The following is a 288,358-nucleotide window of genomic DNA, read 5'->3' on the forward strand; positions in this document are numbered from 1 at the left end:
ATTATTTAACAGAAGGAATTAAGGTTATGTAGTTCTAGGGGTAGCAATTTCAAACAAAAATCATTATCTGCAACGCCAATCTATATTAAATTTTACGTTGTTCAATGAATCAAACAACTGTCAATATTCAAGTTTAAAACTTAATTTTTAAATATTAATATTCTGTTTTAAATACTTTACAAAAAATCAACCCCCCCAAATATTTTGCTGTTCCGTGACTGATATACATAGATACATACTTATTTCTAAGTCATACTTATTATTATTGATCTTGGGGCAATGTACTCATCTCATCATCACCATTATATCTGTACATTATTTTATAACTACAATAACAACAACAATACGTGTAAGAACAACATCATCAATAAGTACAACAATAACATCAATACATTGAATTCGTGCATCAATCAATTGCGGCCCAAAAAACAGCTGGAGTGTGATACTTTTGACCCCAAACGTTCGATGTTCGATGAGCGCTGGATAAACACGTTAAATAATAATAATAGCTGCGATGAAATGATTAAAGTCAGTTAAATCCAAAAAAAAAGAAACACAAAATATTAACAAAACGATACAAAAAACAAAATATTTTTTAAATCGAACGAAATGAAGGGAAATTACGAAAATCATAGTGCAGCGAAAGAACTATCGTAAGAACATTTGAACATTGACCAATCCCAAAGAACATAGTCGAAGAAAAACTAGAAAACATCATATCGTCATTGCGCCCACAAACGTTTCATGTACTATATATTTGACATTACATTTTTATTTGACCACTCATTGATCTTCTTTTTAAATACCAAACTATTCTCAAATCAGTCAGTTCAAGTCGACTCACCCTGAAATAATAGTGGTGGCTTCCGCGTAGTAATCCCTGGAAACGGCGCCCACCACCCGTTTGCTATCGGCTAAGGTGAGGGACAACCTCTAGTCTTCCTAAGGTTGTGCGTTGGTTTAGTAGGCCACCACGGAAAAATCAATTGCAATGAAAAGAAGAAAAATAAGTACAGAAAATGAGACCCCCTTTGATGACGAACACAACAAACAAATAAGGGACCACAATTTAAGGATATGTACCTGGAATGTTCGAACCATTTACAGGCACGGTGCGCCATCCAACTGGCAAATGTCCTCGACAATTATAATGCTGACATCACTGCTATCCAGCAAATGCGATGGTTAGGACAAGGTTGCTCCAAAAAGGCAACCTGTGATATATTCTGCCATGTAGAAAAAAACGAGTTCGGTTGCGGCTTTGTAATCAACAAATGACTACGCAACCATGACGGTGGTTTTACACCCGTAGATGCTTGCTGCAATCCACAATAACGATACATTTTTTAACATAAGCCTGATTTATGTACACGCGCCGACCGAAGAGAAAGACGAAGGGGTTAAAGAGATTTTTTATAATTGTCCTGAGGATCACTACGATCACTGCCCGAAGTTCGACATTAAAATTGTCCTTGGCGATTTCAATGAAATTGGGAAGGAGAACATCTTTGGTCCTACAGTCGGTAAACTGAGTCTCCATGATGACGTTATTTTGTATTTTAGGTGACGATATGTACGAATACTTATTGTAGCATCGACGATATGTTTGAAATTTTCAAATTGAAAGTACTAGTATTTATTTGTAAGTGCGAATACAAAATAATAAAAATGTAAAAAACGTTGCACACAGATAGTCGTACGTTTAAGTTGAAACAGAAAATATACAGAGCTAACATTTAAAAACTTTGTAACATTTTCGGATGCTGCACCACTAATGAGTTGGAGGTCGTAACGCAATTTCCAATGATGGTTCGCTTTTGATTCGAATTAGAATCTTTCTATTATTTCTTTATGCAACAACTAATAAAATATTGTTTACTTTTCGTTAACTAATGAATACATTGTTTACATTTACTTATTGAGATTTTGTAATTACTCGTATTAATCAATTATTGCTGCTAAAAATTTGTTGAAATAAGAAAATGAAATGAGAAAATTGTTTGTCCGAAATGATTTTACATTTTATATAGCTTTAAAAATGCTTTTTTGCATTATAAGTTCTAAAATTATAAAATTTTGATAAAGTTTAGAAAAAATTATCGATTTTTTTATACCAAAACACAATTTACACCTATTTTTGGCCACAACTTTAATATTTGTTAGATTTTAAAAATGTATTCATTAACCAAATTTTCATAAATTTCACTAATTCATCATAATGAGTTTGTCATTCCATTTGTATTTTCTACAACTCCATAAAGTATATCTATTCTGATCGTTTTAGATGGCGGAGTCGATATAACCATGTACAGCTGTCTGTTTAAAAACGATAAAATCGGCTCACAAATGGTTGAGAGAGATATAAGCAAATAACAGCGACTACCTCGATTGATCACACATTTTCACAAACAAATTTTTTTTTCACCAAAAATAGTTTTTTATTTGTATTTATGTTAAAGTATACTTTGGTAAAGCGTATATAAGATTAGGCACAACCGAATATAGTGCCCTTACATGTTTTTTGATAGTCTATTGCTAATGTAAAATTAAAAACTAATTAAATTTAATATTTCATACATTAAAATTAATATTTAACAATGTTAAATTAACATATTGAAATTTAATGTAGCACACCAAATTTCACTTGATGGCGCTATATTTAAGAGATTTTGATACATTCACTTTTTTTTAAAAAATCACTGTTGACAAAATCAATGTTGTCTACCGATTCAGATATTTCGGTAACGGCAGTTGCAGTTATTTCGGCAACGATTTCAAAAATATAACATACATATGTAACTAGATTCTCCTAACCATGTTTAATAATACTGTCCAACAGCGTATAAAATGGTAGACCATTTTTGTAGAATAAACTTATAGTCCAGCTGGTCTGAATTTTTTTTACAGTGTAGAAGATCTTAACCCTAGCTCCACTGTTTAGGAGTCAATTTTACACTTTTTCGAGAAAATCAAAAAAAGTCCTTTTAAAATGACATTTAATTCTGGACTATAAGTTAATTCTACAAAAATGATCTACTCAACATGCCCTTTCAGAATTATAGGGTCGCTATTCTGTTCCAAGCAAAAAGTCTCAATTTGTTGGACAGTGTAATTATTTTTTAAAAAATTTACAAGTCTACAATTTCCTTATAGTTTTTTTACTGGCAAAAATTTACCACTGATTTTACTAAAAATTTTATAATTACCTACACTGCGTAACACGATTTTGGTACCCTCTTAACTGTTTGCTGGAATGAATAGGTAATGAGTCATATGAAATGTTCCAAACATATGTAATATCCATCACGTTTAGTTTTCGAGGTACATGTCAATTATTATTTTAACTACCCTCACTTTAGTATCAAAACGGGGTCTCTTCGACTACTTGATTGTTCGCACGTAGTGAACTACCACGTAAACCAAACAAATCCTCACTTTAGGTTTAACAGCTGGAAAGTATGCGCTGATCTCAAAGTTATAGCTATTTTTCTCGGATTACAGGGTGGATTTACTAAATACTGTTGTTTTATTTGTATGTGGGACAGCAGAGCCACATAAAAGCACTATACTACAAAAATATTGCCAAAAAGGTCAGATTTTGTTGGTGGAAAATCTAATGTTGAACATATACCATTGATAGATTCTAAAAATTTCATTTTAACAACACTCCACACAAAACTTGGTTCGATAAAAAATTTTGTCAAGGCTATGAATGAATATTTAAAGACAGTATTTTCAAAGTTAAGTGATGGCAAACTCAAATATGGAAATTTTGTAGGAGCACATTGATGAAAGACCCAAATTTTGAAAAAATGCTTACTTAAAAGGGATTTTATGGAACCACAGATCCGAAAATGCAGAACAGCTAGTTAACGACATGTTAAAAGCCTACGAAAAATTGCGTTGCAGAATATCATTGAAAATTTCCTTTCTTCATTCTAATTTGTGTTTCTTTCTATCTAATATTGTTGTGATCAGTGAAGAGCAGGGTGGGAGGTTCCACTATGATGTAAATCAGCTTGAAAAACGATTTTAAGGCCATTGGGACACAACTATGCTAGGTGATTGCTGTTGGCGTTTAAAATGAGAAGATTATTCAAAGCACAAAAGAAAAAGTTAAAGTTTCACGATATTTTGTGTTAAAATTTTATAAGATTTTTTTTTAAATAAACTTGATTAATGTAAAAAATTCTAGTTGATTTTATTGGATTTCTTTAAAATATGTTTTTGCCTTTTACTTTTTATCATAATTTGACACATTCTTACGGAAGAAAAATGAGACGTGATGAAAAGAAAATGTGTATGCTTGTTTAATAAACGATAGGTATAAATAAGAAAACATGACATTTCAAAGCGGGTACTCAATTTGTTTTTCAATTGTAATGCAGTGTTATCCTTACGTACAAAAATATTTTGCAAAATGTCATACAATAATTGACTATGACCACAAAGAATTTATAAATAGAAGATGAGGAGAATTGGATTCCGTTATAAGAGAAATGAAGATCACATAACAAAGCGTTGCATTTTTTTTTGCTCGCAACTGTATATGTATGTCCATGTCAAAACTTCGCATATAACCATTTTTTTTCTTAATTTTTCTCATTACATTTTATATTATTTATAAACAGTGTAAACTAAAAACGTCGCGAAACCCACTGTTCTGATCCCACTGATTTGATGTATTGAAATTCTCAATCTTTCTATTTTGATTAACAGGAAAATTTAAAAAGTAAAGACAAATTACCGTTGAGCTAAGCGAACCCAACTTAAGATTCATATCTTGTTATGGGTTCATAAATATAGATATTCCGGATATTGTCATTGGAACAAAGTTAAAGTACTTTAAGTTCCCATTTTCGAATTCTCACTCATTCAAAATTACATGTCTACTACAATTTCATGTTTATTGGTTCATAGTAATGGAAAAAATCTAAAAGTACCATTAGTACCACTAAATCCATCCTTTTTTAACGCATTCTACGTTCATTATTATAAAGTATTCAAAAAGTACAATTAAAAGGAAGTAAAATTACTATTAATTACGCCTCTGTGGTTTCTCATTCATTCAGGGAGAGGTTCATTATTATGGAAAATTCTAATAAGTAGTACTAATAGAAAAAGTATCATTAAGACCCCCTTCATGAATTGTAACATGATCCTGCCCATATTTTTATTTTATGAGCTTATGATGATTCCCGGTATAACGAATCTCGCTTTAACGAAAATCCGATTTAACGCATGGTCAAATTCGTAACATTGACCACCTTATATAACGAACGTTTCAAAAATTTTATGCTCGATATAACGAATGATGAGAAAAAACAAACAAAATCAAACAAACGACCAAATTTTTAACATTGACAACCTTATATAGCGAATATTTCGAAAATTGTACGCTTGTTTTCACAATATCGAATGAAAGATTTCGTTCGCATTCTAAGCGAAAGAAAACTGATTAATTCACATAAACATGAAATTAAGGATTCCAAAATTGCTTTCTTCCGCTTAGAATGATAACGAAATCTTTCATTCGATATTGTGAAACAGGCTATAATTCACGTGAATTAAATATGGGAAACCGTAGAAGAATTTCATTGAACGAAAAACTATGAATTTAGATGAATGAATGACATATGGAATAACAAACATTTTATGGTGACTACGTTTTTCCTCTAAATTATCTTTACTCAAATTAAGTGGATTCTGGAATCTTCGAAATCTGTTTTTTTAAATGTTTGTCCCTGATATGAATAATTTTCGGAATCGAAATCCCTTACAATGAAAGCTTTATTAATCGTGGATAATGCACCAAGCCATCCTCCAGAAGAACAATTAGTAAAAACTACTAAAGATATACAAATTTGGGCGATATTCATGCCTCTTAATGTCGCACCGCTAATCCAACCTAGGGATCCAAACGACATACGTTGAGTTGAATTCCAAAATAGAAAAAGTTGTCCAAAATTAAAAAAAAAACATCTCGATATAACGAATTTTTCAATTTAATGACAACATATCGTTCGTTATACCGGGATTTGCCTGTATATGTATTTGAGTTGAATTTACTGACCAACTTTTCCTTAATTTTTTACTAACTTTTATTTAAATTGACAAAACCATGATACTATAATTGTAGAAGGTAGAATCACTAGGGAGAGTTTTCAATATTTAACCATATAACGTCAAACTTTGATTTTGATTTTTTTCATATTTTTTATATTTTTTTATTGTTGTGTCATGGACAAAACTAAATTTTTGATTAAAAATTCTTTGTTGAATTGAAAAAAATTTGTTTATTTGAAAATAATGTTGATTTAAAGAAACTTGGTGTAGATGTGAATAAAGTATTTTGTTTGACTCTAGTGATGAAAATGTAAGTTAGTAATACATACAGTGATGTGAAAAATAATAAGCACACTAGTATGACATACGGATTTAGATCTGGAGACCACCGAAGTGGCATATTTTCTTCGGCATATGGTAGCATACAATTCTGGAGGATTTCGACATAATCCGTTGCATTCATAATGCCCTGTATACGATATAGTGGCCCAACACAATAGTAGGAAAATCATCCCCATACAACGATATTACCACCGCCGTGCTTCACTGTCATAAGAGTGTACTTGGGGTTGTATGCTGTATTAATTGGTCTTATTGCAGTATGAAGACCTCGATCAGAATTAAATAAATTAATTTTACCAAAGAATATTTCGCCATTTCTCAGAGTGAATTCAGCAAATTTTATCCTTTGTTGCACGTTCTTTTTAGGTACTTTTCTAGCACTGCGAGCTTTCAGGTTCCCTTTAATAAGTGTTTTCCGAATTGTTGATGAGGCGATGTTAATGTTCAAATCATTTTTTATTTGTTTAGACGAAATAAATGGATTATTTTTAACACATCGATCACGCTTTTCTTTAGTAGGAATCCATTTGACTCCATTTTCTACCATTGTTTTTGAAATTCCAAGCAACATTGAAATTTTTCTATAAGAATTTTCCGCTTCACTCAACTTTTTGATATTTTTCCGTACTGCTGGGTCACATGCTAAGATTTTCCCATTTTTCTCTAGTTGGCTTAAACAAAATAAATTATTTTTATACTGGAATGTAACTTAGAACACTCTTCTTACCTTTTATACTTTTCAATAACTTTTACCATATGTTTATTTTCAAATTGATGCGCTGTTCTTATTATTTCCCACAGCTAAAAACCACTTCTCAACTATTAATAATTTGATATTATCAAATGCATGTAAATTTTAACCCTCGGAGGTATAGGGATTTTTGGCTCTAAACGGTATAACCAGGTCTGTGCGACCTATATGGGATTTGTATAGAAATACAAGTCAGGTCTCCAGGCCAGTGTTGGAAATTTGTTTGTTTGGCATTCAAGGCACGAATACCAGACATGAGAATGCTGTAAGCAAACCGGCTTTTTCCACATGCATTATTAATGTATGAATCCCCTACATTATACATAGAAAAGAGCTACCATATGTATAGTTTACTTTTTTAATTTTTATTAACGTTCAAATTATTCATAGGTCTGCACAGACCTGGTTATGACGTTTAAACCAAAATATTTGAAAATCTGGATTAAGCCGAACCAGGATCCACAATCGGTTCGATTTTTTGCTCATTGTGTCCGGAAAATGTTGCTCCAGGAAGTCATGAAAGGATTTGTCTCTAACACGAAAAACAATAAAGTTATAAAGTTTTATATGCAAAAGGTCTGCACAGACCTGGTTATACCTCCAAGGGTTAAACAAAATTTTAACACAATATTTTAGCTAAAATTAAGCACCCTTACTTATCAGCAATTCTTTCATTTTACTTACATTCTCACCAAATAATAATGTACCATATTAGTGTCCTTATTATTTTTCACATCACTGTATGTTATTTTTAAGCAGGATATCAAAATTGAGTGTAAAAGGCAACCAAAATCAAGTTAATTGTTATTAGATTAGAATCATATTTTTACACAATACTGTTTGGGTATAAGTTCGTAGCACATCAATCCACGTAAATGTTTAATGCCAACATGTCTTTAAAATGCTGCGTATATAATCGGCCAGGCCAGTGTTGGAAGGTTAATGTGCTTTTTGGAACTTGCTGTGCGGAATGTAGACAAAATGAAAACAAAAAAATTAAGAACTAAATGGAAAATAATACAAAAATAATAAAAAATATATGTATGTATATATCTGTGTGTTTATTTGTATGTGTGAAAACCATCAAATCTATTCCGATCTAATTCATAAATATTTACGAGCATGTAGCCAAATCTATAGACTGAATAACTCCACCATCATGGAAATCCATCAGTGATCCATTTAAATTTCGTTGCAATTAGTATAAACTGAAAAATAGTACATATTATGTACAATGTTCATACCATACCCAGCAGTTCTAGGAGACAGTCCCGAACTAGTGATTTTACCCATCATTTAGGGTGGTAACTAGTTACTTGATCAGCTACGTGGCTAGTTATTTTAACACGTGCATGTCATAAGCAGGGGGTCAATTGACCCTTTTTGATTACAATGAGACTGTCTGATAGCTGGTCGAAAGTAGTCAACGCATTGGATTCACATACTGGTTACATAGCTTCAGTTACCTCACTAGTCACCTAATCAGTTATTTCAACATGCACGGTAGCTAATTGACCTCAAATAGTAAGCTAAAAAGATATATCATAGATTGCTTGTAAACAAACCTTCCTCCTCAATTGTCTTAACGCTAGATTACTTGGGATGTATAAAGTAACCAATTGTCTTCTCTCTGCACTACATGTCAAATGACCAAAATATATAAATTCATCCAAGTGATAAGACATTTGTAACAATTGCTGTCTTTAAGGGATACATTGACTACTTGCTTAACTGTTTGGTACCTATTTATTTTTGTATACCTATACTTGCATACATAAATGTATTTTCTCTTTAAAAAAAAGTGCAATTTTGATCGTTTTTATGATATTTTTTATTTTGTGTACTTATATACATATATGTACTTTTTTATTTGGGTTTGTATAAGCGATTCCTCAAAATTGCCTTGATAAGGTATTAGGGATGCCAAACGGGACTGGATTTTACAAATCCCGGGATTCGGGATTTTAGAAATGAAAATCCCGGGATCCCGGGATTTTTCGGGACCCCGGGATTTTTCGGGACCCCGGGATTTTTCGGGATCCCGGGATTTTTCGGGACTTCGGGATTTTAATTAAATGTCAAAAAACATCAAGTTGAACAATAAAAACTATTTATTTCGTTAATACACTAAGTATAAATATATATAACAAAGCAAAAACTAATGCATTGAATTAAAATATATATAAAGTATTGCGGAAACCGGGCTACATTTGTCCCTAGTCTCCATACATGGTCCCCTTCAGAAAATGAATTTGACATTCATTATAATAATTAATATAGTGATAAAATTGAATAAACAAGTTATATGAAAAAATTAATCTTTCTACCAACTCTTGTGAGACCCGTCAATCAATAATAATATAACCTCTATATCAGAAAATATTTTATTGTCAATAAATAATTTGTATATAATGATGATATTAACATAAATTTCATTCATTCATAAATACTGATTCAAGTCCCCATAGAAGACCAAAACTATATATTGTTTTTTATTAGTAGTATAAGTATGCTGAAATTTAGCTTTCTATAGAACAAATGCGAAGTATGTATATTGAAATCGAATTTAAATATAAAAAGTATTTAAAAAGTATTAATACATATGTACATTTAGATTAAAATCCTAATAAATTGTAATTATAAATAACTTATTTTTGTTCATTATTATTATGAAAGGATAATAATGAAATCTTTTATTAAAATAATGATTAATATTGTTAATATAATGTCTTATAATCATTATATTTATGATATATTTCATTTCATTAATGAAGGAGCACATTCTATTTACGAAACAATGTAGGAAAATCAATGACAAAATTCATTTTTGAAATGTAAAAACATCGTTCCATTAATGTAGGATATAATTATATTAGTGAAGCAATGTCATTAAACCAATGTCAACATTCATTGCAAATATGATAAAGTTTCTTAACATCAATGAAACATGTCGTTATACTATTAATGCAAAATCGTTAAATTAATGATTTTTTTCATATTAGTATTGAAAGAGATTCATTAATTTAATGAAACCCTTTCATTATATTGACGAAATTGTATCATTGGTTTAATGATATTTGACACTGTAAACACGTATGGTGACGTTATTTATATATTCTATATTAATGACATTATTTCATTATATTTACGAAAATTTTGAGATTAATGAAACATTTTTCGTTAATGCAATGACACCGGTAATCGGACTGATTTCAAGAACAAAATCATTAATATAACGTAGAAAAACGTTGTATTTACGAAGGTTTTTCTTTCGGTGTAGGTTTCATCCTAAAATATTAAAAAATTTCGTAATTTTCGGGATTTGCTAATCCCGAAAAATCCCGGGATTGTTTTTCACAAATCCCGGGATTTCGGGATTGGCATCCCTATAAGGTATGCATGTATATATGCATACTAGGGTGGCCCTTATATTGTTTTTGTTTTTGATTTTCGGTGCTCCCAATGGCTAAAATTTGATCAAAATCGGATAACGTTTAGAAATTGCATATTCTATTTAAAGTTTCAAGTTTTGGGTCCAAGTACACAGAAGGAAAAAACAGGTATAGAAATGCAGAAATTGATACCAACCGTTGTGAAAAGAGTGCTACAATCGTTTGATCTCATTTTGACAACGGATGTCCTTAACATTTTAGTTCTGAAGATATAAAGAAAGTTAAGACGTTTCTTCACATAAATTATCTTAGTCTGATTACATAAGTATATGTACGAATTGGGTTTTGTAATTTCTGTATGTACTTAAAAAAAGTTTTTTTGTTGAAAAAAAAAAGTTTTTTTTAGAAATAAAAAGTTTTCTTCAAAAAATATATGGCAACACTGCATACAAGTAATATGTGAATTCAACACACTTGAGAGAGATTTATCTTCAAAAGTTTTTATTGAAAATTGCAATTCTAACACACACTTTTACAATCACATACAATTTTTTAATTTTTTTACACACATTTAAACCATTAAATTAGCCGAAACATGCATATTTTGCACAAACGAAAAATATATTTTTTTATTTTTTTGTTTACATTAAATTTTTGGGTGTTGAAATTAAAACTAAAACAAACACATAAAATTTCGTATTGGAAATTAATAAAAAATTCAAATAAACTTAATTTTTGCAGAAATTATGGAATAAAAAACAGAAAAATCTATTTAAAAAACCTTTCCAGGTCAAATATAATTCAAATAATTTGAGAATTGTTTGAATTTTTAAATTTAATTGTAATAAAATTTTGTTATAATTTTTAAGGTGGCTTTTTTACAACTCTGTGTGTTTGAGGAGTGTGGTGAAAGTGATTTGAAAACCAATACATATGGGGGATTTCACGTCAAATGAACCAACTTTTAAAATCGATGTCTTCCGATCGGGATGAAATTTACACCAAGGTTAGACCTATTGGATAGTAATAGACACAATTTTTCAACAAGATCGGTCTAGAACTCTCTGAGTTAGAGGGGGTCAAAATTTGACATTTTGGCCAAACATGTGATTTTTCTCATCCATGTAACTTATTACCTATTGTTCTTAGCAAAATGTGTTCCAAATAGTTTAGATAGCTATTTCTTCAATCTTTCGAAAAAAAAAAATTTTAATAATTTTTTTCCGAAATCAAAAACTTTTTTAACCTTTTTTCAAAATGGGCCCTTTTTTTCTTAAAATAAAGCTTAGATATTTTCCTTGAAGACCTATTTGGTCGCTTAGTGGGATGCGAGTTTGATATATATCAAAAAAAATGTTTTGTAACTCAAAACATGTAATTTTTGACTTTTTTTGCAAAATCAAAAACTTTGTTGACGTTTTTTTTTCAAAATGGACCCTTTTTTAATTTTTTTTTCGCTCAAATGAAAGCTTGGATATTTTCCTTTCAGACCAATTTGGTGGCTTAGTGGGATACGAGTGGGATATCTTTCAAAATAAATGTTTTGTAACTCAAAACATGCAATTTTTCACTTTTTTTTTTTTTTTTCAAAATCGAACTTTTTTTCCAAAATGGGCCCTTTTTTTAATTTTTTTTTGCTCAAAAGAAATAATAAATAATTTATGAGTCACATGCTTGTATAAACCATATATATGGTTACAGTAAACAAATATATGTTTGTGGCAACCATATTTATGATGAATAATTTTATCATAATATGTTGTTTTCAGATTATGATAAGCGTTAAGCCGAGAGCAACATAATATGATAAGTCCTTCATCATATGAATGGTTGTCACAAACATATATTTGTTTACTGTAACCATATATATGGTTGATACAATCATGTGAATCGTAAATTAACCATATTATGGTTACCACAATCATGTAAATGGTTACTGTGACTATAATATAGTTAAAAAACTTGTAACAATATTGAAATGGTTACAGTAACCATGCCCAACTATATTTTTTCTCTGCGTGTAGCGATCATGTAACAGCACTGATTTAGTCCAATACAGCCAACAAGTCATTAAAACGAAAAATTATATAAAATTCAGCTTTTATCAAACAATTCAAGGCAAATGTTAAAATAGGGAAATGCTCGTACAACTTCTTTGTTTCCTACTACATATTATAATAGTTGTATAAGTGGAACTGGTATAGCCTTAAAATTGAGAGGGAAACTAAACAGGAGCCAACATATAAAGAAATAGAAGCTATAGAAGCCAAATATGAGAGAAATCGTCAATACATACTGCATCTATTAAACGAATGTAGGTAATGCTACGAATATATCATTTAAAATGTACAAATATTTTAAAGTCTCACCCGAAAATTCCTAAAAAAAAGTTGGAAAAGTTCCATTATGTTTGATATTTCGGCATGTAAGTGCAAAGATTTTCTTAAATGTAATTGCATTAAAAATAATAAAATACCTGCAAGATAACGAATTTTTTATAACAGACCAGAGAACGGTTAGACAAATGGCTATAAGTACCGTAAATACAATAAATAAAAACAGATAAAATATAACTTTTCAACAAAGAGTTTCACATATATCCGCTTTATACTTCGATGGAAGAAAATACCGAACTTCAATCATATCGGAAAAAGATGGAAGGAAGTACAGGCAATGTATAGTAGAGGAGCATATGTCTTTGATAAAAGAACCTGACTCGAAGTTTTTAGGATATGTTACACCTTCTTCTGGCACTGCAGAGTACATAGAATAAGAAATATTCATCTTGTACAAAATATTTGAAACCGTTTCAAGTGGCAAAGCTTCAAACGACTTGGCAAATAAATCACATTTTTGTAATACTTTTATTCTCTTAATATTTAATATGTTATATGTAATTACAATTGATTTATATTCTTACAAATAAATACATATCAATTCTATTGTCTTATTGAAATACAATTTTGAAAGATTAAACATGAAACCGGAGGCAGAAAATTATTTCTAATTGGAGCCACACTTAGTGACATAAAAATATTTATAATTTGGCACCTCTTTTTCACCGTGCGCATAAAAAACTTAAACAAAATTCTCTTCTATACAGGTAGGGGCCAGATAACAAAGTCAAATAACTGGACCATAAGAAAAATTTACCTGGATTTTTAAAAAATAACTGGACAATTTAAAAATGCACTTATAGTTTAAAAAAGTTAAATTTAAGTTAAGTTTTTTTTTACAAAAATAAATAAAAAAATAACAAAAAATAAAGAAACGTTAAATTCAGTCCTACATACATATCGTCAGCTAAAATGCAAAATAACGTATCATCAAAAAATTCGAAGTTGATTTTATTATTGATTACGATTTACTACATCATATTACATATGTGTAAACAATTTTAAACTTTTACTTTCAAAAATAACCAAATTATAACCAAAATTCAAACAACGTATCATCAAGTGCATGATTTTCATAAACAAAATAACCATAGAGAATTATACATAGAGACGAAACACTCCGATTTGTCAAACAAAAATACAACAAATCATATGTTTGATACAACAACAAAATACATTGAATAGCATGTATTTTGTTGTTGCAAGAGATAGGTTTTTTGACAACAGACTTAGGTTTCTGACAATTATGTCTCGTCTCTATGTTACCCTATGAAAATAACGTTAACGCTTTGAGTAATTAATTAATAAATAGTATATTACCCTATTTTAGGTAGTTTCCTTATATATATTTATACCCTACACCACCATAGTGGGGAGGGTATTATGCGTTTGTGCAGATGGTAATACTAGTCTAACACCCACATTAAAATATACCGATCGACTTAGAATCACTTTCTGAGTCGATTAAACGATTTCCGTCCGTCCGTCCGTCTGGTTGGCTGGCTGGCTGTCCTTGTGCGCAGAGTACAGGTTGCAATTTTGATAAAATTTGGTACATATTACTTTTTCGGCACAAGGACTAAGCCTATTGAAACTGGCTGAAATCGGTACATTATTTCACCTAGCCCCCATACAAATGTCCTCTCGAAATTGGACTTTATCGGTCATAAATTTTAATTTAAATATGTATCTACACAAATTTCGCTCCAAATAAGTTTTATATATACAAAATTCATGTCACCAAATTTTGTTACGATCGGTCCATAATTAGTCATAGGTCCCATATAGACCCGCTTCCGAAAATCACTTTAACATGCATAAATGTCTTAAAAATGTTGGTATATACACAAAATTCAACATAAATAACTTTCATATAGACATAAATCACACGACCTATTTTCATGGTGATCGGTCCATAATTGGTCATAGCTGCCATATAAGGCCCACTTAAGAAAATCGCTCACGAATATAAATTATTGATATTTTAGAAGAAAAATATTTTTACTCATTTACTGGTGTATGGTCGGGCTTGACCGACATAAACAACACTCGTATGTGTGATTATTTTGAGTAATATTTTTGTTTGAGTTTTTTCCTAGTTTCCGCTCTATGTTTCTCTATGGTATTGCATGTATTTTGTTATTGTATCACCCGTATGTGTCAGTGATGGGATTTGAATATTTATATTTAGTGCCAAATTGATGTACAAATTGTGCCAAAAATACTTTTAGTAGAAAGTATAAACTGCTAATATAAAAAAAATTGTTTATTAAAACATAAACAAATGGATCATTCAAGCGCTAAGGAAGATTTAGGAGATTTAAAACATATTATTTAAATAGATTTTTTGTTTTAATTTGCTTTATGGATTTGTTTCCAATTTTTATTTTTATTTCACTTTTAAATACTTTGAATATAAAATTTTTTTTATGTTTTCGAAATAAAAAGTAAAGAGATTATTTTCAAACGCGCATTTTTTATTGATATCAATTTGAGACATTGCGACTAGTCTCGATTGAAAATAATTGCGACTAACAAAGGGTTAAAATGAATTAGAAAATAAGAGCAGCAAACTTTAAGAAAAAATATTAATTCAAAGAGCCTATAACCTTTTTTTGGGTATATTTTGTGACAAGCAATGATTTTTACATATAATCGAAGATGTCTAACTTAATCTAATACATTTTACATAGATTTTTCGCCAAATATTATACTATAATCGAACTTTAGCATGTTTAATCAATCATTTTATTAACACAGTTCTATTTAAATTCTATTTGTATTGGAAAAAGTGCTGAACATACATACATGGTATACGGCAGAGCTTCGTTATTTTTAAAATATTGCTCAACAAAGAGAACTTGATAATTTTGAATATCCATTTCCGAAATTAATGCTCAAAACTATTTTTTTAGATTTATTTTGAAAAGTATAAAAAGTGCCAAAATAGTATCGATTGTGCCATAGTGCCACTCAAAACGTAATGTGCCAAAAATGGCACAATTGTGCCACAAATCCCATCACTGGTATGTGTGAAAAGTGAGTAATTTTTTACTCTCTCCTTCCGCTCTATGTATATTTCTCTCTGATATATACTATGAATTGTAATCAATGAAATCAAATCATAATAGGTATTTATGTTGAAACTTTTTTCTGTGTAATATCATTTTTTAAAAATTGATTTGCTTCTAATTGTAAAGGTTTTGTTGCGAGAGATGAAATCTTTTTTAAAATAGTTACAACTTTGCTTCCATATTTTAACCGATTTTTAAGGCAATTGAAAAGATTACTCACTGTACAGTTCTATAATAGTAAAGGAATCACTTTCTAGGGCTAAATTCATGCATTACGTTATACATAAAATACAAATATGCCTCTGACAAACCTTCATCCATATATTCTTCATCATCAATATAACAAATTCCCATGTGACTTTTCAACATGCGTTTTGAAGAGGTATTTTTACCTCTTTACTGCTGACCAAGGATATATTAATCGGTCGGTTGCTCGCTAGGTACTAATCACTGTAAGGAAAAAATACAAATTTTGTCTGTACAAAATATTAATTAATAAACAAGTAAGAAAGTATGGTCGGTCAAGCCCGACCATATAATATCTTACACTAAGCAAAAAGAAAAAAATTTTCTTTTAAAATTTCAATAATTTATATTTTTGAGTGATTTTCGGAAGTGGAGTTATATGGGGGCTATGACCAATTATGGACCGATCACCATGAAATTAGGTCGTGTGATTTATGTCTATATTAAAGTTAACTATGTTGAATTTTGTGTGTTTACCAACATTTTTAAGCGATTTATGCACGTTAAAGTGATTTTCGGAAGCGGGTCTATATGGGAACTATGACTAATTATGGACCGATCGTAACAAAATTTGGTGACATGAATTTTGTGTATATAAAACTTATTTGGAGCGGAATTTGTGGAGATACATATATAAATTAAACATTTATGACCGATAAAGTCCAATTTCGAGAGGACATTTGTATGGGGGCTAGGTGAAATAGTGGACCGATTTCAGCCAGTTTCAATAGGCTTGGTCCTTCAGCCGAAAAAATAATATGTACCAAATTTGATCGAAATATCTTCAAAATTGCGACCTGTACTCTGCGCACAAGGTTTACATGGACGGACAGCCAGCCAGCCAGCCAGCCAGCCAGCCAGCCAGCCGACCAGACGGACGGACGGACATCGCTTAATCGACTCAGTGATTCTAAGTCGATCGGTATACTTTAAGGTGGGTGTTAGACTAATATTTTTGGGCGTTACAAACATCTGCACAAACGCATAATACCCTCCCCACTATGGTGGTGTAGGGTATAAAAAAATATTTTGCAAAATGAAAGAAATTATTTATTAACTGATATTTTTGGGCGTTACAAACATCTGCACAAACGCATAATACCCTCCCCACTATGGTGGTGTAGGGTATAAAAAAATATTTTGCAAAATGAAAGAAATTATTTATTAACTGGCCAAATAGTGTTTTAGCTGGAGACTGGACAAGACACAAAAACTGGACAATCCAGACCATTCCAGGCCGTCTGGCAACCCTATATACAGGTGACCCACCCTAATGTACAGTGGTGGCCAGCTATTTAAGACAAATACTGAATTTTAAATGCGATAGAGCCAAAAGAAAAGGACCTACGGGTATGAAATTTATTATTAATATTTCTAGTTTCTCAAAAATGTTTGTAAACATTGGTACAACATATATGGACAAAGATATGTGGAAATACGTTGACCCACCTCAGCGAACATCCGCTGTTAATAACATGATATGACCGAAACTAATGGAACTAAAAATACGAAATTTGGTCCGAATATTTTATAATAATAAAAATATACTGATATAAATGTTAGAAAATAGGTTTATTTAAAAAAAAAAATTTTTGGTCAAGTTGTACAAAAATCTTATGTGTTCGTGGTGAATATGTATGAATTGACACAGTTGAATAAAACACACTTGTGTGTTAAAACAGTCCTCATGCATACATATTTGTGGCAATATTTGAAAAAATAATTGACAATCACATGGAATTCAGCAAACAATTTTTGTCTTAATTACCTGGCCACCACTGTATATATCCTTTCTATTGCACTCAAATTCTGTGTAATTTTTAAGTAAAAAATGTTTAATATGTAAATTTAAGTTATGTACATTTGTATGTTAAATTATTTTTTTAAAGATTGAACCACCTTAAAGTACACCGATCGACTTAGAATAACAGAGTCAATTAAACGATGTCCGTCTGTCTGGTAGTCCGCCATGTAAACCTTGTGCGTAAAATATATGTCGAAAATCACTTCGCTCATTTACTCAGTGTAGGGTATTATATGGTCGGACTTGACCAACCAAAAATAAATGCTAAAACCGGTTGTTCAAACCGGGGTTTAATAAAAAATACCGAAAACCAGTTTTAAAAATTATGCCTTTCGGAGCATTGAAAAAGTGCAAAATAAAGGTCACCCTAATTTAGTAATACTGATCTTATAGTCTCTGTACGGATATAAAATACTGACAGATACAGACAGACATATGTATATAGCTATACTATACTCTAAAATACATATTTATGGCGTTAATACAAAAAAATTATTTAAGAAAAAAACTACTTGTACGTTGTAAAATTGTTGTTATTTTCTTTGTTTTGTTTTAGTTGTTATACCTATGCAGTTTTCGATTTTTTACTTCTCTTTGGTAATGTAAAGGTGTGTCGCCTTACAAACTACCTCAGCACAGCTCAGCTCAGTGCTAGTCTGCCACCAGTCAAATCTAGTCGACTAGTAAACCTAATGCCACAAAAAAAATTAAATAAAAAATCACAAAACAGAAAACAACAAAAAAATATTACAGCAAGCCTCGGCAATAAGAACAGCAACAGACAAACAATCAAACAAACGTACATACTGTAGTATGAACAGTAAAAAATGGCATACAAAATATTAAACATAAAATAAAGGAAAAGAGCCAAAGAAACAAACGTATATTTACTCGTAGTTAGTTGTGGTCGTTTCTAGTTAAAGCTTTTTTGATTTGATTTTTTTATATTGGTCTTGTTGCTGTTTCTGTTCCTGTTATTGTCGTGGTAACATTGCTAACAATGTTCCTGTTATGCCCCTCCTGACCACGTCTAAATTGCCTACCTCCTCACTCACTCTCTCTCGTTAACCAGCTCAATTGTATGTATCTACAATGGATCCCAAAACTAAAATTTTAACAAAAATTTAAAATTACGGTGACTATTATTTAAAACTTCGCATCACCACACAAGCGAAAGGTCAATTGAAATTGCTAAACAAGAAGTGGTCACCTATAAATGGGCCGACTCTTGTTATCATTCAAGGCGGAACTTGTTTTACCAATAAAATAAAATCCGACTAACCTATAGTCGAAGAAAAAAACATTGAAGGTTTCTCAATATGTAAATTTTCTGGACTTAAAAAAAAAAAATCATGAATAAAATCGCCAGTTTTTCGAGTGTTAGCCAAATGTGGTTAAAGTCGTAAGATCCAAGGTAAACAAATGGTTAACTGGATAACCCTCAGCATGAAAAGTAGAGCGCGTTGTATCCATCCCTAAGGTCAGAGTTGTTCATAGTCTAGACTCTAGATCCTTGGTATGCAAATTGTGTGCATGCAAGGGTAAAAAAATAAAATATACGCAACAATATCAAGCAACTGAATGGAATATTTATATTTTTACGCTATAATATGCTCTATTATTTACATTCGGGTTGTGTACGTATAAATTGACGAAAATCTTCGTAACCTGAACAATATGAACGCCTACCAATGACCTAGATCATAGTCTAAGACTAAAGCTATGTATTGTACAATATTGCAGAAAATTTCTAACAATCGTGTGAACTTATAGTTTTTGTCTTGCAACGTTGTCAGAAAAAGCATTGTCAGTATAATGTAAAACAATAATATTGTCAGATATGTATATGACAATCGTGTGAATTATTTTACATTGCCAGACACTTTTTATTGTCAGATGTGCAAAGATTATTTTTGTTTTATATAACTTTATATTTATTTATTGAATCTTGAATAGGCCTTACAATAAGTTGTTAAATCTTATAACTAAAATTAAAACTAAGTGCTCTCCTACGAGAGCATATTAATGATAAATGGGCCTTATCTTAGCGGGGTGGTAGATCTCCTCTACGAAGCCTTGATTTGGTCTGTGTGAGAAGCCGAGCAAGCGGATTCGGTTGGTATTATAGTATATATTTATCATGTACTTTCTTAAACTCACTAGTGAAGTATTTCATTTCTTATGTACCATGGTGCACCCGTCATGGTCCTAAGAATTTTCGATTGCGACCTCTGTATAAGTTCAATACTGGAATTATTGGCAGTTCCCCACAATTGGATTCGATATGTCCAAATTGGTTTTAAAACACTTTTATACAGGATGACTTTCTAATCAAGGCTCAATTTTGATTGGTCATTGATTAACCAATGAAGGCTAGATGCTCTTAAATTCATGTGAGTTCTCTTGCAAAGATTATGTATCTGACAATGATAACATGAGTCAATTGACTTGACTAGTAAAAACTCATGGCCCAAACAAAAAATCATTCCGCTTAAAGGTGGAATCCGTGTGGTCACGCGAAAATATTATCAAACTTATCGAGGAAGTTGAGGCACTGCAAAAAAAATCCTTTTATGGCAAGAGGTCCCAGATGTCATCCCTGTAAGTTTGAATAATAAGCAAATCGCGCACATCTTTCAATTGCAATTTTGAAAAATTCAGAAGAAAAAAGTCAGACCAAGGCAGTAATTAACAATTTCAAATTGTTTGTGTCAAATGATTTGACAGTTCTGGCAATGTCTAACAACTGATTTTTGCCATACAACAATCTGACAACCGTGTGAACTGACAATTTTTGTTTACAGCTAAATTTATTGCCAGACTATTGTCTGGCAATTATTACAATCGTCTGAACTGACAATTTACATTTTGGTAACAATTTTTCATTGTAACTACATTGCCAGATCTGACAACCGTTTATACATAGCTTAAAGCTATGATGTTTGGTCCAGCAAATCGTTTCTTTTCTAATTTATATACCTTTCGGTTCCAAATTTTATTACGATATCTTAATCCGTTCGAATTTTACACTAATTACAATATTAAGTTATTCTTCCATTCATATGCACAAGGCATATGAAAAAGCTTATTTGCATAGAATTTCAACTTGCGCATTCCCACTGTGCATGCTCCTGTGGGTATATGGTTGGTAATGCAGTAAAGAGTTATAAACTAAAACGATAAAAAAAACGAACCCAAATGTAAAGTAAAATTGCTGGATTATAGCAATTTGTGTATTTTCTTGTACTCGTACTTCGACTAAAAACAATTTGCCTTAAACTTTAATTCAGGCTCATGTTTTTAGGATCTGAATCTTGGGCTCCATCATACCACAAATACTAGCTAAAAGTTAAATAGAAAGAAATAGAATCAACTCGTCGTCGTTTAAAAACATTGTGTGACTGGCAACACTATTCAAGTGTTCTTGACGTTTTTGTCTCATGCCCATTAATTTGCCAAAATCACGGAGACACTTTAGCAGTAGAGACAAAATACACATTGATATACAAAAAAGCTAAAACACAACAACTACAACTACAAAGACATCAACCAGTTAAAACTATTTTACAGATCAGTAAAGGAAACAAAAACAAATCAAACGTTTTAAACCAACTTTACATACATTTGCATACAGATTAGATCCAATGATAATGATAAATGACTACAGTATCGGTTGTGCATACAGCATGCAGCATTTGGCACAACCCTACAACATTTCATCTACAACTGTCCTTATAAACACTTCCACACAAACGAAAAAAAAACATCTGCATATAACTACATACATATGTATATGTTTGTAAGTATATGTACATATGTATGTATGTTTGGCTGTGTTATATTCCCGTAACCATTGACCCATGTACAACAATACGAATGAGTACTTTGCATCTTTGCCATACAACACATCCACTTTTTTCCACATATGTATGTAAATGCATACCTACATACATATGTATGTAGATAAGTACATATGTATGTACTTTTATGGGTGTTGAATTATTTATGTCATTTAATACGACTCTAGTATTTTCCATATTTTATTGTTGAAACGATTGTGTCAATTGTTTTCAATTTGAATCCTTATCGTTCAAATAAAAAAAATACATATAAACAAGTAAGAGAGCTATATTCGGCTGTGCCGAATCTTATATACCCTTCACCAAATTATACTTCAAAATACAAATTTTAAATATTTTTAGGTAAACAAAATTGTTTTTCCAAAGTTGTTTTTTAATTTTTTGGAAAATTTTTTTTTTCGAATTGTTTTATTAAAATTTTATTTCAAATTTTTTTTTAATATTCAACAAAAAAAAACTTTTGGTGAAAAAAAAATTCGGGTTACAAAATATTTGTTCCGATTTTGACCCATTGTAGGTCCAACTTTTACTATGGTCTTATATAGGTCGTTGCAAAGGTCCTTGAAGTATCTATGAATAGATATCCATATTGTCTATATTAATGAGGTTGTCCTGGTTTTTTCCTTATATCTCAGCCATTTGGATCGATTTTCTTGATTTTAAATAGCAACCGAGCTGGATGAATTCCGGAGATATTGATGTATAAATCGTGTATGTAAGCTATTTGGGGGCTTCGAAAAGTTGATTTCAACAGCAGACAGACAGACATGGCTTAATCGACTCCGCTATTATATTGTGGAAATTACGGAATGACAAACTTATATATACCCTTCTCACGATGGTGAAGCGTATAAAAGCAAGTAAAAAAGTATTGTCGGTCAATAGACCATATGATAAATTAGCAAAAACCTTTTGTGATTGATTTTCGGAAGTGGGCCTCATATGGGAGCTAGGATCAATTATGTACCGATCTTCATCAACTCAGGTCGAGTAATCTATTTCAATGTGAAATTTATTTCTGTTAAATTTTATTTGCATATGGTAGAATATAAATCATGCATTTGTGGTCGATAAAGTACTGTTTCGGGAGGATATTTATATTGGGGTCGCATCAAAATTGCGACCTACACTTTGCGTACAAGTTTACACGGACAGCCAGCCAGACGGACACACTATGGAGGTGTAGGGTATAATAAATACTTCAATACTTAGCAACAACTTATAGTATGTATCTACAATGAATTTATTCATTAAATCTTCCATTATGGGCATGACCCAAAAATACATATTTAAACAATAGAAATAAAAAAAAGTTTATGTTCGTTTCTCTCCTTTGCTCCTGCTAGCGTTATGTATTTATGTAGTTCACTTTCTCTTTGGTTGCGATTTGCATTCGTTTTATGTTCGATGTCAAATATCAATAAAACATTTAATTAATGTGAGAAGTGATTTGCTTGTGGATTTAGAAAATATATCTCAATGCACTTTAAAGGCAAAGAAATTCAATGCAAACACGTACAACAAGAAACAGACACCTTCTCGCAATCACACTCCACACCTCAATTGTATTGAAAATTGCAATAATCCAATTGAAACTGTTGTGTAACTCTAACTGAAAACGTTTGAATAACTTTTTCATAAAATAATGTTGTAAAAAGAGTGTTTACGAAAAAACATTTACAATTACAGTTATCCGTAATGTAATTAATTAAAGTTAATATTGCTAAACAATAACGAATTGTAAGTCGTCTTATTTATAACCAGGACTTAGAATTAGAAGCTGTTTAAGACATTAAGCACTTCCAGTTAGTTGACATTGAGTTAAATATATTGTCCCCCACGATTTTCGACGATTAAGGAAAAGTGGTGATGGTTTGTGGTGTATAATATGCTAACCAAAATTACAAAATAAATTTTGATAGAGGAGACAAAAAAAAACACACGTGTATCAGCGTTTTGAATGTTTACATCTGAATTTCATTTGAGGGTGTGTTAAAGTTTCCCAACTCAGGCATATTCTTATTGTTAATCGGCATAAGAAACCATGTGATCCTTACATTTTAAGTATGAAATGTGTTCAGCAAATTTATGTAAAATGTTACGGAGAACATTTTAGTAGAATATGTTAACCCTTTAAATCCTCAAGGCATGGGTCTTTTTTGTCCTTCTTTCAAAAAAGAGCAAAACACATCATTAAAACAGGGATTTAAGGGGTTAAGATGTTCCTCAAAAATATTATCCGTGAAATTTTACTATAAGTCCCTAAATACACCAAAACGGAAAATTCAACCAGAAAGTCAGAAATAAGTCACAACAAAAGAGAGCTTAGGGTTAATTTCGCATTTATTAAGAATTTTATTTTAAAGTATCCCAAAAACTTTAAACTATTTTGCAATAACTGGTGAAACAGAAAAATAGATAATTTCAAAAAGATACCTCTTGTGATGAAATTCTGACAAAAATAAGGAATCTAGACGTAAAAGTCATTATTAATTTTACCCATTAATTACCCCTTTAATGCATATTGTTGCCAATTTTAGACGAATATAAGCCTGATACTAATTCAGATTCTAATTCAGAAAAATCAAATGGGGTACGAAAAGTTTCAGCTAACTAAATTCTAAATCAAATGAAATATAATAAATAAAAATCAACTAAATATTTGATACTTTATAGAAAAATAAAAGTAAAAATCATGCATATAAGGGTTAAGTTTATTAATATAAAACGACTTTATTCGACGTTATTAATTGTATATATAGCAAAATTTGTCACAAATAGTTTAGATAGCTATTTCTTCAAAAACATTTGACTTTTTTTGCAAAATCAAAAACATTTTTTAACATTTTTTCAATTTGCAAAAAAAAAGTCAAAAATTTTTTATTTTAATTTTTTTTTCGAAATATTAAAGAAATACAAATTTTTTTAAAAATTTGTTCACTTAACATGAAATCCCCTATATAGGTACAGTAGACCGTACCTCAAAAGAAATAATCCCCGTACACGTCCTAATATAAAGTATTTCTGCAAGGCAGTTAAGAATTTTTTTTTATTTTTTTTTTGTCGAACGTAGCCGTGCCGTTTTAAATTATTCGTTATATCTTTGTCATGTTCAATGACCTGTTGGATAACTACTAGAACGGGATACTTAACGTCAATGGCCCTTAGAGCCTTTTAAAGATTTTCCAATTGATATGATCTATTCACATTGCTATCATACATCAAGATCGGTTCACCATGTGAAAAAGCGAAAAATTACACAAATAGGTTCGCTTGTTGTTTAAATGGCACAAAAACAGTTGAAGAGTTTTGCTCGAAACTTTGCACACTGGACAAGAACCTTAATATCTATCTCCGTTCCGTTTAACTATACAATGCTTAGTTTCTGAGATATTTATAGTGAAATGTAAAAAAAATAAGAATTTTGCATTTTTTCAATTTATGTCCGAACAAATTCGAATTCAGTTGAACAATCCAAGTCAAATATTTCACACATCGGATAAATGTGAGCCGCCCTAATGTCCGTTTGAGGTTGCTGAATGTATCCCCCAATGAATAGAAGTAAAAGAAGTGGGAAAAAACTTTTTTTTTTATATATATTGCTATCTATAGTACTCTATAATTTTAATTTTGAATATTACTTGATATTTTTAACTGAATTTTTTTAAAATTTTATATTATTTTTCATATAAAATTAAAGAAATTTGTATTAAAAGAAAAATATGTATATAAATTTCATGTTATAGGATTGGAGGACGTGGTGGCTGAGGGAGATGCTTCGTAGGTCCGCTTTGTCTGTTATGACTGCCAAATTTAAGTTGGGATGACCAAAAATTCTGATATTTCAATCGTAATCGTTCTTTCTCAATTGACCTTTTTTTTAGCTAGAACCGAACAAATCTGTGAATATAATCGAATCATTCAATTGGCTACAAATTTGGTCTAGACTTGCCACCTTTTGAAATTTCCAAAACGGGACACCACTAAAAGATCAGAGAAAAATTTAAACAAATTCTTGACATTTTGGCCAAACAGTTGTTTTTTCTCATCCATGTAACTTAAGGTATTTATAGACGGCAATACTGAGTGTTAAAACTTTTAAATTTAAAATATTATAGAATTTGGTCTTATATAACATATTTATTCATGACTGGTATTTTAAATGCAGATGATTCATTACTTTATACACACGGTATCTCCCCGAAAGATACCTTAAACTCAATTTCATTATATTTAAATGTGTGTTATAATCAATGTGTCTAAAAGTGAGGCTATTTGTTTAAGGAATGCGTCCGGTAAAAATATTGTTGTTCCTGAAAGCAAGAAACTTAAGTTGTTTTTAGATGGTAATGAAATCCCAATTGTAGATAATCTTAAATATTTGGGTGTACACTTTAATAAACTTTTTAAATTTAATCGTCATGCTAGAATTTTTCTCAATACAGGTATCAAAATTTCACTTGGAAGATTGTTCAATAGTAAATATTTACCACATAAAACAAAATTATTAATTTACAAAGTAAGTATTAGACCAGTGCTTCTTTATGCCTTTTCAATTTGGTTTATTATATCACCAACGGTGATGAAAGAATTTGAAATTTTGGAGCGAAAAATTCTAAGGCTTTGTGAATATTCAAATCAGTATATTTACGAGTTAGCAAATATTAAACCTTTGGCTGCATACGCTTTTGGTTTAATGAAAAGTTTCATTGACTCTTTACACTACTTTGATAACGAATTAATTCTAGATGTTTTGAACGATCAAAGTGGTTTAAATTGGTTGAATACCAATTACTACTCACCATTAGGTTATGTGGAACATGATGTTGCATACGTTAATTGAACATTGCCAAAATTCTATGTTTCCAAAATTCAAGGTGCCCATAGAGCTTGATCTTTTTATTATAATAATATTTTTTTTTTTTACTTTACTTAAGTTTAGTTTTAAGTAATATCATTAATTAAATTTTCAATTTATGTTGTGCCGGGAGCAAGTACAACACTCTATTATAATTTTTTTTTTTCTTAACCGGACAAGTTTGTTGCTGTGAAACAATATATTGTATTAAACCAACACATTATAATTTTAAGTTTTCTTATAATCAGATCCATTATACCTATAATATGTATGAATATATAAAAGTCTCAAATAAACTTAACTTATAGCAGGGCAAACTTAGAAAGGTGACTGTGATAAAACAGCTGATTATTTTTTTTATTCAGTTTGAATTGTCAATTCACTTGTGGTTGTTGTGGCGAAAAATACAACAAACCCAAAAGCGAAAATAACAACAGGCAACTTCACCAACTTTTTAACAAAAACAAAGTACCTGTTGTTTTTGTATTGATGTAGTGATGCAGTCACCTTTCTAAGTGTGTCCTGACTTATAGAATTTGTTCGGTATGTCAAAAAATTCGAAAGAAAAATACATAAGAATATCAAACGATAATACATAAAAATATTTTAATTGTGTAAAATAAAACAATAATTATAATACCAAAATGGATATAACCGTGCAATCACTTGGTGCTGTAGTGGCTATCACAATGATAGCAAAATATAGAAAAAATAAATCCAAAATAAAAAAAAAAAAAAATGGAAATTATGGGCTCGACAATGGCTCGACTCTGGCAAAGACCTTTCACATATTGCGGTTAAAGAGTTGAAATTAGAATACCCTAAAAGTTTTTTTTAAAATTTTTGCAGATTGACAAAAATAAATTTCGAAGTTTTATTAAACCTTGAGGAACCTTTAATTTGCAAACAGAACACAAACATGAGAGAAGCTATATCTGCAACTACACGGTATGCTTTCAAACACGTTATATAAATATATCAAATATTTAACAATTTCATATTTTTACCTTAGGCTTCTGATAACCCTCCGTTTTTTAGCAACAGTATACAGATTTATCATATGGATTTTGAGTTTCTGTACCTTCAATATCTGAATTGGTCCCAGAAACTTTGTATGCTATATACAACGTATTAGCTAAAGATTATTTAAAAGTAAGATTTTAATAATCATTCTATTCCCTACACCACATATCGACGACGAATTGCTTTGTGGGTCAAACTGTGGTGCTTGATTCACAAAGCTATAACATGTTTCGTCACTTAAGAAAAAGTTAATATATAAAGTCTAATGATTGATTAACTGGTGTAGATTTCATATGGTCAGACCTGCTAGACTCTACTATTTTATACATGTATTAACTCATTGTACATATTTGATATATATTTATAATTAAGGGGTGTACTACACAGAGCGAATGGAAAAGCGTTGCAGATGTATTTTACCGTAACTGGAATTTTCCTATGTGCCTTCGTGCTATTGGTAATATCAAATAACATTTTTAAAATGCAATAAAAAGTTAAGTTGTTTATATATTTTTAGATGGAAAGCACATAGCATTTAGAGCAAAAGCGAAGGATGGTTTCTATTATTATAATTATAAAGGTTTCAATAGTATCATATTGATTCAATAGTAGTTGATGCCAACTACAAATTTATTATGGTGAATGTAGTTACAATTGGTAGAGCCAATGATGCTGCCGCTTTTAATTCATCTGATATCGGCAAAGCCATTCAAAATAACCTATTAAATTTTCCGCAAAACAAGAAACTTCCATATGCTTTTACATATAATATGTTAGAGGTACCTTATGTTTTTGTTTCCGACGATGCTTTCCGATTGTCTCCGATAATTATAAAACCATACAGCCAAAGACAATCTAAAGAAAATAAAGTATTTAACTACCGCTTATCATGTGCACGTCGCGTAGTTGAAAATGCTTTTTTTTAATAGATTTAATTTTTTTTTTAAAGAAATGAATCTTTCTGTTGAGAAAGTTGAAATCATAACATTGGCTTGTTGTGCTCTTCATAATTTTCTGCTTAGAGATGGTGAAGAACAGCCTAACATTGAAACAATGGATCTTTCAGGATTAAATAAAGCCCCTGGGAACAATTATGCTGAAGAAGCATCGGAAATTAGAGACAAGTTCTCAAATTTTTTTAATAATGTGGATATTCTACCATGGCAAGAAGAGTCGATAAATAAATTTAACTTTTAAATTTAAAACACGGAATTTTAACAATATTTCTTTATATAAAATATTAACTAATTAAAAATAAATAACTTAATAGTCATTAAAATAAATTTTGTTTTTTATGCGATATAAATTACAGCAAACTACTGATTCTGTTTTACCTACGATTTGGAACTAAAAAAAATAAAGTTGTAACATTCATACATATATAATTTATTAAAAGATTTAATATTTGTATATACAGTTATAAAATTAAATGTTTTCAATCAACATCATTACTTTAGAAGTAACCTCATCCTTAAGATCTTTATCGGTTATTTCCTGTATATTTACTTTAAAAAAATTTACTAAACTCTCGTCATACTTTGGTTGGTTACACGATTCCTTCAGTACAGAAATAATATTACTTGCATCTTTAAGCAGGCTGTCACAATGAACATCAGAGTCGTCTACTCTTTTACGTTTAACTTTCGTGGACTGTTCTCTGCTTTCATTTAAGTTCTATAAAAATAAATAGATATGTATATACATATTTTTAAAAAGATAATATATATAAAATTATGTATTACCTTATATGATAATGATGAAGAATCTTCGCATGTAGACATTGAGTCGGTAAGGATTTCCTATACATATATTTCAGAACATACACCTTTAACGTACGTGTATGTGTTGTAATATTTTCCTTTGTTAAATTCGATATGGTCTTACGAACTGACACGAAATCTCGCAGAAAATGCAGATGGTCAAAGCAGTACGCTGTGGGCACATATAAGTCATCTGCCCCGGATCCACTTTTTGAACTTTCCGCTATCTTCAGAATCTCCCTTCCATACTGCGATCGTAGATAACTTATTTTTGTCTAATTTAAAAGAAAATATAGAAATGTATATATAAACAAATACAAACATATATTTTTATATTACTTTTTCTGACCTTTATTTCACTTGGAGTCATATTTGGTACAATTTCGTTCATCTTCTTTGATATGTCCTCCAAAGCGTCAACTCTAGCGTGTTTGTTGTGGTATAGAGGATTTTTTGAATTATAAAGAAGCTCTTTTTCTTTCCAAAATCGTATCAATGTCAATACGACATCTTTGGACCATTCGATCTAAAAATTAGAAATCGCTTTTTAAAAGTTAAATAAGTATAAAAAGTAATCCATCTTACCTTTACTAAATCCATGAGATTTTATATCAAAGAATAATAACAAGAAGTGAAACTCAAAATATTTATTTTATATTTGACCTGGAAAGGTTTTATAAATAGATTTTTCATCTATTTATTCAATAATATCTGCAAAAATTAAACATATTTGAATTTTGTATTAATTTTCAATACGAAATTTTACAAATGTGTTTTTTCAGTTTAAATTTCAACACCCAAAAATTGAATGTCAAAAAAAAAATAAAAAAATTATTTTTCGTTTGTGCAAAACAAAGTATAACAAGTAGTCCCATGATAAAAATATAGAAGGTAGTTTCAATCAAAATTTTTTTTTTCAAATAAGGTTTTTTGAAGTTTCCTTATTTTGTGAGCATTATAAAAAGCGTTGCCATATTCCTAAAAATGATTTTTATTTTAGAGAAATTTTTTACAAAAAATGTGTAATTTATAATTTAGTATTTAAATAAAAATGTATTAAGTATGTTGTGTTGGAAGTTAATGTATTAACTGAAATATTGCTTTTAAGGAAATGATCGGAGCACACCATTGGCTCTTTTGGCAAATCTTCTTCGCAAGTTTTACATACATCCAGCCACTGTTGTCGTTTGTTAGGTAATGTAGGGACAGCTCATGTTTGTTAAATCTTAAAATAATGTTCACAAATTAGCTTTGAAATATTTGAAAATGAAAATCTTACCTTTGATCCCAGTTTGATAACAAATATTTTTTATATTTTTTTTAATATTTTTCAAATTAATGAAAATTATGTATTAATTTTTTCACAAACTTCAAAGAATATATGGGAAAATTTTTAATTAATATGGTATTACTATTTTAACGAAAACGTCAAAATCCTTAAGCATGTCAGACGTAGAATTTTAAAAAATAAAGAGAGAATGAAACTACCAAAGTATAACAAGTAGTCCAACTCTTTGACAGCAGTACCTAACTCTAAGCATGTGTTAGTGAAAAAGTACCTAAGTCTAAATATGTGTTAGTAACACAAATGTACATTGTTGGTGCCTTTTTAATTTTCACCAGACAAACAGAGTTCTATAAAAATGTTTAAATTTTAATTTATTTAAATTTTCTTCTATTTCCAATACCAAAAATTGAAACTCTGTTCTATAAATTAAATTCACCACAAATAAAATTATGTGTCAAAAATTAATAAAAAAATAAGTTTTTCAATTGAGCAAAATTAACTGGTTTCGGGAATAAAAGTGTCCAGCAAAGTGTTCAAAAAATTCGTAAAATATTGTGTAGAAGTGTAATAACGTGGTTCGGTCTTTATTTAGTCGGAAAATAGCAGTTAAAATTTCAAGTATTTTGATGTGTTTAATTCTCTCACAAGGGTGTTGAATTCACACGGTACCCGTATATGTGGGAGAGTAATTTTAAAAAATTGAGAGTTGGACTACTTGGTATACTTTGGAAACTACCTTCTATTTTTATACTATGAGTAGTCCAACTCTTTGACAGCAGTACCTAACTCTATACATGTGTTAGTGAAAAAGTACCTAAGTCTAAATATGTGTTAGTAACAAAAATTTAGATGTGTTGGTTCCCTTTTTAATTTTCACCAGACACACAGAGTTCTATAAAAATGTTTAAATTTTAATTTATCTAAATTTTGTTCTATTTTCAATACCAAAAATTGAAACTCTGTTCTATATTTTAAACCTACCACAAACAAAATAAAACGTCAAAATTAATAAAAAAAAATATTTTTTAGTTTGTGCGAAATGGACGTGATTCGGAAAAGAAAAAGTGCTAAATATGTTGAAAAAAATTATAAAATAGTGTGTGTTAGTGAATTTACGTGTATCAAACTATATTTATTCGACAATTTATAGTTAAAATCTCGAGACTTTTGATGTGTATAATTCTCTCACAAGGGTGTTGAATTTACACAGTACCCGTATATGTGGGAGAGTAATTTTAAAAAATAGAGAGTTGGACTACTTGGTATACTTTGGTGCAAAATATGCATGTTTCGTTTAATTTAAGCGTTTAAATGTGTGGAAAAAAATTAAAAAAATGTATGTGTTTGTGAAAGAGTGTATTAAAATTGCAATTTTATTGCAATTTTCAAGAAAAAGTTTTGAAGTAAAATCTCTCTCTCAAGTGTGTTGAATTCACATGCTATCTGTATGTGAGAAGAGAGAGAGGTTGTTGTTGTAGAAAAATTGAGAGGCTTCCCTTCTTGTTATTCTTTGTTTTATATTTTATAGTTTTGTTAAATTTATATTTTATTTTTCTTATATTTTTTTTCTTGAAAGCTACATAAATTTTGTCAACAATTTTTTTTTCTGTTTGTATGTACATATGTATTAAAATACAACATTGATACATAAGAAAATAAAAAGTTTTTGAATTATTTTAAATTTGTTTGAATACCGACCGTAAATCAAAAAAATCATTTGTATTGTTTGAAAATCTAATACAATTTATGTTTAGACGATGAATTTGTATTATTATACTCATATTTTTGACAAGTATTAATACTCAGTATTGCCGTCTATAAATACCTTTATTATAATTGTTCTTAGCAAAATCTGTCCAAATGGTTAATAAATATCTAAAAGAAATTGCTGATATGAGTATCAAAAAAACATATTCAATTAAAAAATTATTGAACATTAAAATCATATTTCAAACAAATTCTTTCAATTGCTTAATAACTGTTACCATTTTTTTCTGTGATATATAAACAAATTACACATTGAAATTACAGAATTATTTTTTCGTTTTATACTAGTGTTGTACGTTTTGTTAAGCACAAATTGTTTAGAACCCATTTACTTAGTAAAAAAATTAAGAAAATGTTGCTTTTGATTTATTTCTAGAAGATTTCAACCCAAATATTATAAAAAATACAAAAAAAACCCCTTCTGCGGCTCCTCATTTATAATAAATTAACTTGAGCCAAATTAAAAATTTACTTTCAAATTTTATTAATAGCTTCGCCTGGTATAATTTACTAATGTTAGTTCGAATCGAATAAAAAAAATCAGCCAAATCGCTCCAGCCGTTCTCACGTGATGACATTACATACATGGACCATTTCATTTTTATATACATCGTCACCTAAAACATCACTTTTCATAAGTTTATAGGAGAAGCAAAAAACGATATAAAATAAAAACTACTTGAGATATTGAAACAAAATTTTCAAATCTGAATTACAGTGACTCTAGAAATATATTTTATGAAAAAAAATAATTTTTTTCAAAGCACTTTAAGTTATGTGGCTTACGTTTTTTTGAATTGTTATTTTCTGAAACAAAAAAACGTATCATCAATATAAATTTTTATGAAAAAATAAAAACTTAAATAACATTTTTTTTTTATTTTAAATAAAAGCAGTTTATATATACATTTTTAATAGTATTATGTTTTTTAATTTTAATTACTAACAACTACTTTTTTAAACTAAAAAAGGTTCTTCATTAAATTTTCATTAAGACTGCAAAAAATATTCAATTGAATAAATAAGGTAAAAACGATTTATTAATTAATTACTCAAAGCGTATAGGTTATTTTGTTTAAGAAAATCATATACTTGATGATACTTTAGTTTCAATTTTGGTTATAACTTGGTTATTTTTGATAGTAAAAGTTTAAAATTTTGCACACATATGTAATATGATGTAATTAATCGTAATCAATAATAAAATCAATTTCGAATTTTTTGATGATACGTTGTTTTGCATTTTAGGTGACGATATATAGATAGATTTGAGTCAGAATGAAATTGCTGCTTGATTTGTGCCTAATTGAAGATATTTTAAAAATGGAGAACGCTGCACCTACTATACTTTCTTACTTTTAAACTAATTTCAAACTTGGAATGTTTGAATAAATGTCTCGATAATATAGGTAGTGAAAATAATGATTGTCTGAAATACATTATTTAATTTGAAATTAAAATTATATCTTCTACATTAAAAATACACACATACTTAGTAAAAATTAAAAAATGCTGGGTTAGCCGACCGTAATGTATCCTTAACGGAGCGGAACAGCCCATTGTTTTTGTTGTGTGTAAAGTAAAGTACTAAGGTAACTATAACGTCTGAAACTGTTAAAAATAAAAACAATTTCTTTACGTTTGTACATGACATCTGCTAATAGTGTTGATTTTTAAAGGAAATTAAATTGAAAAATACAAAACTTTTTTCTTAAGAAAGCGTAAAATATTGGTTTTAAATTTTATTATTATATAAAAAAAAAACATTCGAGCGCTAAAAAATTATTTATTTGGCTTTTTATGTCAATGTTATATGTTCTATAATCGCAATAAAGTCTTACGTTAAGTCAACATAACGGCTACATTCTATCAACGGTTGGCTAACGCAGCGTTAAATCATATGTTCAATTCCATAAATAGTTTAAATAGTTTTTCTCTTTTATTTGTATTGGTCAAACTAATTAATCCTATTTTACATTTTTAACAAGATTCCATTGCCGTATTTGTCGTAATCACACAAAATCGTACAACAATAAAAGGAAATTAATGCAAAAAAAGGGTTGAAATTATTATTATTATGGCCCTCACTCACTCACTACATAATATTTTAACATTTCAGTGGAATGAAGGTAAGTTTTTGCCGGAATTTTTTATTAAAACTAAACGTTTTGCAAAATATTTACGAGTAATTGCAATAAACTGAATCAGGCTAAAATATTTTAATGGCAACATTTTTTAACCTTTTCAATCAACTTCATCAATAAAAATTTGTACGTGTGTAGTCACTCACTCAATCTTTCGTATCCATTTATCAATCCATCCATCCATCTAGTTGATTGTATTTATTTACTTTACAGAGTATCGACAAAATGTAACAACATTAATATCGCGTGCAATTTTTATTCTGTTTTTTGTTTTTATATTTTTAATACAATTTTGTTTTTTTAACTATTTGACCAGTATTTGCATTTGCTTGTAATTTTTGTTGTTGTTAGGTAAATGTATGAATTTATGTATTAACTAGGAATACAATACATTCATTCATTCATATTAAATACATGTGCATGTTTGTATATTAGAGTGGTACTTAATAAGTGCAGCTTATATTGTACTTTATCGATTTTCGGTGCTCCGAATATCCGTCATCTAAAAACTACATATGTATATACTGTAAATTTGATCAAATTCGGAAAAAGTTTAGAGGTTACACATTTTATTAGAAACTAACTGTTCCGGCAAACGTTGTTCTGCCATAGCTCACACAAAGTTTGAAGACTCCCACTATAATGGTACTCCACATATGCAATAATAAATTTTTACTTTGTATGGGAGGTGACATGCCCATTGTTCCTATATAGATCAATTGTGAATCTAAACCATCCAGGGACCTAATCAAACACACACAACAAATTTCATCGAAATCGGCCCAGCCGTTAAAGAGGAGTTTAGTTACTAACACACGTACAGAAGAATTATATGTATAAATATTTGTAGTTTTTAAAAATTTCAAAATTAAACGTTGAAAATAAGTACTATATACAATTAAAAAATTTCATTTATCTATAGATTTATTCATGCATTTTTCAGATTCCAAATTTTACATTTACATGCGGAGAGCAATCGGATTTGTCATTTCCGATTTTAACGAAATTTACCACAGTTATTATTTATTGCAAGTGTTTATAAAATCATAGGCTTTTTGACTGAAGACCATTTCCGGTCCATAACTATGACATCTTAAAAATATAAAATTTCACAGAAGTATATCGTACTTTCATTTCACATTTCACATCGTGTTTATAAACATTTCCATCAGTAGAAGCTTCTACTTATCAACAATGTTGATACCATGCGGTTGTTGGCATTGTTTGAAAGTATGGCAACACTGAATGTTTAGGCTTCGAACATTAACTTCGAAAGCTCTAGAATTCGAATAAAGTAGTTTTCCGTTAAGATCATTGTAGAAGGTTCACGAAAGATGGCCTGTGTATAAATAGAGGTAGAGGTTGCAGTCGCCAAGGAGTTTAATTTGAAGCATCGTTAAGTAAAGACATCAGCTGCATTATCAGTGTATACATACTTATAAAGTGTATGTATTTCTGTGAATTTATAAACGTGTATAAAAACACTGAGTGGATATTTAAAACTGTATTTGTATAAATTTAAACAAATAAAGAGTTGGTACAATTTTTAAAGTACTTTTATTTGAAAAAATATGTGGTAAATTTCGTTAATATCGGAAATAAAAAATCGGAAAAATTATGTTTTTTTAGGTCCCTTCGGGATGGATTCTTAAAATTCAATTTTGAAAATTCAATTTAATTTAATTGCTAAGTGACGATTAAACATGTAAATTTTAGCAGTTGTGCCATTTTGATGGGTAGCGATTTGAAAGTGGTGGATGAATTCAAGGAAAATAAGTTTTTTTATCACAAATTTGTTAATTTATATCTTTAAAACACATTTCGTAGCCTTTTTTCTAATAATTACCATCAGATAGATGGTTGCTAATTTAAGATTTTAAAATTTTAAGTTTCTAGGAAATTATTAATCCATTTATATATATCTGGGGTCAACAATTGTTCAAGATAGACTATACAAATTATTATAAATCTTATATATAAATAGGCCACACGTTTATTTGTGGTACAATTTTAAGTATGTTATTGTCCACCAATATTGATGAAACATATATGGTTTAGAAGGTTTTTTCTCTAGACGTGCACAATATAAAAAAATTCTTTCCATAAAAGTGATAAAAAGTGTTTTAAAAGTGGTCGAATTTCGGCCGCCAGGCGATCGTAGTATAAAATAAATATGTAACATTTGTTTGTTAACAATTATTATTCTATTAAACCGTTTCTGTATGACGAAGAACAATTTTATACTTTGGGGGCAACGAAAATCAAAAGAGTCCAATATAATGACCACACTGCAGTAGCTTTTGACAACTAAGGTACAAATACTTACAACATTCAAAATTTTAATTTTTAAGCATAACGCATGTTAAAAACTAAAAAAAATATTTAGAATTTCTTTTAATATAAAAATGTTTGCAAATAAATGTTTGCCATTTGAAAATTATCGAAATTTTCAGAGTTTTGGTATCAATTTATACCGGTTAGCAAAAGAACTTTGTAAGGACCACCCTAATAATACATGCATATGTGCATACCTAACAAAAATATGTTTTTCTTTTTAAATATTTCTTCTTTTAACTGCAAAATAAACAGAAATTATTACAGACAAGTCTTCATTTACAATGTTCGGTCAACATGTTTCATTGTTTATCCTTTATTTATACATACATAGATACATACATATGTATGTACATTAGGGTGGCCCCGTTTGTATGGAGAAAAAATAAGGTATCGATGTTCCCGCCTAAAATGAAAATTTGATTCATTCTAAGACTACGTTTTGAAATTTTTTCGTCCTGGGGTCAATATTTGGCGAGCTGGATCAAAGGATAAAAAGGTCCTTTTTTGAGGTTTTTTACATTTTTTCCATATTTCTTCCAAAGGAAGTATATATAAATTTGGTATCATATGAAAGGTCTTTGAGAGACGCATTCAATTGGTTAAAAGAAATTTAAAAAAAAAAATTTTTAATTAAAAAATTTTAAAAATTTTCGACAAAATTTTAGTTTTTTTTAATTTTTTCATAGAATTTATTCAAATACATAGATGAAATTTCTTGATCATAAACATCATGTAATTTCACCGAAATGGTTTTTCTCGTTTTTTAAAATTCAATCCAGTTCAATGTTTATTCAAATTTGTTTAAACCTAATTTCATCCCTATCTGACAATCTCTGTACTCAATTCATAGTATATGTATGGGCATCCAAATAACTCAAATTTTATAAGCTTTCCATCGATGTATAAATTCTTATACTTTTCTTTTGTTACACTGCGAATATTTAAATTTAAGCTAAAACATTTACTATACATAGCGCTATAATGATTATTTTAATGTTATTACTTTGGAATGTTGTTGTTAATTTTAAGTAACATGTGAAAAACTGCTTAACAGATAGGGATGAAATTGGGTTTAAACAAATTTGAATAAACATTGAACTGGACTGAATTTTAAAAAACGAGAAAAACCATTTCGGTGAAATTACATGATGTTTATGATCAAGAAATTTCATCTATGTATTTGAATAAATTCTATGAAAAAATTAAAAAATACTAAAGTTTTGTCGAAAATTTTTAAAATTTTTTAATTAAAATTTTTTTTTTTTTAATTTCTTTTAACCAATTGAATGCGTCTCTCAAAGACCTTTCATATGATACCAAATTTACATATACTTCCTTTGGAAGAAATATGGAAAAAATGTAAAAAACTTCAAAAAAGGACCTTTTTATCCTTCGATCCAGCTCGCCAAATATTGACTCCAGGACGAAAAAAATTCAAAACGTAGTCTTAGAATGAATCAAATTTTCATTTTAGGTGGGAACATCCGCAACTTAAATTTTGGGGCCACCCTAATGTACATATCTATATATGTACCTATGTTTATGTACACACCGATTTATTTATGTAAATATATACACATGCATGTATACATAAGTATACGAGTATAATGTAAGTTACGTTCTTAAAAAAAACATAATCATGCGCTATCCGTACTACTATTTTGTTTAATAAAAACTAAAAGCAATATTTATGTCCTTGCTATCCATATACCGACATTCACAAAAATATACATACATATTAGTCCAGTCAAAAAGGGTTTTATTGAATGAATGAAGGAAACAATGAAAGATTTGGTTTTTTATATATTTACTTAGAATCCGTGATAGACAATCGCTTGTACGCAACATATTTTCTCTTATTTTTAAAGAAATTATTAGGATTTTTGCATACATTTTTTACAATGCTATTTGACATCATAATTAATAAATTATAAAATAAAATTATGATATACATACATACATACATATTTCTCTGTATTATTAATGAGACATTCGTTTGTACGCACTTTATATACATATGTATGTATGTAGATACTACATATTTTTATTATAAAATCTTACAATTTAATTATAAAACCTTATTCTTCCTTTCATAATATTTGGAATGACTTCCATAATTTCTAATGACTGAACGAATTTCTGTTAGATATGTATGTATTATGTTTTCACATTTTTTGAAGCGTTTCAATACGAGTTTTCGAACAGCATTTCTAAATATAAAAGTTGATTATACGTGAAAAAGTGTCATTCATGTTCATAAATCATGCCAGCGAGCAGTACGACGGGATAACATTTCTCTTTGTTTTCTGCAATAAAGTCCAATCCATCAGTTATTGTAGACCATTCTTTTTCTAAAGAATAACATGCATCATGCGGAGCAAGACACATTAGAGAAACTTTTAAGTCTTAAATTTTTCTGCAGCACCAAGATCTCCCAACGATGTTTAGATATTATAAAAAAAATTAAAAAGTTCTTGCAAGTTGAAAAAACGACTGCTTCAGCTGTACAAGTTCCTACTAAATTTTAAGAATGGCCAGTACAAGGCACTTAATCAGCTAAAGGTTTAATTATTTTAATTCGTGTCTGAAGTCCTGAATATATAGATACCACACATATTACTTCATTATGTTCAAACCATTTTTTTATAAATATTTTAACACGGTATTTTCAATATCATTAGTTTTGTGACCAGTATTTGGAAAAAATTCTAAAAATCTTTCAACGGTTTCACCATTTTCACGTACATATAGGGTTTTTAATTTCCCGACCTTTTTTGATTTCCGTTTATCGGGAAATTTTTTCTACATTCCCGGGTACCCGGCTATTACCGAAATATATTAGGAATATTATAGCCAAATTTAATATAATAATTTAGTGTTATAATCATTATATATCAGAGCGTATTAATTAATTCAATTTGAGCTCAATTTACTAAAATCTTAATCCGTAATTAAAAGAAGGTCCATTCCCAATGCATAATTATATAGCTTCATTCAAAAGCTTTTGTTTAAATTGAATTAATTTTGAAGTTAATTAACCTTTAACTGTCGAGGTGAAATTTTGGGACATAGTTAATGACGTGGCGGTAAATTTTGCGCCTCTTAATTTTACTAAAAAAAAATGTAGTAAAAAATATTTTTTTATAATTATTTGCTTTTTAAAAATAAGCTAACACATTTTTAATTACAATAAATAAAGAAAACAAGAAATATATTTATTTGTTTAAACAAAATAGGTACTTTACTTCACAAACCTTTTTTTAGTATAACAAAAACGATATAGCAAAAACTTATAAAAAAATTAGAATTTAAAGTAAATCAAAAACTTAAAGGACATTTTCTCACAGCCAAATGTATACATTTAAAGATATAAAAGAGATCATAAGCAAAAATAATCAAGTGTAGAAACTACATGTCATCCTTTTTGGAGGATTTTACTCATGAGTATCTGTGTTCGCCCGTTTTTCAAATGTAGTAAAATCATTTGTCTTGCAATCTTTTTTAAAAAGTCTGAAAAATAATGTAAGAGTTGACACGACAAATATCCAAAATGATAATTCTATGAAAATATTATGTTGATGTGGGGTCCATTTGTTTCTACTGAATACTTACGCTAACTCTGACATGGTGGTAAAATATTTTCAAAGACAAAATTACCTAAATGCTGACGATTGGTAATTTTTACACCACAACTGAGTAACAACGATCACGATATGAGAAGATACTAAGAGAATTTAATTGATAGAGGGCAATGGAAGGGAGTATTTTAAAAAAATGTATAGAGAGGGTAAAATTTACCACTACCTCAACAGTTAAAGGTTAATAACAGAAATTATTAAAATTTTTGTTAATTCAAATCTACTACAATTGCGTTAAATTTCGTTTTCAGTTTTATTTTGCTTTTAATCATTTACAAAATTAATTGAAAACAATTGTCTTAAGCCTTTTTGTAATAGATTTGTATTGAAGAACAATTTAATCATTCAATACATTTTTGAAGCTATTTTGTTATGGATTTGAAGATGAAATTTATAATGATTCAATAAGAAATTAATTCTATAAATAATGAATATTCAAAGGAATGAATTCGATACATTTAACTGAATCGTTAAGAGATACAACTTTTTTGATCTCGAAAATTAAATTAAGAATTAATTCTTTTGATTCTTTTTTTAGAGCTAGTTTCTTACTTGTCAATTAAACGTAGCTTAACACGCTGTTATATTAATCCAGAAACATATTTTGCCGGAATTTAACCAATGATTGTGTTTCTCACTAGTGGATTAATTTTATTAGCATTGCCATACTTTTCAGTCAAATATGTTTATTCCTCAAAATTTTTCATATAAATATGGCAATACTTTAAATTTTATAAGAAAAAGTAACCGCGTACATAACTTTTTTTGTGAATTTTAACTTTGCAAAAGAAGAAATGACATTGAAGTATATAAAATGTATATTAAAAATTATATTGATGCTAATAAAGCAAATCAAAACAATGAGCTGCTGTGCTGAATTGTTTATTTTATTTTTCATCTTTTTGTGCTTTGGTATTTTATACTTAGGTTTAACTCACCAATGATGCTGAGTTAAACCTAGATTATATAGCATATAAACAATAAGTGAGAAACACAATTTTTAGTTTAATTTAGGTTTTAACGAAGAATGTAGATTATCTTTATCCCAGAAACTAGCTCTTAATGTTTTATTATTTACAAAATATAATAGTTTTTACAAATAGCTTTTACAAAATATAATAACGAAAAGCTTAAAACTGAAAATTTGCAAATTATTAGAGTCACAAGACTATTATGAATTTTTATAAAGCTGTCATAGTTACCAACACATATTTATTGGATAAAGGACAGCAGTACGTATTCAGGAAAATAAAAGATCAAAATTATGACTTTTATTTTATTAATTTTCTTTGTAGTTTCGTCAGTTTTTAATTCCCGGGATTCCCGACTAAAAATACCGGGAATCGGGTAGTGAAAAATTGGCAAAATTCCCGGGAATTCCTGGGAACCCCTACGTACATATGTAATAATTATAGAAAGCTGGTCGACATACCAAAATTGCACTCCAGTAGAAATATGTTGTAATACTTTATCTCGAATCAAGACTATAAGTGGATACTTCTACTTATCAGCATAGAGCTGCTAACATTAAAGCTGCTGAATGCTCTATAAATATAAAATTCTAGATATGATATGACAATACCTCCTAGATTTGTCCGTTAGATAATTCATGAAACTTATAAAAAGCAGTCATTTTATCATAGGCGCTGTTATTACCAGAGTATTCTTGGACATTATAATATTATAAAGTGTGTGTGTATTAAAAGAGTGTGACTGTTAAAATTGTAGTGTAAATTTAAATAAATATTTGTTACAACTGTTTAAACTACTGATCGCTTTTATTTGCAATTAAAAGAATACGGTTTATTTAAAATAAATAAATCACCATTTTTAAAAGGTTAAAATGTAAAAATATGTATGTATATATATTGTTTAATACGATCGCTTATTCACTTTTCCAATGTTTTAATTTTTTTCTTAAAGGAAACAAAAATGTTATATTTAGATTACCAAAGAAGTGTAAACCAACTTTGACAGATAGAAGCAAGAAAACATATTTTTTTACTATTTGTTTTAAATATTATTTGATTTCCGTCATTAAATCTATTGTCAGAATCGATAAGCCTCAAAGCCGCCCTAATTTTAGAAAAGTACTAGTGAATTACTTAATATGAATAATTTAATATAAATTTCGTATTCATTTAAAGCAAAACTTACCCCCATATACACGAAGTTTTGTTAGGCGTTAACTAACAGTTATGTCGGTAAAAATTATTTTTGTATGAAAACTGTCAGTATAACTATTAGTTAACACATAACCAGACTTCGTGTTACTGGGGGTTAGTCATATTAATTTTTGAATTAACATTATATTATTTTACCTAAAAATGTGGGCGCCCCTTTCCACTACTGATTATTTACCCAAATTTTGTTAATAGTAGCTGAAATGAACTAGTGCAAAATTTAAGTGCGAATGGATAACTAGAACCTGAGCTGGAAATTAATTGAAAGTTCTAAATTGGCTAAAGGGGAGCCAACATTTTGGTTTTTAATCATAAAATGTTAACTTAGCTGAAAATAATGTAAGTCTGTTAACTTAACAGTCTTTGAGTAGAAGGTATGTTAGTTTACACATGATAAAAAACGGATCTAACTTTCGGGGCTAACTTCACAGACTTTAGATATTTTCTTTGAGATCCCTACAAAATTATGTTTGACATCAAAAACTTATTTCCACAGAAATTCGAGTTGGAAAATTTTGAATAAATGTTGTATTTTTCTTGACTTTTCTTGACATTTGTGTGGGAGCTATCAGTTAATATTGTATTATTATGACAATAATAACTAGTGTACATACATGTACTTGTGCTCCCTAATTTCTGTTGCTATAAGAACGGGTTTTTTAGTTGACTCATTTTTAATGGATTTTATTGTTTGAAATTTATCAAAATAGAATCTACAATTATGCACGCATGTATTGAACCACTGAATTTTCAACAATACTTTCCGCTATAAAGTCAAACATACCAAACTTATTTACCCACTAATCATTTTAATACTCATGTACTCACACCAATATGTAGACGTACCAACATTTTTATGAGTGGTTGACAAGAAATCGAGGTTCATGATCTGAGATAATTCAGAAAAGATTTTTAATTTGTCGAATGACGTCCAAAACATTACATATACATAAGTGTGGATGGCCTTTCTTATACAAGTTCTGATATTTTAATAAAAAAATATAGTTAAGTACTGATACTGTAGGGCATTGAATCTGGTTTTAGTGTTGTATAAATTAACTGTTCTTCAGATATGGAGGAGTTTATATTCGTTATTACTCAATTGTGAAGCCAACATTTAGGTGATTTTACAAATTTTTTCATAGGATTTCATAGGCAACTGTTAAAAACTGATATAATTATGCTTCGTTTAATACATACTTATGCTACTAATATGCTTTCATTGGCAACTTACTGAAGTACTAGGGTTTAATAATTTTTTGTAGGCGGAAAACGAAATACTTTTTTCCCAACACATTTTGCTCGGGCACATCTAAGATTATTTTTGAATGTTTTAAACACAGATCCAAAAAATTTAAAAAAAAGATTAATATATTTTCTAAATTTCGACAACTTTTGGGACCCCCACCAAAGTAATTCAATCCAACGGATTTAAAAATCGTACCAGCGATTTAAATTTTGGGATTTTCGAGAAAAACTAATTTTTTGGCCATATTTTGGCGAATGAGCCGAATTTCCTTATTGTTATGGTTTTTTAGTAAAAGCTATTCAGATAATTATAGTACAGGTAATTATAAATATAGTCTGAAAGTTTTACTAAAATCGGAAAACTTTAACCCTTAAATTGTGAAGGTCAAATATTAATTTTTTCAATATTTGGAATTTTTCATGGAAATATAGCGAAATATTATATATTTTTGGGACAATTTTGCTGAAACTTAAGAAAAATATAACACAAAGTCTAGTATTTACAAAAACAGCAGAAAAATTAAAATTAACTCTTAATAGCACTTGGGGTTCAAATGACCCCAAACTTCTAAAACCATAAAAAAATGCTCTTAAGGGTTAATTTTAATTTTTGTGCTGTTATTGTAAATACTAGACTTCATTTTATATTTTTCTTAAGTTTCATCAAAATCGGCCCAAAAATATATAATATTTCGCTATCTTTCTATTAGAAATTCTAAATATTGTAAATTTTGACCTTTGACCTTCACGATTTAAGGGTTAACGTTTTCCGATTTTAGGAATTAACTGTATCATATAAAGATAAAAACTCATATACAAGTAAATATGGATATATTTTAAGTAAGAATAAACTTTTGTGTTAATTTTTCTCAAAATATGTTAATTTTGTTCCCACATTTCTTGTTCTAGTGACACGTTAATGGCCTGGTGATTTTTTAATAAATTTAACATTTTTAACCAATTTTTATCTTTTATATCTTATTAGAACGACAATTACGTACACATTTCGATTCTTTTAAATTTAATTGCAAAAGTAATTATTTAATGGCAAAATTTTTAAAAAAAAATTAAAAAAATGCATTTTTCTCCTTGTAAATGCACCTCAAAACTAAATCGAAAGTCCCATTGCCCTTACATACAGGAATTCAAATTAAATTTCTTTCGTAGAAAGCTGTATTTGTAAGTTAAAAGTAATGAAATATATTTGTTAAAAAAATAATTTCACACTAAAAAATATTAAAACAACATCACTTAAGTCGGGTTTAGCAACATTCCCTATCACGTCCAAAATGTCACCGTTATTAGAATTTTTGATTCTGAGTCAAGTAACGAAATTTTTTTTGGTTTTTAATGTTCAAAATATTATGAAACTTAATAGCCCCGCTCACCCAAAAGTAGGCGTGACCGAGAATAAATTTTGCGTTATTTCATTCAGAATCAATAACTCTAATAACGATGAACTTTTGGGCGTTATATGAATTTTTTTTGCTAAAATCTACATAAGACATGTAATATTATATATCTCATAAAAAAAACTAAAAAAAAATGCTTTAAATTAAAGTAACATAATAATTTTTCCTGTATGTAGACTTTATTGGGCTACTGTATATATATTTAGATACATATTATGTACATAAATTTGTAAATGGTTTATGATTGAAAAACAAAAATAATAATTTTCTAATTATAATCCAGAAAATGTTTGAATGTAAATGATTAGACTATTCTGTTAATATTCTGAAGTAATTTTTGACATTTTAACAAATACAATATTGGAATTAGTTAGGAAAATTCTGACATCAGACATGTCGGCAAACCATGTTTATTGGGTAGTTATACATAGATACGTACAATCATATTATTCGTAGCTGAAAACCACATGTGACCATATAAGCCAACAAAATTACAATGGTTTTTATTGTTAATAGTAACAGTTATTTTGGTAACTACATACTACTAAATAAATATGTTTATACGTCTTAATACAAAGAAAGCTTTTCGTTGATACACATTCTTCAAATGTCATTGTGTTTCTTAGAAATTATTACAATTACTATAATTTCCTTATGGACTTAATTTATTAAATATGTTAGTTAGTACCAGAAATAGTTGCATTCTACAATTCTATAATATACATATGTATGTACATTAGAGTTCGTTTGTGAACAGGTCACTTCATTTGATTTGCGGGTATCATAATTTTTCTGAAGGTTTTTGTGTAAATAAACATAATGGCGTCCTTTTATTTGGAAAATTTTCACTCCTTGTGGTGGTTCAACGCACCTAAAGACGCGGATTTTGAACACATTTTTCTGTAGAGCAAAAATGGTTGAATTAATACAATTGATGTTTTTTGAATCCTTAAAAATAGTTCCAAAAACCCACAACAGGCGGCGCAAATATCATAAAAAAAAATAATAAAAAGAATTTTTGATTTTTTTAAGAATTTTAGATTTTTAAGCTTATCAAAACGTTACCAATATTTGCTTTCTATCACAACCCGTTAAAAAGTTATGTGGCTTTAAAAATGTTTTGTTAAGGCAAACTAACAAACAAATTTCTAAACTTTTTTTTTAAATTATTATTTTCTTGTTAAATAAATAACTTTGAAGCTTCATAACTTTTTAATGGTTAGCGATAGAAAGGAAATATTGGGTGCTGTTTTCCTAAGCATAAAATGCCTTTTCATCGTCAACCGTTTTTTTCTCTACAAAAAATGTGCTCAAAATGCTCGTCTTTAGGTGCGTTGAACCACCACAAGGAGTGAAAATTTTCAAAAAAAAGGACGCCATTATTTTTATTTACGCAAAAACATTCAGAAAAATTATGATACCCGCAAATCAAATTTTTGAAAATAACTCTAATGTACATACAATGTACATTGTACATAAATTCACTAATTTGTAAACCATAGAATTTATTTCTAACAAAAAATACTGCAATTCCGAAAAAAAGCATAGATGTCAACTAGATAGGTAACTAGAGCCAAAAACCTATTGTCTGTTGTCAAAAACCTAATTCATTTGAATCTACTAGTATTGCCATGTATTTTGTTATTGTGTCACCCATATGTAAGAAAAGAGAAAAATTTTTTTTTAAATTTTGTCATTGACATTTCTCTACCTTCCCTTCTATTTATTTATTATCTATAATAAAGTATCGGATGAAATTGACCTGTGAAAGATTATTCGAGTAGACTGATATCAAGTCACTCCTGACCAGTGGTTAGATGTTTCCAATCTAGAAGTGCTGAAATAATTCAATACAAAGAATGTCCCACTAAATACATAATAACTATGGTTAAAATTTTAATAAATACAAATTATTTTATTTAATTCTTTTGTAATTATTAATAGTTTTTGTAAAGTGATGGCAACAGATGAGTAGCATAATAAACAACTATGTGTTCGTTCGAATACTTATAATTTCGAAAAAGTTAAACAATTTAATATTTTTTATTTGAACTATTCCTTTGATTTAAAAAAAAATAAAAAACGTCTTTTTTGGATACCCTAATAGGATTAGGTGGTGGGACATTTTGGATTTTAAGCCATTATTCGTATGTTATATTTATCTATCAATCTATCTATTGATTTTTCCAGAAATATACATGGATGTATGCTTGTATGTCGCTTGTGAACAAGTTCAGTAATATGTTCATTCAAATTGATTTATGGTGTCCTTGTAATAAGCAAACCATTAAAAATAGGAAATTATTTGTTTATAAATTATGAATATACAAATTCTCATAAAATTATGTTCGACGAGAACAAACCTCATGTATACACCCATGTTCTGAAAAGCGCATATCGCTAAAATTTGCGTTTTCGGTTTGAAAACGCCAAACAGGTATTCTGACAAACGCAAATGCTAGAAATTGGTCGTTTTCAAACCGCTAGTGTATACTGAAACCGTGGTTTTCAGAACATGCTGAAATACGATAGTTTCTATAATTATCATTTGTGACCCAATAATCTGGATCCTTATAGATATCAGAATTTATTAAGAGATGCCAGTAAAATAGGTTTTTTGAAACCCCCATATAACTTAAGGAGCATTTGGAAAAAATGTGCTATTGCTTGTCATACTAATATTCAATGGACAAAAGTTTTACCCTCTGCTTTACTTGGAATTCGAGCTTCATACAAAGAAGACATCAAAGCTTCAGCTGCAGAAATGCTCTATGGAGAATCCTCTTTCTGATGAATGTCTGAAAAGACATCGTCTAAAACAGAAAACTGTAATGACTTCTTGTATCATTTGAAACAAATTGTTGGCGAATTCAAACCTCAAAAAGCTTCAAATCATAACCTACAAATACCATTTACTAATAAGGATTTGTTAACATCCGATTATGTTTGGGTAAGGAATGATGCAACTCATCCGACACTTTCGTGCAAATATAAGGGACCTTTCAAAGTAATTGATCGAAAGGAAAAATATTTTAAAATACTTATTAACAACAAAGAAGATACCGTCTTAAGCCAGCTTATATGGAAAATAAAAATCTAAATGAACCAAAATATTTAGTTTAACTAAGCAGCATTGGTATCTTAAACCTAAGTTAGAACTGTCAATTTGGTTTTGATTTTAACATCATTATAATTTTTAATATCCATTTTATTTCGTTTGCTTTCCCTATTTCTATTAACAAAGTTAAAAATTACAAATAAAGTTATGACGTGGTAGGTTTTTTTTTTTTGACAGAAAAGTATGACAATGCTAACAAAATTGACAGTTCATAATTGATTAGTGAAAAACAAAATCATTGGTTAAAGTCCGTCTAAATTTGTTTCAGGTTTAACATAACTAACACGTTTAACTAACAAGTAAACAACTAGATAATTAAACAAAGATTAAATTAAATTGTTTCAAACCTTTGCATACATACGTATGTATGGATATTGGGTGTAACATTAAATTGATATTGTTAAAAATGTGTGTATATATGTATGTACATATCGTACGGGTAAATAACTGATTCAATTAAACAGTTAATAAAATATATAGAACAGAAGGTGTGGCTGAAAAGTGAATGTTGTTCTAGGCCTAAACTTCCGAAAGTTCTTAGTCAACATGAAATGTTATTAAGCAAGTAAATCTTTAAATGCACCCAGTTAAATGAACCCAAATAAATAGGGAACAGCTTCGACAGTACGTAAATATAAAATAAACGTAACCAACATTGTTTTTCTTCAGTTGTAATCAGTATCAAGGTCGTCAGAACATTTAGTATATATTTTTTTTAGCTTTTACTAGAATTAGAAAAAATTAGGAGATCTAAATAAATAAATGCATTCATATGGATATGTGTGCTTCATGTCATTCCGGGTCTTAAAAATTATTAAAATAATTAGAAATTTCATGATTAAAAATGTATTAAGATTACATTAAATCGTGTACAAGGTCGTCTTTTACTTAGCACGAAAACGGAATAAGAAATCATGCCACTCATTCCAGATTAGGGGAAATTCTTATGCATCTGAAAACGCTAGAATGTCCAAATGCTGCACGAAATACCAAATAAACTTTTACTTTAACAAATAAATACAATTAATTATAATTATTTACATATATTTACATAAATATACCATACGTACACAGTATGTTGTTTGTATGAAACAGGAATGGAGAATTGAGATTTAGAAATTGTATTGACCTTAAGTAAAAATGTTACGTTTTTAAGTTCTAAAGTACCATGTTAATTTAATGCTTTCACCGCACTTACTCAGGCAAAAAAAGGGTTGAAAACATTTTGAATTAACTGGGACTCAACTTAACCAAATATCTTCTTTTATTCGTAAATGATAAAATTGTTAAAAACTATATTTACAAGTTTTTTTATTCATGAAAAATACTTAATATGTCGTGGGGAAGTACTTAGTGCTTCCGTCTCTGGTATGAAATCATTTTTATATTTATAATTTAATTGTGTTTTAATGGTAAACACACGTCCACTGCGTGATCCTTCCGTAATCCTACACATATAACGAAAGAGTTTAACCAATACAGTGTTAAAATTGAAAACCAAATCTTTGAACTGTCGAATTTTCTATAATACAGTGACTCAAACGCAAAATCGCACAAGAGTTTGTCTGATATAAATGTGCTCTAAACATAAAAGTATGTACCAAAAAAAAATGTTTTTTTGCTTCTATTTACACTCCACATACCTATATCTCTAAAAAATAACAAAAACTAAAATTTGCATAATTGAAACTATAAACTTTTGCATAAAAACCAAAACAACTCAATTTTTTGCGTCAAACACAAAATCGGACAGAATAAATAAAATAGGTATTCAAAAGTGGGCGATAAATATTTAGTTGCATATCCTTTGTTGTCTCGAATGACCTGTAATCGGTTTTGAATCGATTTTACCAAGTTTTGGCATACTTTTGGCTCTTTTGAGGTCCATGCTTCCAGTAAGGACTCTTTTATCAGAACTAACGTGTTAAATTTTAGTTGATGCACTCTCCTAACAAATTCCTCCCAAAGATGCTCAATTGCATTAAATTCTGGGCTCTGTGTAGGAGTTTCTATAAGTTTGGGACAGTTATGGATCAACCAAAGATTTGCAACACCTGATGTGAGCTTGGGATCGTAGTTTTGATAAAAGGAAAAGATGTTTTTTGTACCCACTTTTTCGCACTTTGCTCTAAATTTTGCTTCAAAATGTTGAGATAGACAAATTTGTCCATTTTGTCATCGATATAATACAAATTGCATATTCTGGCACTCAATATGCAGCCCCAAACCATAAACAAAATAGAAGATTTTTGGGACAAAGTAGTAAATTTTTTGGTAAACCATCGTAAAGCGCATTTTTATTGATTTAATCACTGACGGAAGTAAAATTATTGTATATGCATCAGACTGCAAGCTGTTGCCGAATTCTATTATAAAACAAGTAAGAAAGTATGGTCGGTCAAGCCCGACCATATAATACCCTACATCAAGTAAATGAGTAAAAATATGTATTTTTCTTTTAAAATATCAATAATTTATATTTTTGAGTGATTTTCGGAAGTGGGCCTTATATGGGAGCTATGACCAATTATGGACCGATCACCATAAAATTAGGTCGTGTGATTTATGTCTATATTAAAGTTAACTATGTTGAATGTTGTGTGTATACCAACATTTTTAAGCGATTTATGCACGTTAAAGTGATTTTCGGAAGCGAGTCTATATGGGAGCTATGACTAATTATGGACCGATCGTAACAAAAGTTGGTAACATGAATTTTGTGTATATAAAACTTATTTGGAGCGAAATTTGTGTAGATACATAGATAAATTAAACATTTATGACCGATAAAGTCCAATTTCGAGGGGACATTTGTATGGGGGCTAGGTGAAATAATGGACCGATTTCAGCCAGTTTCAATAGGCTTGGTCCTTGAGCCGAAAAAATAATATGTACCAAATTTGATCGAAATATCTTCAAAATTGCGACCTGTACTCTGCGCACAAGGTTTACATGGACAGCCAGCCAGCCAACCAGACGGACGAACGGACGGACATCGTTTAATCGACTCAGAAAGTGATTCTAAGTCGATCGGTATACTTTAAGGTGGGTGTTAGACTAATATTTTTGGGCGTTACAAACATCTGCACAAACGCATAATACCCTCCCCACTATGGTGGTGTAGGGTATAAAAACAAAAGCTACTGTTAAGCATGGAGTAGGCTCTGTTATGGTTTGGGCTGCATATTGAGTGCCGGAGTATGCAATTTACATTTTATCGATGGCAAAATGGACAAATTTGTCTATCTTAAGATTTTGAAGCAAAATTTAAAGCAAAGTGCGAAAAAGTTGGTACAGAAAACATCTTTTCCTTTTATCAAGACTACAAGCTCACATAACGTATTGCAAATCTTTGGTTGATCCATAACTGTCCCAAACTTATAGAAACTCTTGCACAGAGCCCAGACTTTAATGCAATTGAGCATCTTTGGGAGGAATTAGCTAGGAGAGTGCATCAAATAAAATTTAACATGTTAGTTGAGATAAAAGAGTTCTTACAGGAAGCATGTACCTCAATAATGCCGGAAGTATGCCGAAACATGGTGAAATCGATTCAAAAGCGATTACAGGTCATTCGAGCCAACAAAGGATATGCAACTAAATATTTATCGCACACTTTTGAATACCTATTTTGCTCTGTCCGATTTTGTGTTTGACACAAGAAATTGAGTTATTTTGGTTCTTATGCAAAAATTTACAGTTTTAATTATGCAAATTTTAGTTTTTGTTATTTTTTAGATAATAGAAGCGAAAAAAACAATTTTTTTGGTACATCGTTTTATGTTTAGAGCACATTTATATCAGACAAACTCTTGTCCGATTTTGCGTTTGAGTCACTGTATGTTGAAATGATTAGTTTTTTCCAAATAGTTGGATTTCAAACAATAACAATTTCTATATTACACTATAGAACAAAATCAATTTTTTTTCCAAAATTGCAAGGTCCGACCAATAAATTTTGATAGAGGAGACTATTTTTTTTCACGCTAAATTTTTGGGGTACTTTAGAATAAAATTCCCAATAAATGCGAAATTAACCCTTGGCTCTCTTTTGTTGTGTCTTATTTCTGACTTTCTGGTTGAATTTTCCGTTTTGGTGTATTAAGGAACTTATAGTAAAATTTCAGGCATAATATTTTTGCGGAACATTTTAACACCTTTTTCTCTTTTTTTTAAAGATGGACAAAAAGGACCCATGCCATCAGGATTTAGAGGGTTAACATATTCTACAAAAATGTTCTCCGTAACATTTTACATACATTTGCTGAACATATTTTATACATAAAATGTAAGGATCACATGGTTTCTTATGCCGATTAACAATAAGAATGTGCCAGAGTTGAGAAACTTTAACACCCCTCAAGTGAAATTCAGTTGTAAACCTTTAAAACGTCGATACACGTGTCTTTTTTTTTGTCTCCTCTATCAAAATTTATTGGTTGGACCTTGTAATTTTTTTTTGTGTTGTACAGTGTTATAAAAAAATATATTAAAAAGTACCATTAGTAGGAAAAAAAAATACCTATAAGTCCCATTTTGTGAATTCCCCGCATCGGAAGTATAGTTTTTGTTAGATGCCGTAAAAAAATACAGCACTACAATAGAGTGAAACAAGTATGAAAGTATGGTTTAAAAGAAAAAAAATTTTCTTTTAAAATTTCAATAATTTATATTTTTGAGTGATTTTCGGAAGTGGGCCTTATATGGGGGCTATGACCAATTATGGACCGATCACCATGAAATTAGGTCGTGTGATTTATGTGTATATTAAAGTTAACTATGTTGAATTTTGTGTGTTTACCAAGATTTTTAAGCGATTTATGACCGATAAAGTCCAATTTCGGGAGGACATTTGTATGGGGGATATGTGAAATAATGGACCGATTTCAGCCAGTTTCAATAGGTATCAAATTTCATCGAAATATCTTCAAAATTGCGACCTGTACTCTGCGCACAAGGTTTACACGGACAGCCAGCCAACCAACCAGACGGACGGACGGACATCGCTTAATCGACTCAGAAAGTGATTCGATCGGTATACTTTAAGGTGGGTGTTAGACTAATATTTTTGGGCGTTACAAACATCTGCACAAACGCATAATACCCTCCCCACTACGGTGGTGTAGGGTATCAAAAAGCAGACAACGAAAGTCATCTGTTAAAAACATTGCTAGTTTATGAAACTTAATTCGAATTTAAATGGCCAACGTTGGTCATTTAAGTATCATTATAACAATCAATGAGAAACTCATTTGCGTATTTAAATATAACTTAAATATAATTCATATTTAAATACGAAGTCAAAAATTGGCCCTTAATTTTTCCAACTTTTTTTTTGGGACGCAGATATTTCGAATAGAGGTGTTAGGGTTTTGTTGAAATTGTTAGACTATTATTTCTTGGCCATTTTTTTATTAGTGGGTCCAATTTTTTTTCCCGAACCTGGTATTATCCGTAGTGAAAAGCCCTCTTTGTTTCAACGTACTACCCTCTTTACCGTACTTATTGAAACACTTATATCCCGTGCCTCATCACTATATCTTACCTTTAGTGTTTGCACTACATCTTTTCTCTAGTTTTTTCTTGTACGGATGACATTTTTGCTAAGAAGTTTTTTGTTTTTTGACGATTGCAAATGTGGTTGCCAAGTAATCCTAACATTTAAAAAGGTTAAATTTGGTCAAATCTTACTTACATTTCGCTGTCCTTGAGCAAACGAAAGTTATACTTCAGGAAAAAAGAAGCCTCCACTCAAAATACTCGTTAAGTTATTAAACATCTGTACTCTAATTTTAGTTATTTTTTTTTTGTTTAAAGCTCTTTTTTTAAGTTTAATTTAATTTTGTATGATTTTTTATGTTTCCGCTAAACATCTGTCAATGGTACATTCATATTTACGGACAATATACGAGTATATATTATTTACATAGAAAAAATTTCATCTTTTATTATTTATGAACTTGAAATGAAAAATAAAACGAAAAGACAAAACTAAAATTGTTTTAATAGCTTCTATTGCGAGCGTATTACAGTAGTGTATTTTTGTTAGTTTGAAGTCTTACATTTGTTTGTGGTAAAACCTGATTTGCACGTGCTATCGTTGTAAATTTAAAGTTTTAAGACAAATTTAAAACTAAAATATAAAATCGTGTTTTATTTTCATAGCGAAATCTCAAAAACACGTTTCTTTTTATTTTAACAGAAATGTGTTGCCTTCTATGTTTTCCGTAAAAATTGGTTTAAAAAGTTGTGTCAGTTATTTAATTACAGCTTTTTATTTGCAATAATTTTAATTGAATTCCTATAACGAGGGAAAATTTAAAATATTTATATACTTATTTACAGTCCTTTAAGCTTTCAAAAAAATCACTGCTCAATTATATTAGCTTTGCAAAGAACAAGGTATTTTTTGAAGTTTTATTATTCTTTTTAATAAGACCAGTCATTTATCAGTTTAGCAGAAATCTGCCACAGTTCATGCACTGTTGAGACAGGTGGTCTGTGAAAATTCTATTATTCGTAAAAGAAAATGTTGTAATAAAAAAATAATTATTTAATATTTCTTATCGCTAAATGTCAAATAACTAACAGGGCGCATGAATGAAATAATAAATGTTTACAACTATTGTCGAAGCTAAATAAAATTTTACAAAATACGAAACTTTTCGTTACATTAGCCACTACATTTGTGTGACAGTTTGTATGTTCATATCCGTGTGAATTTCTGCAAAATGTAATTTTCATTTTCATTGCCATGCAAGTAAGTAAAACAATTTTAAAACTACGAGAAAAGGATACGTACACGCTAACTATTATTAAATGGCGTTAATTTATCTAATATAAAAATTGTTAATTTATACTGATGTAACTGGACACTAATTGCATATTAAACTCACCTTTTCAATATCTTTAATGTCAATACATGGTAATTTATGTATTTTTCATTGCAATCCAAACATACACACACTTACCTACCTATATACAAACACATGGATCTAGACTCTAGAGTGAAAAACAGATAGAAAGAGCATTTTTATTAATATTTCAAGTCAGGTCTTTTAATGAATCCAATCATCACTAAAATTTCTGGTTAGCTAGCTCCGTCTTGGACTTTCGTTCTATAAACTCGCACTTATCACGGACTGACTCTTAAGGTCGGTTCGAGCCAATTTGTCTATTCGGTTTTTTCACTGGTATTGTAATTTTCGAAAAAAAAAATAATTTATTTTACAAGGAAGTTGTAATAATGAACAATTTTAAAGGTCCCTCACTTTAATTAAAATTACCTTTTACTATTACGAACATTAACGGCTAGTTGTAATAATAGCCTTAATACGTATTGTGAATTTTTAAAATGAAAATTGAAAACAAATTAGAGTAATACCCGTAACTTCAACAAGTAGATATCTACGAAGTAAAATACCCAGCAGATAAATTTACCTAAAAGGTAACTAGACATTAATTTTAAATCAATATCTTCGGGTAAAAATTACGAAATCTTTTTACTCCATTAGTAACTAAGCCCTGATAATTTCCTAATCTGCTCCATAGAAACTATATGAGACTGAACAAAGCAGGTGGAACAACGAGCCTGTTACAACGATGTCTATTTGACCCGTATATGAAGCAGGAAGAATATACTTTTGTAATTTTATAGTCAGCAAATAAGGCTAATTGTTTCCTTTCTGGGCCTACGGCACAATGACTACTGTAGGAGCGCATTCTCGGAATTCCATTCCTATCATGCATGGATGAGCTAATTAGTCTTAGACGTATGTACTCCTTCATCAGGGAATCTTGTTGGTTTAACTTGGAGACAACGGACGTATAATAAATACCCTGCTGTTTACCCCTTAGATATCACAATGGGATCAGTATTGAATGACCCAAGTGAGCTGCTTGAAGAGTGGCTCACCATGGAACCTAACGTAACCTAGCTTTGCATCTGTTTGAAGGAAGTTTCCGAATATTAAGTTATTGGAGCTGTTTTATGCCTGAAAAAGAAACATTTAATTTCGTTCGCCTTCCTAATATATGTACTATATATAGGGCATTTCATGTCAAGTGAACCAACTTTTGAAATCTATGTCTTCCGATCGGGATGAAATTTGCACCAAGTTTAGTTCTATCAGACACAATTTTTCAACAAGATCTGTCGAGAACTCTCTGAGTCAAAATTTGACATTTTGACCAAGCAGGTGTTTTTTCTTATCCATGTAACTTATTACCTATTGTTCTTAGCGAAATGTCCCAAATAGTTTAGATAACTATTTCTTCAATCCTTCGAAAAAAAAAATTTTAAAAAAAAATAAAAAATTTTTAATATTTTTTTCCTTTAACTCAGAGAGTTCTACACCGATCTTGTGAAAATTGTACTGAAGTACTATCCAATAGAACTAACCTTGGTGCATATTTCATCCCGATCGGAGGACATCGATTTCATGACATGAAATGCCCCATATGTATGTCAAAACACAGTGATACAAAAAAATGTCCAGGTATTCTCATATAGCAATTCTGTTTTGTTGATGGACACCAACATTTTTTGTACGTAAATAAATACTTGTAGTTTTTCTCGATCACTTAAAGTTACAACTTCTTTTAAACAGAGAAAGATTTCTGAAAATCGGTTAGAAAATGGATGAGTTACAAATATTTCCAATCAGCAGCGTAAAGAAAATGAAAATTTGTTGAAAAACGAGCGTATCTCAGCCATTTTCCAACCGATATGAAAAAAGTATATTTTATTTAAAAGGCAACATGTATTTTTTTGTAAATAAGATAAACAATTTTAAAATTTATTTAAAAATTTGAAGTTGTATAAAAAGTACTAACGAATTGATTGAGAAAATCTATAAGTATTTCCGATTTATGTCCATATAAATCCAATACAATTCAAGTGTTATTAATGGATCCATTAAAATCCATTTTTACATAAAACTATTACCATTTTCATTTTAATAGCTTCTAATAGAATTCATTATGTTAAACACTGTCGTGAAGGCAGTTAAATAAAACGAGGATAAACAAAATATAATACGTATTTGCCTGTCTGGATCTGATCACCATGAGTTTTGCCTAGTGCACGGGCAGAATGGATGTAAGGAAGGAAGATTTTTTTTCATTTCTTTGTGGCTGTCGTGGAAATAGATAGGGATAAAGGTACATTCATAGTTCAGTAAAGGTACAATAGAATGTGTGTACATTAGGGTGACCCTAAAATGTTTGATGTTCCCAACTAAAATGAAAGTTTAATTCAATATAGGATACCGTTTCTCAAAATGTTTGTCCTGGCTTCAATAATTGGTGATCTAGATCAAAGGATAAAAAGGTCCTTTTTAAGGTTTTTATGAATGATTTTATTTTTTGACATTTTCGAAACCTTATCCTCTCTCTTCCAACGGGGCCACCCTAGTGTATAGTTAACTAAAGGGATGAATTTGAGGATTTTCAAAATGATGGAAATGATGTTGAATGTGAGTGGCAAAGGAGTCTGTTTGGAGGTAACAAAACGAAAATTACGATGAAGATGCGGCAACCTGTTGCTTGTTGCCTGTTTTTTTTATTTTTGGTTTTAACTTGGTCATTACCAGGGCAACCAAAAATATGCAATATCATATTTTTTGCTGTGCATCGTATAAACATATGAGTTAGTTATTTATCCGTTTCAGACAATTAGAAGAATTTTGGCATCGATTTGTTAGTGCATATTTTTGCATATTTTGCTCTTTACTGCATATTTTTGCATATATTGCGTTTTATAGCATATTTTTGCATATTTAACTCATAACTGCATATTTTTGTGGCATATTTTCTTTATTTCCATTATTTTGTTTTCTAAATATAATTTTATTGCTTGTATTGTAATTTTTCATTTCTATATTTTACAATTTTGTTAAGGTCCAATGATAATTTGCCTAAGCTACTTAAAGAAAAAATTAGAGTACCCATAATCGACTTATCTTCATTAAATTTTCATTGACTTAAGGGATCTTAGTTTCAATATATTTGAATTAAATTAATAATATTCACACACAAATATCAAAATTTAACAAATAGTAAAAAATACATAAAAAATTAAAAGAAAAGAAAATGGGCAACTTCTTAACAAAATGTTGGATACATTTAAAAAAACTTAAGGTGGCTTGAGACAGTTATGGTTGGGCATTAACAGTTTACCACTAATGCAGAATTAAACAACTTTTCAGCAAATGTTCAGAATATTAAGATCCATCGCAAATATCACGTTCAAATCACGTTGATAGATTTACACAAATTGTAACAAAGATATTAGGAAATCATTAAAAAACAATCAATTGATGAGAAAGGAAAAAACATAGAAAATGTCACGGTATTTTGAGTTCCAGTAATAAAAATGCAAAAATGTTTTTTTTATTTTTCCGCAGTTTTAAAGAAAACAAATCATTTCACTATTGTAAGGCTTTTTGATAATTCTGTTTAAATTTTGGAAATCAAATTTAGATGTTAATCTTCATATATGATGAATGCTCCAAAATCCAATGCAATTTGTTACCAAACAATTACAAACGCTCTCTATAGTGATTTCGAAACATAATGCAAATGATAATAAAGTAGATTTTAAGGAAATTCTTGATATCCTCTCCCTACAATATTATACAACTAAATACTGAACAAACTTTTATTTACTTCTTATATTCTTTTTAATAAAACATTGAAATCAAACAATAACCAACTATTTTTAAGTGCATATTTTTTATATTTTAAGAGCATATTTTTCATTTTTAAGTGCATATTTTATGCGCATAAAACACTTTTTTTAGAGCATATTTTTGGTTGCCCTGGTCATTACAGTGAATTAAGTGCATGGACGTATGTAAGTGAGAGAGTTTTAGTAAGATTTAAGTAAGCGAATGTACTATAGATACGAGAATGTACCTACACGCAGAGAAAAAATATAATTGGGCATGGTTACTGTAACCATTTATATAGTGTTACAAGTTTTTTAACTATATTATAGTCACAGTAACCATTTACATGATTGTGGTAACCATAATATGGTTAACTTACGATTCACATGATTGTCTCAACCATATATATGGTTACAGTAAACATATATATGTTTGTGGCAACCATATTTATGATGAATAATTTTATCATAATATGTTGTTCTCAGATTATGATAAGCCTTAAGCCGAGAGCACCATAATATGATAAGTCCTTCATCATATAAATGGTTGTCACAAACATATATATGTTTACTGTAACCATATATATGGTTGAGACAATCATGTGAATCGTAAGTTAACCATATTATGGTTACCACAATCATGTAAATGGTTACTGTGACTATAATATAGTTAAAAAACTTGTAACAATATTGAAATGGTTACAGTAACCATGCCCAACTATATTTTTTCTCTGCGTGTACATTTGGCATAAAATAAATTTATTGTTTATTATTGATATTCTCTCTGGTTTATCATGAATTCGCAAACGACTATGTAGAAAATACGTTCAAAAACTAAATTGGAAGTGGTTAAGTTTTGAGGATGCGAATGAAGATGATGATTTTTAGATGTTATCAAAAGGCGTACACTCGTGTTTCGGTTTGTATGCTTTTAACCATTGCCTGTTGCTGTAATGTTTGGAGTTGGTGTTGGAGTTTTGAAGTACATATTTAATAAATATACAACATTTAGTGTAAAGTGTAGAGACTTTAGCAGACCATTGATGTCCGATACAAATGTGTATGAACATATGTATGTATGTAGATAGATGATGTTCAATTAATGTTGTTTTGATGTGTAAAGAAAAGGATTTTCAGTTTGTTATTTGGTTATTTACATGCAATGGCCCAGCTCTACCCAGGTGGTCTATCTACGCATGACTTTACCACTGTGTATGCCAGCGGATGAAAAAGTGAAAAACTATAATGGATATTGAAAAGTAGTATTCAAGTGTCAGAACTAATATAAACTATAAACAATATGAGACAATCATAATTTCGCTTTATTTTCTCAGCCAGATTCAATACGAAAACCAAAATAATCAAAAAATACAAAAAAAAAACAAAACGAAAGACCAACAATAACAGCAGCAGCTTTAAAATAAAAAACTACAGTAAATACATAGATAGATACTTACAACAAGAGGTTGCCGTGAAAATTCTTTAAATTCAAAGAGAGGACATTGACTTGCTAGAATTTCTAGCAATAGAATTGTGAATTGTTGCTGGCCGTGTTGTGTGTATGTATTTATTGTACTAGTTGAAATTGTTGTTGTTTTTGTTCTTGTTGTTGTTATATTTGTGCATTTATTTAGCAACAAACAACACACAGCCTTTTCGAGACTCGAAAGTAAACGAGTTTAACAAAAACAACTAACAACAACAATAAAAACAATACAATACCAACTAAATACTGTCGTCTGTGTGTGTGCAGGTTTGTAAGTTGTAATTTTTGGTATGATGCAACCAATTTAGTAAACCTGGTTCAAACCTTCACTTCAAACCATGAATTAATGCCTAAACCTGTTTTCTTTATGTTTGACACTCTCATCGCTACCAAATACTCATAACTATGAGATCTTTACTCTACACCGCTCCCTCAAAGAATCTCAGCACATAAAAATATAACATATGTACAGACATACATACGTAATAATAACACAGACCAACAAATTTTAGGATTCAATTTAGATACATGTTATAATAGGTTCTTCTAATCCTATAAATTACATTGTTTGAATTGACTCTGGTTCTCTGGTGATAAACTGTTTTAATAAGATCTAAGGAGGTTGCACAATCATTTCATTTAACATAACCCGAGATCGATTTGTCCGATTTGTTTAAATAAAATATGTACCAGAAAATATAAATTGTCTCGAAGTTATTCAAATATAATTTTTTAGTCTGCTGAATAGATTAGTAGATATTAGGGTATTCAATCGATTAACCGTTAATCGGTTAACCGATCAATGGACGGTTAACTGTTCGAATAATTTGAAATTGCAGATTTTAAAATAACAAATAAACCGATTAATTTGTGCCGTTTAACCGAAATTCCTTTTTTTGCACTTTAAACAATTTTTTTGTATTTATTTTTCCGTTTCAATTCAAATACAAATTTCAAATTAAAATTAGATATTTTTTGAACATCCAATAAACATTACACAGTACAACACATGATTTTGGGACTCAATTCTGACAATTGCACGTGAAAGTAGCCCCAAAAATAAGAACTTCTGCATCATTAGTTTTGTCAAGTTGGCTGCCGTAATAATTTAATGACCATACGAATTTTTTTTCCTCAAGGTGGATTTTTATCACTTTTTCTACATTTTAGCACGGTTATATCTCGTATACCGTACGGAATATCTCTTTTGTGGCTGAAGCAAAGTTGTAGATATTGAATAGTAGAAAAAAAGTACGGAACATACCTACCCGAAAAAGGAGCACCCAGTGCCTTAAAAACCGCAAAAATGCCCATTTTTAAATTTTTTTAACCAATTTTTCACCTTTTTTGCTCAATAACTGGATTACAAATACAATTATGGACCGATCACCATGAAATGAGGTCGTGTGATTTGTGTCTCTATGAAAGTTATTTATCATGAATTTTGTATGTATACCATAATTTTTATAAGATTTATTCACTTTAAAGTGATTTTCGGAAGCGGGTCTTATATGGGAGCTATGAATAATTATGGACCGATCATAATAAAATTTTTTGACATGAATTTTATATATATAAAACTTATTTTGAGCGAAATTTGTGTAGATACATATATAACTTAAACATTTATGACCGATAAAGTCCAATTTCGGGAGGGCATTTGTATGGGGACTAGGAGAAATAATGAACCGATTTCAGCCAATTTCAACAGGCTTCGTCTTTGGGCCGAACAAATTATATGTACCAAATTTTTTTATGATCGGTTCATAATTAGTCATAGCTCCCATATAAGACCCGCTTCCGAAAATCACTTTAAAGTGAATAAATCTTATAAAAATGATGGTATACATACAAAATTCATGATAAATAACTTTCATAGAGACACAAATCACACGACCTAATTTCATGGTGATCGGTCCATAATTGTATTTGTAATCCAGTTATTGAGCAAAAAAAGGTGAAAAATTGTTTAAAAAAATTTAAAAATGGGCATTTTTGCGATTTTTAAGGCACTGGGTGCACCTTTTTCGGGTAGGTATGTTCCGTACTTTTTTTCTACTATTCAATATCTACAACTTTGCTTCAGCCACAAAAGAAATATTCCGTACGGTATACGAGATATAACCGTGCTAAAATATAGAAAAAGTGATAAAAATCCACCTTGAGGAAAAAAAATTCGTATGGTCATTAAATTATTACGGCAGCCAACTTGACAAAACTAATGATGCAGAAGTTCTTATCCTTGGGGCTACTTTCACGTGCAATTGTCAGAATTGAGTCCCAAAGCAATGAACTGAAAAATGTTGTACTGTGTTATTAGTGAGTATGTATAACAACTGACATATTTAATTTACATGTATTTAAAACTTTGTATTTACATGTATAGACGAAACTTTTTTTTGAAATGAGTCTTTTATCTTAACTAAACGAAACTATTAAATTAATCATAATCTAAAACAATCCAAAAAGGAATATTCTTTATCATGATTTCTTTTGATTTCTCCAACATATACAATCAGCGAGAGAGTTTTTTTCCAAGAAAAGTTTTATTAAATTTAAAGCAAAAAATCTTTTAAATTATATACTTTTTATAAAAGATTTTTTCAGAAGATCTCACTAAAACCCTAAAAAACTCACACATCGCTCATTTGCTGCAACAACGTCACAATTAAAAAAAAGTCGTTTCGAGAAAAACGTCTTTGAATATTTTCAATAAATCATGTTATTTCAGAAATATAAATAGTAGATGTTAATATCTTTCTAATCTGTATTTAATCCAAATTTTTACTTATCAAATATATGAGAAAACATGAATTTTAATTTTGACGTTTACAACAAACAAAAAATAATTGACTTTTTTGAAAACTGATAAAAATATATGAAAGATTATAGAACAGGGCATATTTTGTATTACTCAGTTCAAAAAACACGGATTTTGAGTTAAGATGTTGTTGTAGCAAATAGGCGATATATTTACCAAAATGATCTCAAATACCTTATTTGCTGTTTTTTATGTTTTTGTACACAAAATTCGTTGTTGTATATTCAATTTAAAATGAAAATAGAAATTATTCGGTTAATCGAATAATTTTAAATTAACCGATTATGAACCGAATAAATCTAAACCTCGATTAATTATTTGCTCGATTAACCGATTAAACCCGATTAATTTAATACCCTAGTAGATATTCAGAAAGTTTTGGTAAAATTAGTTTTCGTGCTAAATTTAAACTTTTTTGCTTTTAAAGGAATAGGTCCAAAAATGCTTCTTTTTTGCTTCTCATTATCTTCTTATGTACATATTTTCGTTTTGTTTTTATTACAAAAATCTAACTCAACTTCTTTAAACACTTCAAATACGAGTACAATTTGTATTAATGTTTGTTCTAATAAACTTTTTAAATCATAAAGTTAAACAATCAGTTTAAAAAAAATACACTGTGCTAGTTTGAAAAACTGTCAAGCGGGGCACCCGGTGTATTAAACTATTTCGGGTACGCTGAATTCAGTGGTGCTAACCGTTTTTTTAGGTTAGCTCGTATTTTCGATATATACCATTATTTCTAAAATGGAGGGGGTTGCACAACATATATTCGCGTAACTCAAAAACGGTTTAGTTTATTGAATAAACTGAAAAAACCCAAATTCCACAATAAAATTACCTTTAAGAAAGGCTTAACAAAAGGCAAACAAAATTTCGAAATTTTTGTTTTTTAAAACGGCATGAAACATTGGAAAATGCATATACACTCTTAATTTCTAAGCGTATAGAAAACAAAATTATAAACAAAACAAGCTCTAAATGATTAAAATCTGTCCACAGCTTTTGATTTCATAAACTAAAGATAAAACAAATATCCTCTAATAACATTTTAAAATTTTTTTCCATATTTTTACAAAAAGTCTTGTATAAATTATTGAAAATTGTATACATTTTTGAAAAGAAGACACAATTTCCTATATGTTGATATATAATACATATATCTTATCTACTAGTCAAATTTATGGATTCAAAATCAACAACAAACTGAAAATTTACAGAAACTAGCTGTTTTGTAAAAACGGCACTGCATTGCCGACTATTGCAATATTAAACATAGAAGAACACTGCACGATGTAGCCAATTACTACGAATTATGTATCTTATCTTTTATGAATAAAATTAAAAGTTGTGGGCGCTTGCTTTATTTGGGAGTTCGTTTTCTATATGTGTAAAAAAATACAGAGCGTATATGCATTTTCCAATTTTTATAGCCTTTTTAAAAACCAAAAATTTCGAAATTTTTAAACAAAATTATTTTTTTTGGCCTTTTTAAGAAGACTTTTTAAAGTACTTTTTTAAAAATACTTTTAAAGTACTTTTTTAAAATCCTTTTAAAGTACTTTAATGTATGTACTTTAAAAAGTACTTTAAAAAGTACTTTAAAAATGTACTTTAAAAAGTACTTTAAAAAACATGGCGGTGGATTCATCATGATATGGGTGTGTTTCACTTCTTCTGGTGTCGGTCCAGTATATTGGATTAAGAACAAAATATGCGCCCCGGACTACGTAAATATATTGCAATGCATAATACTTCCATTTGTTGAGGAAGAGATGCCCTTGAGATGAGAATTTCTGGAATGGCCTTCGCAGTCACCGGACCTATACCCAGATGCAATGAAGTTGTGAAAAACAAACCTAGGGCAACAAAATATTAAAATAAAATAATTTTTTAACAATGAATAAAAACATGTGCCTCTAAAAATTGAATCCTTTTACTCGTTTCTATTATTTTTTCCAGTAAAAATATTGAATCTTTACATTGTTAGTCATATAATGTAGTACACTTATTTTTGCAAAATCTATTCCACTATATAGGTGTACAAATGTCACGAACGATAACATGGAATTGCCAAATGTGTCAAAAGTTATGTGAATACCTTTTTGTCGTATAATCGTGATAAATAAGTGTATGTGAATGGCATATACAAATTACCATTAATTTCCAATTTTATATTTTATTTAATGCAATGTAATTTACAAGTAATTTATAAAGAACTACATATACATATATCAACATTTACTAATATGCAAATCCCATGCCGCAGTATCAGTGTTGCGCCGTGTAATCTATATACAATTGATCGAAGTTTTTTTTTAACAATTTTGAAATCGTGTTGAGCGAGGTATTGGTGTTAAGTGTTCGGCTTGATTTGAGAAAGAGCATAGTTTTGTTGTGATGTATTGTGTTGTGTGGACAACAACTTCTTTCTGGTCGATTGGTTGTCAGTATCATTACGACCTTTCTGCGGTACCGGTGTTGGGATCGGTAAACAAACCACCATCAATAATGGATTTTTATATACAACAATATTCTGTTGTTAAGTGAGAGTGCAAAAATAATAAAATAAAAAATATTTTAAACCAGATATAAGGATAAAAAATCTTATAAATATTTTTTAAGAAAAGAAAACTTATTTTAAGTGCCATTCAAATACGATAACAAAATACGTGCATATCCATAGGTATAAATAGATAAAAATAACTACAAAATTTAGTGTGTCTAACTATGATCTAATAAGAATTTTAAAATGCTTCCATATAAATTTTATAGTGATAATTGAATAGTTTTATAACAATTAAATATGTATTATTTTAAATATTGTAAAGATTTTATGTTATAAAAACAAAACGTGCACTCATTATTGAAATTAAACCTCTTTAATTTTCGTTTTATTGTTAAATCATCCATAAATATTTTCTTTTTAATGGAGTAAGAAAAACAAATGAATTTCGAATCCAAATCGAAACACAAGAAAAAAAATAAACAAATAATAAAAACCCTATAAAAACGATCGCATAAAACTCCGACAACTATAGAATAACAAAATTTATGGTAAACGTTTGATATTTTGTATTTTTTTGTTTTAATTTTTTGTAAAATCATGAATAGTTTCTGTTTTATAAAGTGAAACCATTTGCTGCATGTGCAAATAAATAAAGGAAAAAAAACTTAACATAACAAAAGAAAAGAAATTTGAATTGAATGAATACAAAGCAAAAAAAGCACTTTATAAATATTTTGGTTATTCGATATCCCTCATAATTTCTCATCATCAACAACAAAAATAAAAAATTAATTGCAAATAAACACAACAAACAAAAGAATAATAAACACCAATTAAATAAAAATTTTAAGAAAATACTAACCTACAGTCTAAAATTATATGAGTTTCTATGCAAATAACCAAATTTCTAAGGTGATCTGAGTTTAAAATCAGAATTCAATTTCATATTAATCATTTAAAAAAAAACAAACAAAACAAAGCCGGTCAGAGTAGAGCTGTATAAATATTTAATTTATTAAATCATCACATAATAAACAACAAACAAAATCCGAACGTTCCGATAAATCACATCAAATTGGATTAATTTCTATTGATATTCAGAAAAAGGTATGATATTTATTCTACTGACTTCTCTGTGAAGCTATAATATTAATATTTTCGCATAAATTAATACAAACTTTAATTTCTCTACAAAAAATGTTTTAATCTCGAACAATAGACAATTTTTTAAATTATAAATTTGTACCAATCAAATATTGTCTACTTCTACACTACACAACAATCAGCTGTACGATTAAAATACGTCAAAGACCATATAACTGACCTACAACCACCAATTGATTTATTCAATAGTTTAGTAATTTATAAACAAATCAATATTATGTTGCATAGAAAAATTGGAATATATTCCAATTTTTCTTTGCATATACATATGTTTTTAGGTAAAAAATTAGTTGTTGGTTTCTTAACTAAGGGCACAACAGTATATTAAAAATAATTTGTATGGTTTGTAAGGCTATCTGGGGGCCTCGGAATACGTATGGCAACCACCATATGTGCAAACATTCACACGGACATCGTTATATCGACTTCCATACTTACATTTGTATTAAGATCCCGAACAAACATAACCTATAATGTTCGAAAATTAATAAATTTCTAACAAATCCCCATTTGACTTCATAAAAACTAATAGTGCGCAAACTTTAAAAGTTACAAAATGCCTAAAAATGCAATCGGCCAATCCCGACCATATAACACTTTACACCAAGTGAACATGAGGAGCCGCGGAACAAAATGGTACTTTTTCGAATTTTTTTACAAATTGAGTTTTTACTATCTTATAATATTTGGGTTGAAATCTTCTAGAAAAAATCAATTTCCCAAAATTTTTAAATTTTCAAAAAAGTACCTTTTGTTCTACGGTTTCTCACATGTAGTAGAAGTGTTTCTATACTAATTTATTTAAAGATTTTTAATATGTAGTCAAATATCGGTTACCTAAATATGTAGGTTAAGCTATATAATAGACATAAGGACAATTTTGAAGTGGACCTTATATGAGAGCTCTTACAAAAAAGGGCCCATTTTGAAAAAGGCAAAAATGTTTTTGATTTTGGCAAAAAAATGTAAAAAATATTTAATTTTTTTTCCGAAATATTGAAGAAATACCTACCAAAACTATTTGGGACACATTTTGCTAAGAACAATAGGTAATAAGTTACATGGGTAAGAAAAAACAACTGTTTGGCCAAATAGATCAAATTTTGAACCCCTCTAACTCAGAGAGTTCTTGACCAATCTTGTTGAAAAATTGTGTCTGAACCGGAAGACATCTATTTCAATTAACATGAAATCCCTCATATATATGATAGTTTGAAATATCTTGCTTTTTTATTACTATTAATAGAATCGGAAGCCTACATGTTGCTTTTAAAAGCTAAATTTTAATTTGTACTTTGGAATTCTCACTACCTTTGGGGTATTCACACGGTCTGTTGTTAGTCATATTGTCATAATGTCCTAATATATTATATGTTTTTAAATAAAATGTAGTCTAAATTATCAAAAAAGATTTAATAATTCTGAACTTAAAAATTATTAAAACAAGTAAGAAAGTATGGTCGGTCAAGCCCGACCATATAATACCCTACACCAAGTAGGGTAAATTTTACTTTTAAAATATCAATAATTTAGATTTTTGAGTGATTTTCGGAAGTGGGCCTTATATGGGTGCTATGACCAATTATGGACCGATCACCATAAAATTAGGTCGTGTGATTTATGTCTATATTAAAGTTAACTATGTTGATTTTTGTGTGTATACCAACATTTTTAAGCGATTTATGCACGATAAAGTGATTTTCGGAAGCGGGTCTATATGGGAGCTATGACTAATTATGGACCGATCGTAACAAAATTTTGTGACATGAATTTTGTATATATAAAACTTATCTGGAGCGAAATTTGTGTAGATACATAGATAAATTAAACATTTATGACCGATAAAGTCCAATTTCGAGGGGACATTTGTATGGGGGCTAGGTGAAATAATGGACCGATTTCAGCCAGTTTCAATAGGCTTGGTCCTTGGGCCGAAAAAGTAATATGTACCAAATTTGATCGAAATATCTTTAAAATTGCGACCTGTACTCTGCGCACAAGGTTTACATGGACAGCCAGCCAGCCAACCAGACGGACGGACGGACGGACGGACATCGTTTAATCGACTCAGAAAGTGATTCTAAGTTGATCGGTATACTTTAAGGTGGGTGTTAGACTAATATTTTTGGACGTTACAAACATCTGCACAAACGCATAATACCCTCCCCACTATGGTGGTGTAGGGTATAAATACATAGGCCAGTTTAGGCAACATGAACATTAGAGTTTTTCTTTTCTCGCAATATTTCATTTCCCGGGAAACCTGTCACTATTTGTCATTTGTATCGGAATGGAAAACGAAAAAATTAAATCAACAAAATTCAATTCCACGGAAGGTGGTTTTATTACAAATATTATTATTACTCTTTGTGAAAAAGCAAAATACTAAAAGAATTCCATTTTCGATCGTATAAAATTTTGTGACTGTCGTGAACATTCACGAGTTTTTGGAATATTTTGAATAATGAACTTGTTTTTTGGATTTGTTTGGATTTAATCTTTTTTCTTGTATGAATCTTCTGCATTTGTTGTGTTCAAGAAAAATCATATAAAACTAAGTAAAATAATTCCCGGGAATTCTCGCACATTTTCCAGGGGTTTTGGGATTGAAAATTTTGCGGAATTCCCGGGATTTCTCGTTCCGCGACCTGTACTCTGCCACTTAGAAAGTGATTCTGAGTCGGTCAGTATACTTTAAGGTGGGTGTTAGACTAATATTTTTGGGCATTACAAATATCTGCACAAACGCATAATACCATGCACACTATGGTGGTGTAGGGTATAAATAGCACATTAATTTTAAAACTCAAACACTTTTTACAAAAGATCACTAGGATAATTGCTTGTCTGTGTATGGATAAAATAAAAAATCGTATACCAGAAATGAAATCTACGGAAAATTCTACGAATCTTTCCCCAAGAAACCATAGGTCTAAAATCAAATCCTATATTGTGCATTTCATATTTTTTTAAATGTTTTTTCAGATTTTTTTGTGTACTTATTAATGTATTAAAAACCAAATAAAGTGTTTATTAACGGGTGATTACTATTAAGTAAGAGTTTTTTACTAAGAAATGGGAACTTCAAACTCTTTGAATTCTCCTTTCACAGTAATCACCCTTTAATAAACATTTTATTTGGTTTTTAATACATAAATAAATACTCAAAAAAATCAGAAAAATTATTGGAAAAAAGAAGAAATGCGCAAGATAGGATTTGATTTTATGCCTGTGGTTTTTTGGGGTAAGTTTCTTAGAATTTTCCTTAGATTGCCTTTTTGCTATAAGATTTTTTGTGAACAAAATTTACTCACCTCAATGTACATATTTCCAGTCAATATCTATTTATTTGAATATTTAAAAGCCTAAAGTGGAAATCCTTAGCTTTTGGGGATTTTACTGTTTGAATATAATTTTAATTGCAATTAAAAACTAATAACAAAATATTTTAATTTCATATTTTATGGATCAAGTTCATAAATTCTCATTGAATTGAAAATAAGTCTCCAAAATATATTTTTAGTTTTCATAAAAAAGAAACTATCATAACAATACACTGCAATAAATTTACTTAAAAGAATAAAGCTGTGAATTTTAAATTTTATGAATTCGTTACAAAAACTTAGCATGAATAATGTCAAAAATATTTAAACAAATAAAAATATTAATAGTTAGTGTAAAAAAGTATTAAGTAGGAAAAATAGTAACTAATGTCATTCATGAACGACAGTGTACACATTATGACTGTTTTATAGATTTTATGACATTAATAAGCAACAAATGTTAATTTTCTTAAAGCCGAGTTTAATTTGACGCCAAAAACCAAATATATTTGAAATAAAAAAAAATAATTCTTTAACGATCATAATAAGTCTTAAAAGTTCGAGTAGAGGGTATGTGTTTATTTATGAGTAGGTATGTATGTATTTACGATAAAATATATGTAAGTATTATTAATAAAATAAAATAAGATACGATACAATATGATGTATAATAAATACATTTTGTATGAGCAATAAATTACTCACGTAACGCGATTAAAAGCATAAATGCGAATAAAAGTCGACCTCATTGTTGAGCTTTCAAAAACATTAACACAACAACTGAAACAGCAGCAACAATTTTTGCGAATGGCAAACTGTGGTTTTAAACATAAAACATCTGTCGTACGTACGTACGATTTGCGAGAATTTGATCAATCGATGTTGGATGACGACAACTACAGCGATGCCAACCACTACTTAACAGCTTCGAAGTAGAAGTTTTTTTTTCATTTTATTTTTTATTTATGTATAAATATTTACGGCAACGACCAGATAAAGAAATATATTGTGTTTTTTAAAAAAAAAACAACAACCACAAACAAATAAATAAGAAAAACGCAAAATCTGAACGGCCTTGTCTGACCCACTTTGAACGTACTTTGCACAAAAATGTTAAGACTCTTAAAAAAGTTGACTTGAAACACAGAAGCTCAGGCACCTGGGGGGTTGAGAGTCAGAGAGGGAGAGAGATAGGGTAATATGTTGGCAATAATAAAAATAATAAAATTCAGCAACAGCCAGTCAGCCAGCCACCTACTTGAATAATTGTAAATTGTCATTTTTTCGGCTAAGTGAATGAGCCAGCAAATGAACAAACTAACGAGTAAGCGAGTGTGTTTATGTGAATGTCTTTTTATTTTTAAATATTTCTGTATTGACAATCAAAAATATTTCTGTATGCCACAATCTTGTGTGACAACTTTTCATTCAATATTTTATTAAACAACGCACCACACAATTTCGTCTACTGCAAGTAAATGTGAAACAAAAAACTGAATAAATTGTTAATCAAATTCCTTTCAAAATCCATACGCCGATAACACTTTTAAGACTTTTACTAAACCAACTCTTGTGTAATTCAGTAAAACCTAAATTATAACCAAATATTTACTCTAATGATTTCAACTTTTTCAATCATTTACTTTTCTTAATTCTTTCGTTTTTGGTGCGCCTGTATTTACATGAAATATTTCCTAATTTATTGGGCATTAAGAACACCCAGCAAACCTAAACATAAATTCAGTTGAGAAGGGTACAAGTAAATTGAAAAGAAAAAAATATGTTTGATAAAAATCATCTTCTCAGGCACAGTGAAATTGTAAAGGTTCTTTTCTGTAGTCTTTTGTTTTCATTAGCTATCAACATGTCAGCGTGAGTGCGCACGCATTTTACTTGCCACTGGCACTGCCACAAACCTACTGCTACATTCTTTCATTTGTTACACATAGAATTTAGTTTACATATCATTATCTAATGACGCTTAATTGGTTAGATGGAAATTATTAAAAGAAAAAATGTTTTTTCTCTTTTCATTGCTCCTCTTCTCCCTCAAGAGTCAATAAACTTTTAAAAGAATGTCTACCTACAAGAATGCCAACGAAGAAAAAGCTGAGAATATAGAATGAACTACAAACTGAAAGTACTGAGGACCACTATAGGTGTTAGGTATTGGGATGAACACCCACATTCTCTTGTTTGGCCAAAAAATTAACAATTGCTTACAATATATAACCAACAAACATAAAAATAAAACATTTTTTTTAACGTTTGCATCGTAAAACAGAACTTAAAAATCTACTATGTGCAATAATGTTACACGTTGCTGTTAAAGGTTTTTCAGCAACTATCAACAACTTTAACAAATAGAATGTTTATTTTATTTTCTTGTTAAAAGTTTATTACTCTAAAATTATAAAAAAATTTAATGTTATTTCTAATTGCTATTTATTTACTGCCAATAGAATGTATGAAAGTACAATATATAAATTTAATTTTCAGTAATTATATACATAGATACTTAATACGCAAAAAAATTGTAACTAAAATTGTACAACCATTTCCAAAAACTGTTGGTTATTAAAAATAATTTGGGTTTTTTATGAAAAACCTTTATTACTTTTAATTATAGTTTGTGTGGGTGTTCAATTTTGATAGTTTGTTTTTAAATTAAGCAAAATTTGTGATATTTTTTAAAAATCCTGTTAAAATTAAATAATAGATAAAAACAGAAATTCTAAAAACATATTATGGACTCAAATGGAGTTAAATACGACGCGTAAAATATAATTGTCCAATTCATAATCGTATCACTTTCTGAGTCGATTAAGCGATGTCCGTCCGTCTGTCCATCCATGTAAACCTTGTAATCAAACTACAGATCGCAATTTTGAAGATAATTCAACAAACTTTGGCACAAACTTTTATATTGAATTTGGTTGGAATCGATCCATTATTTCTCTTAGTCCCCATAGCCCTATCTGAAAAAAGTTATGCTCTCATAAATATTATAAATATAACCAAATTCATTCCATAAGTATAACCATTCTAAGCATAACCATGAAAGCTTCTAGAAAAAATCAATTTCCCAAAATTTTTAAATTTTCAAAAATGTACCTTTTATTCTGCAGCTCCACATCTCTGAAATATGTTAGTATCCAAATAAAATTCAACAGAAATATGTATCATATACACGCAAAGCATCCCACCAAATTTTGTGACGATCGGTCTGTAATTAGTCATAGCTCCCATATAAGTACCGCTTCCGAAAATCACTTTATCGAGCATAAATATCTTTAAAATGTTGGTATTCAAATAAGATTCAATACAAATAACTTTCAAATCAAAAGAAAACTGTTAATAATCATATACCCGGTGTAGGGCCGATGTGGCGTTGTCCGTCTGTCTGTTGAAATGCACTTTCCAAAGCCTCCAAATAGCTGACGAATCAATATTTTGGGTAGGTGCCCTATTAGGTAGTTATACCTTTCGTAATGTCGTTCAGTTCTGTTTTTTTCCGACTATAATTGCAACGTATAAAAATTATCATATATTTTATGTTGCATTAAAATATTATTATTTTACAGAGTTTCTACATCTACTCGTATCGTAAATATTTGTTTTATAAATACATGTTTGTAGCTGTGAAAATACTATAAATAATGTATTTATGAACAAACGTACAAATTCACAACTTTATTATTAAATTTTCTAAAAATTGCAGTAAAACTTTAACGATTTCATAAATTTAAAATTAATTTAGTTGGACTGTTGTCATTAAAATTTTAAGAACTGCATAAATATTAATAGAGTTAATTTTTTTTCATAATTGTTTTATTAATTCCAGACTGAATTTCCTTTAGCATTGGAAATATTGTTGAAGGAAATTATTAATGAGAACTTGAGAAATCTTTTCTTGTATTTGTATTGAATTTTAAATATCAAATTTAACTGTACTGTTCCAACAAAAAACAATTTCATAGAAAAAATAAAAATAAAAAAAATTGCTATTCTTTTGAACTTGCATTGAGGTCATATTATTTAACAGTTGGACACATTGTAATGCGCTACTAAATGCAAATAGTTTTTATTTTAAAGCAAGAAACTATAAAAAAACACTCTAATAATCTCAGAGTCAGAATTGAGCCACATATGGGCAATTCCATGCCATCGTACATGACATTTGTATGCCTATAGAGTGGAATAGATTTTACAAATATAAGAGTATATCAAAAATAATTTGGTATTTATGTACCATTCAGAGAGTACTATATTTCAAATAAAAAAATAATACATTAGAAACATTGAAGTTCAAAATATCGTGCGATGTAAGGGTATATCATACTTGACATTAAACGGAAGAGATGTAAAAATGTGTGAAAATTTTGTGAATCGTGATAGGCGTAGTAACATTTTAGTGTTTTTTCCTATTCAAATCATCTTGAAAACAAGTTTCAAGGGTCGTGGTTGTCATTCTCGTGGAATTGCCCATATGTATGTATATGTTCATATGTTTATAAGGCAGACACCACTGTATGTTGACGTATACATGCACTTGGGTGTACAAACAATATAAGGTAGATGCAATCTTCCACAGACTTTTATAGTGAATTGGACAGCATGATGTTGATATTTTTTTCATATGCATACATTTTTTGTTGTAAAATTTTGCCATTCCATCCCATCCCTGTACATGTGAAAATCATATATATATTTGTAGTGCAAGTATGTACATATATGCATATGTATTCATTCGTATGCATATCGAAACATATAAATGTTTTTTTTTTGTTTTTTTTTTATAAATAGGCATGTAAGACCGTAGGTATGTGCAATACAAGCCAGTTGTCGGTTATTATGTCTATTATTATCTTGGTCGTTTGTTAAGTATCCCACGCACAATTTTTTTCTTAAACTTTTATGTGCCTTTTGCACATTTGTGGTATGGTTTTGGTGAGTACGTTAGTGAGGAATTGAAGCTTTAGGTTTTCATTAGTGTTTAAAACTTAAAAGCAGACTTAGAGACATGATCACAGTGGAACAGAAACAGACGCAGCAATTATATAAATGATAGTTTGTATTAAAATTCTGTTAAAGCTGCTGTCATATAGTTTTTTGTTTAAAAAAATATGTAACATTTTATCGTTTTGCGGCTGGGTCTCTTTTATCTCCAACTACAGCATCAAATAGTTTTAGAAACTATATAACAAATTTCGACTTTTATCTGCATTTATCAACAGATTTCTACATTTTGTGTAACAAAACAAAGTAGACTTGGATTTTTGCTTATATTCCAACCATTTATGGGCCGATTTTGCTGATTTTTAATACCAAAATTCTCAAGACTATATCTGATATCAGTACTACATGTGTTTATCTGGGGATTGGGAGAACCTATTTCAACAAAACAATGGACAGATGGCCATCGCTAAATAGATTGAGATTTTTTAAGTTTTTTCGGAAGAGGTTTAGAGGTTGCTGAAAATTTGAAATTTTACTATCAGCCCAATTATGAATAAAAATTCCCCGGGAGTTTTTTCCCTTTTCTCATTTTTCCTATTCAAATTCAATGGGAAAAAACTCCCGGGGAACAAACTCCCGCGGAATTTATTAATTGCGCTGTATAAGTCCCTGAACACACGAAAACGGAAAATTCAACCAGAAAGTCAGAAATAAGACACAACAAAAGAGAGCCTAGGGTTATCGCTGTAATATACTGACATGGTTTTGTAATGACGGGGAATTACCTAGAGCTAAAAAAATGTAATTAATGAATACTTCCTTTCCAAATTTGATATCGAAGGTAAAATAATAGAGATATTAGTGATTTTTAGTTAACTTTGAACTATTTTTTGTTCATGCTAAAATAAGGACAAAAAAGACCCATGCCTTGAGGATTTAGAGGATTAACATATTCTGCAAAAATTTTCTCCGTAACATTTTACATAAATTTGCTGAACACATTTTATACCTAAAATGTAAGGATCACATGGTTTCTTATGCCGATTAACAATAAGAATGTGCCAGAGTTGGGAAACTTTAACCCCCCCTCAAATGAAATTCAAATGTAAACTTTCAAAACGCCGATACACGTGTCATTTTTTTTTTGTCTCCTCTATCAAAATTTATTGGTCTTTATTTTTGGAAAAAAATTGATTTTGTTTTACAGTGTTATAAGCTGTTTGCCAAATAAACAAAAAACAAATATAAATCAAACGTTCTGTTTTGCTTAGTTTAAAAATCACTTTTACTAGATATTCGCAAATAAATTCTCGATTTGTTAAATTCTCAGTATTTAAAGCAAACGAAAATATTTGTGTATACAAAATGATTTTTTTTTTATTTATCGCTCAGCTGATAACAAAGCAAAACAATTGAAATTTTAATATTTAATATTCATTGGGAACAAACCTTAAAAATGGTATACCTTTGGACTGGTAAGACCAAGACCAAATTCCATTTTTTTAAATTGTCTAGAATCTATCAAAAGTTACAAAAAAATTAATATATGGTACCTTAATGGGCAAAAGTATTGCCGGAACTTATGGTTTGTGCACATAAAAGTAAAGCCTTGACCTTTATCTCTTAAAATATTTGTTCAACAACAAAAACAACGTGGTTTTTGACAAAGTTATGAAGAAAACTCAAAAAGGTCGACAAACCAGATTTTTGGTATAAACTCGACTTGGGCGATCTCTAAAACTCTTCCGAAAAATCTGGGACACACTAATCTATATGCTCAAGTATCTAGCCGCTCATTTAAATCAGTATGTATGCATATTTCACTGATATCAATGCTTTCACTTAAATATTTGTGATTTAAAGACCCAGTGTGCAAAGTACTTTTGTTTCGTATAGGGTAGAGTGGCTGATTTATCGGTCTATTCGTTGCAGTTAATATCACATCATTAACGTCAAACAATTCGTTACACTCTTGCTTGCAAGCAAGTAAGAAAAATCACGCTGTTTAAAAATTAAACTCTATATAAACTGGAATCGTACAAGAGCCACAAAAATTTACTACAACTGTACATACATTCATAATACATAGCCAATATAAAACAGGCCGGAAAGAACGGCACCAAAGGTACTACTTTGTCTAAAAGATAAATGACACTAAGCAGTAACAGACTAAAATGCAGACGGGGAAATATTACATGAAAAGACATCGACAAATGAGAGAATCTCTTCATCATTATCATTCTGATCGTTATGATCACCATTAACAGAATCGTTGACGGGTTAGCACACATTCTTCTATGGTAACTAACGACAATTGCATGTGAATGTAAGTAAATGGGATGCGCCATCATCACATTTTCTTCTCGTCTTATGCCGGTGATGATGATCTAAATGCTGTCAATTACTAAAAAAAAATAAAAAAAAAAACAGGGGAAGAAAAATAAATTTAGCTTCACCTTAAAAAATATTACAACAAGTAGAAACGTCTACAGCAACAGTAAGTCAAGTAAGTCATCTACAAAGCAACAAATACATAAACCTACATGCAAATGATTGTATGTAGATACGTAATCGTAATTGTAATAATGATTTTTACAACAACGCAATCATTACAAAGATCATTATTAGCGTTGTCATCATCGGAATACACGTAATAAAGCTGGAAAAATCCATTTGTGATGGTCTTGTGTCATAATGACAGCTACAGCCACATCCACACACACAATAAACTCAAATGTATTGGCCCCACTTGGCTTGGATGACTTGACTTGTATTGGCCTGGTCGGACGCGGCCGTGTTTGCTCGTTTTATACAAACACAAACACATTCATGTGTTACAAATACCCATTAGACCTGCCCTTAAAAAATTAGTTTGGATTGGATGAGTTTTATTTTGTTGTTTAGTAGCTAAAACTAGCAGCTGCAACATTTTCCGCCAATCGTTCTAAAATTCTAAAATTGGATAAAAAGTGATACCTTTTAGATTTCTTTACAAAAGGTTCTTTTTAAATAAAATGTTTAAATCTATGGAACCTTATCTTTCTAACAAGTTACAAGAATGTTTAAAGAAATATTTTTTAGGTAGCAAAATACAAATTTTAACCCATTTTTCCAACATTCAATCGATTTCCGTCACCTGTTCTCATTATCCGATAGACCTAAAATTTAGCTGCAATTAGTTTTAGCTACTACAGATCACGCATCCAGAAAAAATATATTTTTTAAGAGCCAGTCTAATAGCCATGTATTGGTAAGTTTATTTTTTGGTGGGTCATTTAAATTGATGTGTTTGTTGTTAATGCCATTTGGAGTTGAAGTTTTGAAACTGCGATCATTTGTTTGTTTATTTTGTTTGCTGGCTTGCGCCTGAAGTTAAATTTATTTTTAAAAGCATCTAATTTTAAGTTTTGCATTATTATTAACATTATCAACATTATTTATTATTTATTTTTTATTTTTTCCATACACATAAATACATTATTTTTCTTTTTTTATTTTGCCATCATAAACACATACTCTTACAATAGAGTGTAATAAATAAATAAAATGCAACCATTGTCCTCAGTCTCAGTTCATGTCTCGTCAACTTCATCTCATGATCTTTTATTCTCGTCTATCAATGCAGGCGTCTGTATTCTGACCAATGCTACAACAATTTTTGTCATGTTTCTGCTGCATGCAACAGTCTGCTGTTGGCAACTCGAGAGGTGGTAATTGATTTAATTTAAAGTTTTGTATTATGTATCTAACCAACGTGATCATAAATGCATTCATTAGTTTTAGGTGAGATAAAACTAACAGAAAACAAAAAACATAAATAAATACGTTTTTCGAAGAGATCTTTTCGGTTCAAGTAGTTTTTGTCTTAACGTGAGAAAATATTAGTTTGTGCAATTCTTTTTTTTAGCATGGTGGTAAATTTATATTTTAGTCTTTCATTTAACACATTTTGTTTGACAAAATGCGACATCTAAATTCAGATCATTTGCTAATGAATTTCATTGCAAAATAGGTAAAAGACGCTATTAAAAAGAGCAATACTTTAAATAAAAAAAAAAACATTTGATACACTCAGGAAAATTCATTATGTCTCCGAAGTACAGGCCAAGGGAATCGATACAAAGTCATTATCATCATATAAATCATTGAAATATTTATGCTGCAAACAATTTTTAATAATGTAGACTTATTAAATGTTCATGTTTATTACGAATTTTTATCAAAACCAATGATTAAAAAAACATGTTTATTTTCTTCCTCTGGAGTGTCTTCCTTCAATGTTTCCTCGAATTATGGTTTGAAGAAGTTTATATTTCGAGTTTCTCATGATATTTATTGTTTGAACAAGTTCTCCTTCACGTTTTATAGTTATCAGAACCGCTGAATTACGTATAAAATGTGTCCAGGGAATTTTTAGGATACATCGATAAATCCACATTTCAAAAGCTTCCATTTTCTTTACATCTACGGCATTTATTGTCAATACCTCTGAAGCATATACACGCAGAGAAAAAATATAATTGGGCATGGTTACTGTAACCATTTATATAGTGTTACAAGTTTTTTAACTATATTATAGTCACAGTAACCATTTACATGATTGTGGTAACCATAATATGGTTAACTTACGATTCACATGATTGTCTCAACCATATATATGGTTACAGTAAACATATATATGTTTGTGGCAACCATATTTATGATGAATAATTTTATCATAATATGTTGTTCTCAGATTATGATAAGCCTTAAGCCGAGAGCACCATAATATGATAAGTCCTTCATCATATAAATGGTTGTCAGAAACATATATATGTTTACTGTAACCATATATATGGTTGAGACAATCATGTGAATCGTAAGTTAACCATATTATGGTTACCACAATCATATAAATGGTTACTGTGACTATAATATAGTTAAAAAACTTGTAACAATATTGAAATGGTTACAGTAACCATGCCCAACTATATTTTTTCTCTGCGTGTAGCAAAACTGGCCATACATGTGTTTTAATGAAGCGCAACTTTGTCTCAATAAAGATGACATGTCTACAGAATACTTTCTGATATCTTAAAAATGCATCTCTAGCTATTTCAATTCGGCATCGTATTTCCTTTGAATTGTCTCATTTTTCGTTGTGAACCCGAGATATTTGAAGTTTTTTACTCTGTCTATAGTGTTATATATTTAATTTTTTTAATATTCATTTTTAATCCTTTAGTCTGTTCAGAAGATCTTGCAGTCCTGACATACTGTTAGCCATTTAAGTGATATCATCGGCAATCTGATGTTTTAACGAACATGGCACTTACCTCCACGAACATTAGAAATGGATTCTTGAAATATTTTTTCCGAGTAGATGTTGAATAATAATGGTGATAGTATATAACCCTGTCTGATTATGTGACGAAACATAGAAATACATCTCGGCTATACACTGCATTTAAACAGATATTTATATAGATTTTTTCAATATTTTCATTGATAAAGTTTATAAAAAAATTTTATTTCAAGCATTTGTACCAAATATCAAATTTCCTCGAAATCCTCAAATTTCAAATCAATACCCTGTCTAACCTAAAATAAGTACAAACTTAACTTTGCATTTTTTACTTATTACTTGTTTTTATATTAAATACTTGTAATTTTATAATTATATTTCAATCACATACCGTCCCCTCAATAAAACAATAGTGTATTAGCTTAAACAACATTATATTTTTATTGCATAATAAGAATCTACATAACTGATTCTATATGTGGTCAAATTTGGTGAAATTCTACTTCCACAAAGTGGGTCAAAAGATCAATTGAAATATTACTTTTGTTCTAGATGTCTACTAACACAAACATTTTAAATTCAATTATTTCGAAATGGCAAAAAAAACTATACACTATTGTTTTATTAAGGGGACGATACATAATATTTATGTTATTTTTAACATTTTAAACTCAAATATTTTTGTTTTAAATTACAAATTACAATTACAAACATAAAAAACTATTGTATACTTTTCAATAAAACTTAATTATTGAATAAATGTCCGCGTACTAAATATAAAAAAGATCTATGGTAATTTTTATTCCCATGCTTTGAAATTGTTCATATAATTTCATTGGTCTAAATAGTGATAAAATGGGTGCAAATTAAGCTTTTGGAAAAAGAAAATGTATGAATTTCTCTAATGATTTTCAATTTTTATTCACAATTACTTGTTATAGGGAGAAATATTTCATTTAGTTTTTCTCTTCGTACATTCTACTCTAATCTAAGTATTATACAAATTAATATTGTTTTTGATTTGAAAATTATGTTTGCTTTTAACTGTCCATTAACCATTTATATATTCAATTAATCAATTCAAGTGAAGAATGAATGAATCAAAACAAAAAAAAAACTAAAACAAACTTTCAATACAATTCAAATCTATTGAACTGATTTTTTAAATATAAAAAAAAAACATTTGAAAGATTGTGAGAATATTTTTAGGGGCATTAACATGACAATACAAATTAATAGAAATGCTAAAATCGAAAAATAGCTTTAAAAAAAACCAAAGAAACAGAAACAATATTTATGTGTATATTAGGAAACAGCAAATTAAGATTTAAAAGAAAAGATAAATATTCAAATTAACATATTGTATCAATTAATTAATCTTGCGTTTTGCACACAGTCATTTGTTTTTAAACTGAAACTTAAAACATAAAACTAACAGCCGATTAACTAATTGTTAAAGACTTCTTAATTACAAAATAAAGTTTTGCAAACAGAAAAGAAACTAAAAGTTTAACAATTTTATGGAAAATATTTAAATAAATAAATGGCTTAGAAACTGTTCAATATGAATTTATAGTTAAAAATATTTCACTTTCTACTTCAACTATTTTTCAATTTAGTAAGTTAATCAGTTCCCAATCCTAAATAAATGTCGATATTGTTTGTTTATTACCTTAATGTTTTCCTTTGATTTTAATCAAGGTCGATTTCGATTAGCATTCCCTTCACCAATAATATTTATGTATTTTGAAATATCAAACATGGGAGCGTCCACAAACAGTACGTACTCCCTGTATTAAGTGCATTAGTCGATCATTTTAAAATGGAATTACTTTAAAGCAAATCTATTAAATGAAAATTTAATTTCATATTCAAAAGGAAAGCCTGCAGCATACTTGAAAAGTTGTAAAATAAAACAATTTTTTCTTTTCTTGCAACTGTTAACAAACATTTTCAAGTGTTTTGTTAGAGTCAAAATATAAACAAGGAGTGCGCACCTTTATATTTACAACTTTGTTTTCACATAAGTGGAATTGGTACCGTTGAAGTTTTTCAATTTGTCACTACTTACAGAAACGTTAGTTTTTCTAAAAATGGAGAATCGGTAAAAAGTACAAAAAATAATTTTGAAAATTTCAAATGACCAAACAACCAAAATAGCAACGTAACAGTTAGAGTATCCAAAACCGAAAACCGGTCAACAGATTTTTTCATCTTTGTAAACTCCATCGGTTTCGGTTTTTTTAACTTTTAGGTTTTTTGACAAACCGTTTTTTGTAAGACGGTTAACCGGTTTTAATGAAATATATTTTCTAAAGCTCATTCAAACATATTTATGAAAAACTTTGATACCATTTTTAAAAATATTGATTTATTTTATAGAAAATTGTAGCATTTGACAAAATTGCTTAAAAGATGTAAAGTAATTGCATAAAGAATTAAAAAATGCTAAATTTCCATTAAATAAAAATTTAATATGAACCGGTTAACCGGTTTTTTTTATGACAAAACCGAAACCGCTTAACCGGTTTTTTTAAAAGACAATAATCGAAACCGGTTTTGTCAAAAACACAATTTTTTAACAATCTCTTAAAAAACTTTGACGGCAAGTTTTGCAAAAAATCATAAACGATGACTTCAAAAAATATAATTGTTTAGCAAAATGGCAATAAATCACAATAAACTATGTTTTAAAGACTATAGAAAAGGTGGTTAGTAAAGTGACCACTCAACCGTAAAGAGTTAAGTGGCATCATACAAATTGGGATGTGATTGTATAAAGGGAAGTTATTTTTGTAAATTGTTCCTTACTCCGTCCAACTGAAACAGTATCGGACACTTTAAAAAAACCATTTGAAAAGCACTTGAGTGCACAAAATTGGAGTCAATTCGAAAATGGAAACTATTATTTTTTACTCTTTGTCGATTTCGATGCGTTTTTTAATTTTTTTAATGCGTTTTTTTAATGCTAATTTACTTAATAAGGGCTCGCAACTAATGTAACTAGGTAAATTGCGTTTAAACCCGATAGAACTTGTAAAAAGCAACATAAAAAAGTAAATTTTAATCCAAAAATGTTTCTAAAACAAAAACTTATACTTTATTTATATTTTTTTTTAAAAAGTTTTTAATCCTAGTTTTCAAGTCAGCCAAAAAAGTTTGTTGTTTTTTCATCACATTTGTTTCAGTTTTCAATTCAGTTTTCAATTGTTTAGTTACTTGGCCATAAAATTGTTCAACATTTTGTTTGTGCGGTCAAAATCATTAAAACCAAAATATTTACCTTCAAATCTTATTTTACAGTTCATCTCTTGGGAAATACTCCGAAACTATTAAAGACTTTGTTTTTTATATATTGTTTAGTCTACTTTTTTTGCCTTCACTTCGCTTCACAATAAGAAAAAAAACAAACAAATTAACCACAACCTTATTACCAATTTGTACGTAATTTAGGTTTAGTTTTTATGTTTAATTTTTGCTTTGGCGAAACAATTAAAGTGTGTTTTTTATCATCATTAATCTTGTTTGTTGATTTTTACACCTTAAATACATATTTTATTGGCTGTAATTGCTCGAGGGCTCAAGGCGAATTTAAAATAAATGAATTTATTTAAATTCCCCTAACAGTTTCCCAAATCTATTTCGTGTTTCTTTGTTAGAGTTGTTTGTTAAGCTTAAAAATATTATTTAGCCATTGTATTTATCAGAGAACATCTTTAGTTTTTCTGAAAAATTAATTCTTTTCTACACATAGCAATTCTATAAAGATATTTGTTAATGTCTGTTTTTCTCATCATACACTTGCATATGTTCGTACTCCAAATAGTAAATTGGGTTATGTGGCCTGCAATCGGGCCTGAAACAGTTCTTTTTTTAGTTTTTATCTTATTCATCAGAAATAAATACTTACTTATATGCTTTCAAGTTTCATAGCAAAGAAATAAGAATTTTCAATGCAGCAAAAAACGAAGAATTAAAATATCAAAAGTAATTTAAAATGTATTTAACACAGGATTGTTCGAAAATGGATGTTCTTGGTTTTGATCTCCGATGTTATTTTTAAAATTACAAACACTTATTATCATATTACTTTTACGTCAGTTTGTTTTTCGGAAGGGTTTTGCGTAAATAAAAATAATGGCGTCCTTTTTTTTGGAAAATTTTTGCTCCTTGTGGTGGTTCAACGCACCTAAAGACGCACATTTTTCTGTAGAAAATAGTTCCAAAAACTCACACCAAGGGGCTCATATCTTATAAAAAATAAAAAAAAGAATTTTAGTTTTTTAAGCTTTTCAAAACTGCACCAATATTTCCCTTTCTATCACACAGAAAAAAATGGTAACAGTTATTAAGCAATTGAAAAAATTTGTTTGAAATATTATTTTAATTTTCAATAATTTTTTAATTTATTTTTTTTATATTTATTAACAATTTCAGTTGTTAAAATTCAATAGGAATATTATATTGAATGTAACAAAAATAAATGTGTCAAGAAAATAAAAATTTAAGAAAAATTGTTATTTCATAAAAAATATATATGTATGTTTTTTTGCGGATTATAAAGAAATTAGTGTATTCCAAAGAAATTAGTGTAAGTTGAATATGAAAATATAATACTGCAATAGGAAAAAAATGGACACCGATTTTATATACAAAACTTTTTTTTTTAGTGGAATCTTTAGGTGCGTTGAACCACCACAAAGAGTGACATTTTTCCAAAAAAAAAAGCACGCCATTATTTTTATTTACGCAAAAATCTTCAGAAAAATTATGATACCCGCAGATCAAATGAAGTGGCCTGGTCACAAACGAACTCTAATGTACATACTAGGGTATTCAAATTATTCGGTTTTTCTCTTGTTCGAAGAAAACGAATAATTCGAATAAGAGATTTTAACTTGTTCGAATAAATTAAAAAAAATGTTTTAAATGAGTAACTAATTCATTAGGAAATTAATTATTCAGTTTTTCTAAATTATTTATAACTATCTATCAACGTTGCCGAATATTTGCTTAATCAAGTGGTCTTACAACACCACTTTAATCTACCTTAATATTTTGATTATTTTCGATTATCTAACATAAAATTTTCCGAATTATTCGTTATTCGAAAATGGTAATTTTTAAATTGTTCGAATAATTATTCGTAAGAAATTATTCGATTAATCGAACGATCATTATTCGAATGATTACCCTAGTACATACATACATATTTTGGTTTGTTCACAAATGTTTGGAATTTACCTTGAAATTTTTTTTTGTGATTTTCAGCTACAAAAAAAATATCGGCGAAATTGACTGCACTTATTGAAGAATATGAAATGCTTTAATGTTAATGGATGTTTAATTATTTTTATGATATGTTTATGTTATTACGTTTCAGATTTTGTTAATTCATTTTGAAAGATTGGGCAGTATAGAGCTATTATACAGAAATATTTTAATTAAATCATAACGTAATGCAATTGTAATACTATTGTAAAATATCAACCAATTTATGTAAAGAGCAAAAATTTCCAAAATCTACAACTTTATAATACTTGTCATGTTCTTATTTTGAATGAACAAAGTTTGGGGAAAAAATTCATGTTCGATTTATTAAAAAATTCATTAATTTTTATCATTTCAAATTAATTACCCCCTGTCTATACTTGATAAATTTTTATCATGATAAAAGTCAAAATGGTTGTCAAGATAAAAAATTATCAGGTATAGTCTCCATTTATTAGTATTTATTATTGCTTCGTTATGACAAAATTGTTAGTGCTTTTGCTAAGACAACTTTGTCTTGACAACAAATGTCATTTATTGTTATGATTAATATTTGTCAAGTATAGACAGGGGGTTATAGAATATCGGTAACAGTATTTATATCTAACTGCGTTTACGTTTATACCGGTAACGGCAATTGTAGTTATTTCGATAACGGAAAGGGTATTTTAGTGGTAACGGTTGCTTAGCGGTAACGATAGCGAACCGTTATTAAAGTGCAGGCAATTTTCTTATATACTACATACAATTTTTTGTTTTAAATTAAAAGCCATTAAGTTAATGATATTTCTTGTATCCGTATTGTAATTAAAAAGAGATTTTAGTTTAATGTATCAGTTGTCATAAATTAAAATAAAGTATGTTTGCAGTTAGTAGTTAGTGGACATAAACTACAAACAATTTAAGTGTTCATACATGTATGAATGTATAATTTACAGAAACGTAATGCTTTTATCAAAAATGGTTCATTTTCTTTTTCCAAATCGTTGTCCGAACTGAGAATATCAACCATAATGATGAATGCTGGCTGAATTTGATGACAATTATTGAGATTTAAAAGAACAAAAATGTACAAACTGAATGAAGCATGTCATCGAAATAGTTAAAAAGAAGTAATAAAAATGAAAACAAAAACATTTTGATTTTTATTGTTTTTGTTTTCCTTTTAATGTTACATTCGTTACACTATTGAAAGAACAAAAAAAAAAATGAATGAATAAAAGAAAGAAAAAAGTTTTTATGATTTTTTTCAATGGTCTTCGGCTTTTATTTATTTGATTTTAAGCCGACAACCCGTTAGTTAATGTGGATCAAATGAAGTGACAACGAAGATGATGATCTTGCTGATGATGTTGATGAGTTTATGGAAGGCAATTGACACAAATGACACATGTCATTACTCTGTCGAAATAATGACGGTTACATTGTGTCTACAATGATGCCTCGCTCGTTTGAAGGTTCTACTCGTAAATTTTTTATCACTTAATCAACTGTTTGTTTAATCCCGTACACATCTATGCTGATCTAGTTTTGAAGATGTTTTTCAACTTTAATTTTGTAATAAAAAGAAATTCATACATTTAGTAGTAAAATTAGGCCATGCATATACTCTTCATACTGTACGCTTTTAATAATCTCACAGGTTTGTCTATTAAAAATCACTTTTTTCATACCTATTCGGCTAAACTAATTCTAAACATTTATAAAAATCCAAACATTAGTCTGTCAACATTTTATATTTCTATACTTTAGTTCATCAGTTTCGCTCAGTTTTATCGTGATATTGAATTTGTATGAATTTGTTTTTGAAATACTAAGACCCCTTTCACACTAGGCAATTTAGTTGCGCAAGTCTCTTGCCCAACAATAAAACAGCATATAAAATTTTCTTCTCCTTAACCCCACAGCTTAAATATTAAATTTTTTGTTAAATATATTTTTAATAGTATTTTTATGAAACTTTTTTATTGAATTTCGATGAGTGAGTGTAAAAGGATAACGTTTAAATCGTTCTACATCGGCTCTGAAGTTTAGAAGTAAAGTCAACATTGACTTAAAACGAGTCTTTTCTGTCGTCACGATATTTGGCAACAACTTATACGAAAATTAAAAATATGTAGTTGCGATTAGAGAAATATATACACAAAAATGCCTCACAAGAGAACATAATTATGTAATTTAAATTACTAACACAATACAACCAACTTATTGCTATATATGTATGGCTTAATATAAAAAGGCGTAACTAAATTTTTAGTTACTTTGCAGGAGAAGGAAAAAACTTAAAAAAATCCATAAAATTTTAGACACAAAAAAGTTTTAATGCTATTTTTAATAAGAAGACATCACATTTTATTTCTTATTTATTTTTTTTTATTTTAATGAAGTTATTTAATATAAACTTTTTCATTGATATTTTTGGAAAAAAAATAGTTACGCTTTTTTTATATTAAGCCATCGATAGAATAAATTTATAAATAAATGAATTATTATTGTCTGAAGAATTTTTAACAACTCGAAAATTGTCTAAGCTATATCTTAAATACTTATATATTTTTAGATACATGTATTTAATTCTGTACAGATTACAATGATGTTATAAATAAATGTACATTTAAGAAATAATTCTTAACAAAAACTGAAATAATTTCAATATTTTTTCTTGTAAACAAAAGAGTTTCTAAAATTCAAAGCCAATGCTGCACCAGTTAATATAATTGGAATAGACTCAAATTTTCAATGTTGCAGTTTTATGCCATGTATCACAATGTACTCCTAGAAATTCGAGAAAAAACTAAAAAAAACACACTTTACATTCATACTTGCTGATATATGTATAACTAGTATTTATAAATTGGTTTTTTGCGAACCGGTTAATTTAAAATGTTGATTTTCGGTTAACCGTTTTATCCGATTTATATCACTCGGTTAACCGGTTTTTAAAATTTCGGACTAAAATTAATAAATCTCATGTTTTTGTGCATTTTTTATATTCATTTTACAAACATTATTGGTATGATTTGAAACCTAAACTGCTGATTAACAATAAAAACCTCTTTCACAGAAAAAATTAAATAGTAAAAAACTGAACAAACGTTTAGTTTTTCTGAATATTTCTTAGGTTTTTTGCACCCATTACGACTTTAGTAGAAAACCGAAAAAAAACATTCAACTTTACGTCGAACGTGCATTCAGCTTTTTACTATATAGAGTTCATCTTGTGCAAAAGTTTAATTTTCGCAATACTGAACGAGAGTTTAGTTTTATATCAGATGCGTTCAATTTCTTCATTACTGAACGTAAGCTTATTATTTCAGGTTTTAACTATGTTCGTTTAATTTTCGCAATACTGAACGAGAGTTTAGTTTTATATCAGATGCGTTCAATTTCTTCATTACTGAACGTAAGCTTATTATTTATTTAGATTTAAATAAAAGATTTTTTTAATATTAACAAAATAATATATATTATATTACAAGCATTATTCATACATAAATGTTTACATAAACAACTATTTCTATAAACTCACCGAAACCTGCTCTTCTTGAGGAAATTCCTGCACATGTCATCGACAATTACTTTAAAATTAGATGGTGTTTGTAGAAGGCGTTTTCCAGGATTATATTTGTACTAAATTCAAAAACATAAACTTAAAAATAAATAATGAACAAAATTAATTACCACACACAGAAAACCAATCGATTGGAATTCAGTTCTGATTATAAATATTTAATAAGTAAGACGGAAATAATATTGCAATTATTGATATTCTATATTCCTAATAGATTTCTTATAGTTAGAATTGTAAAACCACAATCACAATCGAATTGCGGTGTCAACAACCGTAAAACTGGTTAATTGAATTTGGTTTGTGTCTTTACTAAATTTTATTTAAAGTTTTCAGTTATAATAATTTCAATTCGGTGTTCTCTATCAATAGCAATTTTAGATTTTTTGACATTTTCCTTTAAAAAATTTTAATGTAATAAAATATAAAATATTTGAAGGAACATATACGGATTATACAAAATATATTTTGGATAATGACTATAAAATTGCAAGTTACGCTTTTCTGTGGACTATAAATTCATAAATATTTGTATATCTACAAATTTTGTATAAATATGTTTGTTTTGCATGTAAGTACATATTAGATAAAGATTTGTTGATGCACTAACGACAGTTTTTATTACAATTATAGGCATCCTTATGCTTATGACCAACCGAATACTTCAATTTGTTATTAATAAATCGTTGCTATGCTCCTGCCAGTAATTTTTGATTCGATTTAACCTTGGTGTGATGTGCAATGACACGACGGACGAAATGTCTCCATTTTTTTACGTCAAACCAAAAACAATGAAGCAAGCCACCAAAATGCAGATACGAGAGTTACATCAGATTTAAAATATATAACTTCTACATAAGAAAAACATTTTTGTCTTCATTCAACAGTATTTTGTTCTTGATTATGTATATACATATATTTTAAATATTGTAAAATTAAAAGAACAATAAATTATTTTGAATATAATAAGAGAAAAAGCGCCAAAAATTGTATTCAATTGCTCCAACTAATAGTATCGGTGCTCCTCACCGAATTCATTTTTAAAACAGTTGTGTGTATCGTAAATTCAGTCACTGCAATCGAATTCAATCGATAGTACATGCAACCGACAAAATTCGATTGGCGCCAAATTCGGTTGTGACTATGAATCTGTTTTCTCTGTGCATAAACTCACCTTTTTCAAATGCACATTGTCTTGTTAAAATTCTTAAAAGGCTACTCACGAATATCTGCTCGAGGTCCAATTTGTTTAATAGATGTAGATGTCTATACTCAATTCCCGCTTCTATAATAAACAATTATATTAGTTAAATAATATGTCCAATAATTATTAAATATTCACATAAATACACAGATATACATATGTATATACAACTTACCTTGTAACTCAGGCAATGTACACACAGAAAACAGATTTGTTGGAAATCGGTTATGATTATTAAAATTTAATAATATATATCGAATATTTATTGTAGTTATTAAATAACTATAAATTTAACTGAATTTCGGTAATAAGAATCGTAAAACCATAATTGCAATTGAAATATGGTTAAAGCAGCCTTAAAGCACTGGTTTGTGTCTTTACTAAACTTAATTTAATGAATTCGGAAAATAGTACCGAATTATATTCAGCATATTGATGGTTGCAAACGAAAAATTCCATTATGATATACAAGTATACTAGTTTGTCAACCAATGGAAATTTTTTAAGTTTTTTGTCATTTTATAAAAAGAATTATTAAAATAAAATGAAAAATCAAAATAGTTAAATTTATTGTACAAGAAGAAATAACCAGTAATAATTATAAACGAGAAGGTAAGTTCTTCATTATTAATTAGGTCCACCTAAATATATTTTTGAACATGTATGTATGTATACATTTATGTACATACATAAATTTAAATTGTCTCTAAAGATTTTTTAGCATTATTTCAGAGAAAAAAATCGTGACTGCATCTTCAACACTTGTCATAAACTCAGAAATCAAATGCTTTGCTGCATCGCGCCTAATGAATCCTGAACATGTCTCTAATTTTGGTACCTACTGTGATGGACGAATCATATATAGGACAAAAAACGAAATACGGGCCTGTTCCAACCTTCGCAAGATACTCTTATTTTAAGAATTATTTTGTATTATTTGTGTTATGTTTAGATATAAATAGAGATGTAGCATATTTACATGTAATTTTAGTATAAACGAATAAAGAATAACAAAAAAATAAAAAATGTATTTTGACAAAACAAAAAATATATTAATTGTTCCAACTGATACTTTCAGTCCTTACCCTTGAATTATTATTTTCGAGCAGTTGTGTGTATCGTTAATTCAGCAAAGGAATATTGTATATACTAATATATTCAGTCATTGCAACCGAATAGAATGATAGTACTTGTAACCGACTAAATTCGATTGGCGCCAAATTCGGTTGTGAACACGAATCTGTTTTCTCTATGTATGGATGTCAGTATATAAAATATGAACCACTCACTTCAAAAATCAACACACAAATGAGATTTGGTCAAAGTTAATATTTGTTGTTTTTCTATTAGAATACCGTTATTTCTGTAGCCGTTTTAAAAAAATTTGCCAAAAATATTTTTAACACATCCCGTTCAGATTCAGATGCGTTTAGTTTTACTATTCCACTATGCTGAACGGCACGTTTTACGGTTTCTATGAAGAACTTTACTGAATTTTGCATTCAGTTATGCTAAAAATCTGAACGTCTGAAATCTGAAATCGTTCAGGTCGCTAGTAGGAAAGTTTGGTTTTTAATATGCTGCGTTCAGAAAAACGTTAGCTTGGTCTATTACGAGCTGAACGTCGCGACGTGTAGTAAATACCAAACAAGCGTTCAGATCTTGGATATTTGAATGCGAATTTAAAGGGGCGTAGTAAATGCGCCTAGTAGCATTCACTATTTCTAAACGATGCGTTCAGATAATTTAGTTTTTTGTGTGTACACATATATGACGGTTAACCGGTTTTTTCGATGTCGGTTAACCGAAAAACCGGTTTTCTAAAATAGGCCAATTTTCGGTTAACCAACAAACCTGTTTTTTATAAACACTATGTATAACCCAATTTTGTCCCTTGTATCACGTGATGGCAAATGTTGTGTTATTTATTTATGTTATTTATTTTTTTCGGATCATTTTGGAATAAAAACCTCACCCACAAAAACGATTTTTTAAAGTCAAAATTTTCTCAATTTTTTTACTTTTTTTATTTTTTTTGTTGTTAAACAGCGATTTTTTTAGCAAGCGTTCTTAGTCGAAGACGATAAATGAAGTTTGCTTAAAAAAAACTTTTACAAATTTTTAGTTGTTTTCTCATTTTTATACTGTGGTTTTCAAAATTATTATCTCAGTCAAATGAAATTGCGTATAACTACGTTATTAAATATATGATTCATTTAATCTTAACCAAAAATCGTAAATCATATTTATCCTAATTTAATTTCGGATATTTTTGAAATTTATTATCATTTCGATTACTGATATCAAAATCCATTTCATAATTGCATTAATGGATTTCTAAAATAATTAAAACAAATAATGTGTCTTCTAAAAATTTTTGGAAAAACAACTTATGACGTTTAAACACTATGCAAACGATATTCGAAAAAGATACCCCATAAAGATAAAACATTTCAATTAAAATACAAATTTATTAAATTCTTTAAAGAACTAAAAATACTTCCATTTTTAAATGATTTGGCTGCAAACTATTCAAGACTCCTATTCAATTTTAGGAGATCCGTTTAGAGTTGACCCAATTCAATTGATTTCTAAATTCGTGCAAGTATTTAATGTTTATGTTTTTTTATAGCAATTTTTCGTTAAATTAAATTGAATTGAATTATTAACTTATAATGTTAAGAGTTCAATTTTGGCTGCATTTAAAAACTAGTTTACGACTAAATTAAATTCCTTTAATTAATGCAATATGAAACGAAAATGTGCCAGCAGGGAAAATTTAATTTCAACTCTTAACACAAACCAACAAGAGCATGAAAAATCTTGCAAATGAAAAACCTTTAAGGTGTGTTTTTAAAAACTATCTGTCTGTCTGTCTGACTTCAATTATGTGTGTGTCCCACGCAAATTCCTTTTTGTTTTTGCTTCTGAGCGAGTGAGTGTCTTAAAAGCGTTTCAAAAGAAATAAATACAAATAGCAAAAGAGTTTATTGCGAGTTCATATGTAAGTATCTGATAGTTTGGTTGTGGTTGTTGTTGGTTTCTTTTTAATTTCTGTAGACATTATTTTGCGTTTTGAATTATGCGTTCGAATGTGTGTTGACACATTTAATAATAAAACTGACTCCTTACGCCACTGGCCATTTCGGTTGGTCGGTTGGTTGGTTGGTTTCTGCTGTTTCTGTAACTTTTTCAAATCGCCACAGAATAATGAGATTTTCAAAACTTGCTGCTGCTGATTATTTTGTTAAGCGGCTGTGGTACGAGGAACAAGTAAATAAGTATTAAAACTAAAATTACGTTGAAATAAAAACGACAACAACAACCACATCATTTTCATATTCCACAAGAAAATAAAAAAAACACTCGTAAAAAATAAATGCACATTTGTTTTAAAGCTGCAGTTGTCAACTTTTTATTGAGGTGTGGGCGTTAATAATTTTATGCCACCAAAATGCGAATGAATGAATAACTAACTCTGCCTGCCTCGTTGTTGGCTAACAATCCCAGTTTATTACATGTCGTTGTTATTAAAAGACAGCCAAACAGTCAGTCAGTCAGCCAGCCAGTCACATAAACTTGCATAAGTAGTTAAAGTTCTCAGTTTGTCATTCATTCAGTCAGTGAAGTTAAATAAAGTTGAGTTTAAATGTAACCAGTACGAGTATTTTCGTGTCGGTACTACAATAAATTATTACAAATACGTAAAAATATACAAGTAAATATTACTTCAACTTATTACCTGCCACATACCCCTTCATATATTATGTATTTACATCCATATATACTGCAACATATTATTTATGCAGCATATAATTTACCATTTTAATGCGTTGCTACATTTCCTTAGATTATACATTGTCTCATTTCTCTAAATGTTGTCTATAACATACGTTCTTCAAACACAAAACTTTTCTTCAAAAAAATGTCGATCCATACATATGCCGTACTAGATTTTGATTTTCTCTGCTAGCATCTTTATATTTGCCGATGCTATGGAAATAGATTCTATAAACCGACTTTCTAACAAACACCTTTTGCAACCATATAAAAAGTCCAAAAAATTGGAAAAGTTTTCATAAATTAACAACAGATATGAGAGATATGCAAGTCTGCTTTAACACACAGCAAGTTTACTTGAAGCAAGTCTCTTCTATTCCCTTTTAACCCACCGTTACTCACAACTGATCTAGTTGATACAAGCTAAATTTTGTTATTGTAAATTTTTTAACACCCTAATTTTTAAGCTATTTTTTGATAAAAACATGTTTATACTGCAATTTTATTTGTATTATTCTTTTAAATACTTTGAATTTAATATTGTTTTTATGTTTTCGAAATAAAAAGTGAAGAGATTATTTTCAAACACGCCTTTGTTTTATTGATATCAATTTGATACATTGCAAATAGTCTCGATTGAAAATGATTGCGATAAACGGACGGTTAAACTTGCTCGACTGTTTACACACAGCAAGCCTGTGTTCAATTGTCAAAACCTAATAGACGCCATAGTGAAAATGAGAAAACAAAAGAGAATTGAAGAGACTTGCCAGTACAAGCAAGTGTGTACCCCTCTTCTTTCTTCTTGCCTCTCTAAAAGTACACTATCTGTACAGTCATTTATACAAATATCATGAAATCTTGGATCGTATAGCGAAGAACAAGGAAAACGTTGCCATTTAAACATTTAAAAGTGAAGGACGATTAATAGCTATGATGGACATATGATGCCAGATTACTCTATGAGTATCAGAAATTTTAAATAAAGAAGTTTCTGACCTGTAAAATTATTTAGTTTCTCTTTTTTACCCCAGCAATTTTTCAAAAGCTGCAAGTATTATTGAAAAAGAAGTATACAATTAGAATCAGGCTGTCCAATATACATACATAGTTTTGGCGGTACCAAAATCATTGTAGACCTGTGTTTATAAAATCTTTAAGAACAATACTTTTATATTTATAATTAGTTTAATCAAGGTTTACTGCCAAAACATCCAGTAATTTTTTTTTTTTTTTTGTAAAATATTTTTTCAACTGTAAACTGTAGACTTACAGTTGTTGTCCAAATATTTAATGACAAAACTTGTAATTCACCTGGTACTCATATTAATTATTATCCTAATTGTTGAATTATTTAAAATGAAACTAATATTGGTCTGAAGTCCAAATGCTGATACAATGTCATACATATACATAATATATAATAGTAATTGTATGTAATACATAGAACTATTTAATTAGCTTTAAAGTATTTATGTATGTTCCAAAAACTATACGCTAACATTTGGAAATTCATTCTGAGTTCATGGGAAAATATTGATTGCTGCTGTGGTATGGATGCCACCACATTCCATAAGTGTTAAAATGTTTCCGTACATTTTTTAGTATGTAATAATCATATTTTTTTGTCAGAAATTCTCCATATGGTGTTTCTAAGATGCCGCAAAAATTGTGTAATGAAATGTATTTACAAATATTAATTTTGTTGATTCGTTTGTTTTTGCTTTCCTTTTTTTAACAACCTCAACCACATACATCCATACATGCATGTACATATGTACTATATATAAAATATATATCTATACATGAATGGATGTGTATGATTTTTCTAATATCCCAGCAGTTCTAGCAGACTGTCGCGAACTAGTGATTTTACCTATCATTTAGGGTGACAACTAGTTACATAACTAGCTAAGTGACCCTTTTGTATTACAATGAGACTGTTATGGTAGCTGGTCCAAAGTATTTAACGCATTGGATTCACATACCCGTTACATAGAGCCAGTTACCTTACTAGCTACATAACTGGTACTTGATCAGATAGTTATTTTAACATCAACGTGTGCATGCGGTAGCTAATTCACTACAATAAAATAACCGACTGACTGTAAACAAACCTTCCTCCATCAACTCTCTCTAGATTACTTTTGGTGGATAAAATAAAGTGTTGTACAAAATTAACGCTTAAAGTGACTACACTATAGGTTACTTAGTGATACTTGACTAGGTTACATGGGATGTCAGTATATACAATTTATATAAAACCAGTTTTTACGATTTATTCCTACACTGACTACTTTCTAGATTACTTAGAGATATTTAAGTGACAATTGAATTCAACTTTGATTACCTGGGATGTATAAAGTTACGAATTGACTTCGTATATCAATTGGAGTTAGCCAAGTGTTCAGATTGACTACTAGGTTAACCGCTGGGATGGATATAAGTACATATTTGTGTGAGTTGGTTTAAGCTCTCAAGAAATACTCGTACAAATATGGTCAATTGAACAACATACGTGGACTTACAATGTTTATCCTCATGAGATTCACATTAAATTCACAAAAAACTTATAAAAATAGAAAAAAAAATTACGAACAAACAACCTTCCAGAGCAACGAAGTAAAAACAACAATTTAACACATAAAACGGAGCATCTAATGCCCATCCAAACACTCATTCAACACATGCGATTACGATTGGTTATTTTTATGGGCATTAAGTTGTAACGCTTTGCAGCAAGATGCAGCCAGCACATTTTCTAAATCAGACTTGGAAAAGCCTCTGTGCGCATTGTTATGGATCTTTCGGTTTGTTTCGTTTCATTTCAGCTGCAAGCTAAATACATACAAAAAAAAAAACATAACAAAACACAAATAAAACTTTTTGCTGCTGTTGTTTATTGCAGTTGCAATAAGTAGATTTGTGGCAAATAAATACAAGTAAAGCTCTATGCAAGTAAACATGCAGCTGTTTAACAACAAACTGTTGTATAATGTTGCAAACTCCTGGCAACAAACAACGACACACACACATACAAACTTACCCAAAACACACTCGCATACATACATGCAGAATCTGTTGCATTCAACAACAACCAACAGTAACAGAAACTACCCATTTGTAGATTTTTCTATTGCCATTTTTTGTAGTTGTATTGCATGCTGCCTGACTCCATTTAATAGCATTTTGTTGTTGTTGTTGTGACTTAAATTGCATTTTCTAATTTTCCTCCTCTTTTTGAATGTTTGTTTTTCTCTATTTTGTTTTATCGCAATTTCATTTTCCTCATCTCCATCGATTTTCTAGTTAATTATATATTTTGATCATACGCATGATCAAAAAAAGATCAATAGATCGTATTTCTGATCGTCTCAGTGTGTGTGAGTTACTGCATACATACACAGTTGTAAAGTATTCACAGTGTATTTTATGGATATAAGTAAATATATTATTATATTCCTTGTCGACGATTACAAATGTTTGAAACCATATTTGGTGAAAATCTATACATTTTATTCCCCGCCACCTCTCACTCAGTCATTCACCACATTACAGTTGCTGTTGTTGGCAAAATCTACTTAAACACGTAAGACAGTGAGTGAACGGGTGAAGGAACGAATGAACGACCCACAAAACAAAGGTGTTCCCATTGCTAAGCTTTTGTTTTATTACTCGTATTGGCTGGCTGACCCATATTTACTCGATGACACGTTTTGTCTAGTATTTATTTCGCTTTGTCTTGTGTTCGTTTTTATGTGAACAACTATCGATCTTTTTATTTATCGGTTTACATGGAATTGGTCCATTTTAGCCTTTGTTCATTGTTGTTGATGTCGACGCTGCTGCTGCTTGTCTTATTCCCCCTTGATTTAAATTCCTTTGACAGTATTTAGTGATGTGTGCTCGATATTAAGTGAAATAGTACATCCATTAGTACGTTCATGCACAGATACTCATGCATTAATACATTATCAATTGTAATGAACAATATCTAGCTGTTAATTTAATCTCTGATTTTTTGTTAAGACAAAACTTAAAGACCTTAGCTCACAATTTAAGCTATAACTTTGGAATGGAAAGCGATAAATTAATGAATAAAATTGGAAATTAAAGCATACTTCATGTGCTACTAAAAAAATAAAATTATAAATTTATTATATGTATTAGTATAAATTTAATTTAAAATCCAATTTTTGTTTTACACAAAATTTTATAAATGTACAAATTTTTTTAAAAAAGTCACAAAAGAGAATATTATAATTTTTTCGTAATGAATAATCATAAATACATAAAAACACAGCATTTAAAATAAAAAAAAATTTTAACCCGTTAAGCGCATTATTGTTTTTTTGGAAAAAGTTCACAATTTATGCTGTAACTTTGGAACGGAAAGCGATAAATTAATGAATTAAATTGGAAATAAAAGCATACTTAATGTGCTATTAAAAAATTGAAAACATAAAGTTATTATATGTATTTACATTAGCATAAATTTAATTTAAAATCTAATTTTTGTTTTTCACAAAATTTTATAAATGTACAAATTTTTTTAAGAAAAAGCCACAAAAGACAATATTATAAATTTTTGTAATGAACAATCATAAATACATAAAAACACAACTTTAAAAAAAATGTAAGAAAAAAATGTTTTAACCTATTTTGTATCAGAATATGTTTTTTAGCAAGAGGAGTTCTTTCACTATAACTAAAATAAGTAAAAAACCTCAATAAACCCGCACGATTTTTTTTCTGTATATAGAAGCTGAAAGTTCATATTTTAAGAGCATTTAATGGAATTTACCCGATATCGCCCTGATTTTTTTTAAACTCAATCTATATATCGAAAAACCCCAATAATTGAGAACTTTAAAAAAACTCTTAAAAAATATTTTCAAAACATTTATCTAAACAAAAATTATTTATTTATGTTCTCAAATACCTGAAGTTGATGGTTCCATTTTAATATTTCTACTTTTAACAGATTTAACAAAAAATATAAGCTCTCGAAATATCACAATTTTCAATTTTAACCACAGCACCCAAAATTTGTAAAAATTATTTGATTTTGACCGCTCACTGCTAATAAAGTAAGTTACTCACAACTGTAATTTTAGCAGTTTGTGATGTATTATTTAATGCACTTTAACCCAATACCAAACATGACTGAAACAGATAAAGTTCAGCATTTGAATTAATCGCCACTTTTGGTACATTTCAACCCTCGTGCGACGTCTTACCTGGAAAAAGCATATAGATACGAAATTGACTCAAATGAAGTTAAAATTACTACAAATTTACTGGCTAATTGGTAAATACTCGAGATTGAGTTTAGATTGCAAACTTTTGCTGTACAACTCAATAATATGGTGCTATGGAATTCAATTATGGGACACGGCCTCAGCTTCTAATATTGAAAAAATTCAAAGATTCCAAAATAAAATATTACGAATGATAACAGCAGCGCCTTGGTATGTGAGAAATATTAACATTCATAAGGACCTAGGTGTCTCCCTGGTGAAAAATTAAATAAAAAACAAGCGGAGTCATATTTGAAAAAGTTAGAAGTTCACCCAAACCCACTTGCACGAACATTAATGAGAAGTAATTGCTACATCCGACTAAGAAGAAGGAATCCAACAGACCTGCGCTGATGATAGGATCTATAGGGACGTAAATAAAACATAATATTTAGATTTAAGATTTGAAAAAATTATTGATAGTTCACATTATTTTGTGAAGTTACAATAAATAAAATATGAAATAAAAAAAAAAAATTAGAGAAAAATAATATTAATTTTTTTAAAAAAAATTAATTAGTTTTGCTAATTTTTGTGATAACATGTTTTTCGACTTTTTCGGTTTTTTTAAACCACAAAAAATGAAACAATTTTAAAATTGGTTCCAAAAGAAGACATTTAGGATGTTTTGAGGTTTTAACTTTAAGAATACTGTTATTTAACTAAAACGAAGTTATCGAAAAAAACTATAAATATTTTCGTACTCTATGAACAGAATTGCTACATGAGAACCCTTGTAATTTTCAAATGCTGATAGAGAAATGAAAAATACTTACTGTCAGTTTCTCGATGTCGAAAAAAGTTAATCGATCAAATTTGTATGAAAATCACACAGTTTTTAATATTCAGAGCTGGCATATGATTCTATAGAGTTTTACATCAATTTTTATCTTATGGGTCTTATTTTTCTCATTAGTAGCTAAAACTTACTGATAAAAAATGTTCGGCCAATTGGATAACGAGAATGCTGCTATTTCACTAAAATGTTCAGTAGTGGCAGGTTTATAGCTATGGTCAGAAAAAATACAACGAATATTTAACTAAAATTGTAAAAAAAATTATTTGTTGATAACATTTGGATTGTTCATTGTGTTCCTATTAATTTTAACAAAATGTTTGATGAAAGTTTAAGCCTTAATTTCGTCCATATTATTCACAACAGCCAACAGTGAGTTGGGGGAATTAAGAAAACATAGTTGTGGCTTAAAATGTAAATTAAATTGGACATTTAACAACAAATAAAACTGCAGTTAAAGCAAAAAAAAAAGACTGGTACAATAAAAAAAAAAAAACAGCAAAGAAACTTTAAAATTTCAATTAGTTTATGTGGTTAATGCCACATACAACAACCATACGTACATACATATGTACGTGTCTATGAATGTGCAACACTCTACTCTACTTTGTTGTAGTAAATTTCCATTTTGGCAAATATTCAAAACGACTTCTTTTTTGTCGGGCTATGTATATATCGTTTGTTTGTAAATAGGTTTGTTCGCTTTGGTTTTCCAGCAAAATTAAGTGCAGTGGCAAATTTACTTCTATTTAACAAACAATTTTTAAGGAACTTATTTCGTTTATTAAGTGTTTATAATTTAATAGTTTTGTATAAATAAACATTTTACACGGCATTTGTCAGTCGTGCGGACGGACACATAGTAGGCCAACATGCAGCCAAACAGACAAAATACGAGCGAGCGAGTCAGTCAGTCTTTCAGTCTGTCATTTGGTCGATTGTTGTTTGGTTTTGTCTTTAACAATATGCATGAAACACGAAAGTCATGCGGCCAAGCCTTTCAAATTCAGGAAACCACAAAAACTAAAAAATAAAGCTGAATTTGCAAAATAAAAAATAATAAAAAATTAAATAAAAATACAACAAACTTAAAAATAAAACTACAAATAAATAAACGACATACTAAACCATAAATTCATTTTAAGCACCTTTACACTCTCTTACATTCGTCGTACATTTGGATAGATTAGAAGGAGGAGAGGAAAGGAAGTCTGCTCAATCTATATACATACATACATACGTACAAATACATATTTATATGTTTGGTATATTCTGTCTATTCCAGCCAGACATTAAACAGACAGTCGTTAGGCAGGCAAAGAGACAGACAGACAGACTGGAGTTGAGACAGACAGACAGAAGTACAGACGTTTGGACAGACATTCATTTTACTTTCGAATTCTATCTATATGAATGTGTTTATGAGTTTGTATGTTCAAATACTTTTAGTGTGTCAAAGGGGTTAATAAATTTACATATCAATTTTAAAATATTTTTAGTTTTCGTACTTTTATTTCAGCTATTTGTTGTTTCTGTTTATAATTCCTTGATAATCTGTTGTGTCATTTTATTACTGTCAACAACATGCGACACAGGCGCACACAACATGTCTATAACACATACTTACAGATAGATGCAGAATTGTCTGAAAATATTTTATTAATCTAAAATTACTCTTTAGTAAAGATAAATAGTTACAAGTACTGTAGGGACTTGGAAAATGATATTCTGAATAAAGCAGATATAGGGCGACTTTAAATAAACCACTTAAAAAATAATTGAAACTTTATTATGGCGCGAAAGAACATTATCTGACATTTACTTGTTAAAGATAATTTCATAATTTTATAATAATTTTATTTTTATCTGACATTTGAAAGGTCAAATTTTCGATAACTCTTTCCGGCATTTCCACCGGTATCTCGAGAATTTTGACTCTTTTCAGCATAAACGCTGGAATGTCGAATTTTCGGAACCAATTAAATGAAAATCAATACAAATGTATGGAAAATTGTGCTTCTTTTCGGTTTGCGTCGCGTTTATCCGGTCCCAATTAGTTAGGCAAACCGGATATTAATGTACTCAGCTATTTGTGGGCTGAATTTCTCGATTTTAAGTAGCAACCAAACCGGGACTAAGTATAGCGGATAAATTGATGTATTAATCATATGTGTATGTAAATTATTTGGTTGCTACGGAAAGTTGATTTCAACATATGGACGGACGTGGGGCTAGGAAAAATAATGAACCTATTCTAACCAAATTTAATAGGCTTCGTCCTTGGGGCAATAGAAACACTTTTGTACCAAATATTTTTGGACGTACCATGGACTATATATAAAAATTTATATTGACCCAAGTATATTAAAGGGATAATTGTGATTGCTATTTGAACTTTACACATCATTGTATATTTCCCTGAAGTTTCATTCTGCCATCGGTGGTAAACACCAGTGTAAAATCTTGAGTATATCATAGAAAATGAATAAATTAATAATATTCTCAATTTGTTTCCTTAAGACTATTATGTATCAGTGTAAAATAATAACATATGGACCAAATTACTTTCATTTTCCCCGAAATCCTTGAAGTTCAAATAGCAGGTATTGAAAAATCCTAAATCTTAAATTTTTAGAAATCATTTAAATAAATTTAAAAAATGTTAAATTGTAGTTTTGAAACCTACAGATGGAAATATGTAAGCTTGATTCATATCAGGCTTTTAATGAATCCTAGGAATCTGAAAATTTTATAATATTTTTATCAAAAATTGATAAAAAAAAACACTGTAAACGCATTTCCAAACTGAAGAGCCATTTGGGCATGGGTTAACATTATTCAATTTTACTCAATGGGACAAGACTCCCACAAATTTCATACAAAATGGCGTACAAATGTAAACAACTTCAAAAGAAGTCCTTCAAAATGTTTTTATTTTAATGTTGTTTATTTATTTTGTTTTTGTTTGTAATATTTTTATATGACCCAAAAATTGTTTATCAAATTTAAACAAATTTTTCATGTTGTTTCCAATTTTAGAAACTTGATCAATGTTTTTTTTTCTTCATTATGTTGTTGTTGTGTTGCAGTAAACCATCAAGGACGTTGTACGTAAATGTTGTTGTATTCATGTACAATATGTTGTTCGCTCGTTTTGTATTTGTATGTTGTTGTTGTTGGTTTTGTTGTTTATTGCCGCATTGGTGTCTTGTTTCTCAATACATAGATATGTATGTTCATACAGTCATAGTTCCGTTTAATTTTTGGATTTTTGTTTTATTACATTGTTTTTTGTTTAAAACGATTAAATCTTTAGTACTGCTAAATTGCAATGGAAATTTGAAATTAAATGAACTACATATTTTTCGTTATTTATTTATTTGTTTGTTTACTTTGTAAAACTAATTTTAACACACACTCTCTCACAAACCATTTGAAATGGAATCGTATATTTTTCACTGCAAAAGATCTTTTCGAATGAATAACACGATTTCTAATTTTAAATGCTTAAGAAATCTATTTTGTAAATTGTTTTGTTTTATTTCAGCCATTAATGGCCAAGAAGAAACTGCCAGTGAAAAAAGTCTTTTTGTTGTTATTTGTAACTTGAAAAAAATTATTGGTTTTTGAAAAAACTGTATGTCTCTCTAAATTTCCCAAAGCTCTTCGATCAACACGAATCTTTTTGTGCATAATTATTATCTCTAGCAACAAATAACACATCGCAATTGATTTACAATTCCTTTCTGATTGTGGCCCATATGTTTTCCATCACCACCAAGTCTCAATTCAAACATTTTGTCATTGGAATTTGTAGCAAACCAATTTATCTTATTTTTGTGTGACCAAATGGACCCTAATATAAATGTTCTGAAGATAACTGAATATATATAATTTGTTTTATTGTTCAAATAAGAACCATAGAGAAACATAGAGCGGATACTAGAAAAAACTCAAACAAACAAATTACTCAAAATAATCACACATACGAGTGTTGTTTTTGTTTTCATATAGTTTTGTCTATTAACACATTCTCACACGTAGGTTTCTGACAACTGAGTTAGATATTTGACAGAAGAGTTTCCGCTCTATGTCTATTCTCTATGGTAAGAACGCTTAAGATTTTTGTGAAGTCATAAACTTTTCTAATTTTTTGAATGATGTCTCCAATTGAGTTCCTTCCTAATCATTATCAGTTTTTCATTTCCTTTTAAAATCATATACATCATCTTGTGGTACGACTAAATTTTGAAGCAGCAGAAAGTAATTTTGACTTCTAATAATATTTTGATGCGTCTTATTACAGATTGTCCATTGTCCTCAAATTGGAGCAGCATATTAAAATGATACCTAGTAGACAAATTTTTCCATTGATTTAATCTATAACAACTAATTTTGAACCACTTGAATAAAAAAATACTAAAACTGTTTTAAAAAAACAAATCGAATCATAATCTAGCAAGCATTTTCTTTTCTAGCAAGTGCCTCTAGAAGTTTTATGTAAGGTAGGGTCACACATGGAAAATATTTGACGAAAAAGACGTAACCACTTTATTAAGCACTCAGTTGTTTGACGTTGTTATTTCTTATAAGTGTCTTGTATACATGTGATGTATACAAGACACTTATAAGAATAAAACTAAATATTTGTTTTGAATTGTCCTAAGCAAAAGGAGTTTTTGCAATAAATAAGGGAATACAAATATATTTTATTTAGTGGTTACGTCTTTTTCGTCAAATATTTTCCATGTGTGACCCTACCTTTAGAGTCTTTCAATAAGTGTCCTCATATGGCGGCTCTCTGTCTCTGTAATAAGTTAATAATAAGCAGATAAAAAACAACTTAAAATCTATAAAAAAACATCAATAAGAAACATTAACTAAAGTCTAGTAGTGTTGAATTTTTTTATTTTAATATGGAAAAAGATTAATTTAAAGTTGAAAATTATTGATTATATGTTCATATTTTTAAGTTGCATCTTTTCCCTTAGTGTATTTACAGTTTTTTGAAACATTTTAAATCTCTAGGAAAAAGCAAATGCAAGTAAATACTAGGGTATTCAATTAATCGGGTTTCTGGTTTAATCGGTTAATCGAGCAAATAATTAATCTGGGTTTAGTTTTAATCGGTTAATTTTAAATTATTCGATTAACCGAATAATTTCTATTTTAATTTTAAACTGGAAATAAAACCACGAATTTTGAGTATTTTATTAAGTATTTTATAAATAAAAGAACAAAAACATAAAAAAAACATAACAATTCAAACAAAAAATAAATTATTTTCTTTAGTTTTAATAAAAATTGACTTGGAAAATACTCTCTCGCTGATTGTAGATGTTGGAGAAATTGAATGAAAAGGCATGATCAAGAATATCCAATATCTCAGTTCTTTTTTTAGTTTTTTTTTCTAAGCATATAAAATCCTCCATTATACCATTGGAGTCCTTTTTGGACTGTTTTTAGATTTTGAATACTTTTAATAATTTCATTAAGTTCCGATAAAATACTCATTTCAATAATGTCTCCTGGTTGGTCTATTATCATGTCCTCCTCCGAAAAATACATGTAAATTAAATATGCCAGTTGTTAACTCACTCAAAAAAAAAGAAATTTCGGTTAATCGACACAAATTAATCGGTTTATTTGTTATTTAAAAATCGTCAATTTTTAATTATTACAGTTAACCGACCAAAATTAATCGGTTAACCGATTAAAGGTTAATCGATTGAATACCCTAGTAAATACATATACATATGTAGTTTAAAATAGTTTTTCATAATCACACTTAATAATTTTAAGTTTGTTTTTTTTCTTTTTTTCTGTGGTTTCACAGCTGTGAATCGATGAATTGAGTTAGGAATTTTGGACGACTTTACAAAATAATTAAATACATATGTATGTATGTACTATGTACTATGATTTCTGTGTTATATGTATGTTTTGTTATTGTTGCATTAATTTTTAATTTAGCAATATGAATGAATGAATGAACACTGACATGAGTTAATCGTATTAGTCTATTAGTGCGCCTGCCTCTAAATGGAAGCCCACATTAGCTGTGTAGATTTGAGTAGGAAATTAAGCCATTAGATGAAATAGAAAGTATACATTTGAATGTCTATACATCTTGTATCTATGTATGTTATTATTATATTGTATTGTATTGCTGTTGTTAATGTTTAATATCATTAATGATTTTTTTCAAGTCAATCAATTAACGATTGCATTTCAAATTTTTGTTTATTAATTTGCTACAGGAAGTCAAATTTATGTTTCACATAAATTCGTAATAATAAATCATACAAGTCCATCACAGACCGAGATCGATTGCAAAGTAAATCAAATATGTTTCTTTTAAACCACAGTTTTGAATGCAAACATGTAAGAGTAACTGGTATATTCGATGGTATTTTAATTTCAGTCTGACATTACAGGGTTTAACATTTTCCAATTGCAGACAAATCTTTAGTAAGTATATATGTATGTACTTATTGATTAAGTATGTTATAATATTATGTATTTGTTTTATTTAAACCACAATTCTACAATATACATAATGGCCTAAATGAACAAATTTGTTTTTAATTGCAAAAATTCGAACTTGATTTTGAATATTAACAAATGACATCAAAATGCTATTTTACGAATTACAATGGAAAAGCCACAGAAAACAAAATATTTTATTTTTTTTCTCTTAAAATTCGAACTTAATTTTTAATTTTCGAATATTACTTCAAAATTATATTTTATTGTGTTGCAACTGAATAACCATTGAAAAATAAGAAAATTTAATTTTGAAATAATCGAATTTGTTTTCGAAATTTTGTATATGAGGAGCCGCAGAACAAAAGGTACTTTTTTGCTTCCTATCACAAAATGATTTTTTGGTATTTTTATAATATTTGGGTTGAAATCTTCTAGAAACAATCAAGTCAGCAAAATTTTTTTACTAAGTAAATGGGTTCTAAAAAAATGTGTGCTTAACAAAACGTACAACACTAGCAAAATACGAAAAAAAAAATAATTTAATTTCAATGTGTATTTCATGCTTTTTTAAGGAGGCGAAATAAATAAAACTCATTTTCCCAAAATTTTAAATGTGCGGAAAAGTACCTTTTGTTATTAAATTTTTGATTGAAAAACCATATAAAAATATCAAAATATAAATATGTTCTGCAAAAACAAAAAAAAAAATACATAATAATTTTGTCCAGTGGTTTAGACTAAAATATCAAGTGTCTGAATAAAATTTTCATTAAATAACATCCTTAACCTTTTCGGGATGGAGTTTTATTTTGAGAACCAAAATATAGTTAAATTTCATTCAAATTGGAATAAGCGTTTAGAAGTTACAGATTTATTTCCCTCTATTTTTTTCTGTATACCACTGTGCAGCCGTCTTCCAAACTGCTCAAACTTCAACAATATTGAGAAATTCATTGTCAAGCTGCATGAAAATACACTGGCATGTGCCGTTATCTTTTTATTCAAATATTATAATGAACCCTTAACATGGTTTAGGTGTTATTTAGATAAGAAATTGCATTGAAAATACGAAAGTTTGAAAATTGATGGGACGTATTATCCCAGTAGTCCCGAAAGGGTTAAAGTACATGTCTGCAAATATTCAGTTATCTTTCCCAGATTTGCCCTTGTGATATGAGTGTGTTTGAAATCAAAGTGTTTTTAATATTCCAATTCTAATTAATTAGTTTGTATGTATGTATAATCTCATTTAAAAGCACACTTACTGACATACATACATATAAAATCGCATTAATACAAATAGAATTCAATGATAGAACCATAAATATGACCATATAAATCAAAAGAATTACATATCAATATTAGAAATAAGTTGATCTATTATTCAAAAATACACATGGAGTTGCAAACAAATTATAAATATTTTAAATAAATAAATTAATTCAATTTATGAAATACATACAAAAATATGATCATATTCATTTACTCAGTCAGCAAGTCAGTCAGCCAGCCAGCCACTAAGTAAATTTTTATTTGTTGGGGTTTTTTTTATTGTACAGTAATAAACAAATAAATATATTTGTATTTATAAGTAAACAATTTTATTTTATTTTTACAAATAAGGATAAGCTGAAATGGCGCCATAATTCTTAGCATATTAAATAGATTTCAATTAATTGCAAATGACTTTGCAATTGTTAACAGCAACGGCAAAACCTGGCTAAAAATTTAATATACAAAACTCAAAGAGAAACACAACACGCTGATCTAACAAATAAATAACTCGTTGCATAAGTTTTTATTCATACAGATAGACGTACAAATATCTACGTACGTACACTCTGCGAAATTTTATTAGCGACAGTTAATATGTAAGTATTTCTACAATACTGCCGCTGCAAATAAGAAATTAAATTTAAATTTATTCAAATATTAATTATTTTGATTTGATAAAAATTGCATGATCGAGTTTTTAAGCTCGTATCCTAACAATTCCTTCTAATGAAGGAATCAAACCCGTCGAAACTGATAAGAGGAAGGAACACTTGGGTCTTTTCCAAAAGAGCAATCGCCTCTAAACGGAGTATTGGTCTAAAAATTACCTATTACCTAATTACCGACTAATACAGCAATAGTCTAGTCACTAGACTGTAGTGACCTTTATAGAAGAGGTGGTACAACCACGAAATATACCGATAGAGGACTTTGAGACAATTATTTCAATACTACCAATCGATATAGGGAAATTATGAATACAGTAGTTTTGACTTACCTGCCTTTCACTTAAGAGCATTTTGCATATAAGTGCACAAAATTTGTATTTTGTATATTTATTTATCAAACTCCATACAAATTCGTTAATTTAAGTGCATTGTTCATACCTGCACATTTAAGATAAGTGCATAATACTTTTGGAAGCTATAACTGGTTTTCATGAAAAAAATTTCATTTAGCTGCTTAATATAAAATTAAATCAAAACAAAATAAGAAAAATACGATTTTAAATAAAAAATTGTGTTGTAAACTTCTTAATAATTTCAAAAGTAGCAAAACTACCAAATTTGTCGTTATTTTTAAAGGGAAACATCACAAAACTTCATGTAAATTATTTGCCGTTTGCTGCTTTTTTGGGCAGTAAACTTAAATGCACTTACCAGCATCAATGAGCAGGTAAGTTAACTGATGTTAACTGCACTTTTAACTTACCTGCGCAAAATATCGTGCAAAGTTGGTTGTGCAGGTAAGTCAAAATTACTGTATATGTACATTACGGCAGCAAGATAGATACTTGTAGAAGGCGACCATACACACGGATATCAACACATATTGAATACCGTCCAAGAGGCAACATCACTTAGAAAGTTGAGATAAAATCAAGATAAAGCCTCTTGGCATTGACAACATCACAAGATTTTCCGAATGGGACCTAACTACTTACCAAATACATATTTGTACACCATACGTAACTGAGCCGGATAGATGGACTAAAGAAGAGAAAGGAAGATAAGGAGAAAAGACTTACTGCTTTTAATCAAATTAGCCTGGGTATTTGTAGTAGACTCGTTGAGCAATGTTACCATGTTTTAAATTAAAGATATTTGAACGTGGAGTGTTAATAAATATATCAGAGTATATACAGATACATTCTTTTTTTTATATTTTTTCTTAGTAACCAAAATACATTAAATATATGTATGTAGTTGAACAACAAAAGTAAAAATACTCGTTTGCCAGCTTGCTGCATGTTTCAGCTTCAAACATTTTAAGTGTAAATGAATTTGTAACGTGCTTTTGTTTTTGATTTCGCTTTTGCTTCAGTTTTAAGCATTTTTTCCTTCATTCTGTGTTGCTTTTTTGATTATTTATTAATGTTTTATCTGCTTTTGTTGTTATTGTTGGTTGGCTGTTTATTATTGTTTTTTTTTTTTTTTTGGTATTCACACCACATTGACCTTAAAGATAAACATCTCTTGTTTTATAAATTTATTGAAAATTGTTCATTCTCCATCTGCTCTGCAAAAAGTAGGAAATTCACACGAATCTTTTAATAAAGCCGCAAACCCAAAAGAAGACAAAAAAGAATTACTTAAGACTTATTCAAGATTGAATTTTTCAAACACAAAGGTCACTTTCGCTATAAATGCCAAAGAATCAAAACAACAACAAAAAAGGAAAGAAAACAATGCCACAGATTTTGATAGGGAACATGACCAGCAACCAAAGTTATAAAACAAGCATTCATTTCAACCCAACTATAATAACATGCAATAGTTTCAGTTTAAGTTTCAGGTAGACAAGAGATGGATTTTAGTATCACAAAATAAAGCATAAATCCACCAATATATTTTTAGAGCCAACAAGTTAGAAAACTATGGACAACCTCAATAAATCTTGGTTGACAGTTTATTATCCTTGGATGCATGTATGAATGGCCCCAAAACATATTTAAAGTTTTATATTTGAAACAAAAACAGTAAATCATAAATTATCTATTTTTAACCCTTTCGGGACGGAGTTTTATTTTGAGAACCAAAATATATGATGGTAGAAATTTTTGCTGTGGATGTGGAAAAATATTATGTTCTGAATACTCAGAAATCCCGAAATCAACCTTTTATCCTGGGACATTTAATCCCAATAAGCATTTTTCGTGAGACATACAATCCCAATCAGCATTCTTATTAAATTTAGATGAAAGTACACATTTATTTGCTTATTTATAGCATCCTATAAATGTAGTTATGGATTTAATTTGTGGAATGGTCCATAACACTTGTAACACAAAGCCTTGTTGCAGCCTGAGCATATCATCTTTGTACACTATTCGATACGAAGTGAAGACCAGTATGCTCTACTGGCATACTGGTCTAATAAAATAAAAATGGAGAAAGTCGGGAGATATTTGGACCCTCTGATATCAAAAAACTGGAGCAACGTGGGTAAAAATGTTGAAGCTATAAGAGATAGTTGATAGATACGATTAGATTTTATATAGTGCTAGACGAAGAGATTCTTTATATACAATTTCTTTGAAATCGGAATCCAAACGAAGAAATAGAATCTTTTAAAAAATTTAACATACCCGAGGTGACCTATTTTGGGATCCCCTGGCCGCACTCCTAGTGGGTCCATGAAATCCAAACTCAAAACTGGAACTCGACAAGTCTTCTTCCTTCTACATGTCAAATTTCATTCAAATTGGACTAAGCATTTAGAAGTTATAAATTTATTTCCCTTTATTTTTATACCCTTCACCTTCGTGAGAAGGGTATATATAAGTTTGTCATTCCGTTTGTAATTTCTACATTTTTCATTTCCGACCCTATAACTGGATCCTTATAGATAGCGGAGTCGATTAAGCCATGTCCGTCTGTCTGTCTGTCTGTCTGTCTGTCTGTCTGTCTGTCTGTCTGTCTGTCTGTCTGTCTGTCTGTCTGTCTGTCTGTCTGTCTGTCTGTCTGTCTGTCTGTCTGTCTGTCTGTCTGTCTGTCTGTCTGTCTGTCTGTCTGTCTGTCTGTCTGTCTGTCTGTCTGTCTGTCTGTCTGTCTGTCTGTCTGTCTGTCTGTCTGTCTGTCTGTCTGTCTGTCTGTCTGTCTGTCTGTCTGTCTGTCTGTCTGTCTGTCTGTCTGTCTGTCTGTCTGTCTGTCTGTCTGTCTGTCTGTCTGTCTGTCTGTCTGTCTGTCTGTCTGTCTGTCTGTCTGTCTGTCTGTCTGTCTGTCTGTCTGTCTGTCTGTCTGTCTGTCTGTCTGTCTGTCTGTCTGTCTGTCTGTCTGTCTGTCTGTCTGTCTGTCTGTCTGTCTGTCTGTCTGTCTGTCTGTCTGTCTGTCTGTCTGTCTGTCTGTCTGTCTGTCTGTCTGTCTGTCTGTCTGTCTGTCTGTCTGTCTGTCTGTCTGTCTGTCTGTCTGTCTGTCTGTCTGTCTGTCTGTCTGTCTGTCTGTCTGTCTGTCTGTCTGTCTGTCTGTCTGTCTGTCTGTCTGTCTGTCTGTCTGTCTGTCTGTCTGTCTGTCTGTCTGTCTGTCTGTCTGTATGTCTGTCTGTCTGTCTGTCTGTCTGTCTGTCTGTCCGTCTGTCTGTTGAAATCAGTTTTCTGAAGACCCCAGATATCTTCGGGATCCAAATCTTCAATAATTCTGTCAGACATGCTTTCGAGAATTTTGCTATTTAAAATCAGCAAAATCGGTCCACAAATGGCTGAGATATGAGGAAAAAACCAAGACAACCTCGATTTTTCACCTATTTTTTTACCTATATCTGGTTTACTAAGACATTAATATAGACAATATGGATATCTAATGATAGATATTTCAAAGACATTTGCAACGACGTATATAAGACCATAGTAAGTTGGACCTACAATGGGTCAAAATCGGGAAAAAATTTTAACCCGAATTTTTTAAAAAAAAAAATTTTTTTAAATTTAAAAAAAAAAAAAATTTTAAAATTTAAAAAAAAAAAATTAAAATTTTAAAAAAAAATTTTTAAAATTTAAAAAATTTTTTTTTTAAATTTAAAAAATTAAAATAACAATCCAAAAATTTTTTTTCCCTAAAAATTAAAAAAACAACTGGAAAAAAAATTAAATTTTGTTTACCTAAAAATATTTAAAATTTTGAAGTATAATTTGGTGAAGGGTATATAAGATTCGGCACAGCCGAATATAGCACTCTTACTTGTTTTTCTATAACACTGTGCGGCCGTCTTCCATCTTCTCAAATTTCAATAATGTTGTGAAATTCATTGTCAAGTTGTAGGAATACGCTGACATGTACCGATATGTTTTTATTCAAATATTATAATGAATTTAAACATGGTTTATGGGTTATTTAGATATGAAATTGCTTTGAAAATAAAGAAGATACGAACGTTTTAAAGTTGCTGGGACATATTATCCCAGTAGTCCCGAAAGGGTTAAGTTTTCAAATACTTATTTAAGATGTTATTTGTACCTTTAAAGTTTTTATTGTGCTGATGTTTGTAAAGTTCAAAAATATTCTTTCAATACAAATATGAAAAAGTGATCGTAACTTTTTCATTACCCCAAGGAGTATTGAATTTGGTTGAAATCGGTATGAGTATTTCTGCTAACCCCCAAACAACTGAGCAACTCCTCCGAATAGAACGTGAGTGAGAGCTTAACACACATTAACAAATTTGATACCGATCGGTGCATAATTTACCATAGCTCCCTAAAATTTCATAAAGTTAACTCCGACTATATTTTCTTACTTGTTTTATATTGCTTTTTGAAGATGATATCGGAAAAATAGGCGTTATGTTCTCGCACTCTTATCGAAAATTCTCTCTATTCCTGAGTTTATTACTTTTCCACATAGATCCGTGATTTTAAATACGCCTAGATAAGTCTGGAGCAGGCGTATCGGATGATCTTGCCGGCCTCTGGGGAATTTAATAACAAAATTAAACCAAGTATCACGCACTCATTAAAATTCCCAAAAAAATCATAAAGAAATACCATAATGCACATCATTCAGCATCTGCAAAATCTCTTTAAATTTATTGATTAGAACCCTCTTAATGTTTTATTAATGGGTTCAACATTTTCTTATACAGATTAAGATTTCGACGTGAATTTTGTTTCAAAAAATAAAAGACCCACCAGAGGCAGATTATTTTCTCAAAAACAACAACAAAATATGAAAAACACAAAAGGCCATATCAATTTACAAATATGTATGCAGGTTATATGTATGTATGTTAAATGTTCATGTTTAATACAAACATTTGTGTGTTAACAATTTCAAATTGAACAATTTTTATTCGCATGAATGAGTTTGCTCTTTTTGTTCGGCTTGAAACCCGATACAATCCATACTGTTGGTCTAGCACATTCAAAATTCCTTAGATTGAAAAACTCACACACGCACAAAACTATGGAAACATGAGTTGGCAACAATTTAAGCAATTCTATTTTTGATTTTCTCTGAAATTACCGATTTACATATAAGTTTGGATTGAATTATATACTACATATTTATATAAGACTGATATTAAGTCCTTTTAATAAACAAAATCGTTTATCGTTTATAAAGTATAAATTCGTAATAGGAACTTGTTTAAGAATTAAAACATTAAACCGGTTGATAAATACATACATATTTTAGGAATATTTAAAGATCGTCTGTCTGTTTAATCTGCATATAAGATGACAGCTTAATTTGTTTTGAATATTTGCAGTTATTTTTTAATTTACATCAGCATCAGCTTATTCTTAACAGAGATTAAAATAATATTAAGAAAAGTATATTGCTTCATTCATTTTAGTTTTCTATGAACAAAGAAACTCACTAAATTTACTTTGGTGCAGCTTCTAACTATTAATTATTTTACCAGAATCTAGCAAGAGGCGAACTTAAGTTATTTTTTTAATCTGAACAACACAAATAACTACTCGTTTTTTGTGTTTGTTTAACGGTTATTTTCAGGGATTTTTTTTTTGTTGTTGAATTTTAATTTTCATAATCGGCAACCAATTGCTGCAGAAGAACAACGTAATATCAGCAACAACATCGTCATCATTGTCCGTCAGTGTCACCACATCCGGTGACAACTGATGTTGCGTAAAAAATATGTGTGTCTGTGTAAGTTTTTGTATTATCATCAGGAGTGTTTAGTAATTTGTTGTTTGTTGTAAGAGTATTATGTTTTTTTTTATGATTGCTCACATTGTGGTTGTTGCACGTTGTGTTTTATGGATTGTTGCTACTTCAAGGCAGTTCCAATAAAAAGCAGGTTGAAAGTTTGTTTCAATTTTCAATAATTAGCACAAAAATAATTATGGTTCCTTAGTAGAGTATCCAAACCCGAAAACCGGTCAACCGGTTTTTTCATCTTTGTAAGCTCCATCGGTTTCGGTTTTTTTAACTTTTCGGTTTTTTGACAAACCGGTTTTTGTAAGACGGTTAACCGGTTTTAATGAAATATATTTTCAAAAGCTCATTTAAACATATTTATGAAAAACTTTGATACCATTTTTAAAAATATTGATTTATTTAATAAATAATATATAATAATTGCATAATGAATTCAAAAATGCTAAGTAAAAATTTAATATAAACCGGTAAACAGGGTTTTTTGAAGACAAAAACCGAAACCGCTTAAACGGTTTTGTAAAAGACAATAATCGAAACCGGTTTTTTCAAAAACACACTTTTTCAATTAAACCGGAAACCGGTTTTTTAAATTTTCCGGTTTTTTGGTCACTCTATTCCTTAGTTTGCAATTTGGGGTTAAATTGTAATATTTTTTAGTGTTGATAGTTTTATTAACTATTAAATTTGGCATTTAGTTCTAATGAAATCGAAATCTATTAAGAATTATATTATTTTGTTCGAGTTATTAAATATTAGTTCGACCAATATGAGTCTCCAGTAGGGTTAACTCTCTTGACATTCGGCTAAACTTTGTTTGATTTTGAAAAAAATAACTTGACAAACTAATGGTTATCTTGAAACATTAAATCAAGTTTAATGCAAAATGTAGGGTATTTGCAAACGTGTGTCATACCAGTACGTATGACTGTTTCCAACTAAATATAGCTATGGAATGCATGTAGACATATTGACAGACAAACTGACAGCTAGACAGGCGGACAGTCAAGTCAAATGGTCAAGTAGACACAAATTAAAAAACAATGTAAAGGAACGAAACAAACCAACAAAAATCCATGTAGTCCTACATACGATTGGAATACTAAACAAACATTGACAGAAACACACATATTCAATGGTATATGGGCAATTCCACGAGAATGGCTAGCACGACCGAAAACCCTTGAAACTTTTTTTCAAGATGATTTGAATAGGAGAAAACACTAAAATATTACTATGTGTAAGTATTTAAAGCTTATTACAGCATTTTATTGGAATAATAATAGTTTAAACTGACTATATGTATTTTATTTTTTAATGAAATTGGCATATTATAGGCTAAAATTGCGGTTAAATCTAAGTTCCGAATGACATATGAAATGAATTTGACTCTGATTGTTTATTTGCTATTATAAAATTGTTTATTGAAACCGAATGTATATTTTCCATTAATTTTTTTTGTTTTTGTAGACATATATTTACAGAATATATCGATGGCTTAATATAAAAAAGGCTTAACTCGATTTTTTGTTACTTTACAGGAGAAGGAAAAAACTTAATAAAATCCATAAAATTTTAGACACAAAACTATTTTTAATGCAATTTTTAATAAGAAGAGACATCACATTTTATTTCTTATTTAAAATTAATTTTTTTTTATTTTAATGGAGTTATTTAATATAATTTTTTTTCATTGATATTTTTAAAAATAAAAAATTAGTTACGCCTTTTTTATATTAAGCCATAGATATATTGTTTTATTATAAGAGAAAAATCGGTCACGTACGATATTAAATTTTATTTATTATAAAATCATCCAAAGATTGTTTTTATTTAAATATAACGGACTGTAAAGGAAAAATATTTCGTATAGTGTAAGAAATTAAAAGAAAACATAACGCCTCTCACGATTCGAAAATTTTCGCATATTTCTACATGTACCTCAAAATGACTTCCGTTTTATATCACGTACGATATACCCTTATTTCGCTCGATATTTTGTATATAATACCCTCTGAATGATTTTAAAATATAGTACCCTCTGAATGAAACATAAAGACCAAATTATATTTCAGATACTCTTATTTTTGCAAAATCTATTCCACTCTATAGGCGTACAAATGTCACGTACGATGATATGGAATTGCCCATATACATATGTATACTATATGTACATATGTATAATTGCATTCTTTGTTGCCTTTGAAAAAGATGAAGTAATGTTTTTATTTGGATTTTATTATTTTTTTTTTTATAAAAAGAAAAATGAATAAAAGAATCTTTTTTATTTTCTCGTTGCAGCAGAAATGGCTTCCAGCAATAATACCCACACAAAAACTAGCAGTAAAAGAAGAAGAAAAAGACACAATCACAGACGATTTACACAACAACAGCAGCAACAACAATACCAAGAGCAACACACCTCTTTGACCGCCATTCCTTCACCAACAGTAACAACAACATCAGCAACAACACTACCATCAACATTCACCTCCTGCCTCTCCCACAACAACTCCTCAACGTCATTATTATCATCATCACTATCGTCATTATCATCCTCATTCTCCTCATCCAATTCATATTCATGCCGAGAATTTACAAAAAACACAACAACAACAACAGCAAAATCAAAATGTTGTGCAACAACGACGTCGTCGACAATGACGATAACACGACGACATCTTTCCACCACTGCCTTGTTAAGCTGGACAACGGCATATCGAATATTGACAATCAGCCTGCTAATTGGCATTCTCAGTCCGTCGTCAGTGTTGTGCGTGGATCCCAAATTTGATCCATCGACGCGTATGCGTCTCGTTCTAGTGCCAGCCGATGCCCAGGTCGGCTCAGTCATTTACAGATTGCGTGCCACTGACGAAGAGTTCGACTATCCATTGACCTTTGAGTTTGTGGGCGATGCTTCATCGTCAACGGTCAAGATTGAATCGCTTCCATGCACCAAGTACAATTCGGTGTGCCAGGCGAATGTCGTATTATCGCGTCGCCTGGAGCCCGGACGCTATTACGACTTCCAGGTATCGGTGAAGGACACAAAGGGAGGCATGGCCACTCAATTGTGTTCAATAACAGCCACCAATTTTACAACGCCACACGACCTCATCTTTCCCCACAAACCCGGCATCATTATGATACCAGAGGTAAGTAAATAATCTAACTTACATACATACTTTAAGCAATTTTTTCTTTTTTTTGTTGTTTCTTGGTTTTTTTTTCCTGGTTTTGTCTTTTTTCCGTTATGTGGATGTTGCACGCAATTTTATGTGGCTTTAAAGTTTAACAATCTTGCATGCTACTTGCTGCATCAATAGAACACTGACCAAAAACTTTAAGAATCGATTACGCTATAGAGATATTAAAGCTTCAAAAATACCATGGTGATTTTGCCATCGAAAGTGTAAAAATATTTACCAGCGATTAAGAAAAAAAATGCAAATAATCTATAAACAGTTATGATGTCAAATAAGAGAGTCAAAACAGTAACATTGCTAACTTCAATCTGATGCACATCACACAGTGCTATACAAAAAAAAATGGAAATAAATCTGTTACTTCTAAACGGTTAGTCCGATTTGAATGAAATTTGACATGTTCAATAGACACTCCTATGCGTAATTCTCTATGACTGTATCTAACAAGCATTTTTGCTGGAATTCAAGTGTTGAATTCCAGGCATCCATTCTGAATTTTGTTTTTCCTATTTTCGTTAGGAATGATCTTCTGCATTTTCTTAAATTTGTTTAATAAATAGCCAACATTTTTTATTTGTTTGAGAAGAAAGTTTGAATAAAATTTCAAAAGTTTTTAATTTGTTTAACTTGAGAAGTATTTGATAAGAGGTTGAAATTTAAATTAAATTCGTGTTCAATTTGAAGTCCTTGAATTTTATATTTGTGATTGCTTATTGGGTAACATTTCATAAAAAAATATTCATAAATAAAAATTTAATTTCAATTTGAAAAATTTTGTGTCTATGAAAAAACTCAATAAAAAGCATTTTATGTCTGCTTTTACACACAGCAAGTTTACTTGAAGCAAGTCTCTTCGATTCCCTTTTAAACTTGCTCGGCTGTTTACACACAGCAAGTCTGTGTTCAATTTTGTATGTCTAAACCTAATAGACGCCATAGTGAAAATGAGAAAACAAAAGAGAATTGAAGAGACTTGCCAGTACAAGCAAGTGTGTACCCCTCTTCTTTCTTCTTGCCTCTTTCTCCTATAAACTCTAGACTTGCGCAAGAAAACTTGCCCTGTGTAAAAGCAGACTATATCACGTTTATTAAAAAAGTATTCCATCATTTTTTTAATTGTCAAAAGTTATATATGTACATATATTTTTGAAAAAATTCCCTATCCATTGATATAAACATGTCTACCTTATGTTTTTTACATTGCAATGAAAACTTAACATCTCGCAGAGAATTTTCCTAGCACCCATAGCATTTTATATAGTTTGGGTGAAAATTTACGGTATTGTATTGTGGCACCTCCCATACAATGCAAATTGTTAATTTCGAATATCTAAGGAACTATTATCGTAAAAATATTTAAACTTTATATGAATCAATTGCTTATTGAATTGACCCCTAAAGAGAGGAGATAGAGGATTAAGATCTTCCATAAAAATTATCCCCATAAAATTCCACAATATAACTCTGTCCATAAGAATTATAGCAGACATTAACTTACAACATTTTTTTCAGTTAGTATAATGCTCTCCTCGATCAAAAAATTTAAACTTTGAGCCACAGTAAAAAAAAATCAGACCAGCTGGACTATAAGTTTATTCTACAAAATCAACATGCCCTTTCAAAATTATAGGGTCGCTATTCTGTTCCAAAAATGCTGTTGGAGAGTGTTATTATTAGAAGTTTTCTAAATATTGATTAGTTCACCATAAACTATTAATTAAATCGATGTATTATAATGAAATTTTTACATCGATTTAACTTTAGAGAAAAATTCAGGAAAAATAAGTTTCGTGCTTAAAAAAATTACAAAGCCAAATTTTTTGTGGATCTGCCCACATTTGACCGTAGTCCCCATATAAAGTTCATTTCCGAAAATCACTTAAATAAGCATAAATGTCTTATAAATATCGCTATTAAGTTGAAATTCGTCATAAATAGTCCCCATATATACCAAAATCGCTGTACCTAATTATATGAAGATCGGCCGATAATTGGTTATAGCTCCCATATAAGGACCACTTCCAAAAAACACTTTAACCTACATAAATATCTAAAAATATCAATATCAAAACAAAATTTTACATAGATCCATAATTTATACTTAGAAATCATACTACAGGATTTTGTGAATATCGGTCCATATTTGACCATAGCTCCCATATAAGGTCCACTTCCGAAAATCAGTTAAGAACCCATAAATCTCTTATAAATATCTTTATCATGCTAAAATTCGACAAAAATAATACTCATATACATAGAAATCACTGTACTAAATTGTATGCTGATTGGCCGATAATTGGTCATAGCTCCCCTAAAGGCCCATTTCCGAAAAAGATATTTACATTAAAAAATATTTAAAACATATCGATATCAAAATGAAATAAGGCACAGATCAGTAATTTGTATCCAGTAATCATACTTCTGAATTTTTTGAATATCGGTCCATATTTAACTATAGCTCCCATATAAGGTCCACTCCCGAAAATCACTAAAATCCTCATAAATTTGTTACAAATATAGTTATCAGGTTGAAATTCGAAACAAATTTATTCAATATATAAAAAAATCGATGTACCAAATTTTATGATGGTAGGCCCATTATTGGTGATAGCCTCCATATAAGAACCACTTCAGGAAAACATATTAACCTGAACAAATATCCAAAAAAATCTGTACTGAACCAAAATTTTACACCGATCAGTAATTTGTATCCAAGAATCGTGCTACAAGAATTTTTAAATATTGGTCCATAACTCGGCATAGCTCCCATATAAGGTCCAATTTTGTTAATAGCGTCGTTTATATGAAATTCTATAAAAATAGCCCTCAAATACTTAGGACCATAATAGGTCATAGCTTTCATATATTGAACCAAAATAGTACACAAATCAGTAATTTGTATTCAAAAATCATAATACTGAATTTTGTGAATATCGGTACATAATTGGCCACAGCACCCATCTAAGTCCATCATAATAGGTCATAGCTCCCATATAAGTCCCACAACCAAATATTTTGAAATTTCACCAAATATATTTGTATACCCTTTTTAATACTCTGTTTATTCACTTGAGGTTAACAGGGAAAAATGTTTTAACTAATTATTATGTATATAAATTGTTAAATTTCATACGTTCTAATAGGAATTTAAATTATAAATTGCTGAATTAAATAAAAGTTTTTGTACATTTGAAATAAAATATCTTCTGCGTAAACTAGTCTTTCTAGCAATTGCTATATTATTTCAGTTGTTATACCATCACATTTAGGTGGAGGGTATTTAAGATTCGGCACGGCCGAATATAGTACTCTTACTTGTTTTTGTATTACACTGTACAACACAATTACAAGGTCCGACCAATAAATTTTGATAGAGGAGACACAAAAAAAAGACACGTGTATCGGCGTTTTGAAAGTTTACATCTGAATTTCATTTGAGGGGGGGTTAAACAAATTTGAAGTATAAGTATCATGACAATTTATGAAATTTAGCTTTCAAACGGTATAAACATGAGCCGAAATTTTTCAGTTGTTTTCATTACTAGCTGAACTTGGTCCGCGTTGTTGGTCATAAATAATTATTTCGTATTGTCAAACATATTTATAGAAAAGCGGTACCAAAATACAAATACCTCAAATGAAATGAATCTTTAAGAAATAATATAAAAAAAAATACTTTTAATTGAACAGAAATGAGTTTGTTAAAGTTTTATAATTTATTCATAATTACATTGCGTTGCAAAACCATTGTGCAATTGGTCAGTTGGTGAGTTTGTGAGAACAAGGAACCAAAGAAAACTGGGTGTGGTATCTCCTCAATACTGTGTATTCGTATATATTTTACCATTGAAAACATAAAACCGAATACTTACTTGCTACTCACGTAGAATACATATACTACTTATAATCATACAGTTGGTAGATGTTCGATTACAATTTACTTATCGAATACTTACAGATATTTGAACTTTTCTTGACTTGCGTACAAATACAATGCCACACTCACATTGGTAAATTTGTAATTATAAGAATTAATAAATTTTGATTTAATGGAACTTTAAATTTATTTTTAACTGCTGAACCCCTTTTAAGGCCATTCGATTAATTTCTTTAACATCTGTAAAATCTGTAACGTGCAGTTACAAAAGTTCCCATCTACTTATACTTTGCTCCCGAGTAACAAAGCATAATTTGACGAGGCCATAATTTTTACTTCGTATCCATAAGCTATATTTACCAATAACACTAGTTTACAATGTTTTTGCTCATGAATTGAAACATATGGGGATTTGTGTAATTAGGTCTTCTAACTTCGGAAAAAATATTAAAAAAAATCCTGGACGTCAAACTTTTGAGATATTTCTTAAAAACGAAACATATAAAAATTTACATTAAATTAGTACAAAAAAATTAAAAGTGAAGTATTTTAATTCTATTTTTATAATTATTTTCATTTGTCTCCCTCACGACACTCCAACAGTAGTCAGCATATTCTGATCCCAAAAACCTTGATAATTCCTCTCGAAAATCTTCAAATCTTGATGGAAACGCTCTCCATGTTCGTCACTCATGTGTCCGAGGTTTTCCGGGAAAAAATCCACATGAAAATGTAAAAAGTGAATTTTGAGGGATATATTTACACCCATCAGTTCAAAATTATGTAATAAATTCACAACAATATCTCTGTAATTTTGACTTTTCTTATTCCCCAAAAATTCTTGAACAACAAGTTTAAAAGAATTCCATGCTGCATTTTCAACGTCGGTTAATAGACACTCAAATTTGGTATCAACCAAAATGTTTCTTATTTGACGACCCACAAATATGCCTTCTTTTAGTTTAGCCTCGGAAAGACTTGGGAACACGCTGCATAAATATTGAAATGCTGGTTTTGTCTTATCTAAAGCTTTTACGAAATTTTTTAATGTAAATAAGCATTTTGCAGTGTTTGTGTTATAGGAAAACCTTGATTTGACTGAATAATTTTTCCGCAAATAAAACAAAAATGGTCTGGGTTTATTTTACACTTTCCAGAAGACATTTTAAAATAGTTTTTACTTTAGAGTTTTGTATTTAATAGCGATTTATTAACGTTTATCTACAGGAAAGATGTACTTTTAAACAGTATTTATTTTTTTCCCGTTAATTTTTTTTGGAATTTGTCAAAAGAATACAACTCTGAAAGTATCTAGTAGCTTCGCCAGAGTGTTATGTACCCAAAAACGATGTGAATACCTAATTACCACAATTCGGTACACTACAGTATGCATTAGTAGTACTCAGGTCAGGGGAAAAATAAAAACCCATATATCTCAAAATTTGGACGTATAGAAGGGAAACAAAAAATGGTCAATTAACTAGCGTCCCTAGCTCTTCTCGAAAATATAAGTTTCATTCCATGAGCAAACAAAAATGTTTGATTTGTAAACTAGTGTAATTAGTCGTTAGCCAACCGAGGTCCGAAGCATTTATCCCATCGGGTTGTACTTATTAGCTAGTCCTAACTTATAAAGCCAACGAATTCATCTCCTTGGATTGCAAACATATCCCAAAGATACAGCTCTGTGGTAATGTTTGTTAAGATAGAATTGAAGAACCTGGACTGACTAAACATTAGGGTATTCAATCGGTTAACCGATTAATTTTGTTCGGTTAACTGTTCGAATAATTCAAAATTTCCGATTTTCAAATAACGAATAAACCGATTAATTTGTGTCGGTTAACCGATTAACCGAAATTTCTTTTTTTTTTGCACTTTAACATATTTTTTTTATTTTTCATTTTCATTTTAATTCAAATACAAATGTCAAAGTAAAATTCCATATTTTTTCGAGCATTCAAGAAATATGTTTAGTGAGTATAATAACTTTACATGTATTGTCGGATGAGAACATGATAATAGACGAAACTGGAGACTCTACTGAAACGAATTTTTATCAGAACTTATCGAAATTATTAAAAGTATTTAAAATCTAAAAAAATCCAAAAGCACTCCAATGGTATAATGGAGCATTTTATATGCTTCGAAAAAACTAAAAAAATAACTGACAAATTGGATATTCTTTATCACGTCTTATTTTCGATTTCTCCAACATCTCCAACGAGAGAGTTTTTTCCAAGTCGAGTTTTATTAAAACTAAAGAAAATTATTTACTTTTTGGTTGAATTGATATATTTGTTTATTTTTTATGTTTTTGTTCTTTTTATTAATAAAATACTTCAATAAGTACACAAAATTCGTGATTTAGTTTCAGTTTATCATTTAAATATAAATTATTCGGTTAATCGAATAATTTAAAATTAACCGAATAAATCTAAACCCCGATTAATTATTTGTTCGATTAACCGATTAAACCAGAAACCCGATTAATTGAATACCCTACTAAACATACACCGCAGGGAAGCAAAAACTGCTTAACACATCTACGAATGCGAGTGAGTGATTTCTAGGAATTAAAAAGGGTCTGGAAGTTGAAAACCCTAGCTACATCCCTAGCCCTATGCAATTTTTAAAACAAAGAAATATCTTTTGAAAATTTCTAAAGAACATGTTTTTTTAAACTTATCAGTAAATGCATTTAGTAAAACTTCCCATAATCAAACTTAGCCTACCATCCTGCCATCTTTGCTAGGAAAAGCTCAAAACGGTAGAACTATACACATACAACAAATTATATACAGAAATGACTCGCATGATACCAGTACTTGTGAATGTCTGGTTGGTTGAATTCATAAGTGGCATGTTTTGTTTATATTTAATATTCCTAAATGATACATTCCCATTGACTAAATAAACGTAAATGTTGAGACCTTCCAGTCATACATTTGATTAATGATCCATCATTCTCTTGTTTCTTTTGATGTTGGTTTTCTTTTAATTTGGTGAATAAAGGGAAGAATGATATAGAAAATGTTCTTGAATAATTTAGAAATGTTCTCGGTTCAAAATATATCAAATCAAATGAGAAGAAATACTTTTAATGGAAAATAAAATGTTTGAAATGGATAATACTTCACTAAACCCTTTAAATTATCCATATAAAATTATTTAAAAATGCAAGGATCAGACAAAATCAAATGTTTATCAAAATAGCAGTCCCTATTAGGATAGTATTTTTATTTTCTGTTTATACCAGCATTCAGGAGTGCCCCAACTCATGCAATGCATTAAGTTTGAACTGGAGAAATAGGTTATGGGGAGGGAAGAATGGACTTCCTGCAAGCATTCTGCAAGAAGTCCTTTCCTGTACGCTGTCGATATTTATGCTCCAAAGTAGACTTTGCTGTACAGACATGGGAGTACAGATTTACAACCGTTGAAAAAACTAGGCACTTGACTGCTACTTTCGACACTTGAAAAATGTGTTTAGTCCAGCGGACATCACTCGGTATTCTCATGCAACACAATATTGAGACATGCGTGCATTTAAGCCAACACTATCCGCAGGACTAATTAAATAATGAGATTAATCCTAATTATATAAATCATTCATGTTTTGCCTAATTGCTTTAATCTCCGATTGGCTACCTCTATAATTAAATGAATATGAATAGCAAATATTGCTTGGTATCTGCAAAAGAATAGAGTTGGAAATTTGATATAGAAGATCACTTAAAAAATGAGGAATATTGTTGGAAAAACGACGGATCCTTGCGGTAGCCTTGAATCAATCTTGAGCTCGATTCATGAGATCCCATTTATAACAACACGTAGCTCGACATAAATCCAGAGAAGTTATTACCCACAATATGTAGGTAATCAAATTATTGGACTTTAAATATTTAACAAGATATTGAGCCTCTTTCTTTTTAAGAGCAATGCTTTAAGCTTGTATGTCAACTAGTCTGTGACTTATTTATATTGAGAATTGTAAAAAACCTTTAAACAACAAGTGCTTAAATGAAGATATTCGGCATAGTTAGTAATATTCCTTCTTTCATAATAGTTTTGAAAATTGTAACTAAACATTAACTCAAAAATATACCAAAATATTAGAAACATTTATTTTACATTTATTTACACTGTACAACACCAAAAAAAATTACAAGGTCTGACCAATAAATTTTGAAAAAAAAAGACACGTGTATCGGCGTTCTGAAAGTTTACATCTGAATTTGATTTTAGGGGGGGTTTGTGGTTTTGTGAAAGTTTCCCAACTCTGGCACATTCTTGTTGTTAATCGCCATAAAAAACCATGTAATCCTTACATTTTAGGTGTAAAATGTGTTCACCAAATTCATGTGAAATGTTACGGACAACATTTTTGTCTTTTTGTCCTTCTTTTAAAAAAGAGCAAAAAAACACCTTTAAAACAGGGATTCAAGGGGTTAAAATGTTCCGCAGAAATATCCGTGAAATTTTACTATAAGTCCCTGAATACACCAAAACGGAAAATTCAACCAGAAAGTTAGAAATAAGACATAACAAAAGAGAGCCTAGGGTTAATTTCGCATTTATTAAGAATTTTATTTTAAAGTACCCCAATATGCTGGACATTGTATGGTAATGAAGTGGAATTGCCGAAAGCTAAAACAATGTAATTAATGAATACTTCCCATCCAAATTTGCTATGGAAGATAAAATAATAGAGATATTAGGGATTGACCCCTCCTCAAATGAAATTCAGATGTAAACATTCAAAACGCCGATACACGTTTGATTTTGTTGTATAGTGTTATTAATTGTTTGTTCGGGTTGTAAACTTGAAAACTCGGCCTGAATGTTCTCAACTCAGAACTGTTTTACGACTGATGCATAAGTTATCAGTGAGGTTATATAAAAATCATCATAATGTTGAACGTTAATAACTTTGTTTTAAGTATGAGAACAATGAGATATAAACAGCATTGCAATCATTAACCCGTTTTGGAAAACCACATGTGATTAGAGGTAAATTGAGTAGTGTTTTGAATAGTTGTACAGAAACAGTGAATAGTGTTACAGCAATGGCGACAACAACAGCAACAACATTGCCACCAACACCATTACCAAGCTGCAATTATCCTTAATTATGATGAACCACTATTATTATTGTTTTTTTACATTAACAGCAGCAACAATAAACTCTTGAATTGAATAGAATTGACGAGTGAGTCAGTAACTTACTTATTGACAGACAGACTGACTGAGTACCAAATATAAAAAAAAACATTTGAGTTTAAGTAAAGTACCAGAGAATAGATACTCATATAGTAGTAATACGTACTTCAAATAACAAGATGAAAATAAACAAGTAAGAGTGCTAAATTCGGTTGTGCCGAATCATGTATACCCACCATCAATATGTCACAAAAAGTTGGTAGAAATAAGTTATTACCTGGCAACGCAACAGAAGTTCTGTTGCCATCCATAATCGTCCCATTAGGTTCATATAAAATTGTTTATGTCGAATATCATCAAGATATTAATTCTTATAAGACAATTATGAATGTTCAAGTCATTTTCTGAGGGGGACCTTATACTTTACAGTATAATTTCAGAGTACTTAGAACTAATTGGTGCAACATTTTATCAGGATTGTCGCATAATCAACATATTTATGACTGCTCAAGCAGTATTCCGAGGGAAATATTTGTATGGGGACCGATATTGCCCATTTTCAATACCAAACAAACCTTATCAACAGAGAGTATTTCGTTACCTTAATATAGAAATTATCTAACTCGTGTTTTTTTTTTTGTAAACCAAGATTTTCGTTTAATTTGATAAATAATCCGCTCATATATCATATTTAACCAACAAATCTCGACTTACAAAAACATGAGTTAGGGCCTTTCCTTAATAAAGTAACGAGCTCCAGACATAGCTAGATCGTCTAAGAATTTCATTAGGAACGAGAATATTTAAATGTGTAACAAACGGAATGGCAAAATCAATATATGTATGTATGTGCCCCCATATTTTTTAATGGTGGTTATAAAAATACCGTCAGGCGAGCCAGAGAATTCAAAACGCATGATGTAAGAATACAATAGATCATGATGATCGTTATGACGATGATCATCACAACGATTTTTTTTATTATTTGTGTTGCCTGCCAGCCTACACTCATTGACGTATAATAAATTCTTAAAATCATTTATTTTGTTAATAAATGATTCTGGTTTGCTGCTTTACAAATATTTTTCTTCCATGCCTGTTTTTCTGTTAAATTGTTAACAAACCTAACAAATTATAAACATTATATTTAATTACACACATCATACTCGTACCAAATTGTAAATTATTATTTTTTTTTTTTTCATATAAATTGTTTATTAATGAGCGTTTCATTGTTATTTATTTTTTTCTCTCTTCATTTCAGGATGCTAAACGTGGCACCGAATTGGATTATGTGATTGCACGTAAAAATCCATTATTCCAGAAACCAGTCTACCTCGAACTATGGGTAAGTCGCTATTTTCTATAACAGTTCATAGAGCGTATTTAAAGTATTTATTTTGAATAGATTTTAAAATTTGCTCTTTTCTCAATTTATCGTTGCAGGGCTCTCCCCTTTTTGCCATAAGACAAAAAATTGTTTCTCCTGAAACAACAGAAGGAACTATATTTTTATTGGGACCATTGGATTTTGAGAAACAAGCCATGTACCATTTGACCATATTGGCAAATGTAAGTAAACCGCATTTCAAATGCATACATACCTCCACTCATACTTACAGAGGCACTTACAATTAATACCCATTCGTTTATTCGTTTATTTCTTTGTTTGGACGTCTTAAACCCAGAGTAAAATAGCACTTGAACTAGTTTATTGTCCAACCAACCAACCAACTGCCAACTACTCTGCTCGTTACGAACCAAGCCTTTTTTTAGAAAAAAAATTTTTTGCAAACCATATTCATACCAGTTCATTGTATCAGTACGTACTTGGAACAGACTTGGTACATAGAAATACATTTCCTCCTCCACCCCCTTAACATTACATGACTTCAGCTATTTAAAAGAATTTATTATCATTTTATTTGTTTACTGGAATAATTGTTATCAGTTTAAACCAAAATAATCAATCTTTAGTTACATTTATAATAGTGATGCCGTTATTTAATAAACAACTTTAATTTATAAAACTTTTGTGTTCCTTAACCCTTTATCTACAAGTTTAAAGTTTTGAGAAAAAATTATACCGATTTGGATACAACCCCAAAGAACATATTTATTGTAAAAAATTTATAAATCTAATACTGATTGGAATTCCGAGGGCCAATTCCTTGCCAAGATTGAACAAAAAAGTAATTTTTAGAGAAAAAACCTGGTGGCGAAAGGGCCAATTTCAATTTACATATTTTTAACCTAAATAATCCAAATTAGCACTTGCGTTATTTTTAACCGTTTCGAAGCCAAGATAGCTTTAAATATAAAAGGGAAGATAAAGTACATAGAGCAGGTAATTTTATTACTTCCTTGGACTAGGAACCGATTATAGTTATACTATAATATAACACAATGTCACTTTAATCTGAAGTTGGCCTAAAAGGGTTAAGCTGGCAACTTTTAAACACTCTGTAACAGATCAAAACGAACATTTTTAATTTTAAATCTGCTGGCCACTAAATTGAATTGCAATTAATTGATAAATTAATTAAAATTGTTTAAAATTCATTGAAAAACAATAAGAGAGTATATTCGGCTGTGCCGAATCTTGTATACCCTTCACCAAATTATACTTCAAAATGCAAATTTTAAATATTTTTAAGTAAAAAAAATGTATCCTTTTATTCCAAAGTTGTTTTTTTTAATTTTTTGGAAAAAATTTCTTTCGAATTGTTATTTTATAATTTTTTTAAATTTTCCCGATTTTGACCCCTTGTAGGTCCACCTACTATGGTATTATATACATCAATATACAACAATAAGAGAGTATATTCGGCTGTGCCGAATCTTGTATACCCTTCACCAAATTATACTTCAAAATGCAAATTTTAAATATTTTTAAGTAAAAAAAATGTATCCTTTTATTCCAAAGTTGTTTTTTTTAATTTTTTGGAAAAAATTTCTTTCGAATTGTTATTTTATAATTTTTTTAAATTTTCCCGATTTTGACCCCTTGTAGGTCCACCTACTATGGTATTATATACATCGTTGCAAAGGTCTTTGAAATTTCAATCATTAGATATATATATTGTCTACATTAATGATTTAGTAATCCAGATATAGGTAAAAAATCGAGGTTGTCCTTTTTTATATAGGAAACTTCTTGAAAGCATGTCTGAGAGAATTATTGAAGATTTGGATCCCGAAGATATCTGGTGTCTGCAGAAAATTGATTTCAACAGACAGACAGACGGACATGGCTTAGTCGACTCCGTTATCTATAAGGATCCAGAATATATATACTTTATAGGGTCGTAAAATTGTATTGTGAAAAATAACAAACGGAATGACAAACTTATATATACACTTCTCACGAAGGTGAAGTGTATAATAATTCAATATTTTGCCACAATTCCATTCTGTTTATTTTGTTCAAAAAAGTAAATGAGAACATACTAATCTATTGGATTGTATAGTTCAGACTTTTTCCTCTGATACTTAGTGAAATCTCATGTAGGCATTGCTGGTATTTCACAAAGACTTTTTTATGTAAGATATGATAACTTGATAAGTATAACTAAAATACGTAATCACTTTTGCTATGAGAAATAATAAATAATATTGATATTTCCGAAATAATAACATGAAGAATGTGTTGCTTTAAATCTCTGTGTACACATTAGAAGCCCAATACGAATATAAATAAAATAAATAAACTTAAGATGTCGACACTATTAAAACTAAAATAGAAACCAAAACCAAAACTCACCTTAACACCAGATAAATAACGGTGTTGCAACAATATTGCATATTTGTTTATTTAGCTATAAACATATATACAGTGGCGGCCAGCTATTTAGGGACAAATATTTAAATATTTTTTATCGACTGAATTTTAAGGACCTATGGATATGAAATTTAGTATTCATGTTTTTAGTTGCTCAAAAATGTTTGAAAAAATCAGTACTAAGAAAAAAATATGGTCAATTTGTTAAAAAAACCGTATGTTTTCGTGGTGAATATATATGAATTGACACAGCTGAATAAAATACTCTTGGGTGTTTATACAAGCCTTATGCATAGTTATATGTTTGTGGAAATATTTGAAAAATTAATTGAAAATCACATGGAATATAGCAAACAATTTTGTCCCTAATTAGCTGGCCACCACTGTATATTCTATATAAAGTATATATTTAAGCAATTGCTAAACTGCTGGCTACACATACATATGTATTTATTCAAATACATATTTATTTATACAATACACATTATATATTACCAGAAATGTATTTAGTCTACTAAGTACATAAATATTTACTCCCAATAAACATTTCTTCAAGCTATTCTTACTTCCGAATTAAAGCAAATGAGAAAACTAAACTTCTTTTCAAACAAATCTATAACACGCAGCTACGAAATAACACTTTTTGTCAGAATTTGAAAAGCTACCTTATGGGTGTTGTAGACCTAGGTGAGGACATACTAAAACCGTTTTCAAAGATTTTAAAACACCCTCAAAATTTTGAGTTATTTAAAAAAAAAACTGTTTTAGGTTCGGTCGTAGTACTTTAGTACCACTAACTCACACATTTTTAGACCGATTTTAGAATTTTAAACAATTGTGGAGAGTCGAAGAAGTAAGCTTTCATAAAATGTATGCACAAAATGATTATTTCAAGAAATTAGGAAAGTTTCGCATTATTTTAAAGACAATTTTATATAGAAACAAGTATGACAGTATGGTCGGTCAAGCCAAACCATTATTTTTGCTAAGTAAATGAGCAAAAATATATTTCTTTTAAAATGTCAGTAATTTATTTTCGTGAATGATTTTCGGAAGATGGCCCTATATGTGAGCTATTGTGAATAAATTCGAAAAGAATCAATCGATTTTTATGATCGACATCTCATTTTGTTCCTATTACACTTGGATTTTCGATAATGTAATAAATCTAAACAATTTCTGCCGATTTCGATTTTTCATGATTTTTATAAAACAAAAAAAAAATTATTTTCACGTAAACATATATTTTTTTCTTCAATTTGTTATTATAACTCTGAAACTACTGAGCCGTTTGAAATGCAATATATATGTGAAGTTTTGTACATAGCATGGGGAAAATGTTTTCAAAATTCAATCAATCGAAAGAAGAACATTAACTACTCAATTTGATGTATATCAAACAAAATAGTAAAATTTTGTGAAAATGAGCTAATTCACATAATTGTGAATAAATTCGAAAATAATTAATCGAATTTTATGATCGATATCTCATTTAGTTGCTATTATATTTGGGTTTGAGATAAAGCAATAAACCTGAACCATTTCTGCCGTTTTCGATTTTTCATGAGTTTTTTAAAACAAAAAAAATTCATTTTCACGTAAAAAATATTTTTTTTGCTTCAATTTGTTATTATAACTCTGAAACTACTGAGCAGTTTAAAACGCAATATATAAACAGATTAAAGGTTATGTAGATTGGAACTTTTTTAAGTTTACTTCAATAATATCTGACTAACCCTTTTTGAGTTATCATAAATTATGTGGAGAAACATCTACTTAGGTAACCATGATGCTTCAAATCTATATAGTGGTTAGTGAAACCTTTTTTTGCTGTTAACCTGTGTTATCTATATGAAACTTATGAAACAGATCGTCACAAAATTAGGTGCCATGATTACAGCAATACATATGTATATAATTTCTCGGTCTGGGTGGACTACAGTGACTCACACATTTGACACTTCCTAGGCAGTCGCCGTTAATTTTTTACAAAAGCAAAATTTGGCGTTTTCTTTATCAAATACCAACCACAATAAACGTATTCTTGAAAGAGCTTTTTGATGATTTTTTGCACTAAAAATGGTTTAAATTACTTATAATGCATAGGAGAGTACAGATCTTATTGTGTTTCCACGAGAGCATATGATTCAAAATTATGGGATTTTACATCTTCAGGTAAAAGGATAGTAGTAGTAGTAGTGATTAGAGTTGTGCTGCTCTGAAATAAAATGAACTGGTAGGGATAGTAGTACGCCTAGAGTTGATAACGTGCGATTATTATTATTATTATATTCCAAAAGGTTTACACGATAGTATGGAGAACGTCATGCGAGAATGTTTCCAATGATTTTTCTGTAAAATATCGATACATAACAGCAAAAAATACGTAAGCGCCAAAAACCAAATTTTACAGGGGAAGGTTTTTTTTAATATCTTTGGTTCAAGTCGAAGTATTACCGTGAAATTGAGTATGTATGCACTGTTACTTCTTATCTATACATTGCATTTATTTTATTTCATATATTTCCACGATAACGGGTATTTATGTCGCTTACGTCTTTTTTGCTGTCATGATGTCTAGCCAATATTTTATGTTAAGGCGGTTAAGTCCTTATGATTTTATTAAAAAACAACTTTATGTTATAATTTATAAGAAATAACAAAAATTAAAATTAACGTTTTTAACATTAACAACAATTCACTGGTTAAATTTATATAATAGAAAATTAATGCTAATTAATTCAAGTTTTTTTTTTAAGAATTAACTTTAAAGTAAATACTAAATGTCATCTTGATCTGCTTTAGGTAGTGAATCTTTAATAGATTTGACGTATTTTAAATTTTAAAATTTTCAAACCACTTGCATTATTTCTAGTCAATCTTAATTTTTTTTGAAATTTTTGTCTTATTTTGTTGCCAATACCCCAAAAATGTTCATTTATTGCTTACCGATCTGATGCGGTGAACTTATCGCCACAATGATTTTGACATTTTTTAGTTGCACTCGGATACGGCTGAACACTAGTGTCATGTTGTTTCTTATTTTGTAACCCCTTTTACCCACACATGTCTCAATCTCATTCTCAGATTCTGTAGGTACTGAATCTGAAGATTCCGAAGCAAAACATGTTTGCGAAAAAGGTTTTTGTTCGGAATAATGATTAGAATCAGTATTGCTCAATAAAACTCAAACAAAGTTTTACAACACCACAAAATAATAATTTATCGAAATATATTTATATTAAAACTAGCTTTAGCCCGATGCATTTCGCTACCCCTAGTTATCGTGGTCAGGATTCGATCCAGACTATTTTTAGTCAAACTACTTACAATGATAGGAACGTAATTTATAAAAAGTTAGAAGACTCTAGCTATTAAAGTACTTCAGATATTCGAAAATTACTATTTACTTGGTATGGGTGGTGCCACACCCATTTTTCCAATTCCGCCCATTTTCAGCCAAGAAGTGCACAATGGTACCGAAGCAAATTCCGTAAAGGTTTGTGGCTTTTACAATTATAGTCCAACATATTCACCAGATATTCCATAATAACACAAAATTTGCCATCGCGTGGTGCTAGGGCCAAAATTTGGTTATATCCCTAATGTAAACAGAAGATAAAACAATGCCCTACCACTTGTTGCCACAACTCCATATTGCACAAACACAGGTAAAACAAGTAAGAAAGTATTGTCGTTCAAGCCCGACCATATAATACCCTACACTAATTAAAAGACCAAAAACATTTTTCTTTTAAAATTTCAATAATTTAAATTTTTTAGTCATTTTCGAAAGTGGGTCTTATATGGGGGCTATGACCAATTATGGACCGATGAAATTATGTCGTGTGATTTATTTCTATATTAAATTTAACTATGATGAATTTTGTGTGTATACCAACATTTTTAAGCGATTTATTCACGTTAAAGTGATTTTCGGAAACGGGTATATATGGGAGCTATGACTAATTATGGACCGATTGTAACAAAATTTGGTGACATGAATTTTGTATATATAAAACTTATTTGGAGCGCTATTTGTGGGGATACATTTATAAATTAAACATTTATGACCGATAAAGTCCAATTTCGGAAGGAAATTTGTATGGGGGCTAGGTGAAATAATGGACCAATTACAGCCAGTTTCAATAGGCTTGGTCCTTGGGCCGAAAAAATAATATGTACCAAATTTGACCTGTACTCTGCGCACAAGGTTTACATGGACAGCCAACCAGACGGACGGACTTCGTTTAATCGACTCAGAAAGTGATTCTAAGTCGATCGGTGTACTTGGTGGGTGTTAGACTAATATTTTTGGGCGTTACAAACATCTGTACTTAAGTCTAAATTGTTTTTGCTATCAAATCATAACGGTACATTATATTGCAATGGTATTTTGTGAGATGATGCGACTGATCGAGAACTATCGATCTTTGTCAAAAAACGAAAATCCATAATGCATGATGTGTCCTATAGCAGTTATCCGGAGTGAGAATAGCTGACATGAACATCAACAATTGTAGTGTTCGAAACATTTCTGCTTAACTTTTTAATTGTTTACTAATCTGTGAACAAAATGTCGAAAACATAGTAAATGTGTCTTCAAATTAATTATGAAATAATTTTGTCTACTGGGTTCTGCATGATCTGTAAAAACTTCGGTCAAATCGGGCAAAAAAACAAAAACACTTTTCAGATTACTGCATTCAAATACATACATGTTGTATGCAGATTAATGTACATTCATATGTGCAACATGTTTTTATATAAGATGTTTGGACACGTACCAACAAAGTTCATGCTCGGTATAAGTTCACAATGGATGTTGTAAAATTTCAAAAATAAACAAACAACAACAAACAGCATGTAAAGTTTACACCACACTACAGACAGACGACCAACAAGTCACCACAATTCAAATGAAAGTTTGAACTGAAAATGTTAGTGCATCGTTACATGGGGTTTTCGTTTATGCTTGTTGGCAGCAACATTTTAGAGGAGTGAGTGGGTCAGTGTGAATGTATATTTGTTGTGCAGTGTCTAAATTACAGTTTGCTATAAAAGTAGCTTGTACTTATGTATGTAGTTGCAGAAATAAGTATTTACTGATATTACAGACATACAGACGAGTACATACTTTACTTAACTTTACTGTTAAATATTTAGTTGACTTGGTGGCGTTGTTGTCGATGCTTTTGTAACACTGGCTTGATAACCTCTAATTCGACATTAATTGTGCAAAATGTAATTTTTCCTATTCCAAATTCACGTGTGTGTATAGTGAGTGTAGTTGTGTATATGATTTTGTACACATGATTGGCTTTTGAAATTTAGACGTTTGGAGGAGAAAACTGAAAAAGAAAGTAAAGTAATATTTGTACTCGCATTTGTGGTGAAATACTAAAATTATCATCTGTACTCTTGCTCTAGTCTACAGAAGAAGAATCAAATTTCAAAATTTGCAAAGCAAAAATGCGAATATAAACCATGGTTAGTAAACAATAAAAGTAAAATCGTAAAATAAATCCGATCAAAAGCTTGTCTTGACCACAAAAATATCTATTGCATTGGACTCATCTAAAATGTGTCATAAATGGAAAATAACACTTTAAAATTATACAAATTGTCTAATTTAATAAAAACTCCCTTTGCGAGCCTTCTTTATTAATGAATTCTCATATGGTGAATACGAATCTAGCGAAAATCTCCTAAACGAAACATGTATTGAAATAGACGATTTTGTTTGTTGTTTGTTAAAAACTCTAACTAAAAACCAATTCAACAAAATAAACTAGGCTGAGCCGAACTTCCATATATGGCACGAATGATTATGATTATCATACTGCTTTTTATATTGTTTGTTAATGATTTAATTTAAACTAAGTTTTACTTTAAGAGTGTTATCCCCAGTAACACGAAGTCTGGTTATGTATTAACTAATAGTTAAACTGATAGTTTTCATACAAAAATATTTTTAACCGACAGTATAACTATCAGTTGGGCCATAACCAGGCTTCGTGTTAATGGTGGTTACAAATATAAATATGTTTCCAACAAAGTATACCAAGTAGTCCAACTCTCAATTTTTTCAAATTACTCTCTCACATATACGGGTATCGTAAATTCTGACATGTAATATTTTGTTATGGTAGAATTTAAACTATAGGACAGAGTTACAATTGAAATTTCATACAAACTCAAATTTAGAACATATTTATAAAAATATGTTGCCTGTAGAAACCCAGCAGTTCTAGGAAATAGTACCAACTAGTGATTTTACCCATCATTTAGGGTGGGAGCTAGTTACTTCAATAGCCACGTGACCAGTCATTTTAACATGGGCATGTCCTAAGCAGGGGGTTAATTGTCTCTATTTGATTACAATGGGATTGTCTAATAGCTGGTCCAAAGTAGGCAACGCATTGGCTTCACATACTGGTTACATAGCGTCAGTTGCCTTACTAGATTTGTAACTGGTTACTCATCTACTTGACTAGTTATTTTAACACGTGCATGTCCTAAGGAGGGGGTCAATTGACCCTTTTGATTTCAATGTGACCATCTGATAGCTGTATGAGAATTATGTCAACACAATTTGTATAAAACCAGTTTTTACGAATTACTCACAAAATGTTTAAAGTGACTACACTCCAGATTACTTAGAGACACTTAAGTGTCAATTGTCTTCACGATAGATTACTTGGGAAGTATAAAGTAACCAATTGTCTTCTCTCTGCACTACAAAGTGCACACACGTGTCAAATGACTAAAATATATAAATTGGAGTCAGCCAAGTGACAAAACATTTGTGACATATTGTCATAATGTTCTAATATTATCTATCGGCTTAACCGACTCTTAGGCTTTCGGTGCAGTTCTCTGCTGGTTGCTTACGATAATACAATAAACATAGCATACAGAGTAGTATTATTTAAGGACATTTTTTGCTTGAAAGCCAAGAACAACATTTTTAAACCATTGTGAAATATTAGAACAATATGACAATATAACCTTGTGAATTGAACAAATAAATTTTATCTTTTTGTTAAGGTTAAATATTTCTCTCGCAAAAATGTTGGCATCATTGTCAGCTATCAGGTGTTTTAGCTGTCACTTAACTAGGATTCTATATGTCGAAAAGCCGACTTTTCGTTTTTATTAAATTTTGGTTTGGGCAAGGATTTCTATGCAAATGCATGTTTGTAGTCAGTAACTCAAAATCACTTTTGACAATTTATCTTTCCGAATAGAAGAATTTGCAACAAAATGGCATCGATTTGTTGTTACATATTTTGTTATAAATGCATATTCTGCATATTTTTCTTTTAAATGCATATATTTAGCATATTTTTCCATTTCATTGCATATTTAATTTTCTTTTGGGTATATTTTTATACAGTAATTTTGGTTTACCTGCACAATCAACTTTGCACGATATTTTGTGCAGGTAAGTTAAAAATGCAGTTAACCTCAATGCACTTACCTGCTCATTGATGCTGGTAAGTGCATTTACAGTTTACTGCCCAAAAAAGCAGCTAACGGCAAATAATTTACACGAATCTTTGTGATTTTTCCGTCTAAAAATAATGTCAAATTGATATTTTAGCTACTTTTAAAATTATTAAGAAGTTTACAACATATTTTTTCATTCAAAATCGTATTTTTATACCCTTCACCTTCGTGAGAAGGGTATATATAAGTTTGTCATTCCGTTTGTAATTTCTACATTTTTCATTTCCGACCCTATAAAGTATATATATTCTGGATCCTTATAGATAGCGGAGTCGATTAAGCCATGTCCGTCTGTCTGTCTGTCTGTCTGTCTGTCTGTCTGTCTGTCTGTCTGTCTGTCTGTCTGTCTGTCTGTCTGTCTGTCTGTCTGTCTGTCTGTCTGTCTGTCTGTCTGTCTGTCTGTCTGTCTGTCCGTCTGTCTGTCTGTCTGTTGAAATCTGTTTTCTGAAGACCCCAGATATCTTCGGGATCCAAATCTTCAATAATTCTGTCAGACATGCTTTCGAGAATTTTGCTATTTAAAATCAGCAAAATCGGTCCACAAATGGCTGAGATATGAGGAAAAAACCAAGACAACCTCGATTTTTAACCTATTTTTTTACCTATATCTGGATTACTAAGACATTAATATAGACAATATGGATATCTAATGATAGATATTTCAAAGACATTTTCAACGACGTATATAAGACCATAGTAAGTTGGACCTACAATGGGTCAAAATCGGGAAAAAAAATTTTGAACCCGATTTTTTTTTTTTTCAAAAAAAAATTGAAAAAACAAAAAAAAATTTTTTTAAATTTAAAAAAAAAAAATTTTTAAAATTTAAAAAAAAAAATTTTTAAAATTTAAAAAAAAAATTTTAAATAACAATCGAAAAAATTTTTTTTCAAAAAAATTCAAAAAACAACTGGAAAAAAAATTAAATTTTGTTTACATAAAAATATTTAAAATTTTGAAGTATAATTTGGTGAAGGGTATATAAGATTCGGCACAGCCGAATATAGCACTCTTACTTGTTCTTATTTGTTTTGATTTAATTTTGTATTAGGCAGCTAAATTAAATTTTTTTCATGAAAACCAGTTATAGCTTCCAAACGTATTATGCACTTATCTTAAATGTGCAGGTATGAACAATGCACTTAAATTAACGAAATTATATGGAGTTTGGTAAATAAATATACAAAACACAAGTTTTGTGCACATATATGCAAAATGCTCTTAAGTGAAAGGCACGTAAGTCAAAACTACTGTATCAGTGTACACTGTGCATTAGACCGTACCTAAAAAAAATCCCCGTACACCGCCTAATATAATGTATTTCTGCAAGACAGTTACGAACAATTTTTTTTTTGCCGAACGTAAGAGTCTCCTTTTTACATTTTTCGTTATCTCTTTGCCATTTACAGTCGGATCTTAAAATATATTTTTGTCTCGGGAAGACCAATGTTTTGCTCTAATACCTCAAGTATTCCGTTCTAGTATTTATCCATCAGATCTTTCTTCCTACCACCCTAATGTCAGAAAATTAATGCTTGCAAGAAATCATTAAACTTTTGCTAACGAAGTAATTCCATAACAACTGCTGAAAAGTCTGCATTTACCGTCGGATGTATACATATGATGTAACGAAATCGTGTCTTTTTGTAAAAGATAATTCGACGAAATTTGAAACAATCTTTTCTACTGTTCCAAGGACGAAGTCTATTGAATTTGGTTAGAATCGGTCCATTATTTCTCCTAGCCCCAATCTAAGCTATTTTTCTTTTATTAATAAATATATTTCAAATAAAAAAACTTGTTTTTATTGCATATTTTTGCCATTTTTAGTGCATATTTTCTCTCTTTATAGTGCATATTATAAGCCCATATTTTTAATTATTTAGTGCATGAAAATCCTCGCCTTGGTTATTACAAATATCCAATTAATGAAAAAAACACTTGTAAGTTTAAAAGTACATAACTTTAAGTGGTGAAATATTAGTAACCGTCTACCGATTTTACTGATTTTTTTCATTTCGAAATCCGGATTCATAATTTTTTTCCCAAAATTCACATTTCTAAGTTTCTTTATACTTCAAATTCTCTTCTACCTCTAATTTGTCTATGTACAAAACATAGTATACGAGATATACATTTTGTACCTTAATATCGAAAGGCCCTAACTCGTGTTTTTTTGTAAGCCCACATTTGCGTTTATTTCAATAAATGGTCTGCTCATATTTACCCAAAAAATCTAGACTTCAAAAAACATGAGTTAGGGCCTTTCTGTATTAAGGTAACGATATGTATCGGTATTGCCGATAAATAAACTAAGAACCTAAACATTATCAGAGATAAATGTTTTAATGGAATATGAAAAATTTCACAAGGACCGAAAACTGTTTTTTAAAAAATAGAATTTCAACAAAGACTAAGCAATTCAGTTGCGCAAGTCTCTTGCCCAACAACAAAACAGCATGTAAAATTTTCTTCTCAACCCGACATTTCCTCTGGCATCAACAAACACAAGAGACTTGCGCAACTAAATTGCCTAGTGTGAAAGGGGTCAAAGTATTTCTGGATGATTTTTTTCCTGTTTGAATTTTAATTTTATCTTAGAGTACATAATTTGGGTAAAAATCGAGTTAGTCATGGATTTTTGTTTATATCTCAGACATATGGACCATACTAGGGTCTTTAAAAACCCTATTTCAAACAGCATACTCAAAATGTCATATCGATTTCCCTATTTAAAAGGATCAAGAATATTCATATAAGTAGTAAATGAATATAATAAAAACTACAAACGGAAGGACAAACTTATATATACCCAGATGGTGAATAGTAAGAGAGAAAGAAACGAGAAAAGAAAAAAAAAGTAAGATGAGAAAACTAAGCAGGAAGCATTTGATGGGTGTGTGTTAAAGTAATAAATATTGCAAGTTGTGTGACAAGATAAATGCTAATTCTTAAAAACGTCTTTTGCTGGCTTTATTCATTCATTTCGAAGAGTCTTCTAAAAAATGAATAAATATGTGCATAAATGAACTGCATGGGAACAATTTTCATTCTAAATAGATGCGCACTTGAAGTTTTTTGTATCTTGATTACCGACACAAGTATTTCAAATATAGAATTTATAGCAATTTTCAATTTAGATACAGGCTTCGTTTAGCTACAGGCAACTTTATTATTATTTTTTCTATTTAGTTTGTTTGTTTAATACATACTTGAATATAGTTATTTTCAAACGTGGAATTAAGAAAATCGTATTTGAGAGATTGGGGGCATTTGAAATTATATGATTTATAACAACTTTAAAGTGTTATATACTTTTATTATTAAATTGCATACATATAAGTATATACCAGGGTATCCAAATTATTAGATTTGATTTACTAAATAAAAAAGAAGAAGAATGAGCTGTTGGACCACATTGAATACAAATTTTCAATATAATTTCAGATATTTTAATTTCACTAGACGCCATGTTTAGATCTCTGCAATTTAGAAATGACTTCGTCAAAAAATATGTTAAACAATTAAGAGTGTTATATTCGAATGTGCCGAATCTTGTATTTATCTGATACAGGCGATATGAATGGGGAGTAGGGACAAATGTTTCGCAATTCTAACACAGTCTTTCAAAGACAGATAATATTCTTTTATTTTTTCTACATATTTAAACCATTTAAGTAACCGAAACATGTAAAATTTGGTATTGAAAATTAATAAGAAATTGAAAAAAATTAAATTTTTACAGAAATTGTGAAATACAAAGCAGAAAAATCTATTTATAATATCCTTCCAGGTCAAATATAAGGAGTGAGATCGAAAAATGTTTAACATACATATATATTAATAAAAAGGAAACCACTAAGCCTACAGTTTTGAATCTTTTTTTATTTGATTGAAATTATTGTTACAATTTACAAAAAAAAATATTTTTATAGTTCTAATCACTAATGATGAAATTTTGTACCTTTTTCGAAAACCCTTCCATTATGGTTTTTATAATGCTTTGTTCGAACAGGTTGTCAATCTCCGTTTAAAATCTACCACACTATTGGACATCTTTTTTATACTCTTCAATTCTCTTTTAACAAGAGCCCAATATCTCTCCACTGGCCAGGCAGTTTAGAAGATTTGCCTCTCTTGACACAAATAACACATTATTGTTCTTGTACCACTCAAGACTTTTCTTACCATAGCGACAGATGCCAAATCAGGCCAAAAATAAGTGGACACATCTTATGAATAAAAACATCATTTTTTTAAACATTCCTTGATGTAAATTTCGGTATTTATTGAGCTCTTTGTAACAAATGTTCGGTTTCTTTTACCGCAACTGGATATTGCTTGCCATACCAAGAACTTTTTGTCTGCTTTTTGGGTCCTAAACTTTTCTTCGACATTCCCTCGAGCATCTGCAACATACAAAAATTTACCCAGAAGCTGCGAAAAATTTTCCATACGTACATTTCGTCATCCATATAGGTATTATTTTATATTTTTTTGTATAAAATTTGACTTGAATTTCCGTGCTCTGTATTTGGCCTCTAAATTTTTAGCAGAGTTGCTGTCAGGAACTTTTTGAGCCTTGTATGCATTGGCTTTAAATTCTCGTACCAAATAGTCCGAGTACTGACCTAACCGGATTGCTTTCCTACCGGATGTGTTGTGAGATCTCTTTGAAAATGCTTTCTGTTTATTGGCTTTAGAAAGATCAAATGGACCATTCCTTCTACCGGAATCAGGTTTTCTAACAACGGGCAAGTTCTCGCGATAATGTTAAATAACATTGGAAACATTGTTTGGCCAAGTTTTTGTAGGACAAAGTTGGATTTTGTTGAAAATATTTAATAATTTTAGTACGCATTTTTTTCTGGTCACTCATTATAATCTGATTAAAAACAAATGAACATAATAACTGACATGCTTTACAAAGGTAACTTGATCAAGAAAAAATCAAATAATACTTTGGTTAGATGTTTTAATGAAAAACGTGTGTTAAGAATTTTTCAGTCCTTATATTAAATTATTTGAAAATTTTTTTGTATTTTTAAATTTAACAACCGACTTAGGTTTTTCTTTGACAGCGTTTCACTTCTTGTTATTATTCTTTGGTATGTACTTAGAAATATATTTTAACTCGAGAACCAGAGTCTTTTAAAAAAACGTAATTTATCGACTTTTAGAACTTCATTGTGACTTGTATACCAAATGACTCCTATTTAAACATTTCTGGTTTTTCATTATCAGAGAGTCCCCATTTCATTTTTATAGTGGATATAAATGAAAATTCAACAAACTCGTTATCATGTCATTTAATTGGTTTTCAATCTCGAAATATTTGTTGCAAATGTGTGTTAAACAATTGCAACACACCCAAAAAAAAAAAAAAACAGAAACTAATTGCTTTTCTTTAATTCACTTTTCACAATGACTTGGTTGGATACCACTTTCCCTTTTGATTTAAATATATGTATAAATTACAAAATTGTGCATTATCATTAATTTGTAAAAACTTAAACGAAAATTATTGTATATTTTTTTTGGTTATTTTAGTTAGAGACCAAATTTCTTTAAGTAGTTTTGAGTAATTTTCTTTTGGAAATGAAATAAAATTAAATTTTTATTAGAAAACTACTCACACTCATACACTGATCAAATGAGCAAATGGCTTAATCTTGTTTCAAGTGAATTACGTAATTTACCATCATCGTTTTTCAGGTTTTATTTTTCATATCAATATAACTGGATACTGCTCTTGTTTCTAACTTATTTTTTTTGCAAATCACCAAATGGAATTTAAGTTATTAGGCTCGAATCCACAGACACACTGAGAAGCGCGAGCTTGCCATCATCCATCCCATCTAGCCAGTTTAGTTCAGACCATTTGCCGCTAACTTGTTATTTCATTGTATTGACCAAGTCAGTTTTGTTATGTCTTTGGATTTGGATTTCTGTTGCAGTGTTGTCTTAGGCCATGAATGCATTAATGGCAAATGACTACTTTTTTGCTGTTGTTATATTTTGTATTTTATAATTTCTATGTACTCCTCGTTACCGGTTAAATTGTTTTAAATTATCTTACATATACGAATACAAATATAAAACCTAGTACATACACATTACGGCCAAATCATATTGGACTAAATTCGAGTTATAATTTGTTTTCCAATTGTAAAGAAAGTAACGATTTAAGAAACAACAACAAATGCACTCTAAAATAAAAATACATCCTCAACTTTAATTTCAGTATTTCAGATTCATCGGAAAATAAACGGTATTACATTGTGCAACAGTCCAGTTCAAGTTTTCTCGAGCAAATTTAAGGCGAACTTACCATTTTTCCGTGATGTGAATGGTTTTTTCGCAGCTCTATAGCTTTTTAGCCCACCTGAAACTGATCTTATTTGTGTCCCTACACTTAACTCTAGATTGAGAGAATCTATTACTCTAGAATACATGAGTCTCAGATCACATATAAAGAAAAATTAATCAAAAACAATGTTCTAGTTGTGGGAAGTCTTAAATTGCAATACTATTTTCACCTACTTAAGATTCAACAAGTAAGAGAGCTATATTCGGCTGTGCCGAATCTTACCCATTGTAGGTCCAACTTACTATGGTCTTATATACATCGTTGCAAAGTTATTTGAAATATCTATCAATAGATATCCATATTGTCAATATTAATAAATTAGTAATCCAGATATAGGTCAAAAATCGAGGATGTCCTGGTTTTTTCCTCATATCTCAGCCATTTGTGGACCGATTTTGCTGATTTCTTCTCGAAAGCATGTCTGACAGAATTATTGAAGATTTGGATCCCGAAGATATCTGGGATCTTAAGAAAATTGATTTCAACGGACAGACAGACGGACTCGCTATCTATAAGTATCCAGAATATATATACTTTATAGGGTCGGAAAATTATATTGTGGAAATTACAAATGGAATGACAAACTTATATATACACAGAGAAAACAGATTCGTGATAGCAACCGAATTTGTTGCCAATCGAATGATTCTACCTTAGTGATCGAATTTTACAGTTGTGGCTACAGAATTTTGGACAGGGTAACAAAAGTTTGGTTGCTTCAACCGAAATTCTTCTTTATCAACTGACTTTCTGTTGATAGAACTGAAAAAATCTATGTGTACAACCGAATCATTCGATTGGCAACAAATTCGGTTGCTATCACGAATCTGGTATGAAGTTTTTTCTTACTATAACACAGTTTACCCATTTCCATCTGCGGTCAACAATTTATCAGCAACTCTTAGAAAATTAGAGTCAACACCTCTCATAACTTTGTCGTAATTTTGGTTTGAACTTTAAAGATTTCGGGAGCAATGCAATAATTTGGCCAATTACTGACCACTATTTTATACTTTTATTGAGTTATATTAATACCAATTCTTAATCTACAAGAAATATAAATATACTCGTATTTTTTAAAGTTGGCTGGCTACCGTTACCCCGATGCTACACTTTTAGCGCAACTACTGCTACCGCTAAGCTATCGTGGACGAAATAACAACAATACCGTCACCGATATAATCGTAAATACCGTTGCCGATATTCTATATATAAATTATAAACAGAAGTATGTACATACAAATTTTTGATAACAATTATTGAGTTTATTGAAATCTACAAAATTTAAAATATGTTCATAAGTATATTAAATTACCACATTTGACAACTTATTTTTAATTTAAAAATATCCAAATAACTGCAATTACCGCTAAAATACAGTTACCTAAACAATCAAAATTGGAATTACCGGTTCGGTATTGGTGTTTAATCTTTTCGAATCGGTAGAGAATCTTGCTAGTTATTGGTGGATATTGCTGAAACTCTTAAAAAAATATTTACATAAGTATGTAACAAGATTTAGAAATGAAAATGAAATATTGTTGATACAAATTTTAACTTTTGTTTGGCGACTCGAAACTCGACTGTAAAAATCTTTTTCAAATATGAATGTTTATAAAAATTCAGGTAGCGATTTCGTTCCTAACATTTTGTGATCATCAATTGAATCGATCGACGTCGAACGACAATGTTGAGGATGCTCATTTAAATTGTTGTTGGTTGATAGTAGTAGTTTGTTTCAGTTACAAAACAAATCATTGTCATTTATAAGAGCCGGATAATTTTGCAAAGTTACACTTTGTAACCAACCGGTAGCATTTTTTCCAACACAACAACAAACAAAACATTTGCCAATTTTTAATTTAAAGTAAACAATTTCTGTACAAAATCGAAGATATGAAAATGCATCATCATTAGCAGCCATAGAGGCAGCTAAACTGAACACAGATCGCGCATGTTTTACAGAGACGATCATGAGGACAGAAAGAAACAAAATGAAAAACAATTTTTTCATAATTTTCTTCACATGTTAACAAGTTACAACATCGTTGTACATGGCTACCAGGCGAACAGAAAAATTCATCAGTTGATTTTTGTATGCATTCGAAAATGCATTGCAATTGTTGTTTCTTCTTTTTTTTCATTATTTCTCTTTGATTGTACAATGTACTACAACCATCCATACATTCATACATAAATATATATTTACAAGTAAGTATTTTTGTGTGATGACGTTGGCTGTTTTTAGTTTTATTTCTGCAATGCATTCGCCAATTTGTGCCTCCTTTATATTGCAGTTGTTTAAACACAAAACAGACACTCATATTATGCAGTTACAGAGAAATCTCTTCATGGCGGACAGCCAAACTTGCACAGATATATTGTTTTTTAGATAATAAAAAAATAATTAAAACATGATATTTTAAGATAAATTTATTTGTTAATAAATAATAAATTGTCTTCTATTGAGTGATTACACTGTATATAATTATACATACACTCTCCATGCATTTTTTTTCATTACAACGATCGATGAGAGTTTACAATATTAAATACAGTAAAGCGCGGCTGCAACGAACTGAAATGTACTGTGTCAATTCACTCCTGAGCACTTTACTAAATCAGCATAAAATGTTGAAAAAATACTGATTCCGCAAAATGCCTTCACTATAATGAGTTGTTTGTTATAACCATGTTAGACTGTATTAAATTTCTCATCACTGTGCTCTCAGTCGCACCCACTAAAGTATATGTAGTGTAGCGCAGTGTGTTGTTTTAAAAACGTCACACAATTATAAACATTTTACTTGTTTAAATACATATAAATTGTTAAATGGAACGAGTCCAATATGTCTTTCATAATTTTATAGTACATACATATGTATAGTCGGTATTAGTTATATGCACGTGGGAGTTTATTTGACACGCTACAACTTACGACCAAGTAATTGTTATTAGGGTGTGTTTTTATACCCTACACCACCATAGTGGGTAGTCTAACAATCACTTTCTGAGTCGATTTAACGATGTCCGTCCCTCCGTCTGGCTGGCCATGTAAACCTTGTGAGCAGAGTACAGTTCGCAATTTTGAAGATATTTCGATAAAATTTGGCTCCGTCCATGGGCCAAAAAAATATTTCACCTAGCACCCATACAAATGTCCTTCCGAAATTGTACTTTATCGGTCATATATGTTTAATTTATATAGGTATCTACACAAATTTTGCACCAAATAAGTTTTATATATACGGAATACATGTCGCCAAATTTTATTATGATCGGTCCATAATTAGTCATAGCTCCCATATAAGACTCGCTTGCGATAATCACTTTAACCTGCATAAATTTTCTAAAAATGTTGGTATATACATAAATAACTTTCATATAGACATAAATCATACGACCTAATTTCATGATGATCCGTCCATAATTGGTCATCGGCCCACTTCGAAAATCACTCACGAATATAAATTATTGAAATTTTAAAAGACAAATGTTTTTGCTCGGGCTTGACCGACCATACTTTCTTACTTTTCTTAGATTTCAATAAAAACTGCATTGTTAAAAATTCGAGTCAAATAAAATAATGATAACTCATGCTACATCGGCTCTGAAGTTTGGAAGTTCTTTTACAAGAGAAACATTTATTTGTTTAAGGTTTCTGCTAAAAAACATTTATCTATTTAAAATGATATAGAAGTTAAAACTTTCTATAATTTCTTTCTATTCTATTCTCATAAGTAACTTGAACTTTAAGTTTTTTTTTAATAAAACAAATTCCGAATATTATTAATCTTGCATCTATAGGAAATATTTATACAAGGTTTTACTGAAATCGGCTAACGTTAACCCTTTAACCAGCATCACAATTTTGTATATTGGGGATGTTTCATGAAAATAGAAACCTTATTGACGAAACCTTGGAAAAAAAATTATCTAGGTTTAGAAATTATATTACTTAAAAGTTAAAACGATGGATATTAATCTTTATATGCCTTTGGGGCTTAAATGATCCGATGTTTGCCCAATTTTGACCCCACGTATATATAATGGATATTTTTATCTTCTTTTTAACAGGGAAGAAAATCTCGCAGTTGAATCTATTTAATCCCTTCTACTACAAATATCAAATAAGATGCAATTTTCATAGTTTATCAAATTGTTTTCCTTAAAAAAAAATGCCAAATAAATACTTAAACATACACGTTTTAACACAAATTGTTCATTCAGCTGCCTTAGAGTATCAACTAATTAAAGTGTAAAGTTAATTACCACGGTCATAAAAACATTTCCGTAAATAAAAAGATTAGATTTTTATATTTCAACATAAATTTACACACATGTACATAGGATTCGCGACAGTATCTATTCAACTATAAATGAAATATTCTCATCGAAAGTCTTATACTTCTTGAGAATGAGAGTACACTCAAATAAAATGTCCCGATAAAAAAATACTATTAATTAATAGAACTTCGGGTAAAAGATATCAAATGTTTATGAGGTTGCTCATCCGTCTACATTTATTGATGGGATTATATTTACTCGAAGAGAATATTTGTATTGGGCCCAGGTAAAATTGTAAACCGAATCGATATAATCGTTATTTTTGTTGACTTAATTTATTAATCATTTAAGTCTGAATGAAAGAAACTTTATCATTAAAATACCGTTACCATAATAATCCAAATACCGTTGGCGCTAAATTACTGAGTTGAAATACATACTAAAATTCTGTCTCTTCACTACTTACGCATTTTATATCAATATTTTGAGACGGTGATGTCATTGAAAGAAAGTACTTAAAACAACCGTTTATAAATAAATCATTTATAAGGCTGAGATTTTCATTCATTAAAAAAACAAAAATATACACATAAAACAAGCCCTATAAATCGGAAAATATGTTTATAAATATGAATTTTCACAGAAATATGCACTAAAACAGAAAGAAATGTCCTATACAATATTTTCAAAAATATGCATTTATAGAGATTTATGCACTGAAATTTTAAATTTCAGTAAAAACAGAATGAATGACTGGAAAATATGCATTTATATAACAAACTAGTTGACCGCCCCGGCTTCGCATGGTAGCATTTACTAATGTTAGTTCCTCAAGTTTCTCCAACCCACATACACCTGCCTGTTCTTATTTATTTGCAAATAAAATATCTAAATTTGTACTGCATACTTTAGGGAGCTTTTTTTATTACTGACTACTTTTTTATTTTGATTACTAAAAAAAATTTCCGAGTTTTACCCGGAATTTTTGAATTTTTTTCTTTACAAACCATATCCTGAAAATTTCGAATCGAATAAAAAAAAATCAAGATATAACAAAAGTAATTTTTCGACCACTTCTAAGATGTAGTAGTCCAGTCCAGTAATACATAATTATGGAATTATTTATTATCACATTTAAAAGTGATGTTTTCAACTGTTTAACTAAATATTTTCCTGTGATCACGGATTTTTAGATCCATTTTGTGATAATTATAAACAGTTGTGTAAAATGTTTTTGTATTGAATTAAGGAATACTAAATATTTTTTGAGTGTATTGTGAATTCAAAGCTCAACGGACGGACGATGTTAATTGTCAATAACGGTATCAGTCGGTTATTGTTAATAGTTCATTAGAAATTCAAAATGATAAACAAAAACAAAACGTTCTTATGTTGGTTGGTGGAATGTAGCGACTCATGTACGGGTATGTTTGAACATGTGGTACTTACTCTACTCTACTAGTACCAGTTCCAATGCTCATAAACATTTTCCATTATAAACTCATCAAAACAACGTCGAACATTGGTGATGATCATGATGAGGTTGATATAACTAGATGTTGTTCGTTTTGTTGGTGATAATGATGATCTTGCAAGCAGTTATTTTAAATTACTGTATCAAATAGAAAAAAGTTGATGAAATAAAGTTGAAGATGAAGTACAAGCAAAAAAAAATATATGGGGAACTTCATCATATGACAGCTTATATTAATTTTATGCACTGGAATCATATCAGTTGTCGGTTGCTGCCTCCTCTGGCGAGACAAACATTAAACTATTTAAACGTATTATTCCACTCCAGTCTACACTACAGCTGACTGCTGCAATTGGCAATTATCACATGCTACTAATGAATCCATAAAGAAAACATGTTCAAATACGTATCTATCTATCTATAGGTATAAACGTATATGTATGAAAACATATTTATGTAACATCAACAGAACCCAGCAGTTAAGCAAGTAGTTCCTTATATCCCTTATAGAAATGTCAGGTCAGTTGGCTGACTCCAATTAGAGTTGCCGGAGCAAGGATTGTGGGAGATGTCTTTATAACAGACTATTTGAGGTCAATTAGTACCCTTTACATGCTATAATAACTAGATATATATAGCTGATCAAGAAACCAGTTATATGTAACCGGTATGTTGCATACAAAGTGTTGACTTCTTTGGATCTCATTGTAATCAAAAAGGGTTAATTGATCCCCTGCTTAGGACTTAACTAGTTGTCCCTCTAAGTGATAGGTAAAATCACTAGTTCGGGTCATTTACCAAGAACTGCTGGGTAACGTCATATTAAGTTAGAAAATTGTGTGTGTGGATGTGCAAAAGTGTATGAATAAATAAATTTGTGTGAAGACATTGAGAAAAAAGATGCAGGCTTCCGTTTAACGGTGCTTCAGTATTAATAACTTTTCTTGAGATTGCAATCAGAGAAACACTGAAGATCGGTAAAGTTTCTGTTACTGTTATTCATATGATCATGCTGTTGTTGCTGCTAATGTTGCAGCAACATGATGTGTATTCGTTACACATGCGACTTGTATGGTCGGTCACTCTAATGTGCTGTTAATTACAAAAATTCCAACATCCAGTTGCGTGGACTCAATGAAAGTCTTGGAGAATTAATTAATTTCTGTCTTTCTTTCTTTAGTTTGTTACACTCAAACAGAATCAGCATTGTGAAAGAGTGTTTTCTTTCAATTTAATGTTTAAGAAACGGAGAATCCTACTTAAAAAGTTCAATCGAAATTTTAACTTGAGTAAGAAAATCTTAAAAAAGTTTGGATTATTTTAATGATCTGTTCACAAATTATTGGTCACTTGAAAGTTGTTGTGAAATTGAAAGAAAAAATGAGAAAAAGAAAGCAAATTCAAATGACATAATAAGACGACGAGTGCTATTTATGGATGTGGTAAATAATTAATACCAATAATTACACAACACCGCAATGCACTAATTTCTTTATTTCTGTTACTCAAATTATACTCGTATACAAAATGTATTTATATGTTTGTAAGTTACATTATGTAACTATTTAACGTATTCATTTGTAATAGAACAAGGTAAGTCTTTACCTGATTTGGAATATACTTAAAACGTATCCTAATGTAGTTAGAATAAGCTTTGGATAAACAAGTCAAGTGTTGCAAGTTTAAGCGCTAGGTATCAGAATTGTTTGGTTTATTGTGGATAGGGTTCCTACGCGGGAAAAATTTACCGTTCTTTAATTAATTATTAAGATGCCTAACATTAAAACATTTAAGGAAATTAATTTTTAGAGAAAACAATAATAGTGGTTTATATTTGTTTATCTACAATATGATTAAATAATAGAATTTATTGATTTTGTGCCGATTAAAACTACGAGTGTGACAATAATGATCAAATGCCAAAATTACATTAGAAACCTTTGAAAAGCCTTGACCAATATGTACAACAAAATATAGTTATTTTATACTTCTTACGCTGGTGTAATTATAAGACAATTTATTCGAAAAAAATGACTGGCTTTTGGTTGAAATTAATATTAAAAAATTCCCGGGATTGAAAATATTTTTTAATTTCCTCCCGAGATAGAAAAAAGTCCGGGAAATTAGGAATCCTTATTGTAGAGTATTTTGTTGGATTTCAATGTTTTTCGGTCATCAACTGATTAACTTAATATCATTAAGAATCAATGAAGAAATAATTGCATTTAGTGAACCCGGCCCTTAAAAATTGATTATGAATAATGCAACCGACAAAATTCTGTAATGACCACCTAAAGTGGTCCACCAGTGTCTGTGAAATGTCTGTGTCTGTTATATTTGAATTTACTATATTACCTTTCCAAATATATTAGTTGTCAGGCAGATTGCATTGCCACGAAGTTATGTATCTTTTTTACTTAAAAAGGACACATCACTATTTATATACTTCATGATTCACGTCCACCATTTGTTGTAAAACGAAATGACGAATTTTAAATATCTGTCGGATGAAATTCTTTATAAATAGTACAACTACAGGTTTAATGAAGAAGATTATTTGCAACTATCCAGACCGAACCGAGTCAGGTTCATTCAATTCATTAAAATTAATCATAATCTGATTATTAATTGTAATGAATTAATGCAGTAAATAAATAATATGTTTTGTTTTACACTTATTTTCTCTTCTTTAAAGGATGCTTACGCTGAACCTGGCCAAGATAGTCGAAATATAGCTGGTATGGAGATTGTTGTTATTGTACAAGATGTTCAAGATCAGCCGCCAGTGTTTACGATGGCACCACCTGTAACAAAACTACCACCTGGCATACTTCCTGGTGACAAGGTAAGTTAAGATTAAAATCTTTAATTTAACATCTACATACAATGTATCTACATATTTAGATATATGTATTTATATTCTTACATACTTATATTTAATATTAATCATATATGAAAAGATTTGTGCATTTTTATTCACTTTTTCTTACCAGTTGTATATTTTATACTTGTTTGAACTTTTACACAATTAATTTGAAGACATGATTTTATTTATCATTTAGGGTGACAACTAGTTAAGTGACTAGTTATTTTAACACGTGAATTCCCTAAGCAGGGGATCAATTGACGCTTTTGAATTACAGCGAGACTGTCTGATAGCTGGTCCAAAGTATTGGATTCACATACCGATTACATAGAGTTACCTTAATATCTGCCTAACTGTTTACTTGATTAGTTACTACTTTCAAAAGTGCAGTACAAAATAAACGTTTAAATTCACTACACTCTAGATTACTTAGGTACACTTAAGTGTCAATTGTCTTCACGCTAGATTACACGGGATGTATAACTCTACAATACAAAGAGCACATACGTGACAAATTACCCAAAATATATAAATTGGAATCAGAATTACTGTCTATAAGAGATACATTGACTACTTGCTTAAGTGCTGGGTATAATTGTAAAGTCTTGTAAACTCTAACTCTAATACCAAGGTATATTTAATAAGGTGTTATCGTTAGCCCAACTGATCGTCGACTGTATACACTAGGGTTGCCAAATGTTCCGATTTTCGCGGGATTGTGCCGCTTGTAGTCATGAAATCCCGCGTCCCGCTCGTTATTCGTAATTCCCGTTTTTTTGGATTTTCCAAATCTAAAAACTACTTATTTCATATCTACTTTTAAATAACTTCATTATGTTGAAAATGTATAAAAAAACAAGTAAGAAAGTATGGTCGGTCAAGCCCGACCATATAATACCCTACACCAAGTAAATGAGTAAAAATATTTTTCTTTTAAAATATCAATAATTTATATTCGTGAGTGATTTTCGGAAGTGGGCCTTATATGGGAGCTATGACCAATTAGGGACCGATCACCATAAAATTAGGTCGTGTGATTTATGTCTATATGAAAGTTATTTATGTTGAATTTTGAGTGTATACCAAAATTTTTAAGCGATTTATGCACGTTAAAGTGATTTTCGGAAGCGGGTCTATATGGGAGCTATGACTAATTATGGACCGATCGTAACAAAATTTGGTGACATGAATTTTGTGTATATAAAACTTATTTGGAGCGGAATTTGTGGAGATACATATATAAATTAAACATTTATGACCGATAAAGTCCAATTTCGGGAGGACATTTGTATGGGGGCTAGGTGAAATAGTGGACCGATTTTAGCCAGTTTCAATAGGCTTGGTCCTTGAGCCGAAAAAATAATATGTACCAAATTTGATCGAAATATCTTCAAAATTGCGACCTGTACTCTGCGCACAAGGTTTACATGGACAGCCAGCCGACCAGACGGACGGACATCGCTTAATCGACTCAGAAAGTGATTCTAAGTCGATCGGTATACTTTAAGGTGGGTGTTAGACTAATATTTTTGGGCGTTACAAACATCTGCACAAACGGATTATACCCTCCCCACTATGGTGGTGTAGGGTATAAAAATGCAAACAATTAAGTGAAACTAAAATTTATGTATTTCCCGTGAGCAAATATTTATTCAGAAAAGAGTTCGTATCGTACCAATCATTGCTTAATGATCAATGGGCTCAAAATAATTAAAAATAATTATGTCCATCTTCTGGCTGGTTATCCGTGACTGAAATACCCAAGAATTGAAGGCGTTACTCAATGAAGATAGTTGTCAAACTTAACAAGAGCTTGCGAAATCATTGGGAGCTACTCAGTCAGCAATTTCAAAATGTTTACAGGGAGCAGGATTCATCCAAGAGCTGGGAAATATGAATTGGGCAGAACACCGGCGATCACTGACCCTACTATTTGTCGCATAGTGTAATCAAATAAAAAAATTGGTGGTAATTTTAATAATTTTAGTAAAATTGTATAAAGGAGCTCTTGCGCTACAACTTTTCAACCATTAGAATAATTCTATTAATTTGTTAATTTTAACTTGAAACCAAATTATTCGATTAATCGACAATTACTGATCGAATAATTTTTTATTCTAATTTGAAAAATGTTATTCATTCCAATTAAAAATATATTTTTTATTAACGGCGTTATTGCAATGAGACCTTCAATTTATTATTTAACACAAATGTTTCCTATGTTTTTTTTTATAATTAACAATTTTTAAGTTGAAATCTTATAATGTGACCTTCAATTACCTTGAATTAAATATTACTTTTTGGCCCTTTTAACCAGAAACATTTTAATTAAATTTTTTCATATGCTGCAATTTAAATTAATCATGTAATTTTCGTAATTTTCCAAATTTTTTGATCTAATAAAAAACTTTTCAAAACCACAAATAATGGCTTCCATTCTCGAACAATCGAAAGAACAAACTTTACGCTAAAATTTAACCTAAAATTATGAAAACAATAAAAATACAAAGTTACTTAGTTGGCTGGAGTGTCTATGTCCATGTCCATGGATGTAACGATTATTTCAAAGAAATGTGTTTAAGTGCAATTATTTTTCATTATCGCATTGTATTGCATGAATGAAAGGAAGAAACGATGGATGGATGATGTTGGATGCTGAAATAGCCAATATAACCACAAATTCTTTTTCAAAAATTAAACAAGATGCAATACAAATATTTAGACTGAACAAAATGAAATAAATAACATAAACCACAGTAAAAAGAAAATATTATGTTTTTTACAGTCAATATAATAAATAAATGGTAACAAATATAGAGAAAATATGTTTTGAATCCTATATGTGTATGAAACAACAAAATATTTCAAATAAATAATATATTGGCTTTGGATGGATCCTATTTTATGCTTAAACTAATGAAAAATCGCAAATCGATTGAAAGCTGTAAAATTGGGGCAATAAACATGTATTCGATGCGAAATTTTAAATAAGTCTTACCACCAATTTAACTTATATTTATTTGCAACAGTGTTAATACATACTTGTATTTGTACTTAAGGCTATTAAATAAAAGTTCAAAAGATCCCATACAAATAAAAATGAGAATAGGACAAAGTTAACAGCGAAGTCGACGTCGACGAGAAGTCGACGATAAGATTTTGTTTTAATGCCAATAACTATTGACGATTTTTAGTTTAGGTTTTAGTTAATGTTATTTTTTTTTGGTTTAAGTTGCATTAGTACTCTAAATTGCATGTTTTTTACCGCGAACAGTGGAACAGAATCAAGATATTTTGGGGGAAAAAGGGATTTTAATCAAATTTTGTGAGCAGTCAATTTACATCCTCATATCGCCATCGCTATGTAAAAATTTCGAATCTCTTTCATATAAAATATTAGAACTGTAACCGATGCCTATTATTATTTTCTGTATCGGTTCCCTTTTCTCTAAGCAGATTATAGACAACTTTATTGATTAAGCAAGGCACATAAAATGGGGATTGTAAGTCCATATTTCCCAAATAGATCCAATAAATACCTATTTATGAACATTGAAATATTAGGAGGTAAAAACGCATAAATTTTACAACCTTTATATTCTAAACGAATATTATTATATTAAAAATTGAAGCAAATTTTCAGGAAATAAAAATTTGTTTTTTTTTATTTAAATAATATTATTTTGCACTCAAAAGAACCGCACTGGAGGAACGACTCAAAGCTAATTCTTCTTCTAATTGCTGTTTTCTAATATTTTAAATTAATTAACTTACATGCTTATTTTACAATTTTAGTTCCTTTTATTTATCAAATTATAAAAATGATTTTAAAACATTTGATCCTTAATTAGTTTTATTTACTAATCAATTCTCACCACTTAGGTTTTTGACAACTGAGTTAGGTCTTTGACGGGAGAGTTTCCGCTCTATGTATATTTCACTATGTTGAGAATTTCCATTTTAAATTGAGAAAATTCCTATTAAAATTGAGAATTTCAACTTTAAATTGAGAAAATTCCAATTGATATAGAGAATTTCAATATGAAATTGAGAAAATTTCAAACTAAATTAAGAATTTCCATTTGAAATTGTGAAAATTCGAAAAGAAATTGAGAAAATTCTAAATAAAATTGAGAAACATTATATGAATTATTTTATATTAAAAAAACTAAATTAACGATCAGATGTGGAAAGATGTGGTGGTCGGGATAGAGAGACCAATTTTAATTTATTATTTGAAAACATGGTTGGTCTCGTGTTGGATCCCGAACATTTCGATACCTACTACCCGTGGCCATAACATCCACCTAATAGGTGTAATTGGTACCACAGGCATAATTCAAATGGATAGTCGCAGAGGTTCGTCCACTGCAGAAAGCGCAAACGAATGGGTCGAAAGAGTTATTTATAGATGACAAGAGTTGGGCAATCAGTTATCTTAATTCGTTCTGTCATGTGACAATGCCCCTTGCCACAGTCGTCAACGTGAAATTTTAACCAATGCTTAACCTTATTGAAATAACTTGGTCCAAAATCAAAAGTATTCTGAAGTCAAGGATGAATATACCATCCGTAAATCCTCCTAATGTAGGAGAGCAGAAGAATCTTGAAGAATTAATAATTAACGATTCCAAGTCCTGTATAACTACTAATGATTGCAGTAGAGCTATACAACATACAACATTATTCAAACAAAGCGCTTTGGAATTGCAAGATATGCCTGTCAATAACATTACATATTTATTATGTTATTTGTTTCATATTTGTTTAATGTATATTATTTATGAAGAGTAAAATAACATTTTCATAATTTCATTTGGATTTTATAAATTTCAATTTGAATTTCTCAATTTCAATTGGAATTTTCTCAATCTAAAATGGAAATTCTCAACTTCATTTGGAATTTTCTCAATCTGAAATGGAAATTCTCAATTTCATTTGGAATTTTCTCAATTTAAAATGGAAATTCTCTAGAATCTTTTTATTAAATTTGGATCATTTATTTCAAAAATTTTACTGTTTTTTTGCTTAATTTATTATTAACAGATTTCCGGAAATGAACAGACTGAATATAACTCCAATTATGAATAAAAATTCCCCGGGAGTTTTTCCCATTTTTCCTATTCAAATTCAATGGGAAAAATTCCCGGTGAATTTTTTATTCATAATTGGGCTGATTATTTCCAGGGAATGGAAAAAGTACCGAAAATCAGGAACCCTAGAATTAATGGACGTTTTCATTATACTAATTTTATGTTTCGATTTTGTATTACAATGAACATGGAAACACGAAATCTAAATCTAATCTAGGAGCGCACTATTATTATTATTATTATTTTTTTTTTTATTAAAATGGTACTTTTTTTTATTCTACAATAAAGAACTTAGAGCCATAGAAGTAGACACACATGATCCTAAATGAGTTATAATCCGAAAAAAGGATCTTGATTATGAAAAATTTTAAGAATCTTGAAGAACGTCTTGACGTTTACATTAAATTGCTTTATTTTGTTTTATTGTAACAATTTGGCGGACAAAGTAGAGGGTTAAATGCTGAGCCCCATGGCACAGATCCGGGCGATATGTATGTGAAGTTCATAGTTAAAACTTAAGCTGGAACTCACATTTACATTAATTGTGTGATATTAAAAATTGTGCAATTTATTTCCAAAATATTTTGATTCTGCCAAACTGTGCTGTGTCTGATCTGGCTCAAGCCATTAAATATTATTGCAGTTATTGTTGTTGTTATTGTTTTTGTTGCTGCAGCAGTTCTATCCAAAGGCCACGTATGGTTAGATGGAGCAATGTTAAGGCTAAAATAAGCAATTATGGATCTATTCATGTTCATACACATACATAAATGCATGTATGTATGAATGTATTTAATATGTATAGTACAAGTTATATATGTACATATTTATGTATCTACTAGTTGAATGTACATAAGGTACAGACAAGTATTTTAAGTGCTACAGGGAAAATTGTTGGCTAAGTCCTCATTCAATCGCATAGTTATTTAGTTGTATGTGCATTTTTTGCGATCATCAAAACCTTTAAATGTTTTCTTTTTTCTTATGGTTGTTGTTGTTCTTTATTTATTCACTAGTTTCTTCTACTCGCTGGTGGCTTACTTTTTTCCAGCACTCTTGCACACACAGATACATGCAGCCGAAGTACTTAAACACACATACAACCGCTATAATGCGAGTCAAAAATAATTTAAGCTCTTTTTAATATCTTGCCGGTTTGGCTTTGTATCGCTCTAAACTTTAGAGTCTAAAGGGTACCTAGTTACATCTACAGACCGATCGTACTCGTACACTGATCAAGTAATTTGCATGAGTAGTGGTGCATCTGTGTGTATTCGATGGGTACCAGTTTTATTAGATGCACTAGAAATTCTAAATGGCAACATTATTGGTGGCATAAAATAAAACATTTCTCGCTGTTAAATTTGTGCCCAGATAGATGCACATAAAGCTCAAAACCTAATTTTCGATAAAAACAATGAGATCGGCAACTAAGATCTAGTTTTTTGTATATAGATAAACTACATTCCTCGTTTAAACCTAGCTTAAACTAAAACTGAATAAATAAAATAAACAATTCAACACGTGAAATTAAATTTACTATATTTTATTAAAAATTCCAAAAAAATATGGATTATTCTAATGATTAAATATGACAGCTGTAAATGTAGGGTCACACATGACAAATATTTGACGAAAAAGACGTAACCACTAAATAAAATATATTTGAATTCTTTTATTTATTCCAAAAACTTATTTTACTTTTGATGATTTAAAACAAAAAATTTTGTTTTATTTTATTTGATGCTGATTGATCTTACAAAACAATTGTAACAGTAAACACGTCAAAAAAATTTGTGCTAAAAAAAGTGGTTACGCTTTTTTGAGCAAATATTTGCCATGTGTGACCCTACCTTAAGAAAGATAATAATAAAAAGGACACGTCCAAATAATTTCTGCGTTCTTTCAACGATTTCGCTTATCAAAACGATCCGCGATATCGTTGATATCATTATAATTTTTAGTATTCATTTCATTTACTTTTTCTTTTTACAAAGTTTAAATTTACACAAACTTTAGTGGATGAGCTTGTTTTATTTAAAATTTAAAGTATTTCCATATTTATATGAACAAATTTGAGGAATGCCGCATGTGATTTGACAGTTCGTAATCCATTAGTGGGTAACACAATCATTGGTTAAAGCCCGGCTAAATTTGTTTCAGTTTCAACACGTTGTTAGTTAAGCTATGTTTAAACTAGCCCTATCAATAATTAAAAATATATAATACCAATTTTCAAACCTTATGATCACTTAATACCATATTAGGTTCCTCTTTAATTCAAATTAATTTCAAATTTTCGTTACAGATACTTCAAGTTCATGCTGAAGATGGTGACAAGGGTAGTCCACGTGAAGTACGTTACGGTCTTGTTTCGGAGGGAAATCCATTTACATCATTTTTTGACATCAACGATACAAGTGGTAAGTTCTCTTTAAAATAACAAATATTCTAAAAGTCACATAGTCACAATAAATAAAAAATAAAAACTGAGATGCATACTAATGATTCGTGGTTTTGTGTTGTTGTTTGTATTATTTTTCTAAAAAATTGAAATGTTTGTATCTCGTACGGATTTATACGGTCTTTAACCCCATTAATTATTTGTAGAGAATAATTAAACAATAATAAAAGAAATAAACATTAAAGTAAAGAAAAAACTATTTTCTCTGTCTATCTGTCATTCTACTGACTGAAATTATCCGCTGTGAAACAATAAAAGTAAAAATATAGCGATGATCTAAATTCTTAACTTGTCCTGATTTAATTTACTTTTAAATAATTGAGGGTATATTTCTGTAAATTGAATCTTTATTTAATTTTCGTTTCGTTTATTAGTTGTTTTTGAGTTCAGGTTTTGCTACCTGTCTAAATTAAACAATAGTTTCATACATACAAACAAGTTCATTTCAATTTAAATACTAATTTGTTGGTACTTAATGTTAAGCTTATACGTGGTATAATCGACAATTTGAAAGTAATAAGTAAGTAGGAGCGTTCCTAATTCCTCCTTCACAGAATATGCATTAGTCTGGTAATTTTGGTTATTTGGCTTATTTTTGACATCAGGGGTAAACAGGCCCAAGTAAAAATAACACTGTGCACGAAACTGACAGTTTTTTCTGTCAAGAAGGGCACCCAGTGGGTTAAACTAACTCGGGTACGCTGAATTCAGTGGTGCTAGCCGTTTTTTTAGGTTAGCTCGTATTTTCGAGATATACCGTGATTTCGAAAATGGAGGAGGTTGCACAACATATATTCGCGTAACTCAAAAACAGTTCTTTAAAAAAAAAAAAATTCGAAATTTTGCTAAAAAATAATTTATAATTTATAAAAAAAATTATATTTCTAAAACGACTGCGAAGATTAAAAACTTGTTAAGCGTTTCTTAAAGGTAATTTTAGTGCGCAATTTCTGTTTTTTCATTTTATTCAATAAACTAAACCTTTTTTGAGTTACACGAATATATGTTTGTTTGAGTTTTTTCTAGTTTCCGCTCTATACGTTTATGTATTGAAATCACAGAAAAGCTGTTCATTCCATTTATCGTCAATTTTCCGTGTACTCTTTTCAAAATTTAGGCCTATATTCTTAAACAATTAAAAATTTATAAAAGTTTTTAAAACAAAATTTGTTTTATAAACCATTGATAAATTTAAAAACTGTTTATGAATTAAGTTATTGCAAAAATACTTTGGGGTATATTTTTATTTTTGGATAAATATCCAGGTAAAAATAAAAATTTCAAACTTAATACGAAACTATAATTGATTTTCAAATATCCGGGAAATGAATGTATTATTGAATACCCAAATGAAAATTTTCTAGTTGTTTCGAAGAATCAAAAATATGTAGTAGAATTTGCCAATACGAATACATATCGAGCCCCAACCCCAAAAAATATATTATCTTATATATAACAAAAAAACTTTACATGAGAAGTGGTGTGCATTTAATCTAAAATTGTTTTTGCTATAAAATTGTAACGGTTCTTGATACACCTATGAAATTTCAACTGATTATATAAACGGAGCCAAAATTAAATGAAACCAAGTAAGAGGCTATGCCGAATCTTATATAACCTTCCCCAAATTATACTTCAAAATAAAAATTTTTAATATTTTTAGGTAAACAAAATTTATTTTTTTTCCAAAGTTATTTTTTTAATTTTTTGGAAAAAAAATGTTTCGAATTGTTTTTTTTTAATTTCAATTTTTTTTTGTTTTTTAAATTTTTTTTTAATATTTAGCGAAAAAAAAAAACTTTTGGTGAAAAAAAAATCTGCTTAAAAAATATTTTTTCCGATTTTGACCCATGGTAGGTCCAACTTACTATGGTCCTATAACCGTCGTTGCAAAGGTCTTTGAAATTTCTATCATTAGATATCCATATGATCTATATTAATGACTTAGTAATCCAGATATAGGTCAAAAATCGAGGATGTCCTGGTTTTTTCCTTATATCTCAGACATTTGTGGACCGATTTCCTCGATTTTAAATAGCAAAATCGATTTTTAACCGATTTTGAAATATTTAGCTTTTTGAAACTCTCTTTATTTTCCTTTTTCTACAAAGTATTTAAAACCAGAGATGTTTGAATTTCACACCCTGTATTTCGCCTTGTATGTATTCTAACAAAGTGGTCACAAATTTAATTTTTTGAAAGTTTATGTCCTCTACGATTCGTTCGAAAAATGGTTTTTCAATCGGACTACAACTTCAGAAGATACGAATTTATTGACACTTTTTTCCGATCGAGTCCACTGTACGACCAGCGTGTATATACGTTTTGTTCACTTCCCCTTTATTTGACTTCTATTATCGCTATAGCAAAAAAAAAGTGTCACCTTTTAATACCAAATCCCTTCATAGCATTGGCATGTTTGGACTGAAATATCAATAGAATTAAATTCAATGACAGCTCCTTATCAATTAATCCACGTATTCACTGGAACACACATGTCTTAGCAAAACTTGTACTTCCAGCCGTTGAAGTAGAAATGAAAAGAAGACGAAAACAAAAAAAAATAAGCTGAGATTTAACAACTTGTTTTGCATCTTGATATGATTGACACTCAAATTGAGGCAATTACTCAACACTAGAAAATTAAGGAAGCTTAAAATGAAAACGGAAAAAACTTAAATACCTTTAACGTCTACAAATACAATATAATTGTAATATGTATCTGGATATATTAGTGTGTGTATGAACACATAAATTATCCGGTTTAGGAAAAAATAAGGCTAAACTATATAAAAAAAAAACAATGAAAAAGAAAAAGAAGTTCAAAATTTACTTTAAACTTCAAAGATCTAAACAAAAAATGGAACAACAACAAAAAAAGGTTTGGAATTTCATACTACTTAATATGTTTCCCACGATCACAAAATAAACATAGATACTCACACATATACACATACACATAGGCAGAGATACTCATACAAACATACCCACATTATCGCACCATCTGTTGTCGTTTAAATGAAGGAGAAAAAAAGAGGTAAATAAATAAGAATTTATATACAATATTAACAGTTTAGCACGAAATTATTTGTTGTTTTAAGTTAAAACTAAACCAAACAGAACAGATCGTATAGTTAAACACACACATCCATATGTACATACCTCCAGATACATAACTACCCAGCAGTTAAGCGAGTAGTCAATGTATCCCTTATAGGCAGTAATTGTCACTAATGTCCTATCACTTGACTGTCTCCAATTTATATTATTTCGGGTCATTTGACACGTATGTGCTCTTTGTAGTGCAGAGAGAAGACAATTGGTTACTTTGTACATCATAGGCAATCTAGCGTGAAGACAATTGTCATTTAAGTGTCTCTAAGTAATATGGAGTGTAGTCACTTTAAACGTTTTGTGAGTAATTCGTACAAACTGGTTTTATACAAATTGTGTTGATATAATTCTCATACAGTTTATTTTTATTTTTGCTTAAGTATACTGATATCCCATGTAAAATAGAGTGAAGTCAATAGTCACTTTAGTGTCTCGTAGGTGAAGTCACTTTAAACGTTTAGTTTGTACAGCGCTTTAGAAAGTAGTTATTTTAGCCAACAGAAGCAATCTATTGGAGAGTTGTCGGAGGAAGGTTTGTTTACAAGCAATCGTTTATTGGACTGTCTATGATATGTCTTTTTAGCTGATTATTTGTGGTCAATTAGCACCCGTACATGTTAAAATAACTAGTTGTGTAGCTGATCAAGTAACCAGTTAGGTAGCTGTCTTTGTGTAACCGGTATTTGAATCCAATGCGTTGACTAATTTGGACCAGATATCAGATGGTAACCTAAAATTGTCAATTGAGTCCCTGTTTAAAATAACTAGTCACTTAGCTAGTTATGTAACTAGTTGTCACCCTAATTGATGGGTAAACTATCACTAGTTTGGGACTGTCTCCTAGAACTGTTGGGATAACTACAGACACAGATACGTGTTTGAGTATACATGCAAAAAATATATTCATATGTATGTATAATTATAACACAGTTTATTCTCTATATCGAGCCAACAACCTTGATTGGAATTTTCCCAAATTCAGAACACACACATACTTTTTGTACAAATAAAAAATGCCAAACTTTGATTTCAGTCATTTCTTAGCCATGTTCTGCTTTTTTCATACCAATTACAATTCAAATGATGAGGCCAGGCCGTTTTTTATTTCTTTTTATTGGAATAAAAAATAAGTAATAAATATCAGAACATTGCGAATAACAATTCGTTAACGGTATTTCACAATAACATTGGTAATTTCCCAAATAAAGAAATATTTTGAAAATTAAATCTGAGTCATGCAATTGCAACATAGAAAAATATTACTGACATGCTATTTCAATTAATATTTTTTTATAATCTGGCAGATAATGAAAATCTGAATAAATCTAGCTCTAATAGGACCTAATAACTAAATGGAGTAATTTGTAATTTCATAAAATTATATTAAATCGCATTACACCATTCCAATAGATATACAGCGGGAATCATAGAATATGTACCGTTCATACTATGTGACTTTTGATCATTAAGATCAGTGCATCCTAACTTTTTGTGTGCTTTACCGTTTTATAATCGAACCCTTTTGGCGCATTGTAGCATCGTCACAATTGGAAATAACTAAGGTAGATTAAGATTCCATTGAATATAAATGTGAAATTTAATAACATATTCTTAGCAACATCCAAACTTCAGAGGGTTAAATTTTTAGCGTTGCTCTTTCATACCATGTGTCACACTAAGGTCCACACGGTTCGAAATTCGTAAACAATGAACCCTAATAACTACAAACTTTGTGTAAATTACAAGAATACGTATAACAATCGATCTTGGTGATCATTAATTATACATTATGATTAGAGTTTCTCTTTTCCCAGGAAATCGGGATTAATTTTAAAATTTCCCGGGATCCCGGGAATTCCCGCCTAGAAAAAATTATTCAATTTTAAGAATCTAAAAAAATGTCTTTAGTTTTAAAGTTTAATTGGATATAAATAAAATAATCCAATAAAAATTTAATGTACAGAGATAAACTGATCCGATTTCTAATTTTGGTTATATACAAACCTATCACAATTGTTCTTTCTTCATTAAATTCTAATTAATTTTGTTAATTCGCAAAAAATGAATATTTTTTTATTTTGAATTGGCAATGTTTTGCTTATTAAATCAAATTAGGTTGCCGCAATGCATCTGCCTTCTCTGTGTATGAGCTCAAACTACATTACTCGAACACGAGTAGTACTCGTGTAAAACTGCGAAATATTACCAGAACTGCAATCGTGTTGATAGAAACTTCAGAAAATATAATACGAGTGACAATCTGACTTTGGTAATACAAAAACGGGTTATTTACTATACTATACTGTATGGCTACGAAATGGTATTTTATTCGGCAGTACAATAATTCGGAAAAGTTAAAACGAAAATCCTTTGACTAAAACATATCTAGTTGTTTTGAACTTAATGTGAATCAAAATAATCCCTTATAAAATCAGGAATCTCAATCAAAGTCAGAAATAACATAAATCTGCACATACTGAGATATTAGCATTGTTATGAAAACTACAAGAGTTTCATCAAGTATCTGCTGAAGAGCAAATCAAACGTTACACAGTGGTTTACAAACTTTTTTTTGTGGAAATAATTCGGTATCTTAGGAATTATTGCATATATTGTTACGAAATTGTACATGGTTTGAGCTGAGGTGTTTTCGAGTTGATTTACGTTTGTTCAGCTTCCTAGCGATAATGGGGGCCAGTGCCCCCTCGGGTCTCAATTTTTTTTAAAAAAATCACCAAAAATCCATTTATGGTCCTGAATGAGCTGAAATGGCATTAGAATGTTTGACATTTTTTATTTACAAATACCGAAATTCCAAAAACGCGGGAAATGTGTTCCAAAAACAGAGTTTTTCAGAAAAGTGCCTACTGTGACGTTATTTACCGTGTGATAGTAACCAATTTTCGCTAGGAAGCTGAACAAACGTAAATCAAACCATGTGAAATTTCGTAACAATATATCCAATAATTCCCAAGATACCGAATTATTTCCAAAAAAAAGAAGTTTCTAAACCACTGTGAGTTAATAAATAAAGAGAGAAAATTTGAATTCCATGATTTTAACTGACCCTTAAATAAAACTCTTTCTTATTTGTACGAGAATTTGTGTGAATATGAATTTTATTAAATTAATTTTATACAACTTCAATTTCAAGTCTTGTCTTAACAAAATCATTTGCTATTCATCATTTAAGTATCTCACGAAATCTGTGAAACTTGAGTGTGCAACCTCAAAAAACAAAATCATATCCAAACAAAATAAAATAAAACTTGTGGAATTCTTAAGTAAAAGGCCAAGTTTAAGGGAACGTCTGCAATGCCAATAACAATAGCATCTGCATGAACGATACCACTCACTCACTCATTCTACTCGTGAAGATGGTTTTAACATCAATAACGATTACTTCGTTTTACTAAGTTTTTAAAAATTACCAAAAAAAAATAAAAAATATCAACAAAAGAACAGACAACAGACAAAAAGTGAAGAACATAACGATGATTATGAAGTAGAGTCATAGAAGATATAAGAACAACCTAAAAGGAAATAATATTAAGTGTTTGCTGCATTGCATCCCAACAGTTTTACATGAAGTCAATGTATCCCTTATAGTCTGTAATTGTCACTAACGTCTGATCACTGGCTGACTCCAATTTATTTATTTTGGGTCATTTGACACGTAGTATGTGCAGTTTGTAGTGTAGAGAGAAGTCAATTGGTTACTTTATATATCCGAGGTAATCTAACATGAAGTCAATTGTTTCTCTATGTAATCTAGAGTGTAGCCACTTTAAACGTTTATTTTGTAATGTACTTTAAAACACACTTGTGGTAAAATAACTAGTCACTAAGCTATTTCTATTTCTATAATTAGTGTTCACCGATAATGATAGGTAACATCACTAGTTCGAGACAGTCACCCAAAACAGTTGGGATATACTTCTACCACTACACACACACATGTACATGTACCAGTATGACAATAACACTTAACAAAGTATTTAAAAACTTTAGAATAACACTGTATTGAATAACAAGTATAATTACCACTACTAACTGGTAGTACAACTACTTGTATGTAAATTAGAGTGGCGCCAATTTTATGAATCCAAAACAGTTCTCAAGATGTTCGTCCTTGCACTTGAGATTTATGAAAGACGCATAAAATAATTTCGAAAAACTACACCACTTTTCATTGAAATTGAGAACATTATACATGATATTGAGAAAATTCCAAATGAAATTGAGAACTTCAATATGAAATTGAGAAAATTCCAAATGAAATTAGGAAAATTCTAATTGAAATTAAGAAAATTTCAAAAGTATATTCATATTTGACTTCACAATACTTTTAATTTTGGACACAAATTATTTCAATAGGGTTAAACATTGGTGAATAGGGACTCAATCGTAAAAGTGTTGCTGGAGAGTTGTCGAAAATTTTTACGTAAACATACCAGAACAAGTTCAGATAACTGATTACCAAACTCTTGCTATCAACACTTTTGACCTCTGCGACTATCCATTTGAATAATGCCTGCAGAACCAATTGCACCTATCAGGTGCAATTGGTTCTGAATTTCAGAATTTTCAATTTTTCAGAATTTCAATTTTTCAGAATTTTTCCAATTTCATTTGGAATTTTCTCAATTTCAATTGGAATTTTCACAATTTCATTCGTAATTTTCTAAATTTCAATTTGAATTTCTCAATTTCATTTGGAATTTTCTCAATTTCAAATGGAAATTCTCAATTTCATTTGGAATTTTCTCAATTTCATATAAAATTCTCAATTTCATATTAAATTCTCAATATCATTTGGAATTTTCTCAATTTAAAATGGAAATTCTCAATTTCATTTTGAATTTTCTCAAATTCAATTTGAAATTGAGCTTTAATATCTACAAAAAGAAAAAAAGCGATTTTATAATGTACAACCCTAAACTCAATCTTATTTATTAGCAATTATGAATATGCAAAAAAACTAGTTAAATATCTTTATTTCTAATGCATGATAAGGCAGTTATTAAATTTTTTCAAATCTTGTTCGTAAAGTAAACGAGACTGTTTTACCGCAGTAATATTTTGCTTTTCAGTACGATTTGGATATTTAATGCTACGAAATGGCCGTAAGCCATCATCCGGCGCATTCAGATAAACCAGGATTTTGTTTAATACAAAGCACTATTTTTGTTGTAAGGTCTTGGTCTTGTCTGCTAATTTTTTTGGTTTCTTTTTTCTTACGATCCGTGCTTAAGATTCCTTTGTAACGTTTTATAACATAATGCACAGTACTATTTGGAAGCTTCAGTTTTTTTGCTATCATTGCACCTGACCATGTTGGATTTCTTAGAAAAACGTTTACAAAAATTAATATACTAATTTGAAATCTTGACAGAATAACGATTGGTTTGTTTAGAAAGTCATGCCAAAAGAAAACAAAAATCTACCCACTAGTTTTTTGTAAACAGCTTCTACAGTGCGACAGGATGAACAATGCTTTAGTCGAATTGAAAGTTATTTAAAAAATGTGATTACTTTTTCGCGGTTGTCAAACGCAGTAAAGTTTGGAGATATTTTTATACCCTTCACCATCGTGAGAAGGGTATATATAAGTTTGTCATTCCGTTTGTAATTTCCACAATATAATATTCCGACCCTATAAAGTATATATACATATATGTATTCTGGATACTTATAGATAGCGGAGTCGATTAAGCCATCTCTGTCTGTTGAAATCAATTTTCTAAAGACCCCAGATATATTCGGGATACATATCTTCAATAATTCTGTCAGACATGCTTTCGAGAAGTTTCCTATTTAAAATCAACCAAATCGGTCCACAAATGGCTGAGATATGACCTATTATTGACCTATATCTGGATTACTAAGTCATTAATATAGACAATATGGATATCTAATGATAAATATTTCAAAGACCTTTGCAACGACGTATATAAGACCATAGTAAGTTGCACCTACAAAGGGTCAAAATCGGAAAAATATTTTTTAACCCGAATTTTTTTTTCACAAAAAAAATTTGAAAAACCAAAAAAAAATATTTAAATTTAAAAAAAAAATTAAAATTAAAAAAACAATTTGGAAAAAAAAATAAATTTTGTTTACCTAAAAATATTTAAAATTTGTATTTTGAAGTATAATTTGGTGAAGGGTATATAAGATTCTGCACAGCCGAATATAGCTCTTTTACTTGTTTACTTGAACATCATTAACCTTTGTTAAGCAGATGACAGAGAACGATTTTAGAAAAAGTCCAATGTAAGAGAGCCACCCTAATATATTGTATATAAATACTAAAGTTAAAGCATGTTAGAAACATGCTAGTGTTATTTACCAATACAAACATTTGATGAGACACAAACCACTGCATGTGCAACAAATATTGTAATTAATCCGGCCATAGAACCAAGTCTTGCGGCTTTCCGCAAAAGTGCGTATTTAGAGGTTTGCACTTTTAAATACATTTTCAACCGACGATACTAGAAAAACATTTATCAGTTTCAATAACTTTATATACTCGTACTGAGCCAAGGACTAAATTAATCGCGTGTTCTTAGTGGTTTTCTGTTAACCCATAATGTGCATGAATTAAATTATATGTATTTTGAATACAATTATTTTTAGCACAAATTTGTTTGACGTTTTACAAGTTTACAAGTTTTTCAAAATAGTTTGGACAAGTTTTTCAAACCTGCAAAACATTTAAATTTTTTTTTTATTAAATGGTTACGTCAAATATTTGTATGAAATTTCCAAACAAATTTCATTACTTGAATAGTGTCTGAGTGGTGATCAGATGGACAATATTCATTACATCTGTAGGGAAATAAGATTGGTTGCTATATAAATAACTTATAAGTGTATGTGAACTCGTTTTAAATAATATCCGATCTCAGATTTTTGAAGATCTAACGTGTTAAATCTTCTTCTAACTTTATATACACAATTTCAGAGAATCAACAAGCTATTCATAGAAATGATTTAAAAAATAATTCAAAATAAGCTTTAAAAAAATAAACGCGGAAATGGCATAATGTTCATTGGCTTCTTTGATACCACAGTTATCAACAACTGTTGGTTGGTTGGTTGGTTTCTTTATTTCTGTTCAATGTCAATAAAACGAAGGAAGTTGCTCATTAAATGTTTATTGAATTCTATTCCTTTCAGAAACTTGCAATCATAAAAAAATTACAGATTTATAATGATTTATTTTATTTGCTTTTTTTCAATTTAATGCAATTTTGCAAAGTTAAATGTCAATAAGGAATAATACATAAACAGACGCTTAAGTTATTTTATACATACATAAATACCCAGCAGTTCTGAGTGACTGTCCCGAACTAGTGATTTTAATTCTTTGTAGTAGAAGTTAACTGGTTTCAATTGTCAGTATGGTATCTCAAAGAATATAGAGTGAAGTCACTTTAAACTTTTATTTTATACTGTACTGTATGATGTAGTTATTTATACCACCAGACGTAATCTATTGGAAAGTCAACTGTCACTTAGTGACCCTTTGTAATCGGTCCACTTTAAGAATAGGCCATTTTTCTCATTACAAATTATATGTATTAGGGTTGGTCAATTTTGTTGGTCAACAGGCGCATAGCAAAAACGTAATCTACGAAAAATTCTAAGAAAATTTCCCCAAGAAACTATGGGTCTAAAATTAAAACCTAGCTCCCGCTGAGAGACTTCAAAATACACGTTTAAGAAATTTCACTGTCCAACAAATTGAGACTTTTTGATTGGGACAGAATAGCGACCCAATAATTCTGAAAGGGCATATTGAGTAGATAATTTTTGTAGAATAAACTTATAGTCCAGCTGGTCTGAATTTTTTCTACAGTGGGTGAAAGTTTTAATTTTTTTTTGAACGAAGGGAGCAGTATACTAACTGAAAAAAAATGTTGTAAGTTAGTGTCTGAGAGATTCTTATTGTCAAAGTTTTATTGTGAAATTTTATGGAGATCATTTTTGTGGAAGATCTTAACCCTCTATCTCCACTCATTAGGGGTCAATTTGACCCTTTTTTCGATAAAATCAAAAGATGTCCTTTGGACATTTAATGCTTAAAATATTCTACGAAAATGTTTGCCGAAAAATGTTTGTAATCTATGTACGATCAATTGACTTCCCCTAAGAGGAGCTGAAATAAATTGAATCGTAGGTAATTATGTAACCGATGAGTAAAATCACTAGTTCTGGAAAGTCATTCAGAACTGCTGGGACTTTAGCATCGGGACTAGTCATTTTAACACGTACATGTCCTAAGCAGAGGTTCAATTGACCCTTTTGATTACAATGTGACTATCTGATAGCTGATCGAAAGCAGCCAACGCTTCTGGCGGGTAAAATAAAGTGCATTACATAAAAAAGTTTGAAGTGACTTCACCATAGGTTACTAAGAGACACTAAAGTGACTATTGACTTCATGCTATGTTACATGGGATATCAGTATACTAAAATAAAAATAAGCTGTATGAGAATTATATCAACACAATTTGTATAAAACCAGTTTGTACGAATTACTCACAAAACGTTTAAAGTGACTACACACCAGATTACTTAGAGACACTTAAGTGTCAATTGTCTTAACGCTAGATTACTTGGGATATATAAAGTAACCTATTGTCTTCTCTCTGCACTACAAAGTGCACACACGTGTCAAATGTCCCGAAATAATATAAATTGAAGACAGCCAAGTGATATGATATTTGTGACAATTACTGTCTTTAAGGGACACATTGACTACTTGCTTAACTGCTGGGTAAATACAGACATGAAGAAACAAACAACACAATTAAATGAAATAACTAATTCTCAACACGTTCCAAATGAAATATGACAGGTTACTTCCGAATTATGTTTTATAACCGGGGAACTTTATAAAATTTTATTTCAACTTATTTATGTTTGTATGTACATATTTATCTTTTGTTTAATTATGTTTAATTTTTCTTTTTGTTATCAACACCTGTGTTAAGGCGGATAAATGTATTTGATTGTTTTCGGTGACATTAATGGTTAAATCAGAGTTTATTTACAAGTGTAATTCTTTATTTTCATTTTTATTTTTAATAAAATAAATTCTTTATTTACAACACAATAGTTTGAATTTATAAATTTGGTTCTAACCCATGTTTCTAATACGTGTTTTTAAGATTCGTGTTTTGTTTCGTTTTGGGATAATAAATGTCATTTATTTTTACAAATACAATTAAAACATTTAATGCTTTTATCTATTGAAATTTTTAATTTAAAGAAACCACTTCGAATAATTTAAACGTGTATATGGGAAATTCCATCAATATGTCAACCATGACTCAAGAAATAACAAAACTTTTTTCAAGATGAATTGAATTGAAAAAAATACTCAAACTTTACCATTTGAAGGTATTTAGAGCTTATTACATTTTTTTTAAATTTAATTAATGTGTAATTATGTTTTCAGTCCCGAAATCCCGGGAAATTGTGCGAGAATTCCCGGGAATTATTTTCCTTAGTTTTATTTGATGTTTTTTGAACTTGACTTTCTCTATAAGATGCTTAAAGCTCCAAAACAAATGCAGAAGATTCATACAATCATACAAGAAATATTTTTTCAAAACTCGTGAATGTAGAATTATTTTAGTATTTAGCTTTTACACAAAGAATAATGAAAATTTTTGGAATAAAACCACCTTCGGTTAAATTGAATTTTGTTTAATATTATTGGATTTTCTTCAAGTTTTAATTAACATCTTTACTTAATTTTTGATTTAATAAGCAAAACATTACCAATTCAAAATTAAAAACAAATAAAATATTTATTTTTTGCGAATTAACAGAATTATTTAGACAAGAGTCTAACGAAGGTAGAACAAAATCTAATGAAAATTGAAGCCATTCCGATACAAATGGTTACAGGTTTGTATATAACCAAAATTATAAATCGAGTTTATTTCTTTATATTAAATTGTTATTGGATTTTTTATGTGTATCCAATTACATTTTAAAATCAAAGAAATTTTTTAGATTTTTAACGAATTCTACATTCTTAAAACTTAATAATTTGTTCTATGCGGGAATTCCCGGGATCCCGGAAAATTTCAAAATTTATCCCGATTTTCCGGGAAATGTAAAAGTGTGGGAAAAGAAAAACTCTATATGTAATACATACGCTAAAGGTATGGTCACACACTTGTTTAGCACAAATTAAAAACTAAATATTTGTTTTGAATCATCTTAATTAAGATAAGTTTATGGAAATAAATAAAAGAATTCAGATTTGTCAAATATTTTTCGCCGCCTCTTAAAGTACACAGTGTCACATCTTAAGGGGCGGCGAAAACTAAGCGTCCAATTAGCATATAGTAAGAAATGAATTTGACTCTGTTTGTTTTTTTTTTTTTTGCTATTATCACTTGTTTTCTGAAACCATAAATATATTTTATATTTTTTGTTTAATTTGTTCTATTACTATAAGAAAAATCTGTCGCGTACTGAATGCCACGTATAGTATTAAATTTTATTTATTACTAGCTTAACCCGATGCGCTTCGCTAACCCTATCGTAGTAAAAAATAGATAGAATTAAACAAAATATTAAATGAATATAATTAATTCCGGAACTTCTTCTTAGTTTTTAATTGCGATTTTAAAAAATATGGATACTTTTCATAAGACGTTCGGTTTGCTTTAATTACGTATGTTTTCGTACATACATATGTGGGAAAGTATCGATCCAGCCTATTTTTAGTTAATCTACTTACAATGAAAAGTAAAAACAAGTAAAAGACCAAAAACATTTTTCTATTAAAATTTCAATAATTTATATTTTTGAGTGATTTTCGGAAGTGGGCCTTATATGGGGGCTATGACCAATTATGGACCGATCACCATGTAATTAGGTCGTGTGATTTATGTCTATATGAAAGTTTACTATGTTGAATTTTGTGAGTATACCAACATTTTTAAGCGATTTATGCACGTTAAAGTGATTTTCGGAAGCGGGTCTATATGGGAGCTATGACTAATTATGGACCGATCGGTGACATGAATTTTGTATATATAAAACTGATTTGGAGCGCAATTTGTGAAGATACATTTATAAATTAAACATTTATGACCGATAAAGTCCCATTTCGGAGGGATATTTGTATGGTGGCTAGGTGAAATAATAGACCGATTTCAACCAGTTTCAATAGGCTTGGTCCTTGGGCCGAAAAAATAATATGTACCAAATTTGATCGAAATATCTTCAAAGTTGCGACCTGTAATCTGCGCACAAGGTTTACATGGATAACCAGCCAACCAGACGGACGGACAGGCAGACATCGTTTAATAGACTCAGAAAGTGATTCTAGGTCGATCGGTATACTTTAAGGTGGGTGTTAGACTAATATTTTTGGGCGTTAGAAACATCTGCACAAACGCATTATACCCTCCCAACTATGGTGGTGTAGGGTATAATAACAGTTCTTTAGATATTTGAAAATAACTATTTACTTTGTATTGGTGGTGCCACACCCATTTATCCAATCATGCCCAATTTCAGTCAAGCTAAGCACAATTCTTTTACAATTATAGTTGACCAGATATTCAATAATAACTATTTACTTTGTATGGAATTTAAAAATTTAAAAATAAATACAGTATAAATTTCAAGAGGATTGGTCAAGTGGTCCAGCCTCCTAGAAGGCAGAAACAAACAAACAAAATTATTTTTCAGTTACTCTATTCCACTCTTAGGCGTACAAATGTCACGTACATAGTATTCGTTTAACCATATTTTAGATAGAAACAAGTAAGAGAGCTATATTCGGCTGTGCCGAATCTTATATACCCTTTACCAAATTATACTTCAAAATAAAAATTTTAAATATATTTAGGTAAACAAAATTTTTGGAAAAAAAAATTTTTCGAATTATTTTCTTTAAAATTTTTTGAATTGTTTTTTTAAATTTAAATTTTTTTTTTTAATTTAATTTTAATATTTAGCGAAACAAAATTTTGGTGATAAAAAGAAAATCGGGTTAAAAATTGTTTTCTTACATTTTTGACCCATTGTATGTTAAACCTACTATGGTTTTATATACGTCATTGCAAAGGTCTTTGAAATATCTATCATTAGATATCCATATTGTCTATATTAATGTCATAATAATCTAGATATAGGTCAAAAATCGAGATTGTCCTGGTTTTTTCCTCATTTCTCAGCAATATATAAGGATCCAGAATATATATATACATTATAGGGTCGGAAATGAAAAACTTATATATGCCCTTCTCACGAAGGTGAAGGGTATGAAAATAGTGTTTTGAAGATACTCCGAGAACTACTAAAAATAGTATTACAGAATCTAGAATTTCCAAATACGAGTACATTTATTTACCATTTTTCCTTATATTTTTTGGAAAGATTTATATCAATTAATCGCATTAATCCAAATTCGAGAATAAAAGCAAGAAAAACACCATAATTTACATATTTATATTTATTTTATCAAAAATAAATAATACTGAATTCGTTGATATCTTTTCTGTTTTAGAATTTTAAATTTCTTGTCAATTTTAATTTGTTAAGTAATCTGCAAATATTTACATACTGCACTGTCATTGAAAATGTCTTGTCGATCTTAAAGGTTCGTCCCCTCTCTAAATATCCAGACACGAGTAGGTACTTACTTAACTATTTACTTGCATATTGTTTTTGTATTATCATTCGATAGTGACTTTTTATGCAAATTAAAATAAAAAGAAGTAGAAGAAAATTCAATGATCATACAAGACAATTTCCCATAGGAGTAGACATACTCGTACTTATACTAAATGGAATGTGCATGAGCATGAGTCCGAAGTATGATGCGATTTAAATAAATATAAATTTATTATTCATATGTGCATGAAATAAAATGCATTCATGCATGCATGATGCACTTACACATCAACACAATCATATCTATGTATATACAGTCTTTATTTAAAGAGTGAATAAGAATATGTGTGCATTTGATATCATGCATATCCTGAATATGCTAAATATGCCAAATAAGTTTCAGCACAGACAGCGTAGAATACTTAAAGATCATCCCAAAAGTAGAGAAACTTGTTGAATTGTTGCAACAGTACTTGATATGGTAATCAAAATATTCAGTTTGTATAAGTTTACTATAGTTAACGTATGGAATACACTTCCATACATTTAACAATCCATCCAACGAATCTGCTTTTCATACAACCACAACTATACACACTCATGACCAGGATAATAGGTCTACTATCTTTAAGTCGTACTCGTAATTTACATTATCAAATGATATATTTACATCAGAGTAAGCCGTAAAGAGAGATGCTTTATTTGAGAATGTATTGGGTTCAAGAAGTAAATAAGAATGTATTAGGTTAAGCCTAAAGATACACGCTTAACCCTCTCCATACGGGAGACGATAAATTACTAGGCTAGTTTAACAGAGATATGCATATTAAAATAATATGTATATAGCAGTTTGTGTGTGCCCCTATCCCGGGAAGTATCTGGTTTGGCATGGGATAAATAATATTTATTTTCAATTTCATGGTTTTTTATTTGTTCTTTCAAAATTTGTCTCCTCCACTCCCAGTGGACTCTTCTAAAATACTTGCTACATCAAAATCGGATAGTTTTCGTTATTATAGCCTAAAATAATATTTTTAATTTTGACTAAACAACAAGTGCTATGATAATACGCCATCTTTTTTTTCAATAACTGTACTTAAACTTCTAAATAACTAAATGGTACATGTTTGAATCATTTAAAGTAAAGAACTTAAACATTAGAGCTCTGTGGACATTCAGTGGGACACATATGTCCTAATAGATCCGAAAGGGTTAAAGAAATATAAATATTGTAATTTTTTAAAGTTTTTTTTTGGTTTCTATTATTTTTTTATTATATTGTTACGAATTTGCACTAGCACTAGTAGGAACTGCCAGCTAAATTCATCGTGTTTATAAACATTTCCATCAGTAGAAGCTTCTACTTATCAACAATGTTAATAGCATTGTTTGAAAGTATGGCAACACTGAATATTTAAACATTAACTTAGAAAGCTCTAGAATTCGAATATAGTAGTTGCTAAATTGTTAAGATCATTGTAGAATGTTCACGAGAGATGGCGTGTATATAAATATTGGCAGAGATTGTAGTAGTTAATTCATGATATACACTGTGTAAATAAACATCAACTGAGTGCCTGAAAGTGTGTCTGTATTTTTGCGAATTTATGAACAAACGTGTATAAAAACATTGAGTGACTATTTAATTCCGTGTACATTTTAAATAAATAAAGAGTTGTTACAATTTTTAAACTACTAAACGGCTTTTATTTGAAATCAAAAGTATGTGGTTTATTTAAAGCAAATAAACCAACGTTTTAAAAAGGTTAAAACTTAACCATATTATATGATACGATTTTGGAATGAAATACAGGTTTTTGGATATAAAATGATTTTATTTTTCAACATAGTCTCCTTTGATCTCTATAGACTTTGTCCGTTTCACCAATTTTTGTATCCCTTCCAAAAAATAAAATTTGTCGTGGTCATCAAAATAGATATTTGTTTGTAAGATGATTTCATCGTTGAGTCAAATCTCATTCCGCCGAGCCATGTCTTCAGGTTTTGAAACAAGAAATAGTTGCATGGATTTTTGTCATGTAAACTCCACTATCTTCTTGTGCAAATGCTGTCGTTTTTTATCAACTCATGAATAAATCGACCCAATAAGTTGGCATAATATTCGCCATTAATTGTTTTACCCTTTTGAAGGTAGTCAATGTGGATTATACCCGTCGCCATGACAAACTTACTTTGGCCATCTTTGTCGCTGATTCACCTCCATGGCTTCCACAATATCTCGCACTTTCAATCAATCAGCGCTCCGATCTGCCAACACCAGATTGAAAATTTTTGGGGTACTTTAAAATAAAATTCTTAATAAATGCGAAATTAACCCTAGGCTGTCTTTTGTTATGTCTTATTTCAGACTTTCTGGTTGAATTTTCCGTTTTGGTGTATTCAGGGACTTATAGTAAAATTTCACGGATAATATTTTTGCGGAACATTTTAACTCCTTAAATCCCTGTTTTAATGGTGTTTTTGCTCTTTTTTAAAAGAAGGCCTTAATAATTTAGAGGGTTAACATATTCTACAAAAATGTTCTCCGTAACATTTTACATAAATTTCCTGAACACATTTTATACTTAAAATGTAAGAATCACATGGTTTCTTATGTCGATTAACAATAAGAATGTGCCAGAGTTTGAAAACTTTAACCACCCCTCAAATGAAATACAGATGTAAACTTTCCAAACGCCGATACACTTGACTTTTTTTTTGTCTTCACTATCAAAATTTATTGGTCTGACCAAGGCGAATTTATACAAGGTGCTATCAGTTCTACAAATACAACAATTGGTCTTAACAAATGTCAAAAAACAAAAATGAAAAAATAAACAAATATGTATTAAAACTTAATGTAGTGTAGATAATTGTATAGTGAGGGCTTTACTTATTTATGTAAAAAATAAATATTTTGTTAATACGATTAGAATATGTAGATATTTAAATATAAAAACAAGCTTTGACAACAGTTAAAACCAAAAAGCGAAAAAAAAAATTATCAGCTGTTTGACTGACTCCACCTTGTATAAATTCGCCTTGGGTCTGACCTTGTAATTATTTTTGGTGTTGTACAGTGCAATCTGAGAAAAATAATTTGATCAAACTGCCTGCCAAAGTGAGACTATCGTTATGATCTGAAGTGTATTTTTTTCATTTAACGAGTCAAAATGTATCGAATCGTATATAATGAATATTTGATCAAACTATTGAAATTCTATTTTCGTACAAAAAGAAAATAAAAGAGACAAGATGAGATGAGAGATCTTGAAATCAGTGACCTTTTAACTTGTCTTGTTAGTTTGAAATTCAAATTTTTTTGGTCATTTCATTATTTTCTTTAGCAGTATTTTTGTTGCGCGATTCGGTTTATTTTATATATGTATGTATGAATGTATGTACTAACTATATAGCTAGTTGGTGGATGCTGTCAGTTTGGAATATTGCCTCATATCTTCATTAAGATTCAAAATGCCAAACAAAGTCACACACATGACACGGGTATCAACAGAAATACTCAAATACTAAAGTCATATATGGATGAATGTCGTGTCTCCTCCTTTAGTCTTGTTCTTTTCATACGGTAGCATGTCATAACAACGATGCCATGGACGGGCAGTAAATGACTCCTTGTATTCTTATACACCCATACTTGTATCGTTAGACTGTAGTTTCGAAGGACAAATGATATTTAGGATAAAAGTTTTTGTTACTTCTTATCTTGTGTTTGGATTTTCCTTTTTTAGTTAGAAAGCAGAAGGTGCACTCAGCAAAATAATTTAAAGAATTAAAGAGATTATTTAAAAAAAATTAACAAAGTTTTATTTATTAAATATGTAATCTTTCCATAGGGTTTGCGGCACTTGTTGTAATAGTCCAACTCTAAAAATGGTAGTGAAAAAATTGATTTAAGCCTTTTTATAATAGATTTGAATTGAAGGCGAATTTAATATTTCAATATATGTATGTATTTTCTGATAACCGTATTGAAATAAATTAATAACAGGTACATAAATATTACCACATACAGTGGTGGCCAGGAATTTAAGACAAAAATTGTTTGCTAAATTCCATGTAATTGTCATTTATTTTTTCAAATATTTCCACAAATATGTATGCATGAGGACTGTTTTAACACACAAGTGTGTTTTATTCGACTGTGTCAATTCATACATATTCACCACGAACACATAAAATTTTTCTACAACTTGACCAAAAAAAATTTTTTTTTAAATAAACATATTTTCTCCAATTTATATCATTGTATTTTTATTATTATAAAATATTAGGATAAAATTTCGTATTTTTAGTTCCATTAGTTTCTGTCATATCATGTTATTAACAGCGGATGTTCGCTGAGGTGGGTCAACGTATTTCCACATATCTTTGTCCATATATGTTTTACCGATTTTTCCAAACATTTTTCAGAAACTAGAAACATTAATAATAAATTTCATACCCTTAGAGGTCCTTTTATTTTGGTTCTATCGCACTTAAAATTCAGTTGATGAAAAAAATTCAAGTATTTGTCTTAAATTGGTGGCCACCACTGTATATATTTTTACTCAAAATAATTGTTTAAATCTTAATTACTTTGAAATTTTGTACGGTTATTTTTTATTAAAGTGACACCACTGAATTATAAATCAGCTGTTTACTTTGAAGCTGTCGTCTTTAAAAGAATTCAGCAGTTGCCGCACGACTGCAACTGCAGCCAGCAGCATTTGTGTTCGTGAAGCCTGCTGTCTTCAATGTGTTTAATGCAGCGAAATGCAAACTCACACCACAACAGTTTTTAGATATTGTAGTTGTATGAGTTGAGAATTATTCTCTGGCAAAAACAAAAACAACTAGCTGAAATAATGAAATAAACAAGCATAAAAACGTAACACAACCTGCTTCTATCAATGCTCATGCGAGACTGACTGTTTTTATACAATGTGTGTGCTTGCGTACATGTGAAAATAAAAACAAGAGAGCTCATTTGAGAGCTCATTGCATTTCGCTGGTTTAATGCATAAAATTTATTTTTGGAAATACAAAATTTTATTTTAATAGGTTTTCAGTTTTAAGGTACCAAATTCCCAATTAAAATATATGTATGTATGTAATTGAAAAAATCTCTGAAATTTTTTGTTATTCGCTCTAGGAAAGCTAAAAATGTTATACTAATAAAACCATAGAGCGAATGAGAATTGCAGACACTCAAAATGTACTTGTAAAAATATCATAGCTTAGACAAACATCAATACTCACTCACAAATGTTGAGAACAAAATACTATTAAAGGTAAACATATTTTGTTTGCATCTTAAACATATTATGACTATGCGTTTAGAAATTTAAAATTTAATGGTTGTACATAATAATGTAATATGTTTACCTATTAAATTTACTAAGTTGTTGGAAAAAATTATTTTTTTTGTAAACCATATTCATATTTATAATTGCGATGAAAATATAAACATTTACAGTAACTAAAATATTGTTGAAATAAAATTAAAGCAACAATTATATGTTTAGTTGTCATAACCATGTGGAACCATGTTTTTTTCTGCGTGTAGGAATTAATTTAATGAAGAATTAGTTATCAAAGGCATGAATTCAATACATTTGATGTACAAAGGAGTTATGCCTATGAATTAATTCATAATAAATTCATTAACAGAATTATTAAGAGATACTATTTACTTTGATTTTGAAAATGGAATTAAGAATTAGTTATTTCGAAACATTGTTAAATGACGATTGATTAAATTCAAATTCACATCCGACAACAGTTCCAGACGAATAAGTAATTATTTTTCTATGTGTAAGCATTATGTTGTTCTTATAAATTCCCAAAAAGTGCAATGCTCTGAAGTTCCTTTTATTTGAATCAAAATTTGAAATTTGAGCCATCATTAAAAATGGAAACATCACGAATTCTCCAAAATACACACACAAATATGTATATTGCAACAACAAAATCACAACCAACAATAACAATGACGACCTCTTCAAGTACACGAGTACAAACAAGTTGTCTGTCGCAGTTGGAGTACATAAGTGCATACATCCATCCATAGATGCAGGCAGTATTCCAAAGTTTGTTAACTTGTTTTGTAGTTTCGTCTTGTATTTGTTGTTTTGTACATAAATATGCCTTTTTACAACAAAATATAAGAAGAGGAGGGGATGGCGGTAGAGGTAAATCTTGTGTGTGTGTTTGTGTTATTACAACATTCTTATTTTTTTTTATTCTCCCACTTTTATGATTTTCGTTTTATTCTTTTTTATTTTTCTCAATTTATTTACTTCTTATTTTTGTTTTGTTTGTTTGTCTTTTCAGGCGAAATCTTTCTAATGCGACCTCTAGAGGATATCGCTGCAATCACGCATGTGGGCGATCCCGTCTTGCTCACAGTAATTGCGGAAGAGGTTAAGGTTGGTCGTGACGAACCGCCAGCAATGGCTTCCACCGTTCAATTGGCATTCTTTTTACCCGAGCGTACCAATTCGCCACCATATTTTGAGAACGATCAGTAAGTTTTGTAAAAAAGAAAAAAAAACAATAAAAATAACAACAGCAACAACAACATCAAAACAGCATGGCTGCATTCAAATAGACCATTATGTTGAACTGGTTGATGGTTGATTATTACCTTGCATCATTGTATTGCCTTGCATTACGATGCAATGCCTTTGCCTGATCTGCATGTACCCATTAGCATAATGCTTGTTTCTCCTCAAGATTTTTAGTTGTTTGTATAAAGAAGAAAGAAAAAAAACAGCCAAAAACTTGGTAAAACTAAAATGTTGAAACAAAAATAACAACTAGAAAACAATCGTTAAATTTTCTTTCCAAGACATTCATTAATTCGTTATACAATAATTTTGCATATCAGCTATTCTCAAATTGTTTTAAATAATAACTGTACTAGCAATCGTATTGAAATTATTTAGAATCGGTCCTATAGAAAAGGTCTCCCGGAGTACGCACATAAATCTATTAAATACGTAAGACCTATTAAGTCTGCCATGTTACTCTGCAGTAACATCAATCAGTCGAATTCTTTTCGAAATTACAAAAACAACCAAAAACTTGACTATAATTAATTGTGTGTTTGTTATTTTATATTTGAGAAACGGTTTCTTATAAATTTACTAGTACATATTATAAATTTAAATATTTACAGACTCTGCTTAAATTTGACTTTAACATTTTTCACATATAGGATAAAAAATAGTGTTTATAAAAACAGACTTTTAAAAAAGCCAGTTTATCGGTTAACCGAAAATTGTATTCTTTTAGAAAACCGGGTTTTCGGTTAACCGACTTCGAAAAACCGGTTAATCGCCATTGAAAGTTTAAATAATATATTTTTATATGTAGAAAACTTAAAATATCCAATAAAGTATACAGCGCTTTAAAATTTGTAGTTTTTAGGTTAATATTTAATAAATATTCAAAAGTGCTAACTCCATTTTATTTTGTAAAAATTTCAAAATTATCTCATTCAAATGGAATTCAGTATAAATATGTTACTAAATATATAATACACACTTGTTTTAATTATTTGTTTATTCATTAAAGTCAACCAAAAAATTGAAATCATAAATTTTTTAATTAAATATTTGATAACACTATTTGACCCTTTAATTCTGAAAGGCATGTTAAGTAGATAATTTTTGTGGAATAAACTTATAGTCCACCTGGTCTGAATTTCTTTTTTACAGTGGGTCAAAGTTTTCATTTTTTGATCAAGGATGCAGTATACTAACTGAAAAAAATTTTTAAGTTAATGTCTAAGAGATTTCTTATTGTCACAGTTATATTGTGGAATTTTATGGGGATAATTTTTGTGGAAGATCTTAACACTCTAGCTCCTCTCCTTAGGGGTCAATTTCACCCTTTTTTCGAGAAAATCAAAAAAAATCCTTTCAAAAATGACATTTAAGGATTAAAATATTCGACGAAAATTTGTTCAGTGGGGGTCACCAAAGATACCATAGATGTAAATAAAGCTCTTTACGCTTAATTAGCAAAATTAAACGCCACCTTGGGTCTCACATTTTTAAAAAAATCCACAAAAATCTATTTATGATCCGAATGAGCTGATATTTAAAATATAAATAGTCCACAGTGGGGCAGAATTAACATTTTTTGTAAATAAATCTGGCATTTCTAAACGGCTCATCCAATCGGGCTAAAATTTGACATGGGCGTAACCAAGGAGTATTCGAGTTTAAGTTATTAAAATAGGCTCTACAACTGATTCAGGGTACCTTCGATATGTAAAATTTTTAAACACGTGCAATTTTTTTTTGTTTTACATCCGATTTCAAAGTTTTTTATATTTTTGGAAAGTTCTTGGGTAGATCTTGCAAACAAAAAGCTTGTGTGTGCTATTTATATCATATAATTTCCGAGTTATAGGCATTTCAAAATTGAAATTTTAAAAGTTTGCTATACCTTAGTTCGCTTTTTTAAAAATATTGGTCAGACTTTTGGACAGAATGGACCAAATTTTTTTTATTGGTTAGACAACTAAATTACACACAAAAGATTTCAGAGCAATATTAATTTTGGATCCAAAATAAACGATTTAAATGATAAACGATTAGTAAGATTTTTATAGTTTTATTATGTGTAATTGATTCTGAAAAAATTTATTAAGTCAACTATTATTATGAAAGAGCTTTATATTGTATATCGGCAGTTTAAGTTTCAAATCAGACCAAATGTTTGATATAATGTGTATACAATGAATATAAAAAATTCATCAAAACAAGATACATTTTATTTATTTATTTTCATATTTATTATAATTAAAATTACAACAAATCTTAAAGCTAAAAGCACTAGCAACAATGGCTATCGGCTTAACAAGATACATATTTAATGATTTTATTCCCAAATTTTAAAAACCGGTTAGCCGAGTGATATAACCGAAAATCAACAATTAAAATTAACAAAATACATCCTATGCAATGTATTTTGTTGTTGTAGCAGACATATGATTTGTTTTATTTTAATTTGACAAAACTGAGTGTCTCTTCTCTATATATCGATGGCTTAATATAAAAAAGCGTAAATAATTATGTTTTTCAAAAATATCAATGAAAAAAGGGTTGTATTAAATAACTTCATTAAAATTTAAAAAAATAAATTTTATATGAGAAATAAAATGTGATGTATCTTCTTATTAAAAAATGCAATAATACTTTTTTTGTGCCTAAAATTTTATCGATTTTATTAAGTTTATTCCTTCTCCTATAAAGTAACAAAAAATCGAGTTACGCCTTTTTATATTAAGCCATCGACATGTATATTAGAGTGACAATCAGTTGTATGGAAAAAAATTTTTGTTAAAATTTTGAAGAGTGCCGGGTGGAATATTGTGACACTAGGCCTAAATGTTAAGTGCTGAAAATTTTAGCCAAATCGGGAAACGATTTCTGGACGCGCATCGAGGTCAAAGTTCAGATATATGCAGAATTTTACTGTTAATATGGAATAAATAGGTGAAACTCGTTAACTTTCTGCATTGTTTTCTAGAAATATGTAGATTTATTTATATTAATGAATATTACATTAAAAAAAAAATTTTGGAAATTAACCCTGTATCTCCTTTAGTTCAAAATGACCCAAAAGCTGTATTATCGCCAAAATTAGAGAAAAATGCAAATTTTTCAGTTTTTGAAAAAAGTTTGCTACTAAATAAATACTTTTGCAATTGAATGCAAAAGAATCGAAATATGTACGTAATTATCGTTGTAATGAGATATAAATGACAACATTTGATTAAAAAATTTTAAAGTTATTACAAATTCGCCAGACCATTAACGTGTTTCAGGCCACTTGAACAAAAAATTTAGGAAACAAATTAAGATATTTCGAGAAAAATTAAAATAAAAGCCCATTTTTACTTAAAATATGTCCATATTTACTTGTATATGAGTTTTTGTCTTCGTAGGATACCGTTAACCTATTCGCAGGTATGGCCAAAAAAAAAAAAAAATTTAACGGCTGTTTCAAAATTCCATTTTCAAATTTTTAAAAATTTTGTTAAACAAATTTCAGATTTTTTCGATCATCACATTGGGGTTTATTGAGATCAAAATAGGGAATAAAAATGTGAAAAAATTATGTCAATACCTCTTACAGTTTTTCCGTACCTGCGATTTAAATTTTGTGTTTTTCAAGAAAAACTAATTTTTTGTCCATATTTAGGCGAATGAGTCCAATTTCCTTACTGTTATAAATTTTAAGTAAAACCTATTCATAATATTATAGTCCTTGTAATTTTAAATATGTTCTGAAAGTTTTACTAAAATCGGAAAACGATAACCTTTGAATCGTGAAGGTCAAAGGTCAAATTTTTCAATATTTGGAATTTCTAATGAAAAGATAGCGAAATGTTATATATTTTTGGGCCGATTTTCATGAAACTTGAGGAAAATATATATTGATGTCTAGCATTTACAACAACAGTGCAGAAATGGATTTTAACCTTTAAGAGGACTTGGGGTCAAAATGGTTGTGTTTTTCGTGATTTTAAAAGTTGAGGGTAATTTGGACCCCAAGTGCTGCTAAGGGTTAATTTCCATTTTTGTACTTTTACTTTAAATTCTGGACTATATGTTATATTTTCCTTAAGTTGCATTAAAATCGGCCCAAAAATATATAACATTTCGCTATCTTTTCTTTAGAAATTCCAAATATTGAAAAATTTTACCTTTGACCTTCACGATTCAAAGGTTATCGTTTTCCGATTTCAGTAAAACTTTCAGAACGTATTTAAAATTACAAGGATTATAATATTATGAATAGGTTTTACTTAAAATGTATAACAGTAAGGAAATTGGACTCATTCGCCTAAATATGGACAAAAAATTAGTTTTTCTTGAAAAACGCAAAATTTAAATCGCAGGTACGGAAAAACTGTAAGAGGTATTGACATAATTTTTTCATATTTTTATTCCCTATTTTGATCTCAATAAACCCCAATGTGATGATCGAAAAAATCTGAAATTTGTTTAACAAAATTTTTAAAAATTTGAAAATGGAGTTTTGAAACAGCCGTTAAAAAAAATTATTTTTTTTGGCCATACCTGCAAATAGGTTAATGGTATCTTACGAAGACAAAAACTCATATACAAGTAAATATGGACATATTTTAAGTAAAAATGAGCTTTTATTTTAATTTTTCTCGAAATATCTTAATTTTTTTCCTAAATTTTTTGTTCAAGTGGCCTGAATCACGTTAATGGTCTGGCGAATTTGTAATAACTTTAAAATTTTTTAATCAAATTTTGTCATTTATATCTCATTACAACGATAATTACGTACACACTTCGATTCTTTTGCATTCAATTGTAAAAGTATTTATTTAGTAGCAAAATTTTTTCAAAAACTGAAAAATTTGCATTTTTCTCTAATTTTGGCGATAATACAGTTTTTGGGTCATTTTGAACCAAAGGAGATACAGGGTTAATTTCCAAAATTATTTTTTAATGTAATATTCATTAATATAAATAAATCTACATATTTCTAGAAAACAATGCAGAAAGTTAACGAGTTTCACCTATTTATTCCATATTAACAGTAAAATTTTGCATATATCTGAACTTTGACCTCGATGCGCGTCCAGAAATCGTTGTCCGATTTGGCTCAAATTTTCAGCACTTAACATTTAGGCCTAGTGTCACAATATTCCACCCGGCACTCTTTGAAATCTAAAAAAAAAAAATCGGCTGTCACTCTAATGTATATATATGTAATTCTCTATGGTTCCAGTCATAGTGAATTATACATACAGACGAGACACTCGGTTTTGTCAAATAAAAATCGACTGACAGAGTTAGGATTTTGACAACAATCTTAGGTTTTTCACAATTACGTCTCGTCTCCATTGTTCTGGTGTCACTCTAATCCGACTCGAACTTCTCGAATATACATACATATGTATTTAGAATTAACAATTTAATATTTCTGTACTTTTATTGCAGCTATGTTTCACGAGTCGATGAGAATGCTCCCCAAGGTACAGCTCTGACATTTGTTGATCCGTATGTGCCGCGTGTGTATGACGATGACACTGGCAAAAATGGCGTATTCTCGTTGACGTTACTCAACAATAACGGAACATTCGAGATCTCGCCTAATGTAGCCGAACGTAGTGCGTCATTCTTAATACGAGTTCGTGACAACATCCTGTTAGACTATGAGGAACGTCAAACTGTCGAATTTCAGATTTTAGCTCAGGAACTGGGACCAGCAACTAATCTCTCAGCCATTGTAAATGTCACCGTTTACATCAACGATGTCAATGACAATCCTCCAATCTTTACGCAGCCTGTGTATACGGTTGAGCTGCCCGAAAACATGACGGTCGGTACCAAGGTCGTTCAAGTGCATGCTGATGATGTGGATACCGGCATGGGTGGTCGTGTTCGATATACAGCCATACTGGGTTATCTAAATACCTCATTGAATTTGGATGCCGAAACGGGCTTAATAACAGTGTCCACAAACAATCACGGTTTCGATCGTGAAGTCATGCCCGAGTATCATTTGTACGTGGAGGCACGTGACAATGATGGTACCGGCAACAGAGCTCAAGTGCCGTTAGTAATTAAGTTGATTGATGTGAATGACGAAACGCCGATATTTGAAAAGGAAGTTTATGAATTTATTTTGGCTCCAGATTTAAAAAGCTTCACCACAACTGCCGTCATACATGCAGTGGACAAGGATGCTACTGCCCCCAACAATGAAGTACGATATGAGATTATCAATGGCAACTATGACAATAATTTTGCACTGGACAAAGTCACAGGCGAACTAACTGTCCGGGAAAAAATAAATTTTCGTGCCAAAAAAGAGGTTTCCGTGAGAAACAGAAGACAGACAATGACGTCATCCTCGCCCTCGGCCGAAGAGCAAAATATCTTTATACTTACAGCTCGTGCTTATGATTTGGGAGTGCCGGTTCGATCTAGTACAACCACCATACGCATATATCCGCCAGAAAGTCGTACGCGAGCTGTTACCTTTGTAGTGCCGGGCTTGAATCCAGATAAAGCTAAAACCGAAGAGACATTGTCAACTATTACGGGAGGCAAAGTGATCATACACGAAATTCGAGCATTGAAACCCGACGAACCAGGCGCACAAAATATCCCACCTTCGGGTAATCCGGATATCAAGGACAGAAGCGTAGTCACTGCCACAGTACTCTATGATAGTTCGTCAGTTGTCGATATATCACAAATCCAACAGCGCCTGTCTCAGCATAATAGTTCCTTTGCCATTATGACCGGTCGGGAGGCCAGCACGAGCGAAACAGATGTAAGTCCCAATAAATAATTAATTTTCAGTTACCGTTTCTTAAATCCCATAAATTTTCAAAAAGGATCTTACCCCATTGCAGACCCTGTACAAAGCTGAAAATAAACTATTATTTTGGTTGTTAATACTACTTGCCACACTGGTGGCTTTGACCATACTGATACTGCTGTTGTGCTGTATCTGTTCCTGGTGTCCACTGTATGGAGCTACTAGGTAAGTTTCAGATAGTTCTTATATTTCTATATATGTCCTTCAACTAGATACTTATGTAACTCAAAGTATCGAACAATCATACAAAGATGCACAGAGTTAAGAATCGTTAAAACTGAAAATAGTAAACTAAACTTTAAAATCACACCATTGATAACACAGGTCAACAGCAAAAAAGGCTTCACTAACCACTATATAGATTTGGTGCATCATGGTTACCTAAGTACAAAAATTTTTTAATTCTATGGATAGATTTTTTAAAAAATGTTTTTTTTTTCTAAAATTGTTAATTTTGTTAGATGTTTCTCCACATAATTTATGATAACTCAAAAAGGGTTAGACCAATATTATTGAAGTAAACTCAAATTTACATAGCCTTTATTCTGTTAATATATTGCATTTTAATAAGAAAAATCGAAAACGGCAGAAATTGTTCAGGTTTATTTCACTTTATCAAGAACTTTATGTGGAGAAACATCTAACAAAATCCACAATTATAGAAAAAAAAATTTTAAAAAGAAATCTATCCATAGAATTAAAAAAATTTACCATTTTTGTACTACTGGAACCACAATACATTAAAATTGTGTAGTGGTTTAAAAAGCCTCCAAATTTTTTTCGATGTTGTTACCCTGTGTAATCCTTACTCTGTTTATTATATTGAATGACTGTTCGATGAATCTCCAGTTTTCAAGAAATCATTTTAATTTTCTTAGCACAAATCATTCATACATCCACATACATATATTTAGCATCGGTATAATTAATATGAATTGAAACATCTCCATAACCAACAGTCCATATCATCTATACATCATCCCCATGAATTCATGACTATTTTATAGCACATAATCCCTATCGATCCCATTCTCATCCAATTATCCTAAACATCCATTTCATTCACTCATTATGCAATCAATCATTCATTCTATTCTAATTATTTCTTTTTCTCTTGTAGCAAAAGAATAGTTAATATCAGTAGAACTGAAGACGATGTTCATCTAGTACATAGGGAAATGGCAAATGGAAAACAAACAAAATCTGTTCAGGTAGATTTTGACAAAAAATTTTAAAATTTTTGCAAACTTGCAAATCTTTCCTATAATATACAATCATATATATAGATACAAAAAAAACTCACTTTAGACCTCTGTAATATGTAGTGGCAAGAAGAAAAAAAAAAGAACTATCGATCAATATCGTAAATGCTTTAATGGGTCTCTTCACTTTTTTTATTGTTTCGTACTGGCTTTTAATTGAGCAAAATATTTCATATTTTTTTGTACTGCACAATTTTTCTTAAGTTTTTCATTTTTTATTTCCTTATTTGCAAGCTGTGAATGACAGTAGTGGTTTTGTTTTAGTTGTTTTTTTTTTATTTTAGCTAAATTTTGGTTATGTGCTTTAAATATATTAACAAATTTACCAATGGAAAATATCAAAAATAAATACAAAATTAAACAGAAGATGACACCGTTCTTGAATTTCATTTTCTAGCGCATGTAAATGAATATGAAGGAAAATGAATTTCAAAATGGTGCCGCCGAAAGTATTAATCAAATTAACATCACTCACTCACTTTTGCTACAATACTAGATTAACCACTCTTCAGTTTTAGTTGTAGTCTTATTTTAATTATTTGTAATGGTTTAAAAGTTAAACATACATATTTACTCCCTCATCCTACTATCGCATCTCGTAGCTAATAAGAGGACTAAAGAAACCTATGCAATTGGATCGAAGACTGTAAAATTGGGAAAATAAACTGTATAATGAGGGTAATTCGTTCATAGCCTTCTGTAATTAAATATTTTCTTTTTGGGTGTACTTTCTACTGAAGATTGCCAATATTAAAATTATTTTCGAATTTCGAAGAGTAAGTGTCGAATTAGTGTGACAATTGTTATAAAACTGCAACATCTTAATCTTAACACAGGCCGAATTGAATCTGAAGTATGGAAATGCTTTAGCAAGTGAAAAAGTTATAATTTTATACAAATCAAAAATACTTTGGAAAATATCCGTGATATTAAAATATAATGGAAAAAGCTACAACAAATTGTGCTCATTATGGAAAATAGTATAATGCAAAACTATTTCCACCACCATAACAGATCTGATATGAATTGTTGTCTAATCACAATTATTTGGCATACGATTTGGAGGATTTCGGGAAAAACTAATGGCATTTTTTTTCTGGCATAAATTATGCCTTTTACCCTTTTCTGTATTCTTTTCGAAAACAAATTTAGTTTGGTAAGGTTATAACGTGTTATTTTCAAATAATGTTGCCCTAAAACCCCGAAGATATGCTACACGTTTCACCATCAATTTTATCAAAGGGTAGTTTTACAACATTTTCTGGCATAAATGATGCATTTTTCTGCCTTTTACCCTTCTTTGTGTTCTTTTCTGAAAAAAATGTAGATTGATGAGGGTATGGGTAACTTTTAACAAATGGTATACAATATGTTGGCAACATTTTGTGTCAGAAAAGAAAATGCCATTAATCTTCTGAAGATTACAGTTTAGTCAAGTTTGGATGTAGAAGGGCTCTACTAATATATTGCGCTGGACTACACAAGATTTATATTAGTTTATTAATAACATATGTTTCTCCTAATGTGATGACCAGGCTTGCTAATCTGGCATGCGGATACGGGTTCTGATAGTAGTGTTGACAGAGTACACATGTGTGGAGATTGATACAGTAAATTTCTAGCCATTAATCTATAATGAGATTAATGGTAATCGTGTAAATGTACTTTTTTGGCTGATGAAGGCAGAAAAAGCTAAACGTTATCCTGGCTTGACAAAAATTCATATCACATTAACCTTGGAAAGTGAAAAATAGTCTGCGTTATAATATATGGGCATTTCCTACGATTAGTCAACCACGATCGAAAAATAAAATGTTGATAATCATCGTGTTTTGTTGAAGATATTTCGATATAATTTGGTACATATAATTTTTTCGGGCCAAGGACGAAGCCTATTGAAACTCCAAATAAGTTTTATATACCGAATTCATGTCACCAAATTTTATTATGATCGGTCCATAATTAGTCATTGCTCCCATATAAGACCCGCTTCCGTAAATCACTTTAACGTTCATAAATCTCATAAAAATGTTGGTATGCACATAAAATTCAACATAAATAACTTTCACATAGACATAAAGTACGACCTAATTTCATGGTGATCGGTCAATAATTGGTCATAGCTCCCATATAATACCCACTTCGAAAATTACTCACGAATAAAAATTATTGAATTTTTAAAAAAGAAATGTTACTTAGTCGGTTAAGCCCGACCATACTTTCTTACTTGTTTGTTAAGGAAAGTTGAAGATATTTATGGGAAAATGCATGGTGATAAAAAAAAAAAATATAATGAAAAATCGTACGTTCGATACCAGTACTTAAGGCCAATTAAACAAAAACCAATAGAGATATTTTATTCTGTAAATACCGGATAGAAACCTCCATTAATACACTTTTCAAATAAATTAATCGCTTTTAAATATTCCGTTCTATTTCGCAGATTTTTACATTTCACTACTGTCAGCTATTTTGCGTACGTTCGTTACCACATGCTTATAACCATAGAGCTACCAAAATGCTATCGAATCGCAAAAAAACTTAGAAAAAGTTTTTTTTCTATATTCTTTGGACATCAAAAGCGTAAGAACGTACGTTCGTGCCCTCAGGAAATGCCCATATCTGAAAAAGAGTAAATATTTGTTCAGCATTTTCTTTTACATGTGGCCTGAGACACATAATGGTCGGATAATTTTTAATAACTCGAACGTTTTGCAACCAATTTATGATTTTTATATTGTATATATGTATGTAAATAGATAATTATTTATAGATTGTGATTCCGTTCTAACTAAATGCAAAATTTAATATTTAATAGCCAAAACACAAACAAATTTTAACCATCTAAAGGCATATACAAATATTAAATCCGATGCGGCTGAATTTAACATTATACGAATTTACCAAGCATCACAATAGTCCGAAATAGAATAGAATTATTATAGATAATCCCATTAACTTACATAAATGCAGAATCAGTAGTATTGCTGTAATTATATCTATTGCATCCAAGGCAGCAATATTTTTTGATGGGAATTTTTAAACATAACAGATAACCGAGGCTACTGAACCAATCGTTTTATAATTCATCTTGTGTTTAAAGTACATTTTCAAAGATTATAAATTGTTTTCCTAAGAATGCATACAAAACAGTTTCTTTCGACTGGGTAAAAATATCTAAAGGACGCTTTAAACTGCATAACGTTTACTAAACTCTTTGTACATAACTCGCTCTCCGAATAATATAAACATTTTATTAGCTTTAAATAAAAACTGAGCAACTTTATATGTAGAAAAAAAATAAAAAAGTAAAGTAAACTTAATATCTATTGATTCGTTGAAGGTCGCCGAGTGGATGGGAAGACGCGAGGCCTGGTCCGCGGACAAACCGACCGATCCACGAACGAAGCCTACCCGTTGGGAGTTCCACAATGGCCGCCAACAGTTTGACGAAAACCTAGGCGTAGTCCATGTAACCGATGTAGGCGAAGCGAGAGCACATTCTGAAGAAACTCGCCGCATACGATCAGCCGAGGAGCATCAAAGAAGAGTTAAAATAAAGTGAGTTACAATCATCGTCTCTAGTCACACAAGAATTCAAAATTTATGAAACGTTCATTTCATTATTTACTTACAGAAATACCCGTACAGCCAAAGACGATACTCATCTTAGTTTTCATAATTCTAGAACTAATCTTATTAATGATCGCGATGTCTATATTGAGGACGTAATCGACGAACGCGAACTAGTGGACGAAGACAACGATGAACAGGAACAATTTCGCCGTAGTAAAGCTAATCGCCAACAAAGAAAACGTTACGACAGTGAAGAGATGGCGCAAAGACATCAAATCGATGATGATTCCATGAGACGGCATGAAATCGATAGGGGGAGTGATATAGATTATAACACTGCTCGCAGCAGCCTTAAAAATAAGAGAGAGTTTTTTATTAAGGATGGAAATGTTGAAATATTACAATTAATGACTCGCGACAAGACACGAGATGCGGGAGCAATAGGAGGGGCGGCCGGTGTGACAGATGATGATAATATTTATGTTAACGTACCACTGAAGAGTACCAATCTCTCTCACCCGCAGTTGTTGATGGTTGATAATAGTGGCAAAGAGATACTCATGCGTCGTTTTATAGAAGAACAACCTGATGGCAAGCAAATTATACGTGAACATTATCAAATAGTTCCGGGAGCCACGTATATTCAATCGATGCCAAATGAAATACAGCAGAACTCGACACTGAAAGGGGATACATTTCCTTTGGGAAAATCTGGTCCCAATAGTATTGTCTACTCACAAACGGAGCCGGAGGTGAAGGTAATTCATACACAACCAGCACAAGGGGCCATTAGTACGTTGCAGGTAGATGGTTTTCCCAGCCAGATGCAACCAGCGACTTCTAATCAGTCATTGACCCTAGAATTGGAGAATTCTCTTAAGCAACAAAATGAACTGTTACGGCAAATTCTCATGGAAAAGGAAAAAATTGAAACTCGTTACGTTCAACATGAAGTGGCACTCGAAACACAAAGTCTGCCCGGCCAGTCAATGGCAATTGCCACTCAAACTGAGTGTGAAGCTGGCACACAAACGGAGATGGATGAAGGCTTTTTACAGCGAACATCTGTAAGTACGCAAGGACGAACCGTAAGACGCAGAGCACGCAGTGAAAATGATGATTCAGGTTCCGAAGAAGAAGACTACGAATATATTCGACTAAGTTCTCCCAACAGCCCCGAAGGAGTGGTTTATTGTATAAAACGCCGTAAGCCACGAAGACGTGGCAAATACCGCAACGGAAGTCATCCACGCAAACGAATTGTCATGGTGGAAGAAGTTAAACGAAAAATTCGAACACCTATCAAAGAAGAAGATGACGAGGAATATTATAAAGCACGAAAACGTCCAACGCCCAAAAAGCCACCACGAAATAATGGCGAAACAAAGGCCAGCATCTTGAGACGTCTTAAAACTGAAGAGAAGCAACAGAAAGCTAGCTCATCCCATCATAAGGAACCCTTAAACCGTGACATACTTATGGAAATATCCGATTCTTTAGACGAGACGTACGATACAAAAGATAACCAAAAGCGACGAAAAATACGTGTTGAACAATTAGAATACTTTGATGATCAAACGGACGATGAAGAAGAATACCACCAGCATCACGATGATGATGCTGACTACTCCAATGATTCTGATGCTGGTGAAATAGTCATAAAAAGCAATACTTTTACACCCAATCATCAAAATCGAATCAGAAGTGAGTCTAGAAGAAATTCATCGCAACAGCATCGTTTCGAAATTCACGTCAGCGATGGTGGGGGCAGTGGAAGTAATGTGGTTAAAGCCCACAATGGCTCAAATTCTCGTTCGTCTTCGGAACACCGAGGCGAAGCGTTACCAGAAGCCAAACCCCGTTTATCACGTAGCGACAGCTCTCGTGCCAGCAATGCATCCCAACGCAATGTCAAAAGAAAACAAACCGTCTCAGAACCTCCCAAAAGTCGAGTGTCCATAACGAAATACCAAACAAATGGTGATAATGGTACACAAATCACTACTACGGAAATACATGAAAGTCGAGTTTCACAAAGTGAAGCCGATCTATTGGAACGTGAAGAGGGTTCCTTTGGCAGGTCAAGAGCCGGTAGTATACCCAAATATATGGAATGGTATTATGATAAGAAAAAGCCATCGGTTAGTGGCCGAACCTCTACCGAATCATCAACTAAGGGAAGCCAGCCAGCTCGAAAGAAACCACTTAACGCCAATGCTCCTGAAAAGAAGGTCTCAAAGACACGACTTCGCATTAAACACGTGGACGGAGCTGCCACAAATCACGACGATACCAAATTTAAACCTGAACCAGCACCACGTAAATCACCGCCCAAGGGCAATCGTTTGCTCAAAGAAGACATTGCCAAGAACAAACAACTTAAACCACGGATTGAAACGGAGACCAATCACCCCTTAGTACAACATTCGGAACACCGTTTTGAACGTGAATACAACCCCGATGTTCCTGTAGCGCCGTCAAAACTGCCACACTACATTTATCCCGAAACGCCACCAACCTTCTCAGGCAGCAAAGATACAAATGCAAAAAACCCAAAACCAAAACCATCCCCCATCAAGGAAAACGAGGTGAAAGTTACAAACTCCTCCTCAAAAATTAATCTCTACATTGAGGACTCTAATGCCGCACACCCCACCACCTCCCACAATTCCTCCACCTCCGTACAAAAACAACTCAATGCTGCAACCCTCGAAGACGATCACGATTCTGGCATTGCGATGAATTCCCTACTCAACAGCATGGGCCGTCGGAATCCCATTGCCGAAAAGAAAAGTGTTTTCTCTATTGCCTACGACGATGTTAGTCGAGTACAAAAGATAACATCTGGCGGCGAATCTCCACCACAGTATTAGACAGCTGTCATCTCTTTAAACCGCTATAGACGTTATAAACAAACGAACATCATTGTGATAAACTTTACATACATACATATTTGAGAAATTGTTTTAAAACACAATTTATTGCAATTCTTTTGTTGGCATTTACTACAACCTATAGGTACTTAACTGATATACATCTTAAGTACATAATTATATTTAAGTATTTTAGGTCCCTTTTTGTCATGTTCGCAACTAGTTTCAAAGCACCATTCATTTTTGTAAATAAATGTAAATTATTTAGATTTAGTATATTTACTCCTAAGTATCTATAATCGATATTAGTAAATACGTATGTATGTATGTATATATACTACGTTTCTACTCTATATGTATGTACATATATTCATTAACTTTATAAACATTTAAAAATATAATATTTTTTACTTATTAAACAAATAAACATAAACTATAAAAACAAATATTTAACACTCAAATCCTACACATCCTTATGAATCAAAAGCATAAATAAGTAGTTCGATTTCGTTCAAAAAGTCTTCTCTTTTTATTGTATAAAATATTTAAATAAAATTCACATTTTGTTAACGGATAACTGTTTGTCATATCGGATAATGTAAGCCCGCTCCGCAAGGAGAAATGTTTTTCAGTTTTACAAAACAAATAATATCGAAAAAAACGTATATCAATACTTCTCAATTTACACGATAACATTTTGGGAATGCAACATAAACAATTAATACCCAGGGCTGCTAGATACTTTTAATTAAAACTCGCCAAAATTTATTCAATGTTTCTAGACATATATGTATGTATTATATAAAAATCTCTTAAAATATTTGAAATATCTATCATTAGATATCCATATTGTCTATATTATTGACTTAGTAATCCAGATATAGGTCAAAAATCGTGATTGTCCTGGTTTTTTCCTCATATCTAAGTGGACCGATTTTGCTGATTTTAAATAGGAAACTTCTCGAAAGCATGTCTGACAGAATTATTGAAGATTTGGATCCCGAAGATATCTGAGGTCTTCAGAAAATTGATTTCAACAGACAGACAGACGGACATGGCTTAATCGACTCCGCTATCTATAAGGATCCAGAATATATATACTTTATAGGGTCCGAAAAATATATTGTGGAAACGGTATGACAAACTTATATATACCCTCCTCACGAAGGTGAAGGTATAAAAAGTGAAGAATTAAATTGATAGTTTGACATTGTAGGGATACATTTTGAAAAGTCTCCCAAATGTTTCTACCTTGAAATATTTGGGTTATATTTATAATAACAAACTACATTCTCATGAATTAGGTTTTTGACAACAGACTTAGATTTCTTGCTATCATATACCTATCTGATTGTCAACTATTGCTACATCTAAGTGGTAATCCTACTTTCGAGTGGGCGTGACTTTAAAGTTGCTAATATTTTACTATGTAATAGGATGGAGCGATAATGTATGACATTTTTTTTTGTTTTCAACGGCATAGCGATATAAAGTTGCCTTTTAATGAGTAAGTTAAAAATACAAAAGATTGCTTATCTCCTTTGATGTTTTGAGGTGCCCCAACACAATTGAAGATCAGAAAAATTACATATTTTTCTTATTGCCATTAAATTTTTATGTATGGTTAGGTCATTATAAGTACATCCAATAATTAAAAAAAAACTAAATTTTTACTTAAAAAATTAGATTAATTTTCAAATGTTTTACAACCCACATATGCCGAAGTAGGCATTTTTATACCAAATATACAAAATCGTACTTGTAGCTTAGGAAAGTTGGCCTAATCACTTGGTTATTTTTTTTACTGATAGAGGACATTGAAGACTACTAGACATAAGGAGGGCATTGGGGACTCCTCCCGGTTTCTAGAGCCATTTATTTTTGTATTATTATAATGATGTTGGGGCACCTCTATATATAACATCTACCAAATGAAAGTTTTTGTTTATATTTAGGAGTTAAAAAAGCAACTTTTAACAGGTATTACTAAGAGATTGCGAAAAAAAATCGCTCCACCCTAGTACACAGTAACAAAACCTATCAATAAGTTTTTTGACAACAGACTTATGTTTTTGTCTCTCAGTTACACCTATCAAGTTACATAGAATCTATTGTGAAGGGTATATAAGATACGGTATAGCCAAATATAGATTTAAATAAATTTGTAAACTATATGGATGTAATGACAGCAATTTTAGGAGGAATCTGATGTATTTATAAAATATAATTTCTTCAAAAGGCAGATTAAGCAGAGGAAGTAAGATGAAAACATTTGTATGTAAACCGTTCGAAAATACCATAGAGAAATACACATAGACCGGAAACTAGAAAAACTCAAACAAAAAAAAAACTCAAAATAATCCCACATTCAACTTTTGTTTTCAATTGAGATACATAGATCTTTGACTAAAGACTTTATCTATGGAATATTCGAGAGATTTTTAAACACAATTCAGCATCTCATTTTTCTTTTGACATAGAGTAATTAACATTAAATATTTTCAAAAACATATCATATATGGAAAGTGTAGGATAAAAATAATATGAAGAATATATCGACACACTCGTTATCAAAATCTTATGATTTAGAAAGCTAGAGTCTTTATTATTATGATTTAAAGTCATTTATGTTTTTAAATTCCTATAATTTTAATTATCGTTATTTATTTAATGTTATGTATGAATTTTCTTTAAGCTTTAATCTATAATTGCACTGTGCTAGTTGAAAAAACTGTCAAACGTTTTAGTTTATTGTAAAAAATTAAAAAAACCGATATTCCGCAATAAAATTATCTTTAAGAAGGGTGTTAAATGTTTTTAATCTTCGCAGTCGTTTTAGAAATATAATTTTTTTTTGCAAAACAAATAGAAAATAAAGTTTCAAACAAAACAAGCTCTAAATGATTAAAATCTGTTAACAACATTTGTTTTTATAAACAAAAGGTCAAGCAAATATCGCCTAATAACATTTTAACATTTTTTCCCACATTTTTACAAAAAGTCTTCTATAAATTTTTTAATTTTTAAAAATTGTATATATTTTTGAAAAGAAGACAGAATTTCCTATACGTTGATATATAATATATATATATCTTATCTTTTCCACTAGTCAAATTTATGGATTCAAAATCAACAACAAACAGAAAAGTTACAAAATCTTGCCGTTTTATAAAAACGGCACTGCATTGCAGTACTAAACATAGAAAACAGTGCACGATGTTGCTAATTACTACGAGTTATGTATATTATCTTTTGTGAATACAATTAAAGTTGTGGACAGATTTTAATCATTTATGGCTTGTTTTATTTGGAACTTCGTTTTCTATATGTGTGAAAAAAATTAAGAGCGTATATGAATTTTCCAATTTTTAACGCCGATTAGATTAAAAAGGTAATTTTATTGCGGAATTTCGTTTATTCAAGAAACTAAACCGTTTTTGAATTACGCGAATATATGCTGTGCAACCTCCTCCATTTTCGAAATAATGGTATATCTCGCAAATACGAACTAACATAAAAAAACAGTTTGCACCATTGAATTCAGCGTACCCGAATTAGTTTAACCCACTGGGTGCCCTTCTTGACAGAAAAAAAGTGTCAATTTCGAGAACAGTGTTATTAACCGATTACAAGTCCTTTTCCTAATGCAAGTTTCCGTTTTCGTTTATTCTGTTGTGGTTTAATATGGTGTAAGTTTGACTCATTAGTAATTGAAGCCAGTTTGAAATTGTAACTAGATTTAATAGACATGCATATGTCAATATATTATAATATCACAAGTCGAGTTAAGTCAAAATCGAGTTAAGGTCATATTATGGTTCGCCTTCTTACAATCCACACGTTTTCAAATACTCCGGTTTTCGAAGAAGTTATCACAACAGATTTTAAGCTAAATCGTTAATATCTAATAATGTTATCATAAAACGGCACTAATATACTCGTACATTTAACTGCATATTTTTATTTATACTCTTACACATAAACATTAATTAAGGCTATTTTAGGGATGTGTTTTTTCAATACTAAATATTATTATGTATTCAATTTAATGTATGTACGTTAATTATATGTATTGAATTTTATAATTATGAACAAATATGGTTCATAACCATTTATTTTTTTTAATCTGTAACTGCCATATCAATAGTTTGTTTTTCATTACTTGGTACATACATTAATAAAAAAAATACTTATGTGTAAAATTTAAGACAAACTGATTTATTTCAAATAAAACTAATTATAACGTACAAAACTAAATAAATGTTCAATTCCGATTTAAGCTATTTTGTCAAAAGTACGAAAACATGTTATCGTGCACATATTCAAAATAGAAAATACTTACCCCCATTTTCTCAATATCTGGTTATCGTTTTTCGCAACGATAAACCTCCAGTTAACATTGTTTTTGTATGAGAACTGTCAGTTTATCGTCACGATAAAAAATAACCTGAGATTCAGAAAATGGGGCTTAGATTTGTGAACATTTTGTGGAATATCAAGAAACGATTCTTATACTCAGTATCAAAAGAGATGAGGAGTATATAGGGTTTTTAATTTTCTGACTTTTTTTTTGATTCCCGGGCAATGATACTGTAAATTAGGAATATTATAGCCAAATTTCATATAAAAACATTGTGTTATAATCATTATATATCAGAGTATCGAATTAATTAATTCAATTTGAGCTTAATTCACTAAAATCTTAATCCGTAATTAAAAAATGTCAGCCTTTCATTCCATAAATCTATTCCCAACATATAATTCTTTAGCTTCATTCGAAAGCTTTTATTTAAATTAAATAAATTTTGAATTTAATTAATAACAGAATTTATTCAACCTTTGAATTATGAAATTTTTGTTAGTTTCTGATGTAAAAATAATGTACCGTAATAATTTTACAGCAAAAACAATTTAGACGTAAATACAATTTATTGTTTTTTCTACATATTTTGTGAACAAGAAGTGGCGCTTACGTCTTTATTAGTTTTAACAAATTAATTAATATTAGTCTTTTAAGATTAAAAACGTTAATTTGAATTTGTGTAAATGAATATAATTTGAACAATATAAAAAAATTTAAACATTAAGTTGTGTTTTTAATAAAATTGGAAGGGTGTAACTGCCAGCGATAAAGACATAAGCGACATAAATCTTGGAAATATATGAAATAAAATAAATGCAATATATAGTTAAGAAGTAACTGTGCATACATACTCAATTCCACGGTTATACTTAGACTTCAACCAAGGATATTTAAAAAAAACCTTCCCCTGTAAAATTTGGTTTTTGGCGCTTACGTCTTTTTTGCTGTTATGACTCGATATGTTGTACCGATTTTTCCAAACATTTTTGAGAAACTAGAAATATTAATAATACATTTCAACCCTTAGGTCCTTTTGTTTGGCTCTATCGCACTTAAAATTCAGTTGATGAAAAAAAATTCAAGTATTTGTCTTAAATATCTGGCCACCATTATTGTATATTATATAACATGACATGACCAAAGTGTACCAATAGTGTTAAATGTATCTAAAATATAAATATGCATATCGTCACGTAAAATGCAAAATAACGTAACATCACTTTTCATAAGTTTATAGGAGAAGCAAAAAGCGGTATAAAATAACTATTTTATTACAAAAAAATATTTTCAAAGTACAATTTATGCTATACGTCTTACGTAATTTAGATTTGTTGTTTTCTAAAACCAAAATAATGTATCATCAATACAAATTATGTTTTTATTTTAAATAAAAGCAGTTATAGATTTTATATTATATTTACTATATTTCTTATTTAAAAAAAAATTCAATTGCAACAAATTTAATAAAAAATAGTAGAAAACTACTTAAAATAAGCTAAAATAATATTTATTAATTAATTACCGTTATTTTGTTATTTGGTAAAATACACATTATGCAATGAATCGTAAAAGTACACATTATGCAATGAATCGTAGTCAATAATAAAATCAATTTCGAATTTTTCGATGATACGTTATTCTGCATTTTAGGGGACGATATACTCTAAAGCCTTATAGATACTGAAGTCGATAAAGCAATGTCCGTATGATTTTTTAAATTATCATTCGAAAAACCCCAAATAAATAATATTATTGCCGAGATATAAAAAAAAAACACTTCACCTTTTTTTGTTAAGTTCTAACTTATTTTCTTTGTAGTAGGATTTACAGAATCGGATTTACAAAATTCAAGATATAAAAACCCTAGAGGTATATTGATTTTGTCATTCCGTTAGTAAAACATCAAAATATTTGTCGCAAACCCACATTAGTATATATTTATTCATTCTAATCACTCTATCAAATTTTATACAGTTCGGACCATAAATTCTTCAAGTCCCCAAAGAAGGCCAATACTGCATATTGATGAAGGGTATACAAGATTCGACACAACCGAATGTATTAAATGAAAATAATTTGTTGGAACAGGTTAACTTTAAATTTAAATAGTTATTATACATAAATAAATATTAGTCTGTATTTGTATATAAAATCTATAAATATTAACTTGTTTCTATATGTTCATTAATAGTCGATATTACTATAAATAATAGTTATTTTATTAAGAAAAAACAAATTTAAATTCAATTAGAAATTAGAAAAACAATATTTTATTATTATTAAAGTGCATATAAATTAATAAGTAACATAAATAGCGATTAAATATTAATATAAACTAATGCATATACAAATTAATTAATATATACATAGTATAAATGAGTAAACTAAAATACATACTTCGTACTTATACATACAACAATATACAAAACTACTTGTAAATCAGATTTTAAATAACAAATAAATATTGAATTTTATTTTTGGGGGGAATTTCGAGGTAGCACTTGATGTAACAGTAATACTCTAAAAATTTAAAATCGGTTAATGGTAATGTAAAGGCCCAAAATTCTCTTGACACCTACGCTACGTTATATTCTGACCGATCAAAAAAATAGAGTGAAGTAATTAATTTTATCCAATGAACATTCAAAATCATTCCTTTTTTTAAAATCGGACTATCCATTTAGAAATTACAGATTTATTTCCACTTTTTTTATACCCTTCACCTTCGTGAGAAAGGTATATATAGGTTTGTCATTCCGTTTGTAATTTCCACAACATAATTTTCCAACCCTATAAAGTATATATATTCTGGATCCTTATAGATAGCGGAGTCGATTAAGCCATGTCCGTCCGTCTGTCTGTTGAAATCAATTTTCTGAAGATCCCAGATTCGGGATCCAAATCTTCAATAATTCTGTCAGACATGCTTTCGAGAAGTTTCCTATTTAAAATCAGCAAATCGGTCCACAAATAGCTGAGATATGAGGAAAAACCAGGACAACCTCGATTTTTGACCTATATCTGGATTACTAAGTCATTAATATAGACAATATGGATAACTAATGATAGATATTTCAAAGACCTTTACAACGACGTATATAAGACCATAGTAAGTTGGACCTACAATGGGTCAAAATCGGAAAAAAATGTTTTTTAACCCGATTTTTTTTCACCAAAAAAAATTTAAAAAACCAAAATTTTTTTTTTTAATTAAAAAAAATTAAATTTAAGAAAAAAAATTAAAATTACAATTCCAAAATTTTTTTAAAAAAAAATGAAGAAAACAACTTTGGAATAAAAATAAATTTTGTTTACCTAGCAATATTTAAAATTTGTATTTTGAAGTATAATTTGGTGAAGGGTATATAAGATTCGGCAGAAACATAGTTTGCAATTAGAATTTAGATTCATTTAAGTTTGTACGAAACGATTATATTTATTGCTATTTTGTAGCATATTCATCAATTTGAATATAACGTTTTTAAACTGATGGTTTCAATATTCAACCTGTTTAGCAATTACAATAACACATAGTTATCGACATTGTAACACTGCATGATCATTATATAAGTGTATCTGCTGGAAATCGTCAGAGGATGAAGCTGGTGTATATAAATAGTGACAGCGAGCTGTTGAACCAGTTAACAAGCTACAACAAACGTAAAAGTAACAAAAACAACACGCAAACTTTGACAACTTAAACCACATAAACAAAAACAAATTGCAAGTGGTTTTTGTAAATGTTGTAGAATCGACACCAACTGGCATATAAATTCGCATTGGTTAGAACCAAAAAGCGAAAAAAAGATATAAGATGTTTGACTGACTCCATCTTGCATAAATTCGCCTTGAGGGGAATCAAGGCGATTCGCCTTATGTACTTTGTTTTTGTTAAAGCATAGTTGAATTGTCAAAGTTGCGTGTTGTTGTTCTTGCTTTTGGGTTTGTTGTATTTTTCGCCACAACAACTACAAGTGAATTGACCTAAGCAAATTAATAAAGTAGACCAAGGTGCATTTAATACAGTGTCATCGGCAGCACAGCTGATTATAGAAATAGCTCGCACAAATGTCAAACTGCATATATAAAAAATATTCGCCCGTACGTCCGTATGTCAAACTCTATATATAAAAAATAAGTGAATTCGCCTGTATTTATTTCAATTCGCCACTGCTGTCACCTTGTTAAATACGCCTTGAAGTAGACTCAGTAGAACACAAGGCGAATTTATACAGGGTGGAGTCAGTCAAACAGCTGATAATTTTTTTTTTCGCTTTTTGGTTCTAACAACTGTCAAAGCTTGTTTTTATATTTAAATATCTACATATTCTAAGCTTATTAACAAAATATTTATTGTTTACATAAATAAGTAAAGACCTCATTATTCAATTATCTACACTATATTAAGTTTAAATACTTATTTGTTAAATTTTTCATTTTGGGTTTTTGACATTTGTTAAGACCAATCGTTGTTTTTGTAGAACTGACACCACCTTGTATGAATTCGCCTTGGTAGAACAGCTGACTATATTTTTTTTATTCGGTTTGAACTGTCAATTCACTTGTGGTTGTTGTGACGAAAAATACAACAAATCCAAAAGCAAAAACCACAACAGGCAACTTTGACAGTCCACTTACCTTTTAACAAAAACAAAGTACCTGTTGTTACTGTAAATGTTGTATTTATTGTAGTACTGTCGCTACTTTATTAATTTACTTTGGAATTGACAGTATCATGTTCACACGACGGCATTATTCGTCATTCACGCTCTCATTCGTCATTCAACCCCCAATTACGAACTGAATTACATGATTCGCCATACAAAATTTCAAGTGCGAATCACCTTGTTCGTACGTAATTCAGTTTGAATTACCTTATGAATTACGAACGAATGACTGTCATCTCTAATTTTTATCGATTATTTATGTATCAATATCAGCTGTCCAAACAAAAATGTCAAAACAAAATATTTTTGTATTAAATAAATAAATTAAAAGAAGTAAAAAGTCTGATTAAAGTTAAATTCATTTGTAGAAGTCTCTGCCATTCTTTCAGCCCACACCTCTAATAAAGCCCGCTCGCTGCCCTGGTCCAACTTGCTTGCACTTTTTCTAATAATGAAAATAATAATTAAATTATATTTGTTTAATTAATAATGCTACAATTTTATGTTTTTATTTACCTTTTTTATCCATTGCCAAATTACAAATTTAAAATTCGCACCAACCAAACAAAATAAACAAAAAAACAAAACATGTAAACAGAAGAAAAAACAAGAAGAAGAAATAAATAAATGTCAAACTCAAGTCGAATCTAATAAGGTGACCTCACGAGAACAGCTGATTACAGAACTAACACGCGATAATGTCAAACTGCATATATAAAAAATATTCGCCGGAACTCCATTATGTCAAACTCCATATATAAAAAATAAGTGAATTCGCCTGTATTTATTTCAATTCGCCACTGCTGTCACCTTGTTAAATACGCCTTGGTCAAACTGAATTACGCATGTTGTCGTGTAATTCAAAACGCGAATTAAGTAATTCAGACTGCCGAGGAAACATGGCATAAACAAGTGAATAAAAACATTCACCTTTTGTAAAATAGAATTTTATTGTTGAAAAAATTTGACATTTTTGTTTCTTGAAAGTCGATATTTTGACTATAATAATCGACTTTTGGTAATTTATGAAAAGTCTACTTTTCGAACTTTCGACTTTTTAGTAAAATCGACTTTTTTATTATCACTTTTCTAAAAGTTTCTGGAATTCAAGTATGTACATTAGGGTGTCGATTTTTTCCACGAACAATCGTATAGCAGAAACGCATTCTACGGAAAATTCTAAGAAATTTTCCCCAAGGAACAATAGGTCTAAAATCAAATCCTATCTTTCGCATTTCGTCTTTTATCCAATGATATTTAAATATAATTGTTTTTTTAAAGTTTTTTATTGGATAAAACACAAATGCGCAAGATAGAATTTGATTTTAGACCTATGGTTTCTTGAGGAAACTTTATTAGAATTTTCCGTAGATTGCATTTCTGCTATACGATTTTTCACTTTTTGATCCTCCATACAAATCGACCCGGCCTAATGTACATATATACGATATATCTAAAAACTTTTAGTTTTTATAGAAAAATTTTGTGTAGAAAAAGCATTATTTTATAAACATTTATTTCTTATATTATTTATGTTTTAGCATACACTAGAAAAAATGATAGTGTACCAAATTGCAGGCTGTTATTGTGTGCCTATTTAGTTTTAGTATAATGTTGCAATTAAATATTTTTTTTAACAATCTAAAAGGCCTACTTTTATCGACTATTCGATTTTTGCTATAACTTAATCGATTATTCGACTTTTTTCAGAACCCTAGTTAATACGCTTTGCGGCCACCTTGGTAAAATGCTTGCATACAAATTTTGATGATCTGGTAGCACTGCTTCCAAAAACAGCATATTTAATAGGGTAATTTCAGTAGCACAACTGTTTATCTTTTAATGTGTGTTGTTATTTCAACTGTCAAGTTTTATTGTGGTTGTTGTTACAACAAGAGAAAATTTTAAAATCAATTGGTATATTTTGAAAGTACCTGTCACTTTTACAAAAACAAATTTACTTTTGTTTTTGTTTACTTTATAGTTGTTGCGGAACCGCCGCAACCTCGTTCGGTCTGCCTTGATAAGCATTCAGTAGCGTTTGGTACGTAGTAATTGGCGGTTGGTTTAATTTTGAAGTCTTGTCGTGGGTCGAATTGTTTTTTTTTTGAATAAAAACTGTGTTTTATATTTGCAAAATAAACACCTGCACACTAAAAAGTCAAACACCTTTTAAAAAGAAAGCAGTAAAATTTATACGAAATGTGCAAGTGTTTGGCCGGAAATGTTGCTTGCTGGTAAGTTTTTATTACGATTTTCTTTTCATTCTCTTCCATGCATATGTAGGTATTCTTTAATTCTACTGCATTAAAATATTTATTTATTGTTTTTATCAAAATGTAAACAAAACCAATGAGCTGAATTTTACTTAAATAGAGTAAATGGCCATATATATATGTATTTAAATATATTGTACTGGCAAAGTTTATTTAATTATTTTAATGTTCCTCTTGCAACACCACTTCCTCGACACTTTTATATCTGTGATGCTGTGTACGCTTTTCTGTGTTTGTGTCTATATTTGAATTAATATTTGCTAAGTAATTTTATAGCAGAAAATAAATATTTGTCTGTCTCTTAAATGGTCTAGAAAATAACATCACAATAATAAATGAAAATACTGTTTAAATTTGTTAAATTATATTAATTGTTTCTTTGGAAACTTCCTTAATGCTCAAATTATAAAGGAATTTTTTTTAAAGGCAATAAGTTTTCACAACAAGGACATACTAAACAAGTTATAGTGATATATTCATCTTTGCCGTACGAATCTTATATAGAGTGATTCATTTAGAGGTTTATTATTAAATAAAATACTTAAAATTGAATTGCATGTAGGAAGCTTTGTTATTAACCGCATGAACAACCTCTGAAATTTACTTTTTTAAACATAACTTAATTAAAATGTTGGCCACGACAACGCCTTTTTAGGTGGTTCATTCGGAAGTTAAGAGCTGCTCAACAGATGGAAATTCAGATCAAGCCAATGCGGACAAAAAATATTTTGCACAGAACATTGTAGCGGCTTGAGTCCTTCCATATCATATTGTCAAACAATCTATATGTATATATAAAAATGAAAAGGTCCATGTATGTAATGGCATCACGTGAGAACGGCTGGAGCGATTTAGCTGATTTTATTTGTATTCGTTTCGTTTTCAGGAGATGGTTTGTAAAGAAAAAAGATTCAAAAATTTGGAAATTTAAATTTTCAATATAGGTATTGCCTCCTTTTCACTTCTCATTATTCTTAATAAGAAAACAATTTTGGAAAAACTTGAAGAACTAACATTAGCAAATAGCCACCGGGCGAAACCGGGGCGGGGCGTTCAGCTAGTACCGAATAAAAATAAGATGAGAGTATGAAAAAAATACTAAATTAAAAAAAAACCTCTAAATTAATAATATACACATCTGCTCAAAATAATAGATACACCAAAATTTATTTTTTAAAAACGAAAAAAAATAATGGTATATTGTAAAATTATAAAAAAAATTCAGTCGATTTTTATTTATAGTTAAAAGGAGAGTAAAAAACAAAAACAAAATATTTCATAATTAATAATAAATATTATAAAGTAAATTAAGTTTCTTAAATTTCGAAAAATTTGGTGCTCATAATAATAGATACATTTTTAAAAATTCTTATTAAACAAAAGCTAATAAATTTTATCTTAAAAAAATTAGTTTATTATTAAAGTAAAGCTAGTATCCAGTATATCCACCTTTGTTTTGTAAAACTTTCTCCACTCTTCTGGGCATACTGGATATCAAGTTCTGACACTTCTCCAATGGAATCTCGTACCATATTTTTTGCGTTTTCTCCCATAAATCGTCTTTATTTTTGAAAACTTCCTTCGAAAGCCTTATCTTTAATTCACTCCACAAGTTTTCTATTGGGTTTAAATCAGGGGATTGGCTGGGCCAGCTTAAAACAGGTACGTTATTCTCCAAGAACCAGTTTTTAACTAATCTTGAACTATGTTTTGGGTCGTTGTCCTGCTGGAATGTCCATATTAATGGCATATTTTCCGATGCATATGGAAGCATTACGTTTTCCAATATGTCTCTATACCCACTAGCATTCATGGTATCTTCTATTCGGAATATCGGACCAACACCATTCCATGAAAAGCAACCCCAAACCATTATGTTTCCCCCACCATGTTTTACCGTCTTTTTTGTAAATTTAACGTGGAATTCTTTTCCTTTTGGTCGGCGTACATTTCTTTGGCAGTCGTTTCCAAACAAATTTATTTTTGTTTCGTCGCTCCATAAAATATTTCTCCATTTTTTTTCGCCTTCACACCCGGACCATTGTAAGTGCTCTTTAGCAAATTCTAATCTTGTCTTGATATTTTTTTGGCGCATTAGTGGCACTTTTCTGGCAATTCTTCCCGGCAATTTAGCTTGTAAAAGACGACGACGAACTGTTTGTGGACTGATTTCGTTACATAGCTCCGCAGAAATAGCTTTCGATGATATGAAAGGGTCTTTTTTAACCATAAGGACGATCCGCCTATTTGTTTCTGGACTGGTTTTCTTTGGTCTACCGCGAGTTTCTCTTTTTTGTTTTTTAGATAAAGCATTTTGGACAAAATGTAAAGATCTTCATATGCTCTTTGCTATTTCCCGTAATGATTTTCCTTGATTTCTCATCGTTTGAACAATTTTTTTCTCATCTTCGGTACAATGATGATTTCGTCCCATTTTCTTCAAAAGAGTCCTATTTTTTATAAAATTGTTGCTAAAATTTAAATTATACTTACTGTTTCACGTAAATAGGAACAAAAAATTGCACAAAAAAAAATTGTATATAAACAAATTACAAATTACTGATGTGTATCTATTTTTATGAGCAAATAATTTTTTGTAATTCAAATAAATTCGTTTTTAAAAATCAACATGAAAGCAAATAGTTGCCAGATTTTTGACTGACATGACATTGCCAGATAGAAATTTTAATAATATGATGTATTCTTAACGCTTGCGAGGAAATTTTCAATGTTACCGCCATTTAAATTTTTTCCAATTAGGTGTATCTATTATTTTGAGCAGATGTGTATGTATCTGTATTTCCTATACATACATATATTATTCATCTCAGTTTAGTTTTTTGTGAAAAATCTATTGTTTTTCGAGAAACCAGAAAGAACTATACAAAACTTGTATAGTTGCAAATAGTGAATGGAATGAAAAGCTAATGATCGATATTCGTCTTTTCGATCAACCATTTTCATTTCGATTTTTACAGTCGATTAATCGAACCCAATAATCGGTTTTTTAATAATCGATCTGCATTATTGGGAACTGTAGCAAATGACCCATATACGCTATAATTATGGATTAAAATCATATTTTGGAAGAGTATTATAACTCCTTTATATTGAGGTGCTCATTTTATAAACCGTAACGGCAAACATTTGACAACAATTTTATGGAAAAAATTTAGTAGCACTTTTTATACAAATTTCTTAAGTTTGAAAAAAAATTTCGCTTTAAAAAATGAGGTCCTCCATGAAAATTTTTCACTGTCAGCTGAAGATATATACACATCTGCTCAAAATAATAGATACACCTAATTGGAAAAAATTTAAATGGCGGTAACATTGAAAATTTCCTCGCAAGCGTTAAGAATACATCATATTATTAAAATTTCTATCTGGCAATGTCATGTCAGTCAAAAATCTGGCAACTATTTGCTTTCATGTTGATTTTTAAAAACGAATTTATTTGAATTACAAAAAATTATTTGCTCATAAAAATAGATACACATCAGTAATTAGTAATTTGTTTATATACAATTTTTTTTTTGTGCAATTTTTTGTTCCTATTTACGTGAAACAGTAAGTATAATTTAAATTTTAGCAACAATTTTATAAAAAATAGGACTCTTTTGAAGAAAATGGGACGAAATCATCATTGTACCGAAGATGAGAAAAAAATTGTTCAAACGATGAGAAATCGAGGAAAATCATTACGGGAAATAGCAAAGAGCATAGGAAGATCTTTACATTTTGTCCAAAATGCTTTATCTAAAAAACAAAAAAGAGAAACTCGCGGTAGACCAAAGAAAACCAGTCCAGAAACAGATAGGCGGATCGTCCTTATGGTTAAAAAAGACCCTTTCATATCATCGAAAGCTATTTCTGCGGAGCTATGCAACGAAATCAGTCCACAAACAGTTCGTCGTCGTCTTTTACAAGTTAATTTGCCGGGAAGAATTGCCAGAAAAGTGCCACTAATGCGCCAAAAAAATATCAAGACAAGATTAGAATTTGCTAAAGAGCACTTACAATGGTCCGGGTGTGAAGGCGAAAAAAAAATGGAGAAATATTTTATGGAGCGACGAAACAAAAATAAATTTGTTTGGAAACGACTGCCAAAGAAATGTACGCCGACCAAAAGGAAAAGAATTCCACGTTAAATTTACAAAAAAGACGGTAAAACATGGCGGGGGAAACATAATGGTTTGGGGTTGCTTTTCATGGAATGGTGTTGGTCCGATATTCCGAATAGAAGATACCATGAATGCTAGTGGGTATAGAGACATATTGGAAAACGTAATGCTTCCATATGCATCGGAAAATATGCCATTAATATGGACATTCCAGCAGGACAACGACCCAAAACATAGTTCAAGATTAGTTAAAAACTGGTTCTTGGAGAATAACGTACCTGTTTTAAGCTGGCCCAGCCAATCCCCTGATTTAAACCCAATAGAAAACTTGTGGAGTGAATTAAAGATAAGGCTTTCGAAGGAAGTTTTCAAAAATAAAGACGATTTATGGGAGAAAACGCAAAAAATATGGTACGAGATTCCATTGGAGAAGTGTCAGAACTTGATATCCAGTATGCCCAGAAGAGTGGAGAAAGTTTTACAAAACAAAGGTGGATATACTGGATACTAGCTTTACTTTAATAATAAACTAATTTTTTTAAGATAAAATTTATTAGCTTTTGTTTAATAAGAATTTTTAAAAATGTATCTATTATTATGAGCACCAAATTTTTCGAAATTTAAGAAATTTAATTTACTTTATAATATTTATTATTAATTATGAAATATTTTGTTTTTGTTTTTTACTCTCCTTTTAACTATAAATAAAAATCGACTGAATTTTTTTTATAATTTTACAATATACCATTATTTTTTTTCGTTTTTAAAAAATAAATTTTGGTGTATCTATTATTTTGAGCAGATGTGTATATTGTAAAATATAATGAAAGCAAAAACGTAAAGAATCTAAAAATTCTGGAATTTGATTTCAATTTCGATTAATCTAAATCGATTTACCATTCACTAGTTCCAAAGTGTTAGGGAACGATTCTAATTCATTATATGTATATGTATATGTATACTTTTATACGGTACCGGTACATAAATACAGTGTTGGAAAAGTAATATATACATTATGGCCTAAAGGATCCCTTTACAAATTTTATTGTGCATATATGTACATAGGTAGGTATTTAATTAAAAAATAGTTTTTACATTATGATGATAAATCCATATGTTCATCAAAATATTTTTTTGAAATGAATACCCTCAGTATCTAGCAATGTATGTAGCTAATTTATTATCTAGAATAATGATTTTCCTATTACTTAACGGTATAGCCATCGAGACATAACGTTTAGTCAAACAAATATATTAGCTAACAATTTAGACAAACGTAAACTGAATTAAAAATTTTGTGAAGTTTTGGACTATTTTCGTCCTCAGAATATTACGCCACTTTTCAATTTGCCACTCTAGGTGGTTTTTAGCAAACTGCAACTGTTTGGACACATGCTTATTTATCGAAAGACGAGATTTTCTTGGAATGTGAGTTTTTAGATTATATTCTCTAAGTCCCCATGGATTTTGTCTCAGAAAATTACTTTATAAAATTGTTTCATTTTATTAAAAACAAAAAGAAAAACAATACATTACAATTCAATTGTATTAACATAAAACAAAAAAATTGGTTAGAATATTTGGATATCATTTTATTAAATATTATTTCATACAAATAATGTTATGTACATATGTATATGTTCGTCATAGAACTATTTTTTTTAAAAAATGAGTTTTCAAAATTACTGAGGCATTCAATAACCCAGCAAAAACTTTGCTTACAAATTAACCGAAAATAAGGGGAATTTGACAATTAGACTACTTATTTTTCGGCGGAATAAGTACTTATTTTTGTTCGCGATGTCCCAAAAGTAAGCTATATATTTTCTTTTGCAATATTGATTGCATAATCTAATTTGTTTTTAAAATTTTGCTCCATTTGTATTTTGGAAACATTATCATTTACTCTTACAAGTGTGTGTAAGATCAAACAGTATCAAATAAAATAAAACTAAAATATTTGTTTTGAATCATAGGTAAAATAATTTTTTGATAAAAAATTTAAAACTACGTTAATTTTAAATTTCCCGTTTTTACCGGGAAAAAAGGGAATAATGTCCCATTGTTGAAATAGCCTGCACAGTACCATGATTTAAACACCATCGAACATTTGAGGGCTGATGTTAAGATGAAGGTATCGGAAGTCAAACCAACTAACAATAATGATCTTTGGGTCACAGTGAAACATTCCTGGCATTATATTTCATTTGAGTGGTACCAGAACTTGTTCAATTCCATGGGAAGACGCTGTAAAGCAGGTATTTCCAACAATGGTAACGCAACTAAATATTAAAAACAGTATGTAAGGATAGCTACTCACATTACATCCACAGTAAACGATATTAATACAATTGTAATATTTTTGCATTCAGCTCATTTTGACAGATTTTTAGAAAAAGTTCAGTTTTTTGTATTAATTTGAATTTAAATTAAAATCTTTTTAATTTTTTGACATTTTGAATAAAATTACAAAACCTTTTTTGAATAAATAAGATTTTGTAAACTGTTTAAAATCAGCTATTATTTTGACAGCAGCTGTATGTACCTCCCTTTCAAATTATTCGAATATCCAAAATGTGAAAAAAACTATTAATCCTAGTAATCAACACAATAATGTTTTCTTTTTTAGTTTTAGCTCTTCAAAGTGAAAGTTTAGTTATTGTTATAGTAACGTTATTATTCAATATATCTAGCAGTTCATATGTATATCACAAGCGAGTACTGTCAGTGAAAATTTTACATGTATTTTTTTGTTTTTGTTACAATACAAAAATAAAATTCTCTCAAAGTTCTTGGTTGTGATGTATAAACTGCAAAGTTAATTTGAATAACAAGTAGCATTGCTGATTATAAATTTGGGTCACAATTTACAACAATCAACTGCATGCATCATGACATTTTCAATAGACAGACTATTAAACATCAAACTGCACTTAAAGGACTTCCCGATGAATGAATCATTGAAATAGAAATGATAAACATTTTTAGTTTCGCTTCAAATGAAAGTGGAGACCTCAATTCTCAATGAACAGTTAGTTGTTCTATTGTTAGTTAGAGTACAAAGGAATAACAGACATATAAAACAAAGGAAAAAATACTCATAACTATGGTTAAGGGAGTGCACATTTTTAGATACATGTGTTCCTAGTAAATATAAACATAAACATTTTCATGTAACAAGGTTCAACAGAGAAATTGAATAGGGAATTAGGGTACTACAATATTACTTGCTGGCTTACTAGGTAAGTAAAGTTTTTGCTGGGAAAGTTGAAGACGGATACAGCTGTATTTTTGCCGAAAGAGTAGGGAAAATGATGTAAGATTTTTACAGTGGGTAGATATTAGGGTATTCATTCATAAAATAAAAGGTACAGAATAAAATAATTGTTATTTAGCTGGCGAAATATTAGAAGAATCGCAATTAATAATCAAAATATCAACTTAGATTTTTTTTTAGTTGCGCAATTCTAGAAAAAAAGACTATTTTCATAACTATAGTTTTAATGAAATATAAATTATACTAAAACCACAATTTCCTGTTTCTATACTCGAATACGGTAATGTTGAGACACTGTTTCATTAGAAATAAATAAAATGATATGGGACATTTCACGTTTATATACCTAGATTTAGAAATTTATAATTAGAAAATTTAAATTAAAAAAAAATCATTAAGCTTTATTATGGTCAAGTATTCATGTTTCATACTCATTTAAATTTTTTTTACATCATATAAAAAAACCTTGAAACTAGTGTAATAAAAGAAATATCAGATTATAACCTTGATTAAAACCATGATACATCAATATAAGATACACTCAGTAAAAAATAAATTCTCAATTATACAATTCTTGTAACGTCAAACAAAAGAAAATATAAAAAAATATGAAAAAAAAATCAAAATCAAAGTTTGACGTTATAGGGCTAAATATTGAAAACTCTCCCTAGTGATTCTACCTTCTACAATTATTGTATCATGGATTAAAACAATATAATTTATAGAACTTAGTTTTTGGCAAAAACAAACTCACAATTTAACTTAAACAATACAATTTTAACAAAATTTTCAATTTGCTTACTAGTTTTGGAAATTTTCAATACAAAATGTCAACAAAATATTAGAAAAACTGACAGGCAAAAAGCGAATAGATTGAATTTTTATTTACCATTTTCCAATGAACGACAGTGTGAATGAGTACTAGTTACAACAGCTGCCGAGTGAGTAGTTTATTTACATTTTAACGGTTTTTATTATTTAATGCTTGTTGTTATTATTGCTCTTGTTATTATTTTTATTGAGACATTTTTTTCCTTTTGGCGCCAACGTACATTTTCATACTGTCATGCACGAAAGGATAATAATGTACAGCCCTCATGAAATAATTCAAAACAAAAAAGAACGTTTTCATGAAATGATTAAGACTGCCATTGTATCGTCCTCAGTGACTCCAGTCAGGCGAGACTGTTTTATACGCAATTTTATTAATGTGTATATATTATAATACTGCTACCCCACTAGTGGTGTACAATTATTTGTGTTCTGGTATTCGCGCCCCCTACTTCATAGATGCGACTCAGATGTGATAGACAAAACAGGAAGTATGTGATACTTCCTGTAAGTTAGAGCTGTTTTTGTGCCGAGTATTATCGACTAGACCGCCAACCATGTATTTTATGTCATGACGCGTTATTCGTTTGTTATAAGTATTTATGTTTATCCAATTTCAAAATTCCTCCCCATTTTATTCATAAATATTCTTTTCTATTATCATGACATCATCTTATAAGATTAAAAGTTTTGTGTGTCAACTACATTCATTACGAAGCGGAAAAAAATAAAAGCAAATTCTACATAGTTTTAACACAATAACATATTCAAGTATGTGCGTAATGTTCTATGTACACTTATGCATCATACATATTTGTATAAATGTAATAAATTGAAAAATATTAAATTCAGACAATTTCCTTCCTAAGACATTGTGATAGTGTTACTTATTTTATACATAAATGGGATCTAGAGCAGGGAAAGGCAAATGATGGCGCCGCGTTTTTCATTTACGCTTCTCTTACGTACGTGTGTACACGGACTCTAGATTCTAGAGTATGGAAAAATTAAACAAAAAGCTGGAAGTATTTATTTTAAATTCATCTTTAAATGCATTTTTAAAATAAATTTTTGAACTACATTTTTAAAAATGATGCTATAGACAATCGGTCGAGAACTTTTCGGGCCTTGCATTCGTGGACTGGAATTGGAGGTGTGGGTATTGAGGCTAAAAACTCCGATATATCACGTTTATAGGGTCATATCCGAGAGGTACTTGTGTGTCACATAGTCCAAACTAGACATGGAGTGAATCAGAATGTTCTAAAGGTTGGACAGGTATAGCTTGAGAATCTTTGTGGGTTTGATAACAGGTCACTGTAAAATAAGGACTAGATGGCTACGATGGTTTATAGAATATTAGTCGTTGCAAACTGGGAGATATCATCTGTTTCATTAATTGAATGGAGGTGGAGATTGTCAACTGATGAAGCTTTTGTTTCCAATTTCTTATTACCATCTGGCCTATTCAGTTACGATTTTCTGTCCTTCCTTATCTTTTTCGTTTTCCCAAACGAAAATACAGTACGTCTCAAGATGTTACACTAGTTTCCAAAGTGACAGTTCGTTAATTTATAATTAGATTTCTGTTGCAATTATGCATTCAAAATTTGTTTAGAAAAGAGTTTTATTAATTTCGAATACAATAAAAATAACTTCCCTATAGTTATCTCATCCCTATAATAAGTTACAAGCATCCATAGTTAGAACATAAAAAATGGCCGTATTTTTTATGTTTTTTTCCAAAACACATTTTGCATGGAATGTATAAAAAAAATGTTACAATTTTTCAAAATGGATCTAGGTTTGTGGAGTTCTGATGAATAAATATAAACTTTTTTATATGCAGTTGATATTGGTTGAACACTTTAGGACTTGAAGCGTAATAGTTTTGTGAAATGAAATAATTTTATGAATTTTTCGGAGGTCACCACCTTAGAAACTACAAAATTTTAATATGTATAGGGATTTTTCATGAACACAAATATAAAATTTCAATTAATAAGGTCATTCATTTCAAAAAAAAAATGGAAAATTACACTCTGATTTTTTTTCACTTTTACTCAACAAAAACTTGAACAAAATTCCACAAAAAAATACAACTTTTTCTGATTTTTTTTCTTGTTTTTGCTTTTTAAATGTGTAATTTTTTAAATGAATACCCTCAATGTAAAATTTGAACGGTTAAAGATATTACAACAAAATTTAGAAATAGTGTAGATCCAAATGTCCTTAAATCAATGGAATTGTAAGTTTTGACACTTTTTAATTTCAAATACCAAAATTCCTAAAACGGGGAAAATGTGTTCCAAAAACTGAGTTTTTTAGAAAAGACCCTACTGCGACGTTATTTACTGTGTAATAGTAAAATAACTTTGTACGTATTTAAATAAGATATAGGGCTATACATGCATGGAGCTTATTCGAGGATCGGTGCTTTGCCTTTTTAGAATTTTTTGCTCAAACCTAATTTTTTTTTTAAATTGGGAAAGTTTGGATAAGTGTGGAGGCGACTAGGTCCACTTAAATGAGCCAAGTTTTACTTTCTACGCTTTTGTATTAGGTTCTCTTTTCGAATCATATTTTATATAGTCCCGAAAAACATTTTTTTCTACAAAAGAAAATATATACAGACTTTTTTGGAAAAAAACGTAAAAAATACGACCATTTTTACATGTACCAACTTTGGATGCGTGTAACTTTTTATAGGGACGACATGACTGTTAGTAGGTTGTTTTTATAGTATTCGAAATTTTATCGCGAATACAGGTGATATTTTAAAAAAACAATTTCGAACCACCGTAGGGCCGACATATCTAAAAAACTAAAAAAAGATCGAACAAAATTAAAAAAAGTAAATAAATAAATAAACCTAAATAACTCTTGACCTAAAAGTGATAATCTACATACATATGTATGTATACATATATATTTTTGTAGATCTTCTCTAGGGCTATTTATATTTTAAATATCAGCTCATTCGGATTATAAATAGATTTTTGTCGATTTTTTTAAAAAATGTGAGTACTTTATGTACAACTTTGGTGACCCCCACTGAAATTTTCCGGCAAAAATTTTCGTCGAATATTTTAATCCTTAAATGTCCTTTTTGAAAGGACTTTTTTCATTTTCTCGAGAAAAAAAGGGTCAAATTGACCCCTAAGGAGAGGAGCTAGAGGGTTAAGATCTTCCACAAAAATGATCCCCATAAAATTCCACAATATAACTCTGACAATAAGAATTCTCTTAGACATTAACTTACAACATTTTTTTCAGTTAGTATACTGCTCCCTTCGATCAAAAAATGAAAACTTTGACCCACTGTAAAAAAAAATTCAGACCAGGTGAACTATAAGTTTATTCTACAAAAATTATCTACTCAACATGCCCTTTCAGAATTTCCAATACCTCAAGAACTAGAATTTATATCAAGTTTAACCAAAAATTGGGAAGGATCAGAATTGCGTGTGAGTCACCTTTAATATAAAGTAAACAGTTATTTCTAAATATCTTGAGAACTATTATTAAGAGATTATTTTAGTGATAATAAATGAATTAAGTTGCTTTATCCTGGACCAATTTTAGATTTCACACTTAATTCAAAATGTGGTTAACTGGTATATTGCCGTTGAAAATCCAAAAGTAGTTACGTAACATCACACAGAGAAAACAGATTCGTGATAGCAACCGAATTTGTTGCCAATCGAATGATTCGGTTACACTCATAGAAATTTTCGGTTCTCTCAACAGAAAGTCAGTTGATAAGGAAGAATTTCTCTTGAAGCGACCAAGCATTTGTTACCTTTTCTAAAATTTTATAGCCTCAATTGTAAAATTCGGTGACTAAGGTAGACTCATTCGATTGGAAACAAATTCGGTTGCTATCACGAATCTGTTTTCTCTGTGTGATGTTACGTAACTACTTTTGGATTTTCAACGACAATATATACATATAATGTGCACTTTTAATAATTTTACAGGGGAAGCCAAAAACATCATAAAATGTAAAATATTTCAGATATAAAAAACTAAATATCGAATATCGTCTTAAAACACAACAACAAAACTATTTCAGAAGAATAAAATATATTTTATGAAATATTTTTGAAGTTATGTATGTTATGTTACGTTATTTTGCATTTGTATTTTGTGAAACAAAAGGATGTATCATCATAAATTTAAGTTTAAGCGTTCCAGCTTCCTATATGATGATATAGGTCGACTAGGGACTAACTTGAATCGAATGGGACAACCTGGCAATTTGAGAGTCTTCTTACTCTGCTATCAAACTTCAAATTCCAAAAACAAACTTTATCTTCATTACTCAGGCAATGTAAGAATTCTCTGTTAAGGCTAGGTCGTCATCTGACATTACTTTAGTTTGGGTTCCTGCGCAAAGAGACCGCTATGTCAATGAACAGGTAGACGAATTAGACAGAGTGGGATCTGCTTTAGATATATCCAATGCGGTATCAGAAGCAATTCAACTGGGGACTATTAAAAGTATTATCATCAGACACTTTCTTACAAAGACTGAGACAAGGTTGCTGGCAGTATTAACGGGGCGCTAGGCAAGCATGCAAATCGCCTGTGATTCCATTTTAACGACCATTGTTATAGCTGCAAGGATAGGGAAAATTAGGAAACGATCCCCAAACTCGACATTTTTGTCAAAACGGGGTCCCGTCGACTCTACTTGATTGTTCGCACGCAGTGAACTACCACGTAAACCAACCAATGAAAAGTATATTTTTACACTTTATTTAAAAATTTAATAAAAAATTAACACGTATGTATGTATGTAAAAAAATCAAACTGAATTTATACTGAATTTAGCTATTTCAACATGGCAATACCGTCGAAATCAATCAGCTGTAGGAAAATTATTTACTATTTTTAAAGAAAACGTAACATAGTAGAATAGAAAAAAGGGAAATAAAGCTGTAACTTCTAAACCGTTAGCCCGTTTGGTTATAAAATTTCAGATTCGCAAAGAAGAAGTGTTGTAGAGATAAAGTTTTGAATTTGGACCACCAGGGCTCACCAGGGCACATAGGTCTGGCGAACCACATTTTTTGGCCAAAACTCAAAACTCTTTTTCCTATATTTGTTGTTAGGATGTAGTAGCAAACACTTCAGATAAACAAAAAAAATATTTTGTTTTTACAAACTTCAATTAACCGTTATTCTATGAAGGGAGAAAGTTCAATGTTTTAAGTGCAGTGGTAAACTGAAACACGTGGTGTAATTTTTTGTTTTCTTTGAGTCACATATTACACGAAAATAAATAAACTTTTTAAGTCAGTTAGTTATGGATATTAATGACGATGGAAAGTAGTTAAATTTTTAATAGTGAAATATTCAATAAAAATTATGGTAATAAGAAATTACATAAAAAACTTTCATAACCTAAAAATCAGTGATTTTAACTTTTTATAAAAAAAAAACAGTATATAACTTATATAATTTCAACCGATTTCAACCAACCAAAAACGCACAAAATTACAGTGATATTTTGTGCTTACGAATCATCAATAACTTTCTGCTAGTTTTTGCTTATTTTGAAGAAATCAATTTTTGTTTCAGGATACTTTTACTTCAAAAATTGTGATTTACTCATAATTATATAATGTATATAACATACATAATTTCAACCGATTTCAACGAACCAAAAACGCACAAAATTACAGTGATATTTTGTGCTTAGGAATCATCCATAACTTTCGGCTAGTTTTTGCTTATTTTTAAGAAATCAATTTTTGTTTCAGGATACTTTTACTTCAAAAATTGTGATTTACTCAGAATTTGGCAGAGTGGAAGTAAAAAACAAAAAAAAAATTAAATTATTAAAAACTTAAAAAAAATTATGATTTTTGTTATTAATTGTATCATTTGTATGAATTTATGTATATAAGTGAATATTTTAATTTTGGCCAAAAAAAGTGGGTCGCCAGACCTATGTGCAGGGGCGCGGCCACTGGTCCCCAAAGTAGGACACTTCGGGCATGTTAAATTTTTGTTCCAGTGTCAAGCAAATTACATATATAGAATATCCTCATCAAGCACTACAAAAAACCTCGTTGTAGCTATCAATTATCTTTTACAGCTTAGGAGATATTCGCATTTGAAAATTAAATTTTAAAAATTTTTACCCACCCTACTCCAGTTTTTTTGATAACAGCGGATCCAAGTATTTCCCGATTTTCTCCAATTTTCTTCTATTGGACTGACAACACATGTATGTGTCAAATAGAAAAAGAATTTTTCAAAAATAATGACTAAGTTATATACATTTGAATTTAAAAAGGTGATTTTTCGTTATTTTTTTTTTTTTTGAAGAAGTACTTTTTTCTTTTTATGTTATCGCAAACTATTTCTATGACGATGTATAAGGAATTTATACTTTTTCAAAAGCTAACATTTCATCAAATATTTTAAATGAAAAAAAAAATTAAATTATTGACACCGAGGCGACCTGGTCCATTCAAAAAACGCCTATTTTTAGGTAAAGTTCAAGTTTAGGCAAAAAATCTAAAATCGCATAGTCGATATCAAAATATAGTAACCCATTTTAGATGGCCAAATATGTTCTTAATTATTTTGTAAAAGGTTCCGATAACCCCGCCCTGATATATTTATTATAGTCAAAAAAACTAAAAAATTCCATTTTTGGGATTTTTGAAAATTTTTTTGGGAATTGCGAGATTCCTGATAACAAATTTCAAAATTTGTTTTTATTTTTGCATTTCAATAGAAAAATCTACATATATAAATGTAAAATTTCATTAAAAAAATTCATAAATAAAAATTTAATTTCAATTTGCAAAATTTGTATCTTCGCAAAAAAGCATTTTTGTCATATTTTTCAAATAAGTATTCCATGAATTTTTTAATTGTCAAATGTTATATATATTTTGGAAAAAAAGACAAAATCCCCTATCCATTGATATAATAACACGTCTACCTTGAGTTTTTAAGGGGCAATTAATTGGGGAAAGCTTAACATCTAGCAGATAATTTACCGATTTGCAATACATTTTTAAACAGTTTACAAACAAACAGTTTACAAACAAACAATTGTTTATTAAATGCAAAAACTGTCGTCTGTCAGGGTTAAATTTTAATTCACATTAGTTTGCTGTTAATGCAAATTAACTCTATCGTCTGTCTACGGTATAACTCTGTTAAAAAATGTAATTTAACCCACTAACGACCAAAAATATTTATTCATTCATTTATTTTAGTTATACTAAAACTTTTAGTAATTGCTTAAATCTAATTCATTTTGTAAATTTAAATCAAAAAGGTCCTCTTCACTTTCATTAATTTCATCGTCTTGGTGGCTGCAATATAATAATTGAATTACTTCAGGTGGAAGTGTGGAACGTTCCCGCTTTTGTAAGCGCCTATTTAAAAATAATGTGGGAATTAATGGATCTGACAGCTTAATATTAATTCGGAGCTTAAAAAAATCGTCTTCTCCGCTTCCATTATAGCTAGAAAAACGTCTTTTTGCATCTCAAAAATTTCTCAATATGCAGTAAAATGGATTGCAACGAAACTTTGGCTAGGTCTCATTTGCTTTTACCATTATTCTTTTAAAATTTCAATCATTTTCTTTTCGTTAGTGACTTTTGGAAGTTGGACTTACATATATTATGGACCGATCGCCATGAAATTAGGTCGTGTGATTAATTTCTATATTAATGTTTTTTCTGTTGAATACCAACATTTTTAAGAGATTTATGCACGTTAAAGTGATTTTCGGAAGCGGGTTTTATATGGGAGCTATGGCTAATTATGGACCGTTCATCACAAAATTAGGTGACATGAATTCCGTGAGATATGGGAGCTATGATTAATTATGGACCGTTCATCATAAAATTAGGTGACATGAATTCCGTGAATAAAATGTTGTGAAAATGAGCGAATCGATAACTCATCTTATTGCTATTATACATATGTGGCAATTTCTGACGTTTTCGATTTTTCATGAGATTTTAAAAACAACAAAAATTTTATTTTCACGTAAAAAATATAGTTTTTGCTTCAATTTGTTATTATAACTCCGAAACGCAATATAAATATAAACGGATTAAAGGTTATGTAAATTCTCTATGTGTATTTTAATAACATTAGATTAATTTATAATTTTACTTAAACATTTTTAAAAATAAAATCTATACATAGAATAACCATGATGCATCAGAAAAACGTGTGACCTATTTATATATAAGAAGATATATGTATGTAAATAATTAAAATTATAAAAATTACAAGTTTTTTGTGAGAACCCCTGTTAATAGATGATGCATTTGATTTAGTAATATCTAAACTATAGTTCAATCACAACTATTTATACCCTACACCACCATAGTGGGGAGGGTATTATGCGTTTGTGCAGATGTTTGTAACGTCCAAAAATATTAGTCTAGCACCCACCTTAAAGTATACCGATCGACTTAGAATCACGTTCTGAGTCGATTAAACGATGTCCGTCCGTCCGTCCGTCCGTCCGTCTGGTTGGCTGGCTGGCTGTCCATGTAAACCTTGTGCGCAAAGTACAGGTCGCAATTTTGAATATATTTCGATAAAATTTGGTACATATAATTTTTTCGGCCCAAGGACGAACCCTATTGAAACTGGCTGAAATCGGTCCATTATTTCATATAGCCCCCATACAAATGTCCTCCCGAAATTGGACTTTATCGGTCATAAATGTTTATTTATATATGTATCTACACAAATTTCGCTCCAAATAACTTTTATACATACGAAATTCATGTCACCAAATTTTATTACGATCGGTGCATAATTAGTCATAGCTCCCATATAAGACCCGCTTCCGAAAATCACTTTAACGTGCATAAATCGCTTAAAAATGTTGGTATACACACAAAATTCAACATAGTTAACTTTAATATAGACATAAATCACACGACCTAATTTTATGGTGATCGGTCCATAATTGGTCATAGCTCCCATATAAGGCCCACTTCCAAAAATCACTCAAAAATATAAATTATTGATATTTTAAAAGAAAAATATTTTTACTCATTTACTTGGTGTAGGGTATTATATGGTCGGGCTTGACCGACCATACTTTCTTACTTGTTTTATACATACATATGTATAAGATATTTGATATAAATTCGTTTAAAATTCTTTATTATAAATTGCTCATTCAACTTATTATTTCAGCTGTCTCAATTGCGCAGTAGGAGTATTGATGTCCATTATCAGTGCGTTTCTGGTAATCATTATAATTGTTGGAATTGTGGTGTACTTCGTTTACTATCACGATGGCGACCACAGTGATGATGTACACAGTTCTTTGGATAAACTGAAGAATACATTGTCGGATAACTTCGATAAAGCATCGAACATTTTAAGTAAGTTTTGCATTCGAATCAAAAGTGTTGAAAGAATCTTTAATTAATAATATTTATTTTTCAGAGGATTAAGTAAAATCACAACTGCTACAAACTAATAAATGTTCATTTTAGTTTTGAAAAATGAACTTGTAACGAATCTCCATCATAACTTTTTTACCTATACCTATATGTATTTACTTTTGTTGTATTACTCGTACTATATTCAAATGCCTATGTAATGTGTATTTAATTTTTAAGACTTAGATACTTTATTAAATTGAAATAATGAATGTTCCATTACTTGCAAGTATATAATTTATAACTGGAATTTATAGAAGGAAAACTAAATCCCCCCAAATGTCATAAAATTATAGCCAAATCATCTCGACTCAAAGAACATCATTGTTTGTTTCTTTTTTTTTTTTTGTTTAACATAATTACAGTCAAACAAGTAAAATCAACAAATGGACCTGCAAATTAATAATTAACAAATTAACATTAAAATATGAGAAAAACAAACACAAATGTTGTACAATTTTTAACAATATATTTATGTTCATACAAACAATGTTACAATGTATGTAAATAAATTTGTTTGCATGCATTTAAATAAGTTTCTCAGTTACTATTATTATATGTATGTATTTTTACTGTAACTTATTGTAATTATTATACGTATTTTATAAATTTAAATACAAAAATAAAAATATTTAAATGATTTAATACATTTTTGTTGGTTTCATTTAAAATTGATTATTCCATCTAATTTTTTCTTAAAAATGTAAAATAAATGCCATTGAGTTAGTATTCCATAGAATCTTCCGGCCGAAAAACAATTTTTGAATGAAAAGCACTCACAAATTATTTGAAAACTTAGTGATTTACATGGATGTTGGTTAGAGTGTCCCAAAAATTTTTTTTTGGGAATTTCGGAACGCATACCCTCTAATTTTTTTATATATATAAAGCTATAGTTAAATATGAAATTTTGTCTTTCTATCATGATTGTAACCAGTGCCGACTTGCGATTTAGTTTTGTGGTGCATTTTTTTGTAAAAATGTTGCCATTAAATAATTACTTCTGCAATTTAATTTAAAAGAATCGATATGTGTACGTAATTGTCGTTCTAATAAGATATAAAACACAAATATTGGTTAAAAAATTTTAAAGTTATTGCAAAATCGCCAGGCCATTAACGTGTCTCAGGCCACTAGAACAAGAAACGTAGGAACAAAATTAACATATTTTGAGAAATATTAAAATAAGATCTTATTTTTACTTAAAATATATACATATTTACTTGTATATGAGTTTTTGTCTTCGTAGGATCCGTTAACCTATTCGCAGGTATGACCAAAAAAAAATATTTTTTTAACGGCAGTTTCAAAACTCCAATTTCAAATTTTGTTAAACAAATTTCAGAATTTTTTGATCATCACTTGGGAATTTATTGTCAACATAATAGAGAAAAACTAATTTTTTGGCCATATGAGCCGAATTTCCTTACTGTTATGAGTTTTAAGTAAAAGCTAATCAGAATATTATAGTCCATGTAATTCTAAATATAGTCTGAAAGTTTTACTAAAATCGGAAAACGTCAACCCTTAAATCGAGAAGGTCAAATTTTTCAATATTTGGAATTTCTCATGGAAAAATAGCGAAATGTTATATATTTTTGGTTCGATTTTGATGAAACTCAAGAAAAGTATAACATGATGTCTAGTATTTATAATAACAGCACAAAAATTAAAATTAACCCTTAATAGCACTTGGTGTTAAAAAGACACTCAGCTTTTAAAATCACGAAAAACACATTCGATATGAATGGTGCTAACTTTAATATTTTTCAGAATTAAGTAAACTCAAATCATTAAAATTGTTTTTTAAATTTAATAAATTAAAGGTACACTAAAGGGTTAAAATCAATTTTATTATTCAAAAATCTTCAATAAAATATTAATTACGTTATTAAAGCAAAAATCAGGTATAAATACAATATTTTGCCGTTTGAAAAATGTGTTGTCAAAATTGAACAAAATTGTGAACATTTTTCAAAATGGCTTCGTAATACTATTTTGAAGCTTTTAACAGCAGAGTGGATAGCCTTGAAATGCAAGTCAGCAAATTTGATAAAAGGCTGTCAGACCTAGAGAATGGTGTGGATCAAAAACTGCATTATCTAGAAATAAAGGTGAATAATCTTCAAAGCCAAGATGTACCGGTGCGAATTATTTCAGTAGAATAAAGGCTCCTACTTTTGATGGAAGCACATCTTTTAATGTGTTTAAGTTCCAGTTTGATGCAGTTGCCATTAGAAATGTATGGAACAATGAAGTTAAAGCTAGAGAGTTGATTTTGGCCTGAAGGGAAGTGCGGCAAAAGTTCTGGAAAGCGTACCCATGAGACGCTGCAGGACTTCGCGATGGATATTGAACGTTTGGTACAAATGTCTTATCCAGGCGAATACCATCCGTTGATGGATCAAATCAAGATTGACGCTTTTGTGATGGGCATTCATGATCTTGACGTAAAACAGGCGGAATGTGCCTCAATGAAGCCATCGAAAATACAACAAAAAATATGTTTGATACAACAATAAAATACATTGACTAGCATGTATTTTGTTGTTGCGAGAGATAGGTTTTTGACAACAGACTTATAGTGCATTTACACCTACGCTATAAACATGTTATAAGTTGTTTATGGTGATAAACTAGTTTGTGAAACTTGTTTATCCATACAAAACAGAAACTGGTTTGTAACTTGCTTTTGAGATAAACTAGTTACAAACAACGAGTTTTTGCTAATGCAACTCTGTTTTTCAACATTTTTCTGGCAACGCTGGTAATTTGCTCAAAAATAAAAAAACAGTTTTCTTTTAAAAAAAGCCAAACTGTAAGAAAAAGTTTAAAAAATTTATTAAAAAGTGTTTTTTATATAATTTGGACAACGAAAATAAAAAGTATGTTTATATGTACAAATATGTACGTGCAGCAACGTTTTTTCGTAACTTTTTTTTTTATATTAAAGTCAGCTGTTTTATGACTTGTCAAAAATGCTGTCTAAAATCATAAACTAGTTTGAAAATTACAAGTGTAAATGCACTATTAGGTTTTTGACAATTACGTCTCATCTCTATGTTACCCTATGGTTGCAGTCGTGAGTGAGTTTAACAGAGACACTGTTGGAGTAAACATCAACGCTGTGGATTTTATTTAATTTTATTGAAATTAAATACGTATAGTCTCAGAGGGAGTAACATTTCTTGATTACGGAATAAGTATTTTTCATTGGCAATATGGATAATGTATTACCTGGTTCGGTTGTTTCGATACCTAACACAGTAAAATTTTCACCAGATAAGGACAATCCGGCGGGTAACAATGTTATTGGTGAATTGATGTTGCAAAGTCGAATTCCTACACAGCAAGAGTATGACAATATGGAGGTCGCCTTCAGTGATATTGACAATGATGAGGATTTCAAGGAAATCAGATCAAAGGCGCCATAAAAGAAATGTAAACGGGGAAAATTTAGTTCCAACTCAAGTTATGAATGCTATAAAGGCAAATGTAGACGTTTCCAATTTTGGGTCTACTGTACTATCACAAAATCGTTTTGATATATTGGGGAAACTGAATATTGAAATAAATGATGGTCCATCTACAACAGTGGTGCCCGAAATCACAATTCCCTAGCACGCGTAATAGGGCAAGAAAATTCTGCTGACGTTACTTTGATACACATACACTATAAGCTTACTTGTGCGTTTTCTTATAATGATCATGTGTTTGTTGCTTTGTTTTCATCTCAGAGAACAAAATCAAATAAAATTCTCCGCTGTTCTTATAATGATCATGTGTTTGTTGCTTTGATTTCATCTCACAGAACAAAATCAAATCAAACCCAGCGGGAAAAAGATGCAGTAAAGAGGCCTTCCTAAATGCCTCATTTTGCAGACACAAGGACTTGCAAAATCATTTTGCCGCATTGCAAAATCATTTCAATTTTACACGGCGTGTCATTGCGAGCCAAGGCCATGCATACTCGCTGCTGTTAGAGGGCTGAGAGAAGGCCTACTTATGATGGGCTGTTGGCAGCCAACAAGCTCACTTGTTATTAGAAGGGGATTCATAGGGCTTCTTGAACACCTTCTAAGAGAAGGCAGGGTGGAATGAGTATCGGATCTTTTAGAATGTGTAAGTATGCCTTTTAGAAGGCCTACAAATTGAAGTCCTATCATTTTTTCCCGCTGGGAATTCTCCGCTGTTTTACCAACACAACCAAAGCTTTGATGGTATGTGTTCGGGCACCACTGATCTACAAGCAGACAAGCAGCTATGAATGCAAACAAAGGCGAAAATAGTGAGGAGAACTCTGGTAGACCGATTAGGAGAAAATTTTGCCACCTATTATTTTACACAATGTTAATGTTAATAACCTTGTTGAGCAATTGAATGGTAGATCGCCGAAAGTCGTCTACAAAATTATTAATTCTTCTAGAAATAAAAGCAAAATTTATTTCGAAGATTTGAACGCACATTTGGAAATGATGGAACTACTAAGGGCCCAGAGCATAAAGTCTTACTCTTTTACTCCGCCAGAATTAAGAAGGGTATCGGTTATTTTAAGGGGCTTATACCATTTGACTGATGTGTCTGAAATTGAAACTGCTCTTAACGCTGATTTACCAAATACTATTGAGAAGGTTACTAAACTAGTCACGCAGTATTCTGTTAAGAATGATTACGATACTGGTTTATTCATTGTTACTCTAGCACAAGGGAAGAAAATTAATGATGTGAGTAGATTACGTTATATTTTGAACCAATCTATTACTTGGGAATCATCCAACTCAAAGAAAAGGGAGATTCAATGTTTTAGGCAAAGTATAACAAGTAGTCCAACTCTTTGACAGCAGTACCTAACTCTATACATGTGTTAGTGAAAAAGTACCTAAGTCTAAATATGTGTTAGTAACAAAAATGTACATGTGTTGGTTCCTTTTTAATTTTCACCAGACACACAGAGTTCTATAAAAATTTTTAAATTTTAATTTATTTAAATTTTGTTCTATTTTCAATACCAAAAATTGAAACTCTGTTCTATATTTTAAAACCTACCACAAACAAAATAAAATGTCGAAATTAATAAAAAAAATATTTTTTAGTTTGTGCGAAATGGACGTGATTCGGAAAAGAAAAAGTGCTAAATGTGTTGAAAAAAATTATAAAATAGTGTGAGTAGTGAATTTACGTGTCAAACTATATTTATTCGACAATTTATAGTTAAAATCTCGAGCAGTGATGTTAACCGTACGGTAACTACCGTATTGTACGGAAATTTAGACCTCCGTACGGTAGGCAGGTAATTTCTACATTTGTACGGTAATTTTAAAAAGTTTAAATTTTTAAGAATTATATCCCAAAAATTATATTTCCATAATGTGCTTTTCGTTTATAATCTACAATTGGATACAAAGAGCTTGGGCGCTTCACCTAACATTCTGGTCCTTCGAATCGGATCTGAACCGACCTATGGATCTACAGTCCCGGGCGGAAACACCAGGGGTGTTAGCGCCACAGTCTAATCGCTACTATGTATTACTAATTATCGATTATCGTTATTGTTTAGTTATTACTTATCGCTTAATTCCCATTCGCAAATATTTGGATTGCATTATTTTATATTTCCACTCGGTATTTTTATGAATCATTTTTAAATCATATAAAAAGCCATTTTTATTATAAAATACAGATAGATCGTGTTTGAAATATCATAAAGAAGTTCAGCTCTTGGTTTCCATACGAAAAATAATAAATAAGTTTATTAATTAATGTGCATTTCAGGAATTTTAACGTAAAAGTATAAGAAATAAATAATTGAATTTGTTCTTAAAAATGCTTGTGCTTTTCGTTTATAATCTACAATTGGATACAAAGAGCTTGGGCGCTTCACCTAACATATGATATACACATTTCTCATTAAAATAATCATAAAATTTAGAGGATGATGATAACCAACTACCGCTATACAAAATATATCTAGGCGGTAAAGTAATCTTACAAGTATGGACATTTCAATATAAAAATTAGTATTAAAAACTGATTGCAAAAATATTATCTTTTGCAGAAGCTGTTCAAATGGATGAATTAAATGAAATTGATAAGGAATTTATGCTTATAAGCCAAATAAAAGATGTTGATAAAAATGACATTGTGCTGTTTTACAAACTTGGTCCTATATTCAAATTTAATATTCACGAAAATTACTTTTTGATGGTAAAATGTTCAATAAAACAGCCCTCATCTATGGTGTGAATTTCTTACAAACATATTGTTTTTTGCTGCTTTATTTTCATTTCTATCTTATACAATTATTTTTTTCCGAATGCAAAGCCTCTATCTTTTCAATTAATTTTCAAATATTTTTTTGGAATAATTTCATCATAATTTTACCTTAGTAACCGAATTTTACAGTTGTGGGTAAAAAATTTTAGAAGGAGTAACAAAAATTTGGTTATTTCAACCGAATTTCTTCTTTATTAACTGACTTTCTGTTGAAAGAACCGAAAAATTCTATGTGTGCAACCGAATTATTTGATTGGCAACAAATTCGGTTGCTACTACGAATCTTTGAATTGACCATAGCTCCCATATAAGTCCCGCTTCCGAAAATTACTTAAACGAGCATAAAACTCCTAAAAGTGTTGGTATCCCGAAAAAATTCAACACAAATAAGTTTCATATAGAAATAAATTTCGCGTCCTAATTTCCATAACTGGACATTTAAAGTGTCAGATGAAACTGAAATATTGAATAATAACACAAATTATTAGAAAATAAAAGTTTTGAGAGCCCTTTGGCATTTTTTGAACTCAACAATACTAAATAAATACACATTTACCTGACTAAACTAAATATTTAAGAAAATATTATCTTCATATTATTGAATATTATTTTGGCTTAACATAAGTAGTGTTTTCGTTATTATTTTAATTATTTTGTTCTAAAAATACTTATGTATTCAGAAATATCTACCAAAATACGACAAATATCGGAACAAACCAACCAAACTACCAGAAGTCAATTTGTTAACTTCAAACCAAACTTCAGACCAAAGCGGCAACGCTGCTGTACGGTAATCGAAATTAAAAAGTTAACATCACTGATCTCGATACTTTTGATGTGTATAATTCTCTCACAAGGGTGTTGAATTTACACAGTACCCGTATATGTGAGAGAGTAATTTTAAAAAATAGAGAGTTGGACTACTTGTTATACTTTGGTTTTAGGTCAGTGATGTTCAAAAATAAAAATGAAGATGTATTGGCGAGAGAGCTACCCAGCAAACATAATGTAAAACACATAAAATAAGAACAAAATAAAGAATGTTTAGATTTAGAATTTTTGCCATATATGTATATCCAATTTATTAAATGAATGTAATTTAAATTTTAAGGAAATGAAGGAATATACATTATACGGCCGAAATTCTCTGAAATTTTTTATTTATTTTTGTTTTGTGTTCAATTATAATTGAAACGCGTGTGTTTGCTATGCTTCGTCCAAAAACCAACCAACAACAATGCTTAATGAATTTCTGAAAAAAATGAGACATTTGTTATTCTCTTTTAAAGAGAATAAGAATATGTGTGTTGTTACTCAGCGCGAAAGCACAATGAAATGAACATCATTGCTTTAAAGGTAAAATACAATGTTTGTACTAATAAAATGCAAGCGAGGCGAAAAAAAATTTGAGAATAACTCATATTAGTCAACTTAAAAACATATAAATCGAAAATAAAAGTTATGTGCAACGAAAAAAAATATATATTATGAATAACTCTTATTAGGCAACGTAAAAATATATAAATTGAAAATAAAAGTTATGAGCAACGAAAAAAAATAAATATTTTGAATAACTCTTATTTGAAAACGTAAAAATTATTCATTGATTTAACTTTTTCAGTCTCAAAAAATTTAATAACAGTTATTTTTGGTCTCTGGTATATATAAGTTTGTCATTCAGTTTGTAATTTCCACAATATAATTGTTCGACCCTATAAAGTATATATATTCTGCATCCTTATAGATAGCGGAGTCGATTAAGCCATGTCAGTCTGTCTGTCTGTCTGTCTGTTAAAAACAATTTTCTGAAGACCCCAGAAATCTTCAATAATTCTGTCAGACATGCTTTCGAGAAGTTTCCTATTTAAAATCAGCAAATGGTCCACAAATGGCTGAGATATGAGGAAAAAACCAGGACAACCTCGATTTTTGACCTACAGTCAAATAAATACAATCTCAAATATTGATTGTTTAAAGAAAAGAAAACGTTAAAGGAAAACTTAAAGTATACAGTATGTATTGTGTATTTAAACTTTAGTCTCTGACTGTATATCTGGATTACTAAGTCATTAATATGGACAATATGGATATCTAATGATAGATATTTCAAAGACTTTTGCAACGACGTATATAAGACCATAGTAAGTTGGACCTACAATGGGTCAAAATCGGAAAAAATATTTTTTAACCCGAATTTTTTTTCACATATAACAGTGTTTAAATAGAAATTTAAAAAAATAAATTAATATTTGGTATGATATCAACACTGATTTTATCCCATTCTTCCTACAGCCTCTTTTTGATTTCGTTTTTCGAAGGAACGGGATTTCCGCGGACTCGGCGATCTAAATGGTTCCATAAATTGTATATGGTATTCGTGACTGAGCAGGCGTATTAATCACTTTTGGACAATTATAAAGCAACCACTCACGAACAACGTGGGCTTAGGGTCGTTGTCCTGATACAATTCAAAAGTTCTTGCAATTCTCATTTTTTCTGCATTTTGTTTTAAATTTTCTCTTAATATTTGGCTTCATATTTACCATTTCAGCAATATTTTTATATTTTTTTGTAATAGCGGTATTCACTTTTGTTATTGGATTACGGTAAAATTTTGCATTTGCAATGATGCTAGACCATTCGCACTTAACAGTGAATACCTCTAATGAAAAATTGCTAATTTTATTTGCTCTAACGAAGTATGTATTTTTTCCTTTACTAAAAAAAGAACACTTGAGAATGAGAATGTTTATTCATCTAACTTTATTTATTTGATGTTACTTAATATGTGTTTCCCAATTTTACAAATAATTTATGTAAATATACAGATTTACAGCGTTGAGTTTTATGGTAAAACTAAAAATCCGAATATTAATGAAGCATGAATTTCTGTAGTATATTAATTTCTTATTTTTTTTTTAATAGATTGACTGAATATTAATTAAAACCAATTAGTGAAAAGTGAGCTCTAAATATATATGTACATTTAAGAAAAAAAATAAACATTAACAAGATTTTATTATATTCATTGAGAATTTTCGGATTTTAGTAATATAGTGATATATGTATAACCGAATATTAATGAGAGTCACTGTATATAACTTTTAACAATTAAAAATATTTTTCTATTGAAAATGTAAATATTTTACGTAGAGTTAGCTTATCAAAAAGTATAAATTCCTTATACAAAATTGTGATGAAAATTGTAGAAATTTTCAGCAGTATTTACTTACACCAGATGCTACGAGTTTGATTAAATTAGTTACTAAAGGTACCAAATATACATATAGTGGCCGACAAAAGTCTACGTACGACCATTATTTTCGTAACTCGCGGACTTCTAAACCATAATAAGTAAAAGTAATGATGCAGTTTTATTTCAAATGCATTTTTATTAATATAACAAAAATATATCGCTAAATTTATAATTAATTTAAACTATTATTCACAAAAAATTATAAAAATATGTTGACAAAAGTCTACATACGATCTGTACACTAAATAAACATTATTCAGCGAATAAAAATTTTCATTAAACTTAATATTTGGTTGGGCCAATAAACACTACCTTTCCCACTCCAGAAGCAGCGAAACTACCCCAAACTATTACACTGCCACCACCATGCTTAACTGTAGCGAGTAAATTTTTCGGATCCATTGCTCTATTTGTTTTGCGCCATACTTTATATCTCCCATCACTTCCAAATATGTTATACTTCAACTCATCAGTGAACAAAACTCGCTTCCAGAATTCCATGTCATTTTCAAAGTGCTTTTGGGCGAATTCCAAACGATGTTTGCGATCCGTTCGGTAATTTACGAGGAGTTCTGCTTTAATTACGCCATACTTTATATCTCCCATCACTTCCAAATATGTTATACTTCAACTCATCAGTGAACAAAACTCGCTTCCAGAATTCCATGTCATTTTCAAAGTGCTTTTGGGCGAATTCCAAACGATGTTTGCGATCCGTTCGGTAATTTACGAGGAGTTCTGCTTTAATTACCTTTATTATTTAAGGTTCTTTGAATTGTTCGTGAACAATAACTTCTGATCTTGTTGCGAGTTCTTTGGCCAATTTTGTGGTATTTACTTTTGAGTTTTTGTTGACTTCTTTTAAAATGAAGATTACATCTCTACGATGTAGTTTCTTTGGGCGACCACTTCGCGGCTTGTTTTTAACTATAGCAGTGTTTTCAAAGTAACGGATTATTTCTTGATCTGTAGACTTAATAAATTGCATTGCTTATCTGGACATGCTGTGATCGTATGTAGACTTTTGTCAATGTTTTTTTTTATTGTTTTTTTTATGAATAATTTTGCAAGTTTACATTGCAACAAAATTTTTTTTTGTGCATAGCAATTAAAATAGATTTCAAACAAAACTGCATTATTATTTTATTATTTACCGGCTTTTCTCTCATAAAGTGGCAAAAATTGTGGTCGTACGTAGACTTATGTCGTCCACTGTATGTCGCAAAATAAATAGATTTAATAGTGAACTGTGATTTAATTTAAATGTTATGTACATATTTCAAATTTAGTTTTTTCTTTAAGTTTTTGTTAATATTAGTTTAGTAATGAAAATTCTGAATTAAATGTAATTTACTACTTGTTTTTGTTAATAAAAAAATATTTACGTAGTTGTATTTTTAACTGCTTTATTTGAAATACCCTTTATACATCCTCAAACACTGTAAAATATTCAAAAACGTACCAAATTTGTTTAAATTAAATCAAATGAAAAAAATATAAAATGTTTATTTTGTTAATTTAACTGAATTTTAAACTGTCAAGTAAAATTAAGCTTTTTCTTCTGAATGTCAAGCTTTTTACAGATTTCGATCTGCCAAGCCTATCTACATCCCAGAAGACTCTACACTTGAAATCTCCACAGGACAATAGAGAAAACGTTTTGAGAAACCAAATCGATTTATATTAATAAACAGACGATATTGCACCTGTGTGATAAAATGCTCTACTTACCCTGGATCAGATGTCCGCACCAAACTTGCTATTGTTCGAAAATATAAACGACAACATAAAATTAACGATCCACTAATTATAAACGAAATTAATTTCTAGGATAACTAGGAGAAATCAATGGATAAGATGTTGAAAATTTGTTGGATAACGTCAAAAACATTGTAATAAGACTACCAAGGACCAACTAGGAAACTGCATAAATACAAGACAAGAACAATGGCTGACAGATGAGATTCGAGAACTTTCAAATCTACTGGGAATTAAACAAAGAGATACGAACTGCAAAGAATGCTCTACTGAATCGTCAATGCCAGGAAATCGAAATACTGCAAAACCTACATGACGATTTCAACCTCCACAAAAAACTAAAGGAAGCCGCCGGAGTATACAAAAAATCATAAGCTAGGTACTCTGTTCAAAATTTCGTGCGAAATGCTGTCAAACTACATATAAAATGAAATATATGCGAAATAATTTCGCAAAAGCAGTACTCTGTTTTTATTGTGGAAAACATGTGAAATACATCTGGCAACATTATTTTTCCACACGATATAACATATGCAGCACTTCTTTCGCACGAAATTAAAACTAACAGCTAGCTATCAAACAGCATATAATATTTTTCGCAAATATGAACAGAGTACTAGGCTATATCCATCAATTTTATATGACGACAATAATGAGGCCGTATTCGAGATGACGGACAAAAAACGCATTTGGAAAACCATTTACCGATGATGAAAGGTCGGCTTACCGAAGAACAATGCTAGAATGGGTAATGAATATATATTGATAAGCCTTATGTGTTATGCTCTAAAAATATTTCTTAGGATAATACACAAGAGAATATATGTACATATGCCAAATGGGAATTAGCTATGGAAGAACCCAATTTGGTTTCAAGGAAGGAATAAGTACTAGAGAAGCGTTACTTGGTGTTCAAGTACTCATTCAAAACTATCGGGATGTCCAAAAAGACGACTTCCTCTGTTTTATCGACTATAAGATACTGTCCAACATGACAAACTAATAGTGCATTTACACTTGTAATTTTCAAACTAGTTTATGATCATAAGCTACTTTCATAAACTATACCGTTTACATCTGCATTTTAGGCAGTTAAGTGGTTTATTTTTGACAAGTCATAAAACAGCTGACTTCAATATAAAAAAATTTAATAAAAATATGGACGTTGTTAAGAAAAAACTTTGCTGCACGTACATATATATTGTTACGTTTTAACCTTTTCAAAACGTTTGGTTTATTTCCTTTAAATAAACCGGATACTTTTGATTGCAAATAAAAGCAAAAAAAAGTTTAAAAATTGTAACAACTCTTTATTTATTTAAAATGTACAACAACCACAGAATTGAATAGCCACTCAATGTTTTTTTATACACGTTTATAAATTCTCAGAAATACAGACAGAATTTATAATGTACACGAATTTACTTGAAAAACACAACACACTTTAAGGCACTCAGTTGATGTTTATTCGAAAAGCGTCTCTGATAAACTCACTAACGACAGCAACTATTTATAACACTGCCATCTGCACTCTAGATTGGTCTTTAACTGTCAAAGTTCGAATATTCTCTCAAAAGGCACTCAGTTGATGTTTATTCGAAAAGCGTCTCTGATAAACTCACTAACGACAGCAACTATTTATAACACTGCCATCTGCACTCTAGATTGCTCTTTAACTGTCAAAGTTCGAATATTCTAGATCTTACTAATACATACGCCATCTGTGGTGTACTTTCTACAATGTTCTTTAACTGAATATTCGAATTCAAACAGCGTTGCCAACTTACGATCAATGGTCAACTGAAAGCTTTTATTTAATAATGCCCACAGATATGTTACAGTTTTGAAAGCATTATGCTACTTTTAAATCAGCCCATAAAATCGTTATATTTGAATTCAATTACAATTTCGTAACAATATGTACATATAAACACTTTTTAATAAATTTTTTAAACGTTTCTTACAGTTTGGCTATTTTTTTAAAAGAAAACTGTTTTTATATTTTTGAGCAAATGTCAAATGTTACCAGCGTTGCCAGAAAAATGTTGAAAAATAGAGTTGCATTAGCAAAAACTAGTTGTTTGTAACTATAGTAGTTTATCTCAAAAGCTAGTTACAAACCTGTTTTTGTTTTGTATGGATAAACAAGTTTCTCAAACTAGTTTATCACCATAAACAACTTATAACATGTTTATGGTGTAGGTGTAAATGCACTATAATGTAAGTATTAACATCTAGAAGGAAATAAGATGTATAAAAAATCTATACTGGAACCTGTCAGCGACAATTGAAATCAATGGCCAAGGTGCATTTAATAAGGTGCCATCGGCAGCACAGCTGATTATAGAAATAGTACGCATAAATGGCAAACTACGTATATAAAAAATAAGTGAATTCGCCTGTATTTATTTCAATTCGCCACTGCTGTCACGCCTTGTCAATGGCGAACTCAGTGAGGAAATCGCCAACTCAAAAGGAGTAAGAGAGAGTTGTATATTGTATATATTATTTAATATACTATATATTCGGAAAAAATATTTCAAGAATTGCTTGAAGAAGAAAGAATTGAACAAATTTTTAACCCTTTTTACCATAAGTCGAACTTATAAGGATGAAACTACAAAAAGTTAATTTTCAACATCCTTTCGATATCACCAATATATCCGGAAGTTAGATAAACAAAATTGATGTCAAAGAAAAGATAATTGTGTATTGTTACGAAATTGTACTTGAATTCAAATATAACGATTTTAACGGCTGATTTAAAAGTAGCATAATGCTTTCAAATAACAGTGCTGTAATGGCAGACTGTAACATATCTGTGGGCATTGTTAAATAAAAGCTTTGGTCGTGAGTGAGTTGATCAGAGACGCTTTTCGAATAAACATCATCTGAGTGCCTTAAAGTGTGTTGTGTTTTTCAAGTAAATTCGTGTACATTATAAATTGTGTCTGTAAAAAGTGTATAAAAAACATTGAGTGGCTATTTAATTTTGTTGTTGTTGTACATTTTAAAGAAATAAAGAGTTGTTACAATTTTCAAACTACTAAACGGCTTTTATTTGCAATCAAAAGTATCCGGTTTATTTAAAGGAAATAAACCAGCGTTTTGAAAAGGTTAAAACGTAACAATATATAACTTTTATATGACAAAAAATACTTTTTATTGAGTTTTTGTGAAGATACAAATATTTCAATTTGAAATAAAATTTTGATTTATGAAAATTTTTTAATGAAATTTTACACTTATATATAGATTTTTTATTTACCCCCTGTCTATACTTGACAAATATTCATCATAATAATAAATGACATTTGTTGTCAAGACAAAGTTGTCTAAGCAAAACCACTAACAATTTTATCATAATGAAGCAATAATACTAATAAATGGGACTATACCTGATATTTTTTTATCTAGACAACCATTTTGAAGTTTATCATGATAAATGGAAAAATAAAAAAAAAAAATTAATTTGTAGTCAGGAATCCCGCAATTCCCAAAAAAGTGTTGAAAAATCCCAAAAATGGTATTTTTTAGTTTTTTGGCTATAATATCCATACCAGAGGCGGGGTTATCGAAACCCTTTACAAAATAATTAAGAACATATTGGGCCATCTAAAATGGGTTACTATATTTTGATATCGAGTATGCGGTTTGAGAATTTTTGCCCTAAAGTTGAATTTTACATAAAAAATAGGCGTTTTTGAATGGACCTGATCCCCTCGGTATTAAAAATTTTCAAACTTTTCTCCATTTAAAATATTTGAGGTTAAGTTAGCTTTTCAAAAAGTAAAAATACTTTATACATCCTCTGAGAAATTTTTTAGATAACTTAAAAGAAAAACCTCCTTTTTAAATTTTTTTAAATTCAAATGCATGTAACTTTGTACTCAGTCATGATTTTTAAACAATTATTTCTTTACTTGATATATAAATTTGTTGTTAGTCCTATAAAATGGAGAAAATCGGGACATATTTGGAACCGCGGTCATCAAAAAACTAGAGTAGGCTGGGTAAAAATGTTAAAAATTTAATATTCAAATGTGAATATCTAATAAGCTATAAGAGATAATTGATTGCTATGTTTATGTAGTTCTCGACAAGAAGATTCTATATATGTAATTTTTTTGAAATCCGAACACAAACGAAGAAATAGGATCGTTTTTAAAATTGAACATACCCGAGGTCTTCTACTTTGGGGACACTTGGCCCCGCCCCTGGTGAGCCCATGAGATCCAATTCAAAACTTAAACTCGACAACACTTCCTCTTTGCCCATGTCAAATTTCATTCACATCAGACTAGCCGTTTAGTAGTTACAGATTTATTTTCCTCTTTTTTTCTATACCACTGTGTGTAAGTCAAAGTAGATAACGCCGTCATCGTCGTCTTGCAGATCGATAAAGCTGTCTTCGATGACTGACAATCGGTTATTGGACTGTCTATGAGATGTCTTTGTAACTGACTATTTGAGGTCAATTAGCACCCGTACATATTAAAATAACTAGTTTTATAGCTGACCAAGTAATTAGTCAGATAGCTAGTAACCTGTATGTCAATCCATAAGTTGACTACGTTGGACCAGCTATCAGACAGTCTCATTGTATTAAAAAAACGTCAATTGACCGACTGCTTAAAATCACGTAACTAGTTATCACTAAGTGATAGGTAAAATCACTATTTGGGGACAGTCACCAAGAATAGCTGGATGTTTCTACAAATTGATACGTATGCGTACGAACAAAGCGTACACGTATTAACCCACATTTCTGTAGATTTGTATTTATCCAACAGTTAAGCAAGTAGTCAATGTATCCCTTATAGACAGTAATTGTCACTAATGAACTATCACTTGGCTGACTCCAATATATACATATGTATGTATTCTTTGAACCGGCTATTAGACAGCCTCATTGTAATCAAAATCTGCTTAGAACATGCACGTATTAAAATAGCTAGTTACGTGCACGTATTAAAATAACTAGTTGTCACCCTAAATGATGTGAAAAATCACTAGTTCGGGACTATCTCCTAGATCTGCTGGGTAGGTTCATTCATCCACTCATTCATACTAATAATACGAATGTGTAGTATTATGTATACGTGGTGTATGTATCTATAAAATAAAATTGTATGTAGTAAGTATTTGTACTCTACATAGATACGTGTGTATGCAAATGGTAATACTACTACTACGTAGTATGAGGGAATACTTCTTCAAGTTGTTTGGCAAATAAGAGCTAACAATTATTTCTGATCGCCTGTTCAAATATTCACCACTAAATTTCAACTTAAATTTGTATTGCGCAATTAACATGTACGCTCGTATATACACACTGTATACGTACACGGTACTCGCTCACTACGTCATTTACAGTATCGTCATGTACAACATTTTATACATAAATACATACTATGTACGTATACATGGGTACAAATAAACATAGATACATACATTTGTATTTGCATAAATGTACACTTTTTAATACACATTTATTTACATACATACATAATTACGTATTTATTTATATACCTGCCAACAATTACTATCCAAAAAGTGTCCAAACGTATCATCTTGAAGTTGAAACTCATTGAATATGATATCGCTTTCTTATCGTAATAATGTCACAGTGCGGGAAAAAACGTGCCACGCATATGATACCTACCAATTCTATCCATTTAGTGTATTATTATATCTAAATTTATGTCTAAAAAGTGTCCAGAGAGAAGATAATGATTCCAATTCTGCTTCTTGCATTAAAATGGAAATATTTTATTGCATTCCAGTTATGAAAACACTATGCATATATTTATTTACATTAAAAATAAATAAACTAATGATATAACTTAACTTAATATGACTTCAATTAAAAATTAGAGTATAAAAAATTATATAAAATAAGTTTCACTAATTAATTGGAATACATATTTACATTTTTAAAAGAAAATCACTAGTTATTGCACTAACTCTATACCTTTAAAAAAAACTTTATTTATTGATACACTTTTAACAAACACTTCAATTACAAATATAATTTAAATTAATCACTAATTATTTAATAAAACTTTATTTATCACTATTTAATTTGAACTTAAGTTAAAACATACACTTTTTATTTAACACAACATTTAAAATTCATAAATATACTGAGTATTGTCATGTTCTTCTTCTTTCTTTTAAAATGTAAACAGTAAAAAGTCGGTATTAATGTAATTTGTTATTGTAAAATTTGACACTAACCAAAAATAATATTCTTTTGTATACTAAAATGGATCGTTTTTGTATCATAATGTACTTTTTAATATTATCTATTAAGTTAATTTTTAGGAATCTTTGTTTGTAACTAAAATGTACTTTAAGATGAGCAAAATTCGATATATATAAGATATATAAGATTTCGCACTGTCGAATATATATATATATCAATTTGTGAAAAAAAACATAAAACTATGTTTTTTAAAACCCCATGTCTAACCTAAGTTTAGACAATAAACATAATAAAATATTTTTTTATATTTTTTCCTATTGAATTGAAAATTGTATTATTAAAATTGTATTATTATAGTACCATATACGAATTCCAAATGTAATATTTATTTAAACAAAACAACTAATGAATTATTTGAATTGTTAACAGAAAAATATGTTTATCACCTAATCTTGGTGAAAAAACTCACTAAATTATTTGGATTTTCTATATATTCATCTAATTTAGTTCAATCTTATCTTCAACATAGAAACTAAATTGTTGTCTCATCTGGTTTATCATCAGCTCTAGCGCAACTGAAAAGCGGTGTTCCCCAAGGCTCCATATTGGGACCACTATTGTTTTCATTATCTTTATATATATAATTCTTCCGTACGTGTGTTAGTAACTGAACTCCTCCCCAGCGGCGAAAAGAAGTAGTAAGCAGGCCTTCTGGAAGGCCTTATTTATCAGACACAAGGCCTCATTGCTCCATTCCATACTCATATATTTTTTACACACGATGTCCTAGGCAGCCAAGGCCTTCTTCAACAGGCCTGATAGAAGGCCTTCTTCAGCAGGCCTGATAGAAGGCCTTCTTCAACAGGCCTGGTAGTAGGCCTTCTTCACAGGCTTGTTATCAGGCCTTTTGTATATTATTTGAATAGCTGTCACAATTATTTGAAAAACTGTCATTTCTAAAGGTAATTTTAATAATTACCTTTAAAAATTAAACATATTACAAATTATTTTAATTTGTTTATAATAAAAACTCGTAAAAAATTCACACAACGCACAACCGCTTTGTCAAAGAATTTAAGCAAAACTATTTTAAGTTTACTTCTTTTTTTCTTTTCACTTTTTGCATTTTTTTGTGTTTGTTGTTTTGTCTTTGGAATGTGATTTTTTTAACGGTATTTTGTGCTTGTACTTTTTTTGTAGCAACAAAAAGAAGGGAGCAGGTAGGCCTTCCATAAGGTCTTCCTGAGAAGGCAAGCGAGCATGAGTACTGGATCTAAAAAAAGGTCTAGGAAGGTCTTACAGAAGGCCTTATAGCTGAAGGCCTCAAAAATTTCGCCGCTGGGTCCTTAACGGCTGGGCAGATTTCAATGAAATTAGTTGTGTGTGTTTGAGTGGGTCCCTGGATGGTTTAGATTCACAATTGACCTATATAGGAACAATGTGAATGGCACCTCCCATACAAAGGAACAATTTATTATTGCATATCTGGAGTACTATTATAGTGGGAGTCATCAAACTTTGTGTGAGCTATGGCAGAACAACGTTTGACGGGACAGCTAGTAATATAATATATTATATTAATGATTTACACAACCTGATAAAAGCTTGTAAAATTCATATGTATGCTGACGATGTAAAGTTATACTGTAGCTGTGAGAAGGAAAATATAAGCAACTGTATTCGAAATATTAATGCGGATTTTAATATAGTGTTCGAATGGGCTAAATGGAACCTCTTGAGCTTAAATCCAAAAAATCACAATATTTAGTTATTAATCACAAAAAAATTGATACTAGTTCTTTTCCTCGAATTGTCATAAACAACCAAAATATTGATTATGTCGAAAATGCTAAAAATCTTGGAATTATCTTCAATAATACACTAACCTGGAATGACCATATAAATAAGGCATCTTGTAAAGTCTATGGAATTTTACGCAACCTATGGAATTCTCAACATTATACTCCACTTAAGGTTAGAGTTCTTCTTGCTAAATCCTTTATTTTACCTACACTTTTTTATGGATGTGAAATCTAATGTAGCTGTGACAGCATCTCTAAAGCTAAATTATCAAGAGTGTTTAACAACGTTGTATGGTATGTCTACGGTTTAAGAAAATATGATCATATATCTATTCATGCTAACCGAATATATGGAATGTCCTTTGATAATTACTTGAAATTCACAACATTATTATTAATTCACAAATTGATCTTTACTAAGGAACCAGAATATATTTTCGAAAAACTCAAATTCACTAGATCTAACTGAAATAATCTTCTTGTGCCATTTGTCTATAATAGACTACTCTCTGAGAGACACTTTTTTATCATTACCATACAATTATCATATTATTTCTAACGCAACATATTTTAAGAATAAAATTTTTCTATATTTTAATTCCATTTTTGAAGTAGCAACATATAGTAACGGGAATGTTCCAAAAATTCTTAGTATTTGTTGCGAACAGAAAATGTTGAAACATAAAAATATAATTATAAATCGATTACTTTTCACTTAGCAACAGGCTGAACAACTTCAAATTCGGAACATCAATTTACCTCAATTTTACTGTATTTATATATTACAAATTTAAATACTTACCGTAAATCTAAATCATTTACATATTGTATACTTACCGTAACCCAAAAATATATACTTAACGTAACCCAAGAATATATACTTACCGTAACCCTAAATCATATCCTTACCTTAACACTAAATTATACTTACCACAATTAAAGTTCATCACCTACATATAAACCAAAAGAAAAGGTAACAAAAAACCTGAAATAAAATACGTTTTTGAAAAAAAAACTATTAATCTCTTTTTATTTCTCTTAACAAAACCCTATATAATTTGAATCACTAACTTTGAGTGATTAAAATTATAATCTTCCTTTAAAGCTTCAGCTCCCAAATCCCAAAGGCTTAGAAGATTTAAAGTAATCTGTACCCATCAGATTATTTCACCCCATTATAATGTAACGATTTTTTAAAATCGGCTTGTTAAACAAATTTTAGGAAATTTTGAAGACTCTGATTTATCAGATATAGAAGAGGTGGAAGAAATAGATATTTTATTAGATTTAATAGAATCCATTGACCAAAATGATTCTTTTGTCAGGCAAGAAAATTGAGGGAGGATAACTATGAAATTATTATTGAAGAAGAAATAGAAGTTGTTGAAAATCAAAGTTCTGAATATGTTGTCAAAAAATTGGATGATTTTCGATGGAAGAAATGTCCCTGGACTGCACCAGAAGTAGGGCTGAGCTGCAAGCGTCCAATTTTTTTTGAAAAACATCCGGTAAACTATTTTTTGGAATACTATTCAGAAGATTTCATTGATGAAATAGTTTTAGTGACTAACCAATCGACTATGGTGAAAACTGGACCTTTAATAAATCTTACAAGAGAGGAGTTTTTGAAATTTATTGCTCTAGAGATAATGACAGGATCTATTGGATATCCTCTACTCGAAATGTATTGGAAGAAACCCACAAGCATAGGGTAACATAGAGACGTCAAAAACCTAAGTCTGTTGTCAAAAATCTATCTCTTGCAACAACAAAATACATGCTAGTCAATGTATTTTGTTGTTGTTTCACACATATGATTTGTTGTATTTTTTTCGGAGTGTCTCGTCTCTAAGTATAATTCTCTATGCCCACAAGTATTCCAGTTTTTGTAGAAAGTATGACAAGAAGATTTCATTCTATTCGTAATAATTTGAAATTTAATAATTCCAGAAAAGCAAAATTTTAAATTATTTTTTGACTACTTCTCAACTTTAAACATAATTCTATATTTAAGAGAAAATGGGTTTTGGCCCACTGGAACTATAAGAGCCAATAGAATAAAAACGCTGACACTGAAGTCTGAAAAAGAGCTAAACATGGAAGGGAGATGCAGTTATGACTTCAGTGTGGAAAGAGAAAATTAACTTTTTGTTATATGATGGTTTGGCGGAGGTATTGTTCAAGTTGTGTCTTCGATATATTGCGATGAACCATTGAATTCAGTGTCAAGATTCTGCACTGAAAAAAGGAAAGAACTGATATACCTCAGCCGCACATAATATCAATGTACAATAAAAGTATGGGTGGAGTGGAGTGGAGTGAATAAGTTAGATTTTCTGTTTTCATTATATAGAATCTCTATTAGATCCAAAAAGTGGACCCTCAAAATATTTGACCACTTCATCAATCTAGCAGTATGCAATTCCTGGCTGGCGATTTAGATAGCCCATCAACCTCAAAAAAGACATATCTTCTATTCGATATGATGGTCATCAACATTCGCCAGAATATACAGAAGACAAAGGAAGATGCAAACATAAAGACTGCCGTGGATATTTGAGATACAAATGTTCAAAATGTAGTATATGCATACCCAATAAAGATCGAAACTGTTTTATTGGGAATTTTTTAATCGAAACAAGTCACTCCCGACTTTCATTTTATTGAAACAACAGCTTGGGGGAAAGTGGGGCTACATTATCTTTTTCCATGGAAATTCAAAAATAAAATAATTTTTAGAAGATTATAGATTTGGGATTATCTTCTTAACGGTTTATGATTTTTTTTATTTATGGAGAAATGTTATATTTTTCAAATATGTTAAAGGTAAATGGTATTATCAGGAAATTAAAGAAATATAAGTAAATGTTTGCTTAACACCTTTGCATGGACTTTACTTTAATTTTTTAAAAATAAAATACAATTTATCTTAAAACTATAAGTGCACATTTCATCTTTAAACATTTCTGTACAAAACTGCAGCAATCGATTTTTGAAATTGAGTGGTCGAAAAATAGGGGTTTTGACACCAAAATCCCTCTGTGCGCCATCTTGAATATCATGACTGAGAGAATAATACCAGCAAAAGTTGTTGAAGCTGCTAGACAATTAATAACAACCGATTTGTACATTAAACACGGCATAACTATTGACACCAATTGGTTCGATAGTTTTGTTTCTCAAAATGAAAATATCAACGATATTTTCAACAGTCAAAGCGACGATGACTGTTACAATTATAATGACGTGGATGAGTTTAATGCAGAAAGTCAACGACCTCTGGATATAGTAATGGATGAAGATTGCGAAGAACTCTCATTTGTTACTATATATGGAGGAACGAAAATAACGTGTCCAGAAACATATAGCAAAATTGTTACATATATCAGAATTGCGCAGATATGACAGACGTGCATGTAGAATAGACAAGCCAAGCATGTAGAATAGACTTGTCAATAAAAAGTGCTACATCCATTGCCTTACCCAAATGTATTCGATCGACAAAAGTCACAGCGGGTAATGTACTTAATGGTTCTTATATGAATAACCTAATAAAATACGATGATGGGTATCGAATTTTAAAAGGTTTTCGTTCTTCTCCAGCTCATTGCGAAGCTGAGATGAAAAAAGCAATTGCAATAATTCAATACAATACAGAAATAACTGATGAATATGCTGTTAATCTCAGTTTCGCAGAAAAGGCTAGATTAATACGTAGTGATTCGATTACTTGTGCACGTTATTTCGAATTCAGATTACGACAACTTTTTGCACTTTTCAAAACTAACAATGGAATTTTTAATAGCCATCCTGTTGAAAAACATTGCTTGCTCACCACATATGCATGGCATGTATAAAGGATGCTCCAAAAATTTATCTAAACGATCACACAACATTCCCGGCCGTAATAGAGTTTATTGATAAGTATATAAGCACAAAGTACCGATCCAATACATCGATACAGAGGGGAAAGAAATTTCCGGTATAGTATACCGTATCCTCCAATGCCCCAAACAGAACGGGTGGTGCTAAAACAGGTACTTTAAACATCCTCACCATTCGGAGGAATTTCGTTGGTAGTATTTGGCAATCTAAGGCAACTTCCACCCATAGGTGATAATTGGATATTTGCGGCACCCTCTAATGATTCATATACAACTCAATTCTAAATATTCCCAGGGAATAAAGTTCCCTGAAAACGCTGAAGTACAGCAGATAGATATGAAGAAGCAAAGGATAGAAAGGAGAATGCTACGGGATGCCAGTATCCCACTTGATTTGCCACGTACTTTGTAAGTACACGAGGATATTAATTTGTTACTACATTTTATTAAAATGGTTCATTCTGAAGGTTTGAGAAATATTATAGAGTAAATCAACCGGCCTTCAAATATCTTTTGGATGTGTTAACGACCAACATTCAGCCAAAACGTAAGTCGTTTGGAGTTTCCCCAATAATTAAATTAAGTGCGGCTCTACGCTTCTTTGCGAAGGTGGGTATCAAACGGGTATAGTGAAGGATTGTGATGTATCTGTGGCCCAGGGAAGTCTTAGCAAAGTTCTTTCACAGATTATAAATGTTTTTGAAGAACATTTATGCCCAAGATGGATAACTTTCTGCAGAACAGAAGAAGAAAAACGGAAAACTGCGTTATCTCTATCTATTAAGCATGGCATTCCCAGCGTAATAGGATGCGTCGATGGGACACATTTCCACTTAATAGCTCCTTCTAATAACAAACACTTATCCTACAACAGAAAGGGTTACTACAGTTTGAATGTGATGCTGGTAAGTTTATGTTCTGTATGACGAATAACTGATTTTTAAACAATAAATGTTTTTTACAGGTTTGTGGTCATGAGTTGCGGATTCTGTATGTTGATGCCTCCCAACCATGTGCGTGCCACGACTCTTATATTTGGAATTTAAGCGTGTTGCGAGCTTATCTTGAGCAAGATTACCTTATAATCGGCAGCAATTATTGGCTTCTTGGTAAATTTTTTAGTTACATCAGACTGCATTCATAAATTAATAATGCAGACGTTCTCTGGAACCGTGGATTCTGACCACTCATAGACGTGGAGATAAAATTCAATGAAGCTCACTTCAAATGCCAAAATTTGATTGAAAATTTAGATACTCTTAGCATTCAAGATAGCGATGTGTTACCCTTAGCTTCACCGCAATATTTGTCCGATGCCCAAAATATTAGAAATAATGTTGGGAATAATCTCTAATAAATGTGTATTCTAAATAAAACTACACATGTGTATATATTTCTCTACATTTTAAAAAATTTACAATTCTATTAATTTTCTTAGAGTTGAATTTTTTTACTCGCAAAAATTTACCACTGATTTTACTACAAATATATCCTTACGTACAAAAACATTGGGCGAAATGTCATACAATAATTGACTAAGACCACAAGGAATTTATTAATAGCAGAGGGGGAGAATTGGTTTCCTTTATAAGAGAAATCATACCAGTCAAGATCACACAACATAGCGTTGTATTTTTTTGCTCGCAACTGTATGTATATAGAAAAAATTACAAAACTAAAACAAACAAAAATAACTATTATATCAAGTACAATTACATAGTTATCGAAAGAATTTCCATCTGCTTTCGGTTTGTGTTTTTCGACCTATAATACTTACATTTTGTGCTACAACTCCCTTTGAATTTTTTGGGGAGATTTTTCCCAAATTTTTTCACCGCATTCTCCCATTTTTTGACTTTTGTAATACCTACTTTTTTTTCCCGGGGAAGAGATTCCCATTTCGAAGTTCATTTAGAATAAGGGAAAAGAGAAAAAATTCCCGGGGAGATTTTGTTTAGAATAAGGGAAAAGGGAATAAACTCCCAGGGATAGTATTATATATGAATCTTCCTTGTGGGATACCTTTAAATATTTTGAACTTACGGAAATTATACACCAAAGAGAAGATCAAGAATTTGCTAGAGCTCTGAATAATATGACATACATATAATAATAATATCTTGTTATTATTATATAATAATATCTTGTTCCGACATTTTTCTCTAATGAAATCACGGGAAGTTCTTGAATCCAATGTTCCTGATGAAGCAATAGTTTTGTTCGTATCATTTTCTACCTTTAAATATTTTTGGATTTTAAGTTACCTCTTATAGAAAGATTAACTTTAAAAGTATTTGTTTATCAATAATAAATATATTAACAAATGAAAATAATACATAATAGAAACTTAAAACTTTGTTTTTATAAAAAAAATATAAGATGATTCAAAAGAAAAAATTTTGTATTATATTAGTTGATGCTGTTTGATCTTACGAAACCCTTGTAAGAGTAAACACGTCAAACAAATTTGTGATAAAAAAATGTGGTTACGCTTTTTTGATCAAATATTTGCCATGTATGAACCTACCTTAAGAATAATTGAACTAATCTGCACAACACAACGTCAATTGATAAATTGGATTCCTAAAGAGTACGAATTTATGTTTGAAAATAAAACATAACAAATAAAATCACTCAATAATATAATTAATCGATATCCAAAAATCATTTCAAAGGCATCGACTGGTTCGACTTTTACCAGGCCATCATAAAATAATACAAGAATTTCCACTCAGTGCCACCACCTCTACTACGTACATATGTATGTATGTATGTAAGTACGTACAGCCTATAACAGTAAATTCATTCATTCGTTGGTTGGTTCATTCATTTAGTCAGTCATCTTTGCTTGCCAATAAATAGATGATGGCTCACCAATTTTCGATTTAAAGTCAAAATACAAGCAGGCAAAAAAAAAAACAACACCGAAAACAAACAAAAAAACCTAAACTCCAACAAAAAAAAAACAATAAACAATCCAGAGTGCTATATTCGGCTATGCGGAATCTTATATACCCTTCTTTCTCCCAAATAGAAAAATCATTTTAACCATTCCGTTAATGATTTAATTACGATTTATTTCATAGGCTTAATTCCATTATACTACTTCAAGCGTAGCACAGTGGTGGAAAAGAACAATAGTAGGAAATAAATCCGTAACTAGAGATGGGTTTAAGTTTTAAATTTGGACTTTAAAAAACAAGGTGAGGCGGATCCTCAAGCCCTGAAATTGGACTATTGTCGATTATCCAAATTGCTATTTTTTGGGTTATACTTCGTTGTAGAGGCTTCGAAATATTTCATTTGACTTATGCCCGTAACTTCAATAAATATATAACTCCTTTTTAAAATACCCAGCAGATAAATTTCCCTAAAAGATAATTTGACATTAATTTAAAATCGATATCTAATATATATTCAATTGGTATGTTTTGACTCTGATTGTTTTTTTTTTGTTATTATCAAATTATATATTGTAAGCGAATATATATTTTCTATTAATTTTTTAGTTTTTGTATGGGTGCTTGTGAGATTACCAGATAATTTGCTGTCCTTGTGCATTTAAATAAGCTAAAATAAAATATATTCCACTTTTTTTTACTTTACATCAATGCTTTAAAGGTCCTTTGCAAGCACTATAAAATTGTTTTGTTAAATATCATTACCCTGTGTGTCCCTAAAACTACCTTCACTTTAATTTTTCTAATCTTTTTCTTTCGAAAAATAATATATGTATATATTTTTAATAAAATTAGTGCGAAATAATAAAATAATATTTAATGATCTCTTTTTTCTTGTAATGTGTATAAAAAAAAAATAAAAAAAATGTATTTAATTTCAATGTGTAATTTGTTTATACATATATTAGATCAGGATTAAAAATATTCATTTAAAATATTATCGTTAAAAATAACGCATAAAAAACATACTTTTTAATTTTGGTTTTAACAAAACGTACTTATGGCAGTTAGATATATCTATTGATAAGTAAGAAATTTGTTGCCATTTCCAAGTTCATTCAGTTTTTTAAGGGGGCGAAATAAATAAAACTCATTTTCCCAAAAAATTTAAATGTTCGAAAAAGTACCTTTTGGTCTGCGGCTCCTCATATCTACTGCGTATGCATATAGCAGAATTTTCGCCAACAATATTAAGAACATGAAGTCAGTCCCGTTTTGTCTATCGTAATGAGCTTTCACACCTAAGTTGGTCATTCTCCAAATTTTGTGTGTATAAAATAAGTACTAAAATTGTCAATTAAGAGAGTTTTGTAGATAATCGTCATTCCCCTGTGAATATATTTGGCAGGGTAACATCACTAGCAAAGATAACATCATTCGTAAATTAAAAAATAAAGGGCATTCGTAATTTAGCCCTGTTTAATGGCAATCAGGCCGTCCTTCGCTGCCTTCGAGGGATTGCGTTTCACTCGCATTGGTTAATGGTTGGAGTCGTCTAACTGTACCGCGGTTTCTCGAATTTTTTCACATTAACCACATGCATTCATGTTGGTTATAATTTATAACCAATAATAGAGGAAATTTGTTTTACATTTTAATTTTTTATATGAAAACGTTCTTTAAAAATTCTGCGAACCTACGATAATTGAGTAGCTATTAGGGTATTCAATTAATCGGGTTTCTGGTTTAATCGGTTAATCGAGCAAATAATTAATCGAGGTTTAGATTTAATCGGTTAATTTAAAATTATTCGATTAACCGAATAATTTATATTTTCATTTCAAATTGAAAATACAGCAACGAATTTTGTATACAAAAACATAAAAAATGGCAAATAAGGTATCTGAGATCATTTTTGTAAACATATCGCCTATTTGCTGCAACAACATCATTACTCAAAATCCGTGTTTATTGAACTGAGTAATACAAAATATGCGCTGTTCTATAATCTTTCATATAGTTTTATCAGTTTTCAAAAAAATTAATTATTTTTTGTGCAGGGGGTGTTTTGTTGTTGTAAACATTGTAAAAATTCATGTTTTCTCGTATATTTGATAAGTAAAAATTTGGGTTAAATACAGGTTAGACAGATATTAAAATCTCCTATTTAAATTTCTGAAATCGCATGACTTGTTGAAAATTTATTTAAGAAATAGTAAAATGTCATAAAATATTCAAAGATGTTTTTCTCGAAACGACTTTTTTTGAATTATGACGTTGTTGCAGCAAAGGAGCGATGTGTGAGTTTTTTATAGTTTTAGTGAGATATTCTGAAATAATCTTTTATAAAAACGATTTTTTTCTTTAGATTTAATAAAACCTTTCTTGGAAAAAACTCTCTCGCTGATTGTATATTTTGGAGAAATCAAGAATATTCCTTTTTGGATTGTTTTAGATATTGATTAATTTAATAGTTTCGTTCAGTTATGATAAAAGACTCATTTCAAAAAAAAAGTTTCGTCTATACATGTAAATACAAACAAAGTTTCAAATACATGTAAATTAAATATGTCAGTTGTTATACATACTCACTAAACATTTTTATTGGATGTTCAAAAAATATCTAATTTTAATTTGAAATTTGTGTTTGAATTGAAATGGAAAATTAAATACAAAAAAAAATTAAAGTGCAAAAAAAAGGAATTTCGGTTAATCGGTTAATTAGAAAATCGGCAATTTCAAATTATTCGAATAGTTAACCTTCCAAAATTAATCGGTTAACCGATTAACGGTTAATCGATTGAATACCCTAGTAGCTATTCTTTGAAGGATTAAAGTTACATATTCGAAATACATACTTAATATTGCAAAATATTACAAAACTTCAATGCTAAACATTATGTCGAAATTAGCCGGTAATCTCAGAATCACCCGTATACATACAAATATTTACCGAATATAGTATATTGTTTACTGTCACGAACGATATTAAATTTGTATTTATTATAAAATCATCCAAATCATTGTTTTTAAATAAATATGACGGATTGTAAAGGAAAAATATTTGGTTTAGTGTAAGAAATTAAAAGAAAACATAACGCCTCTCATTATTCGCAAATGTTCGCATATTTCTACATGTACCACAAAATTACTTCCGTTTTATGTCACGTAATATATAACCTCGATATTTTGGACAACAATGTTTCGAAAGAACTTATTATTTTTTTAAATTATTTTATTTTTCAGATACTCTTATTTTTGCAAAATCTATTCCACTCTATAGTCGTAGAAATGTCACGTACGATGACATGGAATTGTTCATATGTGTGTATATCATAACTAGGCTAAGTTTTTATAGGCAATAGTTCTTAACTAGGACCGATTTGCATGATTATTTCAACACAGACAATTCAGAAAGCATTTGTGATAGATTTGTTGTGTTTCTATATGTTATCTGGGATCGTCCAATGGATCCTTAAATGCAATTTTTATATATATAAAAAGTCAAGGTAGTCGTGGGTTTATGATTATATCTCAAACAATTATGTAGAATTTACAAACGGAATGACAAATCGAAATGCATAACCTTGCCACTCATGGTGAAGGGTATAACAATAACAACAGCGATGTGTCTGCCTGTGTAAAATGTGTTGTCCAATGTACTTATGTAGATAAACATTCATACACACGTAACGCTCCGATAACTGTCCGTTTGTAAATTTATACCCCTACCCCTTTATACCCCTAAACAATTCATTCATTCATTGATCCAAACTGAACTGTGTGTATTGGGGGTATAAACCCAGCGGGTAAAATTACTAGAACATCACTTTGTAGGCCTTCTAAAAGACCTGTTTACACATTCTCTAAGCTCCAATACTAGGATATTCGAATTATTCGATTTGTCTCTTGTTCGAATAAAACGAATAATTCGAATAAGAGATTTTAACTTGTTCGAATAATTCGATCACACGTTTAAAATTAATCGAATTATTCGAATAATTTAAATTTTTTAAAAAAAGTAAAGAATGAAGTTTTGATGTCGGTTTTTTAATATTTTATTGTTAAAGAAAAACAAAAAATAATGTTAAAGTTAACAATTCAAGTATTGATAATGTTAAAAAACATTCGAAAACAAAGTTCATCATTAAATTTTCAACAGAAATATTATGATCAGATTAACTCCCGAACAATCTACAAAACAATTGACTAGCAAACCCCTTAGTTTCCGTTTTGGAGCTATGCTTTAAAAAATTTGAGCTAGTTGGACATGATCCTGAATTCAAATACAATATAAACGTATTAAGAACTTTTTTATGTCGTTCATTAATTCGGGTTTTAAATTGAGTATCTAATTCTTTATTAAATTAATTATTCACTATTTCTAAATTATTTATAACAAATTGTATTATACCCTCAAGCTTTATCAACGTTGCCGAATCTTTGCTTAATCAATTGGGCTTGGGGAATTACACAATAAAGGGAATCTGTTCAAAATCATGTATAAGACGAACTCCATGCTTTTCTTGCAACAAAACGTTAGTTTGCAATATTTGTGTTTATCATTCAATTTATTAAATATTTTGCAACACTTACGTACGCGGTTAATAACATCACTTATATATATATATATATATATATATATATTAAGATCATGGCCTTCATCTATTTCAATGTTTCGACTACCGTTTCAAAATCACATTCAACTCCACTTTAATCTATGTTAATATTTTGATTATTAATTGCGATTCTTCTAATATATTAGAAGCAAATATTTAGTTATTTGTCGAATTTCCGAAACAATAAAATTTATGTGAGTCATTATTACTTATTTAAATTTGGAATTATAAAAAATTTTAAGCAATTTAATAAATTTAAATATATATGAACATTTATTCGTTTTATTCGATTATTCTACATAAAATTGTTCGAATTATTCGTTATTCGAAAATGACAATTTTTAAATTTCGAATAATTATTCTTAAGAAATTATTCGATTAATCGAACGATCATTAGTCGAATGAATACCCTATCCAATACACATTCCACTCTGCCTTCTCTCAAAAGTTGTTCTAGAAGGACATTATTTCTCCTTCTAAAAATTAACCTACACATTCAAAATAAGGTCAAACTAACTTTTATCTAAAAATCAAACCTGATTGGTTTGCAATTATTCCTCTCTATAACATAATTATTATAATCCGTTACATGAAACCAGAAAAAGGTACAAACCATAGAATAAAATATACATAGAGCTTTACTCAGGGACAAAAAACCTAAGGCCGAGGCCACGCAATGAGCGGCGATCGTCAGATCGATGAACGTCAAAAAATAAAAACATGAAATAATACCGCTTAGCCGCTCAGAAATGTCGCTCATTACGTGGCCACTTCAATAGTATTTCATACGTTTTAATTTTTTGACGCTCATCGCTCTGATGCTCGCCGCTTAGGCCGAGACCACGCATTGAGCGGCGAGTGGCAAAATAAAACTTGTTCTAATTTTTATTTGTTTTCTGAGCGGCAAAGAATATACATGGAAAAAGTGAATATGGAACTTATAATTTCGTCTTTACAAAATAAACTTACCTCAAAGTTAAAACAAGATTTTGCTCTGCAGAAATTGTTTTTCTTAACTTTTTGCAACAGTAAATCGAAGTATTTCACAGACATACGACAGTATTGCTTGATTTATAGGATGAACAATAAATCTTCTGTTTATAGCGCATTAAATTCTTACAAACCTCTCTTTTAACGATAAACCGCTCAGAAATGACGCTCCCCAGCAGTCCGCAGGTTATTATAATTTAAAACACATCCAAATATATACTATTATGTCAATAGGAAAACATAAAATAAAATTGGTTAAGAGCATACAACTAGCATCCGATTCAGATGAGTCCTATTGCTATTCCATTGTAAAATGAAATACATATTAGAATTAAAGAACAAGACAAAATCTAATAAAATGTTGTTATCGTACTTGCATCTGAATTGGATGGTAGTGTATTGTAGTATCATATTGTTAATATAGTTTTGTTGTTTGTTTTGGTTCAGCCGTTGTCCCGTTATTTATTTTTTGGTGTTTCTTTGTTTTTTTCTATTCTTTCAAAGTAAAATTTCATATTGTTAAGTGTTTGTGGCATTAAAAATAAATAATTAATTACATAAATAAAATACATAAATAAGTACAAATTAAAAATAGCAAGTGTTGTTGTGTGTTTTTTATATTAAAAGAAATGTTCGGCTTCAGTAAAAGAAATTTAAAACGATTAAAAAAAGTGGAAGCTGAAAATTTAAAAAGATATGTTTAGAAAACAATATTGTAATAAATGATCAGATTGTACAAAATGATCAGGACGAATTTTATCAACCATCAACTAGTGCGACCATTACTGAAGAAAATACAGTAGGATTAAATTACAAATTATCGTCTTGGTATAGTAAATTAGTTTTCTTTTTTTCTTCACCATTTTTGTTTTTTACTAAATTTATGAATTTTGTATTTTGTTTTTTACTAAATAAGCCTTTATTTATGAATTATTTATATTCATGGCTATTCCTGTTCTCACTTTCACCATTCACCCTATTTTTGAAAGCGTAATTACAACAATATAATATGAAATAAGATTTCGAAAATTATATAGTTAAGGTTAAAAAAATCACTTGTAAACATTTATAATTAGAAATGCTGAGAAAATTAGATACTATTGTTGTAATTATCCTTCCAAAAATAAGGTGAATGGTGAAAGTGAGAAGAGAGAATAACCCTGATTATTTTCATTATTAGAAAAAATGCTAGCAAGTGGGACCAGTGCAGCTGACATTGACAAAACACTCGATAAAAATTAGAGATGAGACTGATTTGTTAGTAATTCGTAAGGTAATTCAAACTGAATTACGTTTTATCCAACAAAAAAAACTATTAAAAAAATATAAATACTGAAAAATCATTGGATAAAAGACGAAATTAGCAGGATTGGATTTGATTTTAGACCTATGGTCTCTTGGGGAAAATGTATTCGAATTTTCCGTAGAATGCGTTTCTGCTATACGATTTTACGTATGTTTTTATGCATTAAACACATTCAAGACAACAGGCTACACGACTACACGAACATAAGTTCTGCTGGCTTCAGTTGTAGTCGTGTGACAGCTACTGAATTATTTTAAAGACGACAGCTACAAAGTAAACAACTGATTTATAATTCAGTGGTGGCACTTTAATAAAAAAATAACCGTACAAAATTCCAAAGTAATTAAGATTTATGTGCTGTTTTTCTTTTTGTTACAATAACAAAACACATGTTAAATTTCCACTCAAAGTAATCGTTCGCTATAGAAAAACTGTACATTAAACAATATAATTAATTATGTACCTGTTATTAATTTATTTCAATATGGTTATCAGAAACTTCTCTTAATTAAGTAAAAAAAATATATTTTTTTTAAGCACTAATTTGATTTACATTTTTTATTATATAGCAACACTATTTCTGTTTTGTATTTGACAAAAATAGAAATTAGTCTAATTCGGCTACATCGGCATGAGTAGTCGTGTGGCTGTGTAGCTATGCTGTCGTCAAAATAGCTGTCTTGAATGTGTTTAATGCATACAGCTATAAATTTGTTTACATTTCTCTGAGCTCACATAGTACCAAGGTTGCCAACTCTTCAGCTCAGAAAATGGCTAGATTTTGAATTAAAAATGGCTAGAAATGGCTAAAACCCAAAAATAACTGAATACAAATTCATAAATATTACATTTCTTGCCCCCATTACCACGAAGTCTGGTTATGTGGTAACTAATAGTTATACTGACAGTTTTCAAAAATAATTTTTACCGACTTCGTATTAATGGGGTTTAGCAGATTAACCCCCATTTCCTCAATCTCCGGTTATCGTTTTTCATAACGATATACTTCCAATTAATAGAATTTTTGTATTTTCCTTTTTGATAAATTAAACAAATTTCTGGGCACTTGCATTCAAAATCGGATCCATTGAAGAAATGCAAAATTGATTTTTGAATATGCCTGATGTGTTTGCTTTGGAAACAATTTCGAAGCCTGTTTTCATAAAACCAATAACATTCTCATCAAATCATCAACAGACGAATTTGTTTAAAAATACTGTTTCTTTGTCATTTGATAAAAAATACTGTTTTATTTTTAAAAAAATCCAAAAATGTTCAAGGTAGCTGATTTCAAATCAGAAGTATAATTTTTCAAATTCAAAATGGCGGCGTAAAAGTGGGCTTCTGATTTACATGCAAATCGGAGGTAAAATATTTCAGATTCAAAATGGCGGGAACTCTCCCATCTAACTGAGATATTCTTACAAAAAATTCTCACTTTTTCCTTCACATAATCCGATTCCACAATCGCATTTGTCTTTCATATTTAATTTAAATTTATGTTGGTTTTTTAACCATTTAAAAAAAACTTAAAAAATCCACACTTTGTTCACAAACAATGACTTCGACCACTTGCTAAGCAGTCGCCGTTAATTTTTTACAAAAACAAAATTTACTATAGTGCATTATATTCTATATGCACTATAGTTATTTTCTATATTATAGAACAGTGATGTTCAAAAATAAAAATGAAGATGTATTGGTGAGAGAGCTACCCAGCAAACATAATGTCAAACATTTAAAATAAGAACAAAATAATGAAAGTTTAGATTTAGAATTTTTGTCACATATAACCAATTTATTTAATGAATGTAATTTAAATTTTAAGGAAAAGAAAAAATATGCATTATACGGCCTAAATTCTATTTAATTTTGTATTTATTTTTGACTTTGTTATTTTGTGTTCAATTGCAATTGAAACGCTTGTGTTTGCTATGCTTCGTCCAAAAACAACCAACAACAATGCTTAGTAAATGTCTGAAAAAAATGACGATAGTCCGTCGTATGTGTTTTCATCGAGAGCTAAACGATGAATGAACAAAAGTTTTTAAAAGAGCGTAACAAATGTGTGTAAATTTTTCAAACAATTGTTGTATGGCGTGAACATTACTGTTATAGAATGACTGCTGCTACAACAACAACTAAATCAGTGATGTTCAAAAATAAAAATGAAGATGTATTGGCGAGAGAGCTACCCAGCAAACATAATGTAAAACACATAAAATAAGAACAAAATAAAGAATGTTTAGATTTAGAATTTTTGCCATATATGTATATCCAATTTATTAAATGAATGTAATTTAAATTTTAAGGAAATGAAGGAATATACATTATACGGCCGAAATTCTCTGAAATTTTTTATTTATTTTTGTTTTGTGTTCAATTATAATTGAAACGCGTGTGTTTGCTATGCTTCGTCCAAAAACCAACCAACAACAATGCTTAATGAATTTCTGAAAAAAATGAGACATTTGTTATTCTCTTTTAAAGAGAATAAGAATATGTGTGTTGTTACTCAGCGCGAAAGCACAATGAAATGAACATCATTGAACTAAATGTACATATACAGTGACGGACAATACAATAGAATCATTACATATGAATTCGATTAAAGCGGTAAAACTACAAAATTTGATTTCAAAATTTAAAATTTGTTCATTATATATTAATGCTCATAACGTAAACAATAAATAGAAAAAAATAACACATTCTTATGTTAAACACGATGTCAAATCTAAAAGACTAAATAAAATATGCGACATTCAAATAGAATCAATCAGTCTTAAAATGATTAAAAATAAAAAATCATCATAAGAATTCGTTGTTTTCTTAATATTTTGTTGCATATCAATTATTTCTAATAACAGCATCAAATCTTTTGGGGATTGAATTTAACAAACTTTCGCATGTAGATCAGGAAATTGCATACCATATTTCCTGAATTTTCTGCCAAAGTTCTTCCTTGTTTTTCAATTTTTCAGGTCCGAGTTTGTCTTTTACTATTTTCCATAGGATTTAAGTCTGGTTATTGAGACGTCCATTCCATAACATGAATTTTGTTATATAAAAAACATTGTTTGGCAAGACCTGACGTGTGCTTTGGGTCATTATCTTGCTGGTAGAGCCATTTTAAGGGCATATTCCTGCATGTGGCTTTATAACATTCTCCAAAATATTTACATACAAGTGCTTATCCATATTTTCTTTAATCCAATAAATTGGACCAACGTAATACCAAGAAAAGCATCCCCATATAATAATATTTCCCCAACCATGTTAAACGTTTTAGGTTTTTGCCATTTTTTGGACGTCTAACCCATGTCTTATCATCACTACCAATTAAATTAATGGTCGTTTCGTCCGTCCACAACACATTTTGCCCCTTTTTTTTATTTTCTGGCCCACACCAATCCTTATGATTGCTCCTGGTTTTAAATGAAATATTGGTAGTGATTCTATTGTAATGTCCGTCACTGTATGTTTGACAACTCACGAATCGGCAACACTGCACATTAGGGTGTTTCAACATTTTTTTTCTAAATTTTTTGAAAGGCTCAGAGATAAAAATGTGCCAAATGGTGTAGCTAATATGTATCTAAAATTTTATTGCATTATTTTAAGTTTTACTGCCTCCGGATCGAGATTGAATTTTTGGAAAGAGTAAATTTTTTATATCACATTAATAATACATTTTTATGCGAAATAATATTAACTACCGATGCCAATATAAAATTTTATCATTCAAATCCGGATTCTTACTTTTTTATTTCAGCAGAACACGTATTTACATATTACTTTTCTTATACAAATATCCTAAAAATCAAGTTTTCTACATATTTCGATAGATTAGGGGAAAAGTATTATTATTTATTTGGTTTTCATAATCTGAGAAGTGGAAAAGTTGGAAGTGTCCCTTATTTTGGTGTTTTGTGTGATTTATAGTGCATTTACACCTACGCCATAAACATGTTATAAGCAGTGTTTAAAAAACTAAACTACAAGTAGCAGTAGCAACGAAAAAACACAAGTAGTCTAGTTAAAAAATTAATAAAAACTCGGAGTCAATAATTACTATTACTACTGCTACCTTCACATTTTGGTAGCAGTAGTTTTAGTAGTACTAATAAAAGAAAAATTTAAAAGTAGCAGAGTAATTTATTTTCGATTGCTACCTTAAAAAAGAAAAACTTTTGATGTAGCAGTCATTATTTTTTAATTAATTCTGCTACTTTTAAAATTTAGTAGTAATAGAAGTAGCAGTTGAGGTAGTAGAAGAAGTAGCAGTTGAAGTAGTAGCTAAGTAGCAGTTGAGGTAGCAATAAAATAAGTCAAAAATAAAAATCTTCAGCCAAAAAAGTATATTATGTGTTGTTGTTGTGAATGTATATTTGTGTAAGTTGGTCGTGTTATAAACAAAAGTTCGGCTTTTTTGTTATACACACAGAAAACACGATCCTTCTGTTAGCAACACGAACATCTGAGATAATTCTGTCAATTTTGGTGTTATGACTGAAGATTTTCTTTTTTGACTACTTTTATTGCTACCGTAACTGCAGCATCAACTGCTACCTTAAAAATTAAAACTCTATATAGAGCAGTAGCAATGATTTGTATTTTTATGCTACTACTCCATTTACAATTCATGTTTTATTACTACTGCTCTGTTAAGAGTTTTATATTTTGAAGGTAACAGTAGTTTTAAAAAAACAAGAAAACGAAAAATGACAAATGCTACTGCTACCGCTACATACACTTTTTTGAAGCAGTAGTTGTAGCAACAGTTAAAAATTTGTTAGTTATCGTAGCTTTTTAAACACTGGCTATAAGTAGCCAGATACTTATATTGAGCGGTGCATCTGAACTTGAATATGATCAGTCAGATTGTGAAGAAACAGAACAAATACAATTACTGCCATTAAAATATTTTTCTTGCATAAGGGTGTATCACTAAATTTTATAATTGTATATTCGTTTAATAGAAAAAAGATTTGTATGTTGCTTATGAATGAACTGCCATTCAGACACCTGTTTCAACATATTGATGGTGGAACATCAAGACCACAAACATTTTTAGGAGAAATTGGCAAAGAACTTGAAAACTTTAAAAAAGGCCAGTAGTGAAGTTTCAACCAATTCCCACGAACTTACCAGAGCTTACGCTCCAGTGTGGTTTTCTATAAAAACTCTTCCCAGCTGTAAAGACGGACCTCGACACCTTTTTGAACTAATCAAACTTAGCTTAATTAATGCTACGTCATACTATGACCTTTTGAAATGGGATGAAAATATTACTGAATCACCTATATTAAAATCTGAAGATGAAAAAAATCTTCTGTTTATTGAAGAAGGAAAAAAACGGAGGAATTGAGCTATTTCAGCCCCTGTCATACTCAAGCGGTAAAGAGAGCAGTCAAAGCAGAGTAAAGCAACATCAACTTTGTGCAACAAAACAACAAGATAAAGATTCATCAAAGCTCATATAGAATCAAGAAAATCAATACCAAAATTTGATAGCAAAAATAATTTTGTCGCTATATGAACACTTGATTAATATTTTGATTATCCTTTCTTTCACTTCTGTAAACATTTTTGTAATACTTTTTTTTCTCTAAATATTTAATATGTAATTACAATTGATTTCTATTTTTATAAATGAATACAGCTATCGGGAATAAACTTGCACACGGGTGACCCACCCTACTGCACATGCCACTGTGTTTTTCATTTATTCGAATAAAAACTTACAAAAGGGAAGGCTGTGTGGGGATTTTTTCTTTGCGCACATATTTTGTAGCAATTGTCACAAATGTTTTATCACTTGGCTGACTCCAATTTATATATTTTGGTCATTTGACACGTATGTGCTCTTTGTAGTGCAGAGATAAGACAATTGGTTACTTCATACATCCCAGGTAATCTAGTGTGAATACAATTTTTTTTACAATTAGATTTCCGTTTTGAGTTGAAAAAAAACAACTTTCAGTTAATGAACAGAGCTACTGATACAAAATTTATATAATGAATCCTATTAAATGTAAATATGCTAATATGTTCAACTTTTTTTACTGCTTCGGTATTTTGAGGTCCAAAAACGTATGTATACGTTCTTATTATAGCAAATTCAAACGGTATGATTGATTGTCAAAGTTAAATTGTCACTTATGTGTCTCTAAGTAATTTAGACTGTATCTAGAACTGTCTCCTATAATAGCTGGGAATGTTCTACGCATAAATACGAGTAAAATATGCGTAAACTACTTTGTACTTTTTGCTCAATATATGGTCAGAGAAAACTCGTATAACTTTGCTATTTTTCATTCAAAATTATTTCAAATGTTTAGAGAATATTATTTAAATAGGGAATTTTTTTAAGATATCGGAAAAGGTACCATTATTTACCCAATTTTACAACTTTCAATTGATTTTCGGCACGGTTTCTAGCTATCCGATTGCACTTAAATTTTGCAGTACATAGTTAGTTTTAGCTACCGATGAACAAAATAAGGCCCATCTAAAGCAAATACATTTTTTAGGGCATGTCTGATGTGCATATGTAGTTCGAAATTTGTCTTTAGACCAAATAATATACTTAAATACATTTAATGCAAAGCATCAGCAAAAACTGAACCTGTAGATATGTACATTGTACATAGTAGGTATTCATCGTTGATTGGCCCTTGGATTATAGTAATTGGATGTCATGAATATTGCATGGGTATGAATATGCACAATTTATATTAAATTTTTATATTCTGTGGCAGCTTTTCTACTAGGGTTATCAATTATTCGAGTTTTATTTCAATCGAATAAAGAAAATATAAGCTTAAATTTACATATAAAATTACATATTAAAATTGAATTGTACATATCTATTTTTTACAAAATCGAGTTTTTTACATTTTCTGGTAGACAAAAATCAAATATACCTCCCTTAAAATTCAGTTTCCTATGTTGACGAACAACAGATTTATAGTAATTATAAAAAAGCCCTAACTCATTTAAAAAATCGTTTGAAAGAAAAGCCCCTAACTCATTTAAAGTTGAATCCATATTTTTTGGTTTATATTGTTACGTAATTGTACTTGAATTCAAATATAACGATTTTAACGGCTGATTTAAAAGTAGCCTAATGCTTTCAAATAACAGTGCTGTAAAAGCAAACTGTAACATAACTGTGGGCATTATTAAATAAAAGCTTTCAGTTGACCATTGATCGTAAGTTGGGAACGCTGCGACCTATATTCGAACTCGAATATTCAGTTAAAGAACATTGTAGAAATAGAGCTTTCTAGATGGTTATGCAGTGTTATAAATAGTGGCAGAGGTTGCAGTCGTGAGTGAGTTTATCAGAGACGCTATTTGAATAAACATCAACTGAGTGCCTTAAAGTGTGCTGTATTTTTCAAGTGAATTCGTATACATTATAAAGTGTCTGTATTTCTGAGAATTTATAAAAGTGTATAAAAAAAACATTTAGTGACTATTTAATTCTGTTGTTGTACATTTTAAATAAATAAAGAGTTGTTACAATTTTCAAACTACTAAACGGCTTTTATTTGCAATCAAAAGTATCCGGTTTATTTAAAGGAAATAAACCAAACGTTTTGAAAAGGTTAAAACGTAACAATATTGTAGAAATAAAATACTTCGTTTATACTTTAATTATTCAATTTTGTAAGCATTTAATAATTTGTATGAAAAGAAAAAATATTTTTCTTCATTGTAAAATAAAAATTCGAACTTGAAAAAATAATTACAATAGGTTATGGGCCATTGTTGTAAGAGGATTTTATTAAGGATTACATTCAATAAAGGAATTCAAGAAATCAAGGGCTATAAATCAAGATGAGCGAAACCAGATTTTATGGAATAGAAAAGCTAAATCAAGACAATTACTATACTTGGAAATTCAAGATGAAGATGTATCTAATAAAGGAAGATCTGTGGTCCGTGATTCAAGAGCCAATTCAGGACACAGATACTTGGAGAAAGAAAGATATGGAAACATTTGCAGTTTTAAGTTTGTGTATAGATGATTCCCAACTTATTCATATTCGGAATGAAATCTCAGCCAGAAATGCATGGAGTAAACTGCAAAACTAACATGAACGTGTTACATTAAGTTCAATGGAAATTCATGTAAATTCTATGATGGAATTATTCGACAAACTTCGGGCAATTGGAGATCAGAATTTCTCAGAAGATTGGCAAGTTTCAATGATCCTTAGTAGTTTACCAACAAGCTATGACGGTTTAATTACTGCTCTTTAGGTAAGACCAGATAAAGATTTGACAATGGAAACTGTAAAAGGAAAGATTGTCTCGAGATGATGGGTCGAATGTTTCCGCTTTGAAGTCAGAGGCCGTGAGGAAACAAGAAAGCAAATCCTGTTTTTTTTGCAAGAAGCCTGGTCACCTTAAAAAAGATTGTCATAAATGTCAAATGTGGTGTAAAAATAATAAAAAGTCTGCAAATATTATTGAAGAAATAGAAGATAAAGGTGAAGATGAATTTGTTTTGATGACTACTTTGGAGAACGGAAACCAAGCTACATGGATAATAGTTTCGGGTCCAAGTTGCCATATTGCCCATGATAAAGAATTATTTAGTGAAATCAACTATAATGATAAAGGTGATAAAGTCATTAGTGTTGCAAATGGAAACAGTTCTCAGGCTAAAGGTAAGGGGATGTGCAAAATCATGATTGGAGATATGTCCTTAATTGAGAAAGGCTATTCTGTAAGTTTTATTAAAAATGAATGTAATTTAGAGAAAAAATTCTAAGGTTATTTGTAAAGCTTATCTAAAAAATAGTTTATACACACTTAATGCAACTTCTGAAAAAGTTTTTTCAGTTCATAATTGTAATAAAGGTTGTATACACTATTGGCATCGAGTTCTTGGTCACCATAATGAAGAAGGTATTAAACAATTATTAAAAAATGATTTAGCTACAGACATAAAAATAAATGAATGCAAAAATGATAAAGAAACGTGTGAAATTTGTTTACAAGGGAAATTTGCGAGAACTCCATTTCCGAAAGAAAGTTTTTCGAGGTCTTCTAATTGTTATGAACTTATTCATTCTGACGTTTGTGGTGCTATATCTCCTGTAACTTGTAGTGGTTATAAATATTTTGTAACATTTATCGATGATCATAGCAGATATTGTTCAGTATATCTTTTAAAGACAAAAGGTGAAGTTTATAGCAAAAGTTGAATTTTGGAATTTAATAAAGAATCAAGTCGGTCATTATCCAAAAGCTATAAGATCAGACAGAGGTGAAGAATATATAGGCGAAGAAGTTAAACAATTCTTATCAGAATGTGGAACTAAAATTCAATATAGCGTACCATATAGTCCACAGCAAAATGGGGTCGCAGAAAGAAAGAATCGTACTTTAATAGAAATGGAGAAATGTATGTTGATTGATTCCGGTTTAAATAAACATTTTTGGGGTGAGGCTTTAATGATGTCATGTTATATTCAAAATCGTCTACCTTCAAGGAGTATATCAAAAACGCCTTTCGAAATGAGATATGGAAAGAAACCATCACTAAAGAACTTTCATACATTTAGATCCTTATGTTATGTACATGTTCCAAAAGAAAAAAGGAAGAAGCTTGATTTAAAGGCGATTCGAAAAGTTTTTATTAGATATGATTTTAATTCAAAAAGATTCAGAATTTTAGATTCGAAAACTAATAAGGTACAGATTTCTCGTGATGTTTTCATGGATTCTGCAGATAATTGTAACAACAGTTTACATAATGAAATTCAAGATAATAATAAGGAAGTTGTTTATTTGCCTATGAATATTACTCAAGAAAATGAAGAACATTTAGAAAATATTGATGAAACCCAAAATGAAGTAGAACATTTCGAAAATGAAGTAGCAAATCCAGACGAGAACAATTTTTTTGAAGATACGGATGACATTTCAGAAAATACGGTAGTAAGTGTAGACAGTTTTACAACTGATAACCAAATTTCTGAATGGTCTGGTACTGAAGAAACATTAGAAGATGCTATTCAAAGTCCTGATGGTGTTCGACGCTTGTCTAATAGAATCAATAAAGGAGTACTTCCAAGTCGATTTCAAATCAATTCTGCCATTATATCACCGATCCAAATAATTTCAACGAAGCCATTTCAATTAAGGAGGAGAAGTCGCAGTGGTTTGGTGCTATGCAGGATGAGCTTAAATCGAAAAAAGAAAATAATACTTGGGTTCTTGTTGATCTTCCTCCAGATCGAAAAGCAATTGGTTGCAAATGGGTATATAAGAAAAAGACAAATGAAAAAGGAGAAATTGAAAGATTTAAAGCTAGACTTGTGGCTCAAGGATATAATCAGAAATTTGGTATTGATTATGATGCAGAATTTTATTTTCGATAGCTGGAAAAGAGAAAATGAATTTATTTCGTTTTGATGTTAAGACAGCATTCTTGAATGGGGATTTGAATGAAACGATATATATGAAGCAGCCTCCGGGTTTTATGTCAAAACAGTATCCAAATAAACTTTGCTTACTTAAAAAGAGTTTATACGGTTTAAAACAAGCTGCCCGTTCGTGGAACCAATGTATTCATAAGGCATTAATCGAATTCAAATTTAGTCAAAGTTTAATGGATCCTTGCTTATATATAAGAAAATCAAAAGAGAATGAGATTATCTTTTGGTATATGTTGATGATATGATTGTGGCAAGTAAAGATGTAAAATTTATTGAAGAAATTTTTAATATGTTAAGTTCGAAATTCACTATGTCTAATTTGGGACCAATTAAACACTATCTCGGAATGGAAGTTACAAAAGATGAAGAAGGTAATTATTTAATTAGTCAAGAACAATATATCAAGAAAATTATAAATGAATTTGGACTTCAGAATAAATCGCATAGTGGATACGCATTTTATTTAAATGGTGGAGTTGTTAGCTGGTCATGTCGAAAGCAAAGTTGTGTTTCACTCTCTACAGCTGAAGCCGAATTCATAGCATTGTCAGAAGCATGTAAAGAAGCAAAGTGGATTCATGGACTATTTCAAGAAAATGTTCTGATTATGGAATCAGAACCAATTTAATAAAATTCTCCTACAATGCTACATGTTTCACCCTCAATTTTATCAAAGGGCTAGAAATGCACCACTTTTTATGTAAGCAAAAAGTATAGTTATATAATATTTCGAAGCTACATAAAAGAAAATTGCATAAATGGTAATGATTTTTGTTCTATTGTGATCGTTAAAAATGCAACACATTATGTGGGTATGGGTAATATTTAATAAATGGTACAAAATATATAGGCAACATTTTGTGTCGGAAAAGAAAACACCACTAGAATAAACACATTACAAATATGTAATTCAATTTGCTATGAAATGTTCGAACCATCTCCTGAAATGTTGAAACTTTTTAACTCAAATACAATGTACAATAAAATTTCTGATGCTAATAATTCGGAGAACTTTGATACCGAAATTTTTGACATAGTAAATATTGGCTAATAGTATTTAAATAACGCATTTTTTTAATATTATTAAATATTGTATTAAACTAATTAATTTTTACTTTTGACTAAATGGAATAACAATGAAATTAAATGATTTGAATTAAAGTAGTATGTATACAATGTATACTATGCACTTAAGTATATAATAATATTTAATTAAATTAAAAAAGAAATATTTTTTTTTAGAGTATTTGGTGATAAAAAAAATGGAAATGGGGATGAGGGCTGGAAAAAATCTGGCAGCAGTGATACAGTGTGATGTTCGGAATATTTAACTGGGTCAAAACATCGGTGCTGGAAAGTTTATCCAATTTGGGGAATGCTAACGAGATGCACAATCAGACGCATTCATTTTTAGCTCGTTGTAAATTCTATTAAGACCATTGAAAAAAAAATCGCTACGCTAAGAACTTCTGAAGTCACTAACAATTTACGGACAACAATATTGTATATTAATATAATTCAAAATTAAAATATTATTGAAATCACTCGGTATGTCAAGAAAAATAGTTTCGAAAAATACATTTCTTGGTTACACGATAGTATTACACAGAGTTGGGGGTAGTGGACTAATTTTTAACTATCACTAATAGTTAGTGGTAGTGTAAAATAATTCACTAAGTTTTTTAATGTTTAGTGATGAGTTGAAAAATATAAGCCTCACTCAATAATAGTGACAGTGTAGTTAAAACTTTTTAACTAATAATCAGGGCAACCAAAAATATGCAATATCATATTTTTTGCTGTGCGCCGTATAAACATATGAGTTAGTTTTATATCCGTTTCAGACAATTTTAAGAATTTTGGCATCGATTTGTTAGTGCATATTTTCTTCTTTACTGCATATTTTAGCATAAATTGCGTTTTATAGCATATTTTTGCATATTTAACTGCATATTTTCTTTTATTTTTCATTATTTTATTTTCCTGATATAATTTTATTGTTTGTATTGTAATTTTTCATTTCTATATTTTACTATTTTGTTGAGGTCCAATGATAATTGGTCTAAGCTACTTAAATACAAAAATAGAGTACCCATAATCGACTTATCTTCATAGAATTTTCGTTGACTTAATAGGGTTTTTACACTAGCGCACATCTAACATCTACCATCAATTTGCAAAGATGTTAACATCTTCCCATAAGAATTACACAGGGCTGAGTGCCAACATCTTTCTACATCTTTAAAAAATGTTCCTATCTCATTTCGTTCCACCTAACATCTTTCGACTATTTTAGTGTCACCACTAATAAATGGCATTTATATTAAGAAACAAATGTAAACAAATATTTGTATAATAATGAGGGGACATTTTATTTGTTTGAAATGTGCTTGTGAAATTATTCTCTTATTTAATTTTATAGTATAAAAAAGAAAACCAGTCTCAATTCATTTTGTTTTCATAAAAACAATATGATTTTTAATATTTTTGCAATTTTACTGATGGTAGATGTTAGATGTTGCAAGTGTGAACAAATCTTTCAAGTTTTCAACATCTTCCATACGTTTTGCCAAAATGTACGTAAGTGTAAAAACCCTATAAGGGTGCTTAGTTTCCATATATTTCAATTAAATTAAAAATAGACACACACAAATACGTAAAAAATTAAAAGAAAATTCCAAAATTGTATGTTATTATGGGCAACCACATAACAAATTTTGTTATGTATTGTAAGACATATCTGTTTGCTGATGATGTATTCTTATTATTTTCTGGTGATCGTATGTCTTATGAGTTATTTGAAGAGGATGTTAATGATGGTCTTGAACGTGTATTGCAGTGGACTTATGCTAATAGGCTTACAATAAACTCCTCTAAGACCAAGGCGATTGTGTTTGGCTCTAGAGAAGATTTTTCTACTAATTTAAACTTTTATCTTGGTGATAGTCCTATTGAGTTTGTTTGCCGGCATAAGTGTTTGGGTGTTGTTATTGATAGTGGCCTTTTGTTTGGGAGTCATGTTGACTTGATTTCTGGTAGGATCTGGGGTACACTTCGAAGAATTTACTCAACTAATATGTATTTACCTTTACGCATCAGGGTGAGATTGGCCCATGCTCTTTTAATGCCTCAGATTTTGTATTGTCTTGAGGTGGTATCTGGGTCTTCAGGTTTTATCTTAAATAGGTTGCGACGAATTGTTCATACAATTGTGAGGTTTGCTTACAACGTTCGGATTAGGGATCATATTTCTTCTCATGTACACAAATTTCTTGGTTGCTCATTTTTTAATTTTATTGAATATAGAAATTTAGCGTTGTTTCATAATGTTATTAGTAGGAGTTTTCCTTCCACCTTATGTAATAAATTTGTCTTTTTGAGATCTGCTAGAAATCCTCAGGTTTTTATTCCTAGAATCTTTAGGCAGATTTTTGAGAGATCCTTTTTAGTTAGGATTGCTCGCTGCTGGAACTGCTTGCCTTATGAGCTTCGCATATTTTCACAATCCAACAATGTTTTTCGTCTTAAACTTCTGAATTACTTTGGTACCCTAGATTAATTACTTTATGACTTCTTACTTACCTATTTAAACTTATTGACCATATATTTCTTTGGTTTTGGTTTAAGCAGGAATTTCCGCTAATTGGGACTGTATTTTCTTATATATTTTTCTAAATATTTTACTTTTTCTCATATATTTGGCTGGGGAGCTAAATTTGTTTGTATGAATGTAATAGGACCATTTATTTAATTGTTATTTACTAAGTATAGTTTATATCTCAGGATTTTTATTACTATGTAATACATATTTATATTTTGGCCTAGAATGGCTTTGTATTACAATCTTGAATAAATAAAATAAAATAAAAAATAAAAAATTTTTAGATACATTTAAAAGAAGGAATTTAAGGCAGCTTGAGACAGTTATGGTTGGGCAATAATAGTTTACCACTAATGTAAAATTGAATAAGTATTCAACAGATGTTCAGAATATTAAGATCCATCGAAAATTTCGCGTTCAAAACCCATTGGTATATGTATTTACATAACTTGTAAAAAAAAGTTATTAAGAAATCATTAAAAAACAATATACGTGGATATCGATAGACGATACAATGGATAAGACAGGAAGAAACATGGGAATTTTGAGTCCCAATGATAAAACTTGAATAAAAAGTTTTTTATATTTATTTAATTGCAGTCATTCCACTATTCTAAGGCTTTTTTATAATTCTATTTAAATTTTAGAAGCCGTATTCAAATATTAATCTAGATACATGATGAATACTCCAAAATCCATTGCAATTTTTACCATAAAATGACACAGGCTATTCATAGAGTTTCTGAAACATTATTTAAATGGTAAAAAAGTTTTTAAAGCTTCATATAGAACAGAAACATTTCGAGAAATTGATTGGGTACATCCTCAGTAGGGATCCTATAAACATTGGGACACATGGATTGAGAAAGTAAAATATTAGGCAGTTTAAAAGATTAGACAAATCAATTGATTAAGATTGTCTAAGTAACTCGGAAATCTAAAACAAAGATTTAGTTTAAAACTTTTAAAACTTAAGTAAACACATACAGCACAATTATGAACATTGAATTTGAATAGGAAAAATGAGAAAAGGGAAAAAACTCCCGCGGAATTTTTATTCATAATTGGGCTGATAATTTATTAGTAATTTATTTCTAAATATAATAAAATAAATTGAATCAAACTATTTTCATGTAGTGCCAAATTCACTAAAATCGAAATTTAATCCTATAATAACCAATTTTAATTTATGAGCTCAATATTTTATTTACTTTATATATATTTGTTTAATGAAATTTTGAAATCAAACAATAATCAACTATTTTTAAGTGCATATTTTTTATAATTTAATAGCATATTTTTCGTTTTTAAGTGCATATTTTATGCGCATAAAACACTTTTTTTAGAGCATATTTTTGGTTGCCCTGCTAATAATATTTTGAAAATAGTTAAAATATTTTTTTTTGTAGCCTAATGAAATAATTTTTTCTACACTAAAATTTTTAGTTAAAAAATATTCCTGCACTATTTTTTTCAACAAAGAAATGTTTTCTCTATTCATAGTTTAAGTTAATATATTTTAGGAAAAAACGTAATATTTTAAGATGTCCCATCGAAGTCCCAAAAATCAACAAAAAATACTTACGTAAATATAAGTAATTACATTTCCCTTTCTTTTTAAAGCATGTCGCAAGAGGTCAATCTGGCATACCCAGATTGGCTGATTGTAAAAAATCTAAGGCAATAGGTGGTAGTGACCTAAGCGGCGGGGTACCTCTGGACTTCTCTCCAAGTACCTCCAAAGCCCAAGTCGCCAAGGCAGCTAAACCCCCTGTTTCGGGTGCCTCTAAGGGGGAAGCGACTAAGTCGCCCCTCACGGATGCTTCCCATATGCCAACTGTGCGTTCAGGTCTTGTGAAGGAATCCTCCTGTCCTGAAGACGCATCAACCCTGGCCAATTCCGGCTCTGAAACTAACCCCAGGCATAAAAACCCTGCTAGAAGGGCTGCTACCACCAGGCGTTCCGCTTACAGCTTTGTTGAGGCACTTGGCTCTAAAAAAGTCGAGGATCTCACTAAGGAGCAACAAGCTTCACTCTCCTGGGCGAAAGCCTATATTGCTGGTCTCAAGACCGCTCCTCCTTCTGCTGAATTACCAGCGGGGCCTAAACGGCAACGTTCAGAGGAGGATACAGCGGTCAAGAGCCAGCAACCTGGACCTAAAAGGCCCAAAGCGACACAAAGGTCGTTAGCCAAGTCCTTTAGCGAGATTGTCAAAGACAATCTTGTCAGGGCGGTTATCGACCGGAGTGCCAATGACGGATCCATATCTCAATTGAATTGGGATATGGTGAAGCAAAAACTGGTAGGGGTCTAGGCTTGAGGTGGTATCTGTGAGTGAGATACCCCGAAAGCCTAGATCCATAGCTAAAATACCAGCTGAGACATCTAGCCCGGAGGAGATCTTGGAGATCCTTCAGTTCTGCAACCCACAGCTTCCAACTCAAGACTGGAGTTGTTAAGATTACGGACGCTGAGGGGTCTACAAGAAAGGCGATCGTTGTCCTGAATAAGGACTCTTTGGGGCCGCTAAGGAAGGCACAAGGGAAGGTCTACTATGGATTTGGTACGATCATCCTGCGTGTCCACCGTAGCGACAACAAAGGCGATACCTCCTCAGGTGATGTCAAGCCCATGCTCTCGGAAGAGGGCATGGATTTCAATGACGCCGCTGATCCAACCGACACTGAAGATACCAACTCAGTCTCCGAACTAGTTGGTACATTCTTTGAACGGATGGATGAGGTGGTGGACGAGGACGCCCTCCTGAATTGTGACCAGGAGGACGCCGACGTCACTATTGTAAAAATGGATAAACCTTCACCACTCTAAAGCATCAGCTGCACTGCTCCTCCGAATTGCTCAGAACGGGGAGGAGCTACTAATTTGGCCTGTAGGCCGAATATCTGCAAGGGTAGGAATAAGCCTCCCTGGTGGAATCCTGAGATTGCACACGCCTGAAGGACGTGTCGTAAATTGTTCAACGAGGCAGAGGCTGGGTAATTGGCCGGAATATAAGTCCTCAGTGAATCACTTTAAGAACCTTACGAGGAATTCGAAAAGGAAAGCCTGGAGTGACTTCTGTAGCGGCGTGGAAGGATCCTCTGAGACTAAATTCTATCAACTATCTGTTGCTCCGGGTGACAACTCTGTTCCGATAAACAGGGATAGAATTCAATGGGCAATCAAAAGCTTCGACCCGTTTAAATCTCCTGGGACGGATGGCATTATTCCCGCTGATCTTCAAAAGAACGAAGAAATAGTTGTACCATGGCTCATTAGCATATACACAGCGTGTATTAGATGGACCTATATCCCTACATGGTGGACGAGATGTAGAGTAGTCTTCATTCCTAAAGGTGGTAAGGCGACTCACACTAAACCAAAGAATTATAGGCCAATTAGTCTTGCATCCTTCCTGCTGAAAACCCTAGAAAGGGTGATTTACGTATATCTGAGAATGACCTTTCCGTCGGAACTCATCTCTAGATCCCAACATGCCTACACCAAAGGCAGATCTGTGGAAACAGCTCTACATTCGCTAGTTGGAAGAGTCGCTAATACATAAGGAGTATTCACTTGTTGCCTTTCTCGATATTGAAGGAGCTTTTAACAATCCTATCTGCGATGGATGAACTGGGAATTGATCTATGTGTTCGCCGACTAGTCGAAAAGATACTCGGTTACAGTCATTTGTGCTACTTTAGGTGGTGTAAGTGTTTTAAAAGTGGCCAATCGTGGAACCCCGCAGGGGGGTGTATTATCACCACTTCTGTGGAATTTGGCTATGAATTCCCTGTTGATCGGGATGGACAACAGAAGGATCAAGACAGTCGCATATGCTGACGATGTTGCAGTTTTTATATCTGGTAAATTTCTGGATACAATATCTAGTTGTATGGAATCAGCATTAAGTACACTGAGTGAGTGGAGTATTTCAAGTGGACTTAGTGTGAACCCACAAAAAACGGAATTGGTTCTCTTCACTAGGAGGTATAAGATCGATGACTTCAGACCACCTAGACTGAATGGAATCAGTCTTGAGATTAGGGATAATGCGAAGTATCTTGGCATCATTCTAGATAAAAGATTGTCCTGGAATTTGAATATTCAAAACAGGATTAACAAGGCTTATGTAGCCATCTACTCCTGTAAGAAGGCAATTGGTACAAACTGGGGTATTATGCCGAAGGGTATCAATTGGATCTTCAAAGCAGTTGTTAAACCCATCTTGTTCTATGGAGTGTTGGTGTGGTGGCACCAACTAATGCAACTCACCGCAAGGCTGTGGAACGAGTTCTCAGGACTATTGCGATACTGACTACAGGCGCTATAAGGACTACCCCCTCTAAGGCACTTTTTACTATCCTAAACTGGTTACCAGTTGATTTGATGGTGATACAAATGGCTCTCAACTCTGCTGTGAGACTGAATGCTGGATGTTCGTGGTCTGGCAAAGATCATGGGCACTCTAAGATACTGAACTACTATGGGTACTTACATAGTAATGTCGATTATTGCATCGCAAAGCCATTTTTCGATAGGCATTTCCATATTAAGATCCCGAATATGGATTCATGGCAGCGCGGACTCTTACCCCCAATTGATGTCATAAGGGTATTTACTGATGGCTCAAAGCGGGGCAATAGGGTCGTAGTGGTTTCTTTATTGAGAACTATGGAATTAAATCCTATTTCAGGCTACCTAACTTTTGTACGGCTCTTCAGGCGGAAGTTACGGCCATTAAACGTGCATCCAACTGGCTGAGGTTTTATCAAATATCTGGTGATATATGTATATTTACTGATAACAAGGCTGCCGTTAACGGAATAGCGGGTGTCTTTTCGACATCTAGGTTAACCGAGGAATGCCGGGTATCCCTTAATGAGATAGCGAGACATTCTAGGATAACGCTTATATGGGTCCCTGACCACGATGGAAATCAGGATAATTGTATAGCTGACGAACTGGCCAAAATGGGTGCGATGATGGCTGATGATGAGATCGACCCCTTTTCTGGTATCTCCCTTGCTAACTGCAAGATGGCTGTTCAGCGGATACTATATGAATCTGCACAAAGCAGGTGGACCAATGAGTCTTCCTGTGTTACAACGAGGTCTACTTGGCCCGTATATAATGCCAGCAGGACGAATATACTTATGGAATTTCGTCGTGAGCAAATAAGGCTAATTGTCTCCTACAGGACACTGTATAATTGGTACACATGCTTGGAGATTGGGCCTACGGTATAATGACTACTGTAGGAGCTGCCATAATGAAGAAGAGGATGAGACGGTGTCACACCTATTCTGCCAATGCCCGGCTCTGATAAACCTGAGGGAACGCATCTTCGGAATACCATTCCTATCATGCTTAGATGAGCTATCAAGGATAAGTCTTAGACGAATCTACTCTTTCATCAGAGAATCTGGTTGGTTTAGCCTGGAAACAACGGACGTATAATTAATACCAAGATGTTTACCCTAGGGTATCACAACGGGATCAGTTTTGAATGGACCCAAGTGAGCTGCTTGAAGAGTGGCTACCCATGGAACCTAACCTAACCTAAAGCATGGGATGTAGTTGGTGTATCTTCCAATGCATATATAGGGTCCATTATACTGTCATCGCTATCAAAGTCTGTATTTTCCATTTTTAATATATCTTTTAACAAATTATATCTTGTAATGTCCTATAATTTCTTCAAGTCATTATTTTTATTTAGTTTTTTAAGTCAAAATTATTTTTCATTATATATGTAGTATATATATTTAATATTCTAGTTTAAACTGGAATAACTTCATGATCACTAATTTTGAATATATTAGTGCAAAGAAAATTATTGAAGCTTTTTTTAGTTATTGTTAACTATTTGAGTTTAGTGCTTATTTCTACACTACCACTCAATTGATTTATAGTTAAAAAATATCACTATCACTAAAAAATATAGTGATAAAAATATAAGCTTCACTACCACTAAAGCAGATGAAAATTAGTTAAAAATATATTTTTTAAAATAATATTTAGTGCTAGTGAAATGTTGATTGCACTCAACATTTAGTGCACTACCCCCCACTCTGGCATTACAATATATCGTCACCTAAAATGCAAAATAACGTAACATCACTTTTCATAAGTTTATAGGAGAAGCAAAAAACAATATAAAATGAAATCTGAATTACAATGATTCTAGAAATATATTTTATAAAAAAAAACTAATTTTTTCAAAGCACACTTTAAGATGTGTGGCTTACCTTTTTTTGAATTGTTATTTTCTGAAACAAAAAAATGTATCATCAATATAAATTTTTATGAAAAAATAAAAACTTGAATAAAAATATTTTTTTTTTATTTTAAATAAAAGCAGTTTATATACACATTTTTAATTTTACTATGTTTTTTTTTATTTTAATTACTAACAATTACTTTTTTAAACTAAAAAAGGTTCTTCATTAAGACTGCAAAAAATATTTAATTGCACTATAGGTTAAACGGCAGCCAAAACTGTGCTAAATTCAAATTTTTCAAATGCAAATATTGCACTTTTTTAATGCCATTTTGTAACCAATACTCCAAATTAACTAAGTCAGCTTTTTGTTTTTGGTAAATAATAAATTCCATTTGACAACACGGTCAAAGACAGTGCATCGTAATTACTTAATAAATTTAGTTGAAAAGCCCGTATTGCTTTCCGGAAACGTTCCACACTTCTACCAGAAGTAATTCAACTGTTATGTTGCAGTGACCCCATGGAAGAATTTCACTTTAGCCACCAAGACAATGAAATTAATGAAAGCGAAGAGGACCTTTTTGATTTAAATTTACAAAATGAATTAGATTTAAGCAATTAATAAAAGTTTTAGTGTAATTAAAATAAATTAATGTATTAAGTTTGCATTAATTATTGTAAATGGGTTAATTTTTGGTCGTTAGTGGGTTAAATTCCATTTTTTTTAATAGAATTATTCTTACTTTCGAAATTCTTTAAGGTTTTGGTTTGAATACCATGATTTTGTAGTCGTTATTAATTTAGCACAGAAAAAGTAGTCATTTAAACCTATAGTGAATTGCAACAAATTTATTTAAAAAAAATAGGATACTACATAAAATAAGGTAAAAACGATTTATTAATTGATTACTCAAAGCGTATAATTTATTTTGTTCAAGAAAATCATACACTTGATGATACTTTAGTTTCAATTTTGGTTATAACTTGGTTATTTTTGATAGGAAAAGTTTAAAATTTTGTACACATTTGTATTAATATGATGTAGTGAGTCGTAATCAATAATAAAACCAATTTCCAATTTTTGGATGATACGTTGTTTTGCATTTTAGGTGACGATATGTTCATAACATATGCTGCTACTTCACTGTATATGAATAAGTATGGAAATATAAAGTATTGAAATGTATTTTTATATATCAAATAATATATGACGAAATAAAAAATGTAAATACTAGACTTAACTAAACTATTCTAGATAATGCTTTAGCACGACGATCTGTATTTTGGAATAGAGCTCTTATTAAATGACGAACTTCTTCTGCTTTATAATTGGCGGTCAAAATACCAGCACCATCACACCATTGCTCCGTAATTTCTTGTAATGATGCATTAAGAATCATTTTCAATTGTTGTAGTTTCATCCAACAAGATACGCGTAAAATTTCATGTTTATCCTATAAAAAATAAATGACATAAAGATTCTATTAACTACATCAACCAATTGCTCAACTCACCTTAAATAGACCAGGCGCTTTATCCAAAATCACCTCGATGAGTTCACTTAATTCACTGGCAACTGTCGCAGAAATATCTTCAAGTGAGAGTATACGCTTCATTATGTCTTGACAAAAATCATTTAACAAATTACAGAATGTTGTGTTATAAATGGCGTCAGGTAAAACATTCAACCAAACATTTTTCAGCAAGTCCATTTGTCGCAAACATTGGCGTAGTAATTTCAATGGTGCCGAACCAATTGAATGAGTGTCTGAGAGATCTATATAGAATAAATTGCATAATAAATCGTAGGCTTTTTTTATACGTGTATTTTTACTTGAGTTCATATTACTTGTTAGGATCTATTATACTCCCTATTTTACACCCGTGGATGGGGATATTTCTATAGATTCTAACGAGTAAAACCGTTAACGGTATATTTTTGCAACATTGTTCGCCACTTTTTATGTTAAGTTTTTAAAATCAAATCGTTGATTGCCCTTTCAGTGGGACACACTAAAAATTTGTAAATTCTACACAAGGTAATATAAATAAATTAAATTTATTTGAAATATAAAAGACAAAAACTTCTACTTGTTTTATTTTCTTTACACGCATAAACACTCACTAAAGCAATTTTATGTATTTTGAAATGAAAATGTTGTAAATAGCAAATCAAACAAAATGAATGTTATACAATAATATTTGATTATCTTAAAAAATATTAAAAAGTGCAAGTGTAGCTAAAAACTGTTTACTCCCCCTGTTTTGCAAATAATATGTATGAATAAATATTTATAATGAGACTTACCAAACTCCTTCAATATTTGCATAAGTATTTTTTGCTGATGCAAGACTTGAGCCTTGAAACTACTGGCTCCAGTGGCCTGCAGAGTTTTCACCAATGCCGGATGTGTAGGTATGTCAGTTTCAGCATTTTTCGCAACCCAATGCGCCAAAAACATGCAGTTATTATGGAATAGTACCGCTTGTTGGGGAATACTTTCGAGTAACTTTTCGTGTATTTTAGGAACATAGTTCACGTAGGTGTTTAGAATAATTGGAATTACAGCTAGAAAACTATTTGTTTCCTCACTCTCAATACTAGCGGATGTGTCCATTGGTTGGCGTAATATACGCTCCATCAACTTTACTAGTTCCTACAAAAGAATAAAATATTTTGTATGTTATATTTAAAATTCCTAATTCATAGCAAGATTACTGAAGTTAAAAATAAACAAATTATTCTCCGTGCTGAGTTAGGCAGATTTTTTTGGGGGAAGCATTACGGGCTTTTGATGTAACGGTTCTGAGTATCAGTTTAGAATAACTATTGCTTTGATTCTTTTTTATTTGTTTTATTTTTACTATTTGTTTTCAGTTATCTTTTAAAATATTTCGAAAATTTAGAATATTTAATACTATACGACTTTTAGTTATATCTTAATATATAGAACTCGTGCAACAATACTGTATTAACTCAAAATTTTTAAAATTTAACTTTTTGCAAGAAATCAACTAACAACATCAATATCTGTCTACTGTAAAAATTTCAACGTATTCCCATTACTCTTTCAACTCGAAAACTACATTTGAGACCATTTTCGTGATAGTGGAGTGACTACCTTCATATCAACAAAAAGATATTATTTTGAGTTAATACAAAAGTTTAAACAGAAATACATATGGGGAATTCAAACGGTCTGCTATTTGGTCGTATTGTCATAATGTCGTAAAATATTTTTTTAATTTAAACAAATTCTGGTTGTGCTGCAAACAAAAAAAGGGTTATTTTATGACAAACCAATAAACATAGTTCAAAAAGTCTTATTAGTTTATAACTTTTTAGTTTGAAACCCAACAAAAATTAGTTTAAACTAAAAAAATATTTTACGACATTAGGACAATACGACCTAATAGGAGACCGTTTGAATCCCCCAATAGTATATTTTCATAAAAAAATTATTATTTTGATTTGAGCCTTTATTCAAGTTAAAAATAATCAAATTGTTTTATTTAAATTTGGTTGTATTTTGAGATGATACAGTTTTGCTGATAAAATAATACAAAAAAAATATCGAGAAATTTCAGAAAAATGGTATTAACTCAAAAAATAGATATATTTTGAAATAATTGTAAAAAATTTAATGAAAACAACGTAAATATATTGTCAAATGAAATTTGATTACTATGATGTATACCGATTTTCAAATTCTCTTAAAATGTAACTACAAACAGTTTTTGTCTCTCCTGAATACTTAAACCGTTGATTTCAGACTACAACGAGCCGTGAGAACAAATATGCAATTATTATTATTCTTCAAAGGACTTAGACTTTATAACTCAAATCTGAAACAAATGTACACATCTGCTCAAAATAATAGATACACCTAATTGGAAAAAATTTAAATGGCGGTAACATTGAAAATTTCCTCGCAAGCGTTAAGAATACATCATATTATTAAAATTTCTATCTGGCAATGTCATGTCAGTCAAAAATCTGGCAACTATTTGCTTTCATGTTGATTTTTAAAAACGAATTTATTTGAATTACAAAAAATTATTTGCTCATAAAAATAGATACACATCAGTAATTTGTAATTTGTTTATATACAATTTTTTTTTTGTGCAATTTTTTGTTGCTATTTACGTGAAACAGTAAGTATAATTTAAATTTTAGCAACAATTTTATAAAAAATAGGACTCTTTTGAAGAAAATGGGACGAAATCATCATTGTACCGAAGATGAGAAAAAAATTGTTCAAACGATGAGAAATCAAGGAAAATCATTACGGGAAATAGCAAAGAGCATAGGAAGATCTTTACATTTTGTCCAAAATGCTTTATCTAAAAAACAAAAAAGAGAAACTCGCGGTAGACCAAAGAAAACCAGTCCAGAAACAGATAGGCGGATCGTCCTTATGGTTAAAAAAGACCCTTTCATATCATCGAAAGCTATTTCTGCGGAGCTATGTAACGAAATCAGTCCACAAACAGTTCGTCGTCGTCTTTTACAAGCTAAATTGCCGGGAAGAATTGCCAGAAAAGTGCCACTAATGCGCCAAAAAAATATCAAGACAAGATTAGAATTTGCTAAAGAGCACTTACAATGGTCCGGGTGTGAAGGCGAAAAAAAATGGAGAAATATTTTATGGAGCGACGAAACAAAAATAAATTTGTTTGGAAACGACTGCCAAAGAAATGTACGCCGACCAAAAGGAAAATAATTCCACGTTAAATTTACAAAAAAGACGGTAAAACATGGCGGGGGAAACATAATGGTTTGGGGTTGCTTTTCATGGAATGGTGTTGGTCCGATATTCCGAATAGAAGATACCATGAATGCTAGTGGGTATAGAGACATATTGGAAAACGTAATGCTTCCATATGCATCGGAAAATATGCCATTAATATGGACATTCCAGCAGGACAACGACCCAAAACATAGTTCAAGATTAGTTAAAAACTGGTTCTTGGAGAATAACGTACCTGTTTTAAGCTGGCCCAGCCAATCCCCTGATTTAAACCCAATAGAAAACTTGTGGAGTGAATTAAAGATAAGGCTTTCGAAGGAAGTTTTCAAAAATAAAGACGATTTATGGGAGAAAACGCAAAAAATATGGTACGAGATTCCATTGGAGAAGTGTCAGAACTTGATATCCAGTATGCCCAGAAGAGTGGAGAAAGTTTTACAAAACAAAGGTGGATATACTGGATACTAGCTTTACTTTAATAATAAACTAATTTTTTTAAGATAAAATTTATTAGCTTTTGTTTAATAAGAATTTTTAAAAATGTATCTATTATTATGAGCACCAAATTTTTCGAAATTTAAGAAATTTAATTTACTTTATAATATTTATTATTAATTATGAAATATTTTGTTTTTGTTTTTTACTCTCCTTTTAACTATAAATAAAAATCGACTGAATTTTTTTTATAATTTTACAATATACCATTATTTTTTTTCGTTTTTAAAAAATAAATTTTGGTGTATCTATTATTTTGAGCAGATGTGTACATATAAAAGTTATTTGGAGTGAAATTTGTGTAGATACCTACATAAATTAAATATTTATGACCGATAAAGTCCAATTTCGGAGGACATTTGTATGGGAGTAGGTGAAAAAATGGACAGATTTCAGCCAGTTTCAATAGGCTTCGTCCTTGGGCCGAACAAATTGTATGTACCAAATTTTATCAAAATATCTTCAAAATTGCAATTGACTGAGTCTAATTTTGTGTCCAGACGCAACAAGTAGTATGTATTGAAGAAAAAAAAGTGTAACATGAGCGAAACGCGTAAATTTTTTTTAATGGATATATAATATCAAAATGTTTTTTATCGGGTTTATCATCTCAAAACCCACACATAATACCATTTTCCGGGAAAGAAATTCTAATAGCTGAGACTGTATTAAAACATATATCAATTTCGTAACGTACATGTTACATTATTTCTTATTCTATTAAACTTCATTTATCTTGAAATTTCATTGATATTTATTCCTATATATTATATATACAATATTGGCCATAACTAAAGCACCTCATCTATAGATTTTTTCAAAACATAATTTTTTTGATAAAAAATACTTTTTTGAATTCTGATTTGTATATATTTTATTAACTTATATTGTTAATGTTCATATAACATTCACGGGTTTATCACGACATGAATTGAGTAAATAATTTTCAATTAACAGATCAGTTTTTTTCAGGCTCATTTCAACGTTTTTGCAGACTGATCGCATATCAACGGTGCATTCTGGAGGGCATCCGCGAAAAAAAACACGATATTATGATTCCTTGATCAAAAGATCAATTCAAAAATATCCTATAGCATAATCTAATCAAGTATGAACAAGTTTAAGATTATGCGTTAGCGAAAGAAAAATCCGTTGAAGAGCAGTAGAAGTCGGATTATTCATTTGACGACCAGCAAAAAAAACCATTATATCAGCTAAGAACAAGAAAGCTAGACTGGAGTTTGTCAAAGCGCACATCGACTAGAGTGTCCAAAAATGGAAGACAGTACTGTTCACTGATTAATCCAAATACAACTTAAAAAGTTGCGATGGAATAAGGCGTGTACGCAGACCAAGGAGAAAGACTGAATCCTAAGTATTGCAAAGGAACAACTAAACATGGAGGAGGCAATGTAATGGTCTGGGGTGTCTTTTCTGGTCAAGGAATTATGCCAATTCATAAAATTAATGGGATTATGGATCATTTCATGTACAGTGATATAATGAAAGATGTAATGTTGCCAGTGAAGAGATGACACTTAAAGGGAGCTTCCAACAGGATAATAATCCTAAGCACACCTCCAAAATTTGTAAGACTTGGCTACAGAGCAATAAAATTCAGTTATTCATTGGACTCCTCAATCTCCCAATATCAATCCTATTGAGAACTTGAGGGATATTGTTAATATGAAAATAAAACGTGAAAATTGCCGAAATAAGGATCGGAAATTTTCACGATTTATTCCAAGCCGTTAAAATAGCCTGGGAAAGAATATTGCAAGACAAGATAAAAAACTTAATATTTTCTATGCCTAAGTGATGTGCTTGTGTCATCCAATGCAAAGGATTTGCAACATAATAGTAATTAAAATTAGTGCCATATTTTATCCATCAAGGGGTGCTTTAGTTTTGTCCGTTTAATTTTCTACCTTAAAATATTTTTTGATTTTATGTTACCACTTATGGAAAGATTAACTTTAAAAGTATTTGTTTATCAATAATAAACATATTAACAAATGAAAATAATACATAATCGAAATTTAAAACTTTGTTTTTATAAACGAAAATATAATATGAAAAAATTCACTGAGGGGGTGCTTTAGTTATGGCCGATACTGTAAATATAAGCAATTTATAAACAAAAACGCACGCACTTACTGCAAATTATGCTAAAAAAAAACTGCAAAACTTTAGCCCAACTTATTCACTCACAAAAGTAACGGAAAACGAAGGAAAAAAACGTTATTTTTAAAAATTCAACTTTGCAAATGATGTTGTAAATCTACAGATTCACAGAAAAAAGTTTCAACATAAATATTATGATTTGATTTCAACTCATAACATTTATATATAATTTCTTAAATATTAAGATTTTGTTCATATTTTATGTTTTCAAATTAAATCTAGAAGGCTTGAAAAATATAATTTCAATTTCATTT

General features: G+C 30.0%; 3 protein-coding genes and 1 pseudogene across 6 annotated transcripts in view; 3 read left to right on the plus strand and 1 right to left on the minus strand.

Moving 5' to 3' along the window:
* The first annotated feature begins 66,601 nt into the window (after positions 1-66,601).
* On the plus strand, positions 66,602-198,863 carry Cad86C (Cadherin 86C). 4 transcript variants are annotated; one of them, XM_065515015.1, is made up of 12 exons: positions 66,602-67,299; positions 117,740-118,596; positions 128,952-129,035; positions 129,134-129,259; positions 153,807-153,956; positions 161,379-161,493; positions 183,639-183,831; positions 189,302-190,643; positions 190,708-190,856; positions 191,812-191,902; positions 195,297-195,514; positions 195,591-198,863. In XM_065515015.1, the coding sequence occupies exons 2-12, from the start codon at positions 117,745-117,747 to the stop codon at positions 198,400-198,402; spliced, it is 6,132 nt and encodes a 2,043-aa protein (XP_065371087.1). In that variant the 5' UTR covers positions 66,602-67,299; positions 117,740-117,744; the 3' UTR covers positions 198,403-198,863. The 4 variants fall into 4 exon arrangements, 3 of the variants coding, with proteins under 3 accessions (XP_065371087.1, XP_065371089.1, XP_065371088.1); XM_065515017.1 differs by having other exon boundaries at positions 190,726-190,856; XM_065515016.1 differs by having other exon boundaries at positions 117,743-118,596.
* A 10,643-nt stretch (positions 198,864-209,506) lies between these two features.
* LOC135949526 (protein midgut expression 1) lies at positions 209,507-228,041 on the plus strand. The gene is made up of 3 exons (XM_065499115.1): positions 209,507-209,669; positions 227,142-227,332; positions 227,397-228,041. The coding sequence occupies exons 1-3, from the start codon at positions 209,635-209,637 to the stop codon at positions 227,402-227,404; spliced, it is 234 nt and encodes a 77-aa protein (XP_065355187.1). The 5' UTR covers positions 209,507-209,634; the 3' UTR covers positions 227,405-228,041.
* A 21,708-nt stretch (positions 228,042-249,749) lies between these two features.
* Positions 249,750-251,927, plus strand: LOC135951165 (putative nuclease HARBI1; annotated as a pseudogene).
* Positions 251,928-281,843: 29,916 nt separating this feature from the next.
* Positions 281,844-288,358, minus strand: part of Zw10 (Zeste-white 10) — a 10,614-nt gene continuing 4,099 nt past the window's right edge. The window contains exons 3-5 of the mRNA XM_065515018.1: positions 282,983-283,331; positions 282,189-282,451; positions 281,844-282,128 (exon numbers count right to left, since the gene is read on the minus strand). Coding sequence (XP_065371090.1) covers positions 281,916-282,128; positions 282,189-282,451; positions 282,983-283,331 — 825 coding nt within the window. The 3' untranslated portion in view covers positions 281,844-281,915. The remainder of the gene's footprint in view (positions 282,129-282,188; positions 282,452-282,982; positions 283,332-288,358) is intronic.

Source organism: Calliphora vicina, chromosome 1 (assembly GCF_958450345.1).
Source record: "Calliphora vicina chromosome 1, idCalVici1.1, whole genome shotgun sequence".
In the NCBI taxonomy this organism is placed as follows: domain Eukaryota; kingdom Metazoa; phylum Arthropoda; class Insecta; order Diptera; family Calliphoridae; genus Calliphora; species Calliphora vicina.

Excerpts from the sequence above, each read along its gene's own strand:
- Cad86C (XM_065515015.1), top strand. The coding sequence starts at position 117,745 with ATGGCTTCCAGCAATAATACCCACACAAAAACTAGCAGTAAAAGAAGA. Across the intron at positions 118,597-128,951 it reads GCATCATTATGATACCAGAG|GATGCTAAACGTGGCACCGA; the intron begins GTAAGTAAATAA and ends TCTTCATTTCAG. Across the intron at positions 129,036-129,133 it reads CAGTCTACCTCGAACTATGG|GGCTCTCCCCTTTTTGCCAT; the intron begins GTAAGTCGCTAT and ends TTATCGTTGCAG.
- LOC135949526 (XM_065499115.1), top strand. The coding sequence starts at position 209,635 with ATGTGCAAGTGTTTGGCCGGAAATGTTGCTTGCTG. Across the intron at positions 209,670-227,141 it reads GCCGGAAATGTTGCTTGCTG|CTGTCTCAATTGCGCAGTAG; the intron begins GTAAGTTTTTAT and ends TTATTATTTCAG.